At 42.1% G+C, this 288,358-nt stretch overlaps 3 protein-coding genes and 1 long non-coding RNA gene across 7 annotated transcripts; 2 read left to right on the forward strand and 2 right to left on the reverse strand.

The window, feature by feature from the left end:
* Positions 1 to 15,527: 15,527 nt before the first annotated feature.
* LOC132407610 (tetratricopeptide repeat protein 28-like) lies at positions 15,528 to 241,940 on the reverse strand. Of its 4 annotated transcripts, XM_059994372.1 has the most exons (22): positions 241,805 to 241,937; positions 229,805 to 229,911; positions 223,736 to 223,945; positions 221,890 to 222,070; positions 215,841 to 216,091; positions 214,403 to 214,527; positions 211,410 to 211,581; positions 206,582 to 207,655; positions 204,431 to 204,616; positions 192,318 to 192,477; positions 189,053 to 189,219; positions 183,079 to 183,298; positions 175,772 to 175,993; positions 54,969 to 55,116; positions 52,149 to 52,315; positions 50,796 to 50,939; positions 43,129 to 43,395; positions 41,378 to 41,463; positions 37,041 to 37,198; positions 30,534 to 31,308; positions 19,973 to 20,164; positions 15,528 to 15,909 (listed from the first exon to the last, which is right to left on the reverse strand). In XM_059994372.1, the coding sequence occupies exons 2-22, from the start codon at positions 229,895 to 229,897 to the stop codon at positions 15,679 to 15,681; spliced, it is 5,229 nt and encodes a 1,742-aa protein (XP_059850355.1). In that variant the 5' UTR covers positions 229,898 to 229,911; positions 241,805 to 241,937; the 3' UTR covers positions 15,528 to 15,678. The 4 variants fall into 4 exon arrangements, with proteins under 4 accessions (XP_059850355.1, XP_059850357.1, XP_059850356.1 ...); XM_059994374.1 differs by lacking the exon at positions 175,772 to 175,993 and having other exon boundaries at positions 241,805 to 241,940; XM_059994373.1 differs by lacking the exon at positions 50,796 to 50,939.
* rnf208 (ring finger protein 208) lies at positions 72,977 to 74,687 on the reverse strand. The gene has a single exon (XM_059943803.1). It carries the CDS (start codon positions 74,685 to 74,687, stop codon positions 73,950 to 73,952), a length of 738 nt encoding a protein of 245 aa, XP_059799786.1. The 3' UTR covers positions 72,977 to 73,949.
* On the forward strand, positions 132,384 to 175,056 carry LOC132407609 (RING finger protein 224-like). The gene is made up of 2 exons (XM_059994371.1): positions 132,384 to 132,645; positions 173,128 to 175,056. Exon 2 carries the CDS (start codon positions 173,128 to 173,130, stop codon positions 173,635 to 173,637), a length of 510 nt encoding a protein of 169 aa, XP_059850354.1. The 5' UTR covers positions 132,384 to 132,645; the 3' UTR covers positions 173,638 to 175,056.
* A 23,884-nt stretch (positions 241,941 to 265,824) lies between the features above and the next one.
* On the forward strand, positions 265,825 to 274,167 carry LOC132407611 (uncharacterized). The gene is made up of 2 exons (XR_009516533.1): positions 265,825 to 265,894; positions 267,896 to 274,167. It is a non-coding gene; the product is annotated as an uncharacterized LOC132407611 (long non-coding RNA).
* The last annotated feature ends 14,191 nt before the right edge of the window (positions 274,168 to 288,358 follow it).

Consider the following 288,358-nt stretch of genomic DNA (forward strand, 5'->3'; position numbering starts at 1 on the left):
CAACCGTGGTTTACCTCGATCAGACCTCAGGACACTAGCTCAATGATTTACCATGCCAACTAGAGAGGGTTCTCCATCAGAACCTCTCGTGGTGTTCCTCTTTGGCTGGAGAACAAGCACCTGGTCTCCAGCTGGGAATGGTTGAGGGAGGGTCCTTGAGCTCTGACTGGCAGTGGCAGAGAGCTGGCTGAGGTCAGGGCAAGATCTGTGCTGCCTCGTTCCCTGTGTACAGAGGCCCTGACTGTGCAAAGATCAGCATGGGGAGAGGTTTCAACAATGTCCCACTCCCAACAATGCTGGACATGCAGGCAAGTTCCTGCTTCCTCAGGAAGGATGTCTGGGCCCCGGGACAGTGGGAAGGGAAGAGGTGGAGGGACCGGTCCTGCACGTCCTGTGGTGAAATGGAAAAGTAACATCAGGTGGACATGTTGCTAGGGATGGAAGGGCAAACTCCGGAATTGTGGATAGGAAAGGCCCCTTCGGAATGCAGAAGGGAAAGTTGGGGGAAGGTGTGTCTGGTGTGGGGGCTAGTGGATGGATGGGAGAGGGGGCTGTTCTGTCTCAGGCTGGGGGACAGGTTCTGAGAGATAGAATTGATGTGATGGAAAGTCACACCAACTAATGCGGACAGGAGGCTTCGGTTAAGGAAATAGGAAGAGATCTGGAACTATTGGTGTGGAAACAGGCTCTTTGGCTAGAATCGTCCATAATTACCAAGTTGACCATCTAAACCAGACCCATTTGCTTGTGTTTGACCCATATTCCTTTAAACCTTTCCTATCCATCTACCAGTCCAAGTGTTTTTGAAGATTATTGTACCTGCATCAGCTCCTTCCCGTAGAATGAGCTGCCACGTATCCACCAGCATCTGTGTAAAGAAATCGCCCCTCAAGTCACTTCCAAATCTCCCCTCACACCTTAAACCTCCAGCCCTGGGAAAAAGGTTGTGTGCTTCAATCTTATCAATTCCCTTATAACTTCATGCACCTCCATACGGTCATTCCTGGAGGTGATACAAGGGAGGGAAAATTCCAAGATGGACCGTGCGTAAGTGAGGGCACAGTGGGACGACCGCAGTGTTGATGACATTTCAGGGCTCTACAGGTGCAGGAAGCAGAACCCATGTTGCTATTAGTGTGATAGAGAATGAAGAAGTTTGAACTGGCCTGGAGCAAGGACTATTATGCATATTTCTAAAAAATTTATTGAGAGACAGTGAGATAGGCCCTTCTGATCCTTTGAGCCACACCACCCAGCAACCCCCGATTTAACCCAAGTCTAACCACAGGACGGTTTACAATGACCAATTAATCTACCAACCGGTACACTTTTGGACTGTGGGAGGAAACCGGAGCACCCGAAGGAAATCCAGACAGTCACGGGGAGAACGTAAAACTCCTGACAGGCTGCGGCAGGAACTGAACCCTGGTTGTTGGTATTGTAAAGTGTTTTGCTGACCATTACGCCACCATGCCACCCCAATAGACAGGGACACTGGAAGCCCAGATGGGTTCAAAGCTACACCTTGTTGGTAAAAATAAGTGGAGTTCAAGATTGGATTCACGATGAGAATGTGGTCAGTCCGGGGAAAGGGATGGTGCAGGAGGGGGACTGACTGGGGGGGGGGAGCGAAGGGCTCTCGCACCTTCCTGGTTTGGGGTGGATGGTGAAGCTAAGCCAACCAGGACCAGCAAATTGGAAACTGTCAAGGAGGTGTAGGGCATGGCTGTTAAATGGGAAAGGACCGGACCTGGGGAGAAAGAATGGCACCAGGGCTGGGCAGGTTGAAGCAATGGGACCTTGTACACAATGGCCTATGGAGGAGGTACAATTACCAGTGTGGAGGTAAGGATATAAAGAATAGCTTTATTTACACATGTACATTGAAACATCCAGTGAAATATGTTGTATGCACCAAATCAGTGAGGATTGTGTTTGGGCAGCTCACAACTGACGGCTTGTTTCCAGTGCCGATCTTGTAAGCCCACAATTCACTAACACTAGTCCTTAGAATATGGAAGGAAATCCACATCATCAAAGGGAGAACTTACAAACTCCTTACAGACAGCGGTGGAAATCAAACACTGATCTTAGAACTGACGACAGGCAGAAGACCAAAGATTGGTCCAAAACGTGAGGACATCTGGGTCCCATGGGAAGTTGTCAGATTGGCTTGGCAACAGGAGACAGAAGGTTATGGTGGAGGGTTGTTTTGGGAATTGGATGCCTGTTATTAATGACGTTCTACAGGGATTGGTGCTGGGGCCCTTGTTTATAATACTGAATAATGATTTGTACAGTACTGTGCTAAAGTCTTAGGAACTGCAGATTTTTTAATATAAATTTTGTTTTAGATATTTATTTTTTGTCTTCTGTATTAGTGTGTCAGTAGAAAAGAGCAAATTTTAGATATACAAACCTTTATTTTCCAAAAAAATTAAATGTTACAGAGAATTATTTTGTATTTCATTAAAGAAAGTAACATTAAGTAATAAACCACTTTTCAAATAAAAGCCTTATTACTTGTACTGTACAGCCCAGTGGATGATTAAACAAAGGTAACAAACAGATTGTTAATGATCAATGACATACTGACTTGAATAAACTAAACTGATCAGCTAAAACAGAAACGGGTGTAGAAGGAATCAAACTGGATGAAGAGTGACCAAGGTAAAAGGTGAGGGTGTGACAATTTAACTTTAAGATAAACCAATTCTTACACCATAGCCAGAGCGGGCATAGTGATGAGACACAAGGTGGTCACCCTGCATCAGCAAGGTCTCTCTCAAGCAGAAATTTCATGGCAGACAGGATGTGCAGTACAAGGTCTTCTGAAGAAGCACAAAGAAACGTGCAAAGTTTAGAACAAGAAATGCAGCAGACAAAAGATGCATCAAACTATCGTCCCTTCTAAATCTGAGTGCAGCACTGCTATCCGTACTGAACTCACAGAAACCACTGGTATCCAAGAACACCGCTCTAATCTGAAGAAGTCAGAAGTGGTCTTTGCTGCCAAAAAGCCATTCCCCCCAAGTAGAAACAAAGCCAAGAGACTCGTGCTCAAAAACACAAGGACTGGGGTTCTGAACAATGGCAGTAAGTCCTCTGGATTGACGAGTCTAAATTTGAAATTTTTGGCTCAAGCAGGCGACAGTTTGTCCGTAGAAGAACTGGAAAACACAATATGGATGAGTGTCTGCAGCCAACAGTGAAACACAGCAAAGGTTCCCTGCTGGTTTGGGCTGTATTCCTGCAAATGGAGTTGGCGATCTGGTCAAAATTAATGAATCTCTCAATGCTAAGAAGTGCAAGCAGATTCTCATCCATCACACAATACCATCAGTATTGTGTATCAGTAATACCATCAGTAATATCACAATACCATCAATCCTAACTTCGTTCTGCAGCAGGACAATGACTCCAAACACACGGCCAAGACCAGAAGGAACTTACTTCAGCAAAAAGAACAAGGAGTTTTGCAACAGATAGTACAGCCTCAACAGACCTCTGATCTTAACATCACTGAGGCTGTTGGGGATCACCTGGAGACACAGAAACAAGGGAGACAGTCAAAGTTGGCAGAAGAACTATGGCAAGTTCCCCAAGATGCTTGGAACAGCCTCCCAGCCAATTTTCTCATAAAAATGCAGGATAGTGTACCTAAAAGAATTGATGAAGTTTTAAAGGCAAAGAGTGTTCACACCAAATATTGATATGATTTTTTTTTACTGTTTACTGCTCTTTATTGTTTTTGATAGAAACTTTTCATTTTGAAAACCTCTTCACTTTACAGAATTTATTTTACATGTGCATGGGACTGTATGTGGACAGGGGTGGCATGATCATCTTTTTGAGACATGAAAAATAGGATACTTCATATTTTAGTTGGGCTATAGAGTAATTATTTTATAAAACATTGCAGTGGACTGGACCCAGTGCCTGGGTAGACTGTACGATCTGGTCCAACACTGCCCCCTGCTGTCTGCCTGTCTACCAAGGTGCTGGAACTAGAGAAAACTCCTACTGATCGGTCTGAGAATGTCCTCACAAAACACAACTATTTCTATGTGGTCACTTAGCACCTTGCAGTCTACTTGAAGTTATCAGCAATGTGAAAGAAGTGACGTTGGCAAGGTTATCAAGCAAATACAAATTTTGCAGGTTCTGCCAACACAGATTACATCTCTGACAGCTGACTTCCCAAGGTGAGGTGAGAGTGACGGTCTCCGATATTCAACCACACTTGACCAAGTATGGGCCTAGTAAAGTGAAAACAATGGTAATAAATCATCCCAGTCCCTGGACATGGCACTGGGAGTTCTTTGAGACAGTACGCTGAACCTGCTTCGTCAATGACCTTCCTTCCATAAGGTCAGAAGTGGGAATGTTTGCTGATACTTGCCCAATGTTGACTTGTTTTCACAGCTCCCCAGCAAATGAAGCAGTCCCAGTCTTTCCAAAGCAAGGTTTATACAGCATTCACACATGGGCCGATGAGTGATAACAGTAAACGACAGGCAATGACCACTCCATAAGACATAGGAGCAGAATTAGACCACTCAGTCCATTCAGCCAGCTCCGCCATTCTATCATGGCTGATTAACTTTCCCTCTCAACCCCTGTCTTCTTCCCACAACCTTTGACGCTCTTACCAATCAAGAACCTATCAACTCACAAAGAGAGAATCTGCAGAAACTGGAAATCCAAGCAATGCACACAAAATGCCGGAGGAACTCACCAGTCAGTCCAGGCAGCATCTATGGGGGGAGAAAAGTGCAGTTGACGTTTCGGGCCAAGATCCTTCAGCAATCTCCACTTTAAATATACAAACGAGTTAGCCTCCACAGCCGTCAAGTAGCAATGAATTCCACAGATTCATTACCCTCTGGCTGAAGAAATTCCTCCTCACCTCTGTTCTAAAGGGATGTATTCTGAGGTGTTCTCCAGTCCCAGACTTACTCTTTCCACATCCATTTTATCTAAACTGTTCAGCATGAGGAAATCCAATCATGTCTCCATAATATTCAATGGTATTACCATCATCAAAACACCTACCATCAGCTCCCAAGAGAAGGTCATGGACTACAGAACAATCAGACACCACTTGAGTATATATTTTCTCCATATATTAAATATTGTGATTAATGCATTCAATCTGGCACAATTTTATTGTATATTTTCACGAGAAATTCATCATTTGTGATGGGAGGCCCACTATGGCATTTAACTCAGTTTTAAACTGACAATAATCTCCGTTTCATTTATATAAAAGTAATTTCTAAATATTGAACAGGTTTTAAATATTTAAGTGCATGTTTTTATCATCGTTACAAGATGTTTAGTATTTATTGAAAGAGGTGATATACTTAGGAGCCTCTTACAATGGCTAGAAATGGGATTGAAACTAGAAATCTGTCTTTTCTGTAGGTTTCTGGGGAAAACAGGCTGAGAAACACAGCAGAACCAGTTGGAAACCCTGCAGAGATAATTCCCATCCGGTGAGCTTGTGTCACATGCCCTTACCTGCCTTGTGTGACTGTATTCAGGCAACCTTCCCCCAGGAACCTCCGTGGTTCTGTTACCATCTGCTTTTCATTTTTGATCCATTTGTTCACAGGATGTGGATGTCACTGAAATGACATGTACAGTATTTGCCTGTCCCTAACTGCCCCTGGACGAAGCATCCTGATCCTACTCATTCCGCACCTGTTGCCCTGACCCACAAGCAGGAATGAGTTCTTCCTACAGTAAACCCAGCAACGCTGCCCAACCTGGGCCAACCCCAGAAAAATCTGTTGGCTGTGCCAGTGGATGCTTCCCACAGCTGGACCTTGGAGTGGTGGGTCCTGTGTACTCCAGGCTCAGAGAGGAGCTGCCTCACACGTGGTTAAGTTTTGCTGCAGAGAGCTCATTAACAGTGCACAGGGAAACAGTAGGAACTCAGAACAACGGGAGGGAGCTCCTTAAATTTACCGGTGGATGTTTGGCTGAGCCGTGAATGGGAGGGACCTTCTGTGTACTGACTAATTGAGCTGAGCGTGGGTGGACTGTGAGTGCCAGTGGTGCAGAGGGACGGAGGCAGGGTCCGTGTTGGACTTTCCGAGTGTGGGGTTGAGTTGTTGGTCATACAGCTGAGGGAGGATCATTGGTGTTAGTACATGCCCTCTTCACACTGTTACCATCTGGAAGGAAGTACAGAAGCCTGAAGGCACACACTCAGTAATTCAGGAACAGCCTTTACCCCTCTGCTATCCAATTTCTAAATGGACTTTGAACACAGGAACTCAACCTCACTACTTTCTTTTTACTTCTGTTAGTTTTACACTACTTATTTTAACTTAACTATTTAGTAGTCATGTTTATTTATTATTTAACTAGTCAATAAGAATGCACACAAAATGTTGGAGGAACTCAGCAGGCCAGGTAGCATCTATGGAAAGAGTACAGTTGATGTTTCAGGCCGAGCCCCTTCAGCAGGGGCGGAGAAAAGAAAAGATGAGGGGTACACTTAAAAGCTGAGGGGAGGGAGAAACACAAAATGCTAGGTGTAAGTACAGAGCTGGGAAGTTGATTGGTGAAAGAGGCAGTGCTGGAGAAGGGGGAGTCTGATAGGAGAGGTCAGGAGACATGGAAGAAAGAAAAGGGGGAGGAGCACCAGAGGGAGGTGTTGGACAGGCAAGAAGATAAGGTGAGGGAAGGAAATGGTGAAGGAGGTGGAGGCCATTACTGGAAGTTCGAGAAATTGATGTTCATGCCATCAGGTTGGAGGCTACCCGGACAGAATATAAGGTGTTGTTCCTCCAACCTGAGTGTGGCCTCATCGCAACAGTAAAGGAGGCCATGGACTGACATATCAGAATGGGAATGGGAAGTGGAATTAAAATGGATGGCCACTGGGAGAGCCCACTTTTTCTGGCAGAAAAATACCCAATGTAACTCAGTTTTTTCTCTATTTATTTATGATGTATTTCATTTTACTGTTGCCATTAAGTTAATAAATTTCACGACGTATGTCAGTGATATTAAATCTGATTCTGATCTGATTCATTGGGCCTTTGAGTTCATTAGTTTATTATGGCTTCTTTATTTTTTGTGTCGTTATTCTCGTTAATTTAATTACGTATCTTTGGGGATTTGTAAAGCACTGAATGTGACATGGCAATACTACTCTTCAGATTTGCATCTAATAATTCAAATTACATACAGGGCATAGCTCTCTCTACACAGTTTCACAAGGCACCTTCAGCTCAGCTTGGGTTATTGTCCTTAGTCACCTTCGTTGTTTTATCAGGGATTCTCAGTTAAGCCTGAAATGAATACTACTGTAGCCCCTCTGTCGGCCCTAGAAGGTTACTTCCCAAAATACTAGTATCATACATTGTTTATCTTCTCGATACCATCTAATATGGTAATTTTCTGTTCAAAGCCAAATTATGCCAGTTTACAAGTACTCTTGTGTAGCCCTCAAAGTTCAAAGTAAATTAATTGTCAAAGTACTACATACAGTATATGTCACCATATGCAACCCTGAGATTTATTTTCTTGCAGGCATTCAGGGTACAAGAAACACAATAGAATCAGTGGAAAACCACCCACTACAGGATGGACAAACAATAAATATGCAAAAGACAACAAACAGTGCAAATACATAAACAAAAAAATAAATAATAATAATAATCACCGATAGAAGAGCATGACCCTCTGTGGAAGACATCCCCACCATCAAAGTTGGAGACTTCTTCCCAGAATCAGAGGGGTCCCCTGTGGCAATACAGGACCAGGGGGTTAACATAACAAAATTACCAAGAACATATAATAAAAGATCAACAAATGTCAGGTGAAACCGGAAACAATCCAACACATTACAGGATCCTGCAGCAGTTTAACTCAATCTGATTACTTACACAGAGACAAGCAAGTGGAAGCATCATTCATCAAAATTGTGTTTTGAAATACAAACTAATAACGGACACCCCATACCTAACTATAAATACAGTTTTAGAGTCGGAGTCCTACAGATTATCTTATGGCTGATCCATATTACAAATAAGCCAATCCATAATAACTGTCCAGATATAATATTACAAGACAAACAAGCAAGAACAACTTACTTATTAGATATAGCCATTCCAAACACACATAACATTTAGAAATCAATAAGTGAAAGCCATCAGAAATATGCTGAATTAAAAGAGGAAATTGAAAGATTATGGAACATAAACATTGTCCTGATAGTAATATCTACAACTGGTATCATCACAAATTCACTACACAATAGCATTAACATAATAGTAAATAAATAAACAATACATTCAAAGAACATGAGACAAAGAGTACTTTAAAGTAAGTTCATAGATTATGGGAACAGTGCAGTGATGAGGCAAGGGAGGTTGAATGAAGTTATCCCCTCTTTCAAGAGCCTGAAGGCTGAGCTGTAACTGTATAACTGTGCAGCATAACTGTTCCTGAACCTAATGGTGTGACTCTGTGTAGATGTGCTCAGTGGTAGGGAGGGCTTTACAAGCTTTTCCATTCAAGGGCATTGGTGTTTCCATATGAGACCATGATGCAAACAGACAATATACTCTCCACAATACTTCTATAGAAGCTTGTCAAAGTTTTAGCTGGCATGCTGAATCTTTGCAAACTTCTAAGAAAGTTAGTGCCCTGCTATGTTTTCTTCGTAATGGCACTTACATGCCGGACCCAGAACAAATCCTCCGAACTGATTTAAATTTGCTGACCCTCTCCACCTAGGATCCCCAGATGAAGACTGACTCAAGGACCTCCAGTTTCATCGTCTTGAAATCACTAATCAGCTCCTTGCTCTTGCTGACATTGAGTTCAAGGTTATTGTGGCACCTCTCAGCCAGATTTTTAATCTCCCTCCTATATGCTGATTTCTCACCACCTTTGATGCAGCCATTGGCAGTGGTGTCATCAGCAGCTTTAAATATGGCATTGGAGCTGGTAATAACCACACAGTCATAAGTATAAATGGAGTAGAGCAGGGGGGCTAGGCACATGGGCTTGTGGTGCACCTGTGCTCATGGAGATTGTGGAGGAGATGTTGTTGCCAATCTGAGCTGACTGGGGTCTGCAAGTGAGGAAATCAAGGATCCAATTGCACAGGGAGGTAATGAGGCGGAAGTCTTGAAGCTTATGGATTAGCTTTGAGGGGATGAGGGTATTGAATACTGAGTAGTAGTCAATGAAGAGCATTCTGATGAATGCATCATCGTTGTCTAGAAGTTGTAGGGTTGAGTGAAATTAGCATTTGCTGCTGAAGCATACAGTAAAACATAGATCAATACAGCACAGCACAGGGTTATGTCTCTGAAGTTGCTCCAACCTTTTAGCCAAATACAAGATCAATCTAACCCTTCTCTCCCGCACAGGCCTCCATGTGACTATCTAAGAGTCTATTAAATGTCCCCAATGTATCTGCCTCTATCAGCAACCCTGGCAGGGTGTTCCATGCATTCACCACTCTCTAGGTAAAAAAAAAATTACTGACATCCACCTCCAATCTTATTAAAATTATGCACCCTCATGGTAGTTATTTCTGCCCTGGGGAAAAGTTGCAGATTTTCAACTCTATTTGTGCTTCTTATCATCTTTTACACCTCTGTCAAGTTACCTCTCATCCTCCACTCCAAAGAGAAAGCCTTAGCTCACTCCAACTTCCCTCACAAGACCTGCTCTGAAATCCAGGCAGCATCCTGGTTGATCTCCTCCGCACCCTCTTTCACATCTTTCCTGAACTGAGGTGACCAGAACTGAATGTAACTCTCCAAGCGTGATCAAACCAGTGGTTAAAAACCTGCAAAATTACCTCACAGATCCTGAACACTGAGCCAAACCACTCCACTCTCCTGGGAGTTGCTGTCGTGGGGCAGTGATGAGGGACTGGGTGCTTTGTAATCCGGGGAAGCTGGGCGAGCACCCACTGTGGTGAAGGCCAGTGCCATTTGGAAGGGATCTGTGTCCGTGGAGTCTCACAGTCCGGACCAGCTGCCCGTCAGGAGCTGGAATTGGTTTATTATTGTCACACATACTGAGGCACAGTGAAAGCTAGTCTTGCACGCTGTTCATACAAATCAATTCTCTACACTTTGTAATGACTAGATCTGTATGAACAATAGAATGCACACCAGTCAATTCTCTACACTCCTGTAATGGCTAGATCTGTATGAACAATAGGAGAATGACGTATAAAGTGTAGCAGCCACTGAGAAAGATCAGACAATAAGTTACATGATCAGAATGAGGTAGATTGTGAGGTCAACAGTTCACCTTATTGTTCTAAGGTACCATTTAAAAGTCTGATAAGTTGGGGTAGAAGCTGGGTTTGATCCAATGGCATGTGCATCCACACCTTTATATCGTTTGCCTGATCGAAGAGGAGAAGAATGTCTGGGGTGGATGGTATCTTTGATTACGCTGGCTGCTTTACGGAAGTGTAGACAGAGTCCGTGGAGAGGAGGCTGGTTTCTGTGATGTGCTGAGCTGTGTCGTGACTCTGTGTGATTTCTTGCGGTCATATGCAGAGCCGTTGTAAGGACTGGGCTCAGGAGCAGCTGTGGCCACCTGCACTGCCCTGCTCTCACTTTGTGTTTCCATGGAGGGGTGGGAGTCCAGACCAGTGGTTCCCCACACAGGGCAGGAACTTGGCCCTTCCACTCACTCAGTCCATGTCATAAGGTTCAAGAGTCAAGGTGTATTTATTATCAAAGTGCTGTGTGCATGCAGCGTACAACTCTGAGAATCATCTTCTCCAGACAGCCATGGAACAAAGCCATCATCAACCTCACCCATGCAGGAAAAAAAACAAATCGTGCAAACGGCACCAAGAAAGAACGGGCGAGAATCAGAATATAAAAACTGGAAACTGAAAGAATCCAAGTGAACTACTGTCCAATCGCTGACTCAGGGCTTCGGAACCATCCTCCGACAGCACTGGGGGAGAGAGAGAACATTCGAAAGCAGGGGCCCTCCCCCCGGGAGCAGCGAGCAAGAGGCTGGAAGATGGTGCCGAATACCCATTCTCCATCCGTACTCGCCTTGATGGTTCCAGTCTTCCACAACCCTTTACTCAGTGAGAAATGGAGTCACTCACCTCCTGGAATCTTCTCAGAGACAGCAAGGTTCAATTGGCCCAAAAAGACACCTTCCTACTGTAGATCACAGGCTCCGACAATACCCCAAACACATTTAAAATAAAAAGATGCGGAAGAAGTGAAAGAAACAGTTTTGTGGACTGTCGGGAAGATGTTGCATGAGGTAACATTGTTTGCTGTCTCCACCCTGACCGGATATTGCCATAACTAGGGCCATTTGGCCCATCGAGTCTGCTCCATCATTTCATCATGGCTGATCCTCTTCCCTCTCAGCCCCAATCTCCTGCCCTGAGTAATCAAGAATCTATCAACCTCTGCCTTAAGCATACATAAAGGCTGCCTGTGGCAAAGAATTCCACCGGTTCACCGTCCTCTGGCTAAAGAAGTTCCTCCTCATCTCATTTCTAGATGGCCAACCCTCTATTCTGAGGCCCTGTCCTCTGGTTTTACAATTCCACCCCCCCCCCCCCAGGAAATATTGCCTCCACATCTATTCTATCGAGGCCCTTCAACATTCGATAGGTTTCAATGAGATTCCCCTTCATTCTTCTTAATTCCAGGCTCTGGGGCCGGAGCCATCAAATGCTCCTCCAATGATAAACCTTTCTATGTCAGAGACGTTTTCGTGAGCCTTCTTTGAATCCTCCCGAATGTCAGCACATCCTTTCTTAGATAAAGGGCCCAAAACAGCTGTGAATCTCCTGTCACTACTACAGTCCTCTTCACTTCTCTTCCCTCTGAGCCACAGCATCAGACTCCGTGCCCGAGGCCCTGTCACCGTGGCCCACCCCAGCAGGTCGTGCCCTCTCAACAGAATTCAGTTATTTGGCGGGGAACAGCCACAGGGGTATAGCCACACTGGCTATATTTCCCTTCCTTCTCCTGACAGTCACCCAGTTGTCTGCCCCCTGCAACCTAGGGGTGAGTACCTTCCTGTAGTTCCTATCTACCAGTACGAGCTGAATGTCATCAAGCTGCAGCTCCAGGTCCTTAATATGCCTCTGGCAAGTGAGCCTGGTATAGATGTGGTTACCGGAGAGGATGGAGGTCTCCCAGAACTTTCTCATCTCTCACACCAATCACCAGACAGACTCCAAAGCCATTCTCACTGCTCTGTGTCCTAACAGATGATAACGGAGGAGGAGGAACCAGGTATTTACATGGCCCAGGCCTGATCTTGCCGAAGCCACTCCAACACTCACACAATGGCTGCTCATCTCACCCCTGCCTTATCTTTATCTGTCCCATTTACTGATTGATGCAGTCCTGCTCCAAAAACTGCTGCAAAGCTCTGCCTGTTAAATCTTCAACCACCGACTTACGTGGGAACACTGCTTCCTCGTGCTCTCGTTCACTGATTGGGTGCAGTCCATGTCAACCATCGCTCACTCGTTTACACTAATCCTACATTTCTCCCATTTTATTCTCTCCACACTCCGATCCACTGCCCCGAACTCTACCCTTACTCTCACACACTGGGGTGACCTTACAAAGGCCAATTCATCTACCAGAGTTCAGAAGGTTGAGGGGACACTTGATAGAGGTATTTAAAATTGTGAGGGGGATAGATAGAGTTGACGTGGTTATGTCATAAGGGGACATGAGGTTGGACCTGAGTGCAGGACACAGGCACTGAAGTACTAGGGGCAGGACAAGAACAACTAAACGATAGACAAGATGTGGAGACCGTGGTGTGCGTGAGGGACGTGACGTTCAAGGTGTTTCTGGGGTTTTGGGAGAGTCTTGGAGTTCAGGCAGGGTCTAGGAGTTTGCTGGGCAGGTCACATAACTCCTGGGCAGGGCCCAGACCTCCGCACAGGGGCCTGGGCAGATCATGGGACTCCTGGGTAGGTTGCAGGGCACCACCCATCAGCAGCGAGGGATAGGTAGGGGCAGAGAACTCTGGGCAGGCCGCATAACTCCTGGGCAGGGCCCAGACCTCCCAGGCAGGAACAGGGGGACCCGAGCAGGTCACAGGGCACCTGGGTAGGTTGCAGGGCAACCCCTCGGCAGCAAGGGATGGAAAGGGTGATGCACCGTCAATAACTCTGAGACATGAGGCAAGATATCAGCTTTTATTGACTGGAAGAAAGAACAAGCAGCAATTGACCACCATGCCTCATCTGGGAGACTGAGGGCAGGGCTCAGGCCTCAATCGCCTTTATTCCGGGGTCTGTGGGAAGAGCCACGGGAGCAGTCAGCGGTGGGGGGGGGGGGGGGGTGGAAAGCATATCCAGACAGGTATATGCAGTTCACCACAAAGGGGCAGAGTCCCCCATTGGGTAACAGCAGTCCAGCCAGGCTTGCCCAACAGAGGCAAGGGACAGGAAGGGAACCAGGTCCAGGGTGACTGCCAGACACTCAAACACCTCACCTTTAACAAGGGGATCTCCAAGCCAGGGTAACCAGAGGAACAGGATAGGCAGGCCGACTCCACACAGTCCCCGAGCCCCCTATATACACCACCAGCCGATGGGCATCAGGTGCGCCTCCTTGAGCCCCAACAAGCCACGATGATCCACAGGTGTGAATAATTGGGCTCAAGGGTGAAAGGAGGGATGGCTACAAGACCCAGAGTCCGGAGTCTGCGGACCGGATCAAGACCCGGAATGCGGGTTCTGGACCAGACCATAACAGGATAGGCTTTTCCCATTGAGAGTAGGGAGGGGAGATTCAAACAAGAGGACATGAGTTGAGTGTTTGGGGGAAAAAGTTTAGGGGTAACATGAAGGGAAACTTCTTTACTCCGAGAGTGGTAGCTGTGTGGAACAAGCTTCCAGTAGAAGTGGAAGAGGCAGGTTCGATTTTGTCATTTAAAATAAAATTGGATAGGTATATGGACAGGAAAGGAATGGAGGGTTATGGGCTGAGTGCAGGTCAGTGGGACTAGGGTGAGAGTAAGCGTTCGGCACGGACTAGAAGGGCTGAGATGGCCTGTTTCCATGCTGTAATTGTTATATGGTTATATGCCAAACCACATCTTTGGGATATGGGAGGAAACCCGCATGGCCACAGGGAGAGCGCATGCAAACTCCACACAGGCAGTGCCCGAGGTCGGGATTGAAGCGGGGTCACTGGAGTTGTGAACCAATGAGCCAGGCACAGGCTCGACTGCTGCATCAAATCTGCCTCACGTCCCCCTCCACACCCTCAACTGCTTAGTAAAAGTTAAACAGTGAACTCTCTGGTCTGTTTGAGCAGCCGCAGGAAAGCCGAACCTGCCCTCCCCCATAGGCACAGCCACGCTCCCAGCAGGAAAGCCGAACCTGCCCTCCCCCATAGGCACAGCCACGCTCCCAGCAGGAAAGCCGAACCTGCCCTCCCCCATAGGAACAGCCACGCTCCCAGCAGGAAAGCCGAACCTGCCCTCCCCCATAGGAACAGCCACGCTCCCAGCAGGAAAGCCGAACCTGCCCTCCCCCATAGGCACAGCCACGCTCCCAGCAGGACAAGCAGAACCTGCCCTCCCCCATAGGCACAGCCACGCTCCCAGCAGGAAAGCCGAACCTGCCCTCCCCCATAGGAACAGCCACGCTCCCAGCAGGAAAGCCGAACCTGCCCTCCCCCATAGGAACAGCCACGCTCCCAGCAGGAAAGCCGAACCTGCCCTCCCCCATAGGCACAGCCACGCTCCCAGCAGGACAAGCAGAACCTGCCCTCCCCCATAGGCACAGCCACGCTCCCAGCAGGACAAGCAGAACCTGCCCTCCCCCATAGGCACAGCCACGCTCCCAGCAGGAAAGCCGAACCTGCCCTCCCCCATAGGCACAGCCACACTCCCAGCAGGAAAGCCGAACCTGCCCTCCCCCATAGGCACAGCCACGCTCCCAGCAGGAAAGCCGAATCTGCCCTCACCCATAGGCACAGCCACGCTCCCAGCAGGACAAGCAGAACCTGCCCTCCCCCATAGGCACAGCCATGCTCCCAGCAGGACAAGCAGAGAGATGAGGCCCCTGGGCACACACCTTCAGGGTGTACATGGCATTACCGAGCCCTTCTCAGCTTCTGTATGAGGGGTACAGAGTTCTTCAAAGCCATTAGGAAGCCAAGTGATAGGCTGTATCGACCCTCCACTTACCACCACATCTTCCTCTCTCCTCCCTTCCTCATCTTCTCTTTTCTCCCTTCCCCTCCTCTCCTCTCATCTTGCCTCCCCTCCTTCTCATTTGCTCTCCTTCTCTCCCCCCTTGCCCCACCCCTCCTTTGTCCTCCACCCCCCATCCCACCTCTCCTTTGGAAGTCTAATAACTCTATCACATACTAAATTTCCCTCAATATACTGATGTGAAGAAATGGCCTGCATGGGTGGGATGCAAAGCTAAGCTTTGACAATCATAAACCAATCTACAACATTCCCTCGTCCCCATGCACGGTAACTACTTATTAATCATACGGGCAGGCTGAGGAATGGGCTGCCAAGTTTATTTGAATAGTCCGTGTCAGTGAGATGCTCGGCTTTCATCTGTATTTATTAAACGAGGGAGTTTTATTTGCATGGGTTCCTCGCTTACAGATGATGTAAGGTGCAGGCAGCACTGGGTGGTATGCAGGCACACGGTCACACGCTGTCAGGCACTGCGTCCACAAAAGGCAGGAAAAGGTCGCGGAGTTCAGCTCGGTGGCGACGCCGTGCGCTTGCCTCTCGTTCCTTCACAACCTCGTGCGTTACTGAACGCAGAGCGAGGTTGTGTGCGACAGTCTGCGAAACTGGTGCGGGTGCGTCTAAGGGGGTGCGGTTGGAGCTGGGGGTGCTGGGCCCTTTCACTTTCACCTTCTTTATCCCGCAGGCCTGTTGAAACAAAGGGGCACGGGTCAGCCAGAGCACGAGCAGGGCGGCGAGTCGTGACGCTGCATGCCCCAGCTCGATGGAAGCAATCTCAGTAAAGTGTCAGGGCTGTGCCGAGGCGTGGTTTGGGAGCAAATAACAAACTGCCAAGGGAACTTGGTCGGTCAATCAGAGCCTGCTGAGAGGAGTGGGGGAAGGAACTGTCAACATTTTGGATGCAAACTCTGGATCAGGACTGTCTCCATGCTTTGGGGTGGAGGTTGAAGAGAACTGTACTTAGTTTTTTGGAGAGTCAGATTGTTTTTTATTAAATTAAAATGGGCTTCCAAAGAAGTGATGCGGCCTTATGGTTCAGGATTAAATTATAGAATCAGGAATAGACCATTTGGCCCATCAGCCATAATCTATTCAGTGAAAAACTTATCCAATCTATTCAATTCCCTGCTTTTACTTCAGTGCTACAAACACCCCTTTTTTAAGCATTTGTAAGATTTTCTTTCTGTAATTACCATCAAGTCTGTTTTCTGTACATATACTCCATTTTACAATAATTCTCTGTTCTAAATAAAATTGCAGGAGCATTTGCCAATTTGATAATGGCTCATTTGTCAAAAAAAAGGTGGAGTGCCTTTGAAACATGAGAACTATCTACCTGACAAACGCGAGACTTAGTGCATTCCCGGATGAGTAATTTACTGAAGTTTTATCTGTCATCAAATCAAAAGCAAAAAAAAACCCTGATTAGCCTGATGAAAGTTCATTGAACTCTGATTCTTACATTTGAAATATTAACTCATTCTTTCTCCACAGATGCTGCCTGACCTGCTGAGTGTTGCCCTACCCTTATTACTATTCTGCACAGTAGCTTGCTGCAGTTCCCATAACGTGGAGTTTCTGCACTTCATTCTGGGATGTTTTGAATCAAACTGCTTGGCCTTCTCACCGATGTTTACAAGCAAGGGCAGTAATTATTTTGTATTGAAGGCAGGGAAAGGAAACCTCGAGCGATATTGGGTGTTATCACTTCCACTGCCCCACACTTCTGAGTATCAATTGGTTCTGTTTGACAGGAGTCGTGTAAATAATCTGCCTGGAAGATAAAGACTAAAACAATACAAAAATTTACTCCAGGTCTTCTGTTGCCCATTGTCCCGGTTCCTCTGCCTCCGTCATATCTATGCTGATGATGAGGTAGTTTCTTCTTCGCTCTGGCTTCTCATCTACGAAGGTGACCTGGGCTCACATCATCTCCTTCCTGCACCTTTCCTCTCTCTCACCTTTGTGCTAGAGCGGGGTGAAGGGGTTAGAATTCCCCAGATACTCACTTCCATCTCCCAGTCTCCACATTTAACAACATACTCTGCAATTTACATCATCACACTCCACAATCAGACGCACCTCCCCTCCTCCCCGCTTCCAGCATTCTCAAGGGGCTGTTCTTTCATGAAGCTTTGGTCCTTTCCCTTTCCACAATTGATTCCCTTCTTGTGGCATATTCCCATGCACCCACAGCAGGTCCAACGCCTACCCTTTCACCTCTCTCCTTCCCAACTCCAGACACCCGCTGTTCCAGATGAAGCAGCGATTAACTGGCAATTCTTCCAGTCCAGTCTACCCTGCATTGGAGAAAGTGAACACATACTGGGTGACAGCTTTGCAGAGCTGCTGTATTCAGTCCACAGGAATGATCTTTCCCTCCCTACCTCCATTCCATTCTCACTCTAACCTATCTGCCTATGGCCTCCTCCCCTGTCATAATCAGGCCCGGTGTAGGCACATCATCCATCTGGGCACTTTGCAGCTTTCCAGACCCAGTAGAGAACTTATCAACTGCAGGCATCTCTTTCCCTCTGCATTAGAGCAGGTTATCTATTCGTAATGTTGTATTTTTTCCTTTTTTTCCCTCCACTAGCTATTTTGCTCTGTATTTTACACCTTTCATGTTCCTTTGTAGTTCATTCTCTCCTTAATATTCCTCATTAACTTCTGAGCCAGAAAAATTCAAAAGCTATCACCATGGGAACCCTGGCTACAACCAAACTAAGTTCACACACAGTATACTGCAGTTGCTGGGGTCCTGACGAAGGGTCTCGGCCCGAAACGTTGACTGCTCGTTTCCACGGATGCTGCCCGACCTGCTGAGTTCCTCCAGCTGTTATGGTCCGGTCCAGAGCCCGCATTCCGGGTCTTGATCCAGTCCGCAGACTCCGGACTCCGGGTCTTGTAGCCGTCCCTCCTTTCACCCTTGAGCCCAATTGGTCACACCTGTGGATCATCGTGGCTTGTTGGGGCTCAAGGAGGTGCACCTGATGCCCATCGGCTGGCGGTGTATATAGGGGGCTCTGGGACTTGGGGGGTACCCTGGCTTGGAGTTCTCCTTGTTAAAGACTAGCTCTTTGAGTAAGTCTGGCAGTCACCCTGGACCTAGTTCCCTTCCTGTCCCTTGCCTCTGTTGGGCAAGTCTGGCTGGACTGCCGTTGCCCAGTGGGGGACTCTGCCCCTTTTCATCCCTTGCTGCTGACAGGTTGTGCCCTGCAACCTACCCAGGTGCCCTGTGACCTGCTCAGGCCCCTGTGTTCCTGCCTGGGAGGTCTGGGCCCTGCCTAGGAGTTATGTGGCCCACCCAGTGAACTCCTAGACCCTGCCTGAACTCCGGGATCCAGCCTTGCCTGCCTGAACTCTAAGACTCTCTCAGAACCCCAGTATCACCTTGAATGTCACGTCCCTCACGCACACCATGGTCTCCACATCTTGTCTGTTGTTTAGTTGTTCCCGTCCTGTCCCTAGTACTTCAGTGCCTGTGTCCTGCACTTGGGTCCAGCCTCCTGTCCCCTGATGACACCAGCATGTTGTATGTGTTACCAAGCTAAGTTACCTCCCCTGTGCTATCCACCCTCCCATACTCTGTTTGTGTAACTTGGAAAAAGTTCTAAGGAGGATTCCTCAGTCTCGGACATTAACCATTTCTTTCTCCACAAGCACTACCTGACCTGTGGAGTGTTTCTAAGATTTCCTGCTTTTGTTTCGGATTTCCAAAAGCTACAATCTTTGGGAGTTTTGTTTGAAGCAGGACAAGGGTAGTTCAGTGAACCTGTACTTCTCTGATTCCAGCTATAATCAGTCCTTCTAGTGGCAGTGAAATCTCAGTAACAGTTATATCCGGTGGCAGTGATAGACCCAATCTGCAGATGCTGAAAATCCAAAGCAACACACACACCAATGCTGGAGGAACTCAGCAGGTCAGGCAGCATCTATGGAAATGAATAAACAGTTGACATTTTGGGCTGAGACCCTTCTTCAGGACTGGAAAGGAAGGGGGAAGATGCTCGAATAAACGGGTGTGGTGAGGGGAAGGAGGATGACTAGAAAGTGACAGGTGAGGCCAGGTGAGTGGGAAAGGTAAAGGGCTGGAGAAGAAGGAATCTGATGTGAGAGGGGAATAGACCATGGGAGAAAGGGAAGGAGGGGCGTGAGGGAGGTGGTAAGCAGGCAAGAAGAGATAAGAGGCCAGAGTCGGGCAGAGAAGGAGGAACGGGAGGGATAATTCTGCCTTTGCGGCTGGATGAACAGTGACACCTAGTGGCAGTGATAGGTACAGCACCGCATGGTGCAGTAACCATGGTAAATTCCTGCCCTCCAGTGGTGAATGTGTGCATTTGCACGTTCTCCCTGTGTCTGACTATGTTTCACTCCAGTTTCCTCCCACACCCCAAAGATGAGCCAGCGGGCTAATTGACTACTATAAGTTAGTCCTGTTGCTTAGGTGGTAGAATTTGGAGGGAGAATAGGTTCTAGAGAACTGAGTGGGGAATGGGATTGCTCTGAGATCTTCATGGAGTCAACGAGTTGAAAGTGACCTCTTTCTATGTCATACTGAGATGCAGAAATCCTGTGATCACACCCTAAAGCAATGGAACAATCACTCATGATGGTGGCCGTCTCACTTTCCTGTATGCAGGCTGCTGTAGCTGGGTTCATCTAGAGTATCATGGGTGTTACTGTGGTTGCTAGTGAACACATGGTATCCAAAATAGAATGTCTGTGATGAATTATTTTCTTTTGGTACCTGAGTCTTGTTTTCTCTCCTTTCTGGTTTACACTCCAAGTCCTGCAGGGTCTTCTTGTGCCACAGCTCCATGTTACGTATGTGAGCTCGCTGTTGTGAATGTAGAGAAGTTAACCTGAGTGCCAGACAACGCTTAACTTGCACTTCCTCTGAAGTGGGTCTGACAGTAAACCACGGAGCCTGCATCATGATCTGTGGGAGACAGAGGAACGGGAAATTCAGAACAGGGTGTTCAACACCACAACCCACTTCCAACTCTTGCAGAGCTACCGAGTCTGTGTTATTGGAGCGAGGCGCCTGATCCAGGCCCAGTTACCACAGGGGATTGGTTCTGTGGGTTATTGCTCTGTCAGCGACACAAGAGATTCTGCTGGAAGTCTTCAGCAACACACACAAAATGCTGGAGGGACTCAGCAGGTCAGGCACCCTCCATGGAGCAAAATCAACAGCCTATGTTTTGGGTTGAGGAAATAGCTGAGGCAAAAATAAGAATAAAAAGGCAGGACTACCACCCCCCTACCCCCACCTTACCTGACCTCAGCTATTTCCTGCCAGCTTATAGAACATAGACCATTATAGCACGGTACAGGCCACTTGCTACATGACATGCTGACCTTTTAACCTACTCTAATATCAATCTAACCCAACCCTCCCATGTAATGCTCAATTTCCTACTACCAGTATCCATGTGGCTCTCTAAGAGTCTTTTAAATGTGCCTAATGCATCTCTCCACCATCCCTGGCAGCATATTCCATGCACCCACCACTCTGTGTAAACAACTTTGCTCTGACTTATACTTTCCTCCAATCAACTCAAAACCATGCCACCTCATATTAACCATTTCCACTCTGAGAAAATGTCTCTGGCTGCCCACACAACCTATGCGTCTTATCATCTTGAACACCTCTGCCTAGTTGCTTCCTATTTTCCTTCACCCCAGAGAGAAAAGCCCTAGCTCACTCAGCCTATCGCCGTAAGACAAGTTCTTCAATCCTGGTAAATCTCCTCTGCATACTCCCTAAAGCTTCCACATCCTTCCTATAAATGAGGCGACCCAAAATGAACACAATATTTTAAGTGGAATGCCCTTGCAAGCAGAGCAAGTGACATGTCAGGATGGGAATAGAAAGTAGAATTCAAATGGGTGGCACCTGCCCTACACTTCCTCCCGCACTACCATTCAGGGTCTAAGCAGTCCTTCCAGGTGACGCACCACTTCAGCTATGAGTCTATTGGGGTCATCTACTGTATCTGGTGCTCCTGTATCCAGATACAGTATCTACTGTATCCAGTGCGATCCGACGTAGATTAGGTGACTGTTTCACTGAGCATCTTTGGTCCGTCTGCCACAAAAAGTTTGATCTCCACAGTGCCACCCATTTGAATTCTACTTTCTATTCCCATTCTGACATGTTAGTCCATGGCCTTCTCTACCACCGTGATGAGGCCACACTAGGTTGGAGGAGCAACACCTTGTATTCCATCTCAGTAGCTGCCAATGCCCTCCACCACTCCTTCACCATTCCCCATTTCCCTCTCGCTTTATCTCCTTACCTGCCCTTCACCACCCTCTGATGCTCCTCACTCTACCCTTTCTTCCATGGTCTTCTGTCCTCTCCTATCAGATTCTCCCTTCTTTATCCCTTTATCTCTTTCACCAACCAACTTCCCAGCTCTTTACTTCACACGCTACCCCTCCCAGTTTCACCTATCACCTGCCACCTTGTACTTCCTGCTCTCTTCTCCCGTCCTTCTTACTCTGACCTCTCCCCTCCCTTTCCAGTCCTGATGAAGGGCCTTGCCATGAAATGTCGACTGTTTACTCTTTTCCACAGATGCTGCCTGGCCTGCCGAGTTCCCCCAGCATTTTGTGTGTGTTGCTTGGGTTTCCAGCATCTGTAGATTTTCTTGTGTTCTCAATATTTCAAGTGGGGTCTAACTAGGGTTTTAAGAGCTGCATCATTACCTTGTGGCTCTTAAACTCAATTCCCTGACTAATGAAGGGCAACACACTACAGACCTTCTTAACAGCCCTATCAACTTGCATGGCAACTTTTAGGGAACTATGGTGGTGGACCCCCAAAACTACTCTGTTCCTTCACACTACCAAGAATCTACCCTTATCCCTATATCCTGCTTTCATATTCAACGTTCCAAAGTGTATCACTTCACTCTTTTGCAGGCTGAACTCAGTCTACCACTTCTCAGCCCAGCCCGTTGTAACTCTTGACAATCAGCAGCACTGTCCACAGTACCACCAACCTTCATGTCATCTGCAGCGTTACTACCACACCCTTCCACTTCCCCATCCAAGTAATGTATAAACATCTCAAAGAGCAGCAGTCCCAGAACAGACCATCACCGGTCACTGACCACCAGGCAGAATACACTCCCTCTACAACCATCCTCTGCCTTCTGAGGGCACACCAATTTTGAGTCCTCACAGTCAATTTCCCTTGTACCCCATGCCTCCTGAATGAGGAAACTTATCAAATGCCTTACTAAATCCACCACTCTACCTTCGTCAGTGTGTTTTGTCACATCTTCAAAGATTTCAGTCAGTCTTGTGAGCCGTAATCTGCCTCTCACAAAGCCAGGTTGTCTGTCCCTAATCAGACTATCCTCCTCTGTAGGCGCATAGATTCTTCCTCAAAGAACCTTCTTCAATAGTGTGCCTAACACTGAAGTAAGACTCACTGGTCTATAATTCCCAGGGTTATCTCTACTTCCTTTCTTGAACACAAATCAAAAACATTTGCCACCCTCCAATCATCTGGCACTGCGCTTGAGGCCAGTGTGAACACGAAGGTCATCACCAATGACTCGGTAATCTGTTCTCTTGCTTCCTGTAGTAACCTGGGATATATCTCATCTGTCTCCAGGGTTTTATCTAAACTAATATTTTACAAACGTTCCAGCACATCCTCTTTCTTAAGGTGGACATGTCCTAGCATATCAGCCTGTTTTATGATTTTCTCACAAATGTCAAGGTCCCTCTCACAGGTGAATATGGAAGCAAAGTATTCATTAAGGACATCCCCTGCCTCCGCATACTCCAGGCACATGTCCACTCTTCTGTCCATGATCAGTCCTATCTCACTCTCGTCATCCTCCTTTTCTTCACATATGTGTAGACCATCTTGGGGTTTTCCTTAATCCTACTCGCTAAGGCATCCTCCTAGCTCTCCAGCGTCCATTCCTAACCTCCTGCCTGGCTTCTCTGTAACTCTCTAGAGCCCTTGCTTCTTAAACCTCGAGTAAACCTTTATTCTTTTTGACTGGATATTCCACATCTAGATATTCTACGTTAAAGTACTCTACCATCCTTTCCCTAATTTAACGGGACAACACTGAGTTCCTCCAGCATTTTGTGTGTGTTACCCACTGCCTTGGTGTTTGTTTCAGGCAGGATCTTATCCAGGTTGAATGCAAGGTTCCATCTCCACTACCCTTGTAGGAAGTGAGGTCTGGATCCATCACTCCTTTGGGTGAAAAAAAAAGATCTCATCAATTTCCTCCTCAGCTTTAAATCCTTGTTTCTCAAGGTCCTTCCTGTCGATACTGATCAAACTTATCACTGTCTTTCACACCAGTTACACTCTCAATCAGTCTCTCATGTTGCAAAGTAAATAATCCTAGTGTAGATAGTCACTCATAATTATAATACAAGCTTGCTTACGCTTCCTCTATACAGCCTCATGTTCAATTCTGGTCGTCTTGCTGTTTTATACAGCTCCCTCAGGACCTTTCTGTACCTGTATTCAGCACTCAATAAAGGCACATATCCCATATTAAATATGAGAGATTCAGCAGATACTGAGACTCCAGAGCAACACGCTCAATATGCCGGAGGAACTCAGTAGGTCAAGCAGCATCTGTGGGAATGAATGAACAGTCGACGTTTCGACTGTTTCTTCAGGGCATGAAAGGAAGGGGGAAGATGCCAGAATAAAAAGGTGGGGGGAAAGGAAGGAGGACAGCCAGAAGGTGATAGGGGAAGCCAGGTGGGTTGGAAAGATAAAGGTCTGGAGAGGAAGGAATCTGATAAAAGAGGAGGGTGTACCAAAGGAGAAAGGGAAGGAGGAGGGGACCCAGGGGAGGTGAGAGGTAGGTGAGAAGAGGTAAGAGGCCAGAGTGGCAAACAGAAGACGAGAGGAGAGGGAAGGAATTTTTTTTTACCAGAAGGACAAATAAATACTTATGCCAACAGGTACCCTGATGGAATTTCAGGTGTTGATCACCCATCCTGAGGGTTTCCTCATCATGGCACAGGACTGAAATGTCAGAATGGGAATGGGAATAGGAATTAAAATGTTTGGCCATTGGGAAATTCTGCTTTTGTCGGATGGAGCAGAGGTGTTTGATGAAGCATTTGCCAATCATCTATATAGAGCAGGATGCACAGGGAGCCCCAGACACAATAGGCAACCCTAGCAGATTCACAGGGAAGTGTTACCTCACCTGGAAGGACTATTTGGGGCCCTGAATGGAGGCGAGGGAGGAGGTGGATTGGCAGGTGTAGCACTTTAGCCCCTTGCAGGCTAAGTGTCAGGAGAGAGATTTGTGTTGAAGGATGAATGGACAAGGGAATCATGGAGGAAGCAATCCCTGTTGAAAATGGAGAGAGACCGAGAGATAGGGATGTAAAGATGTGTTTCGTGGTAGGATCCCCTTGGAAATGGCAGAAGTTGCATAGAATGAAGCATTGGGGGGGGGGGGGGTGGATTGTAGGGAATATGTGCTTGGGTTTTTGTGTGGTGTGGGTCCAGGTTTGTGGGGGTGCGGAGGTTATGGTTAGAGATAGGGGTAGGGTTGGAGGATAGAGGTGAGGGCCTGGAAGGGAGAGAAGGAACTGGTGGATAGGTTGTGAGGATGTGGGTCAGTAGAGGGTTGTGGAGGTTAGGGTTAGAATTGGAGGATGGAGATGAAGACCTAAATGGGAGAAGGGTCCTGGCAGGGAGAGAGGGGGGAGCCTGGCCAGGCTTGCGTTTGTGGGGTTGTTGAGGTTAGGGTTATGGGTAGGGTTGGGGGATGGAGATTAGAGGCTGGAGGGGCAAGAGAGTGGGGGCATGGTGGGAAGCAAGATGGGACCTGGCAGGTTTTTGGCTTGGGGAGCGGTTGTTCCGGAGCACCATATTGCTATGCATCTACCTGTGGGATGGGGTGGGGTCTGCCTGGGGTGGATCTGTAACGGGGGATGTACAGCTGTCAGTGAACTGAAAGAAGACATAGTTTCCCTGCTTTGTGTAGTGTATGGTGATCTCTTTTGTATCTGTGTGTGTGCCTGGGAGGCCCCAGTCTGGGTTAAATTAACAGGGAACATGCCATCCTATTCTCAATGCTCCAATTTTATAGATCCAATCAGTATTTGTAGGCCTCGTTAGACCATTTGGGGAATAGGATTTGTTTTTAAGCCTAGTTATTAGGCTTCACTTAGGCTGTTTGGGGAGTAAGTTTGTAACATTTCAATCTACTTCCTCTCTGCTCTTTTTCTTTGAAGTTTTGACCATTTCATGTTAGTTTCTAGGCCCAGGGTCTCCAAAGACTGGATCCCATGCTGCTGGATATATCTTAACAGGTCTGGTCTGGTTTCCCTTGCAAAAATACTGAGGTGCTCTGTGAGTTTGACTGTGGCCTGTCTCCCTTTGTATATGACATGGCACTGTTAACACTGAATTGCATATACTAAATTCTGCTGTTTACAAGTTATCCTCTGGTCTACCTGGGCCCACTTTCACATAGCTCTGTTGACTGTGCATTTTAATATTCTTAAATGTTTGTATACCCTACAGTTTCTCCCATATTTCTTCTTAATCATTTTATCTGTCGAGTCCACTACTTTCAGAAATCATGGAAGATGCACTTCCAGATCCCTAGTCTGTTTTACAGTTCCTAGAAAATCAGACCATACAACATCAGCCAAACTTCACATTAGCAACACAGATGAGATAACTGCCTATTTAATGGCTGCATCCCTCTGTCCCACCCTGAATGCTTCTTCCTGAATGTCCCTTCCTGAATGCTGCTACTTAAAACAAACTTGGTTTCTGTTTGATAAAGGATCTTTAACCTAAAAAACTAATTGCTTCTCTTCCCACAGATGCTGCCTGTCCTGCAGAGGATTTCCGGCATTTTCTGTTTTATAAAATTGACCTGGTAGAATTGACTTTAGACCAATATAAGTATTCTAGATCCAACTACCTCTTTCCCATAACTATACTAAATCCAACTCAATTATATCCAAAATATCTTCAATATGCCTAAACTAATTTCCTACAATTAATTTTGTTCCCCTCTCTCAATGGTCTTGATTCTTACATTTAAAAAATTTCTTGGAATACTTAGATTTCTGCACCTTGTAAAATTACAATTATTGAATTGCTAGTTGAAACTTCTCAGAACCTGCTTCTGTGTTTGATCTTTTGTCTCCCTCTGAATTACAATACCCTCAATTACAGTACCCTCCCAGAAATGTAAATGCCCCATATTAGTTTCTCAGTTGAGTCCCAATGGCCTCCTTTGTTAACCTCTCTCTCAAACTCTGCCTGTCTGTGTTGTCATTGTTTTTATCTCCAAGACCATTGAAGAGTACAGAATAAAGTTGTCATTAAATTTATTTTCTTTCCCCTAGCCTTTGATTCCTTTGCCTCTCAGGCTCATTAACTGGGCCATCATCTACATCCACCTTTGCAATAAAAATACCATCAGCTTCACTTTCCACTTGTCAAGTTAGTTCCCCCCACAACCAAATCAAGAAGCCCTTTCTGCATTTCTCCAGGGCCAATTGATGTACAAACCTCTGACCTGCCTAGGTCCCACCTTCCCCAGGTCTGGCCCAGATCCACCAGGAATCTGAACCTCTCTGTTCTTTGTCTTTTGTGCTCTCAATCATCCTCCTATTTTTGAACTCACTGTTGCCTGGTACTGATGGTGCTCCAGAAATGATTATTGTATAAGAAACATAAAGAGGAGGCTCTCCTTGAGTACCTAAACTGTCAGAGGGAAAGAGAAGGCCAAATATATGGCTGCCAGACAAAGTAACAGGCCTGAGGGCTGGGGACAGTTTAGATTTCAGATGAAGGCAGCAAAAATAAAAAGTTTGAGCAGAAGCTTGCAATCAAGGTAAAAGTGGACAATAGCTTCTGTATATTTGTAAAAAAAGAGATTAGTGAAATCAGGAGTGGTCCCCTACAGTCAGAAATGGAAAAATGATGAAGAGGAAGAGGAAAATAGCAGAGTAAGCAAACAAATACACAGGTTCTGTATTCACAAAGGAGGACCTGTGCAATTCTTCAAAAGTTGTTAGGAAACCATGTATCTTATAAAGGTGAGGATCTGAAGGAAATTAATATTTGTAGGAAAATAGTGCTTGACAAATTAGTGGCATTGATCAGCAATAAATCCCCATGGCCTATGTTCTACTTCGTAAGGTAGTCATGGAAAAGGAGGATGTATTTTTTTCCAGCACATTATGGATTATGAAAAAGTTCTACCAGATTACAGGGTGAAATTTAAAAAAAGGAGAGAGAAAAGAGAATGGTTAACCTAGTGGGAAAAGTGCTGGAGATCATACTGAAGATAGCAAGACACTTGAAAAGTATCAATGGAATTAGACAAAGACCGCATAACTTACTGGAAGGAAAACAAACTTGAAAGAAGTTTTTTGAGAATGCTTCTGCTGGAATAGGTGAGAAAAAAATCTGTGGATGTGGTGTACTTAAGATTTTTAGAGAGCTTTTGATAAAACTTTGCATAAAAAGTTAGCGTGTAAAATTAAAGCTTGGATTGAATGATGGCTGACAGGCAGGAAACTAGAGTAGGAATACATGGGCCGTTTTCAGGGTGTCAGGCACTGACTGGAATCAGTGTGGGGGCCTCAGCTATTCATAACCTCAATGATTATGATGAAAATCAACTGTAATATTTTGAAGTCTACTGATGATATCAAACTAGATGGGATTATGGATTATGAGGTGGATGCAACGAGGCTTCAAGGAGATTTAACTGAGCAGCTGGGCAAAAGCATGGCAGATGCAGTTTAGCAGGGAAAATTGTGAAGTTATTCACTTCAGCAGAAGACAGAAAGGTGGATTATTAGTTAAGTGGTGTTAGACTGGGAAATGCTGACATACAAAGAGACTTACGTGTGGTCTTGTGTATCTATCACATAAATCAAACATGTAGGTGTAGCAAGGAGATAGAAGATAAATAGTTTGCTTCATACCAATAAGTTCAAGTACAGGAGCAAAAAGGTCTGATGTAGGGGTTCAACCCAAAACGTTGGCAATTTCTGTCCCCTGACAGATGCCGTCGAAGAGCTGAGTTCGACAGCAGATTGTTGGTCTAGGAACAGAAGTGTCTTGTAGCAAAGCCTTTGTGAGATCATACCTATCTGTATCAAAACTGTATGCAGTTTTTGGTCTCTTTCCTAAGGAGGGAAATACTTGATACTAAAAGAAGAGCATAGACTTGGTATGGATTGGAAATTAGTGGACAGACAGGAAATCTGATTCCTGGGATACCCGGACTGCAGCACGAGGAGAGATTAGGTCAATAAGTTTAGAAGAATAAGAGGGGATCTAATTGAAGTTACAACGTTCTGACACAACTAGAGAGATTGGATGCAAGGAGGATGCTTCCCTATGGTGAGATGTTCTGAATGAGGGGTTATGGAGAAGAGATTAGTATGGAAGTTTGGAGGATTTTTTTCACTCGGAGTATGGTGAATCTAGTGTCTGAGGGCTCAGGGCTTCCAGAGGGCTATAGTTGAAGGAGCTAGCCAGTTTCCAGACACAAAAAATATCAACAGGTACAGGAAGAGAGTATGGGATGGGATTGAGTAAGATGATTAGCTATGATTATTCTGAATGTTAGAGCAGGCCTGAAGAGACTCATACTATCTTTTTTATTCCTATATTTGTGATGAGCTTTAATTACAATTAAATTATTATAATCTTAGACAACTCTATCTACTTAACTTTATTTTTCATATCAAGCAGCATATTTTCCCTATTGTCCATGCTTATTAACTTCCCAAGCTTTGCAACCTGTTCATTAGGGTTGTTAAATGTTGGAGAGAGTTGTGGGACCTCCAGGTCTTGACCTACTGATTAGAGAAATGTAAGGTTTCTCTGTCCCAGTCACTGCCCATTCTGTATCATGTGGAAAATCATTTCCTGGTCAGCAACTGCTCCAGGAGGTATCAGTAATGAAAATACATTATGAATATAAAACACAGTACAGACCCCTCAGCCCACAATGTTGTTCTGACCTTTCAACTGTTCTAAGGGCAATCCAACCATTCCTTCCTACATAGCCCTCTGTTTTTCTATCATCCGTGTGCCTACCTAAGAGATTCTAAAAGGCCCCCAATGTATCAGCCTTTGCCAACACCCCTGGTAAGGCATTCCACACACTCGCCACTCTCTGTGTACCTCTGACGTGCCCCTATCCTCCAATCATCTTACATTTATGCTCCCTTGTATTGGCCATTTCCACTCTGGGAAAAAGTCTCTGGCTATCCACTTGATTTACAACACCTATCATCCTGTACACTTCTACCGTCACCTCTCACCCTCCTTCACTGCAAAGAGAAAAGCCCTAATTTATTCAATCTATCTTCATAACACACACGCTCTAAACCAGGCAGCACCCTGGTAAACCTCCTCTGCACCCTCTCCAAAGCTTCCACATCCATCCTATAATGAGGCGACCAGAACTGAGCACAATATTCAAGTGTGGTCTTACTGGGGATGTTTACAGCTGCAACATTACCTCGCCCTCTTGAACACATTCCTCTGACTAACGAAGCCCAACAAACCATCCACTCACTTCCCTGCTTCATAAATTTTAGTCCTCTCGACTAGTGGTTCCGCATCTCTTGTCAACCAGGGTTCCTTCACCCTGACACTGAGTGTTACGTACAATACCCTTTCTGTGGATACAATGAAACTCCCAAGTACTGGTTCGACCTCTGCTGACAGTAATTACCAAGTTACCAGTTATATCTGACTACCTAAGTAGCTGCTAAGTGTCCCAGGCAATTGTTTCCATAGTGGGACAGGTGGTTCCAAATTGTTTCTCACCACCCCACCACTGATCCATGCGGATTGACTATGAACACAACGCTGGAAGAACTCAGCAGGTCAGGCAGCATCTGAGAGAAAAGAGTAGCCAACGTTTCGGGCCGAGACCCTTCATCAGGAATGGGGGGTGGGGGGGGGGGGGAAGAGAGGACCGAAGCCCATTCTTCCAGCATTGTGTTCGTACTCTTTGATCCACAGCATCTGCAGTTGTATTTTTGATGCTTATTGACTTCCTGCTGTCAGCTTCTTCCCTTTTTTCTTGGGTTTCTTAAGAATAAGCTAAGTAAGAAACCCTCTGTATACTGTAAAGAATTCTTGTTTTCTCTTTCAGTATCCCCTCTTACTGTTTCATTTGGAGGTAGTTACTATTATATTCCTGTAGTTATTGACATCTATCCATGTCTAATGACTGTGCCTATGTTGGGATTGCAGAGCAGCCCCAATGCTGTCTTTTCTCTGGTGAGTTGAGCATTACCTGGTGCCTCAGTACTAGCAGTGGTTTCAGAGAGTTTAGGCAGACCTTTGAGCTTCCAGATGCCTTTCTCTCAGTGTTTCCTGTCAATTGCTGAGCTTCCTGTTCAGACAGTTTATCACTGGTCAGTGAAGTTTCTGACGGACGGTGTCTGTTTCTCATGTTTTTTCTCGCAGTGGGTTCCTGAGGACCTTGTTCGGTTTTCTTGTCTCTTACAGTGTCTCCAGTGGCTTCTTGAGGACCCTGTCTGACTTTCCTGGTCCTCTCAAAAGGGGTTTCCTGGGAATCCATTCCACCTTTCTTGCCTCTCAAGAGGGATTGCTCCTCCCTTAGTGCTGGGCTTTTCTCAGATCTTGGACTAGACTTTTCATCTGCTGATAAACTTTCCTGAGAACCCTGCTTCATTTGTTCATATGTCAATGCCCAGGTACCCTGAGGACCCTGCGGGTACAGGTCCTCACTTTGTGCCAAACTCTCCTGGGAGCTCTGTGTGGACTGATCCTCTCTCAGCACCAAAGTTTCCTGAGGACTCTGTGTGGACGAGTCTGCTCTCAGTGCTGAAGTTTCCCGAAGGCCTTGTGTGGTTTGATCCTTCTTCAGTGGGGAAGTTTCCTGGGAACTCTGTGTGGACTGATCTTCTCTCAGTGCTGGAGTTTCCTGTGAAACTTGTGTAAACTCTTGCACTCTCACAGCAGTTGAAGAGCCCACCTTACAGTGTCTACGTGGAGACTGTGGGTGAAGGGCTAGGAAAAGTTTCAGACTCCCCAGTAGTAACGACCTGTGGAGTAGAGGAAAGTTCTGTGATGATAAACTGATATTTTGTCCTATCTGCAACAGCAAAATGTCATCCAGCTAATTTACTGCCCATTCAGTCCAGCCAGTTTAGCTGAAACACCAGGATGAGAGGAGTTGACAATGCTACGAACCAGTACTTATTTATCAATAACTTGCTCCCAAATGCACTCTCTGGGTTTTGCCAGATCAGGTGAGAGTGACAGCTCCTGAATCCAGGAAGAATTTGACAGAGTATACTATCAAAGTGCTTTGAAACAACTAAAATCAATGGGAATTAAGGAGAAATACTCAGTGATTGAAGTCATACATTTAAAGTTGTTGAAAAGCAATCATCCCCGAGTCCTGGAATTGATGTTATTCAGCTGTTACATCAATGGCCTTCCTTACATCGGTTACAGCACAGAAACAGACACTACGGCCCATGCAGTCTGTGCTGACCACAAAGCCAGTTTAAATTTAGATTGTATCTTCCTGCATGTGATTTACATACCTCATCGCCTGTTTGTATAAATGTCTCTTAAATGTTGCTATTCTAACTGCCTCCCCCACCTCCCCCGGCAGTGCATTCCTGGCACCCAACACCAGTCTCTGTGTGAGGTGCCTGGCAACCTCCAGCATCTGTAGAAGGAATGAGAAGTGCAAGTGGCCAAAGTGCTACACCTGCCCTTCCCCTCCTCCATTCTGGGGCCCAAACAGTCCTTCCAGGTGAGGCAACACTTTAATTGTGAAGCTGCTGGGGTTCCTGATGTGGGCTCCTCTACATTGGTGAGACCCATTGTAAATTGTGGACTGATTTGTCAAGCACCTCCACTCCACCTGCGAAATTCAGAGCTTCCCGGTGGCTAAATATTTTAATTCTGATTCCCATTCTGAAATGTTGGTCCATGACCTCCTCTTGTGTCAAATGAGGCCACCTCGGGGTGGAGGAGCAACGCTTTATGTTCCATCTGGGTAGCCTCCAACCTGATGGAATGAATGTCGATTTCTCCTTCTGGTTAAAAAAAATCCCTCCCCCTCTCCTTTTATTCCGCACTGGCTTCTTCTTCTGACTTCTAATGGCGGTCCACAGTCCAGCTTAAAGGTGTGTTACCGCCATCAACTGGGCTGGAGTGTGGTGTAGAGAGTTGGAAATAAAACCCCCCACTATAGACAATAGACAATAGGTGCAGAAGTAGATCAAATGAAAACTAAATAACCCCCAAAAGCCCTATAGATTTTAAATAAAGACAATATTGTGAATTAAAGTAACTTCCATAACTTAAAGTTTTTAAATAAAAGCTGTCAATTCCAAAGCTAGTAGCGTAGCTTGCATTTGCTTTCATTCAACCTTGTATGCTTCACATTGTAATAGAATGTGTTTAACTGTTTCATAATGATGACAAAACCTACACACCCCAGAGTGATGTTTTCCAACAAGATATGAGCAATTAAGCATAGTCTGCTCAATTCTAAGTCAAGTCAATATAATTCCTTCCCTTCTTGTCTTACCGCCTTCTCCCATCAATCCATCAGTTTTGTGTATTCTGTAAAGAGGTCTCCCCTTTATGCCCATTATCCCACAATCCCCTAATTCTTAGTCCCACCAACCCCTTAGCTTTTTTGGAGCATTCCAACACTGGCTCCTGCCCAGATTTCTAACCTCTTATCTTCTCCTCCTCCCTTCCCTAAACCCTAGCCGTGCCCTAGCTCCCGGCTCTGTCCCCAAAACCATCCCAAGCAATTTTAAAACCCAACCAAGTCCGAGCATGGGCACAGAATGCTGGGCATCACAGTGGCATAGCGGTTGGCACGATGCTGTTGCAGCTTGGGCCATCGGAGTTCCGTCCCAGCATATCATCTGTGGGGGGGTTTCTGCGTCCTCCCTAGGGGTTTTCTCCAGCTGCTCTGATTTCCTCCCACAGTCTAAGGGAATGCCAGTTAGTACGTTGATTGGTCATTGTGAATTGTCCCATGATTGGGTTAGCGTTAAATCAGGGAGGGGGGGTTGTTGGGATTTGCTGGGCCGCGCGGCTCGAAGGGCTGGGAGCGCCTATACCCTGCTGTCTCTCTAAATAAATAAAAGGAAAAGTTTAGTAGGTCAAGCAGCATCTATGGAGAGGAATGGAGAGTCAATGTTTCAGGCCCAGATCCAGCAAGGGGAGCAGAAGCCAGGATAAGGAAGTGATCGATGAGACCAAGAGATGAAAGAGTGCAAGCTGGCGGGTGATCGATGAGACCAAGAGAGGGGGGAGGAGGGGCGAGGTAGGAAGGTGGGTGGACAAGGGAGAGGGCTGAAGAAGTAGAAATCTGATTGAGGAGAGTGGACGATGGGAGAAAGGGAAGGAGGAGGGGAACCACAGGGAGGTGATAGGCAGGTGAGGGGAAAAGAAGGGGTGAGAGGGGAACCAGGATGGAAAAGAGAGAGGAGGGGAAGGGAGCGGGGTGAGGGGAGGAATCACCAGAAGCTAAGGAGGAATTTTTTTAGCCAGAGAGTAGTGAATCTGTGGGATGCTCTACCACAGGCTGCAGTGGAGGCCAAGTCCTTGTGTATACTTAAGGCAGAAGTTGATAGTTTCCCTGATCGGTCAGGACATCAAAGGATACGGTGAGAAGGCAGGTGTATGGGGTTGAGCGAAATCCAGGATCAGCCATGATGGAGTGGCAGAGCAGACTCAATGGGCTGAATGGCCTAATTCTGCTCCTATGTCTTATGGTCTAAGCTTTTGATTTGCTAAGTGGAAGGTCTAAATCCCAGGTGAGCTTTTAACAGCTTCTTTGGCCAAACAATCAACCTGCTTGTTCCCCTTAACACCTCTATGTGCAGGAACCCATAAGAAGACATGTAGATCAATACTTTGTATATGAAATAAAGTTTGAAGAGCTTCCAGAAGTAAGTCTGACCCACTACTAGAATGACCTGTTTTAAGAGTGAACAGTTGACGTTTCGGGCCGAGATGCTTCATCAGGACTGATGAGTGGACTTGGCCCGAGAAGTCAACTGTTTATTCACTTCCATAGATGCTGCCTGGCCTGCTGAGTTCCTCCATCCCCTCAGCATCTACACCGCCAATGCCCCTCAGCGTGAAGGAAGTCACCTCTTGTTCTTCTAAACTGCAAACAGACCCAAATACTAAACCACCTCCTATAAGACATCACAGCACCCAAACCAACCCCTAGTGAACCTCTGCAGCTCTCTCTCCTACATAAGCATTTCCCTCCTTAAAAAAAGACTGAAGCTTTATGCAGTTCTGCAGGCTGGCTTCACCAACATCAAGTACACATATTTTTGTACTCCATTCTCTTTTTGGTTTCATTTACCTCAGTAATTACTTGCTGCTTGTGCAGTTAACATTCTGTGCCTCATGTATGAAGACCCTCGGATTCCTCTGGACAGCAGGTCCTACTCCCTCGCTACTCAAACAATATTCTGCTTTTCTATTCTTGGAAAGTGGATGGCCTCACATTTGCTGGCTTCGTAGTAGTAGTGAAATCACTTGAGTGGAGTATAATGTTCTCCAAAGGGGTTGTCTATAGAGGGTCTCCAGAGGCCAATCTGGGATCCACATACTTCACCCTTAATGGAGAACGCCTTTGTGTGACTTTGTTTAACGTGGGGAGGCTGAAACCACACGGACTTTGACAGATCAGTGTCAGGGTCTAGTTGAATAGAATGCAAGATGGCTGACGTAGTACCCCTTGCCAACCCTTTGGTGGTTTTTCCACAACCTGTTTTCTCGTCTTCCTTTCCTTTCTTCATTCTGGTTTAGTATACTCAACTCCTTCATAAAGTAAATTTGGAATTGCTGTCGCTATGGTCTAATTCTGCTATTTCTTATGGTGTGCTATTTCCAAAGCCTCCTGGAAATCCAAATACAATCTACTTCCTGGTTCCCCCTCACTACCATGCTTGTGACATTCTCGAAGGTTTGTTAAACACTATGTCCTTTTTATAAAGCCGCAGTGACTCTACTTGATTGTATTATGCTAAATTCCCTGCTTCTACATTTTAAACAGTTTCCGGGAGACTGATGCGAGATGAATTGACTTATAGTTTCCTGCTTTCTGGCCTCCTTTCTTGAACATCTTGTGATTTTCTAATTTGCTAGAACATTTCCCATGAATTATAGAATTTTATAAGTTCATGGCCAATGTGTCCTCTATCTTTGCAAATGCTTCTTTTAAGCCCTGCATTGTGGGCGATCAGGTGCAAGGGCACCATTCTTTAGCTCCAGGCATCTGCTTGCTGCCTTTCCTCTGTTGACTATAATTGTTTCAAGTTCTTCCCTCCCCTTTTAGCCCCAAAATTTCTACTGTAATTGGAATGAAAGGGTGAAAAGTGTAAAGTTTAATTGGAACATGAGTCTTCACTCAGAGGTTTGTGAGAGTGTGGAATGAGCTGCGCAAGTGGCGCATGCAAACTCAATCTAAATTAAGAGAAGTTTGGATAGGTACATGGATGGGAGGGGTATGGAGGGCTTTGGTCCGAGTGCAGGTTGATGGGACTAGGCGATTTAGACAGGCCAAATGGCCTGTTTCTATGCTGTACTTTTCTATGACTATGAATGCTTTATTTTTTTTTACTGAGGAAACAGATGCAAATATTTGTTCAAAGTCTTTGCTATCTCCTTATTTTCAATGATCAATTCCTCCTCTTCAACCTTGAAAGGGTCAATACGTGCATCAGTCACTCTCATCCACAGAGAACCTCTGACTGCCTGGTTTTATTTTTCTTGCTAGTTCCCTCTCATATAACTATTTTATTTAGACATTTGCTACTAATCTTTATAGCACTGCATGTCTTTTCATGGTCAAGGGCTACTGGATTGGGAAACGTGTACGTATCCTATCCTGGAAAGGGCCACTGGACTGGGCAATGTGTATGTACCCTATCCAGGAGAGATTTTTAATTATATTTTGTTTAGAGATACAGCACAGCTCAGCGAGCCCATGCTACCAATTACCAAATACAATGAATTAACCCACTAAATGGTACGTTTTTGGACTGTGGGAGGAAACCAGAGCATGCGGCGGAAACCCACACGGTCACAGGGAGAACATACAAACTCCTTACAGACAGCAGCGGGACTGAAGGGGGGCTGCAGCCACAGTAATAGCCTTGCGCTGTTACGTCACCATGCTGCCATTTCTTTTACCTTCCCGACATGGGAAAAGGAAGTTCTCTGATTATCATGGGTTCAGTCCCAGTCAAAGGCTGTAGCCCCAAAAGAAGCCCACATCACTAAGAGTGTGGTCACTCTGGGAAAACGTTATGCACAGTCACTGAGTACCTCTCTGCTCCTACCACTGTTGGGATGAGTGGAAGTAGATGCTTCCATTCAGGTTCAAGTAAGACTTTGTGTTTGTGCAAGTAAGACTCTCCCTTTGTGTTTGGTGCGGAGTATTTCTCTTTGCAGGCATTCAGCACCTTCTCCCTTTGCATTATATCAGGAGCATTCAATGGGAAACAATATACCCCCGCAGGTTCATCGATAAGGCTTTGTGAAAAGAATCACTAACTGATAGTGTAAGGAGCCCTACAGGATTTTCTGCTCCTGGCAACAAAACTCATGATGATCATATGAGGAGTGGAACAAGTGTGTCTCAATCTTGCAATGGCACTGACTTAAACCAAATGCTCCAAGGGCTGTGGTGGAATAGCAGCTTAGCAAGCTGGCTCCTTCTGCACTCAGTGTGGTAATCGGTATAATGACAGATCCTCTCCTGTGGTGCACGCACTTGTTTGGGGTCCTGGGGTTGTGGACCAAGAACAGTCCAGCCTGTTCATATCCGATGACCTGCAAAAAGTCTCTGAGGTGCGGCTGGTTCCAAAGTGCAGCAACTCCCTTCTCAGTTAGTTTAGGACACATCATGGTGGACGACTGAGAGATTTCCAGCTGTAGCAGGACAAAAGAGAGAAGAGATCAAGGCAGAGAGAGTGAAACCACAAACCTACTGAGTGACATCTGCATTCTTCTGTGAGAAGCTAAGAAACAGAATTAGGTGTGTTGAGCCAGCTCCACCATTCAATAAAACCAAGTTTGATTCTGTCTCCAGTTCACTTTCTTGGCTAGCCCTAAATCCCAATTTACCTAGTATTCAAGCATCAATTTATCAACTTTAAGTATTTTCAACAACTGAGTGTGCACAGCTCTTTGAAGAAAAGAATTCCAAAGACCTACAACTCCCTTACATAAAGAAACTCCTAATTGGCTCAGTCTATCCTGGTCTAATACCCTGGCACTGTTCACTCTCCTCCAGATTGAGGTAAGGCCTCAGAAGTTCTACTGACTCTTATGGGGAAAAGAAAACACTTACAGGACTGTGCAAAAGTCTTAGGCCTATAAATAGCTAGGGTGCATAGTATTGTATTTGTCAATGTGGAGCAGTAAATCTGACAGGAACAAAGGATTTTGGGAATGGCAAGAGTGGAGCATCGTGGGAGGGGTGTGGGGCGTGAGACAGGTGACAGAGAAGGAGTGCCAGGGGTGGGGTTGATGTGGGTGTAGACACATCCAGCCCTGAGACATCAGACAAAATTATCTGATTGCAAACAACTGGCTTATTGATCATTACAGAATGTTTCTCTGGTGCTTCCTGCTCCCTCTCCTCTCCCTTCCCCTTTTCCCAACCATGATTCTCTTCTCCCTGCCACCTTCCCACTCTCAATCCACAATAGAGACTAATATCAGAACAGCAATGCAGTGCAATACATAAAATTACTGCAGTACTGTGGAGAAGTCTTTGGCACCCTAGCTGTATACAGTGCCTTGAAAATGTTTTCAGCCTCCACAACTATTTTCACATTTTGCTGACTCATTTTTAAAATGTAAATATATTGAAGCTAGATTTTTGAGCTAATCTACAAAACATTGTCAAATCAAAGGAAAAATTCCAAATCCTGTCAACAATTTACTAAAAATTAAAAACCAAAATTGTGAGACTAAAAAAGTATTCATCCCCTTTGTAGTTACTACGCTAATTTCCCTACCTTACCAACTTACCCAATTTGTTAATGTCAAAAATTGGAGGATTACCTGTTTTCAATCAATTCATAAGAATAAACACCCCCTCTCTCTGGAAGGTCCAAAAGTGTGGTAGATTTTCAACAGACCAAACCAAAATGAAGATAAAAAGAGTATTAAAAAAACCATATTCTTACCTGTAAAGACTTTGCAAAGTGTTACTTTGCAGATACTGTAAAGATATTGGAGAAGGTCTTGAAGTCAAATGAGACTGAAGAGGAACTTTTTGGGGTCAACACTAAACATACGTATGGCTTAAATATTACACCGCGCATCATCCAGGTTATACAATCCCTATCATCCCTGTGGTGGAGGGAGCATCATGCTTTGGGGATTCTTTTCAGCAGCAGTGCTGGAAATCTACTCAGGAAAGATGGGACCATGAGTGCTGCTAAATACAGAGACATCCTGGATAAAAACCTGCTAGCTTCTGCTAGAAAGCTTAAACTAGGGAGGAAGTTTGACTTTTAGCAGGACAACAACCCAAAGCACACTGCCAGAGCAACCATGGAGTGGCTTGAAATAAAGAAAATTGATGTCCTTGAGTGGCCCAGTCAGAGTCTTCACCTTAACCCAATCAAACATCTTTGGCAAGACCTCACGATTAATGTCCACCGCTGCTCTCCAACTAACCTGGCTTGGCATTTTTTTTTTGTAATTTATTTTTTTATTGAAATTCATCAAACAAACATTTCCATAAGATGCATTCCAGACATTGTACATATACATCATATAAATCCGAGTCATATGCACACCATTTAAGAATTTTAATATCTCCCTCTAGATTATATTCTTTTATAGTGGTTTTCCATATTTTAAGAGTCAATTTCACCCATGGGTTATCAATAGTATTTATGTACCTTTGCAGGTTGTTATCAGCCAAAATTGCTTGTATGGGGATGGGAAGTACCCGCTCCTCAATGTCTTTTCATTGAGCGTCATATGATGGGTTGCACCAACATATCACAGCTCTCAACTGTGCTGCAAAATAATAATCTCTAAGAGAAGGCAAGCCCCAACCCCCTTTTCCTTTGCTAATTGCAAAGTTTTGAGATGAACTCTAGGCCTTTTACCCTGCCAAATATACCTTGATAGCATCTTGTTCCGTTCATTGAATTGATTTTGATTAATCTCTATTGGTAGGGACTGAAAGAGATATTACAGTCTGGGCAGTATATTCATTTTAATAGACTCAATCCTTGAACTGAGACTGAAAAAAGGAATCAGGCTCCATCTTGCCACATCTTCCTTAATTTTTTTTATATAAAGGCTGATAATTACATTCTGATAATTTTGCCAAATCTTTTGGCATAATGATGCCCAAATATCTGAAAGACTCTGTGTGCCATGCCCAGGGGTATCGACTTTCAATTTCTCTTGGTGGGCTATAGAAATATGAAAGTAAATGGGTTTTTATCTATGTTGATCTTGTATCCTGATAATTGACCATATTGTTCAAAGGATTACATCAAATTAGGTAAAGAGTACGTTGGTTGCCCTAGATAGATCAAAATGTCAACCTGGCATGGCTTGAGCAATTTTGCAAGGAGGAATAGACAAATCCTGCTCCATCACGTTGTGCAAAGCTAGTAGGTACTTATCCAAAAAGACAACTGACTGTGAAGCTGTGACAGATAGTTCAACCAAGTACTGAGCAAAGGGGAATGAATACTTTTGAACTATTAACATTTCAGTTCTTGAATTTTTAGTTTTACATGCTTAACTATTTTCCCTGTTTTTTGGGCTCTTCTGTGAAATAAAAAAAAACTCAGTTAAATTGATCAAACTCCTTGGTTATAATACTCATTTATGTAAACAATTACTTGGGGACTGAATACTTTTTCAAGGCATCGTACATGTGCATACAACTTTTGCACAGTAGATTTACCAAACATGAATTTTCCTTTGTAAACTCATGTTGATTTTGCTTAATAATAATTTAATTATTTTACTGCTCTGTTCTCATGTCCATAATGATGTCCTGCATTTTGATGAAAAAAGTTGTCAGGTTAACTGTGTAAAGTTTCCTATTTTTTTTCTTTTCCTCCTATCATATAAATATCAGTGCTACACTTGCATCTTCTAATCTGCCAAAATCATTCCTGCAGTGCAATATGAAACATTCTGAAGGCACTTCTGGAATAAAACCTAACTGTTTCTGGGAGACTGTGTGCTAAGCAGACATGTGAAATCTTTTGCCTTATGTTTGTAGATGAGTTTACACGTGGCAGTGCTCATCTACAAACGATTACACATATTATGTAAAACTTCGAGACCAGCACCACTTGGCCTGTTCATTTTATTCTCAGAACTAACCATTCCAAAAAAAAAATCTAAAATGCCTGCAAAACTTGTGTACAAGTGCGTCCTGTATATGTGAAGATGCATGATCATTGATAACAAAATTAACTCTCATTTAACTCTTTACTACTGCCCACTTTTGGAACGAATACTCGCAAGGGAAATACTAGCTTCGCAAAGCAATCAGGACACCATCCTCAGGAACACTTTAAAAGGCAATGCTGTGCAGTATTGACCTGAACTTTGCATTGGTAATACTGGGAAATCTAACAGTGTTCATTGTGATTCCTCCTTGAAACAAACAGCACTTCAGATTTTGACGCAGTGCTGGGGAAAGAAGGAGCTGTTTCACTGACCGTAATATGTAGGAATAGAGTTAGGCTATTCAGCCCATTGCATCTGCTCTGGTCAGCTTAATGTGGCTTGACCAATGTCTTTCCAAGCCAAAGAAACTAATGCTATAGGTGAAATTTTAATTTAAAGAATGGCAGGGAGGGTTATGGTGAGAGAAAATTTAGAAAACTTAAGAGAAAGAACCAAGTGATAATGCAGGGTAGTATAATTGGTAATGGTAACAGAGTCTGTCATGGAGGAATGTAAAATGAAAGAAGAATGGTCAAAAGTAAAGGGGAAATGGTTGAAAGACAACATTGAAGGCTAAAATTAGACTGTGTCCCAGTGACAGGCTGGAACAAAGAGTGAGGGTCTTGTAGAATCTTTCAAAGAAACAAGAGGTGAAATCACACATACCAAAGTGATGAGCTGCTCTAATACGTCACAGGTCAGGGGAAGGATCCAAATTAACGCATTGATACACTGATTACTGGCACTGAGATCTGAAATCATACAAAGACATAAACCGGATGAAGAAAATCTATCATCATCTGCATTTTTCAATCACTAGTGTTTGGCATATTGCATCTCCCCTGACCAGGCCTTTCTAAATGTCACTTTAATATGCTTTCCAAGTTGCATATCGACGTACCAGCCTCGTAAAGTTCTCCATTGCAGGACAGGGTGTAGGACCTATATCCTGAAAAACGAGAAAGCTGACAGCAGCAAATGGAATGCTGCAGTGATGTGACACACACATGCAAAATTGGAATATGAGCACTTTAAAAATCAATCCAGAGACATTTTCATTCCTTCTACATTTTCTTTATCCATCTCGTTCTGTGCACGTTCATTTCATTTGTACCTAATCACTCTAGCCCTTAGCACTGCTACAGAGCACCCCTTTAATTCTTTTTCCCTTGGAATCTGCAAGTCTGAATTTGTGTAAAAACTGTTCATCTACAATATTCATAGAGAGATACAGGACCTCCAGGCCACTAAGTCTACACCAGCCATCAATCACCCAATTACACTATCCCAGTTTATTTTCTCCACAATCCCATCAACTCACCCCAGATACTGCCACCCACACACATGAGGGGTAATTTACAGTGGCCGATTAATGTAACCGCCCACAAATGTTTGGGAAATGGGAGGAAACTGGAGAAACTTGGGGTCCCAGGGAGTTTGTACAAACTGGTCACAACTAACACTGAGGCCATGTTGAGCCTGGCTCCTGGCTCTGAGAGACTCTACGTGAGATCCTAAAACTTAGAGCACAAAGTACTTTCGGAGTAAACTAATGATCAGCAATATTTTGTTCTAGTCTGTGGGGCTTCAAGCTTGGCTGAACGGACAGGATTTATAAACTTCTAAACATAAATACTTTTAGTTTATTTAAGTTCTGACCAAAGTTCAATATACTAGCGAATGAGTCTGAATATTTTTAAAGGCTTTTCTCTGTCATTTAAAATTATGTTCAATAGAAAATGCATGTTGCAGCAACTGAAACTGCAACTGTGTTAACTAAAACTACATTAATCAAACATTGTTTAATTGATGAAATTTTCTGAGAAGTTAAAAATGAAATTCATATTGAAACATTAGCTCATGAGGAATGTTATTTTCTATAATATGAAAATAGTCTTTGAGAAGAAACTTAACAAAAGATATCAGATTAGGAAAATTTTTGGGTAGCTGGGTCCTGAATTGGCGATTGTGTTCAAAGCAGATATTCAAACTCAGGTAATAGGTTAGCAGTACAACTTGGCAGACAGCGTCATGTTGTTGATGTGTGGCAGTGAGCATACTGAAGCACTGGTGTAAGATGAAGGATAGAGTGTGGTATGTAATGGAGGAAGAAAGGGTGTTGGTGTGATGGAGGGAGTGAGGGTGTTGATGGGATGTTGGGAGTGAGAGTGTGAGTGTGATGGAGGGAGTGAGGGTGTTGGTGGGATGTTGGGAGTGAGAGTGAGGATGTGATGGAGGGAGAAAGGGTGTTGGTGGGATGTTGGGAGTGAGAGTGTGGATGTGATGGAGGGAGAAAGGGTGTTGGTGTGATGGAAGTAGAGTAATGGTGTTGGTGACTGATTAGTTCAACCGGTAATGTGTTGTTGGAGCCTACATCAGATTTGCTGAAAATTGAGCACAGTTAATTTGGGGCTGACCAATAACAGCGGCAATGACTTGTTGTGCATTTTGAATCAGCCTCTCTGGATTCCATTGTGGGAAAAGAATGGCCACTGGACTGGCAGGGGCAAAGGTTGGTGCACAGTCCTTCACAACATCAGCATTCGCTGCCTTTCTCCCGGTCAGCTTGTCCACTTTGGGTGGGAATGATGGGAATGGCTGGAAGTGAAATCCCAGTAACTGAAGCATGGAATATATTCCTGGAATGCTGATTATATTTGTCGTCAACTTCACTGTGCAACGATCTGTGGGGAGACAAAAAGATGGCAAAATCAGAACCTGCATCAGATTAACGAGTGCTACGTGTTCACATTGCAGCTCCGTCACTGATCCACCACACAGTCACAGATTCACCCGCAATCAATATTATTCAATTGCTGCTATTTCACCACTGCCACCCACTCCCTACCCCTCACCCTTTTCCTGTAGGGAACCTACTCCAAAGCTGCAGAATGATGGAGCCTTTCATGCTCGACCCTTGCCTTGGTTTCATCCTGTGCATCATACACACACATTGCATTTGTGTGCCCGCCACTATTCTAAGCGCTCACGGCTGCAATGCCTCACTGGCCTTTAGATAAAGGCCTTTTAGACATGGACAACTGGAATAAGTTAGGACTAAAAGCTAACTGGGAAGAGGAAGGCTCTGAGGGAAGAAGGTTCAATTACTCAGGAGGAAATAAAAGACCAGCGGCACCAGATAATGAGGGGGGAAATGACAACCATAGTGTGACAGGCCAGGGGACAAGATGTAAACAAAAACATGCTATACAGAACAAATTCAGAGCAGTAAATATCTGTAAATAATCAAAGCCTGTTATTCTGCTTTGAATGTATGTAACATTTGCAGTAAGGTAAATTAGTTGACAGCACAGATGAGAGAATAAGAGTAATAAGTGAAGTGAAATACTGTCATGTGATTGCAGAGTGACCCGACATTGAGCTCAATTTTCCAGGTTATACATTATTCCAGAAGACAGACCAAAGGGAATAGGTGTTGAGCACCTCAGCTACACCTGCCAAAAGTGGAGCTTCCCAGTGGCCAAATATTTTAATTCCAATTTCCATTCCCATTCCGACATGTCGGTCCATGGCCTCCTCTTGTACCTCAATGAGGCCACCCTCATGGTTGAGGAGTAACATATTCTGTCTGGGTCCCCTCCAACCTGATGGCATAAATATCGATTTCTCCTTCCTGTAAGGAAGTATTTTCACTTCCCCTCTCTCCTTCTTCTATTCCCTACTCTGGCCTCTTACCTCTTCTCACCTGCCTATCAACTCCCTCTGGGTTCCCTCCTCCTTCCCATTCTCCTCTTGTCCACTCTCCTCTCCTTTGGGATTCCTTTTTCTCCAGCCCTTTATCTTTTCAACCCACCTGGCATCACCCATCACCTTCTAGCTATCCTCATTCCCCTTCCTCCACCTTTTTATTCTGGCATCTTCCCCCTTCTTTTTCAGTCCAGAAGAAGGGTCGCAGCCTGAAACATCGACTGTTTATTCATTTCCATGGACGCTGCCTGGCCTGCTGAGTTCCTCCAGCATCTTGTGCGTGTTGCTTCGGATTTCCAGCATGCTTTCTTGTGTTTGAGGAGGTGGGACGGTGATTTTAGTCAAAGAAAGTGCTGAGTTGTAATATGGAGGCAGTGGAGAGTGGTGTGAAAACAAAAACAGCAGGGGACGGTAGACACGGGTGGGAGTAGCCCAGAGATGCCCAAAATGATGATTGCTTGCTAGCTCAGAACATAAATGGGGAAATATCAAGGGCATCTTTGAAGGAAATTGACAAAAGCCATGGGAGATTGGATGAACCAACATAACAAGGGTATTGTAGTGGAAGAATTTGTGGATTACATCAGAGAGCAGTACTTTGTACAACTTACCCAGGAGCAAGCTATTTCGATTTGATCTTTCAGAATGAGGAATGATTAATAGGGACACTGTGGGTAAACATCCCCAAGGGAGTGGTGGCGTCAATATGAAAGATTTCCAAATGCAGTTTGAGGATGAACACCCAAGTCCATAACCATTGTCTTCGACGTAAGTTAGTGTAATTACACTCAATGGCCACTCTATTAGGTGCCCCTGTGTACCAGGTCGTTAATGCAAATATTAATCAGCCAATCATGTGGTAGCAACTCAATGGATAAAAGCATGCAGACAGGGTTGTTGTTCAGACCAAATATCAGAATGGAGGGAAAGAAATGTGGTCTAAGTGACTTTGGGCATGGAATGATTGTTGGTGCTAGACAGGATGGTTTGAGTATCTCACAAACTGCTGATCCCCTGGGATTTTCACACACAACAGTCTCTATTATTTACAAAGAATGGTGCAAAAAACAAAAAAAAGAAACACCCAGCGAGTGGCAGTTCCGTGGGTGAAAATGCCTTGTTAATCAAGAACTTAGAGGAGAATGGCCAGTGGTTGAGGCTGACAAGGAGGCGACAGTAACACAGATAACCACGTGTTACCACAGTGATACACAGAAGAGCATCTCTGAGCACATATGTTGAACCTTGAAATGGATGGGCTACAGCCACAGAAGACCATGAACATAGACTCAGTGGCCACTGTTATTAGATACAGGAGATACAGAGTAGTAGATAGAAGGGAAGAGCTTCAGCCCCTACTGGCTTGGGCAGGAAGTGGGAGGGGAGAGTGTGAAATAGTGTTAGTTTAGAGGGGAAACTGCTATCTGAACTGCTAATGACTAACATTGTTTTCTCCGCCATTGTCCCTGTACCTAAAAAGACCAAGGTAACATGTCTGAACAACTGGCATCCTGTCACACTCACCTCAACAATAAGCAAATGCTTTGAGAGGCTGGTCAAAGACTACATCTGCAGCATGCTACCACCAAACTGGATCCCCTATAATTTGCCTACCAACACAACAGAGGATACAACAGCCACATCTTACACATCTGGAGAAGAGGGATGCTTATGTGACAATGCTGTTCTTGGAACTACAGTTCAGCATTCAGCACCATAATTCCCTCCAGGCTCGACAAGAAGCTCAGAGACCTCGGCCTTCACCCTACCTTGTATAGCTGGATCCTGGACTTCCTGTCAGTTCACCGGCAGGTGGTAAGAGTGGGCTTACTCTGCCCCTCTGACCCTCAATACAGGTGCCCTCAGGGTTGTGTACTAAGCCCCCTCCTCTACTCTCTGTATACCCATGACTGTGTCGCCACCCACAGCTCCAATCTGCTTATTAAATTTGCTGATGACACTACACCGATTGGCCTAATCTCAAATAATAACGAGGCAGCACAGAGACGAAGTCAACACCCCGACACAGTGGTGTCAAGAAAACAACCTCTCACTCAACATCGCAAAAACAAAAGGAGCTGGTTGTGGACTACAGGACAACCCCTATAGACATCAATGGATCTGGGGTTGAGGGGGTGAACAGCTTTAAGTTCCTTGGCATAAACATCACCAAGGATCTCATGTGGTCTGTACAGACTGGCCGTGTGGTGATAAAAGGCACAACAGCACTTCTTTCATTTCAGACGGTTGAAGAAGTTTGCTATGGCCCCCCAAATTCTAAGAACTTTCAACAGGGGCACAATTGAGAGCATCCTGACTGGCTGCATCACTGCCTAGTTTGGGAACTGTACTTCCCTCAATCGCAGGACTTCTGAGAGTGATGCGGACAGCCCAGTGCATCTGTAGATGTGAACTTGCCATGATTCTGGATATTTACAAAGACAGGTGTGAAAAAAAGGGCCCAAGGATTATTGGAGACCTGAGTCACGCCAACCACAAACTGTTCCAGCTGCTACCATACAGGAAACGGTACCGCAGCATAAAAGCCAGAACCAACAGGCTCCGGGACTAGCTTCTTCCACCAGGCCATCAGACTGCTTAATTCGTGCTGATGCAACTGTATTTCTATGTTATATTGACTCTCCTGTTGTACATAATATTTATTAAAAATTACCATGATTACACATTGCACATTTGAACGGAGATGTAATGTAAAGATTTTTACTCCTCATGTATTTGAAGGATGTAATTTATCATCATCTTAAAAGTGAAACTTCTCACCCATGTGGGTACTGCCTTCAGGGAAGAATGACAGTGTCAATCATCAGAAGTTGTGCTTCTTTGGGTTATCAGCAGACTGATCCCAAAACACTTGTGAGTAGATGCATTGAGACAAAGGGAAGGATACTGTAGTGTCACATTAAGATTACTGTAATCTCTCAGCACCGAGGAAGGGGTTTTCATCAATGAGGAATTCTGGTCTCTTTATCAATTGTTAAGTTCCACGTCAGGACTTCCACACCGGCCCATTATAATGTAGAAAGGCAACAGAAAACATCATTACTCCAAAGGGCCGTAGTTGGGTTACAACGTATGGCATCTAACCTCTCGGACCTTCTGAGTGAGGGTGCTGCTGAATGCAGGTGTGGTACCAACACTGCAGCCTGGTGGCATATCTGAATGGAAAAGCTGGCTGGCTCACTGCTTATGCCATGGAGAATGAGTTACATCCTTCGCAACTTCAGGTAGGCAAAGGTTACTCACAGTCTATTTGCAAAATTTTACAGTTTATTCTGCTGAGCAAAGGTGAGGGTGTCCTCACTGTATAACCAGTCAGAATTACTCACCAGCAGAGGGTTAGTAACTCTCTGATAGTCATCATCACCATTATGTGCTGTGTCATAAGACATCAGATGATCATGATTGTTCTTGGCAAATTGTTCTCTAGAAGTGGTTTGCCATTGCATTTTCTGGGCAGTCTTTTCAAGATGGGTGACCCCAGCCTTTATCAATATTCTTCAGATATTGTCTGCCTGGCATCAATGGTCACATAACCAGAACATGTGATATGTACCTGCTGCTCATATGACCATCCACCACCTGCTCCCATGGCTTCACGTGACCCTGATCGGAGGTGTGGGGGGGGGGGGGAACTAAGCAGAAGCTACACCTTGTCCAAGGGTGACCTGCAGGCTAGCGGATGGAACGATTTACACCTCCTCTGGTAGAGACCTATTTCCACCCCGTCACCCATCTCTGACAACACTTGGCTAAAGATGTCAGTTTATAATAATGCACATCCTTCATTATTCAACAGGGTAAGGGTTTAACACAATTGTGCCTAAGACACAGGAGCAGAATTAGGCCACTCAGCCCATCGAATCTGCTTAGCCATTCCATTACAGCTGATTTATTATCCTTCTCAACCCCACCCTCCTGACCTCCCCATAATCTTTGACACCCTTACTAATCAAGAACCTATCAACCCAGCTTTAAACATACCCAATAACTTGACTTCCTCAGCTATCTGTGGCAACAAATTCCACAGATTCGTCACCCTCTGGCTAAAGAAATTGCCCTCATCTCTGTTCTAAAGGGACAATATTTGATATGGTTCAATGAGATGGCCCCTCATTCATCTAAACTCCAATAAGTACAGGCCCAAAACCATCAAATGCTTCCCATATGTTAGCCCTTTCGTTCTCAGAATCATTCTCATGAACCCAGTCTGACCCTTTCCAGTGGCAGCACATACTTCCTTTGATAAGAAAACCAAAACTCCTCACAATGTTCAAAGTGCGGACTGACAAATGCCTTACGGTCTCAGCTTTACATTCTCTCAACCTCTCACAACCTTCCTTACCACCAACTCAACCAGCATGTAAACCTTGAGGGAATCCTGCACACAAGCTCCCAAGTCTCTGATTCTGATTCTGATTTCTGAATTTTCTCCCCATTTAGAAAATAGTTTAAACCTTTATTTTTTTCCACCAGTGTATGACCATATACTTCTCTACACTATTCCATCTGCCACTTCTTTGCCCAGACTCCTAATCTGTCTAAATCCTTCTGTAGATTCCCTGCTTCCTCAACACTACCTGTCCTTCCACCTATAGTTTCTTCATATAATTGACAAAGCCGTCAATTCTGTCATCCACATCATTGAAAAGAACATGAAAAGAAGCGGTTCTGAAAGTGAGCCCGGAGGAAGAGACTTCCTTTATTTCCACTCTCTGCCTCCTGCTGGTCAGCCAGTCTTCTATCCCTGCTAGTATCTTTCCTGTAATACCATGGGCTCTTACCTTGTTTAGCAGCCTCACGCGTGGCATCTTGTCTAAGGCCTTCTGAAAATTTAAGTATACACCATTGTATAATCTCTGTTGTCTATCCTGCATGCTACTGCCTCAAAGAATTCCAACTGATCTGTTAGGCAAGATTTCCACTTCAGTCTATTTTATCATGTGCCACTAAGTACACTGAAACCTCATCCTTAAAAATGGACTCTAATATCTTACCAACCACTGAAGTCAGGCTAAGTGGCCTATAATTTCCTGTCTTTTTCCTCTCTCCCTTCTTAAAGAGTGGAGTGACCTTTATAATGTTCCAGTCCTCTGTAACCATTCTAGAATCTAGTTATTCTTGAAAGATCACTACTAATACATCCACAATTTCTTCAGAACCCTTGGGTGTGGTCTATTAGCTTCCCAAGCACTTTCTCCTCAGTAAAAGCAACTACACTCACCTCTACCCTTCTACACTCTCAATTTTTTTGGCATACTGCTAGTATCTTCCATATTGAAGACAGGTGAAAGATATTTATTAAGTTCATCTGCCATTTCTTTGTCTCCCATTACTGCCTCTCCAGCATCATTTTCCAGCGGTCTGATATCCACTCTTACATCTCTTTTACTCTTTGCATATATCTGAAAAATCTTTTTGTAGCTCTTTTATACTATTGACTAGATTACCTTCATGTCGTTTCCTTTCTCTCCTTTTTGAACTTCTAGTTGCCTTCTGTTGGTTTTGAAAAGCTTCCCATTATTTTTTGTCATATTATATGCCTTGTCTTTTGCTTTTATGCTGTCTTTGACTTCCCCTCAGCCATGGTTGCCTCATCCTCTGTTTAAGAACACTTCTTCTTTGGGATGTACTGTATTTATCCTGTACCTTCCAAATTGCACCCAGAAACTCCAACCATTGCTGCTCTGCTGGATATATTTGGATGCCCTCTAGAGGACTGATGAAGCTGAGGTGGAATAATGATTGTTTTGCTATCAGCTGGAAATTATTGGACTTTATCTACCTTACAGTCAAAAATGGTGTTCCCTGGCCATCATCTACCAGGGGTGGACAGGGGTGGTTATCCAAAGTCCCAGCTGGATCTGGGGAAATTGGAGGGCTGTGTTTCTCTGTTAGAGAGCTGGGTGGATCACGTCAACAGTAGAATGGGGTGGTGGGACATTGGAGGATGTTGAACGGGAAACGGTATGATATTTGGGATATAAAATTGATCTCATCCTCACCAATTTACCTGTGGCAAATGGCTATCCATAATAATGAAGTAACCACAGCGGAGACAGAGTGCTGTTGGCACAACAAGGATACTCTCATGTTAATCATATCATAAGGGGTGGACTTAGTGCCGATCTGGCAGCTTGAGACTGGCCGTCCATGAGGTCTGTATGGACTGTCTGGATTATCAGCAGCAGTAAAACTCTGTCATATCCCTTCCGTTACCTTCAATGCTGGGGCAGGGGAACAACTTTGGTTCAACGAGGAGTACAAAAGGGCAGCAGCCACACCTCAAACGAGATGCCTCTGTGATTTGAACTGAAGATGGCTTTTGGTGTCAGAGGATATTTGCAACACCACCTACCTGTGTTAGTGTCAGAGAGCCTCTTGGCTGCTTCACCGATCAGGAGATGCAGCAGCTTTAATAATGCTGTGACAGCGCCTTGATTCACGAGGAGTTCTTCTACACTTTTTTGCATCTTTATAGAGAGCTCCTCCTGATCAGGAACTGAAGTAGCAGAGACCTTGTTAGTTCAGCTGTTGTGGAGAATTCTTCACTAGAGGTGCCTACTTTCAGCCTACATGCAGACCTGGTGTCAAACCTTAGTCTCTGCTGATTAAAACTAGGCTGGATGCCATATCTCAGCCAGCACTGCGTTTAAGCAGGTCAGATGCCCAGCCTCAATCTGTACCATATAAATTCAGTAAAATATTCTCCTTATTCTGCATATGAGCAAGTCTCGTGTCTCAGTCAGTGTGGCTGCCAATGCACAGGTTGAACACATTGTCTCATTGTATGTTGCAGTAACTTGTCTCAGGGTATACGTTGTATCATACAATGCATCATGCTAATGTAGCTCTTTAGTCTCATTTCCTTGTTCTTCCCCATAGATATCCAATAAATTGGCCAAGCCGGAAGAATAAAGAGAGGCCATATGGTGCAATTTTAAATAATCTGCAGGAACAGAATGCTCCAAGCAGATACATACAGAATTTTTTAAAGATAGCAGGACAGGTTGAGGAAGCAGTTAGAGATCGTAATGGGATTACTGTTTCATAACTGTAAGCATAAAATAACAAATGCAAAGATATTACAATAAAGAACATCAATAAAGACCCAAATCAGCTACTGTGGGAGTGAGCAGTGTACAATACAGGGCACTGCACTCCAGCGGTAATACCCTAACTGTAGAATAGTGCGGGAGAGGTTTACCTGAATGGTCCCAAGCTACCTGGTGCTACCTGGATCACCACAGCGTAAAGCTTGGGAAGTAGTTGGATAGAATCGTACAAAATGAGGAAAGGTCCAAACTGACGAGATGAGTTGAAAGCCAGAGGATGTGGGTTGGCAAAAAAACCAAAAGTGACAGAAGGAAAGAGAGAAAGCCACATCAACTAACCATAATCTGGAATTCAGCGACATGATAACATGGACTCTGGAGGCTGGGTCACCTGTTCTGTGCTGCCATGGTTCTGGGGGCTTTTATCTTTTCAGTGGGATTGTTGCATATGCTTCCACCACCCTTTCAGGCTGCAGATTCCTGTTAAAAATTATTCTGGGCTCACTTCTAGTCCATCTACTAATGACTTCAATGTGTCAACTCTCCTCACTGACAATTCTGTCACTGGAAGGAGTTTCTCATGCTTCTTCCACTAATAGTACAAATAATTTTCACTCTTGTTTTAACTTGCTCTGCTCTAAATTGGACCAGCTTACCTGGAGGCACATAAGGTGTGGGATTCAGCCAGTCCTTTTTATGTGTTTGAGCCACTTCCTGCTCTGCACTCTCCATGTTCTGGTGCAACATGTCATGTTTAATGTCTTGCAAACTGACAAATGCATCCAATCCAAGCAGCACAAAGCTACTCCAGTACTTCCTGAATCTGCGGAGACACAAACACTCACTCAACCAAAAGAACACAGTCCTGGGAAACAGTTACACAGACAGAGAATGCAGCAAGTGTTCAGCAGCTTAGGCAGTAAGTGTGGAGAGAGCGGGCATGGTTCTCAACTGAATGCTGGGGGAGAGGATGAAGGTGGGAGGTGGTAGTTGAAACTGGAAGAGGGGGAGGGGGTGAAGTAAAGAGCTGGGAAGTTGATTGGTGGAAGAGATAAGGGGCTGGAGAAAGGGGAATCTGATAGGGGAGGATAGAAGACTATCGAAGAAAGGGAAGGATTGGGAGCACCAGAGGAGGCAATGGGCAAGAAAGGAGATAAGGTGAAAGAGGGAAACAGGAATAGGGAATGGTGAAGGGGGGGGAGGGGTGTGGGAATGGCCTGGTTCAAGAAATCAGTATAGAGGAGGCCACGGTCTGACGTGTCGGAATGGGAATGGAAAGTACTGTAGAGTTAAAATGGGTGGCTACTTGGAGATCCTGCTTTTTCTAGGGGTGGAGTGTAGGTTCTCTCAATCTACATTTGGTCTCACCAATATACAGGCGACCACACCTGCAGTGTTTCTTTTGGAATCTTTATGATACCCACAAGCCTCCATTCTCACACTTTGCTTACTTCAGCTATTGAATTCCAAAGTGACGAAACTCCATCCTGTAATCTTACTGTGGTGAACTATGTGCCTGTCGGGACACGCCCCTGCTGACTGCTCCTGTGGCTCCTCCCACAGGCCCCTGTATAAAGGAGACCTGCGGCCTGAAGATCGGCCTCAGTCTCCAGGACCTTGTATGATAGACACTCACTCCTGGTTCCTTCTTCCAGTCAATAAAAGCCGATATCTCGCCTACGTCTCAGTGTGAGTTATTGATGGTGCATCACTTACCACTTCTCTCCCCCTTTCTTCCATTGACTTACTTTGCAAAGCTTATTTCTTTCCGGATGGGAGATGTTCCATCAAGGGACTTCCAGACTGGGCAGCAGACAGCAAATTTAGGAGGATCTTGGAGGATCAGATTTGAAAGAGTACATTCCCAGTACATTCCATGTTGCTCTACACTGTCCTATGAGTCAGTGATCGGAGCAGGGAATGGCAAGTTGTTAGTGTATAGATTCAAGGGTTGAGTGTGGTCAATTTTCTCCACACTAGAAACATTCCAATAATAGATAATCAAGTAGGGTACAACTTTACCTCTATCACTAAAGAAAAATTGCCAGGCAAACTGACAGCCCTAAAAGATAACGGATTTTTTGGTCCTGATGAACTGCATGTTAAAGGAAATAGGTATGGATCGGAAATGGACCTTACAGGGTGATGTCTTGACTATAACTAGAGCTCTAACCTCCATATTTAAGGGAGGATACAGTTGCATTGGAGGCAATACACAACTACTTCACTGGGCTGATTATTTAATGAAAGGCTTGAAGTATTAAGAAGCTTTGAAACAGGTTAGACCTTTACTCATTGGAGTTAAGAAAAATTAGGTTAATTATTGAAGAATATTTTATGAAAGGCAAGTGACAGCATTGATGCTGAGAGGATATTTCCTCTTGAAAGCTTGTCTAGAACCCAGTGGCTTCACTTCAGAATAAGGGGTCATCCATTTGGGACAGGAATGAAGGGTAATGTCTTCACTCATGATCTTGAATCTCTACCCAAGAGAAAGGTGGAGGCAAAGTCAATGAACACTTTAAAGGTGTAGACCAGCAGATGGTTAAACTACAAGGGGTATGGGAAACCGTGGCAAGGTGATGCTGAGGTCAAGGTTGGAATAGCCATGACCTTGGAGCCATCTGCTTATTATACCTTCACATTATCTTCCAACGGCTTGTGTACAAGGACAGTTTCATCCCTTTGAATATCAACATTTCTTAATCAATCACTGTACAAAAAATTGTTTTTCTGTTTTCTGCACCAAAGTGCATGATATATTTTTTCACTTTATGTTTAATCTGTCAGGTGCTCCTTCACACTTAGTCTGTTTATATCTGCTCTTTACATCTTCCCTACTAACAACCTCATTGGAATCTGTATCATCAATGCTATATAAATATGACACGGTCTCCTCCTGCTATTCATGGAAATGGTTTGTAAACAGCTCGGACCCAAGCACCAATCTCTCTAGTGCTCCGCTAATCACAGCCTGCAAAGACCAGGGGAAGTCCTATTTACTCCCAACTCTTTGACCTTTGCCGATTAACTATTTCTCGTTTCATGCAAGTACTATATCACCCACAATCCTACATGGTCTAACCCTGTTGACAGCCCCCGTGTGTGACCTGACTGCTTTTTGAGAATCTAAAAACACCATATCCTGGTCACATAATGAAAGATCTCTGAGAGACTGGTGAACATGATTTCAGAAAACGACTCTCCCGTTATTCTTCCTGGATGTTCTACGATCAGAGACTTCAATACGTGCCACCGCAGGTGCGCTTTGGACACAGAGCAGGTTGAGGGCCACTGAGATGATTGCTGTTGAAGGTCTCCCTATTAAAGGACCTCAGTGTGGCATTGGGTCCCTAATGCCAGAACTGTAGTTATCCTTGGGCCTCATACTGTTCCAACTGGACCTGTGATTGGGATCTGGTTACGGTGCGGATCTGTGAAAAGTCATTCTCTGCATTGGAAGTGTTGGTATGTACCTGTCATCACTCTGCATCTGGTGCTTTGCGTATTCCACTGCATAACTGACAAAAGAGCCATACCAAAGGGCCATGTAGAAGTGGTGATAGAAGGTGAGAGAAGCCTGCAGAGGAACTGATTTAATCTGCATCAGCACTGTCGAGGCTCCTGTAGAAAGAGAAGAGAAGTCTTTAATGTACAACGCCTGCCTATACCAGCTGACTGGCGTATTAGAGGAAAGGGCACTAAGTAAACAGACCACATTAGAAAGTTTCCCTGATTGTTAAAGCTCTATCTCTCACACAGACTACCATCTGCGTATTGCTTACGGTATTCCATCCATTTATGCTGCTGAAGAAACAGTCTGGATAAACATTTCCTTATCCCTAGAAATAAACAGCAGGGTATTCATCCACAGTCAATCTAGTTATTCAGGCTGGTCAGTCTGCTCGGATATTCTGGTTTAGGAGGGGCAATAAGTACATGATATCTCATTGGAAATGTAAATGAATGGAACGTTCTTTCTTTGAGGCATAGGGGCTTTCATATATTTGGACTTCCATCATCCTGGAACTTAATTTGTTCCCACTTGAGCATCAAACGTGCTCATGAGGGTTGGCATAAGTAGAGACACTCTCCTATCTCACAGCGGGCTCTCAGTACTTAAGCTGCAGTCAGGTTAATGATTATAACCTTTGTTGATTTTAAACCTTGGACAATTAATGCCTCATAAGAAACACATGAAGCATAAACAGCACACCACCTACTCTCTCGGAGACCAGGTAGTACCATGATGCTTGGCAAAACAGCAAGTGGAATTCTGGAGATCATCCAGGATTGTCCCCATGCCTTTGAAGATGGAATGGTGACATAAAGAGCATGGATGGGACAATTGCTTCCATCACCCCAAGACCTAATTTGTTCCACTTGGTCAACAGGGTGAAATGTGATGCATCTGCGGCCCCACCTTTATGGAGTTGGAGATTACAGAAGGAATCTGCTGCATTTTACTGGTGAATAATCAACCAGACCCACTCTGCTTTATGGCTGCAGTAGGAATTGTCTCTCCAGCCATTTCTGCTTTCCCAACTTTTCCTGACACCCTTGCATTTCTCTCTTTTCAAGGATTTGCCCAGTTTTCATTTGCGTGCTTCTGATGAGCCTTCTCACAACACTTTTCCATTAACATGGGATGGGAGTCCACATGTAATACTTCCAGCATAAATTTAATAACCTGCTTCCATCTTGAAAGGTGAGGTTGTAAGTATTAAATCTGTAAAGTGCTGTATCAGAAAATACTTGGGATGATATGCCCCTCATTTATATTGTCGATTCCCAGTCAAAACAGCCCAGCCCATGTCTAAAGTATCAGTTCCTCTCTCCTCCCCAGACCTGCTGAGTGTTTCTGATAGATTCTGTTGTAATATATCGTATGCCTAGTACACAGATGTTGGCTGGCAAATTGCCCAGCTCATCTCCCCTCACAGAACCCTTGGTTGACCTACCTCTGTTACTAATTTAATATTTTGTTTTCCAAGACCTTCTCTGGGAACAAATCCAATGAAATGGCCTGACAGGAAGCTATCATCATTGAATGTCTCAATCAAGTCTCTTTCTGTGTCGGGCAGCATGTCATTCAATGACTGAAACAGAGTCAGTCACTGAAATTGAGAAACTTCCGTACTAATATCAACCCATAACGCAGCAACAGGCAAACTCTTAGGCAACATTGCTAGCTCTTGTGGAACAGGATTTCATTAAGCTGCCAGAAGTTATGGGATGTGGTAAATAGTCATCTCCAGTAGCAAACAGATGCTGGAGAGCCAAAAAAACAGAAAATTCTGGAAAGATTAGGCAGGTTAGGCAGCATCTGCGGTGAGAGAAACGGAGTCACCATTTCTGATTGATGATCTTTGATCAGAACCGGGGAAGTGCGGAAACAAGCATATTGTAACTTGAAAGAGAGAAGGGTGAGAGAAGAAAGAGGTTGTCTATGATCAGGATGGAGACCAAGACTACCCAGATGAATTCTTTTATTTCAGTTTTCCAGAAACTATTATGTACCATATCTCACTGTTCCAACACTGTTCTTTTTTTACTCCTGTACGTTTGTCTCCCTCAGTCCACAGCTCCTCCAGACAGATTGCAGTGGTTAATGAGCATTTATTACCTTCTCTTAGAGGGCACAACCACCTGGATGATCTTGGTCCCTACTTTATTGCAGGCATTTTGTTTGTTCTCTCCTTCCCTCTTCCCTCTCTGCAACTTAAAACATAACTGCTCCTCTCCTGACGAGAAGTCATTGACCTGAAACTTTAACTGTATTTCTCTCTCTCCACAGATGCTGCTTGACTTACGAGTTATACAGCAGATCATGTCCATGCCAACCATCAAGTACCCATCTATATTCATGCCATTTTTCCATAACATCCCCACCCTGGTGATTCAGCTGTTGTCAGGAAACATGATGTTGTGGGAGTACCTACTTCCACCATCCTTTCAGGCAGCAGGAATCCAGTTTGCAACCACCTTATGAGTAAAAATAAAAATTCTTGCTCAGATCACCTCTGAACCTAGTTTTAGATGCTTAGGGAAAGGTTTCCTACTACCTATCTTAATGTGCCCTCCATAATTGTATACACCAGCACTAGACTGCCCCCTTCAGCGTCCTTTGTTACAGGAGTTAACTGTTTACCAAGCAGTTTCTGGAAATTTACTGGAGTACCGTTCCAAAGGAGCTAACAACTTTGTCCAAGAGCTTATCTGTTGCATTGTTGGTTGGTATGTGTCCTGCACTCAAAGTTAAACAAGCCCAGCTGATCCAGTCTCTCCTCATAAGTGTTCCATCCCAGGCAATCTCCAGGTGAATGTGTCTTTTAATCCAGATTTTCAGCATGTGCAGTTTTTATTTTGAGTTTGTGTCCCTGTAGGTCATTATCCCATTAGCCAATTGAGTATCAAACACCAACCGAATATGTGTCCCAGTGAGGTACTAACTCTTCTGCTATTGAGTATCAGTAGGCAGGAAGAATTACTATTGGTCGTCAAAGTACTAGATTCGCTGATGTTGTACTTCCAAGAACAAGCTTAACTGATACTGTACCCATTATCACCTCTTGTACAGTACCCAGATACCCCAATGAATCACTGGCTTCCCTGTTACCACCCCAGTAAGGCATTAGAACCTCTGTTTCTGTGTCATTCAAGGACTAGCTCCCTTGATTTGTTCCTCAGTGAAATATGAGTTCTCTAATATATTAATTACTCCACTTAAGAACCTGATCTCAGTACCAGCTCCTCTTGTTACAAATTTACTAACTCCTGTACTCTCTTCAGTGATGTACTAGATCCTAGAATGTAGAACGTAGTACAGTACAGGAACAGGCCCCTTAGCCTGTGCTGAACCAATTAAATGGTCAACTAAACTAATCCCCTCTGCCTACACAATGTCTATATCCTTCCATTTCCCTCACATTCGTGTACCCATCTAAAAGTCTCTTAAAAGTTCCTAATGTATCTGCCTCAACCACCACCCCAGGCACTGCAATCCAGGCCCCCACCACTCTCAGTGTAAAAAACCTTGCCCCTCACACCTTTAAACTTACCCCCTCTCAACTTAAATGTATTGCCTTCTGGTATTAGATATTTCAACCCTAGGGAAAAAATACTGTCAGTGTACTCTCTATCTTATAAACCTCTATCAGATCTCCCCTCAGCTTCCACCACTCCAGAGAAAACATCCCAAGTGTGTTCAACCCCTTGTTTTGGCACAAGCCCTCTAATCCAGTCAGCATCCTTGTCAACCTCTACTGCACCCTCTGCAAAGCCTCGACATCCTTCCCATAATGGGGTGATCAGAACTGTATGCAATACTCCACATGCAGCCTAACTAGAGTTTAATAAAGCTGCAACGTAACTTCTTGATGTTTAAACTCAATGCCTCAACTAATAAAGGGGAACATGCCATATGCCTTCTTAACCTCCCTATCAACCTGTGAAGCAACTTTCAGGGAGCTATGAACTTGGACTCCAAGATCCTTCTGCTCCTCTCTTTAAATTTGACTGATCAAGGTGGACCACTTCTCATTTGGCCAGGGTGCATTCTATTGGCCTTTTCTCTGCCCAAATCCTCTTATTGCCAAGGTGCCAGCTCCTCAGCAACTGTTTTTATTATCATACCACTAGGTACAAGCTCTCCTGAATCATCACACAGTGAAGCTCAGAAAGATCAAGGGCTATCCGTAGTCCTGGGTAATTCCTTGGGCGGGGATGTGTTCGGCGTGGCTTTGTGGGCTGAGGGGCCTGTGCTGTGGGCTTTCTATGTTTCTATGTAACAGGTAAGGAGAGGTATGGTCTTTGTGGGAGATTATAAATTGGAGTAGGGCAAATTACGAGGGCATTAGGCAGGAACTAAGAAGTGTTAATTTGGAACACCTTTTCTCTGGCAAATCCACGTCAGACATAGAAACATAGAAGCATGGAAGACCTGTGGCATGGTGTAGGCCCTTCGGCCCACAGAGCTCTGCTGAGCAAGTCCTTGCCTAGAGTTACCCATAGCCCTCTATTTTTCTAAGAAAGGTGTTTAAAGATCAATTGCACAGAGTACAGCAGAGGTATGATCCTTTTAGAAGGAGGGACTGAGATGGAAAGATATGAGAGTCTTGGGTGTCCAGGCAGGAGATGAATTTAGTCAAGAAGAAAAAGGAAAAGTATGTAAAGCTTCGGAAGACAGGGTCAAACGAAGCATGTGAGGTGTATAAAGAAACCAGAAAGGATTTCGGAAAATCAGGAGGTGCCATGAAAAGGCCTTGCAGAGTAGGATTAAGGTGAATCCCAAGGCATTGTATACATGGGGTGATTGATAAATTTGTGGCCTAAGGTATAAGGAGTCAATTTTAGAAAACCTAGCACATTTATTTTGAACGTGGTCCCCTCCTACATTTTCACATTTAGTCCAGCAGTTGTGGAACTTATAGATCTTGGACCTCCAGAAAGTGTCCACAGCAGGGGTGATTGATAAGTTCGTGGCCAAAGGAAGAAGGAGATGAGTTATACAGCTCTCCTTACATGCACATGCAGGTCAACTCTTTACTGATTATGCAGAAGGTTTGAAGTTAATAACTCATCTCCTTCTACCTTAGGCCATGAACTTATCAATCACCCTGATGCCTTATTAACTTAAAATTTTCTGCATAATCACTCAAAGAGTTGAATTGCACGTGCATGTAACGAGAGCTGTATAATTCAACTCCTTCTACCTTAGGCCACAAACTTATCAATCACCCCTGCTGTGGACACTTCCTGGAGGTCCAAGATCCGTATGCTCCACGACCTCTGGACTAAGTGTGTAAATGTAGGAGGGGACAATGTTGAAAAATAAATGTGCTAGGTTTTCTAAAATTGACTCCTTCCACAAACTTATCAATCACCCCTCGTACATACTTCAAGAGTAAGAGAATAAATAGGGAGAGAGTGGGACCACTCAAGGGTAAAGTGGGGGGGGGGGGATTTGCTTGGATGCAGAGAACATGAGTGAAGTACTTAATAAGTACTTTCCTTCAGTATTTACCAAGAAAAACGATGTGGAGGACCAGGAGATCAGTACTGAGTGTAGAAATAAGTTAGGGCATTTAGATGTCAGGGCAGAGGAAGTGTTGGGTCTGTTGATGAGTATTAAGGGTTGTTAAGAACCAAGGGCCTGATGGGATTAACCCTAGGTTATTGAAGGAGGCAAGAGATGAGATTGCTGGACCCTTGACCAGTATCTTTGTGTCCTCTCCAGCCACAGGCGAGGTTCCAGAGGACTATCCAGCGGCTAATGTTGTGCCTCTATTTAAGAAGGGAACAAGGGAAAATCCTGGGAACTACAGATGTCTGAGTTTCACGTCAGTTGTAGGGAAATTGCTGGGACTGGATATTCTGCATGGAGGTCGGTGACCAGTGGTGTGCTTCAGGGATCTGTTCTGGGTCCCTTACTCTTTGTGAATTTTATACATGACCTGGAAGAGGAAGTGGAAGCATGGGTTAGTAAATTTGCTGACGATACAAAGGTTGGGGGTGTTGTGGATAGTGTGGAGGACTGTCAGAGGTTACAGCAGGACATTGATAGGATGCTAACTGGGCTGAGAAGTGGCATATGGAGTTCAACCCAGATAAGTGTGAGGTGGTTCAATTTGGTAGGTCAAATATGATGACAGAATATAGTATTAATGGTAAGACTCTTGGGGGTGTGGAGGGTCAGACGGATCTTGCAGTCCGAGTCCATAGGACACTCAAAGCTGCTGCACAGGTTGACTCTGTGGTTAAGAAAGTATATGGTGCATTGGCCTTAATCAATCATGGGATTGAGTTTAGGAGCTGAGAGGTAATGTTACAGCTATATAGGATCCTGGTCAGACCCCAGTTGGAGTACTGTGCTCAGTTCTGGTCGCCTCACTACAGGAAGGATGTGGAAGCCATAGAAAGGGTGCAGAGGAGACTTACAAGGATGTTGGGGATAGGCTGAGAATAGGCTGAATGAACTCGGCCTTTTTTCCTTGAAGTGACAGAGGATGAGAGGTGACTTGATCGAGGTGTATAAGATGATGAGAGGCATTGATCGTGTGGATAGCCAGAGGCTTTTTCCCAGGGCTGAAATGTTTCGCACAAGAAGGCACAGTTTTAAGGTGCTTGGAAGTAGGTACAGAGGAGATGCCGGGTTAAGTTTTTTACACAGAGAGTGGTGAGTGCATGGAATGGGCTGCCGGTGAGGGTGGTGGAGGCAGATATTCAGATTCAGATTCAGTTTATTGTCATTTAGAAACCACAAATGCAATGCAGTTAAAAAATGAGACAACATTCCTCCAGAATGATATCACAAAAGCATATGACAAAACAGACTACACCAGAAAATCCACATAACATTTGGCAATCCCCAATCCAGAGTCCAGAGAGGCTGCTGCGTATTAATATCGCGCTACTGTCTTAGCGTTCCCCGTAAAGGAGCTCCAAATCCACCAGACAAACAAGACAAAAAACTAAAGCTACAAGACCTGCACAAAACCACATAGTTACAACAGTGCAAACAATAGCATAATTGATAAAAAAACAGACCATGGGCACAGTAAAAATAGTCCAAAGATGTTAAAAGACTATAAGTTCAAAAGAAATCACCACACCGTTTCCACAAGTCCCCAGGGTCCCGACAGACTCGCCATCCCACGCCGGCGATAGAAGAGAATACCCCCGCTATGGACTTCCACGGCGTTGCCTGACTCAGCCTCACAGATGCAGCACATATGATAGGGTCTTTTAAGAGACTCCTGGACAGCTACATAGAGCTCAGAAAAATAGAGGGCAATGGGTAACCCGAGGTAATTTCTAAGGTTGGGACATGTTCGGCACAGCTTTGTGGGCTGAAGGGCCTGTATTGTGCTGTAGGCTTTCTATGTTTCTAACTAGATCTCCAACAGTAGATCAAGCTCCCCAAGAACTGTTACTCAATAAGCCCTGACTCTTTAATATCCTACTAGTAACAGCTCCCCTGACAAGGTAACTCACAGTCGCTCTGCCATTATCTCAGTAAGGCTCCAGCTCTTCAGGTGCTGTTCCTCCATGAAGGGTGATGGTTTCTCGCTACTGCTACAGGCTGGTACTGGGCGTCTCATATACAGCAGGGACCCCTTGTAGTACCACTTTTGTCCTTGCATTTACTTTAAGGGTCCCCATTGTTGAGTTCTGCATGTAGAACAGTGAGGAAGCGCGCGACTTTAAGAGTTAATGGAAGTGCAGAGCTGCACAGTGCACCAAATGTGTTGACACAATCGGTCACTCGCTCAGTCTCAGCACACTCGGGTCCTGGGCTTCTCTCCATTGGTTGCTGAGAAGCACCTTTATTCAGCCTCTTGCTGTGATTTGCTGTGGCGTTCATTATCAAGGATCGAGGAATGCTGCTTATCTAGAACAAAGCACGGGTAGGCACAGGTCTTTGAGTCACAGCCACGCCACGGAGACAGCTAATACAGCCAAAGCCTGGTGAACTGAAAATAAGTTTATTCCACGAGGAGACAGCTTGCGGCAATGGACGAGCTGATTACATTTGAAGGTGCAATGCACAATGAGTCCTCCAGCTTCAACAGCGAGTCCGTGACTGATGGCAGCTACCCAGTGACGCAGGCAAGCGCTGAGATTCTTGGTGAGTCTGGTAATGAGGCCAGCTTGCTGGGAGGGACCATGAGTACAGAAGGTTGCAATGGGCCAAAGGACACCGAGGGTCTGAGGCCAGAGGCTGATGTGAGAAGGGCTGGGCGAGCCGGAGCTGTGAGCCAGTCTCTGGATCAGAAGGAAGGAGCTCTGGTGAAAGCGGACATCACAGAGGCTCACAGGAGTGCTGGAGTTCACAACGATACGACTTCCAGCACATGTGCAAAAGCGACCGGATCTAACAGTAAAGGAGAGGGGAGTACACTATTTAAGGAATGGATTTATCCGAAGAGGACTGAGAAAGAAGCAGTACCTTCACACCCGCCACACCCTCCTGAGAAACAGGAATTAAAGAACTGGATCGTTGAACCCAGTAGGGACCATGAGGTGATGAGACAAACCACCAGGGTATGTGGATTTGAAGCCAAGGAGAATGATGCTCGAGAGAAAGAGAAAGCCCAAGGTACCTGTGCATCTGAGAGTTACAGAGACAATGCCATTGAAAGAGATGTCTACACACTGCCAACAGTAAATATAACCGTTCCCTCCAATGTGGGTAACCTTATCGAGAAACAGGCCGGTGAGGAAGATGCTCCAATCAGCACATTGTCAGTGGAAAACCAGGGCCAGGGTTGCTTTTCTTTCCAGCCTAATCCCATGACAAATGAGAGGGGATGGCAGGAAGGGAATGGAGCTGGCTCAGGAGAGTGCCTGATGGACCCTGATGATGCAGCTCTGTTGCCTGCCATGGGGAAGGACCTGTGGGAGTTCTCGGTCATTGACTGCGAGGTGTCCTTGGCTGGAGAGGTGGGCCTTGCTGCTGGAAGAGGACAGGCAGAGGTCTGTGTAGCAAACAGTGATCTCAGGACCGGGAATGGTGAGCTGAGCTGCAATGCATCTGTCGTGGCCCAAACCGCTGGTGTCACACCTGGGGACATGGAGTGGGAATGCCCTGTCTGTACCGAGCCATTTGACTCAGATGCTCACAAACAGGCCCAGCTGAACTGCAACCACAGCTTCTGCGGCAGCTGTGTGAAGACCATTATGGAGAAAGCGACTGCGAGGAACAGCAGCCAGATTCGCTGCCCTGTGTGTCGCCAGAGAACCCCGATGCCCGAGTGGGAGATCCGCCAGCTCCAGGAGGAGACGACTTTCCTGAGCCAGTCGCAGGCAGGCAGGGCTGACGGGCTGGCTGAGACGCCAGCGCACGCTGCATCCCAGAGGGGGCTGTGCAGCTGGCTAGAGCAGGGCTTCCAACAGCGGCTGCGGACCACACGGCGCTGTGGTTATTTGCCGTGCCTACGTTACCCGCTGTGGCTCGTGAACGCACTGGCACGATGTGATCAGGCCTGCCCGTGCTGCTACCTGTTCTCCATCCTCCTGCTGTACGGGCTGGAACTGCTCTGCCTGTCTCTCATCTTCACCCCTGTGATTATACTTGTTCTGCTCTTCACCTTGTTGGGCAAAGAGTGAGGCATGGGCCATGGCCAGCACATCTGCACTGTTGTACTTAACACCTTGGCAATGAAGTGATGCTGTGCTGGAATTCAGTCATGGCATAGGAATGCTGGACCAGAGGAACACTGTAAACCACAGCAGTGCCATGGAGGTAGGTGAGGCCAGCTCATCGGGTGGATGGTTTCGAATCTGGGGAATGTAGAAGGCAACCTGCCTGCCTACCTGCCTTTTGATCGCTCATGGGATCCCTCTACAACCTATGTGTTCTAACACCAGTGGGTAGGCCTCTGCGTCTCTCTCCTTCGATGATATTGGATGATGTCGCCGAGATTCTGCGCTTATGGATTTGAACTATTTACTATGAACTCGTCTATTGGCTTTTATATTCTGTGTTTTTGCCTGTTCTTTCTCGTTGTTTTACATGGGTAAAAGAGGGTTTGGGGTTGATGTTCTTGCTGGTTTTTATGCAGGGGTGTTGGTTTGGGGGTCAATCTTCTTGTTGTGTTTTGTGCAGTGGAGGGGGATTTAAGGGCCAATGTTGTCATGTTTTCTGTGGAGGGAGGGGAGTTTGGGGGGAGGTGGTGATGATGTTGCCTGTTTTGTGAGTGGTGGGTGGCTTTGCTGTTTCTCTTTGGACTAACTTCCATGGTGTTTGTTGTTTCGTGGCTACCTGGAGAAGATGAATCTCAGAGTTGCATGTGGCATAAATACTTTGTTAATAAATGAGCCTTGAAACAAGGACAGATTGACGTCATGGGTTAGACTGGGGAATTTTGGTGCTGTTTATGTTACTAGTTGGGTTGTGAAGGAATGGGCTGGCTTAGAAGGAGGAATTGGATGATGGTCTAGGAGTCAGCAGGCTTAGGGAATGTTAGCAGTATTTGGGGTGCAGAGAATACAGGATGAAATGCGTAGGTCAATACACTTTATGGGATGGAATGGGTGGTGGTGTTATTGCACAGAGAGGGCAAGAGGGGTTATGGGATGGAGTGGGTGGAAGGGGTGTTATGGGATAGAGTGGGCAAGGTGGGGTTAATGGAGAAAAAAGTGGGAGCTAAGTATTCAAGCTCAAGGATGCCAGAAGCACAGGGGATAAGGTAGTGAAGAAAGCATACTGCGTGTAGTACTGGCTACCACACTATTGGAAGGATGAGATTGCATGGGAGAGGGGACAGAGGAGAATCACTAAGATACAGCTGAAGATAAAATGTTTCAGTTATGTGGACAGACTGGGTAAGCTGGATTTGTTTTCCCTGGAGCAGCAGAGAGTAGGGGCAGGGAATGGTGGATGTTTATAAAATGATAGTAATGTGAGAGACGTTGATAGGGAAGGTAATAAAAACTGTTCTGCATCATAGACATGTTTACAACTAAAGGTCAAAGAGTTAGGATAAAGGGTACAGGGTTTGGTGGGAATCTGAGCTGGAACTTTTCCGTCCAGAGGATGGTTGTACTATTGGCTGAATGGGTGGAGGAAGCTGGTACTCTCACAACAGTTCAAATGTATCTAGGCAATATGGACCAAGTGGAAGTAAATAGGGTTAGTATAGATCAGCATTTGATGGCTGGCATAGGCACAGTGAGCCTTTCTCCCTGCTGTGTGATTGAGCCCCTTCAGTCAAGTGATCAATATGGAATATAAATAGTCAAAGTCTGGGACCACCTTAGTGCCAATCTAAAAACAAGCAATTGACCCTGGCACTCTATAGCCTGTCGGTTACCCCTCCCCTACCCATGCCAATATATTAATTGACCCCAATCCTTTGAAGGCTTGATTAGCATATTTATGTGAGGAAGAAGCTGTTTACATGGTGAGCTATGATGATCTGGGTCTCACTGTCTGTGAGGGTGATGAAAGATGATCAATAATGTCAGAATGAAATTGAATCAGAACTTGCAGGGCAATGGATGAAGAACAGGGGTCTGGTTGCCATGTAGAAGCACATTATGGGCCAAAAGACCTCATTCTGTGCTGTAATGACGCTGACTCACCAGCTCACTGAGGAGCCCACAATCCCAGGTGTATATCAAATTTGTCTGGCGCTGTGGGTTCAAGGGAAGGTACTGGGATTGATCCCCCCCCCCCCCCACCACCTACCTTTCATCAGAATCGCCTGACCTGCTGAATACCTCCTGGGATTTTCTAACCTAGGTTTTAGAACTCCAAGATCTGAAGATTTTCCTTTATTATTTTTTATTAGTGAAATACTCAGTTTTGAGTTTTGAGCTACAACAGTACAAAACTGAGTTACAATAACTGTGTTATTGGATTGCAGCACCAGTAACTGGGTAACTGAAGGTTGGTGCGCCCCTCTCCTCTTACGACTGTGTCGTACAGTGATCTTGCTCAATACAGGTGTCCTGTCTGACTGTCACAATAAACAGATGTTTGCTACCCTCCTAGTCTAAGTGAGTTATATGATACCACTACAGAGAGCCGGAGATATAGAACGCACCACAGAGACGAAGGACTCAGAGACTGCAGATGCTGTAAATTTGGATCAACACACATAAAATAGCAGGGGAACTCAGCAGGTCACGCTTAGCTGAACAATCTCAGCCCTAACATTAAATGGTTATTTTCTCTGTAGATGCTGCCTGACATGCTGAGTTGCTCTGACATTTTGTGTGTATTCACACTGGTGAAGAGAATGGAGGCAACATCACTGAGGTTGAGGAGTTATTGGCCGGCTGTAAAGTACGTTTGACATCTACTTTGAATGCTTAACCAACAAAGCCGTCACAGTTAAAGGTAAAAATAACTAAATCTGGGTGTGAGCAACACAAGGCTCTCCTTTTGCTGTATGTTGGCTCTGTTAGAAATGCAGTGTTGCTTGATTGTTAATGCCATTTCAATTAGTCAACTTATTATTTAATGAGATCACCTAAGTTTTATCAAACAATTTCAGTCCTGTAAGTGAAAAATCTTCCAAAGTTTGATTCCTGCATGTGCACCCAGTGGCAAGGGAGATGACATATTATTAGACACTCTCTGAGCCAACGTGATTAGTTTGGACTTGTTCTAAACCTTTTGCCATGGGACTGTTTTTCCCACAGTCAGTACCTCCTTGACCTAATAAAGTGGCCTTTGAGTGTATATTTGTGGTCTCCTGTTGCTGTAGCCTTTCCACTTCAAAGTTTGACATATTGTGCACACAGAGATGCTCTTATGCACACCACTGTTGTAATGCATGGTTATTTGAGTTACCTTCCCATCAGCTTGGACGAGTCCGGCCATTCTCCTCTGATCTCCATCATTAGCAAGGCATTTTTGCCCACAGAACTACCACTCACTGAATGGTTTTAGTTTCTCACGCCATTCTCTATAAACTCTAGATACTGCTGTGCATGAAAATCCTAGATCAGCAGTTTCTGAGATACTCAAAACCCTCTGGCACCAACAATCATTCCACAGTTAAAGTCATTTCAATTACATTTCTTCCCCATTCTGTTGTTTGGTCTGAACAACAAGAGAAACCCTTGACCATGCCTGTATACTTTTATGCATTGAGTTGCTGTCACATGATTGGCTGATTAGATATTTACATAACGAGCAGGTGTACTGATGTGCCTAATAAAGTGGCCACTGGTTGTATTTACACGTGCTTCCAAATACACTAGAGCTAGATTTCAAAACAGCATCTAGAATTGCGAGCTTGAATAGGGATGGTATTGAGAGGTGTGTTCTGTCTCCAAAGTATGCAGGTGAGGCATGTCTGTGCAAGACATGGAGAAATGGCACAGGCAGGAATCTCCTGGCTCACGTGTACACAAAATGTAGAATTTGTCAATCTCTTTCTCAGCTTATCTGGGGACTACACAGTAAGCGTGCAAAGAAATACAGCCTCTACCTCACCACAAAGGGGAGGCAGAGGCTTCGAGAAGAATATTGATGTGTCTGAAGAAAAAAAGGTGGACAAGGCAACTAGAAAAATACAAACTGCTCCCTGATATACACAGACCACATCCTAAAAGACACAGAAGGTACCATGAGATTTTGGGAGCCTGCTTATGGAGAGGTCAATGCCACAAGTTGGCTAACGCGCTACTGGGTGCTCTGCCGTTCATACAGGTCATACAGTGAAAGTTAGTTAACTACATAGCATAGTGGGACTGGAGATGTGGGGGTTTGCCCCTGCAGTTGCAGGGAGGAGCTGGCATTTAGGCTGGGCTAAGGGCTAATTTCTGAAACTGGTGGAGGTGCTTTGGTGGGTGTAGCAGTCAGCCAAGGAAGGTGGCATGGGCAGTAATTGAGTATTGGGAGGTGGGAGTCATTGACTCAGTGGTTGTGGTCAAATGTTGGGAAATGGGCTGTTGTAGTTTGCACACGACAGGTTGGGTGTTGTGGAGGGAGGGGAATGACGGTCAATATATACACTAAGTCCTTGTTTTCTGCTTATTACTTTCCACAGATCTATATGATCATTTGGTTTGGATCCCCATTGCAAATATTTTTTTCTGGTGTATCGGTGACTCAAGGTGTAGAGGTATATATGCCTATATACATTGTGTATCTAGTCATTGTCGGTATTAATATGATGACCAGTTTCCAGACTACTTACGTCAAGTGGCTCACTGCAGTGCACTGACCTACAGAGAGTGATCCTTGTTTACACAGCTGCGTCTTGTGATTTAAGAGAAAATCCGTCTTGCAAATTTTGATCTATTCACTGGAAGTAGTTTGTTAGATCATGCTCAGAGAGGTCCCTTAAAGTTGTGAGGATGCAGTCTGCCCAGGCCTGTGAGATCTGCAGATGTTCACCGAACACGACGGCATTGGTCACCAGTGGTCATTGCCAGGGTTCTGTGTTTAGTACCTCACATCTACACAGGAGCCCATGACCATCTGAGGGCAATCTAACTGCTCCGATTCCTTTAAAGTTTTAATCGCCACTGAAACTGGATCACGTGGCCATTGCACAGAAGCTTTGTGTTACGTGATCCAAGTTTTGTGCTGGGCAGCACACGGTCCAATTGTACCGTAAATGCTCTGGGAACTCCAGCAATTTTCTAACTCCAGCATCTAACAGGGATTTGGGGACTCCCTTTAGGGCCAAATCTCCTCCTTTTGTGTTGCAAGGAAATACGATTTTATGTTTTTATTATTTAAGCTTTATGCAGTAAAAAGGATTAGTACAGATGGGTACTTGATAGCTGGCCTAGGCATGATGGACCAGATGGCCTTTTTCTGTCCTGAATCTATCAATTCTCTATTCACCTATGACTTTTTAAAATATCAGCTGTATTAAATAAGCAATGCTGGAGGAACTCAGCAGGTCAGGGAGTATCTATGGAAATTAATAAACAGTCAACGTTTTGGCCTGAGACCTCCTTCAGGCCGAAGGAAAGGGAAAGATGCCAGCATGTTGTGTGTTGCTTTGGAGTTCCAGCATCGGCAGTCTTCCTCCGGTTTACTAAATAAGCAGTTCAAAGGCCACTGACAGCAGTGAGCTGAGGCCTAGCATCCACCTCCACTTTGCAAGATGACCTCAAGCCTAGCCAGGCAGGCCCCAGTACAACCCCACCCAGTGTTTCCTGAAGTACACTTTTTCTTTAAATAGTGAAATTTAACATTGCAAAATACAATTGCATGCTGTAATAATCAGACCACGCTCTGTAATACTCTTCCTGTGTTCTGTAGAACTACCCTTTAAATATTCAATGTGTTAATAATGCTGAAACTACAGTACCAGTATTCAGTGTACTTTAAATGAAAATACTGAATTATCCCTGAATTGCTGGATGACTTCTGAATTTTCAGCTCCTTTCGTAACTTAGGAGTCCCTAATATTCAATCTGCACAATAATCTTCTAACTACATTACACAGTATTGGGTATACAGTACACACTGAAATTCTCAAACTCTAAAAAAGAATATTCAATGATCCCTGAATTGCTGGATGAGCTCAGAAATATCAGCTCACTTAAAGATTTAGGAGTCCCTTAAATATTTAAGGATTCTTCAATACCAGGACGAGATACGCTGAAATTCACCAATAGGAACAGCTGGCGCAGAGCTATTAAGCTTCAGTAGTTTTGTGTGTGCTGTGACACACTGAAGTGTGGCACCTACTAGCAGAGTGGGAGTGAATCTGTCAGCTTGCTCTGTTGCTGGTGATGTCTGATCCATTCCCTGTGGAGTCTTGCATGAGAGCTCAGTCTAGCTGGAATTCCCTGGCATTGCACTAGACAATAACTCCTGGGGTCCATGTTGGATGTGGCACCAAGATCATTTTGACTTCAGTGGTATTTATAGCATCAAATTAGGGAACAAGGGAAAATTTTACATAATTTTAGCCTAATGTCTTTAGGCTTTTAAACTAATTTTACTTTTAGTTATTTTACATTTTCTGATTTTTAAAAATAATATTAACTTCTCAATTTGAATATAAAGCCAGTCAGCTGTACTCTGCAATATTTATTGTACACCCACAGAACACGTCTGTGACTTGCAATATTATCAACTGCCGTATCAACTGCACCCTGTAATATTGACACTGCAGCTCAGGGAATTCAGGATAGATTTTGAATGCTCAAACTCCATGAGACATTTCTCAGCCTAAAATACTTATATGAAAAGCAGAAACAATTGAAATACACCCCGATAAACACAAATATGGGAAAAAAACTCACCATTTCTTATAATCGAAAAGCAAAATACACTGAGATGGTGTTAATCTGAAATAAAAACTGGAAGTAGTCAGGCCAGGCTGTGTCTCCAGAAGAATTATGAGGTAATGGGAATTCTGTTACTTTTTCTTAGAAGTAACTTTAGTTAAAGATTCTGCTTGCACTACCTGACATCCTGAATATTTCTAGCATTTCTAGTTTTATTTCATATTTTACAATACTTAGGGTGAACCAAAAATTATTCAAACTGCAATAAATACCAAAAAAAAACTTAAATACTTCAACAGTACTCTGGTGAACCTGACTACACATTGCAAACTAATCTCTGGTCTGCATCCTGAAATATTGAAGTTTAATTCCATAATAATTAAACTTCCCTCTAGAATATTGAACAAATGCTGAAACATTCAGATTCTACCCTGAAATACTGAAACCACATGTTGAATGACAGAAGCCCAGCTTTATAACAGTCAAAGAAATTCCTAACATAATCAACTTCTATCCTGAAGTCCTCAGACAACACTCTTAAATATTCAAATAACATCCTGAATTTTGTTTAGCCTCTGAAGTACTGTGTGCACTCTAAGATTTCCAACATGCAACATGAAAAGTGCACAATGTCTTCTGAAATAATGCTCAAACCGTATCACGCTAAGCTTACCCTCCTTCTCCTGATAAACAGTGCAGACCTTGCTATATTTAACCTGCACTTTGTAATGCTTGCCTTTCCTTTATTGACCCTATCTACACCCTCAAATACTGAAAAGTGCTTTGACAAACTCTAAATGGATTTAAGCTTTATGCTGAATTACTGAATTATGAAGCAAAACCAAACCTGACAATAATTAAGCTGCATTGAAGTTCTCAATAATATTCTGAAACTGCACCCAGAAATACTCCTGCTCTTATGTAATGTCCCTGAAGTACTCAGACTGTATTCTGAAAAAAATCCAATATTGAATGACTTGTATCGGGATAATTTCTACCCGATTTAAATCAAACTGCACTCTGAAGTTTTTTTTCTACTTCCTGTACTGTTTGGCTTGCATTCTCAACTATTTATACACAACTTGCATCTTGTGTTATTAATTGGTACCCACAGTACTTGCACTGTGCCCTGCTTTTCTCAGTCTGCACACTGAAGCTCTTCTTGGTCAATTTAGTGCTCATCTTGCTCTCTTAATATGCATTCTACAATGTGAATATTCAAATGAGGCCTTACAATGCCCCACCATATCTGAAAGTGATCAAACCACATCCTAAGATATTGAAACAATGTTCAGAAATATTTAAGCTTTACCCTGCCATTCCCATCCTACATGATAAACTCTGTGGAGGTGGTTGAATCTTCTACTGTCTTGGAAGGCTGAACCAGCACACTGTGAGATGTACCTGTGGTATCCAGAGTGTGGCCTGCATTACAGAACCGATGACCACTGGCTCTCATCCCAGTGCCTGTGATGTTCACCCTGCTTCCTCCAATGTTTAGCCCAAATCTCCTGTTCCCCCACCCCACTCCCCCAGACTTTAGCCAGCATCTTGTCTTGTGCATTCTATCACACTGCAACACAATTCCCAATGATTATTTGGCATGCGGTGTGAAACAGGAGCAGGGGGTGAGGACCCCTTAGATACCCCACTGTGGTGCACCAGTGTACACCAGTCATTGCCACAAGTTTAATCCTTTGCCGGAAGATGTGCCAGCATTGTCTACTTAACCCCCATTATCACTTAAGTAGCATGAATACAAGTAGAAGGTCTGATATAGTTTATTCACAGAATACAATCAATAAAGAAACATTCTTTATGTTCCTAGTGCTGTTCATGGTTACTCCAAGCACTGTTACCTTTGGCAGCAGGTGCTCCATACACATTGGATAATGATGAAGACAAGGACCTGTCCATCATGTTGTGCCCTAGATGTGTCAGTGGCGGAATGGAGTCAAGGACCAGATGTTTGGAGTAGGGGAAGGAGTTAAAATAATCACAGTCCTCTGGTGAAAGCTGACTTCATTATCGGGATTCTCTGACTGATGGCTGATCTGGAAACAAATAGACATTAACCCTTTGCTGCTTGGCACCGCCAGAGCCGTTGGCCGCGGGGCGGGCTCACGCACGGTGCTTCTTTGGGCTGAAACTGCAAAAAAAGCTTACGATGTGCTTTTGACGTCAGGGCTGTTAGCCACAAGCTTGTGGCTTAGACAAGGACGTCTGCAGTTAAAATTAAGTGCTGTGAAACCCTTTCCTCTCCATCTAAAGATCAAAATCTAAAATTTAGATAAAAAAAAATGCCCTTGCAGACTCGGCATCCTGGTTAAGGATTAAGCACACAGGGCTGAGCCGGGGCTGGAATGGGTCTGAATACCGAAGCATGGACCTAGAACATATTAAGCTTTACTGAACAGTAGCAGGCATCATTTTAAGACGATGCTTTGGCGATGGTTTTAGGCATTGTATAATACTGGGGTGGAGAAAGCAGTTCCGAGGTCAGAGTCAAGTTTGTGCAGGTAGCTTAGCAATGCTGCTCTCAAGCAAAATTATCAGGACCGCATAATACTTGCCAGTCTGAATTGGATATCTTTGATTTCACAGAAAACACAGAAATTCCCAGATGAGATAATTCAGTCATAGGTAATTTACCATAAGGGTGCTGAGAAAACACAGCAAGTTGCTCAGTCTTGGAGTAATCCTTCTCCGATCGGTCGTCAGTGCTACTCTGGGAGCGAGGCCTTCTACATGATGGTGCAGGAGGACAGTGGGTTCCGGAGCTGGCAGCTACAGGCTGCCCCGCAGTATTGCTGGAAGGTCTGGTAGCAGCTGCGGTCCGCCTCTCCGCCCCACTGACCTGGGTTGGCGGTGAGGGCCTCGGCCGGCAGTCGGGCTAGGATGCTGGTGTTGACGGCCAGAGCGGCCAGGCCATAGTCGGTGAAGAGGACGGTCTCACGGCGGCAGGTGGGGCAGGAGATGAACTTGTACTTGGGGCAGGACTCGTAGAGGATCTGCAGGCACTCTTCGCACACCGAGTGCAGGCAGGAGAGGATCCGCGGGCGTTTGTTGGTGGCGTTGTACACGTGACCGCAGGTGGGGCATTCCAGGGGCTCTGAGGTGGCCGACTGGTGGAGCACGTACTGGTTGACGATGACCTCATCCGAAGGTGTCTGGTGGTGGAAGCACATCTCAGCGCTGGCCTTGCGGTGGCCTTGGCTAAACTTCTCGGTGCGCGGCGGAGTCCTGGCCAGCCCGCTGGGGCTCCGTGACTTCTCCAGTGCCGACACCTCGGCGCAGGCCTGGTTGGCGATGATCTCCGACTCCAGGGGCCAGGCACACTTGCCAACGAGCGGGGGGTCCCGGGTGCACTGCGAGGGCCCGTAGCGGGCCTGCGAGGTTGGGCACTCTGCAAACTTCTCCGCCGGCGCGATTTTCACGGCCTCCATCTTGATGGCGGCCTGCTGCTGCTTCAGGCACGCCATAGCTGCAGCTGGGTGGCCTGGTTCACAGGCTGGGGCTGCACTCACCACACCGTCTACCCATGCCTGCACCCCGGCAGCATTCCTCTGTACGCCAGCACCTTTCACTTTCCATTCAACAGAGTCAGGCTGCAACACAGTCAGCAGGAAGCATTGCGAACCTTCTGCACAGTCCTCATCAGTTCCAAACGCTCTGATGTTTACCGAGCTGGGCTGACAGGTGCTGTCAGTGTCAGCCTCACGACGGCTAAGTCTGACTTCTCCTTCTCTCACCCTCCTAATGGCAGCGAGTGCTGCAATATGAGGCACGCAGTGCAAACATGTTACAGATGAAGCCTGTGTGACAGCACCGAACGAGTGGCGCTCCCCCACTGAAGGGATTGCTCAGGCAGGGAGCAGGGAGCCTGGAGATGCTTTGCTCCAATCACATTACCTGCACTCGGCGACCATCCGCCGCTTCCAGCTCCGAACGGAGCCCAGCCTTCTCCCCTCCAGCAAGGTGCGTGTCTCCGTGCTGACAGTCAGGGCAGTGGCTGCTCTGCAGTTTGTTTCCTCACTCCAGCTCTGTCTCCCCGAGCCCTCTGTTTACCTCGGATGGCAGTGTTGTCTGCAGATGCACCGCAGCACTGCAGCGAGCTCACATTTCTCTCATTCAGCACTGAGCGAGGGCTTCAGGCCCCAGTCCTCCGGCACAGGCTAGCTCTGCAGCTGAAGCGAGCCTCTGTGGCTTTCCTTTTCATTCATCCGTCTAACCTTCAAAGAGCTCTTGCTGTGGTGCAATCAATGCTGAGAAAGCAGAGGATGATGCTGTTGCCATTTCCTTCCTGAGTCACAGTGGCTCAGTGCTGTTACTGCAAGAGAAGGCAGCACCAGCTATTCCCCCGAGCACTTCACACCCTCCTTGTCTGCGAGGTCACCTCTGGATAGTTCGCACTTAACCCCTCCATTCTCCGCTGTGCTCAGTGTTGATTGCTTTGTCCTGGCACACACACTGTCTCAGCTTCTGCTAACAGGCAATTGTGAAGAGGCAGTATATTTGTTCCGAGGCACCTTAGAAGCCAGACTGATTGACGTATTTTACACTCAAAATTTCCTGACACAATGACGTTTCCTGAGCATTTGTGAACATTAGAATTTCAAATTTAATGGGCTTGAAGTGGTGTAATCTCGTGAGTGCTACAAAGAGCAATAAAAGCAAATGGTAATTCATTGAGAAGGGAAGAAGGGCCACGGTTTTCAAAAATCAGCAGAGTAAACAAAGGTGAATAGAGAATCTGTGAAAATGAACTCCAAGCATGTTTCAAACACTTACTAATAATAACATGAATGAAAGATTGACTGAGGTTAGCAGCCCCCTACAGCACAGAGGCCCTCAGACATGGAAACAGGCAACAAGACAGAGGTTTGGGCCAGTAAGAACAAATGTGAGACACAAGCACTCAGTGACCACTAGGTACACTTGTACACCTGCTCGTTAAAGCAAAATATCTAATCAGCCAATCATATGACAGCAACTCAATGTATAAAAGCACGCAGACATGGTCAAGAGGTTCAGTACTTGAGACCAACATTAGAATGGGGAAGAAATGCGAACTAACTAACTTTGACTGTGGAATGATTGTTGGTGCCAGATGGGGTGCTTTGAGTATCAGAGAAACTGCTGATCTCCCAGGATTTTAATGCACAACAGTCTCTAGAGTTTACAGAGAATAGTTTGAAAAATACCAAGTAAGCGACAGTTCTGTAAGCAAAAGCGCCTTGTTAATGAGAGGTCAGAGGGCAGATGGGTACCTGGCTGAGTACTAAAGACCTGTGCTATTCAACTGGCTGGACTGTTCACTCATATCTTTGACCTCTCACTTCAGCATTACCCATCTACTTCAAGCAGGCTTCAATTAGAGGTGTTCCTTAGAAGAAAGTGATAGCCTGCCCCAATGACTCTCATCCAATAGCACTTACATCCACTGTGATGAGGTGCTTTGAAGGGTTAGTGATGAAATATATCAACTCCTGCTTGAGAAGCGATTTGGATCCATTCCAGTTTGCCTACCGTCACAACAGGTCAACAGCAAATGCCGTTTCATTGCTTTTTCACTCAACCCTACAACTTCTAGACAACGATGATGCATTCATCAGAATGCTCTTCATTGACTACTACTCAGTATTCAATACCCTCATCCCCTCAAAGCTAATCCATAAGCTTCAAGACTTCCGCCTCAATACCTCCCTGTGCAATTGGATCCTTGATTTCCTCACTTGCAGACCCCAGTCAGCTCAGATTGGCAACAACATCTCCTCCACAATCTCCATGAGCACAGGTGCACCACAAGCCCATGTGCCTAGCCCCCCTGCTCTACTCCATTTATACTTATGACTGTGTGGTTATTCCCAGCTCCAATGCCATATTTAAAGCTGCTGATGACACCACTGCCATTGGCTGCATCAAAGGTGGTGAGAAATCAGCATATAGGAGGGAGATTAAAAATCTGGCTGAGAGGTGCCACAATAACCTTGAACTCAATGTCAGCAAGAGCAAGGAGCTGATTAGTGATTTCAAGACGATGAAACTGGAGGTCCTTGAGTCAGTCTTCATCTGGGGATCCTAGGTGGAGAGGGTCAGCAAATTTAAATCAGTTCGGAGGATTTGTTCTGGGTCCGGCATGTAAGTGCCATTACGAAGAAAACATAGCAGGGCACTAACTTTCTTAGAAGTTTGCAAAGATTCAGCATGCCAGCTAAAACTTTGACAAGCTTCTATAGAAGTATTGTGGAGAGTATATTGTCTGTTTGCATCATGGTCTCATATGGAAACACCAATGCCCTTGAATGGAAAAGCTTGTAAAGCCCTCCCTACCACTGAGCACATCTACACAGAGTCACACCATTAGGTTCAGGAACAGTTATGCTGCACAGTTATACAGTTACAGCTCAGCCTTCAGGCTCTTGAAACAGAGGGGATAACTTCATTCAACCTCCCTTGCCTCATCACTGCACTGTTCCCATAACCTATGAACTTACTTTAAAGGACTCTTTGTCTCATGTTCTTTGAATGTATTGTTTATTTATTTACTATTCTGTTAATGCTATTGTGTAGTGAATTTGTGATGATACCAGTTGTAGATATTACTATCAGGACAATGTTTATGTTCCATAATCTTTCAATTTCCTCTTTTAATTCAGCATATTTCTGATGGCTTTCACTTATTGATTTCTAAATGTTATGTGTGTTTGGAATGGCTATATCTAATAAGTAAGTTGTTCTTGCTTGTTTGTCTTGTAATATTATACCTGGACAGTTATTATGGATTGGCTTATTTGTAATATGGATCAGCCATAAGATAATCTGTAGGACTCCGACTCTAAAACTGGATCAGGCTTGTATTTATAGTTAGGTATGGGGTGTCCGTTATTAGTTTGTATTTTAAAGCACAATTTTGATGAATGATGCTTCCACTTGCTTGTCTCTGTGTAAGTAATCAGATTGAGTTAAACTGCTGCAGTATCCTGTAATGTGTTGGATTGTTTCCAGTTTCACCTGACATTTGTTGATCTTTTATTATATGTTCTTGGTAATTTTGTTATGTTAACCCCCTGGTCCTGTATTGCCACAGGGGACCCCTCTGATTCTGGGAAGAAGTCTCCAACTTTGATGGTGGGGATGTCTTCCACAGAGGGTCATGCTCTTCTATCGGTGATTATTATTATTATTTATTTTTTTGTTTATGTATTTGCACTGTTTGTTGTCTTTTGCATATATATTGTTTGTCCATCCTGTTGTGGGTGGTTTTCCACTGATTCTATTGTGTTTCTTGTACCCTGAATGCCTGCAAGAAAATAAATCTCAGGGTTGCATATGGTGACATATACTGTATGTAGTACTTTGACAATTAATTTACTTTGAACTTTGAGGGCTACACAAGAGTACTTGTAAACTGGCATAATTTGGCTTTGAACAGAAAATTACCATATTAGATGGTATCGAGAAGATAAACAATGTATGATACTAGTATTTTGGGAAGTAACCTTCTAGGGCCAACAGAGGGGCTACAGTAGTATTCATTTCAGGCTTAACTGAGAATCCCTGATAAAACAACGAAGGTGACTAAGGACAATAACCCAAGCTGAGCTGAAGGTGCCTTGTGAAACTGTGTAGAGAGAGCTATGCCCTGTATGTAATTTGAATTATTAGATGCAAATCTGAAGAGTAGTATTGCCATGTCACATTCAGTGCTTTACAAATCCCCAAAGATACGTAATTAAATTAACGAGAATAACGACACAAAAAATAAAGAAGCCATAATAAACTAATGAACTCAAAGGCCCAATGAATCAGATCAGAATCAGATTTAATATCACTGACATACGTCGTGAAATTTATTAGCTTAATGGCAACAGTAAAATGAAATACATCATAAATAAATAGAGAAAAAACTGAGTTACATTGGGTATTTTTCTGCCAGAAAAAGTGGGCTCTCCCAGTGGCCATCCATTTTAATTCCACTTCCCATTCCCATTCTGATATGTCAGTCCATGGCCTCCTTTACTGTTGCGATGAGGCCACACTCAGGTTGGAGGAACAACACCTTATATTCTGTCCGGGTAGCCTCCAACCTGATGGCATGAACATCGATTTCTCGAACTTCCAGTAATGACCCCCACCTCCTTCACCATTTCCCATCCCCTTTTCCTTCCCTCACCTTATCTTCTTGCCTGTCCAACAACTCCCTCTGGTGCTCCTCCCCCTTTTCTTTCTTCCATGTCTCCTGACCTCTCCTATCAGACTCCCCCTTCTCCAGCCCTGCCTCTTTCACCAATCAACTTCCCAGCTCTGTACTTACACCTAGCATTTCGTGTTTCTCCTAATCCTTCCCCTCCCCTCAGCTTTTAAGTGTACCCCTCATCTGTTCTTTTCTCCACCCCTGCTAAAGGGGCTCGGCCTGAAACATCAACAGTACTTCTTCCATAGATGCTACCTGGCCTGCTGAGTTCCTCCAACATTTTGTTTGCATTCTTATTGAATAGTTAAATAATAAATAAACATGACTATTAAATAGTTAAATTAAAATAAGTAGTGCAAAACTAACAGAAGTAAAAAAAGTAGTGAGGTTGAGTTCCTGTGTTCAAAGTCCATTTAGAAATTGGATAGCAGAGGGGTAAAGGCTGTTCCTGAATTACTGAGTGTGTGCCTTCAGGCTTCTGTACTTCCTTCCAGATGGTAACAGTGTGAAGAGGGCATGTCCTGGCTGGTGAGAAACCTTAATGATGGACACCACCGTCTGAAGGCACGCTCCTTGAAGATGTCTTGGAAACAATGGAGGCAATGACAATGATGCAGTTGACTCATTTTACAAGTTTCTGGAACTGATTTTGATCTTGTGCAGCAGCAACCCCCCACTGTGCCAAAGAGTGATGCTGCCAGTCAGAATGTTCTCCATGGTATATTTGTAGAAATTCTTGGGTGTTTTAGTTGACAAACTAAATCTCCTCAAACCCCTAATGCAATAATATAGCCACCGTCTTGCCTTCTTTGTAGCTGCATAAATATGTTGCGTCCAGGTTATGTCCTCAGAGATATTGACAATCAGGAACTTGAAATTGTTTACTCTCTTCACTTCTGATCCCTGTATGAAGATTGGTTTGTGTCCCTTGTCTTACCCTTCCCGAACCAGGGATTAAAACATCATGCCAATAAGAACCAAATACAGAGTACTCTGAGGCAATAAAGAACTGGTTCTAGTCAAGTGATCAACTATTCCTTGGGCAACACCTTTTAGATAGTCAATCATTCCAGCTATTCAGGGTCTTCTACTTATTCTCTTTATCTTTTTATTTTGTTTTTGAAACTGTTGGTGACTGTGACTTACAGTCTGTAGTTTGATCAAGTGAGCTAGCGCTCTACCATCCCTGAGAGAACTCCAGGAGAGAAGAGCGAGCCCAAGCTACCTTGAGGAGAAGCTCAGAGACGAAACAAGGGGCCATCATCGACTACATTTTATGCTGACTAAGGTGTTGAGGAAGGTTAAGACATCAAGGCAAATGCAGAGGAAGGTGAGTAGTTTTCAGAGGGGCTGCTAGTTCATGTCGCTGCCCTTGGTTGGAGGGGCTACTCGTTGGAGTCGCTACCCTCGGAGAGGCTGCTGGTTTGTGTTACTGCCCTTGGAGTGGCCACTGGGTCCCGATGCACTCGGATATGTTAACAAAATTTTGAGATTTATGGATTGGGCTGCAGTTCATATTGGCCTCTTAATTTTTTGTGTACTGATTCTGATTCTGACTGGGTGATAGAACCAATCAGTACTACACTCAGAAACACAGCTCCGCAAATTGGATATAGACATTTTGATATTTTTACCAGCAGTATTTGCTCTTGACAGGAATTTTGGTTGAATTTACAGTACATTATGATACAATTGTGAAATTAGATTTTGTTCCCAAGGGAGTACTCTAGCTCAGCTTCTGGAGGTGTTTTGGGACAAATAATCTGATTAGTGGATATGCCTGCACCTTCAGTGTTCAGTGTTACACAGGAAGTATTCAGATAAATGTAAATATAATTGCCTATGCTGACAAACTGTGGGATGTGGGGGTAGGGGTTGGTTATCATTTAAGAGGAAAACACTGCTTGATAACTCGGTGACAGAGGTGGTAAGAAACTATCGGCAGTGAAGGTTTGGATTTCCTTTTTTAGAAGACGTAGAATCATAGATCAGTACCACACAGATATAGGCTCCTAATTCCAACCAGTTCATGTGAGAATGGTGCCCATAAGCTAGTGCTTGGCTTATATCCTTCCGGGCCCCGCCACTCCTCTGGTCGCTTGTTCCAAGTACTCACCACCCACCCAGTGTGTGAAAAAGATATCCCGCAGGTCCCCTTTAAATCTTTCGTCTTACCCTAAACTTAGGTTCCCTCGATTTCCTCACTTGCAAACACCAGTCAGTACAGATTGGCAACAACATCTCCTCCACAATATCCATCAGCAGAGGTGCACCACAAGGCTATGTGCTTAGTCCCCTGCTCTACTCACTTTTTTTATAACTGGTTGGTATTATTTCGGAGGTCCTGTCCTGGGCCCAGCATGCAAGTGCAGTTACAAAGAAAGCATGGCAGCACTTCTGCTTCTTTCAGAGACTGCAAAGATTTGGCATGACATCTAAAACGTTGACAAATTTCTATAGATGTGTAGTGGAGAGTATATTGACAATATGATATGGAAACACCAATGCCTTTGAATGGAAAATTCTACAGCAGAAGGTACTGGATATGGCCCAGTCCATCACGGATAAAGCCCTTCCTGCCATTGAGCACATCTACACGAAGTGTTGTCGCAGGAAAGCAGCGTCCATCTGTCGGAGTCAAACTGTGCTTCTTTACAGCAGTGATTCCCACTTATGGAGCTTACCGTCCAGCCATTTCTTAGTATCTTCAGGATGCGGCCTGGAAGTCGCGTGCCTTCCGAGTAAGGCCCTGTGACAAACTGATTCCATGCCAGTGTCGCCAACTGAGGAATCGTGGGAGAAACAGAACACTGCGAACAAGGCTCTTACAGGCCTCTGTGCTCAAGTGATCTCTCTCTCGATGGTGGGGGAGAGTCTGCTGCTGATTCTCGAGTTGGAGAACTTGGAATAAAAGCGACACGGCAGACTGTAACATCATAATCAGCGAGCTGTTTTGTTTCTCCTCTCACGGTGGAAAAGGGGTGACACCTTTCTGTCCTGAGTGAACAACTAGTCTTTGTAGGATTGCAGATCATGGGCTTCTCTTTGGGGATTTTGCTATTGCTTGTTTGGTGAGTGGTGAGTGTTGAAGCTTCTGCTGAAATAAGTGGGGAGGGTGGATGCTTTGCTTTTGCTTCTGTGTGGGAGGGGGAGAGGGTGCTTTAGGGTTCTAACCTTTTATTTCATTCATTCTTTGGGGTACTCTTCTGTTTTCATGGCTGTCTGTGAAGAACAGGAATTTAAGGTTGTATACTGTATAAATACTGCAATATTAAATGGAACCATCATCAAGGATCCCACCACCAAGGGCATGCTCTCTTCTCACAGCTGCCCTCAGAAAGAAAGTACAGGAGCCTCAAGACTCACACCACCAAGTTCAGGAACAGTTATTACTCCTCAACCATCAGACTTTTGAATCAAAGGGGAGAACTTCATTCAACTTCTTTTGACCCATCACTGAAATCTTCCCACAACCTATGGACTCACTTTCAAGGACTCTTCATCTCATGTTCTTGATATTTATTGCTTCTATATTTATTATTATTATTATTATTATTTCTTTTTGTACTTGCACAGTTTGTTGTCTTTTGCACACTGATTGAATGTCCAAGTTGTGCAGTCTTTCATCAATTCTATTCTGGTTATTATTCTAACATAGATATATGGGTGTGTGTGTGTGTGTGTGTGTGTGTGTGTGTGTGTGTGTGTGTGTGTGTGTGTGTGTGTGTGTGTGTGTGTGTGTGTGTGTGTGTGTGTGTGTGTGTGTGTGTGTGTGTGTGTGTGTGTGTGTGTGTGTGTGTGTGTGTGTGTGTAACATAGAAAACTTACAGGACAGTACAGTACAAGCTGTGCTGAACATGTCCTTACCTGAGAAATTACCTAGGGTTACCATAGCCCTCTATTTTTCTGAGCTCCATATATCAGTCCAGGAGTCTCTTAGAGACCCTATCGTATCTGCCTCCATCACCGTTGCCGGCAGCCCATTCCATGCACTCACCACTCTGTGTAAAAAAAACTTACCCCTGACATCTCCTTTGTACCTACTTCCAAGAACAGATCCCTGAGGCACACCACTGGTGACCGACCTCCATGCAGAATATGACCCGTCTACAACCACTCTTTGCCTTCTGTGGGCAAGCCAGTTCTGGATCCACAAAGCAATGTCCCCTTGGATCCCATGCCTCCTTACTTTCTCAATAAGCCTTGCATGGGGTACTTTGTCAAATGCCTTGCTGAAATCCAGATACATCTACTGCTCTACTTTCATCAAAGTGTTTAGTCACATCCTCAAAAAATTCAATCAGGCTTGTAAGGCACGACCTTTGACAAAGCCATGCTGATATTCCTAATCATATTATGCCTCTCTGAATGTCCATAAATCCTGCCTCTCTGGATCTTCTCCATCAACTTACCAACCACTGAAGTAAGACTCACTGGTGTATAATTTCCTGGGCTATCTCCACTCCCTTTCTTGAATAATGGAACAACATCCGCAGACCTCAAATCCTCCAGAACCTCTCCTGTCCCCATTGATGATGCAAAGATCATTGCCAGCGGCTCAGCAATCTCCTCCCTCGCCTCCCACAGTAGCCTGGGGTACTTCTCTTCCGGTCTGGGTGACTTATCCAACTTGATGCTTTCCAAAAGCTCCAGCACATCCTCTTTCTTAATATCTACATGCTCAAGCTTTTCAGTCATCCCTACAATCACCAAGATCCTTTTCCGTAGTGAATACCGAAGCAAGGTACTCATTAGGTACCTCTGCTATCTCCTCCAGTTCCATACACACATTTCCACTGTCACACTTGATTGGTCCTATTCTCTCATGTCTTATCCTCTTGTTCTTCCCATACCTGTACAATGCCTTGGGCTTTTCCGTAATCCTGTCCACCAAGGCCTTCTAATAGCCCCTTCTGGCTCTCCTAATTTCTTTCTTAAGCTCCTTCCTGCTAGCCTTATAATCTTTTAGATCTCTATCATTACCTAGTTTTTTGAACCTTTCGTAAGCTCTTCTTTTCTCCTTGACTAGATTTACAACAGCCTTTGTACTTTGATAATAAATTTACTTTGAACTTTGAAGGTTTAACTTTGGACTAAGGTGGCCAAAACTGTACACAGTACTCCAAGTGCAGCCTCACTTGTGACTTGTATTGTACACCAACAACATCAGTGGAGCCTAAACTGTAAATGGAGTGTAGCCCTGGTCAGCCCAGAGTATCGAGTAGAAAGGTTAAATTATTCTTGCCCTGGCAGCTGCCCCTTCTGTAAAGACACAGTTTCAAGCCTTATTCCAGCTCATTTTCAAGGACTATACCCCTTGTTCTTGGCATTATTTTTTGTTTATTTATTATTTTCACAGTTTTTCTTCTTTTGCAGGTTCATTGTTTGTCAGTGTTTGTGTGTAGTTTTCATTGATTCTGTTGTTTTTCTCTGTTCTATTGTGAATGCCTGCAAGAAAATGAATCTCAAGGTAGTATATGGTGACATATACATACAGTACTTTGATAATAAACTTATTTTGAAATGTGAACTTTGAGCTTTCTGAGCACATTGGTGAATGCACTGATTGTTCCATCTCCTGCACTGCAACAATGGTAATACTTCAGAAAGATTTTCCAGGGCTCTGAAGCAGTGAGAGAGGTTTTGCATGGTGTTCCATAAATGAAGGGTTTTCTGTTTGCATCATAAGGTTAGAGATTGTTCAGATGGGAGGTCATTTGTAAATTGCACTTAGCTCATAGCTGAGGAAGTCAAATACTTCCACTAATGGGAGGATTTGAGGAGTAATAGTAAATCAATTTTCACTTGTGAAAAATGGTGTTCTATTCATTCATAAATGTCCTGCAAAATAAACCATTTGGTTTGCAGTGACCTCTTAATTTGAGGTCTTCCATCCACCTTTCAAGAAGATAGGTGATGGCAAAAGCACGATAGTATTTATTGCTACTGTGGCTGTATTGTGTTGAGTTTTAATAAGATATTGAGTAGTAAATATACCTTTCAGATAGTGTGTGTGTGTGTGTGTGTGTGAGAGAGAGAGAGAGAGAGAGAGAGATGAACACAGGAATGATAGATACAGCTTAAAACAAGAGAATACTCATAATTTATAACTATACCACTGAAGTAATGAAAACTAGTTGTATATCCAGTGAACCAATGGTAATCATGTATAGAGAAGCTACACTATTGATTAATTAGATATCAAACATATAAACAACAAACCAATTCTATAAAATGAGTAGTGGCTGAATGAGAAACCAGAATGAAACCACCAGATATCACTGAAAATTAGTATGGACACAGTCAGTTAATATGAACATGGTAAGGCGGAGATAGAAAAGTTCGTGATAAGCAAAGAGGAGAAAGGTTACTGCAGGTGGACTGGAATGCAAAGGATTAATTATGAAAAGATGAACACTTTTAGATCCACCAGATTAAAGAATGAACAACCTAACCAGTTGTGATCCAGATGTTCTCATCAATTTTCAGAGACAACATCTGTGGAATTTGGGCACTGGGTGCTTGGGGGTTGCATATAGTCTGAAATCACAAAAAATGAAATTGATACTTTGCATTAAAAATTGTTTAGTCATTTTTTTCTCATTTAAGAGTGTTAGAACTTGACCTGCAGAAAGGAGGTCAGTTTTTTATTACTCTCATAAATGTGAAAGAGCATTTGGGAGGGTTCAGGAGAACTGAAGGAAGGGGAAATGGGGGAGGTGAGAGGAGTGGTGACCCTTGAGGGTGAAGCCGGCCCATTGGAACGCCAAGTCTCCAGGTGGCCCCTAGAACCTCCACAATCATCAGCAGCATCAGACTCAAACCACACACCCATTATCCAACTCTTCCATCTTTATTATAACCATTTATAATCATATAACAATTACAGCACGGAAACAGGCCATCTTGGCCCTTCTAGTCTGTGCCGAATGCTTACTCTCACCTAGTCCCACTGACCTGCACGCAACCCATAAACCTCCATTCTTTTCCTGTCCATATTCCTATCCATTTTTTTTATTCAAGGGAGCTGGCTTCAATCTTTTACTGACAACAATTTTATGGGAGGATTTCTTTAAACATAAAATTACATCTCTTAGAGACACTTTAGGATTATGCATAATTCAAGATTTTTATGCTGTTTTATGTTGGGTGAATAATGAAGTCTATAGGTCATGACTTACTGTTCTAATTTCTGTCACTAAATGAATAAAATAATCCATAGAGATATGTGATATTGTCATAACTCGGCAATATGGATCATGTACAAGCAGAAGAAATTAGTTTAATTTTGTATCTTCTCAGCACAGACACTGTGGGCAGAAGGGCCTCTTTCTGCACTCTACAGTTCTATGTTCTACTGTGATGGACAATTGAAACCTTCATTAGGATAAAATTAGGAAATAGGACTTGGAGTAGGGCATTGGCCCTAAAAACCTGTCCAGAGTTCATCAAAATCACAGGTGAGCTATCTCAAAACTATTTTTCTACACTAACCCTAATTCTTGTGAGTTCTTTAAATCCAGAATTGCATTAATCTGTGAACTCAATGACTGAATATCCACAGCCCTTCAGAGTAGAAAATTCAAAGATTCACCATCCTCTGTGTGGAAAAAAATCTCCTAAAACAATCTCAGTCCTAAATAACTTCTCTCTTATTCTGTAACTCATGATTCAAGACATCCTAGCCAGTGGAAACAGGCTCCCTATCTCCATCCTGCTGAAGCCCTGTCAATGATATGGAGCACATTCCCATTCAACTGGAACTCCTCTTTTAGGATAAACTCACCACGTCTGGAACTATTCTGTTGAAGGTTTATTGGACTCCTTCTTAGACAAGTATAAAATTTTTCAGATAAGGACACCTTGTACTCCGGGTGCACACTCTTCAAGGTATATAGAATTGTGGTAAGATGTCTTTAATCCTGCAATCACATCTTTTCACGATAAAAATTTGCTTTCTTATTTGTGTGTTACATCTTCATCTTGGTATTTGGTGTTAAGTAAATTCTCCTTCCCATGCATGACTTATGCAAAAACCACAAGAGCAGTTGGGTCTACTTTCTAGGCAGGAGGGCCAATGGACACCAAACATAAACAGTTAGGAATAAATATGGAAAACATCACACCAACTTTGCTTTACTTATATCTTGTTCAGGTGTAATGAACCCTTCAGGCCTGTGCGGGGAGTTGAACAGCAGTGGGCTCCAGGTATTTAGAGCACCCGAAATGGTTAATTGTTGTTTAACGATAGCTGTTAGTTGTTTAGAGTCGCTTGCATTTTTCTTGAGTGACACATTTTGTAATACATTTCCCTAGTGTTTTTTTCATTTAAACTTAAGTTTATTTTGATAGGCTTGGGGATTCCGTGTTACTTGTATTACTTGTAATGCAGACGCCGCATTAGCACTAACTATAGTGTCCTAGCTTTGAGAATTTTGTGTATCACGATGTCACTCAGCTGAGCCACTGATGTTCTGTTGGAATTCTTATGAATAAACTTTGGTTATTGTCTCTACATTGGAGTCTGTCTTTCCTTTGCACTTGGTTTCCAACATTGTTAAATTCCCTGGTGTCATGGATTATTGATTACCTGACTGGCAGACCACAGTACGTGCACTTGCAACAGTGTGTGTCAGACAGAGTGGTCAGCAGCACTGGGGCTCCACAGGGGACTGACTGTCCTGTCTCCCTTTCTCTTCACCATCTACACCTCGGACTTCAACTATGTAGGAGTACATTCAGCCAGAGACTCATTCCACCGAGATGTACCACTGAGTGTCATAGGAAGTCATTCCTACCTGCGGCCATCAAACTTTACAACTCTTAACTAGGAGTGTCAGACACTCTGAGCCAATAGGCTGGTCCTGGACTTACTTCCACTGGGCAGGATCATCTCTATTATTTAATTATTTATGGTTTTATGTTGAGTAATGAAACCCAATTTCCCTCGGGATCAATAAAGTATATCTGTCTGTCTGGAAATTGTGACATCAAAATTAATTTCCCATTTATTTTCCATTTCTAATTGCTCTTTTTTAATATATTTTTAATTAAATTTTTAAGAGAATTACATACAATGAATAGAATAATAGTAATGAAAACTAATTGCTCTTGAGAAGGTAGTGGTGGTGACCCAACTTCTTGAACTGCTCCAGTCTTTCTTGTGAAAGTACTTAATAGTGCTTAGGTGGGGGAGGATGAGTTCCAGGTTTAAACCTTCTGATGACTAGGGACTACCAAATTTTTTTTGAAGTTAGGACAGGGTGTGATTTGGAGGGGAATATGCAGGAGATGATGTTCCTAGGCATCTACTACCTTGACCTATCTAGTGAAAATCAGAGTCTAGGTGATGTTGTTTCAATTGCCAAGGCAAGTAATTTTAGTGTGCTTTGTAGGTGATATACGCTGCAACCACAGCATCTAAGACTCTCCGGGCTGTATCTGTAAAACACTTCTATAGCTCATAGAAAACATATGATGTAGAAAGAGTCTGTAGGCTTTGAACCCTTTGAACTCTCCCTTTGAACCTCTTTGTTTATGAGGCACAATAGTAGTTTAGGAGACAGTATCTCACCTTCCATCTGGCACATCTCAGCCTTCCAACCATTGATTTCTCCAACTTCTGAAAAGTTGTTTTTTATTTTTATTGAATGAGTACTGGCTATTTTTGGTTGCCATTGCTTTTTTCACTTTTATTTATAATGGTCTGGATGAGGCATGCCTCAGTAGGCCAAATTGCACAACACTGAACAACACTAACATTTCATAGAAATAAAAAAGTCTAATCAGATCTTACCTGCTCCGTAACTACCACACTGTTTTACCAAACCAAAGATATTAATATTGTCATACCCTTCGCTCTGCCCCACCATCGCTGTTAAAAGACTATAAGATATAGGAACAGAATTAGGCCATTTGGCCCATTGAATCTGCTCCACCATTTCACCATTGCTGATTCATTTTTCTATTCAGTTCCAATCTCCTGCCTTCTGCCCAAATACCTTCATGTCCTGACTAATCAAGATTCTATCAACCTCTGCCTTAAATATGCCCAATGGTTTGGCCTCTGCAGTCGCCTGTGGCAAAGAATTCCACAGATTCACCATTCTCTGGCAGAAGAAATTCCGCTTCATTTCTGTTCTAAAAGGACGTCCCTCTATTCTGAGGCTACGTCTTCTCGTCTTAGACTCCCCTGCCACAAAAAACATCCTCTCCACATCCACTCTATCGAGGCTTTTCAACATTCAATAGGTTTTAATGAGATTCTTCCTTCATTCTTCGGAACTCCAGTGAGTAGAGGCCCAGAGCCATCAAACATTCCTCATATGATGCCTTTCAATCTCGGAATCATTTTTGCGAACCTCCTTTGAATCCTCTCCAAAGTCAACACATCCTTCCTTAGACAAGGGGCCCTAAACTGCTCATAATACTCCAAGTGAATCCTCACCAGCACCTTATAAAGCCTCAATCATGAAATGGTTGAGAACACTGAATAAAGCAAAGGCTATTAGGCCAAACAAAGTTGGCAGCTAAACTCCAGAACTTGCTGTTCCTTTATTCCAGCTGGCCCAGTACAGCTTTAGTGCCTACCTAATATTATGAAAGGTGGCTCAATTATGCTCATAGGACAAACCCAATCTGGAAAATTACTGAATAAACAACCAGCTCTCAATAATTAGCAAAATCATGCAAGCTGTCACTGACAGTGAGGTAAGGAGGCATCTACGTACCTTGTTTTGGTTTTACCAGACCTAATATGGACCAAACAATTTAATTCTAAAAGTAAGATAGAGAGCCTGCCCTTGATATCAAAGAGTTCTGTAGAAGTGAAGTCAGTGAGGAAATAGATTAAATTTATAGTTCACAGATGGAAGATGATGACTGCACAATATTCAATTCCTTTTGCATTTCCTCAGGAAAAGAAGCAGCCCACACAGCAAGACTCATCAAAGACACAGACTACCATAGGTAAGTAACATTTGCACTACAACAGTGACTATCCCTGCCAGGAAATCAAATAATTGAGTCTTGACAATAGCCATCATTGAATCCCCTTCCACCACTATCCTGGGCATCACAAATGACGAGAAGCTCAACTTGACCAGACACAATTACTATGGCTACAAACCTTAGTTAGAGGCTGGGTATCCTGCAACTAATAACTCATCTCCTGACACCTCTAAGCATTTTACCATGTATAGTGTATGGCAACAGTCTGGAGTTTGATGGCATATTCTCCATTGTCCTGATAAGAGCAGTTATAACAACTCTTAAGAAACTCACGACTTTGAGGATGAAGCAGACCGTAACCTACCCTGAACATTCATTCTCTCCATCACCAGTGCACATGCATTGGAATTATTGACTACCCTGACACCCAGTAAGCATGTAACGCCTACAATCAAGAATGCCAATGGCTGGATAGTGAGTAAGTTGCACGCTCCCTCTAAGCCGCAAACCTTTCTGACTTGGAAATATATTGCCGGCCATTCACCATCACCAGGTCTAACACCTGGAACTCCCTACTCAACAGTACCATGGAAACACCTTCCCCAGAAAGACTACAGAAGTTCAAGATGGTGACTCAGCACTACCTTCTAGAGGGGAATTACAAATGAGCAATAAATGCTGGCTTACTTAATCATGCCCAATACACTGAAAAACTGGCTTTTTATGAATCATGCACCAGAGTGCCTAGATCCTCCTACATCCCAAAGCTCAATAGTTCTCTCTAACATCAGAGAATGTATACAATATACAACCTGAAATTCAACCTGAAGCTCTGCAGTCCTTTAGCATTGAGATAACATGCTTCCATTTGACTTTTCTTGAAGAGTGGGCAACATCTTTTTCTCACATTCTACCCCATTTACCAGATATTTGCCCTCTAACTTAACCTCTCTTTGCTAGTCTGCATATACCTCTTCCCAACTTACATTCAATTATTTTTAGCAAATTTAGCAACAGGATCTTCAGTTGCTTTATTTATGCTGTTTTTCATAGAGTCACTGAGTTATACAGCATGGAAAAAGGCCCTTTGGCCCAAACCATCCATGTGTCTGAGGTGCCTTTCTCAGTAATATACTTGTCTAGATATCTAAAAATAATATATAGTGATTGTGCCTTCCTCTAGCAGCTCTGCCTTTGGAAAACTTATTCAATATACCAATCACCCTGTGTGAAAACTTGCCTTCGGGTTCCCTTTAAATCTTCCCCATCTCAACTTAAACATCTGCCCTCTGTGTTTTAGACTCTCTACCATAGAAGTTTAAAACTAGGCTTTACCCTTCCTAAAAAGACCATAACCACCCACTTTATTTATGGCCCATGATTTTGTAAACTTTGATAAAGTCACCCTAAGCCTCCTTCACTCTAAGGAAAATAGTTCCAGCCTTTCCAGTCTCTCCTTACAACTCAAGTCCTTTCGTCCCCTTGTGAATCTTTTCTGCACCTCCTTCTCAGCTTAATGACATCCTCCCTGTCAAATAATGATCAAACCACACACAATATTCCAAGTTCTTTCTCACTAACACCTTGTACAGCCGTAACATCACGTCCCAACTCTCGTATTCTATACCCTGATCGATGAAGCATATTACATGCCTTCTTCATTATCCTCTCTACCTACATTCTCACTTTTAGGGAACTATGTCCTTGTACAAGATAAATTGTAAAACTAGCAAAGAGTGCACTTATCTCAACCTCCTGTTCAGTGTCAGCCAGCCATTCCTCTCCCCAACCAAATGTTACTTCTAATAGCATGATCTTTTAATTTTCACAATACCTTTGATATGGCATGTTATCAAATGATTCCATAATATCTAAAAATGTTACATACACCTGTCCCCTTTATCCACAGACAGTTACTATTTAAAATAACACTAATAAACTGATAAACATAATTCTTGTTTCACAAAACCATGTTAGATTTGTCTGATGACTCTCAACTTTTTAGAAGCTTTCTGTCATTAGTAATAGCTCCTGATATTTTCCTAACTAAAGATGCTGTTACTGGCCTGTAAATTCCTTCTCTCTGTCTCCCTCCCCTTTTCAATAAAGGAGTTACAGTTTCCAATCCAATTGAACCTTCCCTAAATATATGAAACTTCCTTCACCAATCCAAAGCTTTCCTCCTTGCTATCAACCACATGGCTATTTGCTGCATTATCTTCTTCATCGTGCTCCCTGTATTTATGTCTAAATTATTAATATATACCAGAAAGTACTTAAGAAGTCTCTATGGGAATCCACTGGAAACAGCCTCTCATCTGCAAAACACTAGTCAATCCTTACCTATTATTTGTCTACGCGACAAATCAAGTGTGTTTGTACAATTAGCACGTGGTATGTCTTAAGATGCACTGGCTATTGGTATTGAGCATTTGCTTTAATAAAGAATGTTTGCTAATTGACATGCCTGTTCCATCCCTTACAAAGCAGGAAGTGGAAGATCCCATGGTTACATTAGCTATGAGTTTGAGATGTTCTTATGAGAGAATAGTGAAAATAATGATGCATGTGGCAAAGAGAATGAGGCTCTGTATCAGGCTGATGATGCTGTTAGGCAGTGAACACAGCAGAATCCTGAGCCGACTCGGCCATTGTTCTAAACAAGGAATAGTTGGAGATATTCCTGAGAGTGAACATTGTCATGGGAGGGAGCTCAGGACAGTGAAACATGGCCATACATGAAAAGAGGAAGCTACACTGTAGTTGACAGAAGGCCAGGGACATCTTACAGATTGGTGTTCATGAACACTACAAACCTGGGGTTAGCTCCTGCAACCTAAGTTTTTCCTCTTCACTGTCAACCACTGGCCATATATGGAAATTTCTTTATCATGCCTCCTATATTTAAGTCTAAATCAGGCGTTCCTGACTTTCTTTATGCCTTGGACCAATACCATTAAGCAAGGAATCCATGGACACCAGGTTGGGAACCTCTGGTCCAAATCATTAATAAACACAACAAAGAGTACAGGACTGGGTACTGTACAGGAAATAGCCTGTTATTCAGGGGCATTATAAAAGTTTAGAAAGGATATTTTATTCTTACCTTCGGCTATTTTACACATTTGGCTGGTGTAGGAGAAGGTTCAAAAATTAAGCAGAGGTTGCTTCTTATCACTGAGAAGGGATATATTGAATGTGTTTGGCAATCCTTTGCACAAAGTGAGATAAATGAATTTTGAAACAATGTTGTACCAGCTATAAGTGATCCTGGTGCTGTCTGATTTTAATAAAACATGTTTATTTAGTAGTTCTATCCCTGCTATCTGTAAAAGATGCAATTTTCAGACCTTCTTTGATTGGATGCTATGAGATCATTTGGGTTTGACAAACCACAGAACTCAAACAAAACTGTTTAACATGCTGGAACCAACGTTTGAAAGGTGTATTTAGAACAACAATCATAATGAAGATGGTTCATGAAAATCTGGCATAATTTTGTTCAGCGCATGATTCCAAGGTACAACCAGAAATGGTAACGGCTGCACGGTCTTCTTTTGAGTTGCATCATGTGGTTGCTAAAGTGGGTTCATTCAGAAACCAGCAGGTCATGTAAAAGCCAAAGACTCTATGTGGGTGTAAGAAGCAGGAATTTACCTGTACTCTTAGCATCTCATGCTTTAAGTACCAACAAATAGAGCATTTTGCACAGGGACTGGGTCCAAATACTGCACAACATTAGTATGGGAGTAGAAAAAGCCAAGTATAGTAGGATAAATCACAACTGGAGGCTTTCATGAGTAGAAAGGGCATAGAACATAGAACAGTATAACACAGAAACCAACCCTTTAGCTCATAATGTTGGACCAAATTAAGTTAATTAAAAGAGTAATTAAATGCATAGCTAAACTAATCTCTTCTGCTTCACAATGTCCATACCCCTCCATTCTCTGAACATTCTAAGAGCCTCTCAGATGCCTCTTTTGCCTTTGCTTAATCTAAATTCTTAATTTAAATATATGCCCTCTAGTATTAGAATTTTGACCCTGGAAAAATATACCAGCTCTCTACTCTATGATTTTCATAATCTTATAAACTTTTATCAGACTTCTCTTTAACCTCCACATTTCCAGAACAAACAGCCTAACTTTGTCCAACCTCTCCTTATAACACGTGTCTTCTGAACCAGTCACCATCCTGGTAAACCTCTTCTGCATCCTCTCCAAAGCGTCTACACACTTCTTATAATGGGGCGATTGGAACTGAATGCAGTATTCTAGATACGGCCTAACCAGAATTTTATAACTTATACAAGCTATCAATCACTCCCTCGCAAGGCATGCTCCCTGGATTTCCAGTACTGGAGTGGAGGAGCTGAGAAGCAGCTGAGAAGTACTACCTCTGTAGGGAACCTGGAGTTCCCGGGACACAAAGTGTAAAGATGGGTGAGGGAGATCACTGTAGCAAGGAGTTCAGCCATCAGCTTTTACTGTCTAAGGACCAATCAAATGATTCTCCTTACTCTGGAATAGGGATGGACTTTAAACCAGCATCAAAACTAATCATTCAGCACTAAAGAGTACACAGATCGAAAGCTGGCTATGCCCTATTTAGCAATTAAAAAAAACTGAAGTGAAGATGAGTGGGTTGAAAAATTACAGTGTAATTGTTTTACATAGCACAGCTCAGGAAAAGAAAATGTCACACAAAATAATCATTATCAAATCAAGAAATCTCACAATTTCCAATGTGCATTTCAATGTCATACACATAAACAGAAGCAAAGGCAATAATGTGATTTGGAATAAATTAAATTTTCTCTCAATCATTATAACATTTTTGATAACCTATCAACTTATGGCCTTTCATGCTTCAGGCAGAGCAGAGTCTCAAGCAGAGTAAGTTGCTTAACTACTAGTTAAAGTCCATGGCCTTTTTTTACATCAATGGCTAATTGACTTACGTATGGAAGATGACAGACATCGAATTGTGGAATCCAGCATTTGATCACATCTTAAATCAACTTATCTAAGCATTGGTTCATCAAGCCAGTACTCAGTATGATACGGTATCAATTTAGATTGTTAAGGCTGCAGTGACCAATGACTGATGTCTTGTTAAATATTAGACGATTGTTAATGGAACTATTAGAACTTACATTCTTATTTCTTATTTTTCTCATTGTCAATTTCAAGACCATAAGATGTAGGAGCAGAATTAGGCTATTTGATCCATTTGCTCTGCCATTTGATCATGGCTGATTTATTTTCCCTCTTGTGGTAAACCATGTATACCTGTCTGGACATGCCCCACTGCTGACTGCTCCTGTGGCTCCTCCCACAGACCCCTGTTTAAAGGTGATTGGGGCATTGCTCCTCCCACAGTCTTCAACACGGTCGTGCCTGTTTTCGCTGTTAATAAAAGCTTATCATTTTGTACTCTACTTCCAGTCTCCCAGAGTTAATGATAGCGCATCACCTCTCAACAGCATTTTCCTGTCTCCTCATAACCTTTCATGCCCTTATTCATCAGGAGACTATCAACTTCCCCTTTAAGTATAACCAAAGACTTTGTCTCCACAGCTATCTGTGTTAATGAATTCCACAAATTCACCACTCTCTGGGTTAAGAAATTCCTCCTCAATTCTGTCCTAAAGGGGTGTTCTTCTGTTCTGAGACTGCGTCCTCTGCTCCTAGACTCTACCAACATTATAAACAGCTTCTCCATGTTGACTCCACCCAGGCCTTTCAATATCAATAGGTTTTAATGAGTTCCCCTCTCATTCTAATAAACTCCAACAAGTACATGCCCAGAAGCATCAAATGTTCCTCATATGTTAATCCTTTCATTTCTGGGGTTATTTTTGTAAACTTCCTCTGGACCCTCACCAATGTCACTGTATCTTTCCTTAGATATGGGGTCCAAATCTGTTCAAAATATTCCAGATGTGTTTCTGACTAACGCCTTATAAAACCTCAGTATTACATCCTTGCTTTTATATTCTAGGTCTCTCAAAATAAATGCTAATATTGCTTTTGCTTCCCCTTTTTTTAACTCAAAATGCAAGTTAACCTTTAAGGAATCCTACATTAGGATTCTCAAGTCCCTTTTCACCTCTGAATTCTGAACTCACTCCCCATTTAGAAAAGAATCCAGACCTTTATTCCTTCTACGAAAGTGGACAATACACTTCTCTACACTATTTTGTCTGTCACTTCTTTGCCTGTTCTCGTAATCTGTTTGAGTCCTTCTGCAGCCTCTTTTTCCTCAACAAACCTGCCCTTCTGCCTATCCACAAACTTGACCAAAAAGCCATCAATTCCATCATCCAAATCACTGACATATAACATTAAAAACACCAGACCCAACACCATCTCCTGCAGAACACCATTAGTGACTGGTAGCAAACTTGAAAGGTCTCCTTGGTCCAGACTCGAGGGGCCGAATGGTCTACTTCTGCACCTATTGTCTATTGTCCTTTTATTTTCACTCTTTCTCTTCTACCATTCAGCCAATCTTCTATCCATGCTAGTATCTTTCCTATAATACTATGAGCTCCTATCTGTTTAACAACCTCCTGTGCGGTACCTTGTCAAAGGTCTTCTGAAAATCTAAGTAAACCATATCCACTGATTTTCCTTTGGCTATTCTGCCTGGTACTTCCTCAAAGAATTCCAACAGATTTGTCAAGCAAGGTTTTCCCTGAAGGAAACCGTGCTGACTTCGGCCTATTTTATCATGTCTCAAACTATCTTAAAACCTCACGTTTAATAATCCCCTCTAACATCTTAACATCAACTGAAGTCAGGCTAATTGTCTTAAGATCATTACTAATGTCTCCACAATTTCTTCAGCCATCTCTTTCAGAATCCTGGGGTGTAGTCCAACTGTTTCAGGTGGCTGTGCAAAAGTCTTAGCCACAAATATATATAGCTAGTGTGCCTAAGACTTTTGCACAGTACTGTGTTTGTCAATGTGGAGCGGAGATTGAGCTTGTAAATCTGGCAGGAACAAAGGATGTTGGGAATGGTGAGTGTGGGGTGCTGTGGAAGAGGTGTGGGACAGGTGGCAGAGGAGTGCCAGAGGTGGGGGATGGCACAAGTGCAGACACTGGACAAGGAGAATTGATTCTAAACAATTTGTTTATTGATCATTACAGAATATCCCTTTGATTCTTCCTGCTCTCTCCCCTCTCCCTGCCCCCTTTCCATTCTCAGTTCACAATAGAGACCCATATCAGAATCAGGTGTATCATCACTCACATATGTCATGAAGGTTGCTTTTTATTTTGTTGTGACAGCAGCACAGTGCAATACATAACATTACTATAATACCGTGACTATATATATGTGCCTAAGACTTTTGCACAGTAAAACCATCAGACCTTTCAGCTTTCGAAACACCTTCTCCTTAGTAATAACGACTACAGTCAGTTCTGCCCCCTGACTCACTTGAATTTCTGGCATATTGTTGGTGGCTTCTACAGTGAAGACCAACGCAAAATATTTATTTAGTTTGTCCATCATTTCTTTTCTCGTATTATTACCACGCTAGCATCATTGTCCAGTGGTCTGATGTCCACTCTTGTCTCTTTTACTCTTTATATATCTGAAAAATACTTTTGATATCCTCTTTTATTGGGTAGCTTACTTGCATATTTCATCTTTTCTCTCCTTTTTAGTTGTCTTCTGTTGTTTTTTTTTTTAAAGTTCCCAAATCCTCCAGCTTTCCACTAACCTCCTTTACCTAATAAAGTGGCCACTGAGTGGATGTTTGTGCTCTCCTGTTGTGGTAGCCCATCTACTTCAAGGTGTGACATATTGTGTGCTTTTCTGCACACCATTGTTGTAACGCATGGTTATTTGAGTTACTGCTGACTTCTTGTCAGCTTGAACCAGTCTGGCCATTCTCCTTTGCCCCCTCTCATTAACAAGGCATTTTCACTCACAGATCTGCAGTTCAGAGATGGTTTTACTTTCTTGTACCATTTTTTTGTAAACTCTAGAGACTGTTCTGTGTGAAAATCCCAGGAGATCAGCATTTTCCAGGACACTCAAACCACCCATCTGGCCCCAATAATCATTCCAGGATCAATGTTACTTAGATCACATTTCTTCCCCATTTTGATCTTTGGTCTCAACAACATTGACCATTTCTGCATGCTTTTGTGCATTGAGTTGCTGTCACATGATTGGCTGATTAGATATTTGCATTAATGAGCTGGTGTACAGGTGTACCTTATAAAGTGGCCATTGAGTACATGCCATCTCCTTTGCTTTTGTGATGTCTTCAACTTCATTTGTCAGCCAAGGTTGACAATCTGCACTGAACTGAACTTAAAGGATCTTAGCCAAGGTCCTTTAGAATGCTTCCTCTTCTTTGGAATGAACTGATCCTCTGGCTTCTGAATTAACCCCAGAAAATACAGCTATTGCTGTTCTACTGTCATCCCTGCTAGTGTACTGAATCCTGAATTGCTTTTTCTCTAGTGGACTCAACCACAAGCTGCCCTAAAAAGTCATCTCATAAACATTCTACATATTCCTTCTCTTGGGATCCAGTACCAACTTGGTTCTCTATCTGCATATTGAAATCCCCCATGACCATTGTAACATTGCCCTTTTCACATGCTTTTTTTCTGTATCCCATTGGAATTTGTGGCTACTATTCAGAGGCCTGTTTATATATCTCCCACCAGGGTTTTTTTACCTTTGCAGTTTCTTAACTCTGTCCACAAGAATTCTACATCTTCAGATCCTATGTTACTAAGGATGTATTTGCTTTTTACCATCAGAGCTACTCCACTTCCCTCTGCCCACCTGCCTGCCTTTTTGATAGCATGTACTGTATATCTTTGGAGTCTGGCTCCCAGCTGTGACCTTCTTTCAGCCACAACTCGTGATGCCCACGTAATTCCTGCAAATTTCTAGCTGTGATATAAACTCATCTACCTTATAACACCTTCAGTCCTGTATTCACCAACCTTTTTTTCAATTTTATCTCCACGTTCTCTGTGGTTAAATCCTTATCCCTTTCTAAAGGTTCAGTCTTTATCCATATGTTGGAAACATATGGATAAAGTAAAAGTAAAGGAGAGATTATAAGGCTGGCACCAATGAAAAACATGGCCAAGGGCAACATCCTTCAGACAATTCACAGAACTACTTCTTTTACTTCCTTTACTTCTTCTTCTTTCAAATATAACTCAGCTACTTTTGGAGCCTGTGATCTACATTTTAAGGGACTTTTTTTTTCAGCCGATTCAGAGCTTTGATGTCTCCTAGGGAGTTTGGTGAGGTTTCAAGTGAAGAGTGCGACCTGGAGGCCAAGAACCCCGGAGACCGAGAGTAAGCCCGCGATCAATTCCATTTCTTGTTGATCCCGCCGATTAACGCATCGAGGAAGACTGGAGTCAATGAGGACGAGAGCAGAAGGTGAGCGAGTGTTTAGAGGCGCCTCCCTGCAAGTGACTGGTTTCTCTCTCGCTGCTCCCAGAGGTAGGTGGCTGTGTTTGACTGGTCGCTCTTGCTCGTTGCTGCTGGAATTTGGGCCTTGGGGAAGGTTTAGATGATATGGCTTGTGGATCGGACTCTGTAGTTCATGTTACGATGTGTTTCTGTTTGTTTCTTTTCTCTTTGCTAATTTGTGGGATTTTGATCAGGGCAGACGGGCTGTGCGGCCTGCAGTCACCAAACAACATAGCATAGATTGAACTGAACTGAACTGAAACTGAACATTCCTGGACTGTTTTAATGACTTAGCGGTTTTATATTCTGTGTTTATCACTCATTATTTGCGTGATTTGTACTTTTTTTGCCCTTTGGGTGTTTGATGTTTTTCTTTGAACGAGTTCCATGGTTTTCTTTGTTTTGTGACTATCTGTGGGAAGATGGATCTCAGGGCTGTATACTGCATACATACTATGATAATAAATGTGCTTTGGATCTTTTTCCTTAATACTGGTGCCAATGCCCCAAGAATTCCTTCAGCAGAATCTCTTGTTCTTCCTACGTCGTTTTACACACATGGACCATGACAACTGGATCTTTCCCCTGCCACTCCAAATTCCTCTGAGGATCAGAGGAGATGTCCTAAATCTGGGCATCAGGCAGGCAGCATAGCTTTCAGGGCTCTTGATCCATTTGACAGAGAATTGTGTTTATTCTGGTGGCTCTGCTGTCAGCAATTACAAATTAATTTCCCTTCTCTCCACCTTCCTGACCCACAGTGCCACGGTTTGGTTGCTCATCCTTCCTGTAGTCCCCACTCCCATCCTCACAGGGAATAAGAATCTCAAACCTGTCGGTCAGGCTCAAGGACTGAGGTTCCTCCAACACTACTTTTGGATCTCTCTACCTGCCTCCATGCACCTTGGGGTGTCACTTCTGCAGATGAGAATCTCAGCCTACTCTTGTCATCTTCTCATGCTAACTGTGAATGGTTTCTTGGTCACGCTCCTCCCACTAGTCTGCATGCAGTACCTCTGTTCCAGCATTGAGCTCATCAATTGATCTTCCTCTGTAGAACTACGGAACCTCCCTTTCCCCTAAAACTCCTTCCTCCTCTGGGGTCACTGTAATGTGTGATGTTGCTGTCTGCCCACCATGGGGATGTCAAAATGGTTGTTGTGATGCACCTAGTGTGGTAGTGTAGTGGGTAGTGTTTGTTGCTATCATTTTCAGCTTCCACCGCTGGCTAGCAGTCTTGCGAAAAGGAGAGCTGAATGTGTAAGTCTCTCCCTGCCAGTATGTAGCCTCTCCAATAGCAAGCTTCATGTAGTGCCTCCTTGCTGGTGGCACACAGAAACTGAACTCCTTTCAGACGCTGGATGAATTACAGAGGACGGGGAGGAGGGCTAGCCCTTGCACACATAGCACGCAGGCCCACCGGCGTGTGGACACGCCCTGGTGCTCATGAACCAGATTCCCAGCTATGGGTAACTAGCCCTACCGTCTCATGGGCAGCCTAAGTAGAGACAAAGGCTACAGGAGGAAACCCAGACAGCAAATCTGGAGTGGAGCCCCTAAAGCGGCTGTAAGTCATAGAACATCCTTCCAGCAGCTCCTGCAGCCAAGCGGGTGTCGAATGTTTTGCTTCATAAGCTTTCCTTTGGTCTACACTGGTGAGGCTGAGAGGGTGATCTTGATGACTGAGCATCTCAGGATCTCCATACCTTCCGCCCAGGCTTGTGATGATGATCATCATCACCCATTGTCCTTCAACCATGGTTGGTTGGCATCCATCCGTTCTGAAGGACTGAAGCCTTTTTCTGACTTCTGCCTAGCCACAGAATGTAGGGCTCAGAGTAATTTTCAAAATCCAAACTGTTTATGTATACCTTGAGCCACCAAAAATGTGCTTACGTTGTAGAATACTTACACAGAATCAAATAGAGATGGTTTTGTAAGTGGACTGAATGTGGTTTAGCTGGTATTCTAATGATCTATGAATGGAACAAACGAAGTTCTAGGCAATAAAGCATCGGCAAAACACTTCCAAGTATGGTGTGTAACCTGGAAGGGAAACTGCAAAGGTGGTGTTCATATATGCTTGCTCCCTTTTTACATTTCAGACTTCATTACAAAAGAGATCATGTATCTATCGAGTCTATAGATGGTCCCTGAGCAAACCCACCACTCCCATATTGATTTTTCTATACTCTAACCTCTCTCACTTACCCCTCACCCCCCCCACAACTTTTCATACTACCCATCAACATGAGGGGTAATCTACAATAGTCAAATAACGTAGAAACATGTACATCTTTAGGACAAAGAAGGAAGATGTAACCAGAAGAAACCCACACAGCCTTAGGGAGAACATGCAAACTCCGCACCAATAGCACTTCGGGTCACAACTGAACCTGGATCACTGGAGCTGTGAGACAGCAGAGTTAATTGCATTGCACTTTCTCCCCTGTGTATTGTTCAAGCTTCTTTTTAACTGCACCAATCCTATTCATCTTATGTGCTCTGCGTGTACTAATTTCTGTTTTTTACCTTTCTGGATAAATAAGATTATTCTGTATACCTTATTCAATATTTCAATAGCTGTGTTATAACTATAACTCCCAGCATCCAGTCTGGACTTGGCCACACGAGGATTATTTAAAAAAAAATCTTTAATTGGTATTGTAGGCTTCTGGTGGGCCACCAGTCAGCCTTCTCTTTCAAAGGAAAAGAAAGCAACATAAGCAGATTTTTCTGTTGCAAGATGACAAAGGCAGGATCTTCACTCGTCACTGTTACAAGTGCAGTTAGAGGTTGGGCAATACAAGGCCCTCCCTTGGCATGCAGAAAAACAGGATATAAACAATGCAAATTCTTTCCACTGCTACAACAGGAAACATCTAGTCAGACAGGCTTTGCAGAAATAATTCAAGCATTAGATTTCTTTAACCATTGAAGGTTATATCATAGTAATTAAATGACAGAGTGATAGAAGATTTACTTACAACCTGACTGAAAAATAACACTTAGTAGCATAACATTATATGCTCATTTAAACAGTCTCAATCACAACCCAATTACATTGAGGATAACCCACAAGTTGAAGAGATGCCTTGCAAATCATCAAATCCACTCTTTCTATCAGGAAATTGCAATTACTTGGAATTTTCATTCATCCAATAGGCAGGGTAATGTGCACAAGATCAGGTGGGAAGGTGACTTGCATGAAAAGTTATTTCAGTGAATACTTAGTTTCAGTATATCCTTGTATCCTGCCCAGCCAGAGTATGACGTCCTTATGAAGTGTGACAAATGATTCCCTTTTGTGACTCAACAATTCAGGTCAATAGCAACCAATGTTTATTCTAATACAAGATAAACACCAGTGTATATACCAGTATCAGATCAATAATGTCAGTGTATATTACGATATGGGATCAATAGCAGTCAGCTAATATTCTTGGAAAGGATTATTAGGAATCACTTTGTATATCAATTCCAGATAAATAGTCATTGATGTTCATAGTTGCAGCACACTAAAAGCAGTAAGAATATTTTTCTGTATTGGATCAGTAAGTGTGGTAGAAAGGATCAAACACAGTTGGTTAATGTTTCAGTATCAGATCAATAACTTTCAGTGCATATTCCAGAACACATCAACACCATCCAGTGTATATACTACAATCTGGTAACAAATTTGAACAAAGGAAAGACCTTACAGTATCTCCAACAAGACACCTGAGGAAACAATGCTCACACCGACCGATAACCAGGGATACAGGTCAGTGAAAATATCACTCAGCTATCTGGTTCGGCAGGACCCAGTGGAGACTAGCAGCCAGGGCAATCAGAACAAGTCGGAGCAATATAAAAGTAAGCACTCTGCAGAAACAGGACTTAATCGCTCACTGATGATGTAATCGCGACTGGTGATGAAACGTTCGTAGTCTATCCTCCAAGCTCGGCAAACAACCCTACAAACAGCCTTTTCCAAAAAGATTGACAAACCTGAAAATGAAAATGTGCGGCTTTTTAAACAGCAGTGAGTGATCAAACAATTGAGAGGGAGAAGATAGAATTCAAGACAACTTAGCTGAATTAAATGAGCAATTATGCCTTAAGAAAGGCAGGGGGTAACAGAAATAAAGTGTCCCTGAGCTGCAAAGACAGGAAAAAATTTAATGGGGCAACTACAAAAGGCATAGATACCAAATGGTAGCAAATATCGTAAAAATAGCAAAACTAAATGGAGAACCGGAAATCTAATGTTATTAACTTACAGTACTGACAATCACTGAAGAAAAATTGCTGGAGAAATTAAGGAAATTGAAAGGAACAAAGTTCCTTGTATCTGATAATTTGCATTTGGAATTCTAAAGTAGATGACTGCAGAGATTGCAAATGCATCAGTAATGTTCTCTAAGAAATGACCGGAATTGGAAATGGGCTCAGCTACTTACAACATAATAACTTACACGGAAAGTATTACACATTCATGCTTGGAAGTGATACAAAGCCAGGTGGGAAAAGTGAGATGTAACAAGTGAGATGTCTGTGCAGGTATTTAGAAAAGTTAACCATGTGAACAAGGTGTTGGGGGAGAGGGCAGATGGAGGACAGTGTGGGAAATGTGAGGTTAGGAAGAACTGTAAAACTGCATTGTTAAATGGTGAGAAAGTGGTAAATATGGGTGTACAGAAGGATCTCAGTGTGCCACTTCACATAAAGCAGAATGCTAACAAGCAAGTGCTGTTTGTTCTCAAGATGGCAAGCAGTATGTGAGCAGATTTAGTTAAGATTGGAAACATTCACCTTCATGTGTAACACACACACACACACACACACTCACAAACATGCAGACATACATAGGCACACACAGGACTACAGATGAGTCACACACTCAGGGAGAGGAGGAGAAAGAAACATACACAGACACCCTGAAGATCTTGAGAGTCTGAGACTTGCTGACATACTGTAAAATATAGAGAGTGACAATTCTTCACGCCTAGTGGTTCTGATGTATTATCTTAACCACAGCTTGTACATTTCCCTGCCCTTGCTTCTGACTGAGCTCAGCAAGGAATGACATAAACCATCAGTGAAACCTTACCCATCCCACTAATGTTCCTTCCCCATGCACAAGGTAAATACTAGTGCGTATACCAGCATCAAATCAATAATGCCAGTGTACATTACAGTATCCCATAAGGAATCTCTCCAACTCCCTTCTCCACTCAAGACATTCTAAAGCTCCTCACAGTCAATATAGGGCCTCTCCAATGAACCCTGAGGCCAATATGTGTACAGCAAGATTTTACGTAGGTGATGTATGAAATTAGAGTCGTGGATGTAACACATTGGTTCAGAGGCAAGTAAGGTTGCAGTTTTGCAGTTTCACTTGAATGATGTGAATTGGCGTCATCTCAACTATTATGAATTGTTTGAAACATAAGTTCCTAAGAGGTTTTCACAACATGGATGCAGAGAGGATGTTTCTCTTGTGGGAGTGTTAAGAACCGTCAATGCCAAAATAATATGGGTTATCCATTAAGAGTGAGCAACAAGGCGTTTTTAACTCTCAATTCGCTGTGAATCTTTGGATTTCTCTTCCTCAAAGGATAGCGTGTAAAGTATTTGTAAGGCAGAAGTGAATAGATTCTTGATAAACAAAAGGATAAAAGGTTACCTGGTGTTGGTGGGAATGGGATGTTGATGATCAGCTATCGTTATGTTGAATGGTGGAACAATCTCAAAGGTTTGAGTGTGTTTGTTTGTATGGTACAGTGCAGGTTCACTAAATGGATTCTTGTGATGAGGATATGCTCCCAGGAGGAATTATTAAAATTGGTTTATTTCCATTAAAGATTAGGAGAATGAGAGGAGATATGATCAGATACTAGATTCAGAATATCATGGATGAACATCCTAATCTGAAAAAAAGTAAAACAATTTGCAAGAATAACAATTTTTTCCAGATTGGGAGACTGTCACTAGTGTTTGCCACAGGAAATACTACTGGGGTTTCAGACTTCCCCAAATTTGCTGGTGTATCCTGGTTTGCAAATGATACAAAGAGAGTGAAATATGGGGAGTATTCAGAGTCTGCATGGGGATAAATGTGAATTAAGCAAATGGGCAGGATAGTGGCAAATAGGGTATTCTAGAGTATACTAGGTTAGTGGGAGAAGCTTTTTCCTGACCAAAGGTATAGCAATGAACACCCACACAGGTCCTAGCAATGCCTGCCTTTTCTTTGCCTACATGGTAAATCTATGTTCCTAGTCTACACCGACAATGCTCCCCAACTCTTTTCCCACAACACTGATGACTGAACCGGTGCTGCTCCCCGCACCCATGCTGAGTTTGTCAATTTCATCAACTTTGCCTCCAACTTCAACCCTGCCCTCAAATTTACTTGGTCCACCTCTGTCACCTCTCTCCCCCTCTTTGATGGCTCCATCTCTAACTGACAACTTTAACAAACCCACTGACTCAGTTATCTTCACTATACTTTTCCCCACCATACCATTTATAAAAATGTTATTCCCTTCTCTCAGGTTCTCTGCCTCTGCCACATCTGTTCTTAGCATGAGGATGTCCATTCCAGGACATCCAAGATTTCAGAATGCAGGGATTCACTTCCTTCATTATTAATGCTAGCCTCACCCATATCTCCTTCATTTCCTGCACATCTAACCTCACTCCATTCCCCCCTCCCGCCACAATATCAAAGAGAAAAGGCTCCACTTCTCCTCACCTACTACCCCACGAGCCTCTGCATCCAACACATCATTCCCTTCAACTTCAACCATCTCTAACAGTATCCAGTCACCAGGGCAATTTTTCCCTAACCTCTCCTTTCCGCTTTCCACAAGAATTGTGCTCTCAACGACTCACTTGACAACTCATCCCTTCCCACTGATACCTTCCCAGCACATCCCGGCAATGTGCTAAGTGTTACACCTGCCCGAAAACTCCTCCCTCGCCACCATTCAGAGCCCCAAACAGTCCTTCAAGGGGAGGTGGTACTTTACCAGTAAATCTATTGGGGTCATTTATTATATCTGGTATTGCTGGTGCGGCCTCAGTGAGGCGCGATGCAGATTGGGTGACCACTTCGTCAAGCACCTTTGCTTTGTCCGCCACAACAGTCAGGATCTCTTGGTGGCCAACTATTTGAATTCCACCTGCCATTCCCACTCCGACATGTCTGTCCACGGCATCAGCCAGTGGACAATTTGAGTTGTAGAACTGCTGGTCAGGGAGGGTCCTTGATGTTCCAACAGTTGGGAGCGTCTGACCCCCGAAAACAGAGTAGGTGGAATTGGAAGAGGAGTTAGGGAAGGTACTTCCCCCTCTCATATCCTTTCAGCATTCAGAAGAGACTCTTCCTTTTTGTGACTCTCTCACCACCCACTCCATTACTCATACGCTTTTTCTATCTAAGTACAGGAGAAACAACATTTGTGAATTTACCTCTTCCCTTCTCATCATCCAGAGAGACAAGTAGTCTTCCAGGTGAAGCAGCAGCTAACCTGTCCTATTTTGGAGTTAGTGTGTTCAGAGCTCACGATATGGTCTCCTTTACACTAGAGAGCAGACTCGATGGACTGAATGGCCTAATTCTACTCCTTTGTCTCAGGGAAATCACATGTAGACTGAGTAACCACTTTCTAGAGTAAATTTGTTCCATCTCTAACAGTGACCTTGAACTTCCTGTCACCTACCACGTTAATTTTCCGTCTCACCCCCACTCAGACCGCTCTGCATTTGCCTCCTACACCTTTTCAATGAAGCTCAATGTAAGCTCTAATTACGTTTCAATGCTTGACTCACTACTGCATTGAACAACCAGCCAGCCAAGTTTCAGAATTGATACAGGGTCTTCTACCTACAATGCTAACTTTATTTTTCTTTTTCTGCAGATGTTATCTTTTTTTTGTTTCTAGCAGTCTCTGTTATTTCAGATTTCTAGCAATGACTGTGTTCTCCATCACACAGTTCCAACACTGTGTTTTTCATTCCTCTGCTCTCATTCATCTCCCTTTGCTTGCACGTCCTTCAGACAGATCAACTGTAATTAGCAACCATTCGCCAATCTCTCTTGAACGTTATCAGCATAATTTATATTACTCAGACAATCCTGGTTTCCATTGTGTCAGAGATTTCCCCTATATTCTCCTCATCCCACTCCTATTTCCACCCTACTGCTCTCCACAATCAGGCTCTCCCTTTTCCAATTCTGATGAAAGGCTGTCAACCTGAAACATTCATTCTGTTTTTTTCTCTCTCTATTGATGCAGCCTGACCTTCTGAGTGTTTCCAGCCTTTACAATCTTGATTTCTTAGTTGAAGCACTTTATTTTTTAAAAGGGGCTAGACCCGGTGATTCTGAAGTTGTACTGAAGGACACCAATCACTCGACAGTGCAGTGAAAGTAACTGTTCCCATACCCAGGAACAGTCACATCAGGAATGTTAGCGTAATCCCTGTTTCACACTCGGATTCTCTGGCAAAGTGTAATGTTTCTTTCTCAGAACACCATTCTAGTTTCCAATGCTTTGGTTCCAACACTTTGGGCCACGTGTTGAATCAAAGGCCATCCTGTCCTTTCCCTTAGTGTCTCCATCCACCGTTTTCTTTCCAACTTTGTTTCTCACTTTCTCAGTCTGCACATTTATTTCTCACTTTTTTCATTTCTAATGGAGCCTAAGTGATTTGAAACAAAGATTCAAAGTACATTTATTATTGAAGAATGTATAAATTATACAACCTTGAGATTTGACTGCTTACAGAGAGCCACAAAGCAAGAAACTCCAAAGAACCCAATTAAAAAAGAAAGACCAACACACAATGCAAGGAGAAAGAGAAGAATACACAAATCATTCTTACAATAGAAGCGAGCAACAGCATTCTGAACCAAATTGAGTCCTTAGACCTGAATCCCTGGAGCAGCCAGAATAGGCCCAAACCTTGGGCTCAGTTCATCATATTAGCAGAGCAAATCGCCAGGAGGCTTGCAGACATGAAGCATAGCAGCTGATGCAGTCTCACAACCTCAGTGTCATGGAGAGAGGAATGAACATTGTGGGGTAGTGAGCAAAATTGGCCTGCCTCTTGCCTTCAGTCCCAATACCCTGCCTTTCCAGTCTACCTGGGCCAGCACTTGAATTGTCCAAACAGCAGATTGTGCCTCATGTTAATACCTGGACCCCGTTGCAGCAAAACGCTCCAGGCCTTGACCATGTCTCCCAGCCTGAATCCATTCTTGCCCTCTCCAAATCAGCTCCATGCTTAGAGCAATCCAACCTCGCACCTGGGTAAGTTGGACGGGCACTGAAACTCCCCTGCCTTAACTTGTCCTCTCTGAATCGCTCACTCCAACTCCATCTGTGTGAATTTTGCAATGCACCAGCATGGCTTATCTCTCGAACTTGCTTCACCTTCGCTTGCCACTTCATTGTTTGCTGTGATAGTTTACCACAATTTACTTCAGAAAAGGTGTTATTAATAATGCTTTTAGCTGAATTTCTTGTCTTTTGAACTATCAGTAAGTTGTCACTTGCCTTCAGTAGCGCCAACTTAAGTTGCAAGAACATGAACTCTTTCTCTCTCTACAGATGCTACCTGGTCTGCTGATTAACCTCGACATTTTCTGTTAGATTAATAGCGTCTATAAGTTTACTGTTCAATTTCAGCCAACTTGCTAATTCACACTGCAGTATGTCCGCTGATGAACACAGCTGTGTAATAAGGTACTGTACATCTGACACACAAGTATAAATTTTCAGCTGGATAAAAACTATGATAAGATTGAGAAGAAAACCAGGAACTCCCTTAAGATGTGAAGCAATATAGAGATGGGGGCAGGGGATGGGGAGTGGGCAAAGGGAAGGGAAGGTGGAAAAAGATTAGGACGAGTGAGTAGAAATGTTAAACTGTTTCTGAACCGGTACTGAAGGACAACACAAATATTGTCAGTACTACTGAGTATTTCCAGTGTTCTGTTCTTATTCTAGCAACTTACCACTCCTTTCAAAGAACCTGCTCCAGTGTAAAAATAACATCTAATTGACCTCAGGTAATGACAAAGAGTAAATTTCAGGTAGTTGACAGGATAGACCATCCAGAACACTATCATCTATGACAGATTAGCCAAATCACATATCAATCTCAGCTGAAAAAATACGTAGGAACATAAGAAACGACAAAAGGAGCAGGTCATTGAAATCTCATTCCTTGCACCACCTTTCAATAAGGTCATGAATGAACTTCTACCTTAGAACTGGAATTGGATTATTATTGTCTCCTGTACAGAGATACAGTGAAAAACCTGTCTTGCATACTGTTAGCACAGATCAGATCATTTCACAGAGCTTTGAGGTGGAACAAGGTAAAATAAAAATAATGCATAATAAACTATACCAGCTACAGAGAAAGTGCAGGGCAAGTAAACAATAAGTAAAATATCATAAACGTGATAGATTGTGAGGTCAAAAATCAATTTATCATACTGTGAACTATTTAGTAATCCTGTAACTGCAGGTTAGAAGCTGCCCTTGAGATAGGTGGTACATGCTTTCAGTCTTTTGTATCTTCTGCTCAGTGGTAGAGGGGAAAAGAGAGAATGCCAGGGTGGGTGGAATCTTTGATTAATCTGGCTGATTTACTGATGTAGTGAGAAATTTAGACAGAGTTAATTGGAAGGGAGACTGATTTCTGTGATTGGTGAGTTGTGTCTGTAGGGCATATTTCGGAGTTGTGGAATATTATAAAAATTAATTTGAACAAAAAACCAGTCTTTGGATCTGAATGTGGATTGTAGATTGAGTTTAAAATGCAGCTTAGAACAGTTCTTGGAGCTGCAAAGACTGTTGCAAGCCAAGAAACACCCATTGACCCGAGATGTTTCTATATGTATGAATGCACCTCAGAGATAATGGTAGTTAGCATTCAGTTTGGGTGTCTGGAGCATTGATGTGAAGATTTAGGTATTCGACAGTTATATGTAATTCAAAGAAAGCATTGTAGATACATTATAACTACAGAATTGTCCTGCCATCACCTTTGATCTTCAGCATATAAATATGTAATGTAATATTGGATAAGAGAGGACTCTTCTAAGAGTGTCTCCAGTATGATGCCACTTGTTCTGCAGAATAAAGATCTCTATATCCACCAGCTTCAGTGCCTCCTGGTGGCTTTGTTCACAAACACATTTGGGGGCTTGTCCGGGATAGGTTCCTGATCCACTGTGCGGCAAGCAATCTCAGCAGTCTATGTGGGTGAGTATTTTAAATATTAGCACTCACACTTGGATCTGTATGTCAGTGATCATGGGATCATGAAGTATCACAAATATGGCAGAGAGCTGAACTGGTAGATACATTATAAAGGTAGTATGGTGTTTGCGTGCATGTGTGTTTATGTAAGAGACTAGACATTTTTGGGTAATGTGGTGATACTGGGCCACCAGTTATGAAGAGTGATTACTGACTGTTCAGGATGCCAGTGGGGTGTTTGTGTACTCGTTTGGGGAACTGTATAGTAGCAGACTCATTTACGAGAGTGTTTGCATGTTTTAAGAATGTCTGTAACCTTGGTTTAATAGTGTTAAACGCAAAGGAATACAACAGGTATTATGAGTTCAGACGCACATAAGTGGCAGATTGAAGAGTATGGACTCTGCGGTTCTACGTATGTACTGTTTAATTTTTATCCATCATTTATATTTTGTGTAGTGTGCGAATTAGTGTGGAGATAATTGAGGGAGAGGTTAATCCCAGATATATCTGTTGTAATGGCATCTATTGAGGTCAGGCTATGTCAGGTCAAGAATCCTGACAACTCGAGCCAGCTCTTGACCTTGTTTATGGCCATCTATCAGCCCTTCACCCTCAGGGAGAAGCGTTTTGTCAGAACTGCTCTCACTTAAAGTCACCTACAGGAATGCAGAATTCTGGCATAAACTCGAGGAAATGATAAAAGTTCACCAGATGCATCCCAAGGGTATACATGTGTTGGTAGAAGTGAAGTGCCTGAGGAATATGTGGGACAGTACAGCCCAGGGAGTACAGGATGGTACCTGGACAACAGCTAGCAATGAAGAGAGATATTGCTCCTTTAAAGAGGAAGTGAGGCAGTGACTGGGGTCAGAGGTGAGAGTAACTGGGGGAATGATAGTGCCAGTGTTTCAAAGAGCTGATGAGCCTGCCATGGATTATGCAGAACATAAATATCAATTTTATGAGCAGCATTCAGTGTTGGATTTGGGGATAGTGGTGATCCCTACTCCATGATAATATCATGAGCCAGTGAGATAGACCAGGGGAGTTGAAGAGAGGTCATAAAGTAGTTGCAGTGGGTGTAGCTGCTGTAACATCACAGGGGACTTGCTTTGCATGCCAACAACCAAGGCACCCAGAAAGGAACTGCTGGAATAGATGTGTGAGGGTAAATGGGAAGATTTGTTACAGATGCAGCTACTTGGGCCATGGTTGGAGGCAGTGTCCTGAGAAGAGAGGAAGGTGTGAAAATCACTCACCAAAGCAGGCAGAATCCACTGTTTTTCCATCTGATTCTGATTTAGCTGCTGACCAGATTATAGAGCTGGTGAGGTCAAACAAATGGCTGATGTTACCTCTATTGCCAGTGGTGGTTATTCACAGATTAACACAAGAGGCTTACTAGGGGGCCAACAATGTGAAATATTAGTGGACAGGGTCATCAGGATTGATAACTGAAAAACCCTTGCCCATGACTGGAGGGACGATTTACATTACCAGTGCAGGAGGTGAAGCAATGAAGATGGAGAGAAGTCAGCCCCAGGTACTTGAGTTTGAGGGAATGCAGCTTCCTGTAGATTTCTGTGTGTGCCCAAACACTGAAGCTATTATCCTGGGAATAGACACACTAAGTAAGGCAGGCATTATCATAGACTCAGGAAAAGGAGAAACAACATGCACAAGTACAGCTAACATGTGTGACCCACAAAGCAGCTAACATAGCCCACAGAATGACAGCAGCCCCAAGCAGGGAGGGCAATACATGGGAACTGTGTCAATAGGTTTCAAGTGTAAGGGTCAAGCACAGTCAGGAACTGTTAGAAGTAGTGTAGCTGCCTGCAGAGGTAGCAGTGATTAAATTAAAGGGTCACCAGAAATGCAACAAGTGGGCAATCATCAGCGTGAGGAAGAGCAGCAAAAGAACAAGAGACAACAAAAATTACAAGTGTACAGGAAGGAACTACAAATGATAACTTAGTAAGATGATATGGAGATGTGAAGGACGATTGTAATCAGGGCAAAACAGCAACAAGACATTGCTGATCAGAGAGCCAGAAGGAGAGGAGATAGTCTTCCCAGTGTTGGGTGATCACGTCATTGTAAGGGAGCTGCCTGAAAGGACAGGTTTTGCTCACAGATGGACAGCACCACAGGTGGTGCTCTGGATGAATATCTCCTGAACTTGTGTTGGGACCTGGCGAGGTAGCCATTGGAAACACTGGACATGGATTTCCTTCTTACCTCCCTCAATGATAGAGCGAGAGATCAAGTGTAGCCGGTAACAATGTCACTGCAGAGAACCTACGTGATGAACACCAACCGGCTGCATCAGTTCTGATACAAGCAGACCCACAACAAACGTAAAGGCAGAGGACACCGAGAGAGTGTGACAGCAAACCATGAACAGCGTGCTGGAGTATAACGGCAAATGTATTCTGTAATGAAGGGTGGTTCCTGAATGTAAATGATTAGCTGTACAGATCAGAACAGAAAGATACTGGGGAAAATAGATGGGAAGGGATCCAAGTTACAACAGAGACATCAGTTCCACAACTTTGATGGCATGGCAAACTGAGAAAGAGAAGTTGCACACAGCATCTGAAGGCAGTCACCCCAGCCTGAATGGGGAGTGAATACAAATGAGCTGGGCCCTTTCAGTAGTTGGGCCAGCAATCAGACAGTTCAGAAGGGGGTGAGATCCTTGCAGCCATTCAAATAGACAGCACCTCAACCCTTCCTACATCAATGAAGGTGTCGGAGAGACTAGTTTGTCAGATCATTTTGATGATCTTTTGTCATGATATGGAGTGTGAACTGTTGCCTGTGAACCTGATACGTTTACCTTGCTGGTGTCTTTGACCAGACAGTAACCACTAATAGCCTCTGCTGAGTTTTAACTATCAGAGATCAAAGAAGATAAAGAATGTGATTAAACTGCAATCGGCTAGCTGGGATCTAGGTAATAGGCATACAAATGACAAAGCTGCATTTTAAGGACTGTTGGTCAAATTTCTGGAACAATCTCTGCTTAGATGTAGATATATGTAGGGATATGATAGGTAAATGGGGAAGGGGGTCGGAAGTACAGGGCATTTTTGCCGATTGATTAGATCCTCTCTAAAGTTTAGCTTTCCTGCATCAAATTTATTTTTGTCCAGGAGGGCAAAGTAGAGGGACTGTTAGGGCGTGGTCTGGAGTTATGGGATATATCAAATTTAATTTCAACAGCAACCAATCTTCAGATCTGAATGTGGATTGTAGATTAAGTTTAAAATGCAGCTCAGGACAATGGTCTTTTGGGAGCTGCAGAATGGTATTGATTGCAAACCAAGAAATACTCATTGACCGGAGATGTCTGCATAAGTATGAATGCAAATTTGTGACAACAGTGATTAGCATTCACTTTGGGTGTCTAGAGTGTTGGTGTGAAGATCTAGGAGTTTGAAAAGCATTTGTAATTAAAAGGAAACATTGTAGATACATTGTAACTATAGAATTGTCCTGCCATTACCTTTGACCTTCAACGTATAAAAATGTCATGTGATAGTGGATCAGGGAGGCCTCTTCTAAGAGTGTCTCCAGTATGATGCCTGATTGTTCTGCTGAATAAAGACTTCTATATCCACCAGATTCAGTGTCTCCCAGTGGTTTCATTCACAGTCACAACAGTGTCCATAGCTCTGTGTTGTTGTAGAGCAGTTGCTCAGCAAACTGTTATGCGTCCATGTAAGATGGTACACTGATAAAACTTAGTTATGGGTTGACAGGGACAAGCCAAACTTTTTTAAACTCCTAAGGAAGTAAAGGCGTTGGCGATCTTTCTTGTCTTGAAGTTTATGTTTTTGGACCAAAGCAGTGTATTGGTGATGTTCACCACTAGGAATTAGAAACTCTCAACTCTCTCAACCTCAACACCAATGATACAAACAGGAGCATGTGCACCACCCTCTTCCTGAAATCAATGATCAGCTCTCTTGTTTTATTGACATGGGAAAGATTGTTGTCATGACACCATATTACTAAGCTCTCTATCTCTTTCCTGTACTCTGACTCATCACATACTTTGTACATACAGTATAACCATAATGAATCATTTAAACAAAAAGAATGCTTAATCAAACAATATATTTACAATATAACTCAAATATTATAGATATATTAAATACACAACATTCCTCCCTGCTTAGCTATAAATTCCAACTTAATATAGAATACATCTCAGCTATATATATAGTATACTAAATAATACAACTACCATATAGACATCCACAGCATAGTAAATGTAAAACTGCCCGATTCAGGCCTAAAGATGTGATCGCTGTGGAGGATTTTTTACTCTTGTGGTGTAATGTCTTTCCTGACAAGGGGGATCACTGCTTGCAGGTGAGACTTGTGACTGTGAGAACCATCTCAGGCTCTGGGGTCTTCTCCAAGGTGGTTGTAGGAGTTGACTGCAGGAAGTGGTTCTGACAACTCTGAACACCTTTCTTCTCCTTTTCTCAGCTTTTCTCTCTGGATCTACTTCAATCCTCGCTTGCTTCCTTTTCAACTTACCTTTCTTTTTCTCCCCTTCCTTTTTCTTCTTCTAGTTTCTTTGAGAAATTTGTAATTTGAGTATCTCTGAGAAATCAGATCTCCTTTATCATGTCATCCTCTTCTTTCTTTCCCTTCTTAATTTCTTTTCCTTTTTCTTCTTTCTAGGATGTGCATTTTGATCTTGGGGAGGGGCATTTAGTTCACTGGATATTCTTTTATTAATCCTTCTATTGTTTCCTTTACAATCTGATTTCTCTTCTTAGTTTCCTCGTCCACAATATCATCTGATGAATCCTCTGTTTTTGTATCTCCATTAACACCTTCTTCTACCAGGCCATCAAACTGATTAACTCAGGATGATTTGAGTGTATTTCAAAGTTACATTGACTGTTCTATTTATTATAAATTACTATGGTTGCACATTGCACATTTAGACAAAGATGCAACATAAAGATTTTTATGCCTCATGTATGTGAAAGATGTAAGAAATAAAGTCAATTCATTCATTCAATTCATTCCTGTGTCATTCTCATCATCAGATTTTTTTCATCAACAGCGTGCAGTTTAGTGCTCTTCTTGAAACTCCAACTTAACTTTTTATCTTTTTCTATACCTTGTGCAGCCCATTTATTTTTGTCTGCCCAATATACTCTTTGCACGTGTCCTACTTTGTTGCATTTTCTGCAAACTTTGCTTTGAAATCTGCATTTGTCTGGTGTATGTGAGTCCCTGCCACAATGGTAACATCATTTTTTTTAGCCAGGTGGGCCTGGCAATGCTCAGATAATCTCTTCAATTCAGCCATGTATGTCGAAATGGACTCTTCTTCCTTTTGATTCCATATATGAAACCCAAACGATCTGCAATCAACAGTCTTGGTTCTGAATGTTCCCGTATTACTTTCACGATATCAGCAAAGCTGGTTTGGTTGGAGCAGTTAAACTCCTGAGCAAACTGTGTGCCTTTAAACCCAATGTATTCAGCAAAACTGACTCTCTCTTCTCATGAGCTATTTCATTTGCTTCAAAATAATGCTCAATTAGTTCAGTATACATTATCCGTGGTGTAATCAAACATGTCAATCTTTCTGATATAGCCAGCCACTTCTCTTTTTTTAATGTTTATTATCACCCAGTACTGTTTATGAGCCTGTGAATTCTTCCATTTTCTGCATTTCTTTTAACTCAATCAGCTCGGTCTCCTTTTCTATAGAGGCAGATGCTATGATGTTTTTTTTTACTCAACAATTCTGCTCTGCTTTCTTTTTAATTTGAATGTCTCACTGTGCTTCAACCTGGTAGGTCGTCATCGCGGTTCATTTTAAAAATACCTCATCGCCACTGTTATGGTTTGTAACTCCAAAACATGAAAAAAATTAAACGAAAAGATGGAGAGTCTGAAACGCAAATCTAACTTAGTTTTTACTTCAAATGAGGTGTGCACATATGACGCGGTGGCGTGATGACGTATGCCATTCACTTTGTACATACAGTATAACCATAATTAAACAACAAAGAATGCTTAATCAAACAATATATTTACAATATTAGTCAAATATTACTGATATATTAAATAGACAACAAAAACCACTCCACTATACAAATGCTGCATTTCCCACTGAAGTAGAAAACAGCTTCTTCCCTGAGGAGGTCTATATGACCTCCAGTCTGTCTGGCCAAGTCCAATGCTCATTCTGCCTTTATTAACTCTATAATATTAATGCTCCAAGTTAATGTCCAATTGTCTGATTTTTAGTTTGAAGAAATGTATCCTTTAATAAATGCACAAATTCAGAACTTGAAAGGTTGTCAATTCAGATACAGAAGACAATATTTCTAGAAATAGAACCTGCTATGTAAAGTATAGAAAATCTTAACAGACTCAGATGAAGTGAGAGTTTAGATACATCAGACCTCTCATTCTTGTCTGCTTTCCATGTTTGAACATGCAGTTGCAGAAACTGGAACAAGAAACCATTCTTTACAAACCTCTGGGACTGTTAACAGTTAACCATGTTGCTATGGAGTTAGTGTCACATACAGACCTAGGGCCTCAGAATTCCTCTCCCGATGCGTATCATAGAACCAGCTTTTTTATGGATAAGATCTGATAGTTTCAAAGCTACCATTACTGCTATTAGTATTTAATTACATTATTCATTTTTACACTTAAATATCTTAACTTCCATCATGGGATTTTGAACCCATGTCTCTAGATCTGTACTTATAGCCCGGTAACATAAAACTGAAGTACTACTGCTGCTGATGATGGTGGCTGTATGTACTAAAGACCTGGGTAACACCAAACTAAGGCCTGTGTGTGCAGGAAAGCAAGTACTTATCAGGTGTGTGCCAGAGTATGCTCATTGCTCTGTGTGTATAGAATATTATAAAATACACTGGTTATACTTCGTTGGAACAGCAACTCTAACTAAAGAACAGCAGGTTTGTGCAACCAGCCAGGTACTGGGCACACAGGACTGCTTGAGTAGCTACTGCATGTGGCAGGGAATATGTGTACAGGAGAAGATCACCTTTGTGATGTGGAATGGGGCTGTAAAAATAAAGCACCATAAGCGTGTTTGTACAAGCAGGGACGGCCTTTGTGACTGGTAGGGGCTATGCACACAGTGTGACAGTAGAGAACAGGGATTATGTACACAGGACAGCACTGACTAGGGGACCAAGAATTGGGAGTATATGCATATGCGAGCCCCGGTTGTGTGACAATAAAATGGAGTCAGTGGACACATTGCCTTCGTTACACAGACATGGGAAGCTGTGTTCTCAGCAGAACATCAACTGTAACAAGTAAAGTTGTTCCACAGCTTCCAGCCAGTGGAGAGTGCATTGACTGAGTGAATCTTTAACACAGTGATTGCAATAGAGTCAAGCCTTTGTCACGTTACATTTTCAGCTTCGTAAAATTCACACATCGACTGTATCCACTTAAACATGTGGTCTCAGGATGTGAGTCTTGCAGACAAAGGTTACACTTATTACTTAACAGTTGCTGTTGATGAGGTGATCGTGACTGCATCCTTAAAGTGATACAATCCATGTGGTGAAGATGTATCTGCAATCTAGTTGCAAGAGGAACACTTAACCAAGGAACAGTGTATATTCCCAAGCCAGGTTTGCATGTGATTTGGAGAGAAGTGTGGAAGGAGGGGTAGGTACAGGAGGGTGGGGTGGCAGAGGTCCCATGCATCTACTGCATCTATCTTTCTAGGAGGCAGAGGTCAGATGTAGGGAGGTGCTGCTGACGGAGCATTGTAGTTGATATCCTCTGCAAGAACATTGGAGGAACAAAATGTTAAATGTGCAGGAAGGAATACCAGTAAAAATGTTCTGATTTCTCCTGAATGACATTGAGCTTCTTGACTGTATTCACCTAGGAGCTGCATTCATCCAGCCAAGTGGAGACTTGTAGATAGCGAGAAGTCTTTGTGATACCTAACTACAGCAGAGTAGCTGATCTAGGTGTGGCCAAGATGCTAGTTGTATAGCTTCAGAGATAGTAATGCCTTTGAAAATCTCAGGGTGATAACAAAACTCCCTCTGCACAGCCCAGCAGAAGGCCCTTGGTCCATTACTTCTGTACAATCATCAGCTAATATCCCAAATTCAAGGTCATGATCAAATCAGCTGAAGATGCCTGAGCTTTTGCCATTTGTCTACCCTGGGACTGAGGTGAAAATAAACCATCTTCCTTCATGTTGACTTTAAAGGAAAGTTTTCCCCCTTATTGTTCATTGGCTTCAATTTTAGTAAGAGCCCTTCTGGCTACAATCAGTCAAATATAATCTCAAAGTCACTGTCATCTCACTTCTGGAATTCAGCCATTTTGTTCAAGTTTCAACCAGCACTGCAATGAGGCTTGAGGCAACAAGTGTTGGTGAAAATTAGATAGGTGGTTATTAGTATGTAGCACATCACAGCATCACTCTATGGTTACAGCTTGAAAGAAGGCCTTTCTTCATGCTCACTCCATACTGGCTCTATAAAATAGTAATCCCATGACCTCCTCCCTTTATCCTCCCTCCATTGCTCTGAAAATTATGGCTTCTCTCATATGGACAGAGCTCCCTTCAACTGCTGTAACTTCGTTTGTGTCCAGCGTTCCCCAGGAGGGCATTCCAGAACCCAACCATCTTTCTTCTTGTTGCTTTTGCTTCTTGGTCAATCGCCTTCATTCACTCCCCCCCCCCACAATATTTTCATTTATTCACCAACGGGAACAGTTTCTCTATAACCGCTCTGCCTATATCATTCATGAATTTACAACTTTATCTCATTTCCCCTCACATCCTCCACAGCCCCAGATTCTCCAGTGTGTCCAGAATGCTAGGATCCATCATCTCTGAATTGTCCTGATAAATCTTCAAAGATTAAAGTTCAAAGTACATTTATTATCAAAGTATAAACACCCAATGTGCAAAAAAAAAACACAAATCGGGCAAACAATAAAATAGTTCTTTTCTTTTGCTTGTTTTTTCGTTCCACTCTTTTCTATAAGTGTATACCTCAGATAAATACTTTGTGGAGATTTGTGATATATATGATTATATGATATATATGTACAATGTCTGAAATATATCATGGAAATGTTTGCTTGATGATGAACTTCAATATAAAAAATTTACAAAAAAAAATTCAGAACTAAAGCCACAAAGCCAGTCATCACCGCAGCCGGTGCAGGAGCCCATTAGCTGCAAGCCACAGCTTCAGTTCTGCATAGAGATGAGTGAACCTCACTGAGAAGCAAACTGAACACCGGCCCATCCCTTGCCCCTGGCCCTGACACTCCAATCTGGCCCAGTGCTTGAATCCACCAAGCTCATTCCTTGCTTTCGGACCTGGGCCCTGCTGCTCGATACACTCTCAGGCCAGGCCTTGCTGCCTCAATTTGGCCTGACCCCGATCTTTCCAATCTGATCCAGCGTCTAAATCAGACAAATATCAGCTGATTCTTCGCTTTCAGGCCTGGCCCCTGTCACCTTGACTCTGCCTAGCATTGGCTCTGTAGTCAGTCCAATGCCATCAAATCTTTTCTGAAGTGCAGTGCCTAGAACAGGACACAGTACTCCAGCTATGACAAAACCAGAAGTTTATAAAAATCCATCATTTTTCTTGCTGTTGTGCTTTATGTCTATATTTATGAAGCCCAGGATGTGCATTTTAAATTTTCTCAACCTGCCCTGCCGTTGTCAATGAACTACGCACATACACATGGAATTTCTGTATATGCATAGAATTCTGCTGCTGTAGCCCATCCACTACAAGATTTGACATGTTTTGCATTCAGAGAATCTCTGCTGCACACCACTGTATAACACGTGGATATTTGAGTTACTGTCAGCTTGAACCAGTCTGGCCATTCTCCTCTGATCTCTCACAATGCCCACAGAACTGCTGCTCACGGGATTTTTTTTTGTTTTTTTTCACACCATTTTCTGTAAAATCTAGAGATGAGTGTGAAAATGCCATGATTTCAGCAGTTTCTGTGATACTGAAACCACTCTGCCTGGCACCAACAATCATTCCACGGTCAAAGTCACTCGGATCACATTTCATCCCCATTCTGATGTTTGCTCTGAACTACTAAACCTATTGACCATGTCTGTGTGCGATTATGCATTGAGTTGCTGCCACGTGATTGGCTGATTAAGATATTTGTATTAACGAGTAGGTGTACAGGTTTACCTAATAAAGAGGCCACTGGGTATGTATTGCAAACGTCTCTACTCCCATCCCCCTTTTAGAAAGGTATCCTCTTTTCAGAATCAGAATTACTATCACTGACATACTTTAAGTCATGAAATTTGTTCTGCTGTAGCAGTATAGTGCACTACATAAAAAGCTATGTTACTATAAATATATAAAAATACAGAGCAAAAAGAGGGAAAAATAGTAAGATAGTGGTTCATTGGTTCATGGACTGCTCAGAAATCTGAGGGTAAGAAGCTGTTCCTAAAACTTTGAACGTGTGTCTTCAAGCTCCCATACCTCCCCCCGCCGATGGTAGTGCATGTCTTGGGTGGTGGAGGCCCCTAATGATGGATATTGTCTTTTTATTGCATTACATTTTGAAGATGTCCTTGACAGTGGGAAGGCTGCTGTCCATGATGGAGCTAGCTGAGTTTTCAATCCTCTGCAGCTTTTTCCAATCCTGTGCATTACTGCCTCTATAACAGTCGGTAATGCAACTAGTTAAAATATTCTCCGTGATACATCTGCCAAAATTTACTGCTCTTTGTGACATACCAAATCTTCTCAAACTCCTAATGAAATATAGCCACTGGTGTGCCTTCTTTATAATTGTATAATGTTAATTATGTTGGGCCCGGGATAAATCTTCCGAGATTTTGACATTCAAGCCCTTGAAATTGCTCACCCTTTCCACTGCTGACCCATTGACAAAGACTGGTGTGTGCTCTAAAAACTTTCCCTTCCTGAAGTCTACAATTTCTTGGATTTACTGATGTTGAATGCTGATCTACCTCATTCCTGTATGCCTCCTCGTCACTATGTGAGATTCTGCTGACAACTGTTGTTTCAGCAGTGAACTTATAGATGGTGTTTGTGCTGTGTTATGGGCGTAGAGAGAGAGAGCTGAGTAGCAGGCTAGGCACACACTCTTGAGGTGCACCTGTGTTGATCATCAGCGAGGAGGGCATGTTATTTCCAATCTGCACTGGCAGTGGTCTCTTGTGGTCAAGTTGCAGAGGGAGATACAGAGGCCCAAGTTTTGAAGCATTTTGCTTAATACTGAGGAGATGTGTTAATCATTGAGCTGTAATCAATAAATAGCAGGCTGATGGAAGTATTGGTGTTGTCTAGGTGATCCAAGGCTGGGCGTTGAGTCAGAAAGATTGCTTCACTGTAGACCTATTGTGGTGGTAAGCAAATTGTAGCAGGAGTAGGTCCTTGCTTAGGCAGGAGTCAATTCTAGCCATGACTAACCTCTCAAAGCACTTCATCATAGTAGATGTGGATGCTACTGGGTAACAGTCATTGAGGCAGCTCATCCTGCTTTTCTTGGGCACTGGTATGATTGATATGGTGGGAACCTCTGAGTGCAGCAGTGAGAGTTAAAGATGTTGTTGAACATCAGTCAGTTGGTTGATACAGGTTTTCAATACCCTACCAGGTACACCATCATGGCCTGACATCTTTTAAGGGTTGTAAGATGTTCTGACGTTGGCCTTTTTGACAGATATCACAGGGTTGCCAGATGCTGCAAGGATTCACCCAACTATAGCTTTATTCTCCTTTTTTCAAAAAGTGAATAAAAGATGTTTAAACCATTGAGGATGAAGCATCGCAGCCAATTATGATGTTAGATTTCACCTTGTGTGAAATAATGTCTTACAAACTTTAGCTGATGTGCATCTCTAACTTCACTTGGAAATGCTTTTTCAGAATTCCTTTTTACAATGCCCCTCAGTTTCTCCTTTCAGAATGTAGTACGCCATAATGTTCAGCACTAAATGTCATCTGCTACCCATTGTTCCACAGACAATCTTAAATTTTTGAAGTCTATCGTTATCTTCCAATGGTTTCAAGTTCTGAGCAATTGCAAAAATGAAAATTATGCTCTTTACACCCTGAAGCCCAAGTCATTAATATATATGAAGGGGTTCTTGTACTAATCCCTAGATAACTTAGTTCATAGTTGGCTCCACTGATGTTATTAATATAAATCAGATTGTCATTGTTTAAACAGTAGACATTTACTTGTTTATCTTGGTAAACCACCCTGGTGACTTTGGAAATAAGCTTCTTATTACATTGTTGGCAGTAAACATGATGTGTTTAAGCAAGGTGAGAGGGAGGTCAAAAACATATCTGCCAAGGCACAATGCATGACATTTAACTGAACACAGCACAGATCTTTGTAGTGTTATGGTCACCATGCAAACACCACCCATTCTTCACAGCAGAATGATAAAACTCAGGATGTGTTTCTGTGGTTGGACCCGAGGTGGAAGCCAGGACAGAGATGAGGCCCAGTTGAAGCTGAGGTAGAATTGCCCTGTATTCAGCTTTTAACATAACACAGATACATACAAACCTACGAATTAGGAGCAGGAGTTTGCCTCGCAAGGCTACTCGACTACCTTATATGATCATGGCTGATCTAAATTGCAATCTCAACTTTGAAAACCTATATGCCTGCTGTAGTTTTCACAAATCTATCAAGAATCGATCTATCCAGCCTTAACAGTAATCAAAGGCTTTCACCACCCTTTGGAAAAGAAAGTTCAAACAAGATAGCCTGCTGAGAAATAAAATCTTGTCTCATCTCTATCTGAAACCAATTACCTTTAATTTTTAAATAGAGACCCCTAATTTTACATTCTTCCATGAGGAAACATTTTCTTCACATCTGCTCAGTCAACATCCCATTTGGTTTTAATTCAAGCCACAGTGTACTCTTGTACATTGTAAAGGATACAACCTCATCTGTCCAACCTTCCTCAGAAGTGAATCCACCCATTCTAGGCTTAGTAAGCCTTCACTTAATTGCTTCCAGAGTTGGTAAAAAAAAAAAATCATAACCACCTGCTTACATTGATTTCTAAGCTGCTCAGCATTTTCCTTGTTTAATCATCTGACCCCTCACCCACCAATAGAGCTTGATTTTATCAGCTGCATGACAACCGATCTGCTGATGTACCCATGAAAACAAGAAGGCAAAACACAAGCCACACCCCAGTGAAAGTTCATATCAAACTGAATAAATCCTTGCTCCAGTAAGTGTCAATCTGAACCAGGCCACGCCCAAGCAACGACCAAACTCTACAAGGCTAGACAAAGTGTCCAACTGTGCCTACTAGCTGCTAATCGCCAGGAAATTATATCAAGCCAGTCACAGAGATCAAAATGACCTAGCCCATGGTCCCATTGTGCAGTAGAATGGGGCTTGGTTCGACAATACAGAAAAATGGGTTCACATCCATCAGGGAACTGTGGAACTTAAGTTTGAATATTTAAATAATTTGGAGTTAAGTAATATCTAGTAGGACTGAAAAGTGTAAGGTTCTTAACGGGGCATGAGAAGTTAAGTGCTGAGTGGATATTTTCCCTTGTGGAGTTACCGGGGGGGGGGGGGGGTGGTGCACAGCTTACCTATTTTAGACAGTGAGAAGGATGCTCTTCACTGAGAAGGTTATGTCTTTGGAATTCTCTACTCCACAGAGTTGATGAAAGAGGTCCAAGACGCCCACTCCTGTTCCAGTTCTTTCTTAAAAACCCACCTGCTTCACATAAATTCTTTAGGAAAGGAAATCTACTGTCCTTTGTTTGATTGGCCGACTGTGGGCCCAGAGCCATAGTTGCGTTCGTGACTGATCTTCAAATGCATTCTGAACTAACCGCTAAAGCTAGTCAATTCAAAAGCAGTTAGGGATGGACGATAAACAGCAGTATAAATTCCATGAATGAATAAAAAATCTTCTTTAAATAAACTAAATGACCCTCTTGTCCTTCATTACCAATACCAGCGATCCACTGGAAATTCTGGAAGATGTCCTAGCTCCATATAACTTATATGTCGTCCACTACTCCATCTATTAAACAATACTGCTGCTTCTGAGGCCACATTAGAATCAGGAGTTCCTCGCTCAGTGTAGGCAAACTGGTCTCCTGAACGTAATTTTTCATAGAGTGACCACTGGCAATGCTGCAAGCAACACGCTGCAGCTTAATGACCGTTTCACACTGACATGTATTGATTCTTCTTTCTTGGCAGTGCCTTGAAATCAGGGATAACATTAGCATTCCAATTTTGCATGCTCTGAAGTGGATAATCTGGCCAATGTGGAAACTGCAGAGTCTTCCCCAGATGGAGGTATCACACTTGGGCCTCAGGGGCTTCAATACCATCCTTCTCCACTCTAGGCCAGAGATTCACAGGAAGTCAGTAGAGTCACTATATTTCTTCAAAGAGGCCACAAGCTCATCCTTGAATGTTTTTCTCTGTATCCCTGATAACTTCCTCCCATGACATGGCTTAAAATAGAGTGTCTGGTTCAGGATTCTCGATTCCAAGCCCTGTCATAGTCTTGGTAACAACAAGGCCTGCTCAAAGCACCTGAATGGGTGTTGCCACAACCTGTGAGAGCATACTGATGTTGATTCACTTACCCTACCTGCAAATTTGGAAGACTGTGTGGAGATAGCATTGGTAGCATCTTTCAAGTGCCTGAGACACCTTCTGTATATAGTCCAGAGTCCAGGTGTCAGGCAAGGATCATCATTTAAGGTCTTAATTTTCAAATACTCTTTTCCTTAATAAACTAAAAGCTACCTGATCACATTGGCACTGGATTCAAAGGTTACAAAGTACATTTAGTGTCAAAAAATATATAAATTATACAACTTTGAGATTCACCTGCGTAAAGACGGCCACAGAACAAGAAACCTGAAAGAACCCAGTTAAAAAAGACCAACACCTAATGCAGAGAGAAAGAGAAAAAAAAACACAAATCATGAAAGCAAGCAACAGCGTTCTGAACCTAATTGAGTTCATAGACCAACAGCCTGGAGTAGCCGGATTAGGCCCATAGCTTCGTTCTCCGTTCATCACACAGCAGAGGAATTCGCTACAAAGCTCGCAGAGACGAAGCGTGTAGCAGCTGGAGCAGTCACACAGCCTCAGTGTTATGGAGGGAGGAGTGGACATTGTGGAAGAGTGAGCAGAGTTGTCTTGCATACTGCTCATACAAATCAAATCATTACACAGTGTATTGAGCTAGAATGAGGTAAAACAATGTTAATTCAGAATAAAATGCAAAAACTACCAGAAGAGTGCAGTGCAGGTAAGTGATCATTTGGTATGGCAGCTGCAAGGAAGACACACATAATAAGTTTACTAGATAGACTCACTAGTAATGTATTATATCTCAGAGTTATGGTCAGGTTATCATGACCAAGGGGGAGCCCTGCTCAGTTTATTGCACAAATCAAAGAAAATGGCCAGTTGTTTTATTGGAGCCAGAAAATGTCTTGGATAGATTATTTCAAGTCCCTGATGCTCTCCTGGCCTATTCATGATGTAACTCAGTGCTAATCTTCATTGTTGCAAGTTTCTTCAAATTTAAGGGAATACTTGCATGTTTTACAATTCCAGACTATCCAAAAAAAAACTTCACATTCAACCAACTGTTTCTGGAGTAGATATAGTTCTCCTGGATTTAAATATGGTAGTAAATTCATATAGTTGGGGGTGCCATGGCAGCATAGTGGTTAGCACGATACTATTATGGCCTGGGGTGTCAGACTTCAGAGTTTAATTCCAGGGCTGTATGTATGGAGTTTGTATGTTCTCCCGTGAATGGGTGGGTTTCCTCTGGGTGCTCTGGTTTCCTTTCACAGTCCAAAGATGTACCGGTTGGTAAGTTAATTGGTCATTGCAATTTGTCCTGTGATTAGTCTAGCATTAAATAGGTGGGTTGCTGGATGAGGTGGCACAATGAGCCAGAAGGGCCTGTTCTGTGCTGTAGATCTAAACAAAATAAATAAAATTATAAATATAAATAAAATTAAAATAGATAAGGCAATGTGGTAACAACTATCTAATCTGCAGAGCTTATGTAGACTGAAGAATGAACATTGACTGGGGAGTACTCTGCTGCTTATCTTCAGGTAGTGCTGTGGTATCAGTGTGAGATGATGGACCAAATACCAAATACCTTGACAAATCATAACACCCCCATAATGCTGCTATCTGCTTATATCTTGTGCTTACTTACTAGAGTCAGACAATTTAGACATGTCTTGTAGTTTAAAAATAATAAGTCACTCAAAGTTCAAAGCAAATTTATTACTGAAGTACATATGTCACCATATACAACCTTGAGATTCGTTTTCTTGTGGGCATACTCAGTAGATCTAAGAGCTATAACAGAATCAATGGGAGACCACATCCAACAATGTGGACAAACAACCAATGTGCAAAAGACAACAAACTGTGCAAATAAAAAGAGGGAATATGAATATAAATAAATAATCAATAATTTTCAAGAATATGAGATGAAAAGTCATTGAAAGTGAGTCCATAGATTGTGGGAACAAGGGCAAGTGATAGGGCAAGTGAAGTTGAATGAAGTTATCCCTACTGGTTCAAGGGTCTGATGGTTGATAGTGATGGTATATATAATTATCTGGATAGACAGGGTCTAATAAGGAGCAGTCAACATGGATTTGTGTGTGGAAGGTCATGATTGACAAATCTTATTGAATTTTTTGAAGAGGTTACTAGGAAAGTTGACGAGGGTAAAGCAGTGGATGTTGTCTCTATGGACTTCAGTAAGGCCTTTGACAAGGTTCCACATGGAAGGTTAGTTAGGAAGGTTCAATCGTTAGGTATTAATATTGAAGTAGTAAAATGGATTCAACAGTGGCTGGATGGGAGATGCCAGAGAGTAGTGGTGGATAACTGTTTGTCAGGTTGGAGGCCGGTGACTAGTGGTGTGCCTCAGGGATCTGTACTGGGTCCAATGTTGTTTGTCATATACATTAATGATCTGGATGATGGGGTAGTAAATTGCATTAGTAAGTATTCAGATGATACTAAGATAGGTGGCGTTGTGGATAATGAAGTAGGTTTTCATAGCTTGCAGAGAGATTTAGGCTAGTTAGAAGAGTGGGCTGAAAGATGGCAGATGGAGTTTAATGCTGATAAGTGTGAGGTGCTACATTTTGGTAGGAATAATCAAAATAAGACATACATGGTAAATGGTAGGTCATTGAGGAATGCAGTAGAACAGAGTGATCTAGGAATAATGGTGCTTAATTCCCTGAAGGTGGAATCTCATGTGGATAGGGTGGTGAAGAAAGCTTTTGGTATGCTGGCCTTTATAAATCAGAGCATTGAGTATAGGAGTTGGGATGTAATGTTAAAATTGTACAAGGCATTAGTGAGGCCAAATTTGGAGTATTGTGTACAGTTCTGGTCACTGAATTATAGGAAAGATGGCAACAAATTAGAGAGAGTACAGAGGAAATTTACTAGAATGTTACCTGGGTTTCAGCATCTAAGTTACAGAGGAAGGTTGAACAAGTTAGGTCTTTATTCTTTGGAGCATAAAAGGTTGAGGGGGGACGATAGAGGTATTTAAAACTATGAGGGGGGATAGATAGAGTTGACGTAGATAGGCTTTTTCCATTGAGAGTAGGGGAGATTCAAACAAGAGTACATGAGTTGAGAGTTAAGGGGCAAAAGTTTAGGGGTAACACGAGGGGGAACTTCTTTACTCAGAGAGTGATAGCTGTGTGGAACGAGCTTCCAGTAGAAGTGGTAGAGGCAGGTTCGATTTTGTCATTTAAAAAAAATTGGATAGGTATATGGACAGGAAAGGAATGGAGGGTTATGGGCTGAGTGCAGGTAGGTGGGACTAGGTGAGAGTAAGCGTTTGGCACGGATTAGAAGGGCCAAGATGGCCTGTTTCTGTGCTGTAATTGTTATATGAGGGGTAATAATTGTTCCTAAACCCGGTGGTGTGAGTCTTGAGGCTCTTGTGCCTTCTTTCTGATGGCAACAGTGAGCAGAGAGCACAGCCTGGGTGGTGGGGGTGATGGATGTTGCTTCCTGTAATAGCATTCTGTGTAGATGTTTTCCATTCAAGGGCATTGGTGTTTCCATACCTGACTGTGCTGCAAACATCCAATATCCTCTCCACCATACATCTATAAAAAATGTGTCAAATTATAAGATGTCATGCCTAATCTTCACAAACTTCAAAGGAAGTAGAGGCACCGCTGTGGTTTCTTCATAATTGCAGTTATGTGGTAGGCCCAGAACAGGTCCTCTGAAATCATAACATCAAGGGATTTAAAGTTGCTGACCTTCTCCACCTTTGATCCCCTGATGAGGTCTGGCTCATGTACCTCTGGTTTCCTCCTCTTGAAGTTATTAATCAGCCCCTTTGTCTTGTTGACGTTAAGTGAGAGGTTGTTCTGGCAACACTCAGCCAGATTTTCAATCTCCCTCCTATAAACTAATTCAGCCAACAACAGTGGTGCCATCAGCATTGAGTGGCATTGGAACTGTCCTTAGTCAGAAGTACAAAGTGAGTAGAGCAGGGGGCGAAGCCTTGTGGTGCACCCGTGCTGATGGAGATGTTGTTGCCTATCCAAACTGAAAGTGCTCCCTGGCATAACTTGAATAGCCTTGTACTAACTGTATGGTTAAAACTGGCAAGAGTCCATATTGGATTTGTTACAAGCTGACCACAATGGTGAGTTAATGGTTTTCTCATGTTATCACAGGAAAACAGTTCACAGAAACAGTTCATTTGGCTCACAGGATCTGCATTGGCCATCAACCACCTATTTCTGCTAATCCTACATTAATCCATTTAAAAAAAAATCTCCCCATATTCTTATCAATTCTTCCCAGATTCTTCCACCCATCTACAGTGGCCAACGAGCACATCTTTGAGATATGGGAGGAAATTGGACGGCATGATCACAGGAGGAGAGTGGAAATTTCACACAGATTTAAACCCGAATGTCTGGCATTGAGGGGCACTGACTCTACTAGCCGCTCCTCTGCATGACCCAGTTACACAATAGATCGATTAGGGATCTCACAGGGACCAGTAAGTTATCTGATACAGCACAAACTCACAAACTCCTGTAATGAAGGTTAATTTGACCCTGTCACTAGGAGCCAACAGAACTTCTCTCTAGCCTCTCCAGGCCCTTCCTGGACTTGACTCATATCTGAGGCTCATTCATCCGGGCTGAGATGTTCAGTTTCTTATCTGCTTAACACTCCACTCAGAGCCAGTCAACTGCATCCTTGATTAGAAAGGCTGATTCAGGAGGATGGAATTCGAGTGAAGACAGGGTAGGTTATGGGAATGGTGATAGGAGGAGAATCTTTGTCTGGGGGGGGGGAGCAGAGTCCATAATGGAATGAGTGGAGGGCAGGAAACATCAGTGGATGGATCAGAGTGAGAATAATCTTTTAACCAAATCAAGATGAAGGGGCCTGCTCACCATCAGTATCAGGAACCACTCTAAGCAGACAGAGGCCCCTCCCATTCCTTCCCTAGGTAGAACCAGTCCTGGGGCTGGGGGTGGGGGGGAGAAGCAGGGTAGTGTAGCAGTTAGCGCAACACTATTACAGCTAGGGACTTCACAGGCTGTCTAAAAGGAGATTGCACATTCTCCCCATGAACGTGTGGGTTTTCTTCCTGTGCTCCAGTTTCCTCCCACAGTCCAAAGGCATACCAGTTAGTAGGTTAATTGATCACTGTAAAGTGCCCTGTGATTAGGCTAGGGTTAATTGGTGGGTTGCTAAGGGGCCTGTTCTGTGCTGTATCTCTACATGAAATAAAAATTAAATAAAGACCAGGAACTTAGTGGGTTTAAATAAAAGCACAATACGCTGGCAGAACTCAGCAGGCCAGACAGCATCTAAGGGAGGAGGTAGTGACAATGTTTCGGGCCGAAACCCTTCATCAGGAGGGTTTTCCTGATGAAGGGTTTCGGCCCGAAACATTGTCACTACCTCCTCCCATAGATGCTGTCTGGCCTGCTGAGTTCTGCCAGCGTATTGTGTTTTTATTTATTTCTAGCATCTGCAGATTCACTCATGTTAACTTAGAGGGTTTGTTGCATTGAAGGTAGATGGTGCATACTAGACTGGACTGCATTGAATGTGTTAATAGATTCTTGGCATTTGATCGCAAATAGAATTGTTAAATGTGCAGTCAGCTGTGAAATCTACCATTCTTGCACATTTCGTAGTTTAGTTTCAACTCCACAGAAGTGCTAAGATGGACAATATTTATTCTCAATTATCATCACAAATAAACAAATTATCTGGAGTTCATCAAATTGCTGTTTAGAGGAACTTGTGTGCTTGAATTGGCTGCTGCATCTGCTAAAACGAAACTGTTGCACTGTAAGAGATCAGCGATTGGTGAACCCTTTCCTTTTCACACCAGAAATCAGAATAAACCCCTGTACAAAGCTGATGCTGCCGACGTCAAATTTCACCCAATGCCGTAAAGGCCAAGTTTTAAGTCAAACCCCAACCAGGAACAAATCCCAGCTGTGCATCCGGGTCTCTAACGCCCGAGAGGGCAATGAAGAGCTTCGTATTTACATTAAGGGAACAGGATCAACAGGTGTGCGCAGGTGTTTATGCTCCATACATTACTTTTCTTACCCGAGTTAATCTGACCCCCTCTCTCTACTAATTTCTCCCCGGATCAACTAGGAATACAGATTGACAGCTGCGCCCGGTGTTAGTACTGCTGGAGTTCGTGGAGTTTATGAGATAGGGCTGGGCTCGCTGTGGACGGCACCTGGGCAGTTTCACTTCACCTTTAATACAAATTCCTGCTGCTGACTCAGTAGTGTGGGAATGAAGGGCAGGCACCAATGGGCGTGTCCAGCACTCCTAAAAGTTTATATAACACCTGGCAATAGTTTGGCTATTTCAGCAGATGAGTGTGGTGTTGAGATCTTCGGGGGCAATTGTGCTAACGTGCCGGGTACTGCATCAAGAAGATAAATCAAAACGAGAACAGGTGGCTGGGCCACAGTGAATGATAGCTTGCTAGAACGATTCAGATGGCCGTGGGCACCGACTAATATCTTCCCTCAAGAGGTTGCCGGAGCTATGAGTGTACAGAACCCTTACTCAGACGTAAACATTTCGGTCAAGTCTTCCTTTTCTAATGAGGGGTTTGAACCCGACGCTGACTCTGGGCCGCCCGCCAACACCGAACTGAGGGAGAAAGTTCCCAGCCAGCAGAACGGGGCAGCGGCGAAGACGCGGCCGGTGTCAGTCGCCAACCCCTACGGTTCCATCTACCGCTCGGCGGACGGCTCCGCACAGGTGGTGGAAGAGGAGGGCACCGGGCGGTGCCCGTTGGCGTGCTGTCGGCGCGGCGGATGCTGTTCCTGCTTCCGACACTGCCTCATCTCCTGAGCGGCTGGGCGCTGCCTCCCGTCGGAACCCGATCCCCGGCTTCGGCCGGAAGAGGTCCAGGCTACAGGTATTAGACTGATGGGACCAGGGAGTGGTTGCGGACAGTGTGGTTGAAACGGGGCACAACGAGGTCGGGATGCAGCGGCGGGTGCTCGGACATTCCCTGTTATTATCCCGCTGTTCTCAACTCGCTCGAACTTTACTCGACTGCACAGACTAACGCCCCAGTAAACCCGTCTACACGCTGCTCTTCGAAGATGGTCTTATGCCTGTTAAACTTTGAAACATGGTGTTTATGGTGCCAATAGCATTGTGAGTAAAGATGGCGCCCTTCGTCTGAATCTTACGTTATGCTGTGTACAACTGTTTTCTGCAAGCATTGGCGCACCGTTTACCCTTGTCTAATTTCTAATGGCGCGGATTGAAGCCATTTGGCCCATCGAGTCTAAGTTAGCTCTTGGCCCGGTTTTAAGAGAAGTCGCCTCTGATTACTACTTCCTTGTCAGTGTTGGTGTTCCGATCAAATAGTAGACTGAATTGATCCGTTTGTAACTTCTCGGGGATCACTGACCAATTCATGCTCAAAGCAATGAATGTGAGACTTGACAATTATGGCCAAATTTCTGTAATGGAACCTCTGTTTTTAGATTATAACAGAATTGTGAGCTTGGGCTATGAGTTTCTGGTCAGAGAACTTTGGGATCTGTCAGCCCATTCAATCTAACCTCCTATCGTACCGCCCCCCCAAACTTCAGCGCCGTTCATTAGGAAGCAGGCGATGACCGGCTTCTCCCGGCAGAAGCTGAGAAGTTGTTACAAAAAGCCCCTGAACCTGGCAGTAAAGATCCCAACATCTTATACTGACCCCTGTGTAGGGTTCATTATAAGTGTAGGTGAGCTCCTTGATTGTTTGAACTGCAGCACCATCTTGCGCCTTATCTGCTTAGATCAGACACAAGATGGTGCTGCTGGCGAGTCTTGGCCCAGCATGAAGAGAGGGTTTTGTGTGGAGGGTTGGGGAGTAAAAAGTGTGGTTGGAAGAACAATTTAGGACAACTAGTGGGGGGGGGGGGGGTTGGGTGAAATGGGATGGATGTGACTGTCAGCATGGAGTCAATGAGTTAAAATGGCCTCTGTTGTAGGGAAAATGTGTAAGGAATTTTGAGGATGAAGAAGTGGCAGGAGAAACCAGAATAACATACAATAACATACACAATATGAATTATTCTGAAATTAGGTGGGGAAGAATGAAAATTAAGTATGTGATAACTAATTTTTTTGGAGGGGGTGTTGTAAGTGGAGTGGGGCTCTCCACCTTTCAAGCAGATCACTACTGCCTTTCAGCTTGATTTGTACTGCTCACTTTGTATCCTTAACTAATAAAGTCTCTTAATTTGCCAAACTTTGTCCAGATTTAGAGGAAGGCCTTGCATCCATAGGGTGCAAGCTCAAAATAACCTAGCCTTTATTTATTTTATTTTAATTTGGAGATACTGTGCAGAATATGCCCTGCCAGCCCTTCGAGCTGCACTGCTCAGCAACCCCTGACAACCCCACTTTAACCCTAACCCAATCACAGGCCAATTTGCAATGATCATTTAACCTACCCAGTACATCTCTACTGTGGAGAGAACCCATGCATTTGACAGGAAGGATTTACAGAGACTCCAGGATCAAACTCGGATACCTTAACAGTAGTGTTGCACTAACCACTATACTTCTGTGGTGCTCCATATTAAGAACCTTTGGCCTATTAATGTTGTATGGAATGAGGCAACAAGCTCCCACTGAAACAACAATATGACAATAATGGAAAAATGTTTCTCTGAAGTTGGTTTTGGGCAAAATACCAGCTAGGTCTTTGGGTGAATCCCCTACTTTGAACAACACTGTGAGATTCTGTTGCATTTGTCTGAGAATGATGCATTAAATTTATCATCTCACTTGAGCCTTTGGATTATCACCTAATCTGACAAACAGTACTCCCCACAGTACATATGTCTGTTAATACTGCACCTCACCTAAAAGACAAGAGGCCCTGAGGACTGCACTAAAATGTCAGCTTGCATGAGGTGCCCAACTTTCTGGAATCTCTTTCATGGTGACCTAACTTGGGAGATGAGACAGTACTGTACTGGGGCCTGAATTATTTTTACTGTTTTTTTTATTGGTTCAGTTTGAGAATATTTTTCCTTTTATGTCAGATATTTTGAATTACTTAAAGCAACTGAATTAACTTTAGTTTTAATAATTCCAACGAAACTGGTAATGCTGTAAAATAAAATGTGCACATTCAAGTTGTCTACTGTGCTCTGCAGTCTGAGATGTTTTTCTGAGCTACATAAAAAATTGTTCCATAGGCCACTGATATGATTGATATTTTTTAAAAAATCATGTACTTCAGACAAAATGCAATATGGAATGTAATTCCAACAAAGGTTAATCTTTAAAATTTCTTTAAAATCAGTATTTTTGGTGTTGTATTTTAAGAACATAAGATATAGGAGCAGAATTAGGCCATTTGGGCCATTGAGTCTGCTGTGCCATTTCATCATGGCTGATTCACTTTCCCTCTCCGCCCCAATCTCCTGCCTTCTCTCTATAACCCTTTATTCCATGATTAATCAAGAATCTATCAATCTCTGCCTTAAATATACCCAGTGACTTTGCCTCCACGGCCATCTGTGGCAATGAATTCCATAGATTCACCATTCTCTGGCTTAAAAATACTCCTTATCTCCTTTTTAAAGGATGCGCCTCTATTCTGAGGCTCTTAGACTCCCCCACTATAAGAAACCTATCGAGGCCTTTCAACATCCAATAAGTTTCAATGAGGTCACCCCTATGTCCATAAAAATGAAGAAAATCAAACCCTATCTGCCACTAGGGCTTGACACCAAACAATTACCAAGAAGTGATCAGGCAGTTTTAGCTGGCCAGTAAGTGCAGCCGCTAGAGGCGTGGAAATGTTTGAGTGGAAAGTTCCTTTATGTAATCTTTTTCAGAAAATAGTGTGTATATGTGGTGTGTCATTAGCTTTGTGTGCAGCATCAAGCAGTTCAATACATTCACCTACAATATGTCTGTCATTAATATTGCATTAGTGCTGGGTTTCTGAAGTTGATGTACAGAGACCAGACCTTTGCTGTCCAGTAGTGGCAGTACTCAAATTATGGTCTTTCCCAACAAAACAGTGACTGCATTGTTCTTCAATGCATCTCTCTCAGCATATGCTCCTACACCCTGAAGATCCATGAAAGATAACCAAGTTTCAGCAGAAAAAAGCTGGTGGTATTCCAGCAGCAGTCAATATTTGCCTCCATGCACATCCCTTGAAGCAGTCCTGTTTTACTCAGCTGCTCTGGAGACCTTCAACGAAGACCGCTACCTGACCTTGGCAAACATACAGTGTACAGGAGGTGGATGACGCCTCTCAGTTTGAGGGGAGTATATGGTGGGATTGCAGAGTGTAAGAAGATTCTGATGGATCAGTTGAGAGAGGGGGGAACATAGTGACACTTGTGTTTGTGCCCCTAGGCTCTATGGCTACACACAAAGGTGGCCATCAGGATAAGGGATTTGTTGGATACGAGTCTTTCCTCTTTTGCTCTGGAGATCTTTACATGTAGCTATACTGATGATCTGTTTTGGATCTCCAGAGAGAAAGAAAGAAAGGGGAGGGGAGCACCTGAGGGAGATGGACCTTGTATACTGGCTGGGTAGCCTCCAACCTGATGGCATGAACATTGACTTCTCTAGCTTCTGTTAATGCCCCTCCTCCCCTTAGTGTTTTTCCCCTCCCTTTTTTCTTTCTCTCTCTGCCCATCTCTCTGCCAGTTCTCCATCTCCCTCTGGTGTCCCCTCCCCTTTTCTCCCTAGGCCTCCCGTCCCATGATCCTTTCCCTTCTCTAGCTCTGTATCCCTTTTGCCAATCACCTTTCTGGCTCTCAGCTTCACTCCACCCCCTTCGGTCTTCTCCTATCATTTTGCATTTCCCCCTCCCCCGCCTACTTTCAAATCTCTTACTATCATTCCTTTCAGTTAGTCCTGACAAAGGGTCTCAGCCGGAAACATCGACATTGCTTCTCTCTATAGATGCTGCCTGGCCTGCTGTGTTCCACCAGCATTTTGTGTGTGTAGCTGGTGAACTATTGTTTCTGACCGTTTGTTATCACGTAGGAATGGGCAGAGCTTGTAAGTTCATTGAGGGTTAATGACTTTGTTTTGGTAGATAATTACTGGTAGGCTAGGTACTTGCAGCATTTTCTGATTTCTTGTCAGAATTTATTGTCAAACAACAAGGTGAGTAACCAGTTAATTGATTCAGTCATGTTGATTGAGGGATAAACATTAACTAGGGCACTGTGGGAATTTCCTCATTTGTGATCTTCCATTTACCATGATGTTATGATGTTATCTCCATTGGTGCAGCATTTCCTCAATTAAATAATGAGGAAAAATATGAGGACAAGTTTTAAAAACACTTGTGCACATTGAATTAATATTGGCTGCATAGAAATTATATAAAACCATAATATATATATTTAAAAAGCTAATATATATTTAATCAATGATTATTTGGTGAACTAATAAGGGAATTCAATCAATTAAGCATAGAACGAGAGGACATTCACTTGACAAGGTGATTCAATCGGTGCCACAGTCCTGACTTCTTTCCCCATGGTCCTGCAGTTTTCACTTCTCATTTTCCTTTTAAAGTTACTGCTGCACTGGCTGTCACTGATGTTCAGACAATGCATGTAAACAGTTCATTGCCAACCAACATTCCCTTAATGCTCCTGAGATTTTTTTGAAGATAAGGATGGATAATTTACAGCAACATTGGTCAGTTCTGAAAAATCCAGCTACCTTAAGTTACTAAACTGAGTCCTGAAGACTCTCATGCCCAGATAGAAGATGAGGTACTGTTTCTCAATCTTACATTGTGTCTCATTGGAACAGTGAAGGAGACTACAGATAGGTCAAACTGGGAATGGATGGGGAATTCAAGTGACAGGCAACTGGAAGCTCAGGGTCATATTCTCATTAATTTTTTGTAGGAAGTCATTCTTCCCATCAAGTCTCTGCCAGTTCTCAGCTATCAGTTTCATTCCCTTGCTTATATCCCTGTATCTTATTCTTTCTTATGTGCTCATTGTCTCACACTTGATGTTGCCTCTGTTCACCCACACATTGGGGGCATGTTACTTTGGCCAAATATCCCACCAACAAAAGAAGAAACTAATCCACCTGGATTTCTTCTCCCTTGGCTACCCTTCCCATTTCCTCCATCTGGTTCCACCTAACACCTTCCAACCTCTTGTCTCTACCTTCCACCTCCTGTTCCCATGATCTGTCTCCATCTGCTCACTACTTTTTTTCCTTCATTCATTTCCACTGATCACCCACTTGGCTCCATCTACAAACCATTTCCCACCTCACCTAGGCCCAGTCTCACCCCTCACTCCCACCTCGTTATACTGGTTAGCTTCCCTCAACATTCAGTCCTCAAACCCAGGAGAAACCCATTCAGTCACAGGAAGGACATATAAACTCCACACAGATAGGACAGGATGAAAACAGGTCACTGGGTTTGTGAGACCAGCACTACCTGCTGTACTGGTTTGCTGTCCCTGTAGACTGGACAATTTTCCAATTATGTTGTTTGTGAGCTGAATAGCCGAATAAAGTATGTGGTACCAGCGAGGTGAAGTCCATAGCAACAGCAGAAACAATAGCACAAACAACAAATTGTTGACTTATGTCAGTGATTTAAAAAAAACCCGATTCTGAGAGTAGCTTATTGTATTAGTCTGTGGTTAACAGCAAGCACCTGCAAGTGGCAGTAAGATGATCAGTACTGAGTGGGAGCTTTATTACTTCATTAGCAAGACCAAAGAGTTATAGCAGCCTCAATAGAAAGAACTAGATTTACTGGGAATAGTCTCTGGATTGTTACCTGTGCTACATGCATATTGGCACAGGGTTAATGAAATCAAAGGCTTAAATGTGTGGCTCAAAGTCTGGTGTGGGAAAAATGGACTTGAATTTGTGGAACATTGGCACCAGTATTGGGGAAAGAGGGAGACGTTCTGATGGCTGTGCCCCACCTGAACCATGCTGGGACCAGGGTCCAAACAAATTGCATAAACAGGGTTGTAAGGCATTTATATTAAATAGTAGAGGGTAGGTTCAACATCTTGGGAACATATGGTTAAAGTAAAAGGGAAGGAGAGTGCAGAAGAGGTACCTGAATAAGGAGTACAACTAAGTTTAGAAAGGTATAAGAATTTAATTTTAGGCAACAGGGAGATAAAATTGAAAAAAAGGTTGGTGAATACAGGATTGAAGTTGTTATATTTGAATGCACGTAGTATATGAAGCAAGGTAGATAACCTTATAGAGCAGCTAGACATTGGCTGGTATGATGTGGGCATCACAGAGCTGTGGTTGAAATATAGGTGGGAGCCAAACATTAAAAATTCTATTGAAAGGACAGGCAAGTGGTTAGAAGGGCTGGGTGGCTCTGCTGGTAAATTATTAGTTTTTTTTATACATTTTCTACATAACTACAGATAAAAAAAACCAGATCAAAATGAAGAACATTGATACAGTGCAAAAATAAGCATACAATAACAATCTGATACAGAGAAAAATAATTGAAAAAGCACCCAAATTGAAGACAAGTAAAATTAGTGTCCTCCCCAAGCCCCACAACACAAAACAAAAAAAGGAATCTCCAGACCATCTACAACACAATATAGAGAATATAAATCAGGACAATCAAACCCCCAAACTGTGAATACACTTAGCAACAGAAGATATCAATGCCTACTACCAAAAGAAAAAGGAGCTGAAAGCAAGGGACTGAAAAAATAACCTTAGTTAGGAGGAAGGTTATGAAAGTACTCAATAAAAGGTCCCCAGACCTTATGGAACTTTAAGTCAGAATTGAGAATTGAATAATGAATTTTTTCAAGGTCCAAACAGGCCATAATATCATTAAGCCATTGAGCATGTGTGGGCAGGGCAACATCTCTCCATCTAAGAAGGATTAAACGTATAGCCAGGAGAGAGGCAAATGATAATATTCGACACTTAGATGAACTCAGACGTAAATCTGTCTCACCCCAGAAACAGAACAGAGCAATTAAAGGGTTTGGTTCTAGGTGGTGATTCAGAATATACTATAACGTTATAAAGACATCTTTCCAAAATTTCTCCAAGCTAGGACAGAACCAGTACATATGAATGAGAGAGGCCTCGCCCCTTCTGCTGGTAAATTAAAAATGAAATCATATCCTTAGAAAGAGGTCGCATAGGATCAGATATAGAATCCTTGTAGATAGAGTTAAGAAACTGCAAGGATAAAAAGACCCTGATGGGAGTTATATACAGGCATTGAAACAAGTAGCCAGAATGTGGGGTACAAATTACCATGTGAGATGAAAAAGGCATTAAAAAAAGGGCAATGTTGCAATAGTTCAGAGGATTTCAATATGCAGGTAGATTGGGAAAATCAGGCTGGATCCCAAGTGAAAGAAGTTTGTAGAATGCATATGAGATAACATTTTAGAGCAGATTGTGGTTGAATCCACTAGAGAAAAGGCAATTCTGGAATAGGTGTTGCACAATGAACCAGATTAAACTCGGGAGTTTAAGGCAAAGGAACCCATAGGAGGTAGTGGTCATACTATGCTAGAATTTACCCTGTGGTTTGAGAGGAAGAAGCTAAAACGGGATGTATCAATATCGCAGTTCAATAAAGGTAGCTCCAGAGTCACGAGAGAGGAGCTGGTCAAAGTTGATTGGAAGGGGACACTGGCAGGGATGACATAGGGCAGCAATGGTTAAAGCTTCTTGGAGTGAAGTATAAAAAATTATGAGGGTAAATGCAAGCAAGCTTTTTCCCTCTGAGGGTGGGTGAGACTAGAACAGGTCATGTTAAGAGTGAAAGATAACATGCTTAAGGGGATCATGATGGTGAACTTTACTCAGAGTGTGGAACGAACTGCCAGTGGAAGTGGTGGATGCAGGTTTGATTTCAACAGTTAAGAGAAATTTCGATATGTGGATGGGAGGGGTATAGAGGGCTATGGTCTGGGTGCAGGTCAATAGGACTAGGTAGAATAATATTTTGGCACAGACTAGATGGACCAAAGGGCCTGTTTCTGTGCTGTAGCATTTTATGACTAAATCAGAGATGTAAGATCAGTTCATTCCCCCCCCCCCCAAAAAAAACATTTTAAAGAGAGAATGGCTGCTCAGAGAATTGAGAAAAAAATATAAATGCTAAAGAGAGGGCATATAATATAGCAAAACAATTAGTGGGATGCTAGAGGAGTTTAAAAACCAACAGAAAGCAATACAGAGAGGAAAGATGAAATATGAAGCTAAATTAGCTAATAATATAAAAAAGGACACCAAAAGCTTTGTTTTCATAAAGAGATATAAAGAGTAAAAGAGAGGCAGGAGTGGACAGCAGATTGCCAGAAAATGGTGGAGAGCTAGTAATGGAGAATAAAGAAATAACAGACAAATTAAATAAACATTTTTCATCAGTCCTTACTCTGGAAGACAGCAACAACATGCCAGAAGTTCCAGAGAGTCATGGGGCAGAAATAAATGTAGTCACTATTACTAAGAAGAAGGTGCTTGAGAAGCTGAAAGGTCTGAAGGTAGGCAAGTCACTTGGATCAGGCAGACTACACCCCAGGGTTATGAAAGAGATAGCTGAAGTGATGGTGATCTTTCAAGAATTATTAGATTATGGAAAAGTTCCAAAGGACTGGAAAATTGCAAATGTCACTCCTCTAACAACGGAGAGAGGCAAAAGACAGGAAATTGTAGGCTGGTTAGCCTCATTTCAATATTTGGTAAGATGTTAAGAGTTCATTATTCAGGACGAGGTACATGGTAATATAGACCAAAGTCAACATAGTTTCCTTAAAGGAAAATGTTGCATAACAAATCTGTTGGAATTCTTTGAGGAAGTAATAGGCGGGATAGACAAAGCAGAGTCAGTGGATGTTGCTTGCTTGGATTTTCAGAAGACGTTTGAAAAGGAGCCACACGAGACGGCTAAATAAGAGAAGAGCTCATGGTATTACAGAAAAAGTACTGGCATGGCTAGAAGATTGGCTGACTGGCAGGAGGCAAAGAGTGGAAATAAAGGGAGACTCTTCTGGTAGGCTGTCAGTGACAAGTGGTGTTCTACTGGGGTTGGTGTTGGGTCCGTTACATTATGCTTTAGGTTAATAATGTAAAACAAATGTCTCAAATTTCCTTTTTCTAATTCTTACCAATATCAAAAACAAAACCAGAGATGGCCCACAGTTGATCTGATACAGATCCGGTTTAATGGAAGGGCTTAACAGCATAAAACAGACTGCAATCATAAGGTGTTTTTTTTTATTACCTATCACGGTCCACACAGTTAATTCTCCATTTTCTCCTAATTCCCTTTGATGATGGCACACCTGGTTTTTATCAAGACCTGCAGCATAAGAACTCCAGCCTTGCACCCACTAGTTGCTAGATACGTTGGTTTTGCCAATGTGGTAATTAACGTTTCTCAGCTGCTTAAGATTGTGTGTTCTAAGTTTTACTTCAGCACCGAGGTTTACCTGTGAAACTCGGTCTCTCCGTGTTAAGGTAAGTATTCTAAGTTTTACTTCAGCACCGAGGTTTACCTGTGAAACTCGGTCTCTCCGTGTTAAGGTAAGTATTCTAAGTTTTACTTCAGCACCGAGGTTTACCTGTGAAACTCGGTCTCTCCGTGTTAAGGTAAGTATTCTAAGTTTTACTTCAGCACCGAGGTTTACCTGTGAAACTCGGTCTCTCCGTGTTAAGGTAAGTATTCTAAGTTTTACTTCAGCACCGAGGTTTACCTGTGAAACTCGGTCTCTCCGTGTTAAGGTAAGTATTCTAAGTTTTACTTCAGCACCGAGGTTTACCTATGTAACTCCAACTCTCCATGCTAAGAAAAGTTTTGTCTGCCGCTTGCCTTTCTACACTCCGTGCCAAGATAAGTTCTGCCTGCCTCCTGCTTTCCTGCACTCCCTCCTGTTTGCCATTCAATGCTCACGCCCCGGTCTGCAACCTAACTCAATCTCCGTGCCTGTGTCCTGCATTTGGGTTCGCCTCGTTCGTTGCAACATTACCTCAATTACTGTACACTTGCTGTTTTCAGTGTGATTGACTTTTAACAATTCAGGGGCAGCTAGAGGTGGGCAATAAATACTGGGATTACCAAAATTGTCTACATTCTGTAATGAATAAATTAAAATAATTAAGTAAGGACTGGCGACACAATGACACATGAATAATCAACAGGTAACTTCAGCGAAAATGGCCATTCTATTCTAAAGAAGTTCTCAAACACCTAATCTGCAAACTGCAATCATAATGATCATCTCACCACTAACATAAGTATCAATGGCTTACACACATTTGATAAATGCACTCTGCTGATTTTTATTCTGACTAAACCCTTCTCAAGTCCAAGCTACAACTAAAATGATTGATCATACACAGACCAATAGTAAACCTTTCTTCAATACCTTGAGCGTTATAACATATCCGGAACATATGAAAAGTTTCAAAGTGCACAGCAGATTTATTCTGCAAGTGATCAACTTGAGTTGGACTGTGACCAGTCACTGAGCAGGATTCATTAGAAAGGACAAACCAAAATAATACTCATGCAAGCAGATTGGACATAGTTACGAGTGGGTCACTGTTTGGAGTGGTTTTAGCTAATCAGGCTTGGGTGAGGTAAAGTATCTAGTAAGTTTCTCTTTTTGTTTTTAATTCTTTATTCCTCTTCTGTTAGGGCAGGGGTCGGCAACGTTTACCACTGAAAGAGCCAATATGGACCCATTTCCCACAGAAAAGAAAACACTGGGAGCCACAAAACCCGTTTGACATTTAAAATGAAATAACACTGCATACAATGGTTTTTTTTGCCTTTATGCTATCTATAAACAAACTATAATGTGTTGCATTTATGAAATTGATGAACTCCTGCAGAGAAAACGAAATTACATTTCTGCATGCAACAAAAACATTTTGAACTCCGAAAAAAAGACGTTGGGTTGAAGGTTACTCCATATTTAGCCTACCTTGGATCGAAGAATTAAAAGAAAGCGCGCACTGGTGGGTGTCAGGCATTGGCAGTGGTGATGTATATTAATAGCGATAAAAAACACGTTGTAGCGGTGTGCTACACGCAGCGCTAAAATAAAGACACTGCAGTCAAAGGTAGCTTTATTCGAACTAAACAGCCTTGCTTTAAAGCTTCCCTCAACCCGTCCCCGTGGGCGCGGATGCTCCAAAAGACACGTACTCACAAACCCCCATAGGCTATCTCCCTTAGCCGGAACGGTGGCTAATTGTGAGCCGGTTCGGATGTGCCAGGAAATGGGGTCTCCACAAAGTTTTTAGATTGTACAAGATCACCATAATCTTCAAATTTCGAATTACATTTCAAAAACTAACAAACCCCGGGGAGCCGCATCACAGAGATGAAAGAGCCGCATGCGGCTCCGGAGCCGCGGGTTGCCGACCTCTGTATTAGGCCTAGTAGTATCCTGAGAATGGCTCCAGGGGCAGTGTTTTGTATTGTGTGTGAGCTGTGGGAAGTCAGAGAGACCTCCGGTCTTTCAGGTAAACACATCTGCACCAGGTGCACTGAGCTGCAACTCTTCAGAGAATGTAATAAGAAACTGGATTGCAGCTCAATGACCTTTGGCTTATATGGGAGAATGAGGAGGTGACAGATAAGAGCTACAAGGAGGTAGACACCACTAGGTAGCAGGAGACAAGTAACTGGGTGACTGTCAGGAGAAGGAAGGAAAATGTATAGACAGTGCAGAGTATCCCTGTGGCAGTTCACCTCAATAATAAGTGTACAACTTTTAAATATTGTGGAGTGTGGACAACCTACCGGTGATGATGGGGGCGGCGGGGGGGGTGCGGTTGCCGCAGTGACCGGGTCTCTGCCACTGTCTGGTGCTGTGGCTCAGAAGAGAGATGAAGAGGACTGCAGTGGTAACAGGAGAATCCATAATCAGGTGAACAGAGACAAGATTCTGTGGATGTGAGAGAGACACCTGGATGGTACATTGCCTCCCAGGTGCCAGAGTCATGGATGTCTCGGATCATGTCCATGGTATTCTAAAGGAGGAGGGTGAGCAGCCAGAAGTCTTGGTACATATTGGCATTAATGACATGGGTAGGAGAAGTGAGGAGGTCTTGGAGAGATATTTAAAGGAGTTAAGTAGAAAGTTGAAAACAGGACCTCCAGGGTAGTAATCTCTGGATTGCTGCCTGTACCATATGCCAGTGAGGGTAAGAATTGGATGATTTGGCAGGTGAATGCGTGGCTGAGGAACTGGTGCAAGGGACAGGGGTTCAAATTTATGGATCATTGAGATCTCTTCTGGAGGAAGTATGACCTCAACAAAAGCGATGGATTACACCTGAACATGAGGGGGACCAATATAGATGTAGGAAAGTTTGCTTGAGATGTTTTGGGAAGGCTTAGACTAATTTGGTAGGGGGATGAGAATGGGAGTGGTAGTGCTGAGGGTGAGGTAGTTGGTTTGCAAACAGTGGCAGTGTTTAGTGAGACTGCTAGTAAGGAGTGGCCGATGATAAGGCAGATCTGCAGTCAAAAGGATGAGTTGCAATGTAAGAAGTGGACAAATTTGAAAAGGGTGAATACAGGACTGAATGTATTGCATTTGAATGTGTCCAGTATATGAAAAAAGGTAGATGAACTTTTAGCACAGTTACAGATTGGCATGGATGACACTGTGAGCATCACTGAATCTGGCTCCAAGAAAATTATATCTGGGGGCTTAACATCCGTGGGTGCACATTGTATTGAAAGAACAGGCAGGTAGACAGAGGGAGTGGTGTGGCTCTGCTGGTAAAAAGTGAAATCAAACCATTAGAAAGAGGTGACAAAGGGCTGGAAGGTGTTGAATCATTGCAGGTAGAGCTGAGGAACTGCAAGGGTAAGAGTACCTTGATGGGAGTTATATCCAGACCCCCAAACAGTAGAAAGGATAAGGTCTACAAATTACAATGGGAGATAGAAAATACTTGCCATAAGGGCAATATTACAATAGTCATAGGGGACTTCAATATGCAGGTAGATTGGGAAAATCAGGTTGGCGCTGGATCCCAATAGGGGAAATTTCTAGAATGCCTAAGAGATGGCTTTTTAGAGCAGTACATGGTTGAGCCTACTAGGGAATCAGCTAGGGTGTTGTGCAATAAACTGTAATTGATTAGAGAGCACAAGATAAAGGAACCCTTGGGAGGGGAGGGCAGTGTTCATAATATGATAGAATTCACCCTGCAATTTGAGAAGGAGAAGCTGAAGTCAGATGTATCAGTATTGCAGTGGCGTAAAGAGAATTACAGAGGCATGAGAGAGGAGCTGGCCAAAACTGATTAAAAACACTGGCAAGGATTATGGCAGAACAGCAACGGCTGGAATTTCTGGAAACAATTCGGAAGGTGCAGGATATATACATCCCAAAGAGGAAGATGTATTCTACAGCAAGATGACAGAACTGCAGCTAACAAGAGAAGTCAAAGCCAACATAAAAGCCAAAGAGAGGGCACCTAATAGACCCTCTCAGTGGGAAGTTTAGAGGATTGGGAAGCTTTTAAAAACCAACAGAAGGAAACTAAAAAAAATTATTAAGAAGGAAAAGATGAAATATGAAGGTAAGCTAACCAATAATGTTAAAGAGGATACCATAAATTTCTTTAGATATATAAAGTGTAAAAGAGAGGCGAGAGGGTATCAGACTGCTGAAAAATGATGCTAGAGTGGAGGTAATGGGGGTCAAGGAAATGACGGACAAAATGAATAAGTATCTTACATCGATTTTCACAATGGAAGACACTAGCAGTGAGCCAGAAGTTCAAGCATGTCAGGGCGTTGAGTGTATGAAGTTGCCGTTACTGGGGAGAAAGTTCTTGGGAAACTGAAAGGTATGAAAGTGGGTAAGTCATCTGGACCAGATGATATATACCCCAGGGTCCTGAAAGAGATGGCTGAAGAGATTGTGGAGGCAGTAGTAACGATCTTTCAAAAATCAATTGATTCTGGCATGATTCCAGAGGAATGGAAAATTGCAAGTGTCACTCCACTCTTCAAGAAGAAAAGAAATTACAGGCTAGTTAGTCTGATCTGAGTGGTTGGGAAGATGTTGAAGTTGATGTTAAGAATGTGTTTTTGGGGTACTTGTAGGCATATGATAAAAGAAGCCTTAGACTGCATGGTTTCTTCAAGGGAAAATCTTGGCTAACAAATTTATTGGAATTCTTTGAAGAAATAACAAGCAGGATAGACAAAGGAGAATCAGTAGATGTTGTGTGCCTGGATTTTCAGAAAGCCTCTGGAAAGGTGCCACACATGAGGTTGCTTAACAAGAGCCCATGGTGCTACAGGAAAAATATTAGCATGAATAAAACAGTGGCTGATTGGCAGGAAACAAAGAGTGAGAATAAAGGGAGACTGGTTGGCTGCCAATGACTAGTGGTGTTCTGTAGGGGTCTGCACTGGGGCCACGTCTTTTTGTCAATGTCTTGGATGATGGAATTGATGGCTTTGTGGCAAAGTTTGCGGATGATATGAAGATAGGTAGAAGGGCAGGTAGTTTTGAGGAAGTAGGGAGGCTACAGAAGGATTTAGAAAGATTAGGTGAATGGATAAAGAAGTGGCAGATGAAATGCAGTCAGAGTGAGTGGTAAATTTGTGTAATTCATTACCACAGTCAGCTGTGGAGGTCAAATCATAGGATATATTTAAAGCAGAGATTGACAGATTCTTGATTAGTCAGGATATGAAAGAAAACGGGGAGCAGGCAAGTGATTGAGGCTGAGAGAGAAAATAGATCAGCCATAATGAAATGGTGGAGCAGATTCGAAGGGTCAAATGGCCAAATTCTGCTCCTATGTCTTATGGTCTTATGATTCAGACGTGGGAAAATGGATGATTTAAGCATATGTCTTAGGACCTGCACCTTATAACTGATGCTAGAGCGGTCTGCTTCTCACTTGATGAACTGCGTATTACAATGAGCCTTTTCTCTGAAGTTTGTTCCAGTTCGTTGAGCAATCATTTGTAAAATACAGCTCTCACGTCACAAGGGACCAGCCTTCTGAATCTACATTAACAGTGAAGTATGGGGAACTCCTGCTACTTCTTAGCAGAACCTCTTACCTTTGATAATGAGGACAATGTATTTCAACTTCACTTCTTTTCAAAGCAGTTTCATAGGGCAATTTGTATTGAACTCAGGGAACAAGCAAGCCTTTGATTAATTTTTCATCTGAAAGACTACACATTGACTGTGCAGCATTCCCTTAGTATTGCACAGGAGACTTCACCGAGGATTTGTGTTCAAATTTTTGAAATGGGACTCGAATATGGGATCACACTTGTTTCACCAGCTTACAAATAAAACACAAGTAGTTATACAGAACATACTTCCACTTGTGAGGGAGACCAGAATAAGGAACCGTACTTGAAGTATTGCATGCAGTTCTGGTCATTTGGCTGTAGGAAGAATGCTTTTCCAGATGGAAAGGGTGTAGAAAAGATTCTGAAGGATGTTAGCAGGACTGAATGACTTGGATTATGAGGAGAAAGAGGATAGGCTGCAGCTGTTTTCCCTAGGAGGCTGAGCTTCATGAGGTGCAAAGATAATGTGTATGGTCACATTGTTTTTCTGGAATTTAAAACCAAAGGCTTTGGTTTAAGCTGAAAGGGGATCTGAGAAGCAGGTAATTCACACAGAGGGTGGTGGGTATGTGGAACAAGAGGAAGTGGCAGATGGAGGTACAATTATATCATAAGGACAGGCTCATGGATAAGAAAGGTTTTTAAGGGATACAGGCTAGATGCAGATAGGACTAGCTCAGATAGGCACTTTGGTCGACATGGGTGAGTTGGGCCAATTGGCCTGTTTCCTTTCTGTATGACCCTATGACTCTTAAGGTACATATACTAACAGGAAGAACAGTGTGCAACAGATCAAGCAAACATCGGCAGTACAGCCAGTGAATGACAGACAATAAATTCATTGATTAATAGATAGTGAGGGACACTCAATGTGTAGACCAGCAGGATGGGCAGTGCGATCCTCTCAGCCCCAATCTCCTGTCTTCTCCCCATATCCCTTCATACTCTGACTAATCAAGAATCTATCAACTGCAGCCTTATATATACATAAAGACTTGCCCTCCACAGCTGCCTGTGGCAAAGAATTCCACAGATTCACTAGTCTCTGGCTAAAGAAATTCTTCCTCATCTCAGTTCTAAAAGTGCCATTCTATTATGAGACCAGTTCCTCTGGTGTTAGACTCTCCCACCATAGGAACCATCCTCTCCACATCTACTCTATCAAGGTCTTTCACCATTTGACAGGTTTCAATTAGATCACCTTTCATCTTCTGAAATCTACAGGTTCAGAGCCATCAAATGCTCTTCATATGACAGGCCATTCAATCCTGGGAACATTTTCGTGAACCTCCTTTGAATGCTCTCCAGTTTCAGCACCTCCTTTTTAAGGGGCCCAAATTTGCTCACAGTACAACATTACATCCTTGCTTTTATATTCTAGTGTTCTTGAAATGAATGCTAACATTGCATTTGTCTTCCTTACCACAGAGTGCAAATTAACCTTTAGGGAATCCTGCACAAGCACTCTCAAGTCTCTTTACACCTTAGTTTTTGTACTTTCTCTCTATTTAGAAGATAGTCAATCCTTTCATTACTTTTACCGAAGTGCTTGACCATATACTTCCTGACACTGCAGTCCATTTGCCATTTCTTTGCCCATTCTCATAATCTGCCAAAGTCCTTTTGTAGTCTCTCTATGTCCTCAAAACTACCTACCCCTCCACCTATCTTCATATAGTCTGCAAATTTTGCAACAAAGCCATCAATTCCATCATCCAAATTATTGACATATACTGTAAAGTAAAAAGTCAAGTCAAGTCACTTTTTATTGTCATTTCGACCATAACTGCTGGTACAGTACACAGTAAAAATGAGACATTTTTCAGGACCATGGTGCTATGTGAACAATACAAAAACTACACTGAACTATGTAAACCAACACAAAAACTACACTAGTCTACAGACTTACTCAGGACTGCATAAAGTACACAGAACTGTGCAGGCATTACACTAAATAGTAAACAAGACAATAGGCACAGCAGAGGTCAGTAGGTTGGTAGTCCGATGGCTTGGGGGAAAATCTGTTACATAAATAAACAGCTGAATGGCGGCATCCAGGATTCTGTCCATTTCTGTACTCACACCGAGTATTTCGTTGCCACAGATGTAGTCCAATTTAATGTCCATTGGAGAGCAGAATGGACGGGAGAGCCGGCGAGCTAGGGCTTGTTTTTTTCCTGGCATGGACTCCTGCCTGCTCGACTTGCTTCCGCTTCCTCGCACACCGCTTATGACATCCCCAACTCCGGCCACTGGCATCAGGCAGCTCCGAGGACTGCAGGCCCGATTCCCCCAGCAAGCTGGGGTCGCGCAATCTAACCAGCAGATTTTCATGAAGGTTTGTTTTGAGCGATCTCTGTATTGTAGCAGTATCCGGCGATGATAGATAGTCACTCTGTTATCCATTGCCCTAAACCCTAATTGTGTCTTAAAATTAAAATAAAAAAACTAAAGTAGCACCAGATCCAAAAGGCCACTGCTGCTGTGTGCTACGCTGCCTAGAGGAAAAAGAATCAGTCCTAACACAGACCCCTGTAGATCACCACTAGTCACTGGCATCCAGCCAGGAAAGGCTCCGCTTGTTCCCACTCTTTGCCTCCTGCCATTCAGCCACTGCTTTATCCAAGCTCGAATCTTTCCTGTAATACTATGGGCTTGTAGCTTGTTAAGCAGCCTCATATGTGGCACCTTGTCAAAGACCTTCTGAAAATCCAAGTACACAGCATCAACTGATTTTCGGTGATAATTCTTCAAAGAATGCTAACAGATTTGTCAGACAAGATTTTCTCTTGAGGAAACCATGCTGACTACAGCTATTTTATCAAGTGCATCCAAGTACCTTGAGACCTCATCCTTAATAATTGACTCCAACATCTTCCCAATCACTCAGGTCAGACTAACTGGCTTATAATTCCCCTTCTCCTGTCTCTCTCCCTTCTTGAGGAGTGAAGTGACATTTGCAATCTTCCAGAACCACTCCAGAATCTAGTGATTCTTAAGTTGTCATTACTAATGACTCCACGATCTCTTCAGCTACCTCTTTCAGAACCCTGGGGTGTACACCATCTCGTCCAGGTGACTTGTCTTTCTTCAGACCTTGCAGTTACCCAAGATGCCTACAACATCATATCTGCCTATCTGCAACTGTGCTGCAAGTTCATCTACCTTATTCTGTGAATTGCGTGTATTCAAATACAAAACTTCAGTCTTGTATTCACCCTTTTTGATTTTGTCTGCCTTGTATATTATATCCTGGCGGGAAGGTTTAATAGAGCTGTTAGGGAGGGTTTAAACTAAATTGGCAGGGGCATGGGAACTGGAATGATAGAGCGGAGGAGGGGGAAAACAGAAATAAATCTAAGATAGTGAGCAGTAAAGATGTCAGGAAGGACAGGCAGGGGATGGGGCAAATTTGTAGCCATTGGGATGAGTTGCAGTGCAATCAAAGCAAAAAGTACCAAATACTGGACTTAAGGTGTTATACTTAAATGCACGCAGCATAAGGAATAAGATGGATGACCTTGTTGTACAGCTACAGATTGGCAGGTATGATGTTGAGGCCATCACTGAGATGTGGCTAAAGGATACATGTCTCTGGGAGCTGAATGTCCAATGATACACAGTGTATCGGAAGGATAGGCAGGTAGGCAGAGGGGGTGGCTTGGCTTTATTAGTAAGAAATGATATTAAGTCATTAGAAAGAGGTGACATAGGATCAAAAGGTGCAGAATCTTTATGGGTTGAGCTAAGAAATCACAGGGATAAAAGGACCCTGATGGCAGTTATATACAGGCCTCCTAACAGCTGCAGTGATGTGGACTACAAATTACAACAGGAAATAAAAAAGGCTTGCCAGAAGGGCAGTGTTATGATAATTGTAGGAGATTTTAACATGCGAGTGGATTGAGAAAATCAGGTCGGCACTAGATCTCAAGAGAGAGAATTTGTAGAATGTCTACGAGACGGCTTTTTAGAACAGCTTGTTGTTGAGCCCACTAGGGGATCAGCTGTACTGGATTGGGTATTGTGTAATGAACCAGAGGTGATTAGAGAGATTGAGGTGAAGGAACCCTTAGAAGGCAGTGATTATAACATGATTGAGTTCACTGTGAAATTTGAGAAAGAGAAGCTGAAATCCAATGTGTCGGTATTTCAGTGGAGTAAAGGAAATTACGGTGGCATGAGAGAGGAACTGGCCAAAGTTGACTGGAAAGGGACACTAGCGGGAAGGATGGCAGAGCAGCAGTGGCTGGAGTTTATGTGAGAAGTGAGGAAGGTGCAAGACAGATATATTCCAAAAAAGAAGACATTTTCAAATGGAAAAAGGATGCAACCGTGGCTGACAAGAAGTCAAAGCCAAAGTAAAAGCAAAGGAGAGGGCATACAAGGAAGCAAAAATTAGTGGGAAGACAGGATTGGGAAGTTTTTAAAAGCTTACAAAAGGAAATTAAGAAGGTCATTAAGAAGGAAAAGATGAACTATGAAAGGAAGCTAGCAAATAATATCAAAGAGGATACTAAAAGCTTTTTCAAGTATATAAAGAGTAAAAGACAGGTGAGAGTAGATATAGGACCGATAGAAAATGATGCTGGAGAAGTTGTACTGGGAGATAAGGAGATGGCAGAGGAACTGAATGAATGAGTATTTTGCATCAGTCTTCACTGAGGAAGACATTAGTAGTATACCGGACACTCAGGGATGTCAGGGAAGAGAAGTGTGTGCAGTCACAATTATGACAAAGAAAGACTATTCAGCTTCCTGAGTACTAAGGGTAGATAAATCTCCTGGACCAGATGGAATGCACCCTCGTGTTCTGAAAGAAGTAGCTGTCGAGATTGTGGAGGCATTAGCAATGATCTTTCAAAAGTCAATAGATTCTGGCATGGTTCTGGAGGACTGGAAGATTGCAAATGTCATTCCGCTATTTAAGAAGGGGGCAAGGAAGCAAAAAGGAAATTAGACCTGTTAGCTTGACATTGGTAGTTGGTAAGTTGTTGAAGTTGATTGTCAAGGATGAGGTTACGGAGTACCTGGAGGCATATGACAAGATAGGCCGAACTCAGCATGGTTTAATTAAAGGAAAATCCTGCCTGACAAACCTATTGCAATTTTTTGAGGAAATTACAAGTAGGCTAGACAAGGGAGAGGCAGTGGATGTTGTGTATTTGGATTTTCAGAAGGCCTTTGACAAGGTGCCACTCACGAGGCTTCTAAACAAGATAAGGGCCCATGGAATTACGGGAAAGTTACATAGGTGGATAGAGCGTTGGCTGATTGGCAGGAAACATAAAAGGATCCCATTCTGGTTGGCTGCCGGTTACCACTGGTGTTCCACAGGAGTCCGTTGGAGCTGCTTCTTTTTACATTGTATATCAACGATTTGGATTATGGAATAGATGGCTTTGTGGCTAAGTTTGCTGATGATACAAAGATAGGTGGAGGGGTGGTAGTGCCGAGGAAACAGAGAGTCTGCAGAGAGACTTGGATAGATTGGGAGAATGGGCAAAGAAGTGGCAAATGAAATACAATGTTGGAAAGTGTATGGTCATGCACTTCAGTAGAAGAAATAAATGGGCAGACTATTATTTAAATGGGGAGAGAATTCAAAGTTCTGAGATGCAACGGGATTTGGGAGTCCTCATGCAGGATACCTTTAAGGTTAACCTCCAGGTTGAATCGGTGGTGAAGAAGGCGAATGCAATGTTGGCATTCATTTCTAGAGGAATAGAAGAGCAGGGATGTGATGCTGAGGCTCTTTAAGGCACTGGTAAGACCTCACTTGGAGTACTGTGTGCAGTTTTGGGCTCCCTATTTAAGAAAGGATGTGCTGACGTTGGAGAGGGTTCAGAGAAGATTCACTAGAATGATTCCAGGAATAAGAGGGTTAACATATGAGGAATGTTTAACCGCTCTTGGACTGTACTCCTTGGAGCTTAGAAGAATGATGGGGGGGGCCTCATAGAAACATTTTGAATGTTAAAAGACATGGACAAAGTGGATGTGATAATGTTGTTTCCCACAGTGGGGGAGTCTAGTACAAGAGGGCATGACTTAAGGATTGAAGGGCGCCCATTCAAAACAGAGATGCAAAGAAATTTTTTCAGCCAGAGGGTGGTGAATCTGTGGAATTTGTTGCCACAGGCGGCAGTGGAGGCCAAGTCATTGGGTGTATTTAAGGCATAGGTATCTGTGTAGCATGGGCATCAAAGGTTATGGTGATAAGGTGGGGGAGTGGGACTTAATGGGAGAATGGATCAGCTCATGATAAAATGGCGGAGCAGACTCAATGGGCCGAATGGCCGACTTCTGCTCCTTTGTCTTATGGTCTATATTGCAATTCATCCCATTGTCTGCAATTTTGCCCTGTCAGCAGCCTCTCCTCACTACACATTGCCTCTGTTTGTAAACCAGCTATCCCATCTTCAGCACTATTATCCACCTTTCTTTCAATGCTTCTCGCATTGAAATACAGGCAGCTCAATACAGGTCGCACCATGTTCAACCTTTTGATTCCTAACTTTGTCTGAGGTCCTATCAACATCTGCCTCCACAACCTTTCCACTGCCTGTTCCCCCTGCAACTCCAGTATAAACCTCACGGTGCAGCACTAACAAACCTTCCCACCAGGATATTAGTCCCCCTCCAGTTCAGGTGCAAACTGTCCCTTCTGTACAGGCTCCTCCTTTCCTGGAAGAGAGCCCAATAATCCAAAAATCTTATGCCCTCCCTCCTACACCAACCCCTTAGCTACATATTAAACTATATAATCTTCCTAGTTCTGGGCTCACTAGCACTTGGCAATCCTGAGATCACAACCCTGGAGGTTCTACCCTTTAACTTAGCACTTAACTCTCCGAACCCCCTATGCAGAACCTCATCACTCATCATACCCATGTCAATAGCACCCACATGGACCATAACCCTCCCACTTAAGAATGCTTAAGACTTGATCTGAGATGTCCCTGATCTTGGCACCTGGGAGGCAACATACCATCTCAGAATTTTGTTCTCGCCCACAGAAACCTCCTGCCCGTTCCACTAACTAATGAATCCCCTATCAGCACAGCATGCTTCTTCTCCCCCTTTCCTTTCTAAGTCACAGGGGCAGACTAAGTGCCAGAGACCTGACCACTGTGACCTCTGTTAGGTCACCCCCCACCCCCCCAACAGCATCCAAAGTGATGTAACTGTTATTGAGGGGGATGGCCACAGGGGTACTCTGCAATGGCCCCTTAAACCCTTTCCCCTTCCTGACCGTCACCCAGTTTCTTGCGTACTGCACCTTGGGTGTAATTGATTTTCCATATGTCCTATCTAACACTCCCTCAGCCTCCCAAATGATCTGGAGTTCATCCAGTTCCAGCTGCAACTTCTTAATATGGTTTGTTAGAAGCTGCAGCTGGATGCATTTCTCGCAGTTGTAGTCATCAGGGACACTGGAGATTTCTCTGCCTTCCCACATCCCGTAAGAGGAGCATTCTGCTATCCTGCCTGGCATCTCTACTGTCCGGGCTGTGCAGATATGAAGAAGAGAAGGGAAAAAAACTTGAGCTTTTCTTTCCTTTGCTTTCTCTGAGTGAAGCACCACTTTGTTAAAGTCTCCAGATCTCCACTCTGATTATGTCCATTCTGATGACAACCATAGGGGTAAATAGGGATAAATCCTGTCAGTTATGTCTTGTGATGGAGAAATAGCAGTCAGTTAGACGGTGCATTGATTAGAAAAAGCCGGCACATTGTGGCTAACTATAGATCAGGGGTTCCCAATCATTTTTAATGCCATGGACTCCTACCTTTAACCAAGGAATCTGGGAACCCCTGCTTTTCATAGATGGAGCTTTTTGATGAAATAACGGAGAGAAATGATGAAATAACAGAGAGAATTGATGAGAGAAATTCTGTTGATGTAGCATAATTGGACTTCCAAAAGGCCTTTTGATATTCTCTAAGATTCATGACCATGGAATGAATGAGAGAGTCACTTAGAAAGGAAAGAAAACTCCCTACGTATCAAGAAATACGGGTCATCAGTATAAGGTTTTTTTTAGCACTAGAGGGAAGGCATATGCTAGAAATCTTTAGGGATTGATACAAGGACCAATACTTTTCTCCATACTTAATTATTATGTGGGCTTGGATGTACAAGGCACAATTTCCAGTTTGATGATGATACAAAAACATAGTGAACAGAGAGGATGATTGTAATAAAATATTTAGGAAAGGAATAAAGGCAGGTGGAGTGGGTGGATGGGAGACAGATGAAATTTAATTCTGAGAAATGTGAAGGATTACATTTCGGTGGAAGGATGAGAAGCAGCAATATAAACCAGCAGCACAATTCTAAAAAAAAGTACAAGAAAAGAGATTTGGAACACATTTATGCATATTGCTTAGCAGGCCAAGTTGAGAAAGTGGTTAAACTGCACACAGGATCTTGGAACTTATACACAGAAGCAAATACAAAAGCAAGGAAGTCATGATGAAACTTTGTATGACACTGATTTGGACACAGCTGGCATCTCCTACCCAGTACTAAGAGCTGCAATTTAGGAAGGATTAAAGTCTTCAGAGAAGTTGCAGAGGAAAACTATCTGGGATGAAGAATCTTAGTTCTAGATGCACAGGAGTAGCTGAGGTTGTCCTCCTTGGGGAAAAAAAAGAGGCTGTATGGAGATCTAAACAAATTACTCAAAATCTTGATTGATATAGATTGATACATTCTGACTGGCTGCATCAGTGTCTGGTATGGGGGGGGGGGTGCTACTGTACAGGATCGAAAGCTGCAGAAAGTTGTTAAGTTGGTCACCATCATGGGCACTAGCCTCCACCTTCAAGGGGTAAAGCCTCAGAAAGGCCGCATCACCCAGGACATGCCCTCTTCTCACTGCTACTGTCAGGGAGGAGTACAGGGGCCTGAAGACACACACTCAGTGATTAAGGAATAGCTTCTTCCCCTTCCCATCCAGTTGCTGAATGGACATTGAACTTATGAAATACTACCTTACCACTTTTTAACATTTTTATTTTTGCACTACTTATTTAACTATTTTATATGTACTTACTGCAATTCACAGTTCTTTCTCAGTTATTATGTATTGCATTGCACTCTGCCGTAATGACAGTAGTATATTCTCCACTGTATGTTTGTCATACAGTGTTTGTCAGAGTTTTAGAAATGCCAAATCTTTGCAAACTTCTAAGAAAGCAGAAGTGCTGTCATGCCTTCTTTGTAATGGCAGTTGTATGCTGGTCCCAGGACAGGGATCCTCTGAAATTACAATGCTGAGGAATTTAAATTTGCTGACCCTCTCCACCTCTGATCCCCTGATCAGGACTGGCTCATGGACCTCTGGTTTCCTCCTCCTGTAATCAATAATCACTCTTTGGTTTTGCTGACATTGAGTGAGAGGTTGTTATTGTGGCACCATTCAGCCAGATTTTCAATCTTGCTCCTATATGCTGATTTGTCACCAGCTTTGATTTGACCAACAACAATGGTGTTGTCAGGAAACATATATATAGCTTTGGAACTGTGCAGTCATAAGTAAAAAGCAAGTGGAGCAAGGGGTTAAGCACACAGCCTTGTGGTGAACCTGTGCTGATGGTGATTGTGGAGGAGATGTTGTTGCCAATCTGAACTGACAGGTGTCTGCAATTGAAGATACAGTTACACAAGGACATTATATGATTATAAGGAGGTACTGAGGTCTAGGTCTAGGAGCTTATTGATTAGTTCTGAGGGGATGATAGTGTTGAATGCAGAGCTGTAGTCAATGCACATCCTGATGTATGCATCCTCACTGTCCAGATGTTCCAGTGAAGAGCCAAGGAAATGACATCTGATTTTGACCTGTTGTAACGGTAGGCAAATTGGAGCAGATCCCAGATGCTCATTAGGCAGCAGTTGATATGTTTCATTGCCAACCTCTCAAAGCACATCATCACCGTGGACGTAATTGCTACTGGATGATAGCCACTGAGGCAGATTACCACCTTCTCCTTAGACACTGGTATAACTAAAACCTGAAAGAAATTGCAGGTCTAAGGGGTGAATACCAAGGAAAGTGACTAGGTGGATTATTTTTGTGTTACAGCTGCTGTGCTGTAAATAGTCTATGATTGTGTAATTCAAATAGGCAGGCTATTCAAGAGTAATCATGATGTTAAAGGGTTAAATACTGGAGTTAACATAATGAATACGATACTCTTCCTTAACCCAGAGTCACAGTATTTTCTTTCCAACGCATTTGGCTCTCTGCTGTTGATGTAATAAGGGCTGTTATCCAACACCAGGAATCCATGATCAGCTGCTGGGGAACAATGGTACAATGGACAGTTAAAAAGAAACTTGAAACCCTTATCTCTGAGAGACAAAAGGGACACAAAGGCATAGATAGAGAATGTAAACAGATGAATGCACTCCTGCTGGCAAGCTGGATCAGAATCATTGCCTTCTAACTAGAGCATTAGTTTATAAACTGCGATATGATCACATTTAGAAGAATGTTTCTCCGATAATACTCACGATTGGAACTAGCTTCTACTTTGCCATGGTTATATCAGAATTTATAGATTGAGAGGTTCCACTTTGGTACTAGAACCATGCATGCTGAGTGCCACATTCCAAGGGCTGAATTATTACAAGATATTAGTTTCTTGGATCACACATAATGGCAAGTGCCGGTGACTACTTCTAATGTGCGACTGTGAAGTTTGTCTGCTAGCCTCGACTGTTGCGAATACACCAAGAGTAAAACTGTACAGCTGGCAGCCGTATAGTCCATGTGAACTGCACCTTGTGATGAGCCACACAACAGTAACAAGCATTGAAGATAAAGTGCAAAGGAGTGAGTATCACCCACATTCTGAGCAGAGGCAGAAGAAAGTACATTACTCAGAGGTAAAGGTGGTGAAGTTCAGGACCAGAAAGAGTATGAATGGTTTATTGTCTTACAGCCTCATATGCTTCAATTTTTATTTTATGAATTCAAACAGGCAGGCTACTCATGAGTAATTGCAGTGCTAAAGTGTTAAATACTGGAATTTACATAATGAATATTGTACTATACAGTGACTGATCATCCTTCTGCAGCACAAATACTTTGGTTTGGTAACGGTAACATTAGTTCTAGAGTGTAGGTTGAACAACTTGCCATGTTGTTCTGAAAATTAGCTCCCTCCTACATTTACTGAAGGTGTAGACATAGACTGTCAGCTTATTGGAAAGGTGCATGGGTTAATTGTTTCCAATTTAATAAATTTAAAACACTGTGAATACACTGTGTGTGTGCTTGCGGGTGTGGAGGTTGGCAGGGTGTATTAATAAACCGGCTAGTTCTAAACCTGCCTCAGGCTGCCTTTCCTGGATAGTTTAACATCATTTTCTTTCCAACCAAAACAGATGCAAATTTTCAGGCACGGGGTGCAATTGCTGTTTGTGATGATATTTTCTACCTCTACCACTCTTGTATTACTGGCCCCTTCCAATACACTTCAATCACATTGCCTTGGTTCAGCATCCATTTGAGAAGCTCTTTGGCCCTCATCCACATTAGAAACACTCTCTAACTGCAATTCATATGGCAGCTTTGTGGGCCATTGTTCATTCGATGTCAATGAAAGACTTCATTAAAGTGAATACAATCATCAAGGCATCACAATCGCATAGCAGAGTGTCCATGCAGGATTCATTTGCCCAGTTGTTTTAACATCCACGCATCTCACCTCATGAACCTAGGTACAGACCTGTAGTGATGAAACAGCCCAGCACCTCATTCCTATCAACACATATTCTCTCCAGGTTACAAACAGGGACTATTCATGAACAGTCTGTATATAAGAACAATTATTTGGGAGACCATGTGGAGCTGCAGGCATCTTCTGCCACACATTAATTCAGTTCATGACAATATCATTGCATCTTTCAAAGAAATATGAATAATTATTAAATGGTACATGTTGCCCTTGGTTGTCATATTTTATTCATATATATATATATTACTAGATGGCTGTACTTCAGGTCTGAACAGTTCTCTGGAATGAAACCCTGGGGAAAATCTGTATGCATACCTAGCATTCTCTTGTTGATTCACATGAACAGCAATGCAGCAGATGCCAAACCTTATACAAGAATTTTCTGAACTTTATCCATGGTTTCCAACTCTTTAAACAAATTACAACAATAACAAAATAATGGTATAAAAATAGTAAAAATATAAAACTTCAGCAATAGTTATCTGCGAAAACATTGTCTCAGATGCTAGTGTTTCAACAAAAGCTAACATTATTAACATCCTTAAAACATAATTAGGACTGTCAAATCAATAAAATATGTTGCTTTTGTAAAAATAACATTTACAAAGCTAACTTAATTGCCATTTCACTTGCCTTTTAATTATAATGTATGCCCCAATATTTTTGATTAGTGTAAGAAGGAAAAAACTCTCATTAAGACATGGGGTAAGGGACAAGAAGAAAGGAGAATGAAAAGGAAAAGAGGGTGATACATCTTCTCTGACTCTCTTTTTCTGTCTCCCTCTCCCCTTCTCAATTCCTCCCCCTTTCCCTTATTCTTTCTGTCCCAACTACCCTCCTATTCTTTCATTTTTCCTTCTCTGTTTGCTCTCCCCCATTTCTCCACTTGTGCTCCTGCTTCCAAGGGGCAGGAGTTACAACTGTTATCTGTGATTGGAAAATTCAATGTTCATTCCATTGAATTGTAGACTACCCAGGCAATTATGAGATATTATTGCATTGGGTTTCACACCAGCAGTGTTCAGATTGCCTCCAACACCATGAAGACCTAGCACAGACAGGTCTATGCTTCATGTACAGAGACTCCAAATCCCTTAGTTTTTTCTTTATCTAATAATCTTTTTTTTCTTCCAAAGTAAGCTATTTTCTCAAATTATGCTCCATTTGTCAACTTTTGTCTATAAGAACATAAAACAAAAGGGGCAGAATCTCGTCATTCTGCTGTTTGTATCAAGTAACATCAATATTTTTCTCTCAGATTACCTTCCCCCCACCCCCTCCACTTTAATATCATCTGCAAAATTGGCTACAGTATATTTGCTTCATTTTACAAAATCACTAATATTTATTACAAGTGGCTAGTTTGTGACCTCCCACAGGCTACAGTTTGCAAACCTAAAATGACTCGAAAAAGGATCTTGGCCCAAAAGATCGACTGGTTGCTCCTCCACCATTTGGCATGTGTGACCTTCTTGTTTCTATTTATTGTTTCCTGCTACCTAGCTAATTCTCCATCCATATTACTAGATTACCTCCTTCACTATGTGCTCATATCCTTCAAAGTTGTCTATATGTGGCAATTTGTTCAATGCCTTTTGAAAATCCATTTATATTACATCTACCACTTCCACAATTCCCATTAATATTTCTTTACAGAATTCAAATAAATTTGTCAAGCATTACAGATTCAAAGTACACTTATCAAAGTATGTATATAGAATGCAAGTCTGAGATTCCCCCTCCTACAGGCAGCCATGAAACAAAGAAACACCATGGAACCCATTCAAGAAAAGATCAAACACCCAAAGCACAAATAAAACAACAAATTGCACTAACAGCTATTGGTCACATTGTTCACTGAGGCTATCTTGCCATCAATACCCCTTCATGAAGCTATGTTGACCTATTTGATCAGATTATTACTTTCCAAATGTTCAATTATCTTCTTTAATTGTCAATTCTAAAAATTCCCAATAATAGATATTAGACATTACTGACTTAAAGTTACCTTTGGTTTTGCCTTCCATCCTTTAGGAACTAGGGTAACACATTCAAAGCTTTCTAGTGCTTATTCTAATCCCATATTATCTACAGATCTGCTGCAATCAGACCTTTCAAACCAGAAACCTTGTCCACCCCAGAAATCTTGGGCAATAGAATTGTACTAGTTCTTGACATGATTATACATTAGTTTTCCCTTATCATCAGAGGGTAAAGGTCCTAGAATTTCCAACTTCATACCATTGTTAAAGCTACATTAATAGCCGTAGTTCAAGATAACATTTTTCTAAAGTTACCGTACGGCTGCATATTAAATTTTTATGCAAGTGCATTTTTGAATTATTAATGCAGAATAATTTCAAACCATGCACAACTGTCAACAAGAAACTAAATATTCTATTGTCAAAGATGTGTCTTGAACTTAGAAAGTTTACAGTTATCTGCTTGCTACTGGCAAGTATTGACAACTAAAGTCTAAACAAATCCTTACTACTCTAACATGGTAGTGCAGCGGTTAGTGCGGCACTATTACAGCTTGGGGCATTGGAGTTCAGCTCTGGTGTCCTCTGTAAGGAGTCTCTGAAAGTCCTCGACGTGAAATGCGTGGGTTTTCTCTGGGTCCTCTGGTTTCCCCCCACACCCCAAAGGCATACGGGGTAGGTTAACTGCTCATTGTAAATTGTTTCGTGATTATGTTATGCTTAAATCAGGTTGCTGGACGTTGCAAGGGAGTACGGCTCAAAGAACTGGAACAGCCTATTCCACTCGGTACCTCTAAGTAAAACCAAAATAAGTAACTGAGTGATAAACATTGTGACCGATGTAACCATTAGAGCTTTAGAGTTATACTCTGAATATACTCTTGAGTACAGTAGTGATAAAGATTCATAAATATGGACTGAGTATCTGACGGGTGGACCTGGAAATCAATTGGCTTTTTTGGATGAGCTAAAATAGCTTGATGCAGTGGATCCAGCCAGTTTCCTCCAGTGCCATAGTGTATGAATTTCTCGATCATTTAAAGAGGCACATACATTTTTAGAGCAGCTTGTGGTAGAGCCCTCTAAGGAAGAGGCAATTCTGAATTTGGTGTTGTATAAGGAGGCAGACTTGATCAGGTGAAGGATTAAGGTGAAGGAATCTTTGGGAGGCAGTGACCATAATCTGGTAGAATCCAACCTGCAGTTTGAGAAGAGAAGCTGAAATCTGATGTAACAGTATTGCAATTGAGTAAAGGTAACTATAGAGGCATGAGAGAGAAACTGGCCAAAGTTGACTGGAAAGGGACTCTAGCAGGGAAGACAGTGGATCAGCAATGGGAGGAGTTTCAGGAGGCACAGTAGAATTACATCCCAATGAAGAAAAAGCACATGGGGGAAGGGGAGGCAACCATGACTGACAAGGAAGTCAGGGTCACCACAAACAAAGAAAGCATACAATATGGGACAGATTAGTGAGAAGCCAAAAGATTAGGAAGCTTTTAAAAGCCAACAGAGGACAAGTAAAAACATTACAATGAAGGAGAAGATGAAATACAAGGATAAATACGACAATAATATAAAGGAAATTCCATAAATGTTTTCAGATACAAAAAGTGTAAGAGAGAGGCAAGAGTGGATATTGGACTGCATGAAAATTTAACTGACAAACTAGTAATAGGGAACTGGGAAATGGTGGAGGAGCTAAGTAAGGAGTTTACAACAGTCTTCACAGTGGAAGACACTAATGAATTCAAGAGAGTTGGGGGCAGAGGCAAATATAGGAGCCATCACTAAGGAGAAGGTGCTGAGGGATCTGAAAGACCTGAAGGTGGGTGAATCACTTGGACCAGATTGACAACATCCTAGATTCCTGTAATAAGTTGCTAAAGGGATTGTGGACTTCCAAGAGTCACTGGAATTATGTATAGTCCCAGAGGACTATACAGAAAAGTGACACCACTGTTTAAGAAGTGAGGGAGGCAAAAGATAAGAAATTAATGGCCAGTTAGCCTGACCTCAGCAGTTGGTAAGAATTTAGTGTCCATTATTAAGGCTGGAACTTTTGGGTACTTGGAAGTACATGAAAAATATGAAGTCAGCACAGCTTCATCAGAGTGCGATCGAGCCTGCAATATTTGTTAAAATTCTTTGAGGAGGTAACAAGGTGGTTAGAGAAAGGAGAGTCAGTGGATGTTATTTTCTTGGATTTTCACAGGGCCTTTGATAACATATCTCACACACTGCTGCTAAATAATATAGGAGCACATGGTATTACAGCACAAGTACCAGCATTGATAGTGGAAAGCAAAGAGTGGATATAATAGGGACATTTTCAGGATGGCTACCTGTGACTAGTGGAGGTTTCCAGGGTTGGTGTTCGGTCCACTACTTTTCACTTTATATGTTAATGATCTAGATGGCAGAATTGATGGCTTTATCATCAGGTTTGTAGACACTATGGTAGAGTCACAAGGTAGCAAGTGTACTGAAGGACTTTGACAGATTAGGAGAGTGGGCAAAGAGGTGATGGATGGGATACAATGTAGGGAAGTATGGAGTTATGCCCTTTGGTAGGAAGAATAAAGGTGTAGACTATTTTCTGAATGGGGATAGAATTTGGAAATCAAAGATGCAAGAACACTTGAAAGCCCTGGTTCAGGATTCCTTCAAGGTTAGCTTGCAGTTTGATTTGATAGTAAAGAAGGCAAATGCAATGTTAGCTTTCATTTCAAGAAGACTAGAATATAAAGGCAAGGATGTACTACTGAGGGTTTATAAGGCATTGGTCAGATCCCATTTGGAAAATTGGCAAGCTTGGTTCCTATATCTAGGGAAGGAGCTGCTGGCCTGGAGACAGTTCAGTGGAGGTTCACAGGGATGATCCCAGGAATGCAATGCTTAAAATATAAAAAGCACTTGACATCTCTGGGCTCTACTTAATGGTGTTCAGAAGTATGAGGGGGGAGGGAATCTCATGGAAACCTATCAAAACTTACAACAGAATAGATGTAAAGAGGATGTTTTCATTAGCAGACAACTCTAGAATCTCAGAATAAAGGGATGTCCCTTTAAAACTGAGCTGAGCAGAAATTTCTTAAGTCAAAAGGGTGGTGAATCTGTGGAATACATTGACACAGAGCAAGTCACTTATTTATTTGAGGCACAGATAGATAGGTTCTTGATTGGTAAGTGGGCTAAGGGTTACAGGAAGAATATGAGAGAATGGGGTAAAGAAAAGCAGCCATGATTGAATGACAGGGCAGAGTTAATGGGCCAAATGATCTAATGATGTTCCTCCTATAGTATAATCTATCAGAAGTAGTGTCTCTGCAGCCTTTAAAAGGGAAGTTGGTACTTGTAGCATTTGCTCCTGGAAGTAGTTGTGCAGCTCAGAGAGCATTTGAAAAAGCCAAACAAATCCAGGAATGGGCACCCTGATAGAAGTCCTGCAAACTTGAGAACCCTGCCAAGCAGCCTAACCCCCACTATGTAGCTGGAGCTCTGCCTGTAAAAAGAGGCAAATCTCTGCCACCATCAGCATAGAAAGTAGTTTCTGGATGCACTGCATCTTGGAAAGAGCGAGAGCCAAATATAAAGATGCTTTTGGTCAGAGCAGATCTTTTTTTTATATAATCCTTTTTGCTAAAGAGGCATCTTGGCTCTTCTCCTCCCTTTCCTGTTTGTGTCAATCTGATAAGCCCATGACTAAAGTGCTCATTTTAGCAAGCAAACATTAGGGCTTCTCTTCCACAATACTCACAATTTTAAGATGTGCTGCAGTTACTAATGTTTACATAAACCTATCATGGCAAAGCTGCAAGTAATTTATAATCACTTTAAGTAGCTAGAGAACACTTCTCCTTTTTTGGTTAGACCCAATTTTCTGTGCATGGCCCACTTTGGATATATGTGAGACAATGCACAGGGGAGACAGAGAGATCATACATTACATGAAAACAAGTGCCATTCCAATGTATTCATGAAGATTTATATCACCATAATATCTGATAGTGAAAGCCTAAAAGAGGAGTTCATGGCAATTTTTTGGGATAGCTTCTTAGATCCAACTGGAAACCAGGCTATACTAGACTTGATTATGCACAGCAATATTGGACTTTCTAAAGACCTCACTGTCAAACCGCCCTTGGAGAGCAGCAATCACTATTTAATTGAAGTGACACCAAAGATGCTGGAGGTCAGGCAGCATCTATGGAAAGAAATAGATAGTTAATATTTCTAGTCAAGACCCCTCATCTGGCAATCTAGTTAAGATGTAGTACCTAATGTATTAGGAGGATCTGTCAGAATACACAGAACAAACACATTACAAAGCATTAGAGAGGAAAGGAGTAAGAGGATAAAAGTCTAGTACTGACATGAATGCAATGTTAGCATTCATCTCTGGAGGACTAGAATATAAAAGCAAATTTGTAATGCTAAGATTTCACAAGACATTGGTCTGACTGCACTTGGAATATTGTGAGTAGTTTTGGTCCCCTTATCTAAGAAAGTTTGTGTAGCTATTGGAGAGGGTCCAAAGAAGGTTTATGACAATAATCCTGAGAATGAAAGGGTTAACATCTGAGGAGTGTTTGATGGCTCTGTGCATATATTCACTGGAATTTAGAAGAATCGGTGGGGGTGGGATCTCATTGAAACCCATCAAATATTGAAAGACCATGGAGAGAATGCTTCCATAAGACCATAGACACAGGAGCAGAATTAGGCCATTTGGCCCAAAGAGTTTGTTCCTCCATTTGAGCATGGCTGATCCTTTTTTCCCCTCCTCAGCCCCGCTGCCTGGCCTTCTCCCCTCTCCCCGTAATCTTTGATGCCATCTCCATTCAAGAACCTATTAAGCTCTGTTTTAAATACACTGAATGAACTGGCCTTCACAGCTGCCTATGATAATAAATTCCACAAATTCACCACCTTCTGGCTAAAGAAATTTTGCTGCATATCTGTTTTAAATAGACACCCCTCTATCCTAAGGCTGTACCCTCTTGTCCTAGACTTCCCCTATCATGGGAAACATCCTTTCCACATCTACTGTCTAGGCCTTTCAACATTTGAAAGGTTTCAATGAGATTACCCCTCATCCTTTTAAATTCCAGCAAAAGCAGACCCAGAACTATTAAACGTTCCTTGTATGATAACCCTTTCATTCCCGGAATCATCCTTGTGAACCTCCTCTGAACCCTCTCCAATGCCAGCATATCTTTTCTTAGATGAGGAGCCCAAAACTATTCACAATACTCAAGGTGAGGCCTCACCAGGGCCTTATAAAGCCTCAACATCACATCCCTGCTCTTGTATTCTAGTCCTCTTGAAATGAATGCTAACATTGCATTTGCCTTCCTCACCTCTGACTCTACCTGCAAGTTAACCTTTAGGTTATTCTGCACAAGGACTTCTAAGTCCCTTTGCATCTAAGATTTTTGGATTTTCTCCCCATTTCGAAAATAGTCAGCACATTTATTTCTACTACCTAAGTGTAAGACCATGCATTTTCCAACATTGTATTTCATTTCCCACGTTCTTGCCCATTCTTCCAAACTGTCTAAGTCCTTCTGCAGCCTTCCTATTTCCTCAACACTACCTGCCCCTCCACTAATCTTCATATCATCCGCAAACTTGGCAACAAAGCCATTTATTCCATCATCTAAATCATTGAAGTACAGCATAAGACGAAGTGATCCCAACACCTACCCCTGTGAAACACCACTGGTCAGTGGCAGCCAACCAGAAAAGGATCCTTTTATTCCCTCTTGCTGCCTCCTACCAATCAGCCAATTCTCTAACTATGTTAGTAACTTTGCTGTAATACCATGGGCTCTTAACTTGGTAAGCAGCCTCATGTACGGCGCCTTGTCAAAGGCCTTCTGAAAGTCCAAATATACAACATCCACTACATCCCCTTTATCTATCCAACACGTAATCTCCTCAAATAATTCCAACAGCTTTGTCAGGCAAGATTTTCCCTTAAGGAAACCATGCTGACTTTGTCCTGTGTCAGCAAGTAGTCCATAACCTCATCCTTAAAAATTGACTCCAACACTTTCCCAACCACTGTGATCAGACTAATTTCCTTTCTATAATGTATAATTTCCTTTCTGCCGCCTTCCTCCTTTCTTAAAGAATGGAGGGATATTTGCAATTTTTCAGTGTTCTGGCACCACGACAGAGTCCAATGATTTTTGAAAGATCATTACTAATGCCTCTACATTCTCTGCTGCTACCTCTTTCAGAACCCTAGGGTGCAGTTCATCTGGTCTGGGTGATTTATGTACCCTTAGGTCTTTCAGCTTTTTGAGAACCTTCTCTCTTGTAATAGTAACTGCACACTTCTCTTCCCTCACAACCTTCAACATCTGGCACACTGCTAGTGTCTTCCACAATGAAGACTGATGCAAAGTACTCATTTAGTCTATCTGCCATCTTCTTGGCCCCTGTTATTATTTCTCTGGCCCCATTCTCTCATGGTCCTATATCCACTCTCAGCTCGCTATTTTTTCCATACTTGAAAAAGCTTTTACTCTCCACTTTGATATTGTTTGATAGCTTGCTTTTGTATTTCATCTTTTCCCTCCTATTGATTCTTCTAGTTGCTTTCTGTAGGGTTTTAAAAGCTTCCCAATCCTCTATCTTCCCAATAATTTTCCTTTGTTGTATGCTCTCTCTTTTGCTTTTACATTAGCTTTGACTTCCCTTGTCAGCCACGATTGTACAATTTTGCCATTCAGTATTTCTTTGTTTTTGGAATACATTTATCTTGCACCTTCTTCATTTTTCCTAGAAACTCATACCTTTGCTGCTCTACTGTCATACCTGCCAGCATGTCGTTCCAATTTACTTTAGCCAACTCCTCTCTCATACCACTGGAATTTCCTTTAATCCACTAAAATACTCCTATGTCAGACTTTGCTTTCTCCCTATCAAATTTCAAGTTGAACTCAATCATGCTATGCTCATTGTTTCCTAAGGGTTCTTTTACCTCATCACAGATCACACCCCCTGTTCATTACAATACACCCAATCCAGTATAGATGACCCCTAGTAGGTTCAATGCTAAAAAGCCATCTCATAGGCACTTAACAAACTCACTCTCTTGAGATGCATTTCCAACTTGCTTTTCCCAATCGACCTGCATGTTGAAATCTCCCATGACTACGGGAGCTTTTTTGACATGCCTTTTTTCTCCTGTTGTAATCTGTTGTCCACATCCCAGCTATTGTTGGGAGGCCTCTATATAACTACCAGCAGGGTCCTTTTACCCTTCCAGTTTTTTAACTTAATCCACAAGGATTCAACATCTTCTGATTCTATGCCATACCTTTCTACTGATCTGATGCCATTTTTTACCAGCAGAGCCATGCCACCCCTCTGCCTACCTTCCTATCCCTTCGATACAAAGTGTAACCTTGGACATTAAGCTCTCAACTACATCCATCCTTCAGCTACGATTCAGTGATGGCCACAACATCATACCTGACAATCTGTAATAGTGCAACAAAGTCATCCACCTTATTTGTTATACTCCCTGCACTGAGGTATAACACTGAGTACTGTATTTGCTACACTTTTTGATTCTACATCCCTAATGCACTGATACTCACTCTGCTGGCTGCAATTATGTTACATCAACTGCCTGCCCTTCCTAACAGTCTGACTACATGCTATCTTTGCTTTTTTACCATCTGTCCTATCCTGAGACCCTTCACTCCACCAAATTAGTTTAAACCAGGTATGGGCAAACTACGGCCCGCGGGCCATATGCGGCCCGTTAAGCTTTTTAATCTGGCCCGCAGAACTTGATGAAATTATATTAATAAACCTTGTTAACGTTTTTCCCCGCAATTCTGGTGTTTTCCCAATAGATGACGCACTCTATATACATTGACCTTTGTTGAGGTGCAGTGTATTACTCCACATTTGCGCTTTACTTTGTGACCTTGTGGCGACCCATTTCCTGGCACATCTGAACCGGCTCACAATTAGCCAGCGTTCCGGCTAAGGGAGATAGCCTGCGGGGATTTGCGAGCACAGAGCTCCGCATACTAGCGTGCTCTCACTGTTCTGTCATTGTGCTGGTCGTTGTTGAGTTTTGGCACAGGGGACAATTGAATAAGAAGGAGCAGGACAAGTAGACCTGCATCTCCTACCGTTTTTGAAATAAAGACAGTCAGGAGGAGCGTGATGATGATAATATCTTGAAGGATAACAGAATTTTCAGTGCTTTAAAATAATAACTGTTACTATTAAAAAAAAGCTGTATTTTATTCATTTAATTTTCAGTGTTTTAAAAGTCATTTCAATAAATAGCTAAATACCATGGGACTTCAAAGACAGATATTTTGTTGTAATGCATTTGTTCATTTTCAATTGAAATTAAAGCACATGCTTTCTACATACCCCATGATATTTTATTTTCTCTTATGAGGTGTATTACCAAAACACTTCGTCCATCTGCTCCTAGTCCGGCCCCCCTGTCAAATTTCAGAACCCTTTGTGGCCCTCAAGTCAAAAAGTTTGCCCATCCCTGGTTTAAACCCTTCCCAACAGCTCTAACAAAACATAGTTTCCTATAGTAAGGGAGTCTAGGACCAGAGGGCACTGCCTCAGAATAGAAGAACTTCATTTTAGAACAGAAATTAGGAAGAATTTCCTTAGCAAGAGAGTGGTGAATCTATGAAATTTATGCTACAAGGCAAATTCAGTGGGTATTTTCAAAGTGGAGGATGATAGATTCTTGATTGGTAAGAACGTTAAATGATATGGAAAGAAGGCAGGATAATGGGATTGAGAGAAATAATAAACTGGGCATGATGGAATGGCAAAGCAGATTTAATGAGCCAAATGGCTTAATTTTAGTCCTACGTCTTATTGTCCAATTAAACATTATTTTCCATCAGTCTTCACTACAGAGGATACAAGTAACAATTTGGAAAGAGAGCTGAGAGATGATTTTATACACCTCTAAAAGATCACAAGGAGCATAGATAGGATGAATGCACCCAGTGTTTTATACCCAGAGCTGGGAAATCAATACCTAGTGAGCATAGGTTTAAGGTTAGAGGGAAAAGATTTAATAGAAACTTCAGGAACTTTTTTTTATATACAAAGGGTGGTAGCTATGTGGAATGAACTGCTAGAGGAAGTGATTGAGGCAGGTTCAATAACAACCTTCAAGGGACACTAGAACAGGTACATACACTGGAAAGGTTTTATAAGTTTATGGGCCAAAGCATGGACAAATGGGATGAGCTTGGATGAGGCATCTTAGTCCGGAATGGACCAGTTGGGCTGAAGAGCCTGCTTCCATGCTGTAAAGCTGTGAACTGGGAATTGGAAGGGAGGAAGAAACTCAGGAAAATTATTATCATTAAACAAGTGATACCAAACAAATCGTTGAAGCTGGGGGCTTTACGCGTCTCCTGGTGTGAAAAGAAGAGACCTAAGGGTTTGCTGATGAAATTTTTAAAAAACTGTAGATACTAAAAACAGAAAATAATGTAAATATTTAGCAGGTCAAGCAGCACTGGAAGGAAAAGAAACAGAGTTTGTATTTCAGGTCAATGACTCTTCGTCAAATAGTTAAGATCAATTAGGTTAGAAAATAAAATATGCAATCCTTTACTCACAAAGGAAAGCAGGAAGCTACAAGCAGTTAGATTAACATGTTGTTTTAGATACTATTAAAAAAACACTTGGAAATGCAAGATAAGCAAAGTCAGAGTGATTTTGTGAAAAAAATAATCATGTTCACTAATTTATTGGAGGGATGGATGTATGATACTTAGAATTCCAGTCAGCATTTGATTAACTGCTGTATCAAAGATTATTGCAGAAAATAAAAGCAGAGTGTACATTGGCGTGAAGAGGAGATAGTCTGGCTAACAGGAAATGGTTGCTATTTATATTGAGTGGTGTAGAGTTTGGTGTTGGGATAAATGAATTTGGTGAAGGCATTGATGATATGGATGCTAAATCTTTCAGTGATGGACAGCAAATTGTGAAGAGGACATGAGGCTAGAAAGGGATATTGATAGGTTAAGCGATTGGGCAAAGATCTAGCAAACAGAGTATAATGTGTGAATATGTGAAAATATCCACAGATGGAAAAATAGAAGTATACTGTCAATATGGTTAGAAATTGCGAAGTTCTGAAATGCAGAAGGATCTGAGCGTTCAAGAGCCTGATTCACTAAAGACTAGTATGCAGGTGCAGCTAAGATTTAGGAAAATAAATATAATGTTGTTGTTTATTGTTAAAGGAACTGGATACAAAACTAGGGAGGCTTTGTTCAGATATATGGGGTATTGGTGAGACTATGGCCAATGTGTTATCTCTGAGACTGTCAAATATTGCACTGTTATGTAAGGAGTCCCTGTGTGTCCTCCCTATGGAATGCGTGGGATTTCTCCAGGTCCTCCGATTTCCTCCCACAGTCCAAAGACATACCAGGTAAATTATCCCATAATTAGGTTAGAATTAATCCGGTTTGTTGGGGATTGCTGAAACGGGATGCCTCGAAGGGCCAACCCCACATTGTGTCACTAATAATGTTAAGACAAGCCATTTATGAATAACTGAGCTACATTGTTTCAGAACAAATTGATATATAAATAGGATTCAGCTCAATTTGTTCAGGAAGCACGTCTTGATGTTGCATAAAAATATTAAATAAAAAAGACTGTGTAATGCAGTAACCCTAGTTCACTAGGAACAAATCAATAGCCCTCCTGTCTATCACTGAGCCTGAACAAAGCTTTTCAATGCAGCTTTGTATTTTAAAAACTTATATGACTTTGATGAACCTGACTCCCCATGAATCTAATTCTATTTTAATTAAATTTTATTTGCACACAGGGGTTCCCCAAACTTTTTTTATGCCATGGACCAATACCATTACTTATGTGGACCGTAGGTTGGAAACCCTTGCACATCTCCAAAAAAAAAAATGCCTCTCGGGCCTCCCACGACTTGTCACTGCCCAGTACAAAGGGTCTGAGCTATTTGCTTGAGGAAATCAAGACAAATTTGTACTAGGAAAATGTGCTGTAGAGCGCTCTAATTATTGTGCAGAAATATGGTATAGCAATTATGGTATTAAATTTTATTTCCACCAGTTCCATTTTACTCCCTGATCTAAATAGTTCATCTGAAAAGCACAGGTTGTATGTTATCCACGTATGTATGTTGTGTTTGGAGACCTACCATATGCTCAGCAGCGCAGTAAGGTTGTAGGTACCTTCAATTAGTAAAACCTTTGCCTTCTGAGAGAAATACAAAAATTCCCAAGGTAGCTCTCTGAACAAGGGAAGAGATGTTGACACTGTAATCCTTGCCAATATTTATTCCTCAGTGCATATCACCAAAAACAAATCACCTCATTATTATCCCTCTGAGAGTTTGCCATGGGCAGAATTATCTTCTGTATTTCCCTATTCTAAACTACTTAATTGGATCAGAAAAGTGGCTATGTAACTCGAGACCTATTTTGTTTCAAAGGTAATGATTTGTGTCTTTCTAATCTCTCCTCAGATGTTCTGCAGGAAGGATCTAGCTGAAGCTACCCAGCATAAGGATACACATCACACCACAGACGGGGATTTATCAGGCTGTATTCCAACTCACCATAAGAATACCGAATGCATTATCTGCTACTCTATCTATAACCTAACTGATAGGTTGCCTCGGAAGCTTTATTGTGGGCATACCTTCTGCCAGACCTGCCTGCAGAGACTAGACACCATGTTAAATGGGCAGAAATGGATCCCATGCCCTCAGTGCCGTCAGAATACCCCGTGCCCTCGTGGTGGTGTCATCATGCTTGAACTAGACTTGGGCATCTTTTTGGCTCTTAAAGCAGAAACAGATTCAGTAAAAACAGCATTGAGACCGGAAATGGATTTACAACATAAATCCAAAGGGCAGCTTGGCTCACAGATTATCACTGAGCAGCCTGCAGCTCTATGTCAAGACACCCCACAAGAACCTCATTTTTCCAGAAGTCCTTGCTGTACTTGGTGTGCTGGGTGCTGCTGTGGCTAATGTGTTTGTTCGTGAGAATAATTGACAACGTGAATGGGGAATCCATCATAACTTCAGATGGTCACCACAATGCATCGCTGAAAGCTACACATCACACTGTACCTTATCTGGCATCAATACAAATGGATATCCAGAAGCATTATAAATGGACAGTGTGCCACAAAGGGGACTCCATGTACTAGATTGTGTGTTATAAGGGAAGTTGGGTGAGCTTAACAGCGTGTTACACTGGCACCTGTCATTATTGCTAAGTAATGGACAGTATAACAATATTGAATTGCACTGCTTTTTGAAAATATAGTAAAAAAATAAACATTTAACTAATGTAAACTAATGCAAATTTCATTATACTTTTGAACATGATGAGTATTTTTCTCAATGTGTGATTCTCTCTGGGAGTGTCAATTGGAGGGAGAATTTCTACTTTGGGAGTATCAATTGTACTTGGATTCCTCCACCGGAAACATGACTTGGAGTGTGGTTCTGTACAGAGTACACTTCACCTTTAGAAATTTCATGAGTAAGGCACATGAATATGTGAAAGAGTATGCCCCAGTAATAACAAAGATGATCACGATGTGAGTGTCACTGTCAGTAAGAATGGTGCCATAGCAGTCAAATGATTAGTGGTGTTCGAATGGTGGAATTTGAGACCCTAATGAAGATATGATTGGGAAGCCACTGCAATAAAGAGGTGATAGGTTCAATATATTAGTATCAAGATAGGAACAGTGGCAGGGACTGTTATAGTACTGAAAGAAAGCAGTGATGGATTGGTTGAGGGGAAGAATCTGATTTGGTATGCCAACATGCTAGATGCCTGATTCAAGCTTTAGACTCTGCAGGATCAAAAGCCTTCAGGTATTTGTGGGAGCTTCAAGGGTTTGGGATCAAGTTCCCAAAAATCTTGACTCAAGTAAATCTTGATGTTGGATGGGTAGTTGAAAATGATGGTAACAGCCGTGGGGTTGGTGGTTAACTTCAAACACAGATGATGAGGTGGCTCTACAACTTTTAACCATTAGAGTTGTACAGTTCAGAAATTGGATGGTGTGCACATCCAGCATACCAACAGGGGTCCAGAGAGAGGTCAGAAACCTGCAAAGTGGGAGTCAGCTATACAATCTGAGCCTGTGTGGAACGGGCTTGGTGTTGTGCGATGGACAATTTGTGCAAAATTGCAGGTTAGAGTGGATCTCAGATGCAAAATAGTTAAATGATCGCACAGAATTTTCAGTCCTCCCAGCACCAGAAGAAGATGCTCTGACATCTCCATAGTTTTATATTTCTCCGGATAGGACTGTATGTTTGCTTTATCACATTTATATTCACTACTTTTACTAAACCAATTTTCTCCATTGACATATTCTTCATAATTTAAAACTTTTTAATCTTAATTTTCTTTGACAATCTGATAAATGAGCACCTCTGTCTGGAATCCTTTTAATGTAATCATTAATAAATCACTGATATTGTGCTAATCTATATAAATAACAAAACTTCAAGTTTGTGGGACTAAAATGAAATGGAATTCAGATTCAGATTTATTTATCACATGTACGTCAAAACATATAGTGAAATTGGCCATTTGCTTTAACAACCAACACAACCTAGGATTGTGTTGGGAACAGCCCACAAGTATTGCCACATATTCCGGTGCCAGCAAAGCATGCAAACAATGCTTGGAAGAACAATACAGAACACAGCACAAAAGAACGCAATAAGCAACAAAACAAGTCCCTTTCTTCCTTCCCACCACCTACCTACATGGACTGTCCTCAAACTCCAGGACAAGCCTTCAGCCTCCAGGCTCCGGGTTTATCCTACATTTGTCCTGTACCTTGGTATAATATTTATTAGTCCAGTAACCTTGTTCAGATTAAGGATGCATCCATTTGGTCTCCAATCCTACTGTGCGGTTTTGCATGAGATCCAGGATTAATATGTCACAAATTTTTGACATATAGTTGCATTTTGTCCCACAGAGTGGGTATTATTTTTCACATCAAAGACATCCAATCAGCACTCCACACTCAGGTCTAGATTAGATTTCCCACCCTATTGCTGCAATTGCGAATGTCAACTTGTAAGTTGGCTTTAATTTTGAAATGTCAGCCAAGTAACATACACTTACCTGCTCTAAGGAAGGCAGTGGGCAGTATCAGAGGTGGCACAGGATCCTGGGAAGTACCTCCATCTCCACAGCTAGACAGGACTACAACCTTGGCCTTCAGGTTCAACTCAAGGATCTCAGGAATGGTCAGTAAGTAGGAACGCTCCTCCACAAGTTCTCCGGCAGCTGGGTATGGATGAGGAGTAAAGAGCAAAACACCTTCTTCCCAGCTACCATAAGTTGCTGCAAAGTCAGAAATGTTCATCATTGGCAGACTGCCCTTTCACTGTTGAAATATCCTTTATATTGATAAAAAGCATCTGTCCCATCAAGCACTCCTAAGGCCTGGTACAGCACAGGTTAGATACAGAGTAAGGCTTGATCTACCTTCTATCAACATAGGTACAGCACAAGATAGATACACAATAAAGATCTCTCTGCACTGTACAATAATGGAGTGTTTCATTTTCATCAGGGAGATGGGATTGCCCGGTAATTTAGAATCTCCAATTTCTATTCATTGCTTTATAGCCTACACCAGTCTGTCACTTTGAGTTGTGTTATTGCAACATACTTTTACTAAATCACTCACACAAGGATCTGCGTCTGTGCTAAGTAGATTGAAGGATACAATATTAAATCTTGATGTCCAGGAAATTATATGACTTGAAATTATTACTTGAGCTGATTAAGAGATCATGGCACACATCTCCAGTTAAGGATCATGTTGTTTTGGGTAACAATGAGGCAAGAAACTGACCAAATTCACGCACATTTAACCCTAATGCACAGGGACATATGCGCCTTTGCTATGGTCAGGATGTTGTTTAAGGGTGAGGGATGCGGATTTGTGCCTAGGTGTACTCAAGTTTAAGATCTGGTTCCTTTGGCCAACAGTAATGAAGTTAAGGTGATTATTACAGGCCATTATTAGGGATCTGGGCATTAGCTTGGAAGATGTAATCATTACATGTGAAAATCTTAATTGCTTTAAGGAAGGTAAGGTTTATGGTAGTATGATGACGAATTAGATGTCCCAACTGGAAATGGCTTAGAAATGAATTTTAGTGCCAGTAGAAGAATGTAACCCTGAATGCTGCAGTACAGGATTGGGTAAATTATTTTAGTCACTTATACAAAAACTTGAATGAAGCTGTCTGTGATCAGCTTGAGTGATTGTGGGTAAAGAGGTTTATTCTTTTTAAATAATTTGTACCCTGCCTTTAAGATCAAATATGTATGCCCATGGAAAAGCGATCTATCCCTGGTCAGTACAGTTATGAGGCTCAATATCAGATTTGGTTAGTTAATTACCAACTTGTGAGTACCTTGATTGGGTAAGAAGACATAACTAGAATTAAATTTGTGGTCAATATATCTCTGATAGGACTGGATGGACAATTTTCTGACTCAATCTCCTTAATAATCCAGTAGATGGGATTGCTAGTAGATATTGCTGAGAGCAGATCGGCTGGCCTTGTTTACCAATAAATCTGTAGCACTTCAGAAATACAGGTAGACCTAATCCCAATGCAGAGGATAAACATATCTCAACAAATCTCAGAAAGTTGGCCAGTTCTTGCTCTAGTAATTTGTGCATTCTTGGTTTGTTAATTTCAAGCAGCATAGTCTGAGACAAACAAAGCTTGGTTGGGTAGACCCATGCCTAATATCTCTAGACATAAGAACATCTGGAGAGAGTACACAGAGTGGACTAGATAAAGGGACAGTATAATGGTGATGGTAGCTACCTGATCTTATCTATCAAAGAAGATGTAAAGAAGGTAATAGAATATATTAACGTTGTCAAATACTCAGTGAACCAAAACAAAATTATTCCTTTAATTGTTTTTCACTTTCTGATAGTTGAGATTTGTAATAGGGATGCTTTATAAGTAAAAATGAATGCTTTTAAACATATTCAGATATGTGTATTATGGCAATCCAGTGTTTATTGTCCACCTCTGTTTGCCTTTCAGAAGATGGTGAATGACTAAAGACCAGGTAGATGGTATGCCAGACTAGTAGACTATCTCCCTTGGATGGGTTTGAGTATTGTTGGAGATACAAGTGAAATGTGTTCCATTAAGCTCTCGTAGAGGTGAAAAACATCAGATGAAGAAAAAATCTATCTATTTCACATCCTGAGAGTCATCCCAACTATAACAGAGTTCCCTCACATCAAAACCATTTTCAATTATCAATAACAGATTCTATTAGGCAATAAAAACAATGATGAAAATCAGTAGGAAACATTTTTAAGATTCCTTATTTCCAAACTTGTTTCACTTTTTGAAAAGGACTGTTTTTAGATTAAATGGTCTGTTTTTTGATATGATCCATTATTGCTGATTCTCTATCACTGAACTCTGTACAGAAGTTTTAATATTAATTGGCACCATTGCTGGGACAACCACATGCACCACACTACAAGTAGACACTAGACTAAGGATCTTTTGTGCCAAATGATTTACCTTCTGATATCTCCATGCCTACAAAATGGTGTGAGAGAATAATGGAAATTATGAAATTGCCCAATTTGACAGGAAATTTAAAATAAAACATTATTTAAACGGAAAGAGAATGCAAAGCTCTAAGATGCTGGTGGAACTGACTGGCCTAGTGCCTGGTTCACAAAAGGCAAGTATGTAGATAAAGAAAGTAAATTAACTTTGTAGTTAGTTAGAGCTTTATTGTCATTGCTGAGGACAACAAGATTACAGTGCTACTCCATTTAGTGCAAAACAACATACTGGCAATTCAAATACTAAAAACATAATGACTAAATTTAAAATAATTCCTGAGTTATTTAGAGTGACATGTAAGTTACAACTGAATTAAACACAGACAACTCTAAAATGGGGCATTGTTCAGTTGTACGACTGCCCTGGAGAGAAAGCTATTTCTCAGTCCGCGCAGTGATGTTGCTGTATCTCCTCCGGATGGTAGGAGATGCAACAGGTGATTATTGGGGTGGGATGAGCCCATCACGATTTTGTGAGCCTGCTGTAGACATCGTGAGTGGTACTGTAGATGGTTTCCATAGCTGGTAGTTGTGTCCAAATGATGTTCTGTGCAGTCCTGAAGTGCTTTTTGGTCGATCCTGTTGCAGCTAGTGTACCATTGATAAAGGGTTTACCAGAAGATTTAACCTCTTTAAACTCCTAAGATAGCATAGGCACTACTGAGCCTTTCCCACTATCAAGGAGGTGTGGTTGTCAAAGTGAGCTGCTCGGTGATGTTCATTCCCAAGAACTTAAGGTTGGAAACCCTTTCCACCATTTCACTGTTTATGAGTAGTCGAGCTTGTTCGTGCCTTTTTGATTTCCTGAAATTGATCATCATTTTTTTTATGTTCAGTGAAGGATTATATTATTGCACCATTCAGACAGTTTTTGCACCTCCTCTCTGAATGTTGTTTATTTGTTACTTGTAATTAATCCAATCACTGTGGTGTTGTCTGCAAATTTGATGATGGAGTAAGCAGGGGCACAGTCAGGGATGAACTGAGTGTAAAGGAGTGGGCTCAGTACACATCCTTGCAATGAACCAGTGTTCAGGGTCAGGGAGGTTGATGTGTCCTTGCCTGGTCTGACTGGATACGATTGGCAAGAAAGTCCAGAATCCAGAGTTAATTGATTTACCCAGTGCCATATTGTGCAGTTTAATGGTCATCTTGTTGGAGTGTATGGTGTTGAAAAACACCATACTCCTAAGATAGCATAGGCACTACTGTAGTTGATAAAAAGCATTCTGGTGTAGGCATTCTTATGCATCAGGTGTTCCAGTACAATGTGGAGAGCGATGGAGAAGGCATCCTCGATTAATCTGTTTGCCTTATAGGGTCATAAGGGGTTTTGACAAGGTGATATGGAATAATGTTTCCCTTAATTTTATAAAGGATGAGGAAGTGGAGGGATGGGTTAGTAAATTTGCTGATGACACAAAGGTTGAGGGGTGTTGTGGATAGTATGGAGGGCTATCAGAGGTTACAGCGGGACATCGATAGGATGCAAAACTGGACTGAGAACGGCAGATGGAGTTCAATCCAGATAAATGTGAAGTAGTTCATTTTGGTAGGTCAAATATGATGGCAGAATATAGTATTACTGGTAAGACTCTTGGCAGTGTGGAGGATCAGAGGGATCTTGGGGTCTGAGATGCTCAAAGCTGCTGTGCAGGTTGACTCTGTGGTTAAGAAGGCATGCGGAGCATTGGCCTTCATTAACCGTGAGACTGAGTTCAAGAGCGGAGAGGTAATGTTGCAGCTATATTGGACTCTGGTCAGACCCCACTTGGAGTGCTGTGCTCAGTTCTGGTCACCTCACTACAGGAAGGATGTGGAAGCCATAGAAAGGGTGCAGAAGAGACTTACAAGGATGTTGCCTGGATTGGGGACTATGCCTTATGAGAACGGGTTGAGTGAACTTGGCTTTTTTCTCCTTGGAGCGACAGAAGATGAGAGGTGACCTGATAGAGGTGTATAAGATGATGAGAGGCATTGATCATGTGGATAGTCAGAGGCCTTTTCCCATGGTTATCATGAGAGGGCACAGTTTTAAGGTACTTGGAATTAGGTACAGAGGATATGTCAGGCATAAGTTTTTTAAGCAGAGAGTGGTGAGGGTGTGAGATGGTGGAGGTGGATATGATAGAGACTCCTGGATAGGCATATGGAGCTTAGAAAAATAGAGGGCTACGGGTAACCCTAGGTAATTTCTAAAGTAAGTACATGTTTGGCACAGCATTTTGGGCCAAAGGGCCTGTATTGTGCTGTAGTTTTTTTAAAATGTTTCTATGTTTAATGTTTCTTTAGAATTAGAGGCCACTATTTTAATAAATATGAGCAGTTTTTCTCTCTCAGTGGGTCATGAGTGTTTGGAGCTCACTTCCTTAGAGAGTAGTACAATCAAGGTCTTTGAATATTTATAAGGCAAAGGTGGGAAGATTCTTGGTGAGTAAGATGATGGAAGATTATTTTGGGTAGACAGGATCCAGATGTTCGTAAAATCACTTGATCTATAGTATTCCATGACTTCCGGATTGAAGTGCTAATCTAAACGCTTGTTAAATATTGTCAGCAATACAGTTTCAGTTACTCTCTTCAAGCAGTGTGTTCCAGATACTTGCCACTCTCTGAGTCAAGAAGGTCCCGTTGAACTCTGTTCTAACCTCCTTCCCACTTTAACTAAACCTACGTTCTCTAGCTTTATGTGCCCATGATATGGGGTGTTTCCTGCAGTTTATCTATCTTTTCCCCTCAAAATCTATGTGTCTCAGTCATGTTGTCTCTTAACTTCCTTTGGTCCAGGAAGGACAAACCCAGCTTCTCCAGTATTTCCTCATAACCAACCATCCCTGGTAGCATCCCGGTGAATCTATTCTGAACCCTCTCCAATACTATCACATGCTTCCTATTGCCTTAGTAACCAAAACTGCACTTAGTACTCCAGCTGAGGTCTGACCAAAGTTTAATAAAGTTGTAGCGTAACCTCATGAAAGCCAGTATCCCATAAGCTTTCTTAACCATCTTATTTAAATGTGTTGGAATCTTCATGCTCTCCTGTTCCTTAATGCTCTATCATTCCTGGTGTATGTCCTGGCCTGATCAGTGCTTTGAAAATGCAATACCTCACACATGGATTCAAATCCATCTGCCTCTTTTCTGCCTGTTTCAGCAACATAGTGATATCACTCTGCAACCCAAGCATACTTTCCACACAGACAACTACCTGATCTGGCTTCCCACACCCACATCCAAGCCTTTCGGAAAGATTACAAGCAACAAGGGTAACAGCACTGAATCTTGTGGGACACCAGTAGTCACGGGCATCAAATTGCGCAAACAATCTGTGGTTCATCTTCATCGATACACTTTGTTACCTTTTTAAAAATTTCAATCTAATTTGCCTTTCACAAAGCTATGTTGGCTGCTCAGAGTAGTCCCTGCTTTCTAAATGACTATTAATCCACCTCCTCAGAACTTTTTTAGAACATCTCGCCTACTACTTACAGTATTTGAGGTTACAATCAGATGAACCATGATGTAATCAAATGGTGGAGCAGCCTCAAAGAGACAAGTGCTTTACCTATGTGAGTAATTGATACGTTAGTATGTCAGGAATGTAACAGATACACAGCTCTTTCTGCAAGTGCAGTTCCAACTAAACACAAGAAGCCTAAAACAGTCCAGCACAATAACGAGAAAATGCTATAAATACGCAACAAGTCAAGCAGCAACTATTGAAAGAGAAACAACTGACATTTAAGGCTGGTAACTTTAGATCAGAGGCATTAGCCCATTCTCACACAAACTGGAAAGGCTTATTGTCTGATATTGTTAAACTGAATGAGTCCCATGGACTATTACATTTCCAGATGCAAGTTAAGATGCTGTTCTTTAAGCTTAAATGAGGATTCATTAGAACAAGCTAAGAGACCAATGGCATAAAACTCAGAATGTGAACAGAAGGGTGAATTAAATGTCAAGCAAGTTCCTCTATCTCAATCATTTCCCTATGTTTACCTCCCGTAGACAGTTCAACTGCAATTAACTCTCCCTTAGTTGACCTAACACTGTCTACTAATTCAGTTTTTCGTTAACTGCATCCTTTCACAGGTTATTGATAAATTTTCCTTATTAGCTCCAACCCTCCCACTTCTTAGATGTTGACAAAACAGTCAACCCGTTACAATTCCAGAGATCACAGCAACAAGATCTTCAAGAACCCCTTCTGTGTACCCTGACAACAAATACGCACACATCTCATATAAGGAGACCAATTATAATGTTAGTTTGTTTGCTCTGGATGCTCCATTAGTAACTAAACACTTGTTCCTTTCTTGGTCTTTATCTCCCTGGAACAAGCATTACAATCACTCCACTCCATTCTAACACTGTCAGTCTAAACCTAGAACTTGATTTCAACAATTAAGAGAAGTTTGGATAGGTACATGGATGGCAGGGGCATGGAGGGTTATGGTCCAGAAGCAGGTTGATGGGACTAGGCAGTTTAAATGGTTCAGCATGGACTAGATGGGCTGAAGGGCCTGTTTCTGCGCTGTACTTCTCTATGACTCTATTGCCATCTTTGCATCATAATTAAAGTCCGTTTCATTCAAACAGCTCCTGAGGTACTGTATTGAGCATAAACAGAAATATTTTTATCCAGGGCACAAGCATAGACATTAGTCCTGAGTGAATTTTGGTATCAGTTAGCAAAGGGGCCAAACCCACCAAACTGTATACAGGTCACCATCTCATTGTCAGCACAATATAAACAAACCAATTTTGTGACTTGCCCCAGCAGAACAGAAAGCCCACTTACCAATGTGCACCACAGTCAGCTGTGGAAGTTCACTGAGAACACGTTTCTTAGTTGCTTGTTCACCCATGACAGCCTCTGCTTGCAGGTACTCGGCCACTTTGATAACTTCCTTCTGAGCTCCAACTAATGGGCCCAAGGGCTTCCAAGTGCTTCCCCACAAGGACAAAGCTGAAGGGAAATGTGGACTTCCCAAAACCAGAGCTTGAGATCTCCCACACACCTGAACAGAAAATCAAAGTAAATTTAATATCAAAGTACATTTATGTTACCATATATTACCTTGAGATTCATTTTCTTGCAGGCATTTACAAGAAACTAAAGAAATACAATAGAATTTATGAAAACTATACATAAACAAAGACTGACAAACAAGCAACATGAAAAAGAAGACAAATTCTGGAAATTAAAACAAACAATACTGTGAACATCTGGATGGCTGCTGGTTGCTAGTGGTGTTCTGCAGGGGTTCGTTTGGGATAATTTCTTTTCATATTATATGTCATTGATTTGATGATGGAATTGGCGGCTTTGCGCCCAAGTTTGCGGATGATACAAAGATAAGCGGAGGGGGAGGAAGTGTTGAGGAAGCAGGGAGTCTGCAGAAGGACTTAAGACAGATTAGGAAAATGGGCAAAGAAGTGGCAAATGGAACACAGTGTAGGGAAATGTATGGTCATGCACTTTGGTAGAAGGAATAAAGGTGCAGACTATTTTCAAAACAAGGAGAAAATTCAGAAATCAAAGGTGCAAAGGAACTTGGGAGTCCTCTTGCAGGGCACAACCTCAGAATACATAGATGTTCCTTTAGAACAGAGATAAAGAGGAGTTCATTTTGCCAGAGGAATCTGTAGAATTCATTGCCACAGATACCTATGGAGGCCAAGTCACTGGGTATACTTAAAGTGGAGGTTAATCATTTCTTGATTAGTAAGGGTGTCACTGATTGTGAGGAGTAGATTTGATGGGCAAAATGGGCTAACTCTGCTCCTATATCTTATGGTCGTATGGTGTAATGTAGGCCTCCATTAGTCTCAATAAGACCATGGATTTGCACCTTGGAAAGTTTTCAGGGCACAAGCCTGGGTAAGATTTTTTTTTAATGGAAGACCAGCAGTTGCCCAAGTTGCAAGTCTCCCCTCTCCACATCACCAATGTTGTCCAAGGGAAGGGCCTTAGTATGGTCTAATATGAATTGTAGGGTCCTTGAAAGCAAGTCTGTAGGTTGTGGAATAAATTCAGAGTTGTGGTAAGTGAAGTTATCCACACTGGTTGGAAAGCTTGTCGGTTGTAGGGTAATGACTGTTCCTTAACCTGGTGAAGTGGGACCAAAGACTCCTGTACCTTCTGCCTGATGGTAGTAGCACAAAGAGAGAATGGCGGGGTTTCTTGATGATGAATGCTGATTTCTTGTGGAAGCACTCTTTGCAAATGTGCTCAATGGTAGGGAGGGTGTTTTCTGTGATGGACTGAGCTGTATCTACCACATTCTGTAGACCTTTCCATTCCTGGACACTGGTGTTTCCATACCAGGTCATAATGCAACCAGTTAGGATACTCTCCACGGTGCATCTATCCAAGTTAGTCAAAGTTTCAGGTGCTATGCCAAACCTATGCAAACTTCTAGGAAATAAGAGGAGCTGCTATGTCTTCTTTTAAGTATTTGGTCCCAGAAGAGGTCCTTGGATATGCTAATGCCAAAGAATTCAAAGTTATTTAAGGTTTATCTGAGAAAGAGCTTTCTGTCAAACATTATCATTACTGCACCAGATTTCATTACTGCAACAGATTTCCTATCAGTAAATTGGACGTCAATAACCTTCCATCCCAATCAGATGTGTCTGTTCAGCTTTTACTGAAGGAAAGCAATAATAAGATTTGTGTATACAAAAAGCAGAAAATTTCAGGCAAAGTCTATGGAGAGAGAATTTGGTCAGTTTCAGATCAATGACAATTTGTAAGGTAAATTCAGATAAAATATTAACAACTATAATGATCACTTTGCTTCTCTCTTCATAGATCATGCTTGACATACATATATATTTTTTGTGTGACTCTATGTTTACTTGCTATTTTACATATGGTGTATGTGCCTTATGGTGTGTATGACTGTACAGTGTTTTGTACTGCAGCCACGGGGACATGATGTTTTGTTTGGCTGTGTTCATGCTTACATGTATGGTTGAATGATAATTAAACTTGAACTTGATTACCCTAGTATTTATGCATTATTTTGGCACTTAATTCATATTTTTAGCATCCACAGTATTTTGCTTTTGGATGTTTATTGCACCTTTCAAACTTATGATGTTCCAAACCACTTTACAGCCAATAAAATTTCTTATAGTGTAATCACAACTAACAAATGAAATAGCAGTAGTCAATTATACACAGCAAGGTCCCCCTACAAGTACTGAGCAGATAACCTGTTTACAGTATATGTCGATAAGAACCCAAAACAACAGAGCACAGGAACAGCCCCTTTGGTCCACAATGTTGTGCCAAAGTAATTAATTCCCAACTATATCCTTACATTTTCCTGCACACTCATATGAAGCCTAGTATTTACCTCCACCACCAGCCCTGATTTCCAGCCACGCATCACTCGGTGTCAAAAAAAAACTTGACCTGCATGTTTCCTTTCAAGTTACCCCCTTCTCAGCTTAAATGCAAACTCTCTGGTATTAGACATTTCAACCCTGGGTTAAAGAAACCAGCTGTCTGCTCTTTGCCTCTCATAGTTTTATAAACCTTTATCAGATCTCCCCTCAGCTTCTGCCACCCCACAGAAAACAACCAAAGTTTGTCCCATGTCTTTATAGCACATGTCCTGAAATCCAGGCAACATCCTGGTAAAGCTCTTCTGTACCCTCTCCAAAGCTTCCTGTAATGGGGCAATCGGATCTAACAAGTGGCACAAAAGTTTGTCTTAAATGTTTTTCTTTTGATCGTAAGATCCTATTGGACATTGGTAATACAAAATATTGCAAGTCCAGTTCATTGGTTCATTGTCAAGACCAACTCTGGGGGAGCTGTGTGGTTTTAGTTGTTGCATGAACCAAGCCCTCAGGTAATGGTGTCACCTCTTACAGCAATCCAGGGGAGGAGGCGCCGGAGGTGGTGTGGGAGACAACAGGGGCATGGCGGTGCACTGGAATCCGTGCTGGGCTGGGGGCTGGTCCCTTCAGGCCGGCTCTCCTGATGGTACTGCTTTTTAATATTTGCTTCCTGGAAGACAAGCCGAATTACCTTTGTCTGAAGCTGACCCTGCACACGATGAAGAACTGTTGCTTGCTTGTTCTTGCAGAAACATGGCTTCAGGCCAAACCACTCAGGGAGTTGTACTAATATAATTTTGTGACTGCATCTGCTATCATAGCTATATGTGCTGCGTTCTGTATGTGACCGTATGTACTCTGTTTTTCATTTAGCTGGATACACATATATGGTTGATGCCAATTAAAATTGAACTCATGATGCAAGCTAACTAGAATTTTATAAAGCTTCAACTTAACTTCCTGACTCTTGAACTCCTTTTATTGACTATATGCTTTAGGCCTTCTTTACCATCCTAAGCCTTCTTTACCAACCTTTGTAGCCACTTTCAGGGAACAATGGACTTGCAACCATGATCTCTTTGCATATCAACACTGTTAAGGGTCTTATCATTTTATCTTTCAAAGTACAACTCTTCACATTTGGCCAGGTTAAACTCCATCTGCCATTTCTCCATCAATATCTACAAATGATCTATATCCCATTCTATCCTTTGCCTGTATTCTTAGCTATCTACAACACCACCAATCTTCATATTACCTGCAAATTCACCAACCCACCCATCTATATTTTCTTCTCAATTATTTATATCTATCACAATCAGCAGAGGTGCCACTACGGATCCCCGTGGAACACCACTAGTCACAGATCCCCAGCTAGAAAATGTCCCATCGACCACTACCCTTTGTCTCCCAATGTGTAAACCAGCTCTGAATCTGAAAGGCCAATTCACATTAGTGGATCCCATATGTCATCATCTCCTGGATAAACCTCTCATGAGGGATTACGAAATTTCTTGTAGACAACATCCACAACAGTATCTTCATTAATCTCCTTGCCCTGCACAAAAGCTATGCTAACTGTTCCTAATTTGGGCATAGCTTTCCAAAGGTTGATACATTCTAACCCCAAGAATCCTTACAAATAGCTTCCCTACCTCTGATCGTTGTAAAAATAGTTAGATGTTAAATCAGATTCAGATACATTTATTCCTTACAAGTAAATCAAAGCATACAGAGAAATGCAGAGTTTGCATTAACAACCAACATACCCAAGGGTGTGCTGAGGGCATATGAGGTTGTTGTAGGAAAATGACAACAATGATCTTATTGCAGGAGCAAGCATGAAGGGCAGATGCCTTGCTCCTACTTCTATGTTCTTGTCTTGGAGCCTTTGTCCCTTACAAATGCAAAGAGTTTCTAGATCTGTTAATAAATTTTCTTGCTAGAAGCTTTACCATCTTCAGGTTGTAGTGAATACAAATTCCATTCAGCATTTCATCTGCATTTTGGAAGATGATGGCCAGTGCATCCATCATCTTTTCTGCTACTCTTTTCACCTGAATTGTTAACTTTCTTTTTTCACAAATGTTGCCTGTTCTGCTGAGTTTCTTCAGCATTTAATATTTCAGACTTCCAGCATCTTCAGCTTTTTATCTAATTGCCAAATCTTTCATAACTGCATGTCTTGACTGGCTACCTCACCATCTGGTACCGGAGTTTCAAGGCATCTGACCCGCAAGTCCCTACAAAGTATTTCGAGACTGCTGAGAGGATTATTGGAGTCTCTCGACTACTCATCTGAGATATTTGTTTATTTAGATATACTGCGCAGAACAAGTCCTTTCAGCCCGAGATCCACCACTCAGCAGCCCATCTATATTTAAACACCAGCCTAATCACAGGACAGGACAATTTATCACAGGACAGGACAATTTATAATGACTAATTAACCTACTGACTGGTACTTCTTTGGACTGTGGGAGGAAACCAGAGCACTTGTACGAAACCCATGCACTCACAGGGAGAACATACAAGCTCCTTACAGGGGACTTCAGAATTGAACTCCAAAGTCCGGAATGCCCTGAGCTGTCATAATAATGTGCTAACTGCGACACTACCATGGTCTATCAGGAGCGCTGCATATGCACAGTCCTTAGCTTTGTCGATGATCCCTCCCATTTGTCCAACAATATCTTTGACCACTTGCCACCAGGAGTATTGTGCACGCATGGGCCTTAGCATTGTCAATGATCCCTCCCATAGGTCCAACAATATCTTTGACCCCCTACCTTCAGGCAGAAGGTTTCATAGCATTAGGACAACAACTGTTAAAATGGGAAACAGCTTCTTCTCCCATGCCATAAGACTACTGAACTCTGTGCCACTGCCCAGGACTCATCATGCAAGAAGCACCTGTACCATGATACTGTTTACTTCTGAAACTTGTGTCATAAATGCACCTTATTATTTGTTAATTTACCTGTGGTAACATTACTTTGTGTTATGTGTGTGAGTTATATGTACTGAGTTGTGCACCTTGGTCTGGAGGAATGTTGTTTCCTTTGGAGGTATATATGTGTACGGTTGAATGACAATAAACTGAACTTGAACTTGTCATTTTGCAGATCCTGGGGATTAATTGGCATTCAGGTCCATTCATTTTTCCAACTCTCTTACTAATTCTAATTTATTACCATTCCCCATTCTCCCCAAAACTGTTGTTATTTTATGTGAGCCTTGTTTTTTTTAAGGTTTGCTATTTAAAGTATAGCCTGCACACAATGTGATTGTAAATTAGTCTACCTACAGCTTTCTCTAAATAAAAACCAAATTTCATTCAATGTTGAACAATACCTTACTGGGTTAATACCAAAAACCAGACTAAAAGGTAACAATACAGCCTCTGTTCACATACTTGCCTGCTTGAATGGAAGAATGATGTACGGTGAGCTGGCAACAATTGTGTTGGTGGACGTGCAGTGAACCAGGTGACTCACAGTGTCCATGAGTCCCACCTTCTGCAAACCACTAAGTTCCTGCTGAGAACCACCCATATGTTCCAGCATAGTCATTGTAGAAACAGACCCTAAAACACAGAAGAAGAGAGAAATCCTGGAAAACTGGAAGCAAATAAAGGATTTAACTTCAGCAGCAAAGCTTGGTGTTTTAAAGCTGACAGGAATCCATTCTAAAGATGGAGAGCCTGATTCAAAACATGCAAAGCACACTTGTCCTAAACTACTGTTAATTTTCATTAAAATTGATCACAATACGGCAGTGAGAAAGACTTATTGAGTCAGTAATTAATGTCACTATGCATGTACAGTGGCCTTTGCATAAATGTGGATTTCAGAAGTGTAATATAGAACCGGATGGATGTAGACTGGGACACGCTGCTAGAGGAGAAATGACATTCATTAAGTGGGAGGCATTTAAAAGCAAGGTACGAAGAGTTCAGAGTCAACATGTCCCTGTAAGGGTAAGAAACAAAGATGGTAAGATTTGAAAATTCATATCAAATGAGTCCTTTGAGGTTTATAGAGAATATAGGAGAGAATGTAAGAAAGTAAAAAGGAGGGCAAAATGACCTGGCCAATTAGTATTCGGAAAAATCCAAAAATCTTTAACAAGTATATCAGATGCAAGAGGGTTGTTAAAGAAAGAGTATGTCCCATGATAGACCAGAGAGGTAATCTATGTGCGCAGCCAGGAGATGTAAATAATGTACTGAATGAATCATCATATTAGCATTCACCAGGGAGAAGGATGGGCAGGCTGGAGAGTTGGGGCGGGGGTTGCACGTTGATATTCCAGAGTGTGGCTATATCAGAATCAGGTTTATTATCACTGCCATGTGACGTGAAATTTGTTAACTTAGCAGCAGCAGTTCAATGCAATACATAATCTAGGAGAAAAAAAATAGTAAATAAATAAGTAAATCAATTATAGTATACGTATATTGAATAGATTAAAAATCGTGCAAAAAGCAGAAATACTGAATATTAAAAAATAGTGAGGTAGTGTCCAAGGGTTCAATGTCTATTTAGGAATCGAATGGCAGAGGCGAAGAAACTGTTCCTGAATTGCTGAGTGTGTACCTTCAGGCTTCTGTACCTCCTACCTAATGGTAAGCAGGAAGAGAAATTCTGAAACACATTTGGGCGGAAAATTTCCAAGGCATTGCAGAATACATCCCAGATATAAACACAAAAGATTCTGCTGATGCCAGAAATCCAGAGCAACAAAATGCTGAAGAAGGGTCACGGCACATAACATCAACTGTTAGTTCCTCTCCATATATGATGCCTGACCTGCTGAGTTCCTCCATCATCTTGTGTGTGTTGCACAGGATCTATTCTATTTTGCGTAGGGAAGCAAAGGAGGAGATTGCTGATTGCTGGGGCTCCGAAAGAAATTTTTACGTCACTGCTAGCCATGGATGATGTACTGAAAGATCACTTATGTCCCCTATTCAATGTAAGCAGTAGAGATAAGCCTGTAAACTACAAACTGAGAGCCTTCATCAATGTTACCTTTAATAGGCCAAGGTATTGAGAATAAGAGCTAGGATACTATATTCAAGCTGTACAAAACATTTGTTATCTGCAGAGTCTAGATCGTGTTTGGCTTGAATGAAATGGGCTGAAAGGGCCATTTCTTTGCTGCATAAATCAGTGATTTTATAACTTGTATGCCTTAGGCATAAAAGACCAAACTAAACTGAATGACATAGTCAATATCATATTGATAAAATTCTATCACGTATTACTCAAAATGCTCTGCAGAACAGCATTCCCATGTTAACACATGTTAAATGGATCTATTTCAATGGGGGTACCTTGCTCATATTTTTGAAGGAAGCACGGCAGATTAATAAAGCAATCAATGAATCAAATAAGATATTTGCTGTTAAACAAACGGGAACTGAACACAAGAAGCTAGGAAAGAGGTCGGCCATCTTGCCCCTTAAGCCTGCCCCATTCATTATGATCATGGCTGTTCCCTCTGAGGTCTTGTTTCTATGTCAGCTCCCCTCAGACATCAATCTTCAGACCTTTTAAAATGTTCAGGTTTGGCCTGGTTAGCATCCTGTTAGCATAAAGTAGATCTTTGTAGAGTCTATGAAAGGCTAACTGGAACTGCTCTCAAGGTGATTATTTTTTGTGATGTAGATTGTCTGTGGAAACCGAGGCTCATTAAAGACGAAGAAGAAAAAGCCCTGCAGCCCATGAGGTTTGTGCTGAACAAGATGCCAAATTAAACTAACCCCTTCTGCCTGCACATGATCCATTTCCCTCCATTCACTACATATTATTTTGCCTATCTGAAAACCACTGTCCACTTCTATTTACTTCCACCAGCATCTTCTGTCAGCAGCTTTCAGGCACCCACCACCCTTTGTAAGAACTTGCCCTGTACGTGTCCTTTAAACCTTGCCCCACTTTCCTTAAAGCTATATCCTTAAAATTGTGTCATGTTTTGATAAATTGAGTAAAGAATACCACTTCCCAATAACCAAAGGATCCACAATCAGAAAAGCACAGGTGGGCAATGGAATCAGGAGTGATATGAAGAATTACTTTATTGTGAAATATGGAATTTGGATATCAGTGACTGATAGGATAGGGAATATAGATTCAATATCAGATGTCAAAAGGGAATTCAATAAATAATTGAGGAAGAAAATGTTGAAGTGATAGACAGGGAGAGAGTAACAGGAACTATCTTTCAAAGAAATAGTACCAATTTGATGGATTGAGTGGTCTCCTTCTCTGTTAAATTAATCCAGTGTTAACAATATCATCTACATTTATTGGCACCAGAATCTGCAACTGCCCAGATTTCAAATGGGCAGCAGTTGACCACCTGCTGATCCTGATTAATGAATTCTGTAGCACAACTTGCCCCATTAATATGCAGAGACCAACTTATAACATTTGTCATGAAACAAAAATGTCCCTCTCTGACTTTGAAACAAATGGGCTGCCACTGAGCCATGACAAATATGTCTTTTGAAAGTCTTTATGACATTTACACTGGAAGAGATTTGTTTTCTTGCAGGTATAATCAGTGATATTTGGGAGAGATATAATTTAGGATTCTCAAGCAAAATAAATGAAATGTAATATATTAAATGAAGTGCAATATAAAGTATTGGATCTGTTGCATAAAGAGATTAATTACCTGATCTTACATTTGAAGTTAATTTACTTTTTGTTTTATTCTTAGAATCTTCAACTAAATTAGCTATAACTTCAACAGCAAACAGTGATGGTGCAAGGGTAATCCAAAACTTCTCTCCCAGTGTCTTATTCTTCAAATCCGGCAGGTTTGCAAAGGGAATCTTGGATTTAAAAGAAAAGATTTCCATCAGATTTAGAAAGCAGGAAGTAGGGGAGCTAGATAAGAACAAGCAAAGCTATAATAGCCTCTGTTACAGGGTAAGCTCACCAACTGAAAATGAACTGATAGATTCTGCAGAATGAGCAACATATGACTGTAACTTATAAATGGTGCTATATTTAGAGTTCAATATGTTTCAACCAATCACAAATAAGAGAAAATCTACAGATCCTAGCAATCCATGCAACACACACAAAATGCTGGTGGAACTCTGCAGGCCAGACAGCACCTATAAAAAGGAATACAGTCGATGTTTTGGCCCGAGACCCTTTAGCAGGACTCAGTCAACTGTACTCTTTTCCATAGATGGTGCCTGGCCTGCTGAGTTCCTCCAGCAATTTGTGTGTGTTGCTATGTTTTAACCAAGTCTAGTTGCTGTTAGTATTTGGGTTTTAGGAATGCAAAGCTATTATTCCAGTTGCTCAGCAGATAATGCCCAGTAAGATGGGATATTGAATCAAATCAAGGAAGTGATTTCATTCTGGATCTCTCTAGTATTTACTAGTTACCAAATGAAAAAGCAAGAACAATATTAGGTCATCAATGATGAAATGTCACTGACTTAAAATTTTCCAAATATACCTGTCCCACCATTACCCTTCCCTGTAAGCAATCTGAAGGGACTGCTCCCTCTGAGACAAAATGCCCAATGTAAGTCATCCCCTTCACATAAAACTTTCCTGTATAACCAGAGGAGTCACAATGTCTATTGGTTAAGCTGCTGTTCCCATCAAAATTGTTCTCATCATCCATGTGATCAGGTCCAGGTGGAAAAGACAAGGCTGTCTTTTAGCTGTGCCTAATAATTTCACATTTCTACTATGAGTTCCCCAAACTCTGTTTCTCAGATATATTTCCATCAAAACCACAGTTTTCATCACCTTCTGCACATGAACAGATTTGGAGTTTCTCTTGTCACTTGGCCCACAGACTAATCTAGCCTGTAGCTCAAGAATTTTCTAAAAATTAAACTGTTCAAGGGAGTCCTTCAGACATTGTAATCCCTAGATACCTGCTATGGCATCTGGTTCTGGAGTGGTGTACTTCAGTTTTGCAATAATTTTATCAAAAGGGACACCTCATCACACTCAATAGTGCTAACAAGTTCACTAACATTACACAAGTGTCAGTGCCCACTTCCTCTTAAATGGCTGCCTTCTGCTCACAGATACTTTATTCTACAAGATCGTCACTGATAGCATCTATAATACTTTTAGTTTTGAAAAGTATGTACAAGTACCACATAAATGCTATGAGCCTCTTGCATAGTTCCCCAGGCTTTCCAACATATCCCACATGTGCTGCTTCTGCCACCTGTGTTGATCTTCCATTTTATTTTTCTGTGTGACAATCATGTTCTAGCTCTAAGGATGCCTTTTGATTTACCATGCTTTTACAACTTTGCAAATCCAACATGTCATACTTTCTACAACCTACAACTTTTTATACATCCCAGCTATGACACCATGTGGTTTATTCTGGGCCCCTATGAACTGGTTTCCAGATCTGAGGACCACTTGTCATTCACGCACTTGCTCAGACATAAACCCAACCTTTACTTAGGAAGTCAGTTAGGAAGAAACAGTGTTACAGGGTCAAAAAGCACTGCTTCAACCACTTTAGAGGGAGGGATATCCAAAAACTTATAACCATCTGAAGGAAAATAATTCACCTAATCTCTGAAGTATTAAACAGTGACAAACAAGAGGAAATCTGCAGATGTTGGAAATCCAAGCAAAGCACACAAAATGCTGGAGGACCTCAGAAGGCCAGGCAGCATCTATAGAAAAGAGTACAGTTGATGTTTCAGGCCAAGAACCTTCTGCAGGATGTCCTGAAATGTCAACTGTACTTTTTTTTCATAGATGCTGCCTGGCCTGCTGAGTTCCTCCAGCATCTTTTGAGCATTGATTAAACCAGGGGTCAGCAACCTTTACCACTGAAAGAGCCACTTGGACCCGTTTCCCACAGAAAAGAAACCACTGGGAGCCGCAAAACCTGTTTGACATTTAAAATGAAATAACACTGCATACAACGTTTTGTTTTGCCTTTATGCTATGTATAAACAAACTATAATGTGTTGCATTTATGAAATTGATGAACTCCTGCAGAGAAAACGAAATTACATTTCTGCATGCAACAAAAACATTTTGAACTCCGAAAAAAAGACGTTGGGTTGAAGGTTACTTTTAAGTAAAATACTCAATGTCTATTTGAGTCCTTCTTGTATTTATGAAAAACGCCAAACTTAAATTTGCCGCCAGCAGCAAACCAAAAATAACGTCAGCCAGCTGTCAACCTGAAAAATAAAGGACTATTTCACTGAACAATGAAAACATATGAATATACGTAAAATAATAGGCAATTAAAATATTTATCATACTTGTTCAGGTTGACTCACACCTGACAATGCAGTCGTATTCAGTAGAGATGAATCGATGCTTAGGGGAGTGACCGAGAAGGATAATGTGTTTTTTTCCTCTCTGAACTCACAAAAGCGTTTCCCAAACGATGTTTGCATTGCGATGATTGCAGAATGTAAATACTCCGAATTTATCATGTCGTGACCTTGTTTGAACTCTCTCAAATTGGGGAAGTGAGACAATGTGCCTTTCTGTAAATCTCTGGCAAGCAACGTCAACTTGCGCTCGAATGCCAAAACATCCTCCAACATGTGCAGGGCTGTACGTCCTTTCCCCTGAAGAGCTGTGTTCAGCGTGTTCAGGTGCGCTGTCATGTCTACCATGAAGTGTAGCTTTTCCAGCCACTCTGGCTGTTCCAGCTCAGGAAAGTTGAGCCCTTTGCTGCCCAGGAAAGTTTTCACTTCTTCCAGACACGCGACAAAGCGTTTCAGCACCTTCCCTCTGGACAGCCAGCGATAAAAACACGTTGTAGCGGTGTGCTACACGCAGTCAGTAAACTGCAGTCAAAGATAGCTTTATTCGAACTAAACAGCCTTGCTTTTAAGCCTCCCTCAACCCGCCCCCCCATGGGCGCGGATGCTGCAAAAGACACGTACTCACAAACCCCCGTAGGCTATCTCCCTTAGCCTGAACGCTGGCTAATTGTGAGCCGCTTCGGATGTGTCAGGAAATGGGTCGCCACAACGTCTTATTTAGATTGTACAAGATCACCATAATCTTCAAATTTAGATTTACATTTCAAAAACTAACAAACTAACATAAAATACATTTTAATTAAATACTGACCATGTAGCGGTGTGCTACACGCAGCGCTAAAATTACGACACGGAGTCGGTAACTGCAGTCGAAGGAAAAAACTTTATTCGAAAACTTCAGCCTCACTTTTAAGCCTCCCTCAACCTGCCCCCCATGGCGCAGAGGCTCCAAAGCTCTGTGCTCGCAAACCCCCGTAGACTATCTAATTGTGAGTCGGTTCAGATGTGCCAGGAAAAGGGTCGCCACAACCAATTATTTCCCAAAGCAACAGGGAGCCGCAGCACAGACTTAAAAGAGCCACATGTGGCTCCGGAGCCGCGGGTTGCCGACCCCCGGATTAAACAGTGACACTTAGTTCTACATTCACCCATTAAAGAAGTGTCTTCTCCATATCCTTACTGTCAAGAATTCTCAAATCACTAACCCAGCTGATATGAGGATGATTCAAAACTCTCCATGATTCATACCCTAGTGCTCTGGCTATTGTCAGAAATATTCATAAGAGATCTACTCTTTTATCACCATAGGACTGTTTGGATGTCAATAGCACACTTCAACAGTGCGATGCCACTCCGTTGTTCTTTTACTTCAACTATTCAAACATATCTGCAAGTATTAATTTTAACTATTTAAATTCTGTCAGCAGGACAGAGCTCTTTTTCCCTTCTTGTTACTTGTGATTGTTCCTTCAGCCAATCTGATACTTCTTTTATCTCCTATTCTTTATCTCATCTGAAAGCCTCATAAGCAGAAACATTAAGCTACCCTCTTGCCTTTCTTTAGGACATATTTTGGCAGCAGTTAAAATATCACTCTTCATTTGGTACATCAGTGCTTTCAGCTCAACTGCATTATTTATCAGAAAATGAAAATCAAAAACATTCTAGATGCTGGAAATCTGAAATGAAATAAGAAAAGCAGACCTCATCCTCAATTAAGACTTGATCCAGTGTTCAGGCCTGCCCCTTTTTGTGCCAGATGTTTGTCACAGAATTTCACAAGTGGCCTTTACTTTACTTTATTGTCACCAGACAATTGATACTAGAGCGTACAATCATGACAGTGATGTTTGATTCTGCGCTTTGCGCTCCCTGAATTACGAATCGAAGTAAATATAATAAAATTTAAATTATAAATCATAATTAGAAAATAGAAAAGGGAAAGTAAGGTAGTGCAAGTCAGGTCCGGATATTTGGAAGGTACGGCCCAGATCCAGGTCAGGATCTGTTCAGCAGTCTTATCACAGTTGGGAAGAAGCTGTTCCCAAATCTGGCCGAATGAATCTTCATGCTCCTGAACCTTCAAAAAGTGTGTTGGCTGGGTGGGTCATGTCTTTGATTATCCTGGCAGCACTGTTTTGACAGCGTGCGGTGTAAAGTGAGTCCAAGGATGTTAGATTGGTTTAATGAATAGTGGATGGCACTAAACATTTTTGTATGTACTGAGCAAACTCTATGTACTAAAGTGTTATACACGCAAAAATACCAGCTACAGTTATGGGCAGAACAGAGGTGCAGAGTTCCAGATTCAAACCTGACCTCGTGTGCTGTCTGTGTGGAATTTGAAAATTCTTCCTGTGATCACATGGGTTTCCTCACACATGCCAATGTGATATGAGTTTGAAGGCAAGTTGGACACTGTAAATCACCACTATTAAAGCGATAGAATCTAGAGCAAGGATTTCCAGTTTGAGGTCCACAGATCCCTTGCTTAATGGTGTTGGTCCATGCCATGAAAATGCTGGGAACCCCTGATCTAGAGGGATTTGATGGGAATTCAAGATTCAAAATTGCTTTTTGGTATACTTTAGTACACAAGTGTAAAGGAGAACAAAAGGATTGTTACTCCAGATCTTTTGCAGCATAAACAAATATAATAAGCATAAAGAACATAATAATATAGATACATAAGATTAGCTTATTGTGTGTACATAAAGTGATGGAGTACCAGAGTGGTTGGACATAAGGTGATGTGAAGGGAAATGATAGAGTAGTGGTTGGGGGGAGTATGGTGGGATGGGTTAGTGGGTGGATGAGTTGATCAGTCTGACAGCTTGAGGGAAATAACTGTTTTTGAGTCTGGTGGTCCTGGCGTGGATACTCCTGATCGAAGTGTGGCAGACAATCCATGAGCAGGGTGGGTGCACTTCCCTAGGCTGTTTTCCATCTGCTACTTCTTTGCCCATTGTCGCAACCTGTATAGGTCCTTCTCCAAATTCCCTGCTTCTTTAAAACTAGTTACCCTTCCACCTATCACTGTATCATTGGCAAACCTGGCCACTAAGCCATCAACTTCATCATCTAGATCATTAGTATATAGTGTGAAAAATAGCAAACCCAACACCAGCCCCTGCAGAACAGCACATGTCACTGACAGAATAGAAGAAAAGGTCCCTTTTATTGCACACTCTACCTTCTGCCAGTCAATCTTCCTTCCATGCTAGTACCTTTTCTTTAGCACTTATGGACTCCTGTCTTGTCTTGCATCCTCATGTGTGGTACCTTGTCAAAAACCTTTTGAAAAATCCAAGTAAACAACATCCACATACTCTATCCTGCTTGTTACTTCCTCAAAGAATTCCAACGTATTTGTCAGTGTTGGATCCAACTGCTTAATTTTAATTATCATTTTCTTTGCAGTTTAGCAATCAGCTATCTGCTTGTATTTTAAGCAGTCCTTATATACATTTCAGTTCAGCATGCCTCTAGTGGCTACATAAAATATAATCCTGTAAGCTTTGTACCACTTTAAGTAAATAAGTGTTTTTCTCATTGGTTAACCTTTTTAAATGCAGGATTGAATAAGTATATTCTAATTGGTTGGCTCTTATCTATGGAATCTCCTCATCTTTTGGGTTATTAAAGTAGCTATTTTATGCTAAGCACCTTCTTTTGATCCACCTGTTCTCTTTATATTATCAACTCGTAATAAAATGATCATGAAGCAACAAGTTTTGCGCCTTGTTTCTGACTTCTAAAACAATCTTGGATTTAAACACCAGAAACCAATATCAGGCAAGATCTCCGTTAAGGAAACATGCTGACTTCTGTTTATTTTTATCATGTACTTCCAAGTGACCCAAAATGTCTTCCTTAATAAAGAACCCACTAAATTCTTACCAACCACTGAGGTTAGATTAACCTGCCTATAATTTCCCGTTTTATGCCTCCCTCCCTTCCTAAAGAGTGGTAACATAAGTTATTGTTGTAATATATCTTCCAACAGGACCCCCACACTGCTATACACCATCTTCCAACCAAGAAAGAACAATTCTTTAGCAAATGACAGCTCGCTTTCTAAACCTTAGCAACTTCTGCATCCAATTTTCCACTGACTTTCATTTTTACCAAAAAGTCTATTTATTATCTGGCACTTTCTCAAAAATGTTTGAGTTTGTATCACTATATTGAAAATCAGTCTGCTTAATTCCATTATTAAAGTCCTCCATCACCGCTAAGACAAATGGGTTTTGAACAATTATTATAATAAAATAAGCCAGTTATTTTACATCAAATCATTCTCTCTAAAAGCTCCCCATTATTGACATTAAGCAGGATTATTTTTCACTTCTTTTTAAGCAGGCATGTAATATTTCAAATCTACCATTTCATTGGCCCTATCTCTATATCCAGGGAAAACTGTGAAATCGTAGCCACAGTTCCTAAGATGTCCACCCTAGGCAACTTTTGATGCATCCCATCTGGACCCAGGAAATTTTCTACTTTAAGGATTACCAACTTATCAAGTACCTTTTCTAGATCTATTTCTATCTTGTACAATTTGACAAATGCCTCTTACTTTATGCAACATTAGCAACATCTCTAATAGAAAGTAATGAAAGTGCTCATTCAGTTGGATAGCTATGTCCTCTGCCTCTACAAGAAGACTTTCCAATTGGCAAATCCTTCACCTGATTATCTTTCTCCAATTTCATTCAACGCTGACTGCAAATTAATTATCGAATGTGGCTTTTTGCTCTTTTATTCTCTATTTTATATTGCCTCTGTGTTTTCAATATTCAGCCTAGTTTCTGGTGCATTACACTTGTAATGATCTTCCTATTTCTGTCTCATCTCCAAATCTTTCATCATCTTGAGACCGCTATCTTTCGATTTCCTCTTTCCCCATCATTGTAGTTTGAATAAACTGTGCACCAAATTCATTTTTCTTAATCTATTTAGTCATTTGGAAGCATTTAGGATTCTTTTGAAATGACATAATTTATTTAATACCTTATCAAACATCTTTTTGAAAATTCATATAATGCTTCAAATGATTGCCCACCTGTTTAGCTTTATAATTAAGTAACTATAAAATTTGGGAAACATGATATTCCTTTCAGAAAAACCCTTTCTAATCATTATTATAAAACTTAAATGCCTTGTTTCTATGCTCTTAGGGGTAGATTACAGCATTTTTCAACCAATAGCAGGATGACTAGCCCAGTTTTATATTTTCTCTCTTCATTTTTATATAGTAGTGTTATATTCACTACCTTCCAATTTGCTGGGTCTGTCATAACATTTAATAAGTTTTTGCAAGATAATGACCAATGCATTTGCTGTCTCTATAGCTATTTCTTTCATAATTACGGGATGTGTGAAAATGAAATTCACATTATTTAATGGGCTTCAGTTGCCTTACATTTTCCATTTTATCTTAGCAATATTAAATTTCTTCATTTCACTAGTGCTATCAGACCTTTGCTTTACGTTCTTTAGTGTACCATCTATTATGTTCCATTTCCATATTGTCTTATGCCATGGAATATATTGTCTTATGCATTTGGCCTGTCAAGTGAAGTCAAGTTTATCATCATTTTGACCATAAACTGCCGGTACAGTACACAGTAAAAATGAAACAACATTCCTCCAGGACCCTGGTGCTACATGAAACAACACAAAACTACACTAGACCATGTGAGACAGCACAAGGCTACACTAGACTATGTAAAACAACATAAAAACTGCATTAGACTACTGACCTGCACAGGACTACATAAAATGCACAAAACAGTGCAGGGCAGTACAATAACTAATAAACAAGACAATAGGCACAGTAGAGGACAAATTACAATATAATAATAAATGATGTAGATGTCAGTCTAGACTCTGGGTATTAAGGAGTCTGATGGCTTGGATAGTCTGGTAGTGAGAGTCTGAATGCTTTGGTATGTTTTGCCAGATGGCAGGAGGGAGAAGAGTTTGTGTGAGGGATGCGTGGAGTCCTTCACAATACTGTTAGCTTTGCCAGTGCAGTGTGTGGAGTAAATGTCTGTAATAGCAGGAAGAGAGACCCCAATGATCTTCTCAGCTGACCTCACTATCTGCTGCAGAGTCTTGCGATCTGAGACGGTGCAATTCCCGAACCAGGCAGTGATGCAGCTGCTCAGGATGCTCTTGATACATCCTCTGTAGAATGTGGTGAGGATGCGGTGGTGGGAAATTGACTTTCCTCAACCTTCGCAGAAAGTAAAGACTCTGCTGGGCTTTCTTGGCTATGGAGCTGGTGTTGAGGGACCAGGTGAGATTCTCCGCCAGGTGAACACCAAGAAATTCATGCTGACTCTCAGAACAAATCTATCTCACTAACTTTTCCTCTGGTTTGCCTGTAACCTATTCTTTTGCACATTCCCACTAACTCTCTCCTGATCCTCCTAATACCCACCCACATAACAAGGGATAACTTACAGTAACCTTCCGCTAAATTCAACTTGGAATTGGATATTGTCACATGTACTGACATACAGTGAAAGGCTTGTCTTAAATGCTGTTCATGCAGATCAAAGTAGAGCACCCAGGGGAAATCTACGTAGTCATAAGAATGTGTAAACTCTACAGAGACAGACAGCATCAGTCAGGAACAAATGTGGGTCACTGGAGCTGAGAGATTGCAGAATCAACTGGTATGCAACAATACTGCCCTCTGCTGTAAAGTGTGGTGTAAAAGATTTAATATTTGCGATCTCGTTATTCCTTATAATAATTCAGAGTAAAATTATCAAAGTACATTTTACATCACCATACACTACCCTGAAATTCAGTTTTACAGGCATTCACAGTAGAACATAGAAATTACGCAGAATCGATGAAAACCATACACAAGGACTGACAAACAACCAATGTACAAAATAAGACAGACTGTGCAAAGCAAAAAAAGCAAATATATAAATAGACAGATAGATAAATTAATTTTGCTACTCTTCTCATTTTTCCAAAGCTGTGGGAGCTTTTGTGTTCTTACTAATATATTCTAATAACAGACCATTTCCCAATTTATCAATTGTTTTGGTTAATCATTGTCACTTCCTGTAACTCTCCCTATTCTCTACTCTGACCTTTGGCAACATTATAAGTTCCTTTTATTAATTTAAATTTATCTTAACCTCTGTGGAATTTTTAGCAATATTTTAATCTATATTTTACTTTTTAAAATTTAAGTTTACACCTTCATACTTGATTTTGTCTTTGTTGAAGGTTTTGACTGAATTGCCTCTAATTGCAGGGAAAATCCATCAGATAATAATTACTTTTCTCTAAAGAACTATTTGCACTGTCAATACACAAAGTCTAGTGGTTGCTTAGAACTTTGCAGCCAGAAATTTCTCTTTCCTGTACCATTTCTGCTTGTTAGCCAACTTCACCTTACCATTCCTATATTTATCAGATGTAGCGCATTGAGTCAGCCCCTAAAGCTCTTGAAATTCCCTCCAAATGATTTATTTCCCTACAGAATACAGACTTCCCCCCTGTTGTTTTTACCCTTCTTAAAACATCTGCTCCCTCTCCCTGACAGTTTAAATCTTGGCATCAGGGAAACAACATCTTTAAATTCCTCAGACATTTCATTTCAGAGAACCTGTCCTGGGCTCAGCACGTAAGAGCAATTACGAAGAAAGCATAGCAGCACCTCTATTTCTGTCTGTGAAGATTTGGCATGATATCTACAACTTTGACAAACTTCTAGATGTGTGGTGGAGAATCTATTGATTGGCTGCATCAGGGCAGGGTATGGAAATACCAATGCTCTTGAACAGAAAGTTCTACAAAAAGTAGTGGGTGATGGACTCATCATGGGTAAAGCTCAATCCACCATTGAGCACAACTACACAGAGCGCTATCGCAGGAAAACAACATCCATCATCAGGGACACCCGGCACCCAGGTCATGCTCTCTTCTTGCTGCTGTTATCAAGAAGGTGGTACAGAAGCCTCAGGACTCACTCCACCAAATTCAAGAACAATTATTACCCCTCAACCATCTGGTTCTTGAACTAATGTGGATAACTTCACTCAATTTTACTTGTCCCATCACTGAACTGTTCCCACAACCTGTGGACTCACTTTCAAGCACACTCATGTTCTTGGTATTTATTGCTTATTTATTTATTATTATTTGTTTTTCATTTGTATTTGGATAATTTGTTTTCTTTTGCACACTGTATTTTTGTTCTGTTAGGTGCAATCTTTCATTGATTCTATTGTGGTTCTTGGGTTTATGAATATTTCTGCAAGTAAACGAATCTCAGGGTAGAATAAGGTGACATTTACATACTTTGATAATAAAGTTACTCTGAACTTTGAACAAATGTGGGAGTTGTATCAATGAGTGCCTGTCACCTTGTTATAAAGTACACTGTAATCACCATATTTCTGCACTGTTCTTATCTGTACAGTCATTGTTCCACAGTACTATCAACATACTTAAAACTGCACTCTGCTCAAACTGCTGTCAGCTTTAGCACCCATAATTATTATCAGAGTACCACAGTTTTGGATTTTAGGTGTCTCTTTGTATCCTGCTACCGACATTGAGTAATGTTCACTTGAACTCTCTAATGTGACCAGAATCAAGGTGTCTCCAGCTTCCCATGTGATTTGCTCCATTTCTTAATGCTTCTTAATCTCAGAAACCGGATCTTGAGATTAATTAATTAGAGGCATTTCCTACATACCCTTTAGGATTCATTGTTTCTATTATGGTTCTTGGATTTACTGAGAATGCCCGCAAGAAAACAACTCTCAGGGTTGCTTATGTACTTTGATAATTACTTTGAACTTTGAAATAATGTGTTTCAGTTTCCCAGGACAACTGAAGGATCCTGAATTACTATAGTCATCTGCTCACTTAATGCTTAAAATCTTATTTTAACTTATGCTTTAACTTTGGTATCCCAAAATCTGTTATTTTTCTATTTATGTACATATACTTTTTTATTTAATTCAGTTTGATCTTTTTAATATTCCATCTTCTTACTCTATTTTAATTCTTATTTATATATCCAAATAACTTTGATTTTGTTCATGTTTATTGCTGCCCCTTGGTTTCAAGTGCACTGCCTACCCTTCCATCTTTGCATTGAATTCCCATTCCCACTAAATTTCCATTGCTATTGAATTTAGCAGATACTCACTGTATTGTGTGCATTACTTCCATGTGATTCCTCAGCTACAAAATCACAGAATAATCCAGCTGGATGGTGGCCATTCAGTTCATTGTGTGTCAGCTCAGCATAGGAGCAAATTTGCTAGTCCCATTCTTCACCCATATACTTTCACATTTTTATATAGGTTTCTAATCTGTCTATGCCCTTCATAATCCCCTCTCAACAATATCATAACTTTCAGAGATGTTTTATTATAGAATCTCCTCATTACAATTTCAAACAATCCCTTCTGCTCCAACATTTCAACAGCTCCACCTTGCTCAAGCCCACCTGGATGAGATTCTTGTCTGGTATAATCAAAATGGTGCTGCCTGGTTGCAAATCATCTAGCAAATCATTCACAGGTCCAAACAGGAGCAGGTACATCTGCTTCCAGAGTTCCATCTCTTCCTCATCCTCTGGCAGCCTGCAGGTTGCCCTGGGATTCTTACATGATGAATGGGGAATCCACAGCCTCTGCAGCAAAAGGACATCAGAATATGAGATGAGTGAGATTTAGTCATCATTAGATGCAGGTATCAATTCTGAACTTAAAACTACTCACATTCGATAGTCTAATTTACGGATGTATTACTTTCAAGTTTCTCCATATCTGGGTGGCACAGTCTCAGTTAGTACAGCTGTTGCCTCACAGCGACCACCGGAGCTGTCTGTGTGGAGTTTACATGTCCTCTCTGTCTATAGGTGGGCTCCACTGGGTTCACTGAGTTTCCTCCCAAATCCCAAAGAAACGTGGACAGGTGGGCTAATCGGTCACTGCAAACTGATCCTGGTGTGGAGTTGAGAATTGGGAGGGTGGGGGGAGTTGAGGGGAATGTGGGGAGAGTGAAATGGGATTGGTGCAGAGGTGGTTGGCCTATCCTGGCTTCATGCTAAATTACTAGATAACTCTAATTTTAACAGGTGTATGTTCATCATTGTCTCCCAATGTGTTGAGGTGGAATGGGATTTGTATCGGATCAACCAGAACAGACATTCAATTTAAACACTACACAAAATTTATCTTGAGTTTTCACTAACAAACTTCTAGAAAAAGACACCTGATAAAAGCTAAACTATTTCTTGAGAAAATGCAGGGTCGTAGAGGAGAGACTCATAATAAAATTTATGATTTCATAAATACAATTCTGGTTTTTTAAGTGACTATCTATGGTGCCCATGCTAAGCTTCATTCAGCAAATACAGGTCTATGCATTTTGGATGAATTGGAAGTAAAAATCTTGGGTGCTCGTATTTCTCTCAAGCTCAAGGAAATTCCGGCCAGTCCTGACAACAGAGCTCATTAGCTCACTTGGTAACTAATTATGCTAGTGACCATTGGACACTTCAACATTTTAACTTACAATACAATTTTCATACTCCTCTGGAACACTTCAAATTATTTTGGGTTAATGAGAACTCTAAAGTTTTGATACTGCTTTAACTTGAGTACTCACCTGCCAGCAAGAGACAGTATAACTACTTTACCTTGATATTCAACTGTATTATCATTTTCATCATTAACTTCCACATTATGGCTACAAGAACAATTCTGAGGTTGATAATTGACGTACATTTTAATTCCCCACAGCTACCACAAGGTGAAAAGTCTGGATCCAGACATACCTTCCACTTGCCTGAATGAGAACAGCTGTAATGACATCAACAAGCTCAATATTGACTAGACAAAGCAGTCCACTTTACAGCCAATCCATCCATTTCCTTTTCAAGTAATCTTTTTTCTTTCTCTCCAAACAGCAGTGAGATAATGAGCCAACAACCTGTTTCAGTGAAGTCACATAAGGAACAAACACCAGTGCAGGGGAACTCCCCATTTTACTTTGAATGGACATTTTATAGATGCCTGATAGGTCAGGCATGGTCTTGGCTTAATATTTTATCTGTAAGACTGCACTAACCTCCAAGAGGACAACAAATTTGTTGTAGGGTTCGGAGGCTTGTGTGCCTCAATGACCATGAAGAACTATGTTAGCTGGAATCAGGTCATTGGCTTTGGCTCTTGGTAGGGCCACCCACGTTAAATAGGTCAAAGGGTACAGGTCAAACTAAGTGTGGCCCATTGGTCCTCCAGATCTGGAGATTCAGCTCAGAGCTAACAAACCTGACTAGTAAAAAAATTGTTATGGAAACAGAAATGAAGAATCCTCCTATATCTGTGTGTGATTGTATGGACAGACAGAGATGGAAGACCTTCATTGCTGCCCTAAATGCCAGCAACATAACAGGCAGTTACAATGCTGTACTAAGATTCAGACAGAAAATTGTCATGATACACTCAATTGTCTTCCTAAATTTTACACACAAGTCCTTGGAAGGACACTGAATCTACAGCTTTCTGATTTAGGGTTGACAGTGATAGCCAATGAAGGACCAGAAACACATATCCAGTAGGGCACAGTGCACACTCCAGTGCAAGATTACCTTGCTTTGTTTGCCAATGATGTTTTGCTTCAGCCTTTTTGGGATATTCCTGGCTTCAGTCTCATAAAGCAGTGACTTGTTCTTCAGTAGGTGTAGGAACTGGCAGATCTGCTCATAGACAGCTTCTGATACAGCGCTGTTGGTAGCATGAAAATAAACTAGACCCTCCTTTGCCTTCAGCATCCAGACAAACAGGCCTGTTTCCACCAATGAGTAATACAACACAGATCCAGAGGTGGCATCCATGATGCTGTAAAGTTCCTCTAAGCTTGGGATGGCTGATAACAATGACTGATCCATCACACTATTCCCTGCTGAGTGTTCCTCTTTCATGAATGTATACATTAGAAATCTGTGTCTCCTCCCGGCCTCTGCATACTGTAGTGCCTTTAAATGGTCACCCATTTTTTCAAGGATTGCCTGGATCCCATCATAACTCTCTAGAAGAACATCAGTGATTTCTTCAGGTAGCACATTTCCTTCCACTGTGTATTTCCTACTAAGCCGATGGTAATGTGTTATCACATCCTTAAAGGCTTCATATCCTTTCCTCAGTTCCCTTTCTGAGTAAGAAAACTGGTAGCGGCATGCAATTATGAATTTACATTTGCAGATCTGCTCATCTTCATCGATCTCCTCTGCAGCCTCCAGTGCCTGCTCATAGAAGTACAAGGCATGCTGACAAAGACCTGTCCCTTTGTAAACCTCCGCTAAACCTAGTGCAGTCTGACACTTCAGTTTGGGCTCATCTCCCATCCTGTTGTGATCCCATGCTTGTTCGTACCAACTTGTTGCCTCCTTAAAGCTCTCCATCATCCTGCTTATGTCGCCAAGTCTAATCAGTGCTGCTAATTGAAGTTGTCGGTCTCCGACAGCTCTGGACAAGTTGAAGCCCTGGAGAGCATTACTCATGGCCAGGTCATAATTTCCAAGTGCTGCATGAATTGAACCCATTGCTCCATGGGCCTCAGCTGCAGCTATGCTGTTGCCCAGTACCTTGCTTAACTCGCAATACCGCTGGTAATTGTTCACCGACTCATTGTAAAGCCCCAACTTCTCTTGTAGTTTGGCAACCTGCAACACAAACACAGTGAATCATCATCTTTTACTGACACTCCCAAGTACCCCCAATCCAATTTAAAAACCAATAGCAATGGAAACATTGGAAAGATTTTTTTGCATCATCAAAAACCTAACACGAGAATGGTTTGCAGTCCCACAAAACCTTTTCTATATCCTTATTGTGTACCCAAGATTTGAGAGCAACAGTTAATATTTGCAATTGTATTTATTGTAGTAAAATGTCCAAAGCATTTCACTAAAATGTTGGCAAGTACATTTTGACGCCAATCCACTTAAGCAGAAATTAAGATAAAACTCCAGAGAGGAACATTTTTTAAGGAGGAGAAAAAGGAAGAAATGTGAAGAGGCAATAACTTAAGGAGAATAGATCATGGATGACTGAAGTGTAGACAGTGTAGCACTTGGATGTGCAGGAGGCTAGAAATGGAGGGGCAGAGACTTGAGGGTTTTTTTTGGGCTGGAGAAGTTAATGAAATAACAAACATCATTGCAAGGGCATTGCTTGAGATTGAAAACCAGTGTTCAGCAGTAGCTAGAATGTAGTTTTTCTCCCAGTTCTAGTTCCGCCTGCAGTAATACAGACACAAATGGGTTATGAGCCCAAAGGCTACAGGAAAGTCCAAACCAGTTATGAAGCACATTTTGTGTTGTGCTTTGTCTGAGCAGTATTCTATTGTAAAGGTATGGAGTCTGAGGTTAGTAATTTGAAGCTATATCGTGAGACTATCAGATTCCAACTCAATAATGGTAGTGTTAGGTGTTTATCCATTTAAATAAGTTGGGGTCTTCTGCTTTCTAGCTGAGATATAAATGATTTATGTCAAGAAAGGTACTATTCCTATAGACTGAAAAACCAGGACAGACCTAATTTCATTTCAAAATGGTGACATAGTATCAGGGTCCGGTCTGGAATCCGCGTCCTGGGTCTTGATCCGGTCCGAGGGCTCCGGACTCTGAATCCTGCAGTTGCCCCTCCTGTGTCCCATGAACTAGTTAGGACCCTCCTGGCTCAGGGAGGCACACCTGTGACTCATTGAGCTGCAGGTGTTTATAAGGGGCCTTGGGACTGGGACCGGGCAGGTGGTTGTTTTGTTCTGTTTCCTGTTTCTCCCAGCTGCCCGGCAGTGGTTCTGCCCGTTCCTATCCCTTGCCTCCGACGAGCAGGCCCGGCCGGTCTGCCGCTGCCTGGCGGGGGTTCTGCTCCGTCCTCCTCTTCTGCCCGAACCCTGGGATTGTACCCCGCACCCGCCTAGGGGTTCGCGTTGTGCCCAGGCCTCCAGTGTTTCCGCCTGGGAGGCTGCCCTACCTGGGATATGTGCAGCCTGCCCAGGGAGGGCTCTCCTCTGCCCCGTCCTCCTCTTCCGCCCAAACTCTGGGATTGTGCCCTGCACCCGCCTAGGAGTTCGCGTTGTGCCCAGGCCTCCAGTGTTTCCGCCTGGGAGGCGGCCCTACCCAGGATATATGTGGCCCGCCCAGGGAGGGCTCTCCACCAGCTTATCTAGTCACCTAGACCTGCCTGCCTGCCTGCATGAACCCACGGAACCTGTCTGCCTGCCTGCCCAAACCCCGGGGACCTGTCTGCCTGCCTGCCCGAACCCCGGGGACCTGTCTGCCTGCCTGCCCGAACCCCGGGGACCTGTCTGCCTGCCTGCCCGAACCCCGGGGACCTGTCTGCCTGCCTGCCTGAACCCCGGGGACCTGTCTGCCTGCCTGCCTGAACCCTGGGGACCTGTCTACCTGAACTCAAACTCAGGAGGCCCGCATTGCTCTGCCTGCCTGAACTCCGGGGGCCCGCTCCGCTCTGCCTGCCTGAACTCCGGGGGCCCACTCCGCTCTGCCTGCCTGACACTCTATCTACCGGAACCCCAGCTCTACCCTTAAATGCCATGGCATCCCCATCCTGTCCTCCCCCTAGTACTTCAGTGTCTGTGTCCTGTGTTTGGGTCCATCTGGCCCCATTCCTGACACATAACCTGGAAAATATTCCAAGTTGTTCATCTGAACTGGTCTCCCAAGCAGATATCACTGTCACACACTAGAAGGAGCATAAAATAAACAGAGACTTGACTGGTAAACCAACACCAGGGCTGTTTACAAGGAGGGGTTGAGCAGACTATTTTCTAAGGAAGCTGAGATCCTTCAATGTGTGCAGCAGGATGTTGGAGATCTTTTACCAGTCTGTTGTAATGAGTGCAGTCTTCTTTGAGGCTTTATGTTGGGTGATCATCAGTGCTGGTAATGCAAAAAGACTAAATAAACTCATCAAAAAGGCTGGATCCATCTTTGGCTCCAACCTGGACTCTATTGAGTTAGTGGTGGAGAGGAGGACTCTAAATATCCATTATGGGCAATCTGCCACATCCTCTCCATGACCTACTGAATAAGCAGCAGAGCCTTTCGAACAGACTCACTCTGCTCCGCTGTCACAAGGATCGTTACAGAAAATCTTTCCTACCAATCGCAATAGGCATATACATTAGCTCATCCCTGTGCAACAGGAGAACACACAGCATAATGCAACAGTCTCTGTTTTATTATTTTGTAGATTACTATTTCACATTGGTAAATTATTATTGCGTATATTATTACTGTGTACTTTATTATTAGCTATGTCTGCACACTGCTAAGTGTTTTCTAAATGTTGTTGCTGTAATGAAAGAAATTCCCACTCGGGATCAATAATGTATTTATTATTATTATTAGATCATTAGACATAAGATACAGGAGCAGAATTAGGCCATTTGGCCCATTGAGTCTGCTCCACCATTTCATCATGGCTGATCCAATTTTCCTCTCAGCCCCAATTTCCTGCTTCCTCTCTGTATCCATTCATACCCTGGCCAGTCAAGAATCAGGACATAATTAAACTGAACTAATTTAAAGGAAAATAAAACTATTGCAGATGCTGGAAATCTGAAACAAAATGTAAAATGTTGTAAACCATCAGCCAATCAGGCAGTATCTGTGGAAAGAGAAATAGTTAAAAGACTCAGCTCTGGGGCCCTTCAGGTAACTGTTCAGGAAAATCCTCAACTGTCTGAAACATTAACTCTGTTTCTTTTTCCTTTGAAGCTTACTGACCTGTTAGTACTTTGAGCATGGTTAAATGAAATACAGGTATGACACAACCACTGTCATAGCATGTAACCAAGTGGCACAATCTCTTATAATATTGAGATCTAAGGTAGCAGTTTCTATAGCAAGTAACAGACAGACACTATTTAACTTATGATAAAAGAAGTACATCGAAGTTTCTCCAGATTGATTCCCCGTGTGGCTAGCTTGTCATATGACAAAAGAATAAGCACACAGGGCCTTTACTCCATGGAGCTTATAAATATGAAAGGTGATTTCATTGCAATATGTAAAATTCACAAGGAGTTTAGCAGCATCAATGCAGGGATGATGTTTACCCTCATTGGAAGGGCATGATGCTTTCAAAGTTCCTTTCCATCATTAACCGCAGGATAGTGTTTGCTTCTTTTTAAAACCACTTACCATGGTTTAACATTTAATCCTTCTTTAGCAATTCCTTTTAACCATTTTGAGCTCCACCATGTAACCTTCTGCAGGGAACACCTGTGACTGAAGTTGATTGTACTTCCACAGCAGAAATTTCTGCCACTCGTGGCCCAACAACACATGAACGAGGGTGAGCCTGTGCATCTTCACGACAACTCACAGTGCTTAGATTATTCTCAGTCCTCAACAATGAGTAGATATTTTCCATTAAAAATCTACCCACCTGATGATAAGCATATGTAATAGCCTGTCTGCAGTCACTAGGTGGTCCCCCTATTAAGTGCTCCAGGTACTTCTTCGCAAATATCAGTGCTTTCTGGTATTGATGAATAATACAATAGGCTTCAGTCAGGTTCAAGTAGGCAGCCTTTTTGCTCTCTGAATTCCAGAATTCTCTGCACTCGGAAACAACAAGGCAAGTCAGTATCACACTGATTTATTGCAATGTCATAAGTCGTTAGGAAACAAACCGTAGACTCAAGAGGAACTAAAGTTGAGGCAGTAGCCAAGCACTACAACTGAATATCAAGAGCACCTTACCGTTGGATAACTTCAGTATTCCACAATTATGCAAGTCATTTAACTGATAAAAGAATGAGTATCAGCTTGGCTTAGTTTGTTGCATGCTCATTTTGGGTGGGTGGGTGGGTGGTTGGAGGTGGGGGGGGGGGGGGGTACAAAGCTTCTCAGCTCCTCTCCAGATTCTGAGCTCACAAGCATGGCTAACATTTTAGTGCATTTCTGGGGGAGGCAAGTCTTAAAAGCAAGGAGGTTTTCACTGTGCACCAGAGAAATTTGGTCTCTGGATCGAAAATATCCAACCCTATTAAATACTTCCACCATCTGTAAAAGTGTCCAACATGGGAACTTAGGAACAGGTGTAGACCATTTAGCTTCTCATAGCGGCGCATAGCACAGAAAAAGGCCCTAGGCCTACTGAGTCTGTGTTAACCACCAGCCACCTATTTACACTAATTTATTATGAACTAGATATTAATGTTTTTAAATTCAACTACTTATTATTATATTATGATATATTGATGCAGTTAATAACATATTAAATATGTGAATCCAATTTCTATTCCTGCCATACTCCCATCAATTCCCCTCAGGTACTTAGACTCATCTAAACATCAGGCACACTTTACAGTAGTCCTATTAGTCTACCAACCTACGTGTCTTTGTGATATGGGAGGAAACCAGAGAAGCCAGAGGAAACCCACTCAATTATAGGGTGAATGTGCAAACACTATACAGTCAGTAGTCAAGGACAGGATTGAACTTGGGTCTCTGGGGCTGTAAGGCAGTGGATTTGCCAACTACACCATTGTGGCACTCTTGATTCTGTTCTGCCATTCAATATGCTCTGAGCTAACCAGTGACCAAATGTTATACACCTATCTTTCTTCCTAAGTTCCCCTAAGCTGCAGAAGGTTGTAATCTCAGTCAGCTTCAATTTGAGCATTTGCCTTCCCAACATCCAGGACATCTTCAAGGAGAAATGCCTCAAAAAGGCGGCATCCATCACTAAGGACCCCCATTACCTAGGACATGCCCTCTTTTCATTGCTACCGTCAAGGAGGAGGTACAGGAGCCTGAAGGCACTCAACAATTTAAGAACAGTTTCCTCCCTTCCGTCATTCAATTTCGGAATGGACATTGAACCCATGAATACTAACTCACCTTTTTGCACTACCTACTTAATTACTGTAATTCGCAATCTTTATTATTATGTATTGCAATGTACTGTTGCTGCATAACAAATTTCACGACATATGCCAGTGATATTAAACCTGATTCTGATCATGAACCTTCAGTTAACAAAATTCCTACAGAATTTTTTTAAGAAATTCAACACAGAAGTAGATTCAACTGACATTTTGAGAAAACAAAGAGCAACATTCAAGCTAATCACACTTGCAAACTCCTGGTCAATAGCTTGAATGTTGCAGCACATAAATAGCTCATTAAAACAGTTCTCATATCTGAAGAGAGTTTCAGACCCCATAAGCTGACTTCCAAATCACACCAATTTTTATGTGAAATAATTTCTTAGCTTTACTTTCATTTAATCCTTATAGTTTTTAACTTAAATTCATGCTCTCATTGATAGACCAGTGTCTATAGGAGGAAATGGATCCTTATATTTTGGAAAGGGTTAGGTAGTGTACCATGGATGTTACGTGTTATTGTGAAGTGAAAAGCAAAAGCTAAAAATAATGAAGCAAATGGCGGGGATATGAAGGGCATAAGCTGCACCTAGACAAGCAACCATGTCAGTCAAAACACGAACACACAATGCACAGAGAGTAAGAGCGGACATTGCAGTTAGGCCAAGGACACAGATTGCAGTCTGTTAAAGGAAGCATGCTGGAGTTGGGGTAAGGACACACAATGGAATCGAAGAAAAGACAAAGGAAATTCATTGGTGTTAAAGATTGAATGCAGTGAAGATAAAAATGTTCAGTACAAGTTGAATACCCCCTGTCAGAAATGCTTGGGGCTGGAAGTGTTTTGGATTTCAGATTTCCGAATATATAAAGAAATAGCTTGAGATCACCATAATTTCTGACACTGATTTTAGCAATTTTTGACTTACACTTGCCATCACACATATGTACTTAACAGTAAAAACTATTACATACCAGTGATATAATGAAAATATAATGTGTGCAGGGTAACAGTATCAGCACAGCAGCATCTGGAGAATACCTCAGTCAGCTGTTGAATAACAACAAACAGCAGCAGACTTTCAGTCTCCACCTATCTTGCCATGTTTTGATTAAAAGGTTGCAGTAACTTGTATTTGTATTTTACACTTTCAAGTTTTTAGGTAAGATATAAGAACAATCAGCCTTGTAGACTTGCTTTGATGTTAGATTTTCATCAGCAACGATTTTGACAAACTCAATGGGCTTCTCTGCTGATTTTTGATCAGCAGACACTTTAAAAATTTAATGCCATGCCTTTTTTGAAACTTATGCAACCAGTCTACAATTACCTTCAAGTTTTAATCATGATGGACTGTGTGTTTCATGATCAGCATACTGTTAAGCATCATACGTTCGCTCCAATGCTTTTGGAGATTTTTGGGTTTTGGATTTTCAATAAGTGGTACTCGATTTGTATTAATTCTTTCTATATCTACTTGCCTGCCTTTAATTTGATGAGGTAACTTCAATGATTTACCTTGTAGATAAAGGTTTCCTTTCATACCTGGATTGATAGTTATCTGGTTGCTGTGCACTTTGCTCCCAAATTGCTAGTAGTTCAAGTAGGTACTGGATAGCTTCTTCAGGACATCCAATTTTCCTATGTAGTTCTGCCAGACCTTCACAGCACTGCAATGACAACCCAAGCCACATCTTACACAACTCTTCAGTTTCAAAAAAAAAATAATATTTAAGACCAGAATAGGTTTCAACTTGGGAAGGTAACATGGGGAAATTCATTGTTTTACACTAACTGAAGTGTCTGTTTATTGGACTAATATATAAATCAAAAGAACTGCAGAAGTCTGAAATAAGATGCAATCTGACCTGCAAACTATTTCCAGCATTTTCTGGTTTATTATGGGCGAAGAGTAATCCTGCCGTGCTATATCATGTGAGATGTAAAGCAATGCTGTTACATTGAATGTGATATAACACCAAGCATTGAGACTTGATCTCCAGGTGTCCATTTTAAGGGTGATACATATTCTCCCTTCTGTACTGTCAGAATATTTGTATAATCCCTACATTCCTTCAATGCATTTCTATTATAATTGGTCCTCTGCCATCTCATAATAAATACATTTTAGGATATTATTGTTATTTGATTGTTACTTGAATGTAAGACATTGTGCTGGATGTGGCTCACCATCCCAACTTGGCAGGTCCCTTGGGCCAAGTGCAGAGGCTAATCTACCACTGGGAGAATTCCATCAAGGTGTAGCAAGGCCTCAGCCCCTGCTGGTGGAACACCCAGATGTCCTCAATAGGAAACAAAACTGGAGGTAAAAACTTGGAGACTGAAAAATCTCCAAGGTATTTTTTAACATTTTTACAGTTTTTATATACCTTTAATTTTTAGGGCATTAAAAATCTATTAAAATTTCTGAAAAAAAGTAAAAACATTAAAATTAGAAATCATTTAATGATTAAATTTTAAAGATAAATTATTTAGCAATAGATTAACAGTTTTCCCTCCTGATCTCTAGGCCAGAAAGCTCTATTCTGAGATTCTGCACAGACTCTGTTGTTGGACTCTATGTGGTCTAGCAATGGATCAGAGTTCAGGTGTTACGCAGCACATCCTGTACCATCAAGCAGCCCAGGTAACTGTGGACTTGTCTACCTGGAAGTGACAGAACGTCAGACATTCTCTTCAGAACACCAGTGAAGGCTAAAACAAGATGGTATAATAATTGTGCAGCTCTTACTGATTAAGTTTACTACATCTATTACTGTATACAAGAAACATTCTTGCCAGTTGGCATGACCACAATTCCTGGGAACAGAAACTCACAATTGATCTAGATTGGATAGATGACCTTGGCAGTGAATACATGCTTTTTGGCTATAAAATCTTGGTCCGCCCCCTCCCTATGTTATTGCATCCCATGATAAATCAGGAGGAAAAACTTGAAGGCCGACGTTGCCTTGTTTTGTACCTTGACTTTTACTTCAGTGCTGTTCAGCTTCATTGCTAATTTCAGACAGTTTTCATAGGCTGTTTTGGTCATGTTGTTTCCATTGAGTGCTGAATAAGAATTAGCGCGGACCAGGTAGAACTGCATTCTGATGGAATCGCTCATTGTTGAATTATAAAGCTGGATGGCTGAGCTGACCAGCTGAATGCAGAGATCATACAATGATGCATCAAACAGCAGTGTCCCAATCTTGAGAAGCACCTCATCCAATCCTAAACAGTAGATATATGGTTATCTTAACACCATCAAGACTGTCATAATTCAAATTTTCAAAACAAAAAATTGCTATGCTGGAAATATAAAATAAAAACAGAAGTACTGGAAACATTCATCAGGTCAAGCAGCATCTATAGAGAAACAGAACTAGTGCTCCAGGTATCAGAATTAGGGGTTTCATGAATGAAAGATTACTTTTTGAAAAGATTGTTTCTCATTTGTTTTGGAAATTCAAATGACTCTTATAGAATCTTATCAGGCAACATCTTCCAACTATCCTTTCTGTGAAAACATTCTCTCTCACATTCTCACTAAACTGCCTCCCTCTTATCTCTTATTTTAGGCATTCCAACCACTAGAGAGAGAAAAAAAAATTCTTACTATCTATCCAACAGACTATCTGTCTCAAAATTTTGAACAATTCTACTAATCTCTAGTAGGAATTTCTTCCCTGTCCATCTTGAGTGACTGTACTTTGAAGTATCAGCTTTATCTGGGAATCCTTCAAAATAACATACATGCCAGGTTCCCAGAATCAGCCAAATATGTTCCCAGGATTCAGACCCTGCCTGACTGGAGAAGCAAGATCCAGTCTTTTCTTAGGGACCAAGCCTAGTCTGATCCCTGGGGCCTGGCCTGACTTGTTCCCAAAGGTGTACCCAAGTGGGCATAGGAAATGTGGGGTAGAGGGGGTCATGGGAGGCAATAGAAAAGACACCCCTCCCTCGTCACAGTTTTCATAGCATCCCAGCTGGATTCATACATTTGTAAATGATTGATAATGTCTTCAACTATTTCCTTTAGTTATAGTTAGCCTGGAGATCTGACCCATTTCTATAGCCTTTGTTCACTTTTTTTGGGAATATTAACATTCCAGATCAAAGGAAAAGGGAAGAAACAATTTTCTTGGTTAAGGTTCGTTCCCCCCCCCCTGTGGCTTCCCTTTGTAAAGAGGAACCTATACTTAGAATGAGTTTTTCTTCCATGGCTAACACTTGATCCTAGATTGTTGAGACTAACTACCTTCTGTTTATTGTTCTATCTCTGTTTATTTGCTTATGCAACTAGCAACAGAAAGAAATTAATAGATAGTATATAGACAATGAAGATGCAATGATGCTTCTGGAGGAAGTACAAAGAAAATAGAGAATGGAGTTCTTTAGCTATAGAAATTACAATGGCTTGAGGTGAACATTGCAAGCAGTCTAGCCCATTTATTTATGCCTTTTCTATGAAAAGAATGGAAATATTCATAGCAGCAAGTGACATCATTGAGTCCTGGAGAAAGATACAGAACAGGGAAATGAGGTAATATGTGATTTTGTTGCTGGTGATAGGGCCAGTCAGATATGGGAAGTTGGTTAAGGACATGAAATACAAATAGGAATCTCATGTAAAAAGAGTGAATATTTTCACAAGTGCTAGAATTATTGAATGAAACACACATTAAGGCTACGTCCACACTAGACTGGATAATTTTGAAAACACCGGTTCAGCATAAAAACGATAGGTGTCCACACCAACTGTTTTTGAAAATACCTCCATCCACATTAAAATGGGTATTTGGGCGAATCTCCTCCTACTGGGCATGCGCAGGGCACATCTACAGAAAACAAGCAACATGTTTGGTGTCAAATCTTGCTGTGAAAGTCCGCATTTGTGCAGTTACAGACTAAAAAAAAACTTTAAAGGAAATTGCCAAACGATGGGCAGCTGTTGGCTCTTGTGTCGGAGGACAAAACTAAAAAAACAAATACTGGAGCATATGGAGGCAACCGACAGGGAGTTCACAGACAGTATGACCCGGCTGACAAAGAATATTGAAAAACTGACTAACTCTGTTGCATTAATAAAGCACCTTGTTAAATGTATAAAACATGTCTGCATCAGTGTTATCTTGTATTTCCATATAATGTTACATTAGGCTGTTACACATCTATTGCCAGAGAAGTACTTGCAGAAATAGGTAAACCACCTTCATACAAGCAAGGACAGAAAACAGGGCAAAGTGAGTATACTTATTTATTCAGTGAGTTATGGGTCAAAGTATTTGGTGAGTACATTTCTAACTCCTCTGGCTTCAGTCTCATTGCCGTCAGTTCCGAAATTGTTAGGTTGTTCCGGCACTTCATGACAGCGTTTCTAGAAATCTCCGGTTACCCTGTCCACACTGCTCTGCCCAAACGGTGTTTTCAAATGTACACACACTGGAGGGCGTTTTAGAAAAGCTCCATTTTTGGGGGAGGAAAACGCCATTTCAGTGTGGACGGAGGGTCAAAACAAAGAGAAAAAGCTTCGGTTACGGTTTTATCTGGACTAGTGTGGACGTAGCCTAAGTTGAATGCTTTGAGTGGGAGAGCCTCGAATTGTGAAGTCATAACCAAAACTCTGTGTATCCTCTGAGGGATTATAGATTCAGAGAGATATATAGCAGAGAAACAGGCATATGGGTACAACTTATCCATGCCAACCTAGATGTTTATTTAATCTAACACCTGATTGCCTTCATTTAGCCCACATCCCTCTAAATCTTTGCTATCCATTAATTGGCTGGCATTAGAGCTATTCATGCCAACCTAATAATAATAATAATAATAATAATAATAATAATAATAATAATAATAATAAATACTTAATTGATTCTGTGGGAAATTCTTTTATTACAGAACTGACATTTAAAACACACACTTAGTAGAGTGTAGACTTTACTAATAAACTACAGAATAACAACATGCATATTAATAATTTAACAATGAGCAATAATTTTCAATAGTGTGCAATAATAATGTAGAAAATAAGAAAACAGGGACTGTTGTATTATAATTCAACCCTGCCAAAGTGTGAAACATGACAGATTGAAACAGTTACAAGAAAGTCAAAGAGGCTGATTTGTGACAATGCAGTAACTGAGAAGATAGTGATTAGGAAGAATGAATCAATGTATTTAAAATAATAATATAAAATCATATGTAAGCAACAAATTGCAAATCAGAAAGCAAAACTAAATGTGTATGAGGCTGAACCAGAAAGGAGATCCACTTGAATTACTAGAGCTTGGAGAGGCCATTTTAGGAACATCATGCACAGCTTGCTGCAAAGATATCAAAAGATCGAATTGCTATATTGTTTGAATTTGGAAACCTGTAATAATCAAAGTATTAACCAGCTGCATAATTGAATTGTGTAAATAAATTACACAAAATAAACTGCTGGAGGAATTCAGAGCATCAAACAGCATTTCTGGTGAGAAAGAACTGTCAACATTTGGGTCAAGATCTTGCTTCAGGACTGAGAGGGGAGAGGGAAGACAGCCAGTATAAAGAAGAGAGGGGGAGAGATGAGACAGGGACTGGTGGGTACCAGGTGAACAGAGGAGGGAAGAAACATGACAAGCAGTTGCTGCTAAGTGAAGAGTGGGATAAGTGTGGAGTTGGGAAACAGAGTTAGGTGTGAGATAATCGGGACTGCTTCCTACACCCATTCAGAACTTGCCAATTTTATTATTTTCATTACTACCATTTCTGACACATCTCTCCCTTTTCTGGACCTCTCCGAGTCCATCTCAGGAGACAAACTATCTGCTAACATTTACTATAAGCCCAAGTACTCCCACAGGTACTAGACTGCACCTCTTTCCACCCTGTCTCTTGTAGAGATGCCACCCCTTTCTTCATCTCTAGATGGCTAAGGATGGACTGGAATAAGTAAGAGACAGTAGATTACACAAGGTGATTTGGGATTGGATTAGGTGAGGAAACGTGCTGAGACAGTTAAGGACATGGGCTAAGAGAATGAAAGAACATCAGACTGGGGTGGACAAGGGGATTATCAGGTTGAAATGGAGACAACAGGCTGGAATGGTAAGGGAAAGTCAGGCTAGGACTGGAAGTGGGGTCAGGCTGGGATACTAGTATTGGAACAGGGATCAGGATGAAATTCTGCTCAGTTAGTTAATAGCGAAGTCAGAAAAAAACTTTACTAAGAGTTGATCGAACAGTATGATACAGACAGTGGAGTATCTAATAGTAACAGAGGTAAGTACAGCATAAATGTACTCAGCTGAGGAAGGTTTCCAGGCAAGATCTGCTCAGATCAGCCCACTGTCAATAAGGATGAAGCAGAACCCATAAGTCCTATGAAGCCTTGTGCCAGCATGAGTAAATCATGCATCTGTACACAAAAATGCCAAAGTAGTATCCCAGTGTGTAAAGCATGCCTGCTGACACTATCATGTATGATTACTATATCAGATGTACGATTGATCTAGAACAAAAATCTTGCACCTGATTCAGTAACAGTACACCCTTGATTTTCCTTTATGTTTTACTGAAATTCAATGGCATGATGCTGAAGAATATGGTGCCATGCAATGTGATTTCTGGGCACAAAGGTGAACCCTTTACAGTAAACTAATCACAATGAGATTTAAAACAAAAAGATACTTTCTCAGTTCAAAGGCAAATCATTCTGTATTGAAAAAATTGTACAATCCTTCATAGACAGTGAAAATTTGTTTCTGGTGCTGCAGAATCAAAGCAGTAAAACCTAACCTCAATATTCTGCTAGGTATTGTCTTTAATTTTGTCCTTGTACCATTACACATTGAAAGCATTGTTGTGGCTGGACATACCTGTTAAAAAGAATTCTAACTGTAACTACATTATCAGGACCTGGTAACTGTATGGAGAAAGCAGTTGGCCAATATGTTCTGCGTTTGACTATTGATATGCCAGCGTGTTAAACTTACACTGATGTTGTTATGTTTATTTTGTCATAAAAGTTATGTAAAATTTATGTTAACTGAAGTTCATATTAAATCATGTTTGTCATATTAATAATGTACTGTGCTGCTACTGCAAAAAAGTTAATTGTCAAAATATTTATGCTCTTTGTATGCTTCCTAAGACAATAAACTTGAAGCGCAAGAGCAGTAATTTTAATCAGGTCTTTACTTCTCTGAAATAAAACTTCAGATATATGGTTTCTATAGTCAAAGCCTTTGGAGATGGTAATAATCAAAGTCTATTCAGTGAAGCATCACTAGAAGAGGATTATGCAAACAAAGAAAGAGATACCATAGAAACCCTGCTGTGTCTCTGCAGGATTATATGGCATTTCATGTCAAAACATGGTTAGTTTGATTCAATAAGGAGAATCAAGTGGGTGAGGAAGATGGTGTTCCCCACCCCAAAATGCAATCCCAGTGTCAACATGCAATTCTAAAGAACTGGAGTTCTGCTAAAAACTCTATTGTAATTATTGAAATTGTGTCAAGGTGTTTTTCTTTGCTTGGGTAGAGGTGCAAAATTTAATGCTAAATTATAGTGGAAATTGCTACTACATTGTCATTGCTTAGCAGGGTTTTTTCTTAAATGTAAGACCTTACAGACAGGAGGTCTCTGAAGGTAGGAGATGCCCTGATACTTACCTGGATCACCAGGAGATATCAGCAAGTGGACAGAAGTTACATTTGGACAAAGTTTCCTGATAGATCCCCAGAAGTTATGCCAAATTAGGTCATAAATTCGCAGAGCTCATCTCATTGCATGGGGAGATAGGGAGAGAAAGAAAGGTATTTTAAGGCCAGCTGCTCCATTAGGTTACTGTAATTGTTTAATCTGAAATAAAGGTATATCACCACAGGTAGGGAAGTACTGGTCTCTTGTTATTCATTGCACCACTGGTCAAGACTTTTGCACAAATAAGTCAATTGCCAACCTTTTGTAAATTCAAGCAGAGAGTGGAAAACTGAGTGAAAGATTCTGGTTTTAAGGGCTGTTTAGATCAGGAGTACCTTTGTCATCACAGTAATTCTCGTCTGATTCATTGTTACATAGTTTCTTGGTGATCTTGTAAAGTTCTTTCACAAGATCATTCTGATGCACTGGATCACGTTCCAGACAATGAAGCATGGGCCAGAAAGCCTCATGGAAATTACCAAGGCACCCATTAGCCAGAGATAACAAGTAATAATTCTGTAACGGAATACAAACATCGATTTTTTAGCACAACAAAACACAAAGAATTTCATTATTCATTTAACTGCCCCATTTTCAACTCCAGAGATCTTCTCATTGTTACTTAAACCTGTTTCCTTCCTCGTCTTCCCAGTGTGCAATCCTCAGACTTTTAATGAGCCAAGCTGCAAAACACCAAACACTTAAAAAAAATAAGGCAAAGGATTTAGTAGAACTTTTGGAGGTCATCTGCAAGAATGGAAGCAAATACCTTTGTGGTCTGCTGTGTTTTGCAGCTGGTTTTCTCAGGCCCTCTGGTCTGACGGATCAGGCAGAAGTTCCCCCTACAGCATTTGAATAAAGTGGAAGAGGCAACAGGGGCTGAGTGATGAACGCTGGCTGGGTTGATGACAGGTAGATCCCGAAAGTTAAGCAAAATTAGCCCACAGCCCTTGGGTCATAATATGGAAGTCAACAATTAAGATATCAAGCCTTGACACTTTACTCTCAGTGGCATCTTTATTAGGTGCTCCCTGTACCTCCTGAGCGTATGTTTTGTGCTCTTCTGCTGCTGCATCCCATCCACTTCAAGGATTGAAATATCGTGCATTCAGGGATGCCCTTCTGCACACCACTGCATTAAGGAGCAGGTGTATGGATGTACCTAATAAAGTGGTCAGTGAGTGTATATTAGAATTGGCCAGTAACATTATCAATCTGAGTTTTTCTTTCTGAATGCTTTCAGATTCCAGCATCTATTATATTTTACTTCCCTTTCCTGTATGGGTGTGTCCTGTGTCTGTGTTCATACCCTAATTTGACCAGTCCACATAATGTCAAGAAATCCTCACAGTAACTACTGCAACAGGTAGTGAGTGAATGCCTCAGCAGCCTGATTGCGACTGAGTAACAAATGCTGATATCCCAGCAGAATCCCTTATTGATAATGTAATACACTGCCTTTCTGCAACTGATCATTTCAGTGTACTTTATGCAATAATCATGAAATCATTTTCTGTCCTATCCAATCCAGAACTTCAGTCAAATTTCTAGCATGTGCAGCTCTTTGATGTTCATTTTATCTTTTGGTGGCTATTTGAGTTTCCAAATATTGAGGTCCTGTCTCTGATGCCTACCACTTGCACCAGATGCTGAGGTTGACAACCGTGAAATGGGATGCCTGCTTCCGTATCTCCATTGTTGTTGCCATTTCTCCTCCAGCAGTGGTGGGATTCAGTGGTCACTTCTACTTCAAGGGTTACTGGTATCAGCTTGGGTCAACTTCAACAGTTGTGCTGACTTTATAGATTATTTGCAGTTAATGGCTACCAACACAATTGGTACTGACTGAGAATACAAAAGTACAAACATCACACACTAACGGCATTGGAAAAGACTTTGAGAATCCCTAACGTTGTTTTATTAGAGTGCATGTTTATAGAGGCAGTTAAATTTCCAAACCTATGACCACTCTGTTGACGGCATTGTGGATGCTGTTTGCTACAAATAACTGCAGTCTCCTTGTACTGGTAAATAAAGACATTTAGACAGATCGTCTAAGTCCAAGATATAAGAGAAATAAATGTGTTTTTCTCTTTCTGCAAATTCAGTATGTTTAGTAAACTTCTCCCTCCAGTATTGAGTTGGTTGGATTGCACGGGTGGGTTATCCCACAAGCTTTACCTGTGGAACGTCAGGCTGGATTTGTATCAAGATTTCTCCATCAAATCTTGCATCCTCATACTGTTTCATCTGGATGAATGCCACCGCCCGGCAGGATAATAGCTCACAGTTCTTTGGATCCAACATGAGACCCTGGGTGTAGCTATGCACTGCTTCCTGGTAATTTGCCTTCGTCAACGCTTCATCTCCCTGCACCTGCAGGCACGCAACCTGCAACAAACACATGGTTATCAACAGGTATTCAGCAGAAGACTTGCAAAATCTCTGGCCAAAGGCTGGAGGACCAACTGTTTACAAGCAACCTTCACGTCCTGCTGAAGGACACCAGCCCCTAGACAGAGTATATACAATAATTAAACTCTACTGCTCATGAAAAGAGGTTACTATATGATACTCGAGGCAAAAAATAAAGGAAAATGTGACAACACATTCCAAATATCAGATCCACACCCTAAAAAAATACAGAAGCAGTCAGTCTCAGGCCTGGACTGCCAGCAGCTCACTGATCTTGTTGTGTTCGAAAGGTACACATACATGCTCTACAGGAACAACAGTTGAATTAAGTGATTTCATTTTCTGCAGGCAACTCCTTTACAGATCACTGATTAGAGCACAGCAGATCTGAAAGGAACAAATGGGATCATTTTTTAGCTAAGGTAATGACAAACAAGCACTGGCACGCTGGCATGTATTGAGGGAGTCACCTTAAATAAAGACTGTAGGAATTTACACATCAGTCGTTTAAACTTGATAGTGGGGAAAGTTCTAGAAATAATTTTCAGGAAAAAATAGGTTTCAATAGGTACATCTAATGTCAGAGAAATTAATGCAATATATAGATTCTGAAATTATTTTTCTTCACAGACACCCACGAAAACAGAGGGGTGCCCCAAAGAATGAACGACAGTTAAAATATTAGAACCCCAAAGCCCCTCACCACCACTCCCCCTCCCACTCCCAGCTTGAGTTTGTTAAAGACAAAGTGTTACTGTTGGTACAATTTTTTGATTAAGTTATTGAGAGAGTTAGTAAGTAAAGTTAATGTATCATATACTGTATGTACTTTAAAAATGTGATGAATTGATAGAGAAAAGGCTTGTCATCAAGAATGAAGGCCATGAGCTGTAATAACTTGAATAAAAAATTAACTGTAACATACACTCAGTGGCTACTTTCTTAGGTACAGGAGTGGAACCCAATGTGTTTTTCTGTACCATCCACTTCAACATTCAATATGTTGCATGTTCAAAGATTCTCTTCTGCACACCACTGTTGTAATGTGGTTATTTGAGTTACTGTCACCTTCCAGTCAGCTTGAACCAGTCTGGCCATTCTCCTCTGACCTGTCTTATTAACAAGGTGTTTTCACTCACAGAACTGCCACTCACTGGATGCTTTTGTTTTTCACAGCATTCTCTGTAAAACCTAGAGACTGTTGTGCATGAAAATCCCAAGAGATCAGCATTTTCTGGGATATTCAAACCACCCTGTCTGGCACCAACAATCATTCCATGGTCAAAGTCACTTAGATCACATTTCTTCCCCCATTCTGAAGTTTGAAGTTTGGTCCAAACAACAACCAACCTCTTGACCATTTCGGCATTCCTTTATGCATTGAGTTGCTGCCACATGATTGACTGATTAGATATTTGCATTAGTGAGCAGGTGTAACTAACAAAGTGACTGCCGAGCAGAAGCAGAGGCAAAAGATTGTTTTCCAAACTGAAAGAGTGTGTATACTGAATTCCTGAGACCACAGTAAAAGAACCATTTACTTTCTTCAACTATATCTTTTACATCAATCTGTGTGAATATGACATGTTTTCCAGATTTACAGATAACACAAGCTTGAAGGTGCATTGATCTTTGAGGAGCTTAGTCACATACTTTAAAGAGAAATTGACAAGCTGATAGAATGGATGACATTTGAAACTTAATCCTGAGAAAGGTGAAGTATTACATTTTGTAAAAGAAGATAGAGATCTGGGGATATATGTGCATTGACACTGTGAATGGCAGAGCAGACTGAAATATTTCTGAAGTAGCAGTAGACCGAGATTGAGTAGATTGTGAGAAACTTATCTATTGGCAGAGGGGTAAAGAACTAGACAACAGGTCAAGTTGCAAAAGGACCACAAGTGTCACGAGATTTTATTTCAGTGGTTAGGGTGAAGAAAGTACATCTACAAGGAGTGAAGACCCATTCAATTGTAGTGTTCAAAGGGCACTGGACAAGGATCAAAAGAAAAAAAACCCTGCAAGGACTGGAAAAAGGGCAAGGAGTAAAATCCAGCTAGAGGTCCTCAATGCCCTCCTCCGTGTGGTAACTGTTCTGTGTTTATTTAGTCTTCATACTTTTTTCAGGTAGCGAGTCTTTATAATTGACTTGAAATGTGGGAGGCAGGCACATTAGTGTAACAGTCAGTGCAATTGCTTTATGTTGCCAGCAATCACTGATTGGGATTTTGTTCATGCCACTGTCTGGAAGGAGTCTGCACATTCTCCCCTTGACCCCGTGGTTTTCCTCCCAGATTCCAAAGATGTGTGGTTAGGGTTAGGATTACTAAGTTGTGGGTATGCTATGTTGGAGCCAGAAGCATAGCAACACCTGTGGGCTGCTCCCAGTACAATCCTCACCAATTTGATTTAACACAAATGACATGCTTCACTGCAGATTTCAAAGTTTTGATGTACCTGTGACAAAAAAAACTAATTTGTCTATCAAATCCATTGAATATTCTAATGTAGGACCTGGCATGCTTCTGGGAGGGATTGTTATTAAAAATTCACATTCTCAAACTTCCTCTTACATCAAAATTTTCTTCCAAGTTTGTTATTCAAACAAGTAATGTGATCTAACCAATTCAGCATTTCGACTGATACCATCAGTGAGTGAATGATTTCTATGAAACAGAAACTTCCACAACCTGATGATATGCCAAAGTACTTTGTACCTTCCAGAATACTTTTGAACTGTAATTGTTACTATAAAGCTGGAAGCCAAAATTCCCACAGTCAGTTCACATAAAGAGCAGCATGAATATAATTATATAGTCTATTTTATAGAAAAATAAATGGATGCCAGAAATTAGGATACAAAAATATAAAATGCTGGAATAGTCATCAGTAAGTAGTGACTATGAAGATTAAAAAAGCTCAAAGTTGGAAAAAGTTCAAAAAGATGAAGAGAAAGGAAGGAAAGTGAAACTAGTAACATAGAGTTTTATTCGTAACTGTTGCACACCAATTCTAAATATTTGGAAAAACATTAATTTTAACTCAGAAATATGCCATTCAACGCAATTTCTAAGTTCTTGGCTCATAGCCTTGTGGTTGTCCATTGATGTGCTCCTGCAGCCAAGAACTTTAACTTTCAACCATACTGCCAATTACTGAAGCATCAGCAAACTTCTTAATCATCGCCCAGATATTTCATTCCAAATAATTTATTAATACCAGGAAAGGCAAAGGGTCTTGAAAAAGGATCTAGTACTTTCCCTGTGTATATGACAAATAAACTCTTCTCGGGCATCCAGCTGGGTACAGGTATTGATTATGACAATGAGAAACTCCACCATCATCCCTTATGAAGATGGTGGAGTTTGTCATTGAAACGTCTGTCATAATCAGTACCTGTACCCAGATGGATGCCTGACAAGAGTTTATTTGCAAAGGGTCTTGCTCTAATGTGCCAGGAAAAGCCACTGCATCCAAATCCCCTATCACTAAAACTTACAATAACTGTTAGTTTCGCTATTTCTGACTGAATCTTTAATCTAATTAAAGTTTAAACCACTTTTGTCGGAGATCCCTTTGAACCTTTGATCTTTTATTTGAAAACAGACTCCAATAAATCACGATCCCTAAGTAGATTATCAATGGTCCCAGATGGCATAGGAGGATAAGAAACCATCAAGTGATAGTGTCTTCAATTGATTAGAGTTAGCTGAGGCACAGCTGGAATCATTACAGCTCAAAATTAGAAGGCTGTGTGATCAACTTCCTCCTGAGACTTGACCTGCATAATCCAATCTTACATCCAGCATAGGACTAATCCAATGTTGCGCTTATCCTTTAGACCAAACATGAGGCCAATGTCCAGTTTGCCCATTCAAGTAGACAGGAAAAATCCAAGAGCATGAAACAAAGAAGAGCAAATTAACTTTCAAAGTGTCCTGACCAATACTTATGCTTCAGTCAACATTCATAAACCAAAAAATTTGCTAGTTTCTAACAAGGTCTTCCTTTATATTTAAATCACATATTATGTTTATATTTCAAAGGCATTTATTTGGCTGCAAAGCACTTGGGTTATCCTAAGATAATGCAAGTGCTGTGTAAATACAAATCTTTGTGTCTTAACTGTTGCTGCTGCTACTGCAGGGCAATGTAAGAAAAGAAAATTAAAACCTGCAGATGCCAGAAGTTTGAAATAAAAACAGAAAATGCTGGAAACACTTGAAGGTCAGACAGCATCTGAGGCAAGAGAAACAGTTAGTGTTTCAGGTCCAACACTCTTCATCAGAAAACAAGTTTGCTTTCAGTAGCGAAGTAAATGGTGGAAGGATGAGTAAAAGTGAATATTTATTTCAGGGTGAAATCAAATGAATAAATGTAGTAGTAGACTGACTGATAAGATCAGATTAGTAACAACACGTTACACTTTGTTGTTGTGAGAAATGTTCTGCAGGCCAGACTATATGAGGGGTAATTGATAAGTTTGTGGCCTAAGGTAGAAGGAGTCAATTTTAGAAAACCTAGCACATTTATTTTTCAACATAGTCCCCTCCTACGTTTACACACTTAGTCCAGCGGTTGTGGAGCATACGGATCTTGGACCTTCAGATAGTGTCCACAGCTGGGGTGATTGATAAGTTCGTGGCCTAAGGTAGAAGGAGATGAGTTATACAGCTCTCATTACATGCACATGCAGTTCAACTCTTTGAGTGATTATGCAGAAAGTTTGAAGTTAATAACTCATCAGGGGTGATTGATAAGTTCATGGCCTGAGGTAGAAGGAGATGAGTTATTAACTTCAAACTTTCTGGTTTGAAGTATAGAATATAGAACTGCATGTGCATGTAACAAGAGCTGTATAATGCATCTCCTTCTACCTTAGGCCACAAACTTATCAAATACCCCTGCTGTGGACACTTTCTGGAGGTCCAAGATCCATATGCCCCACGACCGCTGGACTAAGTGTGTAAATGTAGGAGGGGACTATGTTGAAAAATAAATGTGCTAGGTCTTCTAAAATTGACTCCTTCTGCCTTAGGCCACAAACTTATCAATCACCCCTCGTACAGAAGAAAAGAAATCGAGATAGTAACTGACAGAAATGGGTTCTAATAAGAGACAGGGAGAAAAAAGCAAGTTGCTTGCAAGAAACAATTATTAATGTGCGACCAGAAGTCTGTACATCAAGCTTGTGTCACTTTCAGTAGTTGGAATGCGTAATGGATGTCAGTATGAGTAGAAAGATCCATTGATATCTAGTTAATGCTGGAATGGGCCCTTACAACCCCAGTTCAGTCCTGACCTCCAATACTGCTGATGTGGAATTTGCTTATTCTCCTCACGACCACGTCAGAATCCCCCAGTTCCCTCCCCCCTCCATAATACAAACTAGGTACAGCAACTGGCTTCTGTAATTTGCTCCTAGTGTATATAAGCGGTAGAAATGTGGGGACAATAAAACGGTTCACATTAAAATGGCTTGGGAATAGTTAAATGGATGCTTGTTCGTAGTTCAGACTCTAAGCTGTGGGGCCCATTTCTGTGCTCTAACTCTCTGACTCTGTGATTCTGCAACTGAAACAAGCAATAAGTGATTCCTGGCTCCTTTCCCACCAGCTAACATTTCTCAGATAGACTCATTAACTGATTGCAACATGTCACTGGGTTACTAAGTATTTCCAATACTATGTCCCACAGGCCTGACACAAGATTGAAGCCACATATTGTGCAAAATTAATCCTATAATGTCCATACCTGATTTTATCAAACATGCAACACTGAGGACAAATCCAATTAGTGCTGTCATTTAATGGAATAATTTATGATACCTACCTTTTGAGAGTCTGTGATTGTGCTTCCAGAAGACAAGACCTGCCTATGGGGAGCATCCATTAGCATATTGGTCTGATCAACATTCACAATCATCCTCACTCATGGGTCTGTGGGATCAAAAAAACATGTTCAATCACAGAATTTTAAGAAGATACACCTCGTCTTTCCTCAGCATCACCAGCATTTACAAGAGTACGAGGGCAGTATGCTCAAAGGCAAATTGGAAGATGCAAGTTCGTCAGTGTGCAACAGATGACAGGGTATTACAAGACCACATCTCATGATTTCTTTCAACAACCAGACTGTATATGGCCTCACTATAATGCTATCTATACAATATATATTAAGCTGCTTCCAAAGACATGTATTGTTACACACTTAGACTAGGATAAGTAATTCCTGCATTTTCTGTTTTTATGTACAATAAATATTAACATGAAAGAATGGTACTGATTGAACATAGAAGAAAATACAAGAATTATAATATTAAAAGATTCCTTAAGTTTATAGGGGTGGAAACTGGGAGAAATGCAGGTATTTTTATAGAAATGAATAAATGAGGTGTACAATATCTAATCACAAACTTTTAAGCAGATGAGTTATTTGTGAGTAACAGAAAGATTATTTCCAAAGGGTGAGTTGGACAGGTAAAAAGGAAGACATAAGCCTAATATGGAAGGGGCTGACAAGATGAAAATGGTATTCATTAAATTCCCACAGCACAAGTTTGTATACTGATGATCAGGAGGATAAAATTTTGAAATTTAGGCTGGTCTTCAAAGCAAAGACTGTGGTCAGATTACAAAGTGGTGGAAGACTCTTGCCCAGAATTTGTATTTTTTTAAATGAATGCAAAATATTGTATGCACTGAAAACAGAAAATATTGAAACCACTCAATAGGTCAGACAGAAAATGAAACTGCAAACATTTCAGATCCAAGACCCTTTTGCAATAACATCCAAGAGTAAGCTCTCTTTGAACAATCGTAGCTCTTTAGGAGGCAAGTGAACATTTCAGTGATTTTTGGGGCTGTCTTGTAAATGTTCCATTGTAAAACTAGTGCCATTTTAAATGGTGTTTAAATGAATAACTCAGTGAATTGTGCTCCTTGTTTCTTGTGACTGTCATTTTCTGGACTTGGGTCCAGTTTAAGTCATAAACCCTCAAACATACCTTGGAAGATGTTTGACATGATGAGGTGTGTGTCTGACACTAGGAAAACTTTGGCTACCATAGTGTGAACCCTGCCAAGAAATTCATAGTTCAGTCTTGTAGCTTCATCAGGAAGTGACTGTGAATGCAATTTACACCGTTACATCGATACTGACCTCATGGTACTACAATAAAACACAGGTGTATGATCCAACTTCTAAGCAGCATTACAGTATGGTATGGAGCTGCCAACCATGACTGAAGCAACTGTTCTTAATGCACCAGTGACATGCCGTTGACCCCTCTCCTGACAGTAGAAACAGTTCCATTGGGCTTAGTAGCTAAGTCACACGTGAAGGCCATGATCTGGACTGGTTGTCAGAGGCTATTTGAGATGCACGCCATTGTGAGCATTTAATAGGTAGTGGAGCTTATCTCTAGTACCATTATCAAATGGAATACTATATTATTAAGGGAAAAGACCTAAAGCAATTGTACTCTTTCAGCGATTGTGGGTTGGAAATAAATGTAGCCCAAATAATGAGTGCTTGATGGAAATGTTGGCAAAAATTAGCTATTTCACTTGCACCTTATACTGTTTCCAACCAGGTATAAAGGAACAATGTCACTGCATATACATTATTGGTACCCACCACCTTGAAACCAATGTTTCTGCTAAGGGGTACGTATGTGCACACACAAACATCTTTTGCTACTAGCACACAAAGGAATTAAAACTGCACACAAAAGGTTGTCACCCTCTACTTCATTGGCATGTTAAGTATATTTCACAATCATACACAATCACATTTCCTTTTGCGGTTTCTTATGCGGACAGCTTGGACATAGAAGACTGGTCTGCAGATTTTAGAACTGGCTTATTCATAAGAAATTATTGATTCACTATGTCAAATTCCAAAAAAAGCAAAGGGTGTGATGTGCAACTGTTAGTTCATTTGAAGTGGAATGGCTTAATGAAACAGTACAAACCGTGACACCAAAAGCTCATGAGGCCAGGAGTGTGCAGCTGCAAGAATATTTATGCACAATAGAGAAACTGCTGTTACCTGCATATATTGTTGCTTTGCAAAAGTTGCTGGAGAATTTGCAAGTGAGGAGAAGTGGAGTGATATTTGGAAACTTTACTTTTTAAAGCATCATGTAACTAGCAAATCACATGTGGACCATGTGCTCTAGTGAGAAAATCCTTCACTGCCCTCTATAGGCCTGCTACGTATGCTTTGTGAGAGTGCAGATGAATGAGAGCGAAAACAATCAAACCCAGAGATCAAAGTTCTTATTGACAGGTTTTGCTAGCTGTTAAAATGAATACTTCTCTATATAAAATTCAGTGCACGTATGTTATTGTCACTGGGCAAAAGGTTGCACAGTGCAAGATTTTTGCACATTCTGGTCATTACAAATTGGAGGAACATTGCTTGCAACCAAGGCATGCTTTGATTTGAGGATGAGCTTTATTTCCAGGGTGAAAGGGGAGGTACTGTCATCCAGAGATCTCTGTTGGGTCACGGTGAACATTGTTCCTAACAGCAGAGTTAATCCTATAAAAACTAATATTTTTCTGCTTTCTGCATTCTCCGTAAATTTCCAAGTTCCAGTTGCCTTTCCAAATTCAGATACCAATTTCCAATCAGAAGCTCTACCTGCTCCATCCCTACATGGGTGCTTAAGACTTTTGCACAGTTATGTAGTAATTATTAGCATTGAGCTGTACTGCTACTGCAAAAAATACAGAATTCACAACATATGTGAGTGAAAATAAACCTGATTCTGATGTGGGTCTCTGTTATGGACTGAGAGTGGGAAGGGGGCAGGGAGAGGGGAATCGTGGTTGGATAAAAGGGGGAGGGACCGAGAAGCACTAAAGAGACATTCTGCAATGTTCAATAAACCAAGTGTTTGAAATCCAGTGACCTTGCCTGGTGTCTCAAGGCTGAGTGCATCTGCACCTATGCCACCTCCCTTCCCTGGTACACCTTCTCTGCCACCTATCCCACACTCCTCCCTCAGTGCTCCACCCTCGCCATTCCCAACATCTGCGGCTCCCTCCAGGTTTACAAACTAGCTCTCCTCTCCACATTGACAAATAGACTACTGTGCAAAAGTCTTAGGCATCCTAGCTATACACATGTGCCTAGCTCTGTATGTTATGAGCCAGTATTAAAAAAAAACACAAAATTTGGGCCAATGCATTAATTAGATTAAATAGAACCTTGCACATGCAATCAATTCATTTGTTGCTTACCTAGTTTATTTTTATTCTGAATTAGAATTGAATGGAACAATTGCAGAGAAAACTGACTTTAGGCTTCCAGACAGAAGAAAATGAAAGTAGAAATTTGAGATGTGTGTAACAAGAGTAACCATGGTTGATTTTACTTGTCTATCTAATTAGCAATAATACTGGACAGGATAAAGTTCTGGAATGTATATAGCATGCTTGTTTTAGACCACTACCTATTGTAGCCACCTAGGGCACAGATGAACCTAGATTGAGTATCGTGCAATGAGAAGGGTTGATTAATCACCTTGCTGTCTCTGGTCCTTTAGAAAAAAGTGACTACAACATGAGAGAGTTCTTCATTAAGACTTAAATGGAGTGTTTAAATCTGAAACTAGGATCCAAAATCTAAACAAAGGAAACTAGGAAAGTCTGTGCATGATGCATCATCAATAACTCTCTGAGACGTGAGACGAGATATCGGCTTTTATTCACTGGAAGAAAGAACAAGCAGCAATTGACCACCATGCTACGTCCTGGAGACTGAGAGGCAGGGCTCAGGCCCCAATCGCCTTTATACCGGGGTCTGTGGGAGGAGCCACAGGAGCAGTCAGCGGGGGGGGGGGGGGGGGGGCGTGTCCAGACAGGTATATGTAGTTCACCACAGTGCAGTCAGTTGGCTAGTTTGATAGTTTGTAGAGTTACAGTACATTGAAAGACTTGAGTGTAGCCAGACAATATTATCACTTAAGGAATAAAGGAAATGCAGTTCCTTTCTAACACAAAAGGGACGAATATTCAAAAATAACTAACAGAACACAGTAGGGATTGGACCAGATCTGAAAAGCTGTCAGAGGGTTACCAGAAAAAAAGCAAGCTTGAGATTGGAAGCATTTTAGGATAAAACAAAAACAGGACCAAGAGATTAGCAAAGAGAGCTAAATAAAAAAAAGTAAAATTGAAAAGAATATTAGACTGTAAAAGCTTCTATAAGAAGAAAATGCGAAAGCTTATGTAGGTCTCTTATAGTCAGAAAGGAAAAACCCCTCCCTACCATTCAGCACATCTTTGAGAGCACTACCACAAGAAAGCAGCATCTCTCATCAACCACCCACACCATCCAGAACACACCCTATTCTCGCTGCTGCCACTCAGAAGGTACAGGAGCCTTAAGTTCAGAAACTTCAACCATCAAGTTTCTTAACCTGCATGGACAACTGCCCTCACCTCAACAGTGAACTGATTCCATAACCTACGGACTCACTTTCAAGGACTCTGCAACTCGTATTCTTACTATTATTTATATGTTTATTTATTATTTTTGGTGTTTTTTTTGTCTTTTTGCAGTTTGACTTCTTCAGCACTTTGGTTGTTTGTGTGTAGTTTTTCCATTGATTCTATTGTATTTCATTATTTTACCTTGAATGTCTGCAAAAAATGAACCTGGGTGTAGTATATGGTTACATATACATAATATAATAGTAAAGTTAATTTGAACTTTGAATTTTGAATTGAATTGAATTTCGGTTTATTGTCATTTAGAAACCACAACTGCAATGTTTTAAAAAAATGAAACAATGTTCCTTCAGAATGACATCACAAAAACACGCAACAAAATAGATTACACCAGAAAATCCACATAATGTTTGGCAATCCCCAAATCTAGAGTCTGGAGAAGCTGCTGCACATTAATATTGTGCTACCATCTTAGCGCATTCCCAAGAATGGAGCACCAAATCCACCAGACAAAGCAAGACTACCCAGACACACCAAGTCAGGAGACCAACTCTACTACCCAACAAACCAAAAACGAAAGCTACAAGACCTACACAAAACCACATAGTTACATATAGCTGTAGTTAATATATTGTTACAACAGTGCAAACAATACCATAATTGATCAAAAAAAAACAGACCATGGGCACAGTGAAATTAGTCCAAAGACGTTAAAAGACTATAAGTTCGAAAGAAACCAACACACAGTTTCCACAAGTCCTCAGGGTCCCGATAGACTCGTCATCCCACGCAGGCGGCAGAAGGGAATACCCCCACTATGGACTTCCACGGTGCCACCGGACTCAGCCTCGCAGATGCAGCACACAATGAAATGGGAGAGAATGGGAAAAAATGGGATGTAATTAAAGAAATACTTTGGTTTGATCTTCAAGGAAGAGAACACAGATAGGGAAACGTTAGGGAAACAGGAGGAATTAAAGGAGAGTGCTGGAAAAATTTATGATTTTAAAATCTGATAAATCCCCATGACCTGATAATTTGTACGTACTCAAATGAAATAAACACAGATATAATGGATTATTAGTTATCATATTCCAAAGACATACAATTAGTAAAACAGTTCCTACATATTGAAGGATGCCAAATGTACACTCTCTATTTAGAAAACAGAGAGCTACAGACCAGAAAGACTAACAGTAATAAGGAAAATGTTATAAAGAATATAGAGCATAGAACAGTACAGCACAGGAACAGGCTGTTTAGTACACAGTATTGTGCAAAAAAAAATTAAATTAGTCATCAATGGCCAACTAAACTAATCTCTTCTGCCTACACTATGTCCATTTCCCTCACATTCATATGCCTGTCTAAAGGTTTCTTAAAAGTCCTTAATGTATCTGCTTCTACCCTCTGTGTAAGAACAATGCCCCTCACTTCACATTTGGTCAGGTTAAACTCTATCTACTATTTTTCTACAATTTCTCTGCCCTTATCTGCAAATGATCAATATCCCGTTGTATTCTTTGCTAGTCTTCTATGGTATCCACAGTACCACCAATCTTCAAACTTACTAACCCAACCATCTACATTTTCATCCAGGTGATTTGTATACACCACAAACAGCAAAGGTCCCAGTACAGATCCCTGCAGAACACCACTAATCACAGACAAGTCTCTTTGATCACTGATCGAAACTCTGAATCCAAATGGCCAATTAACTATGGATCTCATGCATCTTAATTTTGTGGATGAGCCTCCTGTGGGAGAGCTTGTCAAACGCCTTACTGAAATCAATGCAGTCAACACCAGCTCCTTTACTTTCATCAATTACCCTCATCACCTCGTCAAGTTAGTAAGACACGATTTGCCGCATGCAAAGCCATGCTGGCTCTCGCTACTCAGCCCATGATTTTCCAAATGCTAATAAATCCTATCCCTCAGGATTATCTCCATTAAGGTCCCTACTAATGATGCAAGTCTCACCAGTCTATAGTTTCCAAGTTTTCCATGCTTCTCTTCTTGAATAATAGAACCACATTAGCTATTCACCAGTCTTCAGGGACTTCACCTGTGACTAGACAGGATATTGGTCAAGGTCCCAGCATTCTTATCCTTTACCTCTCTCAGAACCTGAAGTATATCTCATCAGCCCCTGGGGACTTATCCACCTTAATGTTCTTTAACAGACACAACAGTATTCTCTCCATTACCTCAAAGTGCCCTCACATACTAATATGCTGGGCACTGATCTCCCTATTCTCCATGTCCTTTCCCTTGGGAAGTATCGATGAAAAGAATTAATTAAAGACTTAACCCGCATCCTCTCCATCAAAGTAAATGATCCCCCCCCCCTTTATCCTTGAGCAGTCCTACCCCCTCTCTTAGATATCTTCTTGCTCGTGATGTATACAAAGAATTGAGTTGGGATTCTCTTTAATCTGATTTGACAAGGTATTTTCACGGCCTGTCTGGGCTTTCCTAATTCCTTTCTTGAGTTCTTTTCCGGCTTCTTTATAATCGTCAAGGGTTCTGTTTGACTCTAGCTTTCTAAGCTTTTTATACTTTTCCTTTTTCTGCTTGACTAACTTCATCACCTCCCTCGACATCCAAACTTCTCTTACCTTGCCATCCTTGTCCTTTCTTCTGAGGGGAACACACCTGTTCTGCACTCTGTGCAGTTGGTCTTTAAACACCCTCAACTTGTCACATGTGGACTTGCCTGAAAACAGCAGTTCCTAATTAACTCTCCCTAGTTCACGCTTAAGGCTCTTGTAATCTGCCCTGCTCCAGTTTAAGGTTCATACTTATCCTTATCTCTGGCTATCTTTAAACTTCAGGAGCTGTGGTCACTGTTCCCTAACTGCTCACTATTGAAAAGTTGATCACCTGACCAGACTCATTATCCAACACCAGGTCTAATGCCTCCTCTCCTCTTGTTGGACTACCTACAAATTGATTTAATTAACCTCTTGAATGCACCTAACAAATTTTGCCTTGTCTAAACCTCTGGAAGATCCCAGTATAGATTAGAGAAATTGAAGTTACCCATGGCAACAACCCTTTTGCTTTTACTCCTTTCCTTAATCTGCCTGCATATCTATTCCTCATATGAGATGATAACATGACACAAAAACTATCAATGGGATTAGACAAAATCGACATGAATTTACGGAAAGTACTGTGCCAAGCCAATTGGAGCTTTTGGAAGGATTTAACTGATAGAATAAATAAGAGAGAACAAGTGGGTGCGGTGAATTTGGATGATCAGAAGGCCTTTGATAATGTCCCACAGAGGTAATGTATTGACATGGTTTAAAAACCGATCAGCAGACAGGAAACTAGTGATGTACCTCATGATCAGGGCTTGGGTCCTAGCTATTCACAATATTTATCACCAAGGGTAACAAATGTAATGATTCTAATTTTGCTGATGACATAAAACTGGGAGGAATTGAGAATTGTGAGGAGGATACAAAGAGCATCAAGGTGATTTAGACAAGTTTAATGAGTGCAGCAAATAGTTAAAAAGTGAAATGGCATATTGACACTGCACTCATTGCATGAGATGTTAAGTAGAGGATCAAGATTATCTTGCTAAAGTTGTTCAGGACCTTAGGGAGATCAAGTCCAGAGTACTTGTGTAGCTTTGGTCTCCATGCATAAGAAAAGATATTATATAGTACTTATCAGGAAGTTTCACTGCCTGATAGCCAGGATGGTGAGACATTTGTACAGACCCAGATGATCCCTGTGTTGGGTGACAGGCAATGTATTATATATCGATTTTAGGTCAACATCTGGTATTCACTAAGAAAGTAGAGGAACGAGAGGAGCTTTCATTGGATCTTAAAACATTCTGATTGGACTCAACATACAGAAGAGAACATTTCCCTGACTGGGATGATGAGAATTAGGTGTCAGCATTTGAGGATATGGCACAAGACATTTAAGACTGCGATGAGGATACATTTCTTCACTTAAAGGTGATGAACCTGTGTGACTGTCTTTCACCGATGGCTGTACAGGCTAGGTCACTGAATATATTTAAAGATGGATTGATTTTGGACATAAAGGGGGAACATAGGAATATGGTATTGAGATAAGGGATTGGCTGCAATTACATTGGATAGCTGAGCGGGCCAGAACTGCCAACTGCTGCTCATATTTTTCTATATTCTATCACTGCTGTCAGAACTAGCCTAGAAAATGCACAAGAGAAAAAGGTTATTGCATGTTATTGTCCATGCTGTGAGGCAGGCCATCTGGGTTAAGAAGTTTGATTACAAAAATAGGATTACATTTTCACTATGTAGGGCACGAATGAGACCTCTACAGTATTCATCTGCTTACTTTAGGGAAGGATGTTAAATTGTCAGTAAAAAGAAGGTTCACCCAACTTAAAGCTGGAATGGCAAGAGAGAATGATGTCTTATCAGGAATGAATGGACAGGCTAGACTTATATTCACTGCAGTTAGAAAGAGTGAGGAGCGACTTCAATGGTTACAACGAGGTAGATTATACCTTGAGAGGTATACCAAGAGCCCACCTTTTCCTTCTAGGAAACCATTCTTATATCAGCAGGATAGAAATTCCCCTTGAACCAGCTGCATGTGCTTTCAGGCTTTTTTTGTAACTTGGCATAGGGTAAAAAATAAATATCTGTGTTGGGTGGAATCTTTGATCATATTGGCTGCTTTACCAAGGCAGGATTAGCCAGAGTCCATGGACGGGAGGCTGATTTCCATGATGTGTTGAGCTGTGTCTACAACTGCCTGCAATTTCTTGTAGTTACCATACCAAGCCAAGATACATCCCTAAAATGTTACTTATAGAACATAAAACAGTACAGCATAGTACAGGCCCATCAGCTCACAATGTTGTGCAAACCTTTTAACCTACTCCAAGATCAACCTAACCCTTCCCTCCCACATAGCCCACCATATTTCTTTCATCCATGTGCCTATTTAAGGATCTCTTAAATGTACCTGTTGTATCTGCCTCTACCAAAACCCAGCAATGGGTTTTATGTAACTATCATTCTCTCTGTAAAAACCCTACCTCTGACATCTCACCATACTTTCCTCCAGTCACCTTAAAAGATTGCCCTCTTGTATTAGCCATTACAATACTAGAAAAAGATGCTAACTGTGTCTCTTGTCATCCACACATCTCTATCAAGTCACCACTCATCCTCCTTTGCTCCAAAAAGAAAAGCATTAGTTTGCTCAACCTTTCCTCAAAAGACATGTTCTCTAATCCAGGCAGCATCCTGGTAAATCTCCTCTGCACCCTCTCTAAAGCTTCTGTATTCTTTCTATAATGAGGTGACCAGAAATGAAGACAATACTCCAAGTGTAGTTTAGCCGGAGTTTTATAGAACTGCAACATTATCTTGTGGTTTTTGAATTTTATCCCCAACTAATGAAGACCAACACACCACCTGCCTTCTTAACCCCCCCCCCAATCAATTTACATGGCAATTGGAGCTATAGATTTGGACCCCAAGATCCCTCTGTTCCCCTACATTGCTAAGAATCTGCCATTAACCTTATACTTTGCCTTCAAGTTCAACCTTCCAAAGTGTATCATGTCACACTTTTCTAGGCTGAACTCCATCTGCCATTTCTAAGTGTAGCTATGTATCCTGTCAATACCTTGTTGTAACCCACGATAACTCTATGCACAACACCACCAACCTTCATACCATCTGCAGACTTATTAACCCATCCTTCCATTTCCTTGTCCAAGTCATTTATAAAAATCACACAGAGCACAAGTCCCTGCAGAACACCACTGGCACCAACCTCCAGGCAGAATACTCTCCATCAATACAAGCTCTCTGCCATTTCACCAATCAAGTCTGCTCAGCCATTATAGCTGATTATTATCCCTCTCAACTCTGTTCTCCTGTCTTCTTCCCAGAACTGTTGATGCTCTTACTAATCACGAATCTATCAACCTCCACTTTAAAAGATACCTAATAACTTGGCCTAAATGGCCATCGGTGGCAATGAATTTCACAGATCCCTGGCTGAAGAAATCTCTCCTCATCTCTGTTCAGAAGGGGTGGTTCCTCTACTCTGAGGCTGTAACCTCTGCTTCTAGATCCACCCATTACAGGAAACATCCTCTCCACATCCACTCTGTCTAAGCCTTTCAATATTCGATACGTTTCAATGAGATCCCCCATCATTTTTCTAAACTCCAGTGGGAAACAGCCAGCAAATGCTCCTTATACATTAACCCTTTCATTTCTGGGCTCATTCTCATGACCCTCTCCAATGCAAACATTAGTTAATTCTTAACTTAGTTAAGAAGTCCAAAACAGCTCACAAATCTCCAAGCCTGGTCTGACCAACGACTTATAAAACCTGAGCATTACATCCTTACATTTACATTCTAGTCCTCTCAAAATGCTTTCTAACATTGCATTTACCTTCCTAATCATGGACAAATGGGTAAGCTAGTTCTGACACTCACGAAGCCAAGTTTCCAGAACCCCCTCCCTCCTGACTTTCTGAATGGGCCTGCCGTAGGGAACCTAGTCAAACGTCTGTCTAAAATCCATTTTCACCACATACACTGCTCTACCTTCATCAACTTGTTCTGTCACTTCTTCAAAAATGTCAGTCGGGCTCGTGAAGCATGACCTGCCCCTCACAAAGCCATGCTGACTATCCCTTATCAGATTATGTTTCTCCAAATGCTCCTAAACTTGATTCTTAAGAATTCTCTCCAATAGTTTGTCTACTGCTGATGCAGAACTCACTGGTCAATAATTCCCTATTAAACTTTCATGAAATAAATGAATAATATTTGCCGTCCTGCGGACAGTGAGGACAAAAAGATCACCGCAACAACACAGCTATCCCCCTCCCCCCACCACCCCACCCCGTTTACTGTACTGAACTGGGATATATCCCGTCCCGTTTTTAGTTAAGAAAGTAATGAAACCTTATCTATTTTTCTCTCTCTCAGAAAGTCGTTACTGTTTGGAATGCCCCACCTCAAAGGGCAGTAGTAGAAACAGAACATGTTAAGGCAAAGATAGAATCTTAACGAAGAAGGTGAAAGGTGGATGGGAATGCCTTGAGGTTACAATCAGCGGAGTAAAACCGATGCAAACTGCCTCTTCCTGTACCTAACTGAAGAAAGGATGCACCATCATATCCGAAGTTCTTCAATTACAAAGCATTCACCCATTTTGCAATCGACCACTCAGTTCATGCAAACCCAAGCCTAGTAAAATCAAAAATGCCTGACAAACCCCTGCCAAGGATTTATTTCTATTATATAACCCAAAAGGCTAAGTTGATTTTAAGCATCGATGTAAAGAGTGGGTGTAGCACTTCCCGGACCCCGCCTCACCTGAGGCTGACACCTCTCTCCACCTGAGGCCTCTCGCTCCTGCGGATGCGGCGTCCTCGTCGCCAGGGCAACCGGCGACACGTGGTGAAACGCGGTGGCGTCACCGGCGGGCGTCGAGAATGAGACCAGCGTTGTCCAATCGGTCGGCACGTTTGTACGGCGGCGCGGGATGTCCGGAATTGAGCGCGCGAAGCTATATCACGGTCACCGGATCGGCCAGAAATATGGCTTTCCCCCAATCTGGTTGGCTTCAGAAAATTCATTTGGCTTTTGGGCTTTTTCACATGCTAAAATTACCTGTACGAAAATCACATACCATCCTTTTTCTAAAACATTTTCCTTTAAGAAAAATACATTTTTGGTCAGTTACATTTGGCAATATTTCTGCCGCCAACTGAGTCTGGGGGGCAAGAAGGCGCCAAACCGGCAAGTCGGTCACGTGCGTCCGGGTCCAGTTTGTCCCGGACCTCCGAAGTGTTTGGATGTGAAAAATAATTATACAAATTGAGCGTGAAGTCTACTTTCTATACGTAATGACGTTCTGTGGTGAAACTATGACGCCTTCGGCTGTTTTTATAAATCATTTATTATCAACACCCATGACCATGTCGTCAAAGAAATGGAAAGCTTCGTGCAATCGTAAGTACAATAGCAAATGGGAAGAAACGTTTGTATGGGTCCAAAAGGCTGCCGATGGATCGGAAGCAGCTTATTGTAAATTGTGCCACCGCAACATTTTACCAAGAATTAGCAACCTTTCAAATCTTGAAAAATCGGAGAACTCCATCAAAAGGCCAGACACAACTTAATGGAGGAAAGATAGTGATAAAGTTAAGGCAGCAGAGCTGCAAATTGCTGAAAGCATGACCTGTCATTGTGCAATACGTACAGTTGACGACCTGAGTGAAATGATGGCGCGTAGGCATGGGAGTACACTGGAGCACATAAAGTTACATAAAACTAAGTGTGCATGCTTAATCAAAAACATCATTTCGCCTGCATTGAAAACTGATCTCATTGATGACTCTCAGAACAAGAAATATGCCATCATTATAGATGAATCTACTGACATTGCAACACAAAAACACTTACGTATTTTGGTTCGATTTTTAAGTGGTAGGTGATGCACCATCAATAACTCACACTGAGACGAAAGGCGAGATATCGGCTTTTATTGACTGGAAGAAGGAACCAGGAGTGAGTGTCTATCATACAATGTCTTGGAGACTGAGGCCGAGCGTCAGGCCGCAGATCTCCTTTAAACAGGGGCCTGTTGGAGGAGCCACAGGAGCAGTCAGCAGGGGCGTGTCGCGACAGGCACATAGTTCACCACATTAGGACAAAGGAAATTGTAACTGGATTTCTAGGTTTAATTCCGGTGCAAGAGGCTACAGGAGAAAACATGTTCAATTTGATTGACTAGGAAGTCAAAATATGTGGCCAGAGTCTTGCAAATTGCATTTGCTTTGCATCGGATGGTGCATCAAACGTGTTTGGGTACAACAATTCTGTGTGGTCTAGACTAAAAGATGTGTCTCCTTTCATTGTGCAACTCAAATGTACCTGTCATTGGCTGGCACTGTGCATTAAATATGCAGTATCCAAGCTACCATTAAGTATTGGATTTTTGCTGTCAGGAATGCCTAATTGGTTTCTCCATAGTGAATTAAGACAAGTATACAAATAATTGTTTAGAGTGATGAATGCAGCTAACCCGAACTGCCCCCCCCCCCTTTGAAAACCCTTCATCTATTTGTTGGCTTGTGCGTGGAAAGGTTATGTTTAATATTTTGATGAACTGGGAAGAGCTAAAGGCTTATTTCACATCTGCTGAACTGGCCCAATCAAAGTTTGATACAACCCCCCCCCCCCCCCCCCAAACCCTACCTGCCTTTACACCTTTTAAGCGTCAGGCCAGATTGGAAAGGTCAGGTACAGTGAGGCCCAGGCCCATGAGTAAATCAAAGCGACAGGGCCTGGGTCTGAGAACAAGATTGGGCCGATTGAAGCAGCGGGCAAGATTGAAAAGGTCAGGGGGTTGGGGCTGGAGGAGAGGGATGGGCCATTGTTTAGCTCGATGCTCCACAAGGTTTACTCGTCTTTGCGCTGAACTGAGGCTGTGACCTGCAAGTAACAGGCTTCTGGATTGGCTGCAATGATGACTGACTTTGATGGCTGTGGACTCATTTTCATGGATTTCAGTAGTGAATGTTATTTGCTTACTTTTATTGTTTGCGCAATTTGTTTTTCTGCACTTTGGGTGCTTTTTAATAGGTTCTATTGGATTTCTTTGTCTTGTGGCTACTTGTAGTAAGACAAGTCTGAAGATTGTATATGGTATTCATCCATTGATAGTGTTTGAACTTTGAACTGTCCACCTAACTTTTTAGCTATGTTAGGTTAGCTGATTTCTGGTTAGAGTTAAGATGGTGCCAGGTGGCTACCTCTTTGAGCTCATCTGCAGAAACAGCTTAACTCCTATCTTTAATATCTCTTTGTTTTCTTTTCAAGGTGCTGGAGGTCCTGATCTCTAATGACACTCAAACTGTGTTTCCCACTCCTGGAGCTCGCTGGCCGATCATTTCCCGACATTCTCCTGGCACAACTTAGAAGATGACTGCTCCCTGTGAACGACCAATTCTAGGCCGGTGTTGCTGACTTAGACGTTGTGGGAGAAGGAACATCAGGATTTCACTGTCGCGAATCTACAGACGGAGGTCTCTAGTCAAGCAATCCCATGTTCTCTCTTTCTCTTGATGGGGGGGAGAGTCTGCTGCCAATTCTCGAGTCAGAGAATCTCAGAACTAAAAGTGACATGGCAGGCTGTAATATCATAACAGTGACTGTTAGCCTCCTTTTTCACTGTGAAATGGGGAACATCTGTTTGTCTCTTGTTAGTCGAACTGCTGAGTGCTCAATAGTTTTTTGTTGACTGCAGATCATGGTCTCTCTTTGACGCTCCTTTGCTGAAATGGGTGGGGGAGAGGTTGATATGTTGCTGCTTTGCTGCTGCTTCATTCTTTGGGGTTCTTCTGTTTCTCGTAGACGTCTGTGAAGACTAAGCAGATCACAATGCACAAGTCTCCAGACAAAAGTCAGAATCAGAATAAGGTTTATTATCTCTAATGTGTCATGAAATCTGTTTTGCAGCAGCAGTTCAGTGCAATACATTAAAATACTATAAGTTACAAGAAGAAATATATAAAAAATAAATAGTGCAAAAAGAGAGCGAAATAGTGAGGTAATGTTAATAGGGTCAGATATCTGATGGTGGCATCACCAACTGTTCCTAGAACTTTTGAGTGTGCGTTCTCATCTAAAATGTATCAACATGTCTTTGTGATGATGCTTACCTTCACCTGCGGCTCTATCAGTTGATATGTGGACCCAAAGTACATGGGCACCAATTGTCACTACGTTTGTTTACCTGTCCCTGGTTTTATTGAAGGTAAGCCTGACTCATCTATTATGCAACATCCCAGTCAGCTGGACTTTGCCCACTACCTGTTTGTGAAAGAGTACTTCCAAGAAAACACCTTTGGCCATAAGACCATCAGGCAGTGGTCAGCGCAAAATGTCCTACGGATAATGCAGAGCAGGGACACTACGGATAGAATAGGGTGCTTCCCTGAGTTGATTGTCTAATACCTCATCACATACCTCATCACAGTCATATCCTTCCTGTGCAGGTGATGACATATCATCTCCAACAGATGCTGCCTTGGTATTACTGTGGTTGGTAAGAGATGGTCAGACATCTCTTTGTAAACTGTGAATTTGCTAAAAGATTGTGGAGATAGATGCAAGGTCTGGATTCCGTTTCAGCCCCAGCTGCTACAGAACAGAGGACTATCTGATCTATGGGCTGTTTAAAGTGGCACACACCAAATCAGTCATCAAGTGCTGCTGGAAGGTCATCACTTGGAGAAAGGCATCCTTTAGTCTGCCCAAAAGTTGTTGCTCTTCCAGTATATTGAGGTATCTGAAAGGGAGTATTGCTGACTGGTTCAGTCCAGGCTGCAGGAGTATATGCTGAGGGATACACTACCTCTTGATGCTGTCAATGCTACTGTTCTTTACTATATGCTATTATGAATAAAATTTCATTTTGAAATAAAGAAATCCTATAGATGCTGATGCTGTCCAAACCACTGAGTTCCTCCAGTGTTGTACGTTGCTCAGATTTGAAGTATTGACAGTCTTGTATCTCCAGTAAAAGGACATCTTGTATTCTTGTTAAAGGCTTTGGTGTATCATATTGACCTCAGTGATATGTCACAGTCATTATCGTAACAGCAGGAATAGAGCCAGGAAGGTTTTATGCAAACTTAATGGAAGAGATGGAGTTGGTTTTCTCAATAAAATGAGCATATTCATTTCAAATAACAAAATATCTGCTGACAGTTTTAATTTAGAGCCAGGTGGATGTAATGCCCCACATCAAATGGATACAGGGAATCAGATAGCCTAAATCCATTATATGTTTCACCAGTGCGGTCCAATTTCTCCCAGCATTCTTTCAGTAGTAACTTGTATGAAGACACAGATAATGACCAGGAGATGGAGCAATTGTCCTGTATGTCGCCTGTGCTAAGTTTACAAGTTAAAAGTCAAGTCAAGTCAAGTCAACCATAACTGCTGGTACAGTGCATAGTAAAAATGAGAGAATGTTTTTCAGGACCATGGTTTACATGACACAGTACAAAAACTAGACTGAACTACGTAATAAAAAAAAACAGGAAGCTACACTAGACTACAGACCTACACTGGACTGCATAAAGTGCACAAAAACAGTGCAGGCATTACAATAAATAATAAACAGGACAGTAGGGCAAGGTGTCAGTCTAGACTTTGGGTATTGAGGAGTCTGATAGCTTGGGGGAAGAAACTGTTAGTCTGTTTGTAAGAGCCCGAATGCTTCAGAGCCTTTTCCCAGACGGCAGGAGGGAGAAGAGATTATATGAGAGGTGCATGGGGTCCTTCATAATGCTTTTTCCTTTGCGGATGCAGCGTGTAGTGTAAATGTTCGTGATGGTGGGAAGAGAGACCCCGATGATCTCAGCTGACCTCACTATCCGCTGCAGGGTCTTGCGATCCGAGATGGTACAATTTCCGAACCAGGCAGTGATGCAATTGCTCAGGACACTCTCAATGCAACCCTTGTAGAATGTGATGAGGATGTGGGGTGGGAGATGGATTTTCCTCAGCCTTCGCAAAAGGTAGAGACACTGCTGGGCTTTCTTTGCCATGGAGCTGGTGTTGAGGGACCAGGTGAGATTCTCCGTCAGGTGAACACCAAGAAATTTGGTGCTCTTTACGATCTCTACCGAGAAGCTGTCGATGTTCAGCGGGGAGTGGTCGCTGCGTGCCCTCCTGAAGTCAGCAACCATCTCTTTTGTTCACTTTAAGAGACGGGTTGTTGGCTCTGCACCAGTCCGTTAGCCGCTGCACCTCCTCTCTGTAAGCTGACTCATCGTGCTTGCTGATGAGACCCACCACGGTGGTGTCATTGGCAGACTTAATGATACGGTTCGAGCTGTGTGTTGCAGCACCTTCGTGGGTCAGCAGAGTGAACAGCTGTGGACTGAGCACGCAACCCTGGGGAGCCCCTGTGCTCAGTGTGATGGTGTTGGAGATGCTGCTCCCGATCCGGACTGACTGAGGTCTCCCAGTCAGGAAGTCTAGGATCCAGTTGCAGAGGGAGGTGTTCAGGCCCAGTAGGCTCAGCTTTCCAATCAGTTTCTGAGGGATGATTGTGTTGAATGCTGAACTTAAGTTTACAATACTAAAGAAAAGATGGCGGAGGACTCCAGCGTGATCTGTTAATATATGTAGATGAAGCAATTAATACGTGAATCTGCAAAAACACTATGTTTGTGAAGTCCTCTTTGTAGGCAGTGCTTTGGGATTGAGGATGATTCACTAATTTGCACTCTCTCCATTTCTGTGAATTCCAAAATCTACTTGGAGTGGAGGCACAGGGCTGGTAAATTACCCGGCTGATACCCTGATGTACTGTGTCTCAAAACAAAATGTCAGGCATCTCTTGGGCACTACAAGTCCTCTTGGAATATTCAGGCTTGGGGACCGGATCTTCACCTCAATCAGTCAAAGGTTGCACCAGTGCTCTGAAAGTGAAAATGAACTTCATCATCATTGTCTACCCTTACTGAGAGGTGGTTTCTAAGGTATGGGAAGTAGATCACATTTTCTAGCATTTTGCCACGAGATTTTCAGTAGTGTGTTTACTCGTTCACTAAAGCATATTAGAGGACAGGCTTTATTATCAATGTCCATGAGATAAAGATCTTCTACCAACTTCCTGCTATTAGATATTAGAACATAGAAATCTCCCAAAGATTGACCTGTTGATCGTTTTAGGGATTGATTGAGAATTAAATATCGGCCAGGACATTGGGATCATTTCCAGTACTACTGTGGAATCTTTCACTTTCCCCAAGGAGCTCAAATGAGGCCTTGGCTTAAAATTATCTAGAGGAAGCATTTGAAATGTGACTGAAGTCTAGGCCTATGCTTATTCTAGGGACTCTGGTGTGTGACTTGTCTTACCAAGCACAGCTCATTTCAGTCTTTTCCCTTGATCTGCAACATGACAGTCCCAATGGATCAGTGGTGAGAACATGATATTTATCTCTGGGATGGTTCAAAATAAGCAGATATGTACAAGGCAATTGGATAAATACATGAGAGAGAAAGGATCAGACAGTAAAGTTGATAAGTCAAAATGACATAATAGCAGAGGACTCATTTGGATAGTAAAGAATCTATATATTTTGGCCAACTGGCTTCTGTTATATAAATCTATGTATGGAAACCCTTCTACATGAGCCACCTCCTTAAACTTCCCACTTTCCCAAATCTATTAGCCAATTTGAAGATATCTAGTCACAGTAATAAAAACACAAAATGCTGGCAGAACTCAGCAGGCCAGACAGCCTCTATGGGAGGAGGTAGTGACAACGTTTTGGGCTGAAACCCTTCATCAGGAGTGAAGTAACATGGGATGGTCGAGGGGGGATAAGAAGTGGGGGGAGGGATAAAGTAGAGAGCTAGGAAGTGATAGGCTGGAGGGAAATGGGCTAGGAGAAGGTGGAGAATTATGGGAAATAAAAGAGAAAGAAAGGTAGGGCTGGAGGGAGATTATAGTGAAGGGGGGGAAAAGAGAGAAAGAGAACCAGACTAAAATAATAGATAGGGATGGGGGTAAGGGGGCAGGGTTATCAACGGAGGTCTGTGAGTAGGATGTTAATGCCGGCAGGTAGGAGGCTACCTAGGCGGGAGATAAGGTATTGCTCCATCGACCTGTGTGTGGCCTCATCTTGACGGTAGAGGAGGCCATGGACAGACATGTCAGAGTGGGAGTGGTCTGTTGAATTGAAGTGTGTGGCTACAGGGAGATCCCGCCACTGCTGGAGGACTGAGCGCCGGTGTCCAGCGAAACGGTCTCCCAGTCTGCGGCTGGTCTCCCCAATGTATAATTGGCCACATCGGGAGCACTGGAAACAGTATGTCACCCCAGCTGACTTGCAGGTGAAGTGCCTCACCTGAAAGGACTGTCTGGGGCCTAGGATGGTGGTGAGGGGGCAGGTGTAGCACTTCTTCTGTTTGCAGGGATGAGTGCCCAGAGGGAGGTCGGTGGGGAGGGATGGGGGGGATGAATGGACAAGGGAGTCGCTTAGGGAGTGATCCCTGCGGAAAGCCGAGAGTGGGGGGGGGGGGGGGGGGGGAGGGGAAGATGTGTCTGGTGGTGGAATCCCATAGGAGGTGGCGGAAGTTATGGAGGATTATAAGTTGAATCTGTAGGCTGGTATCTCCCGCCTAGGTAGCCTCCAACCTGCCGGCATGAACATCCACTTCACAGACCTCCGTTGATACCCCTGACCCCCTTACCCCCATCCCTATCTATTATTTTAGTCTGGTTCTCTTTCTCTCACTTTTCGCCCCCCCCCCCCCCCGCCCTCACTATAATCTCCCTCCAGCCCTACCTTTCTTTCTCTTTTATTTCCCATAATTCTCCACCTTCCCCCAGCCCATTTCCCTCCAGCCTATCACTTCCTAGCTCTCTACTTTATCCCTCCCCCCACTTCCTATCCCCCCTCGACCATCCCATGTTACTTCACTCCTGATGAAGGGCTTCAGCCCGAAACGTTGTCACTACCTCCTCCATAGATGCTGTCTGGCCTGCTGAGTTCTGCCAGCATTTTGTGTTTATATTTATTTCCAGCATCTGCAGATTCACTTGTGTTTTCTATTCACAGTAATCTCTTTTTTCAGTCTGCAGCAGGACTTTTACCAGACCCTTTGCATTTTCTTAAATCATAATCCAGTCAGACTGCAGATATCCTTGGGAATCAAGAAGCCTCGGGAACCAAGAATCACTCAGCAATGAGTTGGCCACAAGTATGTTCAGGATGAGTGTATCACGATTGTGTTCAGGGACAAGTGGGCCACTGGTTTCCTCAGCAGTATCTGGGGGTTACATGTGTCCTGTTCAATGGATGTGTGTGTCTTTCTGAGTAAGAACATAGAACAGTACAGCACTGGGCCAGCCTCTCAGCCTGTATTGTTTTGCCACTCAATGCCAATTAATACTAAATGTCCTGCTGTGTATCATCCATATCCCTCCATTCCTTTCACATCCATATGTCTATCGAAATATCTCTTGAGCTCCACTAAAATGCCTTCTACTACCACTATCCCCACAATCTGTTCCAGGCATTACCACCTGCTGCATAAAAAAGCTTGCCCCTCACGTGATCTTTAAGCTTCTCCCCTCTAACATTGGACATGCTTTTAAGGTTAGAGAGGAGAATAAATTCTAACTCTTTATTCTGTCTGTGTCTCTTATAATTTTAAAAGCTCTTATCGGGTTTCCCCAAGGCCTCTGACGCTCCAGCGTGAATAAACCAAATTTGTCCAAACTCATAGCTCACACTCTCTAATCCAAGCAGTATCCTGGTAAAGCAACACACACAAAATGCTGGACGAACTCCGGTCAGGCAGCATCTATGGAAATGAACGAACAGTCGATGTTTTGGGTTGAAACCCTTCTTCAGGACTCTTTTGCACCTTCTTCACTACCTCCTCAGCTTTCCTGTAATGGGGCAACCAGAACTGCATGCAATACTTCAAAGGTGGTCTTACTAAAGTATTATACAGCTGCAGTGTGACTTCCTTATTCACAATACCCCTACCAGTGAAGGCAGGGATTCCTTACACCTTCTTTACCCCCTTATCTGCTTGTTTAACCACTTTCAGTGAACTATGAACCTGGAATCCAAAATTCCCTCAGTACCTGGATGCTATTAAGGAGTCTACTGTTAATTGTGTACTTTCTCCTTTCATTTGATTTTTTCAAAGTGTGACACCTCACATTAGCCCAGATTGAGCTCCATCTTCCACTTCCCTATCCATATCTGTAAATGATCTATAGTTAGTTAGTTAGCCCGTTACCCATAGGCCACTGATAGTAGCTCACTAGGGTCCTCTGTTCTGGGCCAGTCTTTCAAATTGTCCTGAGGTGCAGCCCATCTTCTTGGTGTCAGCTTCAAGGTTGTGCCATCTGGTGTTCTTTGGTCGGCCTCACTTCCACTTTCCCTGGGGATTCCACATTAGCACTTGCCTCATGACATTGGTACTTCGCTTAAGCAGCATGTGCCCTACCCGTCCCCATCTTTAATTATTCTTCTGCTGATAGCTGGTTTGTTCTCTGCCATAGATCAGTGTTGTTGATCATTTTTGGCCAGAGGATCCAGAGTGTTTTTCCTCAGACAGCTATTAATAAATATATAATATTAATATATTAATAAAGTCTGCACTTTCCTGATGATAGTTCTTGTTGTCCTCCAAGTCCTGTACAGGAGAACTGACTTCACGTTGGAGTTGAGCAGCCTGATCTTAGTGTGTTGTGACAGCCCCTTGGGGGACCAGATGTTCTTGAGCTGAATGAAGGCTGCCCTAGCTTTGCTGACCCTGTCTGTCAATAATACCACCCATGTAGGTAAATGCTTCTACCCCCTCAAGTGAACTTCCCTCGAGAGTGACTGGGTCGACACAGGTTAAGTTATCTTGGGGAGTTTAGTTTTCCCTTTGTGGATGTTATGGCCAACTTGCACTGATTTGGTTGCCAGGTCTGTTGTTTTTTTCCTACACCTGTTCGTGGGTGTGGGACAGGACCAGTGGTCCAGGTCATCCAGCTGTTTCCGTAGGGTCTACGAGATCCCGTTCCTTTTGCGTGATGTAAATGTCTTCATGATCCATTTTATTACCTAAAGCAACAGCAAAGGAATCATGAGGCATCCTTGTCTATATCCGATCTTAACCTGAAAGCTGCTGGTAAACTATCTGCTGTGGTTGACTCTACAGGACATTACCTCGAATTAATTCTTGATCAGCCTGGCCATCTCGCCTGATACTCCATAGTGCCATAGGATTCTCTGCAGGGTCTCTCTGCCTATACTGTTGAAGGCATTTTTCATAATAGAACTAGATGCCAACAAGAGCCAGCAGGAAGAATAGATCTCAGCTAAAATGTTGCACAAGACTGAGGTGAGGAGGCAGAAGAAAGCAGTCATGAATAGAGCTGGAAAGGCAAAAGGACAAAAAGAGGGTTGCAGAGGCTCACAAGCCAGTGAAGAAGACAGCAAATCTAACCTTGTTCAAGAAGGGCAGCAGAGATGAGGTGGGAATTCTGGACAGTTAGTCTACTGCCAGGGAAGTTATTAGAAAAAAAATTCTGAAGGACAGGAGGATAGAGCATTTGGAAAGACTCCATTCCTATAAAATGGAGGAGGAGGAGGAGGCCCTGTAAAATCAAATTGAATTAATTTTTGAAAGAGTTAACAGTCTGCATCTGGAGTATTGCATTCAGTTATGGTCACTCAATTATAGGAAGGATTTGGAGAGGGTGCAGAAATGATTTACCAGGATGCTTCTAGAATTAGAGTGCATTTGCTATGAGGTTGGGCAAGCTTGTGTTGTTTTCTCTAGAACAGTAAAAGATGTAAGATCTGGTAGAGATTTATATGATTATGGGAGGCATAGATAAAGTAGATAGCCAGTATCTTTTTTATCTGGATGTTGAAATGTCTAATAGCAGAGGACATGCATTTAAGATAAGTGGGGCTAAGTTCAAAGGAGATGTCTGAGGAAAGTTTTTTACAAAGAAGTGCTTGGTGATTTGAATGCCCTGCAGAGGGTTGTGGTGGAGGTAGGGAGTGATGTCAGAGGTATTGTGATTGGAAGCCTGCGACTTGGAGTACACCATGGGGATCAGTGCTGGGACTGTTGCTATTTGTTATTATCATTGACAATTCTGATACATGCTGCTGGAGTATATACCGATGCTTGCGGCCTGCACCAAGCACATCCTTGGGTTGTAAAGGGGAAAATATATTTCTCTGTATGTACATCTGATAAATGAATCTGAATCATCAAGATGAAATTTCTAAGTTGCAGATAACACAAAAATTAGTGGTGTTTTGACGGTAAAGAAAGTAGTCATATGTTATAGGAAGATATTGATAAGTTAGTAGAATGGGCAAAGCAATGGTAGATTGAATTTAAAACTGATAAGAGTGAGGTGATGCACTCCAGGAGGACAAATAAGCCTAAGTATACATAATAAATGGAAAAGTCATAATGATTGTTATAAGAAGGTGGTGAAGAAGGCATATGGGATTCTTTCCTTCCTTAGTTGAGACATTGAATGTAAAAGTAGGGAGGTTATGGTATCATTGGGATCTCTTTTGGGGCAGATATGACCTGTACAAAAGGGACAGGTTGCACCTGAGCCCAAGGGGGGGGGGCAGGTTTCTCATGGGCAGGTTTGTTAGAGCTGTTAGGGAGGGTTTAAACTAATTTGGCAGGGGGATGGGAACTGGTGTGAAGGGACTCAGGATAGGATGGATGGTATAAGAGCAAGGATAGCATGTAGTCAGACTGTCAGAAGGGGCAGGCAGATGACAGGACAAAATTACAGCCAGCAACTGTGAGTATCAGTGCATTAGGGATGCAGAATCAAAAAAGGGTAGCAAATACAGTACTCAAAGGGTTATATCTCAATGCACAGAGTATAAGAAATACGGTGGATGATCTTGTTGCACTTTTACAGATAGTCAGGTATGATGTTGTGGACATCACTGAATCGTGGCTGAGTAGATGGAAGCTGAATGTCCAAAGTTACACATTGTTTCGAGAGTTACGAAGATATGGCAGAGGGGGTGATAAAAATGGCATCAAATCATTAGAAAGATGTGACATAGGATTGGAAGATATTGGATCTTTGTGGATTGAGTTAAGAAACTGAAAGGGTAAAAGAAAGGACCCTGATGGCAGTTATATACAAGCCTCCAAACAGTAGCTGGAATGTGGACCACATATTACAACAGGAAACAGAAAAGGCAAAAAATGAAATATGAAAATAAACTAGTAAACAATATCAAAAGGGATAGAAAAAGTTTTTTTCATATAAAAAATAAGAGAGATGCGAGTGGATATAGGACTGCCAGAAAATGGGGCCAGCAAAACAACAACGGGGGACAAGGACATGGCAATTGAATGAAACGAGTATTTTCCATCAGTCTTCACTGTGGAAGACACTAGCAGTGTGCCAGGTGTAGAAAGGTGTAAGAGACTAGGAGTTCAGTTACTATTACAAGGGAGAAGGTGTTCACAAAGCTGAAAGACCTAAAGGTACATAAGTCACCCAGACCAGATGAACTGCACCCTAGGATTCTGAAAGAGGTAGCAGTAGAGATTGTGCAGGCATTAGAAATGAATCATTAGAGTCTGGCATAGTTCTGGAGGACTGGAAAATTGCAAATATCACTCCAGTCTTTAAGAAAGGAGGGAGGTAGTAGAAAGGAAGTTATAGACCAGTTAGCCTGACCTCAGTGTTTGGGAAGATGTTGGAGTCAATTGTTAAGAATGATGTTATGGAGTACTGGTGACACAGGACAAGATAGGACAAAGTCAACACAGTTTTCTTAAGGAAAAGTCTTGCCTGACAAACCTGTTGGAATTCTTTGAGGAGATTACAAGTAGGATGGATAAAGGGGATGCAGTGGATGTTGTATATTTGGATTTTCAGAAGGCCTTTGACCAGGTGCCACACCAAGTTTAGAGCCCATGGTATTACAGGAAAGTTACAAGCGTGGTTAGAGCATTGGCTGATTGATAGGAGGCAGCGAGTGGGAATAAAAGGATCCTTTTCTGGTAGGCTGCCAGTGACTAGTGGTATTCCGCAGGAGTTGGTGTTGGGGGCCGCTTCTTTTTATGCTGTATATCAATGATTTAGATGATGGAATAAATGGCTTTATTGCCAAGTTTGCAGATGATATGAAGATTATTGGAGGGGCAGATAGTGTTAAAGAAATAGGAAGGCTGCAGAAGAACTTAGATTAGGAGAATGGACAGGAAAGAATCAAATGGAATACAATATTGGAAAATCCATGGTCATGCACTTTGGTAGAAGAAATAAATATGCAAATTATTAAGTGGAAAGAAAACCCAAAAGTCTGAAATGCAAAGAGACTTGGGAGTCCTTGTGCAAAACACCCTAAAGGTTAACTTGCAGGTACAGTCGATGGTGAGGAAGGCAAATGCAATGTTAGCATTCATTTCAAGAGTTCTAGAATACAAGAGCAGGGATGTGATTGGCACTGGTGAGGCCTCACCTTGAGTATTGTGAACAGTTTTGGGCTCCTTATCAAAGAAGAGATGTCCTAACATTGGAGAGGATTTCGGATGAGGTTCACAAGGATGATTCCAGGAATAAAAGGGTCATCATATGAGGAACATTTAATGACTCTGGGCCTGTACTCACTGGAATTCAGAAGGATGAGGAAGATCTCATTGGAACCTTTTGAATGTTGAAAGACTTAGACAGAGTAGATGTGGAAAGGATGTTTCCCATGGTGGATGAGTCTAGGACATGAGGGCACAGCCTCAGGATTGAGGGATATTCATTTAAAACAGAGATGTGGAGAATTTTCTTTGGCCAGGGGGTGGTGTCTTGGTACAATTTGTTACCACACGCAGCTGTGGAGGCCAGATCGTTGGGTGTACTTAAGGTGGAGATTGATAGGTTCTTTGACAACATCAAAGGTTATTGGGAGAAGGCCGGGGAGTGAGACTGAGGAGGAGAAAAAAAAATCAGCCATGATTGAATGGTGGAGTAGACTTGATGGGCCACATAGCCTAACTCTGCTCCTATGTCTTATGGTCGTATGGTACAATCTTCTAAAACATTGGTTAGACCACACCTGGAGCACTGTTAGCAGTTACAGTTGCCAATTTATAAGAAGAATGTGATTTCACAGAAGAGTGTACAAGAAATTCCCTAGGACATTGGATGATTTGTTTTCTTTGAAGCAAAGAATGGATGGACCCTAAAAGGGGCATGGATAATAGTAGTTAGCCGGAAACTCTTCCCCCACAACAGAGATGTCTAAAACTAAAGGGCAGAGGTTTACGATAATTGTAGTGGTTTAAAGCGCTCTGAGAGACTTTATTTATTCAAAGGTTATTTGGAATTTGGAATATAGATGGTGTCAAAGGGAGGAACTATCACAATATTTAAGAAGTATCAACATGAGTATTTCATTTGCCAAGGACAAAAGGTTACACTTCAAGTGCTGGTAAATGGGTCTAGTGTAAAGCTCAGCATAGACATGTGGGCTAAAAAGCCTATTTCTCGAATGATTCTTGATTCTGTGATGTAACATTCATTATTAACCCACCGTATTCCATCAGTATCTCAATTACACCTTCACCCACTCCACTTCCTGTAAGAACATTCCATTCTCTCATTTTCTCCATCTCCATTTAACTGTTTTGATGATGCTTTCCAAACCAATGTCCCAAAGCTGTTTTTCTTTTCTGTGACCATGCTTTTCCCTCTGCCATAACAGAACAGGGGGCTATCAATTGCACACTAGTAATCTTTCAATCTACTATATTGCTCTGATGCTTAATGCAGTTTCCTTTACATTGATTCCTATCTATTTCTGTCTTCGCATTCTCAGTCTAGCTATTTATCCATCTTCTATTACTCCCTCTATTTTCTTAACCTCTCATTGTATCAGTCCCCATCTCTTAACATAGAATCTGTCACTGTCTATCTCTCTGAGCTCCCAGACCTACATTGGTGGACTTTTAGTTAATGGGCCTTGGGCTGTTGTATTTTGAAACTATGGTGTTTGAGTTATTTGTTCTGGGTTAGTGGGCTCTCAGTTGAGTGAGATCCAGCTGGAGCGCCCAATACTCATGAAGCTGATGTTGAATGACACTGGGCAAGTGGGTTTTTGTAAATGAGGGATCAAAGTCATTGTGAAATTCCTCAAAACTTTTCTAGTATTATCAGATCTGGAAAATTAATTATACCCTAAGATCCCTCTCCCAATCACTGTATCCAGGGGTAGGCTACCACATTGCACAATGGTATCATACTCTTTTGCTTAGAGTTTCAGAGATCACTTAACCATTATGAGTGAAAGCCAGGCTGGCATGGTGTGATGAGGAAGTTACCAATCTCCCTGTAGCTCACTGACTCAGTATAAGGATTATTGTGTCTCCACAATGTAGAATGTCTGATATCTGCACTCACAGTGCACATCAGACAAAGGCCCATGGATATATGGAAATCTCTCTTCCCAAAACAGGCTTGTGATATTGGAGTTGAGTATTTAAAGCCTGAGTGTCACATATTTTGTTGAAATGTTGAGGGATGTAGAACTATTCAGGGTAATTGTAACTATAGTTCTGACCAGCATTGATCTAATTAAATGATGTTCTGGGTTTGAAGAACTATTTGACTTTTCTGCAACACTAACTTCCAGCAGAAGGATTTCTCATAAACGTTCCAACCCTGTAACCATGGTGGAGCTCAGTGAATGAATGCAAAAGTGGAGATCTGTCTTGAAACTTCCATCTAAATCCCAAGTTTTGGCCTTTTGAGGAAGAGCATTTTGGATTTCTACTGCACATTGTGTGAAACATTACTTCCTGATTTGCCACTTGAAAGGTCCACATCTTCTCAGAAGGTAATACCCCCATGTTCTTAATTCCACCATCAAAGAACTAGATCCTTTATATCGGCTTTCCTTTAATATAAATAATGTCTCTGGAGCTCTGGAAAATATAGCGTAAATTCAGACAATCTGCACTCATAATTTGATAACTTAATCTCCAACTCAAAATTTAAGTCTGATATGTGGAGACATTTCTTCATGCCCAGAATAAGCAACATTTCAACCAGAGTCAAGGGGAAGGGAGATCAAAATAATCCTATAGGTATTGATAATGTTCTGGGATCTCAAAGAGCCAGCCATTTTCTTGTGTAATTGTTATTACTCCTCAGCCACCTGACTCTTGAACGAGAGGGGATAATTTCTTTCAACTTCACTTACCCCAACACTGAATTGTTGTCACAATGTATGGACTCACTTTCAAGGACTCTCCATCTCATACTCTTGATATTTTTAGCTTATTTATTTATTATTATTATTTTTATTTTCACTTTTTTCTCAACTCAAGCTGAGAAAAAGCAAGATTTTGGTGACGGATGTTTGTCACTAGATTGTGCCTGTGTAAGTAATCAGATTGAGTTAAGCTGCTGCAGGATCAGTAATGTGTTGGATTCTTTCTGGTTTCTCTTGGCACTTGATGCGTTTATTGTCTTGAATTTGTTGGTCTTTTATTATGTATTTTTGATTATTTGTTGTGTTAACCACCCGGTCCTGTATTGCCACAGGGAACCCAGCTGTGTTTGCAAAGAGATCTCCAACTCTGAGCCATGTGTTTGATGCTTCCTTGTCGACATCTGGTTTGCTCAGATCATGGGAATATCTTCCATGGAGGGTCATGCTCTACCACTGTTTTCTTCTTCTGTAGTGATAATTTCTTAATTTTTCTGGGTTGTGTTTTTATTTAAGTTTAATGGTGTGTACTTCTTATGAGAATTGCAGAAACTCATGAGGAGTGCTGAATATTGTTTCCATTGATGAAACTGTATCCTTGGAAGTTTTATCTGAATGTTGTGTAAATTTTTTGTCTGTTATTCTTCCTCCTCCTCCTATCCTACGTAATGTTAATCTAAGTGCATTCAAGTATGCATAGTGTTTTCTAAAATTTATCATTTCAGTTCTTATTTTTCTTTGTAAAGTTTCCAGATTGGTTTCAGACCAAGATTTTATGCTAAAAGAATACGTTAATATGGGTATAGAAAAAGTGTTTATTGCTTTTGTTATATTTTTACTGTTGAGCTCTGTTTGGCAGATTTTCTTAAGCCTTAAAGTAAATTGTATTGCAAGTTTTTCCTTGTTTGTTATTATTATTTATATCTTCTCAGCTCAACCTGGTAAAACCTAAGGTACAATCAGGGCCAAGCACTCTAATTTCTCATTTGCTAAGAGCTTCCTGACTATTCTACTGGTATTTAGTATTGTAGCTTCCTGAGTAGCCCTAATTGTTTAATGCTATTGTGTAGTGACTTTGGGATAACAACAATTGTATATATTACTTTCGGGATAATGTATACCTTGTTCGTGTTCCAAAGTCTTTCAATTTCCTCTTTTAATTCAGCATTTTCCTGGCATTTTTCACATGTTGATTTCTGTAAGTTGTGTGTGTTTGGAATGGCTATATCTATTAAATAAGTTGTTTATTCTATATTATTATATCTGGATGGTTATTATGGATTGTTCTGTAATATTTGTTCGGTCATAATATAATTTGTGGTATTCTGACTCTAAAACTGGATCTAGTTTGTATTTATAGTAGGGTGTGATTTCTTTTATGAGTTTGTATTATAAAGAAAGATTTTGATAAAGGATATTTGCTGTTTCATGTGCTAGTATAGTGATTAAATTGAGTTAAAATGTTGCAGGATGTTATTATAATTGTTATCTATTTTTGTATTTGCACAGTTTGTTGTTCATTGGTTGTTCGTCTGTCTTGTGTGTGAATTTTCGTTGATTCTATCCTGTTCTTTAGAAATTTACTGTGAAAGCCTACAAGAAAATGAATTTCAGGTTTGTATATGTACTTTAACAATAATAAATTTACTTTACTAATTCCAGGTGAAATCAGGCCTTCCCTTGGAGGGAGCCAAATAGCAAAGGATAGATGTGCACTAGCTCAGAGACCATTTTCTGCTCCCCACCCCAAAGGCCCTGCACCTGCACTACAGAATCAAAATATTACATCTGAAAAGAAAGCCATCTGGCCCATCATCCTTACACTGACTCTCTGAAAGGTAGTTGGTTGGATTCACTTTCTTGCTCTTTCTTCATATTTCAGTCATTTCCTTCTTTTCCAAGTATGCTTCCACTTCATTGTAGGCCAGAAAATACAGCTGGTCTGATGTTTTCATTTCACACCTTCACTGATACAGTTGTGTGGCTGGTAAAGCTCTGCCTTACAGTTTCAGCATTGCAGGTTCAATCCTGAGCACTGGGCTGTCTGTGAGGAGTTTGTGAGTTTGTGTGACTCTGCGACTTTCCACCCAGATCGCAAAAATAGGTAGGTTAATGGATTAACTGTAAATTGTCTCTAGAATGTATGGAGGTGAGTGGTAAGATCTGGGAAGGACTTGTTGGGAATGTGGAGAGAACAAAGTGGACTAGGGTAGGATTAGTGTTAAAATTGATAGTTGATGTTAAGTGCAGATTCAGTGGGTCAAAGGGACCACTTCAGTGTTGTATCTTTCTATAACGTTATCACATCTCATTGTGGAACCTCAGAGACAGGGAATCTTGACCTGGTTCTTTGCTCTGGCAAGCCAAGGAGAACAAAGTTTGTTAGTATCGAGTTGTGATAAGGATTATGCTGTCCAAAAGAATGGTAAATGCCAATTAATAATCATTTTTCAAAAGGGAATTCATTACTTCATTTTATGAAAAATATTTATAGAGCAATGCAGAACATGATCTTAGAGAGAGCACTGACGTTATCTCCTTGCTTGATGGCATTAGTAAAGTTGCCACTCAGCTGGTCAAATAAAGTAATGCCAGATGATATTGTTAGATACACATATGGTATTAATGTTCTGTTTATTCCGATTGTGCAGGGATTAAAATTCTTTCTCACCACACTCTGATCTAACAAAGATCACATTGTTCCTTTACACAAGTATGATTATCAATGTATACATGAAAAATAAGCAAAGAACTAACTTGCCATAAGTCACTCCACTGATGAGTATCACTATTGATATTTTAGATAGAGAAATAGAATCTCAGAGACTGAGGCTTCTGTCATCAGTGTATCTGAAACTATTTTCTCAAAAGGTCACAAATTCCCAAGACTTCAGTCATGGTGCTCTGTTTGAAGAAAAAAAAAATCATCATCATCATTATGTACTGTGTCATCTCACGTGGGCGATCACGGTCCAGGAGCACGATTGTTCTTGGCAAATTTTTCTATAGAAGTGATTTGCCATTGCCTTCTTCTGGGCAGTGCCTTTACAAGATTGGTGATCCCAGCCATTATCAGCACTCTCCAGAGGTTGCCTGCTGGCATATATGGTTGCATAGCCAAGGCTTGAGATACGCAACCCTCCAATTGCTCCCATGGCTTCACATGACCCTGATCGGAGGGGGGTAAGAGGGTGCTTAACCTTGCTCAAGGATGACCTACAGGCTAATGGAGTGAGGCAGTGCCTTACACTTCCTTGCTAAAGACTAACTCCACCTCACCACCCAAGAAGAAAAACTATTGTGAAGATTATTGCCTGGTGAGTATTTGTCCCTCAGCCAATATCAGTGAAAACTATTATCTGATTATTCTCCCACTGCTAACTGTGGACTGCCACATTTTCATATCTCAAGCAGACATGAGGAGAGCAGTATCAACTACTATCCTCTTTTTTGGATCTTTTTGAACCCTTTGACCCTGGCAACTGAGAAATGTTGTTGATAATCCTTCTGAAATTTGCTCCTTTCCGAAAGTCCTCAGTATTCTAGCTTTGCTCCACTATGATGCTTAAGCTGTGATCTATCTGCAGATCCAATCCCAGGTAAAACAAGGCTAACTTATTGCCATAAACTTCTGCTCAGTTTTCCTTGCCAAATTCAACTCAGCTCCAACACCAATGGAATCTCAATAACTGACTTGACAAGCAGAAATCTTTCTCACTTCCACTCCAGAACCAGAGATATCCAGCCTCAGTCACTGATGTTCTGGACACGGATGATAGTTGTGTATATTCATACTTGGCCAAGCTCTAATTTACTGACTTGTTCACTGATGCTCATGAGAGGATTTGCCTTACCCGAAATGTGTGTAAAATAAAGGTTCTCTTTCTACCTGCTCCCACTGCACAGCACCAACCTACCAATGACCTTGGAATACCTGGATCACGCTCCATATCTCAGGAGCCACTTCTCAGTAATGAAAGATTGATGATGAAATCTATCATTTCCTTTATGGAGTTACACAGCATTGAAACAGCCTTTCAGCCCGTCTTGTCCATGCCGAATAAGTTGTCTGTGTGAGATAGTTTGATCCATTTTCCACCCAACTCTTCCAATTCATGAACTTGTCCAAATGCCTTTTAAATGTTGTAATTGTACCTGATCTACCACTTCCTCTGACATCTCCGTCCATATGACCACCTCTGTGTGGAAAACTCTGTGTCTTGGGTCCTCTTTAAATCTTTCCCTTCTCACAAATCTTTGCCCCCTAGCTTTAGACTCCCTTACCCTTGGAAAAAGGCTGTGGCTTTCGCCTGATCTATGTGCATCATGATTTTAAATACTTATATAATGTCACCTCTCAGCTTCCTTCACTCCAGGGGAAAAGAAAAATTCACAAATCCTTTTTTACTCAAGCCCTGTAGTCCCAAAACATCCTTGTAAATCTTTTCTACATCATTTAAATTTTAATGTTACCTTACCTATTACAACGTGACTGAAACTACATATAATACTCCATGTGACCTTATCAAAGTAAATTTATTACCTAAGTATGTACATCACATACAACTTCGAGATTCATCTACTTGCAGGCAGCCACAAAAAGAAGAAATGCAATAGAATCCCCAAAATACCCTTCACAACAAAGACCTTAAAACATCCCATGTGTGATAAAAGAACAAACCATGCAAACAATAAAAAAGTAAGAAAATAATACAGAAAACAAGAGTTGCAATGTTCTCGAAAGTGAGTCCACTGCCATAGAACCACCAACATCCTTTACTGTTGTAACGTGACATTTCAGATCTTGTACTCGACGCCTTGGCTGATGAAGGCATGCTGTATGCCGTTTTCACTATCTTGACCGACTGTGTAGTTAGTATCAGGAAATTTTCAGTGCATCATTACAGTCTTTGGCCAGCTGAGGGAAGGGGCTTTCAAATATCAGTACTTAAAACTCAACTCATGGTCTACTGGTCTGTAAGAATTTCTGCCCTTCTGTACTCTTCAGAGATATGGAACCTCAACACTTTGCATCAATATCACTGCAAGAGCCTTCAAATTCACTAGCAGAATAATTGAACAAAATATTAATGCCCTCTCCTGAGCCATTATCCCCAGAAATGAGGCTCTAATTACATTCTATTAACTCTGAAACCTGGAATTCACTGGCCAACACACCAGGCACCAGAAACAGATATTGTGTCCTGAGCTCTGTCACAGCAAGAGATTTTTGAGTGGACAGGGGAGATTCCAGAATTTTCTCAAAGCCTTCTTGAAAAACAGTAACCTTTTCTTGGCAATTCCAGGCCCATGACCATTCAAAAAGCAGCAAGAGAACCCAGAAGATACTGAATGCAGGTCCCTTGTGGACAGGGAGCACATGGAATCTGAGCACAAATAGCAGAGGAACTGATCCACCTCCCTAACTACTCACTCATTCACCCACTCCATCAGCCCCTTTGTTAAACCTTTCAGGAGCCAGAACTGGAGTGGAAGAAAGTCCTCCTCAATCGCTAGAGGCTGTCTAATTACAGTAGTGGCAATGTGCCAAAAATGCTAATTGATTGTGATGTACCAGAAGTCATGATAATGCAAATCGATTTCTTATCATAGATTACCGAGTTTATAGTTTTGTGACTTAATGGCCATTATTCGATTTTAAAACAAATATTTCTGGCTGGAAAAGAATGAAAATTGCCAGACAAGCAAAATGAGGTGGTTCGTTGGCCAGAGGAGTGACAGAGCTGTAGGTCAATATTAACCACAGAAACCATGGACAGTCAGAGGGCTATGTCAACAGTGCTTTAGTCATTGCCACTAATCTCAATGGAACAAAATACTGTGCAGATAAATAGGCTTCACTTGTATGCATACTTAATAAATATTATCATCATGCAGTAGCTATGCAAATAAACCACTCAACTTTGCTTTCTGTTGGACTGACCCAGCATGAGTATTGTGGTCACATCAATGGAAACTATTACTGTTACTATCGTTTACATCCATATTATAGTCAGATATCCACTTAACCCCTTCTCTGTTAGTAATATATTAGAGGATACAGCTGTAGCATTTAGCTAACAATAACAGAGGAGTCAGTAAGCAAACGGCGGTGTCGAATTGTGCTGTGTTTTCTTTGGGCTTGCATATTTGCAAGGACAAAGGAAAGAGTAAAGAGCATCGTAGTATACAAGTTATTCCTGTTCCATTCACTCACCCACAAACACGTGTGCAAAGCTCAGACATTGCAAACGTGCTGCACGGAGGTGTGCGGGCGTATAGTTGGAAGATGCAAGTAATGAGCTCATCATCTTTTAGCATCTGCACAGCTGTGGTATGACACTGGAGTTCTAATTTGATCCAGGTAGCTCTTGTACCCAGAGGTAAATGGCCCTGGAATTTGGAGAATGAAGTTTCATTCATGGTAGAACAGTTTTGGAACTATCTCCCAGATACATTGGAAACAACATTGTATGTGGGAGGAGTAAACAGGAAAGACCAAAGCTTTCTCAGACTTCAAAGTACATAATGTTTTAAAACTGGTGCCACACAAAAAGTCCATCAAGGAACTGATTTTGAAAAAATCAAAATAAAATTAATCCCACATTTTCCGAGTTGTTTCCAGAATTAATCTTTATGGAATTTTTTAGATTGATTAAAAAGAGGAAATTTGAATGTTAGAGAGTAATAATGTTAAGGAATTATAGCTAAGTATTGAAAATAGTTTTAAATACACAATTGTTTAAAACTGGAATTAATTTTCAGACTTCCCTACACACACACAGGCCATTCAGCCCATCAGGCATGTGCTATCCCCATTAATCACCCTTCGTTTCCATGTAGCCCAGCATCTTATTCTCTGTCACGCCTTTCTGGTAATCTCTACACTTGAATGGATATATATGGATGCAAGACACCAGGATTTGTTGTTTTTGACATAGTTGTCCAGTATGTTGTAGCCTATGATTTCCATTGTGGATTACGGATCCCTCGGTTGTATTACATTTACACAAGCCACATAGAGATCAGCCACAAATATAGCTTCAGTCCTTGTGGGACTCTCCATATTCTTACCAAGTGCTAATACATGCCACATTAATAATCCCTCTTTCTGGGAGTGCCTGCAGCCATCATTCAATAACCAACATCAAAACTCAAAACTCAAAGCAGTGTTTTAACAATGAGATAGACATGTTTAGATATGACAGATATGACTATTTATTTATTGAGATACAGCACAGTATAGGCCCTTCCAGCCCTTCAAGCTACCCAGCAATCCCCCGATTTAATTCTAGCCTTATCACAGGACAGTTTACAATGGCCAATTAACCTACCAACTGGTGCATCTTTGGAACGTGGGAGCACCCGGTGGAAACCAACGCGGTTGTGCTGTCTTTACGACAGTTATTTAGTTTATAATATTTTCGCTTAGTAATTCATTCAATAGTATTTTCTAGTTAGAATTAGAAGTGTTTAAAGTGTATTCATTGCATGTAAAATATATCGGCATGCGATGACGTCACATCCGGTTTCGCCGCGTCTTGTGGGAAAACACCGGTTTGAAATTAGCGCGAGGGTGGGGGCTCACCACGAGGCACACCTGAGCACAAGCAGTTTTGCAGGCATGAGAAATCACAGTGAGAGCAACGCTGTAAGTTAATAGATAATCGATATATTGAACTAAGATGTTAATGCTGATCCTGTTAGAGGTAACGACGGTAGATAATGTTTATGCTTTCGTTAGTTAAAGAGTCGCGGATAGTTTGCATGGAAGTGTATTTAAAGTAGTCAATGGAGCAGGTAAACTCTCCCTGTATACTGCACCTTAGTGTAATGTAGTTATAGTCACCTTTGCAAGTATTTACACTTGAAATGTGATATTAAGGAAGGAACAAATACTGTATCAATCTTGTATTGTTTTATCAACAGTTTTCACCATATGTTAATGTGAAGAGTGAACAGTAAATGGTTAATCTTACTGCGATCTGGTTCTTATTAACTGTGGTTTATCCGGACGTTAAATTCGGCGTTTCGTTACACCCGAAGGAGAACGTGACAGCGGTCATGGGGAGAATGTACAAACTCATTACAGGCAGCGGCAGGAATTGAACCCAGGTTGCCCGTACTGTAAAGCATTGAGCTAACATGGCGCCCCTGTGAGGATAGAAAGGCATGGGCTGACGATGCAGAGTTTGCCAGTGGCCATTCCCCTCAGTGATAGGTATACCCCTTTGTATACTGCTGGTTATTGGGGATGACCTTTCAGGGCAGAGCAGCAGCAACTGGGTTGACGGCCTGGTGACCTGTTCTGAGGTTCAGTGAGGAAAGGAGGAGTCAGGTCAATAATTAGAGAAGATTCTTTAGTTAGGCGGACATTCTTTAGTTAGGAGATTATGTGAATACAAAGAGATGCCAGGATGGTGTGTTGCCTCCCAGATGCCAGGGTCAAGGATGCCTCAGATTGGCTACAGAGTATTCTCAAGGAGAGAGTACAGTCAGAAGTTGTGGTACACATTGGCACCAATGACATTGGTAAAAAGAGGGATGAGGTCATGTGCAGTGTCCATAAGGGAGGTGAACTTGGAGCAGGGGTTCAAACTTTCTTTAATGCCAAGGGCCTCTACCATTAACTGAGGGGATCCATGGACCCCAGGTTGGGAACCCTTGAGTATGGATCAATAGTCCAAGATAAATTAAGAAGAAGTGGTAATTACAGAGGCTTGCCTGAGAGAAGGGCAGGACTGGATGCTTAATATTCCAGGGTTTTGATGTTATACAGGAGATACAGAGAGAGGTAAAAGCAGTAAAAGAGAATTTTCATGATGAATCAGCAACATTATCACAGATGACTCAGAGGAGATAAAATGGGGGGGGGGGGGCTCATCCATGGTGTCCATATGAGTAGACCTCAAGGACAAGAAAGGTGGAATCACTGATGCGGTATGCTACAGACTCCCCACTGCCACAGCTATAGCCACTGGACAGGGAGGAGCAGGTAACAGATATGCAGGCAGTTTAAGGAAAGATACAAAAACAATAGGGTTGTTGTAGTGTGTGGCTTCAACCTCCCCAATACAACTTGGGGCCTCCTTACTGTAAGAGAGCTAGATGAGATAGAATTTGTTTGGTACATCCAAGAGAGTTTCTTAAAACAGTATTTAGCAGGCCATGCTAGGCCTTGTAGTCAGAAATGAGTATGCCCAGTGACTGACCTTTCAATGGGGCAACATTGTGAGACAAAACAAGACAAGTCAACTTTTATTGTCATTTCGACCATAACTGCTGGTACAGTACATAGTAAAAATGAGACAACATTTTTTCAGGACCATGGTGTTACATGACACAGTACAAAAACTAGACTGAACTACATAAAAAAACAACACAGAGAAAAAAAAAACTAGACTACAGACCTACCCAGGACTGCATAAAGTGCACAAAACAGTGCAGGCATTATAATAAATAATAAACAAGACAATAGGACAGTAAAGTGTCAGTCCAGGCTCTGGGTATTGAGAAGTCTGATAGCTCGGGGGAAGAAATTGTTACATAGTCTGGTCGTGAGAGCCCAAATGCTTCGGTGCCTTTTTCCAGACGGCAGAAGAGTTTGTATGAGGGGTGCATAGAGTCCTTCATAATGCTGTTTGCTTTGCAGATGCAGCGTGTAGTGTAAATATCCGTGATGGCGAGAAGAAAGACCCCGATGATCTTCACAGCGGACCTCACTATCAGCTGCAGGGTCTTGCGATCCAAGATGGTGCAATTTCTGAACCAGGCAGTGATGCAGCTGCTTGGGATGCTCTCAATACAACCCCTGTAGAATGTGATGAGGATGAGGGATGGGAGATGGACTTTCCTCAGCCTTCGCAGAAAGTAGAGACGCTGCTAGACTTTCCTTGCTATGGAGCTGGTGTTGAGGGACCAGGTGAGATTCTCCGCCAGGTGAACACTGAGAAATGTGGTGCTCATAATAATCTCTACCGAAGAGCAGTCGATGTTCAGCGGGGAGTGGTCACTCCATGCCCACCTGAAGTCAACAACTATCTCTTTTGTTTTGTTCACATTAAGAGACAGGTTGTTGGCTCTGCACCAGTCCGTTAGCCGCTGCATTTCCTCTCTGTAAGCTGACTCGTCGTTCTTGCTGATGAGACCCACCACGGCTGTGTCATCGGCGAACTTGGTGATGTGGTTCGAGCTGTGTGTTGCAGCACAGTCATGGATCAGTAGAGTGAACAACTGTGGACTAGGCACACAGCCCTGGGGGGCCCCTGTGCACAGTGTGATGGTGTTGGAGATATTACTCCTGATCCAGACTGACTGAGGTTTCCCAGTCAGGAAGTCTAGGATCCAGTTGCAGAGGGAGGTGTTCAGGCCCAGTGGGCTCAGCTTTCTGACAAAGGGTCTCAGCCTGAAACGTCGATAGTGCTTCTCCTTATAGATGCTGCCTGGCCTGCTGTGTTCCACCAGTATTTTGTATGTGAGGCTCATCTTTCCAATCAGTTTCTGGGGGATGATTGTGTTGAATGCTAAACTGAAGTCTATGAACAGCATTCAAACGTACAAATGATCACAACTCTAAGTTTTAAGATGGGGAAAGGAATAGGCAATCAGAGAGCACTTGGCTCTTGTGACCAAAATTCTATTAGTTTTAAGAGTGATGGAAAGACAGGAGAGATCCTTTACAGGCCAGTCAGCCTGACATCTGTATTGGGGAAGTTATTGGAAAGGATTCTAAGGGATAGGTGACAGTCCTTACTAAAACTGTCAAAAACATTATGATGCCCCTGATGCCAACAGGGTCTCAGGTCTAAGTCTCCTGAATCTAAGTACTACCTTCAGCACAATTGACCACAACATCCTCCTAGATCACCTTGAGAACCAGGTAGGCCTCTTTGGTAATGCCCTTAATTGGTTTTACTCACATAGCTCAGAGGGAAGTTTTGCTAAGAGATATGATGTTCTTTTGGTGTTGTTCAGGGTAGCTGTCTTGGCCGCCTACTCTTCTCCTTATACATGTTCCCCATTAGAAAACATAAACCTGATTCCCACAGTTACGCAGATGACACACAGTTGTATATCCTGGTCAAGCCTGATGATGATAACACCCTATCTTCTCTGACTTCTCATATGGCTGCAATAAACAAATGGATGAGCAATCGTTACAAGTATTAACCCTCAATAATAATGATCAGTAAGGCACAGGGAGAATCTGTATTTCCTGATGTACCTTTGTTGTCTCAATTAACAAACACATGAATTTACAAAACTAGATACTTGTGTGCACAATCACTAGGTTTCCTTGACCCTCTTGAACAGTCAAAGAAGAGAAAAGGTAATACCCAGGAAAAGAAATCTACACTGGCCAGGCATTCTCCTTGATCCGGACATAATCTCCATATTTCTGATGTGGGCTATCCACTTCAGCGATGGTTGGTCCCCAATAGAGTTGTTGTTGCCTGTTCTCCTGTAATTCTCCATTCTTATTCTTTTCCTTATTAGATCAATCTATAATATATCAATTTGTTTGCTCAAGCTCATTTGACATGTGGCCCAGTGATCCTCTGATTGAATGTGGCCCAAGGCTACAAGCAGTATTGCTTTATGGCTCCAGACATTTGCCCTAGGTCCTGTCTTTGGTTCTTTCCAACACAGTCCAGTTCAACCACTCCAACCAGGTCAGCCAAGCATTGAACGGAGATGACCAGATTATAGGTTGTTCCTTGTACAAGCTTGTTATGTACATAATAAATAGCTTCTTATCTGAAAATGGTCTGAGATTTAATAGATCATTAGCAGAAACTCGTTGTGTCCCCATTCAGTTGCTCCAATTCATCTGTCCCTGCCGAAGAACCAGTTCACCAGACAGTTCACAAAATGGCAGCTGCAAGGACAGTCTCACAAAATGGCTGCTTCCCTCACTGCAACCATATGGCAAGAACAAAGACTTATGCGTTGTCTGTTTCCACTGGCCTTGCCTCATTCCTATTTGCTGATTTGCAGATTCTAGTTCTTTCTGGCCAACACAATAACTTCCGAAAATCAAATGAAGTTAAAACTGAAATACTTTAAATTGGCCCTAAAGCCAAGAGGTAATTTCTTGATAAACTTGGGAACTTGGCTCCCCTTGTAAAAGCAGAAGTAAAGAAGCCTGGGTGTTATCCTTGAATCAAATTTAAATTTCAATACCAGATCAGCATTTCTACACAAGAAGTATTGCAAAGGTATGTCTGTTTCTGTCATGTAATAACACTGAAAAATTAATTCATGCCTTTGTATCAAATAGACTACGGTACTGTAGACTCTGGAATGTTTTTATTGGCCTTCCAAAGCAATCTGTTAATAAACCTCAACTCATTCAGAATACTGCTAAAGTCAGGATAAATTCTGTCCTAAGTACCCTACATTGGCTTCCTGTATCTCTTAGAATTTATTTTAAAGTTCTCTTATTTGCATTTAAAGCTATCAATGTTCTGGGACTAGAGTACATCATAAAAAAACTTTTGTTTTATAATCCTGCTCAAGATCTTTGGTCTTCTACCGCTCATCTCTTAAATTTGAACAATCTCCCTCAAAAGAAAATTGGCAGGTTATTTTGTTTTTTAACTATGCTCCTAAACTGTAAAACTCAATACCCAAAATGATCTGGAAGAGGCTTAACAAGACGCTGACTGGATTTGAGGGCATGTGCAATAAAGAGAGGTTGAACAATCATGAATTGTTTTCTCTGGAGTGAAAGAGGCAAAACAGACAGACAGACAGACTTTATTGATCCCGAGGGAAATTGGGTTTCATTACAGCCGCACCACCAAGAATAGTGAAGAAATATAGCAATATAAAACCATAAATAATTAAATAATAAATAATTAATAATACAATACAATTAATAATTAATACTAGTTATTACAATTATGAGAGTCTTAGGCTGAGTAGACAGCTGGTATCTTTTACCCAGGGTTGAAATGTCCAATAACAGAGGGCATGAATTTAAGGTGAGAGGGGGTATGTTCAAAGGAGATGTATGGGGCAGGATTTCTTTAAACACAGGGAGTGAAGGGTGCCTGACATGCATGTCAGGGGTGTTGGTAGAAACAGATATGATTCAAGAGCCTGTCATTTAAGAGGGACTTGGAAAGACACTTGAATGTGCAGAGAATGGAGATGTATGGATCAAGATCAACCAGAAGGAATTAGTTTAATTATTTGTCATCAGCTTAATTAGTTCAGCACAAACTCTGAGGGATGCATCTATACCTTGTCACATTTAGCTTTTCAACAAATTACCATCAGAAACAGAGCTTTTATGTAGTTAAGCAAGAATCGAAACATAGACCTTTCAAAAGGGAGTTCCCCATGAGCACTGCATCCTACAATATCTTCTGTAAATCTTAGAAGAAGAGATTGTTATCTTGAAAAGTCATTCTTGTATATGCTTAGTTTTAGATTAGTACAGACTATTACAGTTGTGTAATCTGGGAACTTGATATTGATAAGCCTAACTACTGCATGTGCTGCCTCATCCAACATTGAAGTATCATAGGATCACAGAGCTGTACAGTGTAGAAATATGCCTTTGGGCCCAGCATTCACGCCGACTGTGATGACTATCTATGCAAATCCCATTTACATGCTTTTGGCTTGTATCCAACTCTCTTTCTGACTAAGTGCCAGTTCAAATGCCTTGTAACACATACAAAGTACTGGAGGAACTCAGTAGTTCAGGCAGCTATGGAAATGTATGAACAGTCAATGTTTTGGGTCGAGACCCTTCTTCAGTTCTGGGAGGGAAGGGAGAAGATGCTGGAATAAAAAGAGGGGAAGGAGGGCTAGCTAGAATATGATAATTGAAGCCAGGTGTATGGGAAGGTAAAGGGTGGAGAAGAAGAAATCTGTAAGAGAGGAGAGTGGACTATAGGAGAAAGGGAAGAAGGAGGGGCACCAGGGGAGATGATAGACAGGTGAGAAGAGGTAAGGAGCCAGACTGATGAATAGAAAAAGAGGGAAGGGGAAGGGGAAGAAATACTGGAAGGAGAAATCAATTTTCATGCCATCCAGTTGAGTATACTGAGACAGCAAATGAACTGTTGTTCCTCCACACTAGGAGTGACCTCATTGTGGCAGAAGAAGAGGCTATGGACTGACACGTCAAGACAGGAATGGGATAGGAATTAAAATGGTCGGTCACTGAGAAATTCTACTTTTGGCAGATGGAGAGCTTACAATAAGTTGTAATTGTTATTGTCACTTCCACTGTCAGCTTATTACATATGAAATATACAGTATATCAGTTATTGTTTTCATCTATAGCTCTCACCAATGTAGCCAAATCTATCATTGACCACCCTTGCAAATCTTATTTGGTCTTATGGGCCAAGCACGGGCAACTGGGACGAGCTTGGTTAGGCACCTTGGTCAGTATAGATAAGTTGGTCTGAAAGGCCTGTTCTGTGCTGTAGAGCCCAAAGGAAGCCTAGAAAACTTTGTGTGAGGCATTACATTACGAGGAAAAACCAGGGTAGGATTTACATAGTGAGCAGTAAGCTACTGAGGAGTGCAGTAGAACAGAGAGATCTTGGAATATGGATCCATAATTTCTTGAAAGTGGTGTCAAAGTAAATAGTGTCATAAAGAGAGTTCTTGGCACATTGACCATAAATCCAAGTATTAAGTACGGGAGTTAGGATGCTATGTTGACGATGTATAAGACATTGTTGAGGCCTAATCTGGAGTATTGTGTGCAGTTCCAGTCACCTTCCTATAAGAAAGGTATAAATAAGACTAAAAGCATGCAGAGAAAACTTACAAGGATATTGCTAGGAGTTGAGGACCTGAGTTATAGAGCTAAGGTGGAAGGTGAAATCTTTAAGGGGAACATGAGGGAGCCCTTCTTCACTCAGAGGGTGGTAAGAGTGTGGAATGAGCTGCCAGTGGAAGTGATAGATTTAGGTTTGATTTCGACATTTAAGAAAATTTGGAAAGTACATGAATGGGAGAAATGTGGGGGAGGGGTGAACAGCTGTTGTCTGGGTGCAGGTTGGTGGGACTAGGCAGATTAATAGTTTGGCACATACCAGACTGTCCGGAGAGCCATTTCCTGTGATGTAGTGTTCTAGCATACTAAATCCCCAATTTCCTTAAAACCTTACTGTCATTCTGGATATTTGTGGTGATTAGCAAATGACCTTAATGAGATGAACAATGAATAGAGAAGCTTTCAGATGGTATGGATTGATTCTGTTCCCTGAGGAAGCCTCGTCTGTGACCTGCTGTTTCTCTGAGTGCTTTAACAGTCTTGCTATTAAACCAAGAAACAAAAATTTCATTCAACTATTCGTCTTACTTATCTGCCATATAACATAGGAGTTCAGCAGCATCACATTCCCAATAAATAAACTGAAGAAAGGTTAAAGTGGCAAGTTCACATTAATCAGATAATGGCAGCAGTTTTAGAAAGTTGATGATATTCACTTTGAAATATTGTTTTCAGCATTAGGATGTAGTATGCTGGATAGAGTTAGCTTTGCAAGAGGCAAAGTAGAGATTTATTAATCTTTCACTTTGTGCTTAAAATAGGGTTAATTGTTCAACTAGTAAATAAAAGTACAATCATAGAAACAGGAGCAAGAGTAGGCCACATAGCCCTTTAGATCTGCTGCACAATTCAACACTATTATGACTGATCACCCCATTCAGCCATCTGCTTCTGCTTTTAAGGGGTCACTTAAAGAGTTCCGTCCAAGCATTGTAACTCCTGTGATTCAGGTCATTGCGCAGGGTGATGTCATTGGGAGAAATGTACATAATTCACAACCACTGACACTGAGCTGGGGCTTCAGTGGCTGGTCTGATGTGATGACGTTTTTACATAAAGAGTTTCGGCACACTTTTGTTGTGTGGGTTTTGGAGTTCAATAAAATGTGTTACATGTTTCATCCAGCCTCACTTTGTTTTATTTATAGAAACCTACAGTTGGCAACTCCTCATTGGTTGTGGATTTAGTGATTTTTGCCACTTTAGTCTTGTCATTTTGGCATAATAATTAACTGCTTTGAATTATGTTCTTATTTAGATCTATGCATGATGCAAAAAGTTGACATCAACTTCCTGAAAAAGTAAGCATCTTTTATGTGTCATAGAACACTATCAGTAATTGTCTAAAGCAACATTGAAAGGCCCTAGAACAGCACTCTGCAATTCAAAGAACTTTTGCATAATCACACATACAAAAAGCCTTATTGTATACAGAATAAGAAAAACTAATAATAACATTCATCGTAATGGTGGGGATTAGAACACTGACATTTGCAGTCCATTAGTTGAAATGGTCATTGCGTGCCTCAGGAATTAATTAACATGTGCTGATAACACTGACGTTACCAGAGCTGTTGTGGTTGTGGGATGGTGATCTCTGATGTTTTCTGCAAGATTACACCTACTCTTTGCTTACTATATATATATATATATATATATATATATGTATTAAGTATTGTAATACCAGGTTTCTAAATACACACTTATCCCATTCATTCTGCGTTCCCTCCCAATTTCTCCTCTCTATTATTCAAGATGCAGTGTTGTCGAGTGTTATGGTGACATGGCAGTCATTAAACGTCACAGGACAGAGTGTTGCCATGATGGAAGACCATAAAGCTGCAGGACATAGGAGCAGAATTAGGCCATTCAGCCCATCGAGTCTGCTCCATCATTCCATCATGGCTGATCCCGGATCCCGCTCCCCAACCCCAAACACCTTCATTCTTGCCATATCCTTTGATCCCCTGACCAATCAGGAAACTGTTAATTTTCCCTTTACATAGACCCGTCGTTTTGGTCTCCACTGCAGTCTGTGGCAGAGCATTCCACACTACTCTTTGGCTTAGAAAAAGTCTTCCTGAACTTTGTTCTAAAGGGTCGCCCCTCAGCTTTGAGGCTGCGCCTTCTAGTTCTGGACACCCCCGCTATAGGAAACATCTTCTCCACATCCACCTTATATAGTCCTTTCAACATTCAGCTGTGTTGTAAGTAGCCCATTAATAATCTTCTACGTTAATGACCAGAGAATGTGACATGATGTACTTTATTTTAATAAAGAAAAGCTGCAGGGTAGATCATAAAGGAATATACAAAATGTTTTTCATGCGTTGTGTACTATGTGCTATATATACAGAGGAGGTGGAGGAGCAAGCAACTCCGGGTTTTCTGATACAATGACGAAAACTGGAAAGGCAAGATATATTGAGAAAGTTATGACTGCAAAGCGATACAGTACAGATGGATTGAGTGAGTGGGCCAGAACTTGGCAAATAGAGTTTAACAATTTAATGCACTTCTGTAAGAGGAATCAAAATGTGGATTATATCAAAATGGAAAGAAACTACAAAAGGGTGATTCAGAACCAGGTTTAATATCGCCGGCAGCAATACATTGCAAAACAGAGCAATAAAAATACCATAAAAGTCAAAGTGAAATTTATTATCAGAGTATTCATACATCACCATTTTCAACCCTGAGATTCTTTTCCTGCAGGCATACTCAGCAAATCTATAGAATAGTAACTGTGAACAGGATCACTGAAAGAGCAAGAGCAAGGGAGACAACAAAATGTGCAAATGCAAGTATAAATAAATAGCAATAAATAATGAGAGCATGAAATAACAAGATGTATAGTCTATAAAGTGAGATCATTGGGTGTGGGAACATCTCAATAGGTGTGCATAATTATCCTCCTTTTTTCAAGAGTCTGAAACTACAGTAAGTATATATATATATTATATTAAATTAAATCAATGCAAAAGGGACGAACAGAAATAGTGAGTTTTGCATTCAGAAAACTGATAGACATGGGGGGAAAGCTGTTCCTTAACCATTAGAATGTACTTCTTCCTTGATGGTAGAAATGCGATGAGGTGATGGGGTCCTTATTGATGGATGCTTCCTTTTTGAGGCATCACCTCTTAAGTATGTTCTTAATGCTGGGGAGGTTGGTGTCCATGATGGAGTTCGTAACTTTCTGCAGCTTTTTCTGATTCTGTGGAGTGGCCCCTCCATACCAGGTGGTGATGCAGCCAGTTAGAATGTTCTCCATGGTACATCTGTAGAAATTTGCAAGTGTGTTTGGTGGTCAATCAAGCCTCCTCAAATCCTTAATGAAATATAGCCACTGTCATTCTTTTTTTGTAACTGCATCAATATGTTGGGCTCAGGATAGATCTTCAAAGATATTGATACCCAGGAACTTGAAGCTGCTCACCCTTTCCACAGCTGATCCCTCAATTAGGACTGGTGTGTGTTCCCTTGACTTACTCTTCCTGCAGTCCACAATCAATTACTTGGCCTTACAGATGTTGAGTGCAAGATTGATATTGTAACACCACTCAACAGATAATCTATCTCTAATGTTATGACAGTGGTAAATTTATAGGTGACATTTGACTTGTGCCTAGTTACACAGTCATGGGTGCAGAGAGGATAGAACAGTGGGCTAGGCATGCATCCTTGATATACGCCAGTGTTGATAGTCAGCGAGGAGACGTTATTTCCAGTCCACACAGACTGTGGTCTCCTGGTCAAGGATCCAGTTGCAGGGGGAGTCACAAGCTTTAGAGTTTGTTGATCAGAACTGTGAGTATGATTGTGTTGAACGCTGAGCTGTAATCAATAAACAGCAGCCCTGATGTAGGTATGCTATCGTCCAGGTGATCTAATGCTGAGTGGACAGCAGGTGAGATTGCATCTGCTGTAGACCTATAGTGGGGATAGGCAAATTGCAGCGGGTTCAGATCCTTGCTTAAGCAGGAGTTGATTCTGGTCATGACCAACCTCTTAAAACACTTCTTCACAGTATGTAGATGAGTGCCACTGGAAGGCAGTTACTGAGGCAGCTCACCTGGCTCTCCTTGGGCACTGATATGATTGTCACCCTTTAGAAGCAGGTGGGAACCTCTGACTGCAGCAGTGAGAGATTGAAGATGCTCTTGTACACTCCCAACAATTGGTTGGTGCAGCATTTCGGAGCCTTGCCAGGTACACCATCAGGGCCTGATGCCTTGTGAGGGTTCACCCTCTTGAAAGATGTTTTATGTTGGCCTCTGAGACGGAGATCACAGGGTCACCAGGTGCTGCAGCAATGAGCACAGTTGTAGTTTTATCCCCCCTTTCAAAGTGTGCATAAGAGGTGTTGAGCTCATCTGGGAGTGAAGCATCACAGCCACTCATGATGTTAGGTTTCGCCTTGGAGGAAGTAATGGTCTGCAAACCCTGCCAGAGTTGACGTGCATCCTATTCTGTCTTTAACCTCAATTGGAATTGCTTTTTCTCTCTTAAAATAGCCTTTTGTAGGTCATACCTGGATTGCTTGTATAGTTCTGCAACACTGGTCTTGAATGTCACATATCTGGCCTTCAGCAGACTATGAACCTCCTGGTTCATCCCATCCCTGGCTTTTGATTTGGTATGTTCTCAAAGGCACACACTTATCCATACAGGTCCTGATGAAGTTGGTGACAACTGTGGCGTATACATTCAGATTTGAAGATGAATTCCTGAACATTGCTCAATCCGCCAACTCAAAGTAGTCCTGTGAGCACTCCTCCACACCATATTTTGTTGGTCTTCACCGCTGATGCTGCAGTCCTTAGTCTTGGCCTATACGCTGGGAGTTGAAGTACAGCCAGGTGACTGGACTTTCCAAAGAGTTGGAGTCGAATGGCATGGTAAGACTTCTTGATGGTGGTATAACAGTGGTCAAGTGTGTTGGCTTCTCTGGTTCCACGGGTAGTTGTTGTTGTTCAGGTTCAAGCTGGTCTGGTTGAAGTCCCTACAATGATAGGGAAAGCATCAGGGTTATTGTTTCATGCCTGCTGATTATGATGCTCAGCTGCTCCAAGGTCTGCCTGACATTAACCTGAGGTGGAATGTCTACTAGCACCAGGATGATGGTGGAAAACTCCCTCAGCAGATAAAAAAGGATGAAATTGGACTGCCAGAATTTCCAGGTCTGGTGAGCAGGGCTGAGATGGAACTGCCATATCAAGAGGGCAAAAAGGAGGCATGAGGTTGCGCTAGCAGAGAATGTGAAGCAATATTCTAAGGACTTCTACAGATATGTAAAGAGAAAAAGGATTGTAAGGGATAGAGTTGTGCACAGTTCTGGTTATCATGCTTTATGAAGGATAGGATTCCACCGGAGAGGGTACAGAGGGATGGCACCAGGACGTTGTCTGGGATGGAAGGTTTCATTCATGAAGATAGGCTGGGTTTGCTTTTCATAATAGTCCTAATAGAGGTGAACAATATTATGAGGTGTATAGGTCAGGTAGATAGTAGGTACCGATTTCAGGTGAATTGATGGCTCTGTCTGAACTTGTCATTCATGACCTTACGTCAGCTTGTCTCTTTTCCTCTCCCTGGGAGTGGAGGACCAGCCAAACCAACCTGCTGAGCATTGCTTCTGGCTCTGCATTTCATTACTTATACTTTCTTCTCACCCACTGACCAAATACTCTTACTTTTAGTTCAGAATCAGTTTTAATATCACTGGCACATGTTGTGAAATGTGTTATCTTTGCAGCAGCAGTGCAATGTAATACATAGTAATAGAGCAAAAAACCTGAACTACATTAAGTATATATATTTTAAATAGTTAAATTAAATAAGTAGTGTAAAAATTTAAAAAAGTAGTGAGGTAGTATTCATGGGTTCAATGTTTTTTCAGAAATTGGATGGCAGAGGGGAAGAAGTTGTTCCTGAATCATTGAGTGTTGAGTGTTTAACTCCATAATAACCCTGGTTTCCCCAGTTTCAGGTAACCTGCTCCCCGCTGTCCATTTCCTTCCTGATCTACCCAATTCTTCCATTCCCTCCCCAGCCCCCAAATACCCTGTTTCTTTCCTCTTCCTATTAATCCATCCACCCATGAGCCGCCTTTCCCCCACTGTTTGCTTTTCCTCACCCCACCTCCCTTATTTGGTTCCATGCTCCACCTTCCAACAGATTCCATCATTTGCATCTGGTTGTTGCCTCCACCTGTCACCTTGCAGCATCAGGTGTAATTTCCACACTTCCTTCCTCCATCTGGCTATTCCCCTCCTCACCTGGATCAACCTATTGTTTGCCAGATCATGCCTCATCCTTTTCCCCTCACTTCTTTATGCAAGCAACCTTCCTTCTTTCAGTCCAGTTGGAGGGCTTCACATGACCATTTTCCTCCACAGATCCAGCCAAACCCACTGAGTTCCTCCAGCAGTTTGACTTTCAGATTCCAGCATCTGCAGTCTCTTGTGTCACCCTGGTTTTAACTTATCAGAGACATTCTTCTCCCCATCCTCCATGAATCAATAGGCTTTGTGACTTGAAAGCAATGTAGAAAAGAACATCACCCACACATACTGGGATGTGGTAACCAACTCATAGACCACACTGGTTGAGGCTTGAAGGACATAAGCACAAGGCTCAGTCTGCAGCAGATAGCAAGTGCATTAACATGAGGGGCAAACCTACCTGGCCTCATCCTCACCAACCCACCTGTAGCAGATGCACCTGCCCATGCTAAGGTTGGTAGAAGTGATCACCACACGGTCCATATGAGGACCTGTGCTTTCCCCTCTTCCATTCCCATGGACCCAATCCCTGCTTCCAGGTGAAGCAGCGATCAGGTGATCCGCTGCAGTATTCACGGTGAGGCCTCCCTCCTTGCCGGAGAAACCAAATTCAGGTTGGATGACCGTTTTGCAGAGCACCTCTGCTCAATCCGCAAGAATGATCTTAAACTCCCGCTCATGTGTAACCTTAATTTTCTGCTCCACACCCACTTCAGGCTCTGTGTTCAATCTCCTTCATTGCTGCACTGATTCTCATTGTTAGCTTGACGAACAGCACTTTATCTTGTTGTAGCTCCAGGCTTGGTATTAAATTCAGTGATTTCAGGTAGTGCCCTCTTTTCTTCCTACACATGTTGCTAGTTATATCAATTTCAATTTGTCTCTTACTTTCTGTTGCATCTCTAATTACCCACTGTTCTGATAACAACATTGATCCCTAATCCATCCCAGTCTTTCCCTTTGTTCTTGTCATTTCTTGCCCTTTCTGAAACTTGAGCATGTTTCTTTTTGCACTTTTTCAAGCCTGGTGAAGGATCCTTCATCCAAAACATGTTCTGGTTAGTTGGTTATGGTAAATTGTCCCATGATGATGCTAGGGTTAATTAGATGGGTTGTTGTGTAGTGTGTCTCATGTGCTGGGAAGACCTGATCAGCATTGTGTCTTTGGATCGGCAGTTATTTGGGGATCTGTATGGTCTGAGTAAAGGCACTAAAAGAGGGACTATTACTTGAATATATCCTGTTTGGTAAGTGAAGTGGGCAAGTTAGTGGAGTAGAAACCAATGACTTACACCCTTAAGCAAGAGACATTTGGTGGAAACTAAATTCAGGAAATTCAGAAACTCTGAGATAAAATTAACAAGCAGGTCTCAGTAACCATAACCATGAAGCCGTAAGATTGTTGTGAAATCTCATCTGGTTCATTCATTTCTTTCAGTCAGGGAAACCTACTCAGTCCTGACCCACCAACATAGTTCATTATTAATGCTTTTCTCGATTTTAGGTGCAGTTAAGGATGGAGAAAAAGTACTGATGTTGTCTCTGATGTGCTCATCCTGAGAATGAATGGATTTGAAAACGAGGTTCACCGAGTTGGATACTCGGAATGGACCTTTGGCATCGGAAGTGAAGAACATGATGTGTGCACATCTCTGTAGGCTAAGGGTCAGAAGGGGCCTCTAAATGCAAGGTGCCTTGTGAACCCCAAACAAAGGTGGCTGGTGATCTTCTCGTGATTAAGGGCTGAGCTGACATATGGTGATGTCTTATTTATTTTTAACAACATCCTGGAAGCAGGCAGCCTTGGTGGAACCATGACCCACAAGGTGAAAGCTCAGTTTGCCAGATATGTTACTCCATATTCATTGTAAAAAAAAGTAACAGCACGCATTTGCTGTCAATCTTTGCGAGTTGAGGTAAAATGGTAATTGACTTCTACGGCTTGAGCATCACGTTGCTCCCTTGATCAGTGAAGTGGGTAAGTTAGTGGAGTAGAAACCAATGACTTACACCTTTAAGCAAGAGACACTTGGAGGAAACTAAATTCAGCAACTCTGGGATAAAAGGGAGAGTAAAACAGGCAGAAGAGGCCTGCACACTGACCAAACTCAGGCTCTGGAGCACTGGTGTGAGGCCTCCCTCCCACCTTAGCCCAGGGAACAATGAACCACTAAGCATAAACAACAACTGCAGGGTTGCTGGTCTAACATTCCAGCGGAAGTAAGCAGAGACAAAGGAGGAGAACAAAACTTTACTGCTATAACAAGAACCGAAAGGAGATGCCACCCTTCAGGTACATCATTTGGTTAGAATTCAACCATGACAGCATGAAAGATGGTGGAACGTGAGAATAATGACATAACCTCAAGCCCAGGAGTTGATGTATCAACCAAGCATTTCACAGATGTAATGCTGGACTCGCTCTGCATTTATGTTGTCAGTTTGGAAGTTTGTATGGAGATCGAATGCTGTCAATATCAATTATGTTATTACATAGTTTAAACTGCATTTAAACTGCTTATAGAATGAAACAGACCCTTTGGCCCAATTCATACAATCAACAAATATGTCCATACAAACTAGTGCCATCTGCCGGTTGATGGCCAACATCCATCAACCTACCTATTCATATGTCTTTTAAACATTGTAGTTGTGCATTCCTCTGAAAGCTTTTCCACAGACCCACCACCCTCTGTGTACAAAAATTGCTCCCCTTTTTAAATCTTTCTCGTCACACTTAAGTCTACGGCCTCTAGTTTTAGACTCCACTACTCTGGGGAAAAAGATTGTGTCTATCCATGGAAGGAGAAAAAGAAATTAACCTATCAACACCTTTTAAAATTTTATATACTTGTATAAGATCACCCCTCAGCCTCTTATGCTCCAAGGAAAAAAAAATGTCCCAGCCTATTCAGCCACTGATTATAACTTAAGCACTCCAGTCCCAGTAACATCCCTGTGAATCTTTTTTTACCCTTTCCTGCTTAATCTCATCTTTTGTTATTGCTGGATGACCAGGAATGTTCACAACACTCACCAAGGACTTGTACAGCTCCTGTCTTCAATGTCCTGCCCAATGAAGGCAGGAGTGCCAAACTCTTCTTCACTTCCCTGTGACACCACTACCAAGAAGTTAGATACCTGTACTCCCCGGTCCCCCTGCTCTTCAGAGTCTTGCCACTTACCACTTGTCTGAGTTAAATTCTATCTGCCATTTCATAGCTCATTTTCTCAGTTAATTTAGATCCTGTAGTATTCTTAGATAACCTTAATTCCACTATACCACTAATTTTGATGTCATCCACAAACTGACTGACCACATTTATGCTAAAAGGGTCTAATACAACACAATACCATGTAATAAGACTGTAAGATTGTTACGTATTCAGGCAACAATAAATATATGAGTTCGGCAAGGGTTTCTTATAACAAACAACGCGTTTATTAAACACAGAAAACAAACCCCCCCAAAAGTAAACAAACACTACCGTAACCGGAAACAGCTGCTGAGCGGCAGCCCAAACAGTTCGTAAAGTGATATTCCAAAAACAGTTCTTTAAAGTGGTATTGCCAAAAGTTCGATATGCTCACAGTCCATTTAAAAGGAGAGACTTTATAGGACAATTTAGGTTCTCTTTCACGTCGCTTGCTTCGATCCCCGACATCGAACTTCCCACGAAGAATTCACGAAACAGAACGGCTTAAAGGCACTGACCTTTCCTTCTCCACTACCTTCAATCCTTTCTGGTTACCCAGGGATTAACACGAAGATAGTCAACAAAATCCTTCCAAATAAGGATCAAACAAAGGTCGCCCCCGTTTCACCGTAGAAAGCGATTCTCCTCGATCTTTAACTTCCAACTTCGAATCTTCACTCTCCACTAATTTCCTCGAACTAACAGAATCATAAAGAACCTGCTGGCAATAACCTTTTAAACTTTAGGCATTAAATAAAAACTTCATCCTTCAACTAAACTGCGTCATCTCTTAAAACACGCAGTGGCATGAAGTCAACCTGGCAAATCCAGCCACGAACTGCCCCTCCTCACAGGGTGGGGTCTACCTTTTATAACCTGTAAAAAAAACCCATCACATGATCTCTACTGGTGGGAAAATGACGTCATTCCACCATCACAAGACCATCACCTCAAGTCCAGTACAGCTTCAACCCCAGTCACATGACAAAGGCTCCACTGTAACAAGATATAGGAGCAGAATTAGGCCATTTGGCCCATCAAGTCTGCTCTGCCATTTCATCATGGCTGATCTATTCCCTCTCAGCCTCAATCTCCCGCTTCCTCCCTGTATTCCTTCATTGCCCTGACTAGTTAAGAACCTATCAAACTCCACCTTAAATATACCCAATAACTTGGCCTCCACAGCTGCCTTTGGCAACAAATTCCACAGATTCACCATTCTCTGGCTAAAGAAATTCCTCCTCATCTCTGTTCTAAAAGGACGTCTCTCTGTTCTGAAGCTGTATCCTCTGGTCTTAGACTCCTCCACCATAGGAAACATCCTCTCCAAATCAACTCTACTGAGGCCTTTCAACATTCAATTCAATGAGATCCCCCCTCCCCCCACTTATTCTTCTAAATTCCACGGAGCACAGGCCTAGAGCAGTAGTAGTTCCGGTCTAGAAGGTGTTTCCAAGATGTGGATAACCACATTGTAGGCTGGTGAATTTCTCATAGATAGTCCTATAGCATGCATGACTCAGTGAAAGCAAGAGTATAAAAGTGAGTAACCTATTTTTAAAAAAATCAACTCTGCAGTGAAGATAAGGCAACACCTGTTAAGTAATTGACTCAGACTTGGGTACACCCTCCACCCCCATAAGGTCTAATCCGTGTGAGTATCAGAGTTGTGTTGTTTTGAGATCACTTTACAATCCAGCCCAGCTGCTGGGAATGAGACTGGAAGTAATGCATGTTGCTTTGCCTTCTGAATTATTCTGCACAGAGCACATCATTCGAACCAACTCACTTTAGAACAGTTATTTAGACCATGAGATCAGGTTAACCACAGAGTAATAAGCTTTCACCGAACTATTTCCATGGAAGGAAAGAAGAAATTAAGCTGGAAATATCAGACCTAGAATAGTCCTACTAGAATGGATGATCCTGCCACCCAGTCTGATATTCACTGACTTGTCTTACCATTATAATCCAGGCAAATGCTCACTTTGATTTTTTTCCCATTGCTCCCCCCCTTATTATCACACCCTCAAGGATGAGGGTCAATAATCTATTAGTAGTATTTCGTTACTCTTTGTAAAGAATCATATTAGCAATTTTAATATTACACCACTTCTTACTGGGCAGGATCTCTGAGGCATCAAAAAGGCATTATCAAACAAGTGTTGACACTGAACCAAGTTCAGGAGAAATGAGGAAGAGGAAGCATGCAGTAAATGGAGGGAGAGGTGGAGGGCAGAGGGGAACAGTGGGGAGGGCAGAGATGGAGAGGGTGGAGGTGGGGAAAGAGACATGGTGATGGAGACAAGGAGATCTGGAGGAGAGCGACAGAGGAGGAGCAGTTCCCAGAAATTTGAGAACTCATTGCTCGTGCTGCTAGGTTGATGGTTACACAGGATGAGGAGGTGCTCTTGCTCGAGGAGGCTGAAGGCGACACATATTGGTGCGGGAATGGGGAGAAGTAAAGTGATGGGCAACACAGAGACTTAGGCAGTTTTGATGGACCAAGGAGAAGTGCTCAGTGAAACAGTCTCCCAATCTGCATCTTGCCTCATTGATTCACAAGGGACCATGACAGGAGCACTGGGTGCAATAAACAGCTCCAGGGGAATTGCATGTGAAAGACTGCTTCACCTGGAAGGGCTGTCCTGGCCTGGCCTGGGTAGTGGTGAGAGAGGAAGTGTAGGGCAGGGTGTTACACCACATGCTGTCACAGAGTTCCCAGGGAGGGGAGAGGGGAGAAACAAGTGGACCAGGGAGTCACAGAGTGAGTGATCCTCGCAGAGAGTGGAGTTGGTACTGGGATCCTGTTGTACGTGGTGGAAGACAGAAAGATCTGCTGTGGTGACAGGTGAGGGCAAAGGAAGCCCTATCCCTGTACTTCCTCAGGGGTTGGTGCTGGACCTAGAAAATAGAGATTTGGGTGACAGCAACATCAACAATAGTGGAGAGAGGCATGTTGGCTGAGAAAAGGGGAACACGACAGATGATGTCCTTGAGGGGATGCCTCATCTTGAAATCAGATGGGACAGACACAGAGAATAAGGGACAGCGTCCTTGTCAGTCGTAAGGTGGGAGAGGTGTAGTCAAAGTAGCTGTGGGAGTTGAGGAGCAGTGCAGAATGTTAGTTTTTATTAACTTCATCTCAGAAACCCAAGGACCCTCACTCACTGAGAATTGCTAACTGTTTGGACACACATGGAATTGGGCGATGCGACCTGACGGGAAGTTTAGAGAAGCAGGATCCACCGTAATTTTATCATATGGCATATCACGCTTAAGGCAGGAAGGCTTCAGTTCTCTGTTCTAGTTGTTACTGTTTGTCAAACCCAGAACTCAACAGCCAGTGCCTCAAGGAACGGTGAAAGGACTGGGCTGGTGTTCATCTGATATGGGGAAAGTGCAGGTTAAAAAAAAAACTTTTTACCTATTTTTAACATGTTTAGGCAGCTGTGAGCTAACAATTCCCACCCTTTTACTCCGCAAATCTGCCTGGGACTGCACCACAAAGCACAACGAAAATGAAACTTCTCTGATGTTGGCCTCACCCGGAATGTAAAGAGTTTTATTGTTCTCTTCTCCCACATCAGACACGCTATGGTTACTGGGTGTAAATTCCATTCATGGGTGTAGCATCTGATATTTTAGTCACTGTGCCACCCAACACCACATTCTGTTACTTTGCTGAATCTCAAACCTCTCTGGACTAAAATCCATTTGCCACTTTTTCGCCAACTGAGCTGATTACCTTTAAATTCTTGTGGTCATCTGTACATTCCTGCGGTCTAAAATTTCTCTCCTCTGACACAGCCTAGAGTCACAGACTAACACTGCACAGAAACAGGCCTTTCGGCATGATGTTCCATGCTAGTCCCAGTTGCCTGTGTCTGGTCCCTATCCTTCCAACCCCTCTCCCCTTCCAAATACCTATCCAAAAGCTGCAAAATTGCTGTAATGGTACCCAATTCCTCTGGCAGCTTCTTCTAGATATTCACAACCCTCTGTGTGAAGTTATCTCTCAGGCTTCTCTTGTCCTGGCTTGTTGAAGGATAGGTCCTATGTTGATGGACAGTTCCTAGTCTGCCTCCAAGCTCCAGCCAAGCCTCGATCCCAGAAGCCTCCAGCCAAGCCTCGACCCCAGCCTCAAGCCTCCAGCCAAGCCTCGACCCCAGCCTCAAGCCTCCAGCCAAGCCTCAACCCCAGCCTCAAGCCTCCAGCCAAGCCTCGACCCCAGCCTCGCCTCCAGCCAAGCCTCGACCCCAGCCTCAAGCCTCCAGCCAAGCCTCGACCCCAGCCTCAAGCCTCCAGCCAAGCCTCAATCCTAGCCTCAAGCCTCCAGCCAAGCCTTGACCCTAGCCTCAAGCCTCCAGCCAAGCCTCGACCCCAGCCTCAAGCCTCCAGCCAAGCCTCAACCCTAGCCTCAAGCCTCCAGCCAAGCCTCGACCCCAGCCTCAAGCCTCCAGCCAGGCCTCAAGAGCCCAAGTCTCTAGCCAAGCCTCATCATGTCCTCGCCTGGGTTTGGGGGTCCAAGCCTGAGGCAAGACCCAGGTTCTGGGTCCTTGTCCAGTCTTGGGCTTGGAGTCCACCCCAGGCTCCTTGTTCCCAGTCCGTCGTCCTGCCCTGTTTCTAGCACTACAATGTCTGCGTCCTGCATTTGGGTCCTGATACAACATCCCCGTATGACATGTATGATTTGCTATCCTTTTTTTATAAACCCTACATAAATCATTAATCCATGCAGTGGATTCCGATTAAATGGCCATCAGAACATTGTCCAAAAATTTATTAGGGACAACTTTTAAAGAATGAAAACTAACTGGGAAAATAGCTGGGATTTTCTTCATTTACTTGGGACACTGAGACAGGAGACGGTTGCTGAACAGTCTAACTAGCATCAATCTCATGTGTTTGTGTGGTTGCTAGACACTACATCATGCTGAAAACTTTTCAAATAGTGTGTGTTCGTGTTCAAAAAATCAGTGAGTTTTGTCACTGATAGGTGACAAAAAATAAGCAGTAAGACAATTCAAATTATTTTGTTCACTGCAGTTTCAAAATTCAGGCTTGGAAATGTCAGAAACAGACAAGAGTGAAAATGGAATGATTTCACTAACAAACTGGGAACTACGAAGTATTTGAAAGTATCGACAATTATCTTGAACGTTACTTGTGGTCCCCACCGGATACTCAGCTTTCACCTGTGGTTCCAAGTAGCTGTCTGCACACAACAGCAGCCATACCTGCTTCGACAGGTTGGCTAAAACAGGTGAGGGTAGCCGGCAGGTCTCATATCCTGGTGAGATAAGGACATGGCTGTCTTATGACCAGGAAGGTGGTTCTGCAATGCTCTGTGGAGAGCAAAGGGCATGACGAGATACAGAAGAAGTCACGGTCATCCACTGCAAACAGGGAAGACCCAGATTTGATGTGTACTCACACCACTGGACCTGGACTTCCGAGGTCAAGAGAGCGGAACTGCCCCAGTACAATGGCTTTTCCACTTTAAAACTCTCCCACACAGTTTCCTGTCATAGTTGGATGTGATGGACAACCACCAATAATATTGGTAGTGTTCTCATTTGTTCTATATTTCATTTAAATGAATAATTTGTTACTCAGTTAAATGATAGTTTGTCTTTTTAATACCTTTTAAACTATTTCCATGAAACTTTTTGGGGCAGCTGCCAAAATGTACTGGTCTCCATGTTCCAACTACTGGAATCCACTGTATATTACAAAGGACCCCAGACCATCTGGTCTTGGAACACACGACCATCATAAACCTTTGCTTGCCACTAGGAAGCCAATTTTAAATTCAATACAAGA

Source organism: Hypanus sabinus, chromosome 18 (assembly GCF_030144855.1).
Source record: "Hypanus sabinus isolate sHypSab1 chromosome 18, sHypSab1.hap1, whole genome shotgun sequence".
Taxonomy (NCBI): Eukaryota; Metazoa; Chordata; class Chondrichthyes; order Myliobatiformes; family Dasyatidae; genus Hypanus; species Hypanus sabinus.

What these genes read in the sequence shown, in the direction of transcription:
- rnf208 (XM_059943803.1), bottom strand. Translation starts at nt 74,687, where the DNA reads ATGGCGTGCCTGAAGCAGCAGCAGGCCGCCATCAAGATGGAGGCCGTG.
- LOC132407609 (XM_059994371.1), top strand. Translation starts at nt 173,128, where the DNA reads ATGTTCTGCAGGAAGGATCTAGCTGAAGCTACCCAGCATAAGGATACA.
- LOC132407610 (XM_059994372.1), bottom strand. Translation starts at nt 229,897, where the DNA reads ATGATTGTGAATGTTGATCAGACCAATATGCTAATGGATGCTCCCCAT. An exon ending in CACTGCCTTCCTTAGAGCAG is followed by an intron (nt 55,117 to 175,771) that starts GTAAGTGTATGT and finishes CTCTTTCTACAG; the next exon opens with GAGCCTCGACAGTGCTGATG. An exon ending in AGTCATTGCCGCTGTTATTG is followed by an intron (nt 41,464 to 43,128) that starts GTCAGCCCCAAA and finishes GTATGATTTCAG; the next exon opens with ATCTCAGTGCCAGTAATCAG.